The following is a 288358-nucleotide window of genomic DNA, read 5'->3' on the forward strand; positions in this document are numbered from 1 at the left end:
TCAAAATGTTTTCCTATATTTCATGAAGATTCTAGGAATAAGATTGATTTGTAAGGAAAATATAAAAAAAAAAAGATTTAGCTTGATTGGTAGGCTACAAATTTCGTCTATGGCAAAGATTTCATATAAATTAAGTACTCGTAAAATATTTCTCATTAACCTTATTTTGAATTTCACCAGAAACTAGGCGCCTCCATCAATTGTTCATCAGCCACCAGGCGTCTCCATCGGTTACTACCATCAGGCGTCTCCATCGAATACATTCTGGAAGCAAACTAAAAGGCATTTAGCTTAGAAAACCATGAAAACAAAGCTCTGCAAAAATCATGAAAAAATCTAAATCACATTTCAGACGTGACATGACATTCGTGATGTTGTTTTTAATCTTGTATATTAACCTTTACTGCAAACGCCCTGCAACACAAGGACTGGTGTGGGTTTTAACACCCCAAGTAGTTTGCAGTCGGTGGAAATGAGCCTTATTTAGAAGCAAAATGCTCATTTCAATTGCTAAATCTAAACTGCAATGCAATACCCTGGATGCTGATGACGAAACCATTGCTTTTGGATTGTTCAATTAAATCTTACCCTAATCAATACATTTCAATCTTCATTCCCGCTAGGATTCATTTAGTTTTCACCCAAATCGAAAACCATCCTTCGATTTCCCTCGGGCACTGTGAGACGAGGGAGGGAGAGAGAAACACCGAAATAAAAGCATCCCAGCCAACGCTCGATAATAATACCAGTGCAAATGAATCTACGCTGATTGAATGATTCCCTATCGTACTATCATTCCACGCCCATTTTAAGCAACGGTTGAAATCTACCTCTCCCGCATCCTTCACCTAGAACATGCCAAATCTAATCTCCCACAGGGCCCAGATGAAGAAAAAAAAGGCGTCCGTACACACGCACTGCCGAAGCACGCAAGCGCAACCATACCGTACCCGGTTTTTAAGTTCCGGTTCATTTTCATTTAATTTCATCAACGAAACGAAAATCCTTCACCGAATCGACCCCCATCGCCCCTCCCGCCCTACACAGGTAGCAAATGTAGCTCGGAGCAGAGTGAAAGAGCGTGGCACAACACACAGCACACGCCGCACTGCGATCCCAATAGATTTAAAATCGTTCCCGGGAGAAAACCAACCTCCCTGCACCCCCCGCCAGGAGCCACGTACACATCCCCACACACACACACACTGAAAACCGAAGGATTCATTACCTTTTTGGCGAAAAATTCAAATTAAGCTTATCGAAAGCAAGTTTTCTGCCGCTAATGAAATTGATTTCAAATGTTACACTCTCGTCTTCCAGCAGCCGAACGATCGCCCCTAGCTACCACCGTGAGGATAGACCCGGTGTGGCCCTCGCAGCGGGAATGGAAATGCTCCAGCAAAAAAAAAAGCATCTCAACCCCCAAGCACCCAAGCAGCCAATTCAATACAATCCGCAACCACACCGCTTCAAGGGTGAAAATGGTAATGAAATGTACTGAGGCGGACGGAGAAAAATGAATAAAAAAAAAGAAAGCAAGAGAGAAAGAGATCGGGAACGAGAACCACTAGAGAACGAAGCCACCAAGTTCCGGTGCTAAATTCATTTCGATCGAAATCCAAACCCCATTCAGCTCAGCCCCAATGAATATATATGCAAGTGTTGGAGGGCGTTGGAGGATTTGTTCCCCTTCGGAGGTGCAAAATGAGCACCGCCTGCTGCCCGCCAAACAAGGATGAGTGAAAATAAATGTCCCCGATCATGTACTACGACGACGCTGGAAAGTGAACAAGCCCGAGACCCGCCCGGCTCATTTTGTCCTCCCCGTTTCGGGAGCCGCGTGTGTCGAAATTTATGAGACGATTCCCATTCCCACCACTACCACCTCATCTACCTCACCGAACGAGGCCTATCGTTGGATGGTGGAATTTGAAATCGACCGACTTCCGGGCCCGATTGTTAAACACTGATAAGAGTTAATCGGGACTGATTTTTGCACACATTTTTTTCTACCCCTGCCGCTGCCGCATTTGTTTGTTGCTTCCACGCACGCAGCGTGAGTATTTTAACGAAGTTTTATTTTGCACACAGTACCGCTAGGCACGTGCCCGTACCACGTGTGTGTCTGTGAGCGGGGCGCCTAGCAAGGTGGATGTGGCAAGAGGCAACTTTATTCATGACATGAAATTTACATTTCTTTCCCGCTGCGTTCCCAATACCACGCGATGGTGTGCGATTGCCGTTATTTTTTGCCTCTCGATCTGCACTGTGCCAAACCTGTGGTGGCAAAGGTTAGCAGATACTTTTGCTCGATTTTTGCGCGCGAATAAATTAAAAGCGATGAAAGATAGGAGTGCTACTTCCGGGCTACCTTATTGTCGGTGGTGTTACTCTTTTGCACATCACTTGTAGCAAAACAGGCGCGCACAGGCGTTCCTTTGGGTTTGCTTGCGAGTAAAATTAAATCTTCTTTTTTTCTCTTTCTGTCTCTCTCTCTATCTCTCTCGTGCTGTGGCAAGCTTCCCAATAGGAAAGCTTTCTAATAGATTTGGCACATACAAAGGCAACATCCGGGGAAACATGGCATTTGCTATTTGCAATATTCATTGCCGCCCTAGCCCAACAAACCTTAGGGTGGTATACCTCCCTTCGACAAAGGCTTGGAGTAAGGGCAGCGTCGTGCTACGAAAAAAAAGAGGCAATTTGTGTTCACATTTGCGCGTTCACATTTAAATTCAACGCAGGGATCTGTGGAATACGAAACAACGCCTTTCAAATTCAAGTGATTCTTTCGATTCGCACTTTATGATTGTGTCTGCTCTCACTCTTTTAAGTTGTTTTTTATTAATATCTGTTCAATAGAATTTTTAGGAAAAAAACGAATAAACCCTTAAGTTGTCGTATTAAAATACGGCCTAAGTGACATTGTTTTTTTTTTATTTTAAAATTTTAGTTTTCAAAATTAAACAAATATACGAATTAAAATATTAAATCTCCGATATAAAATGATGATGTCTGACCGGGTTCTTTTTGGTTGTGAAAACTCAGTCCTACTTTTCGGTTCCTTTTTTCATCAAAAACGTCGAAATATTTCGTAATGATTTGGAAATAGATAACTAAACGTATTATTTTATTTACGACTGTGTTTTTGAGTTTTAAAAATGAAGCAATGTGTCTGGCATTAATAAATTTGCTTCTAAATCTTTCTTAAATGTGGTTCTTAGAATGAACTTTTATAAACATTTGCACCATTTTGGAACCTATTTAAACTATTTTAAGGTGCTTAAGAACATTGTACAAGCCTAAGTAAACATTTGACAATATACTCGACCCTCTACTGACACTTTTCTGGAATTTGTTCAATTGATTAACAATTAATACATTGATCCGTTTGTTTCACGGAGCTTGGTTGTTTGTGTGTAGTATCTACCATCGTTTACAAAAATAATTAAAATTAATTAACCAATGATCTATCTAAATACCTGCAGAAGTGTAGATCGACTATTAAAAAAGAAAAAATCAATTTATATCAATTTAAACATAATTTAAAGTGTAAAACCTCGAATTTTACCAATTTGAATTAAACGTTCAAGTTATAACAAAGGCACAAAATCGCAAAGTAGAAGAATAAACAGAAGGCTGAAGGTGTTGTCAGTACAACGATCCGTAAACGAATGATCTTTATTTTGACATTCAGATTATCGCACAGTTGTCGCAGTGATGGTCATATTTCGATCCGGTATATTGGGCACTATGGTCTAATCAGGAGTCAAATCTCCAGGATATTACGAAAGGCAACAAAATCAAACATTAAACATCAAAGAAGCGAACTCGGGCATTATAGACGTACGTTAATATTGGAGCAAGCCAATGGTTAGGTAGGATTGAACAATGTTCAAAAAGGCATCAGCATTTCAATTGGCAGTTTACTTAAAATTGAACAATGTTCAAAAACACCATAACATTATTTATTAGGGCTCAAAAACGGAGATTTTTTTGCCTATTTGGTTCAAGTTGATTCAAGTGTCGAATTCGTTGCTATTATAGGGCTGATAAGTTAAAACAGTCTAAATAATAAGAGCCGCAATTTTATTTGTTTGTCGAACAATTTAAAAGTGTAACAAACATGGTTTCCTGTCACGATTCCCAGAGCATTATTGTAGCAAAAGTTATAAAAATTATGAACAACAATGCATTGTGAATGGCTTTATTCCCATTCTTTTAAACACAAATGTTTCAAACCTCCTTCAAAAACAATGCTGCAATAAAATCTATCCTCCACTCAACAACCATTTTCATTCCCTATCTCTGCTTTATCCCTTTTCCACGAAACCATCTTCTCGTACAACTCCCCAATCCACACCACATACACCGTGCACCGTCCAAAACCAAACCCTACTCGCGCAAGTAATGTGTTTCAATCCACCAAATTGCCTGCGAACGAGCCTCCACCACTCCACCCAACCTTCACAGCACTTCATCCCTCCTTCCCCACCCAATTGCCGTAAAATCTAGCACGTAATTCTACACCGAAAAAGAAAACGTTATGGCTTGTAATCGCATTCCATTGAGTACGCTCCCCGGTCTGCTCCAGTCTCCTCCCCAGTTTGCGCAAACGAGACATTTTACTACCATTAGCAGATTTCATTACTTGCCCTCAACACCATAAAACCTTGTTATAGTTCAATATCATTTCTTGATTGCTTTATCGTGGTCGCGGTTATTAGTTTGTATCATCTGCCTTCCCCCGCGACCAGGCTCCCACCACACCCCTGTCACGACCCGGTGCCACCCGTGGCAGACAGTGCGGAGACGTGTCTGCCCCAGCGTGCAACAAACCGACCAGCGACCGAAGAACCTTCGAACGGGTTGAGTGCGTCTCCTTTGTTTTCTCACACTTCCCTTCCTGCCTTTCGACCCTCTCATTGCTTGTGCTTGTGGTCTATAAATAAAAGTTAAGACCCCACAAATGTCACGTACCAACTCACGTAAGGTTATGTGCCCGAGCCGCGGGAGGCCATTCGCGCGACCCCTTTTACCATTCTGTTCCCGCCGTGCTCCGCGGCACAATTACGCACAACGGCTCATTCGGAAATGAATTGTACTTTTTGAAAATGGGGTTTCCCGCCGACCGTTCCGACCCGCTAACCTCCTGGGGCTGGAGGTATTGCAGTCATTCCGGTGAACGAGGTCACACGGTTTCATCATAGTTCGTTCGCAACGCCTCTTGCTGTGTCTCTTGTGGCCGGGAGACACAGGATGCACTATGGGATTTGCTAAGGGAGGTAATAGTTTTGCTGACTTGTAACAAACATCACGTTTAAGATCAGGTTTTTTTTAAGTATAGATCACTACCGTAGCTTTACAAATATTCGTTTTTTTTTCATTTAAATACATTTTATCATAAAACACAATTTAAAACGATTATCCTTAATTTTGAATTATTCCATTGTGCCTAATTTTCTCCCACATCTTTATGCTCGTTGACACTCCGGCATTAACAGCACCAGCTCTTTCAACCCACGCTCCCACCATTTGCTCTGACACACCTTAAATTTCCCTGTCCCATCATTCCGCCCAAAAGCCACCCTCAATGCTGTCTCATGTTTTCGTTGCTTCCGAGATGAAGAATTTCCCCCAACAGACAACGCGAGCGTCCCTTTTTTGGTTTGGCATCCGGCGGTGTTCGAGTCCAGCCCCCCCAAAAAAAAGCACCCCCGAAAGAAGGTATAGCCATTGTACACACGGTACTACTGCACCGTCCAACACCCTCCCAAAATGCGAAGCGCGTAATTACGCTCTACCACAATTTGCTGGTGTAATAATGCCATTAGTTTTTATTTACAACACCCAGGCCCATAACCCATTGGGCACCAATAAAACGTAACGAGCGAGATCGCCCAGCCCAAGCGACACGCTATTACACGGTGGCGGAGGCGGTGGCGTTTTCTGTTTCATCTTCCGGTAAACTTTGACCGAATTACGTTCCCTCTTGCCTTTATCTGGAGCCATGGTAACGGATATTTCCTCCTTACTCCCCCCATAGCTCACTAAGTACGTCCTTGCGTGTACTTTTTTCTCTATCTTTCTCACGCTCTATTCCTTTATCCCTTTCTGTTTTTGTTTTCAGTTTTCCCTCTCCGCACCTCGCTCCCCAGGATTGTTTCATCACAATCGGCAGTTTCACATGCCACTTTGGCTCGGTGCGTCCCTAATGGGAAGTGTCTTCCTCTGTCGCCCACCGCGACCCCACTCGGCAGTATCTGTTGTTCTGCCAGCGGAATCGGAAATGTGAAACTTTCGCAAAACTCGTGCTCTGCGTGTCTTGCCCTTGATGCCCGTGACGGGGTTTGCTGCCCATTACTTCCCATTACCGTCACATTTCAGCACGCCTTGCCCGTGGCAAGCACCTAGGGGCGTTTTGGTCCCTCCCTCTCTCTCTCTCTCTCCCTATCTCTAGCAATCCTAGACCACAGAAAAACATAACCTTCCATCCACCGAAACGCACCGAAACGCACTGTCCATCGCATAGTGACCGCGACGACCCTCGACCAGCAGCCAACAAAACTGTGGAAACCCCCATTAGCTGTAACAATAAAAGCCAGACATTTTCGCACAAACTTCTCACCCTTCTTGCCCGGGCTTTGCCCAGGCTGCGGGAGCTTCGTGCGGACAGTTCTAACCTTATGGGTAAACCCGGTTCAGCGCTCACATCACATCCATGTGTGTGTGTGTGCGTGTGGTTGTGTGTGTTGCGAAATGCTCTTCCCGTTTCGATGGAAGTGTTTTGTTCGCTCGTATCCCCTTCTCGTCCTTTTCTGTTCTTTTCTGCTCCTCTCCAATAATCATCTTCTGGAAGTAAACTTTGTTACAGTTCGGGGTTTCTTCTTCTTCTCTCCATTACATTCAATCATAGCATCCGGGTGAACTCGCTTGCCATAACCTGAAGCTACATTTCACGATAGCTTACCCCAATGCGGGCCAGTCGGTTCTGGGAAACGGTCACTGAGGGCGACGCAAAAAAGGCAATTTATTCTCTTGGACCTTGCTGGTGTGAGAGGGTGAGGAAGTAGTGCCAAGTGCAGAACCATTTCCATACCCGGAAGGACCAATGAATCGCCTGGATCTCCCCGGTGCTAGGAATCAATCGCAACGCATGGGGAACGGTCAAGGCATGCTCATTAGCCATTACCTGTAAATGCCGCCAGCTACAACGTTAATTGGTCATTTTCCATGGTCGGTTAGAGCTGTTCAATGCACGTGCGATGATGGTTTGACTTCCGGAATGTTGGCGTCCCATTGGCTGCTACTGCCATCTGTTTGCCGTGCGATTGAAGGAAGAAGCGGACACCACCACCACCACCGAGGACTACACACATTTGACTTTGTTGAGCAGTAAATTGCGTGTAGTGCGAGGACTTGGGCCCGAGTTTTGCGCTTGATTCTTAGTAAACTGTGTAGGAAGCCTAGCAGTTCCAAAGAGCGTGAGAGTTGTGAGCGTTCAAGTAAAATTAGAAACAAGTGATAGAATTCTTCGTATAAATGTCACACTGCCAATTTGTTCTTTCGTTTCCAGGAACAGTAGGCGAGATGATTGTTCGGAATAAGTGTAGCTATTTGACGATGCCTTTTTTTCGATTCCCTCTTGAGCTTTTGATATTTGTATCAGTGATGTGTTCTCTGGAGCTCCTGTTCACTGTATCAGTGATGTGTTCTCCACGACTTCGATTAGACTGCGGCTATTTTTAGTCCATATCCGACTCCAGATAGGAAACTAATAGTTCCCTCCAGTTTCAGAAACGTCCCGAGTCATCCGAAATCGGAGTCGTCCGGAAACGTGTGGAGTCTCCATTCGACTCCGGTTGACTCTGGCCGACTCCGGACGATCCCGGACGACTCCGACTCCACAAGACTCCGACTCCGAGCAACTCGGACCGACTCGAGACAACATCTTGGCGACTCCGGACGACTCCAGAGGACTCCAGTCGACTCCGGCTGGCTCAGACTCCGGAAGACTCCGACTCCCGGAAACTCCGACCGACTCGGGACGATTGCCAACTCCAGCCAACTCCGGCAGAATGAGGAAGACTCCGACTCCAGACGACTCTCATCGACTCCGGATAATGATAAGCTGATCCGAAGTCAGTTCTAAAATTTTAGGAGTCGGATCGGAGTTGACTTCGCATTTTTGCCATCTGTGCACAAAACTAATTTGATCGATTTAACAAAAGGATTTGCATTCAACGCTCAGCAAAATTATCACCTTGTGTGAAGGTGCTTTCCTACGCTTAAGTATATGCAAAATATTATGAAATGATGAGTTCTCAACGTCAAATGAGTTAAAAATGAGTTTTGAAACAGTAAAATGCATTATTGTTTCATGTTGAGCTAGGCCAATTTATCAGTTTTGTTTTTGATAAAAGTACAAAATAACAAACTAAAGTCTGCACTTAAAAACAAAACATTAAACTGTCTTTGAAGTTCATTGCTTTCCCTTGCAAACACTCAAACATTCAAACATCAAGGTAGTTTCATGCTCAAATAGATTTCACGCATCGCTTATCGCAAATTCAAATTATCACCAACTACCATCAAGCTTTAATAACACTCGTTTGCTCCAGCAGGCAAGGAATGCCATCAACAATCAATAAAGAAAAACGTTAATCGCTCTCCAATTCCGCATTCCAGTCCAATTTCCCCGTCCCAATTTCTCTCACGACAGTGATAAATGCGATCTTCGATTGTATCTTTTTTTTCCTTTCCGTCGTTTAAATTCCTCCACCGGCTTGAGTCGCTGGCCAATAATAGACATTAATCGGTCCCGACTGCCATCAAACACCTCCCAAGACACACACACAGCAACGTCAGCTGATGGCGATGTTCTCGCACTCTGCACTTCCCCGCTCCTCCCAAAAAAGGATAATAAATTGTACCGACAAATTCTTTCCAAATCACCATATCACTACATGTCATATCATCGCAGCAGGCAGCGCCCACCCAGTATCGTGTGCGTGGTCTCATGCATAAGTTATTTTTAAAAACCTCCACACACAAACACACACACGCGCGCGCTTACGACCAGCCCTAATCGGCTGCGACCTCGCCCGTAGACCGTAGCTTATCAGCACAGCGCTCAATTAAGCCATAAATCACGTGCACTTACACATGCCCCCGTGGAACGTGGAATGCGTGAAACATTTACCTCGCACCAGCGCACGCAGCAGGGATACGGGGAAGGGACACCAAAAAAACAAACGCCCTTCCGAACAAAAGAACCCGGCCCCGGCGACGGACAAAGATCATCGCGTTCACAGCACAGTTCCTCTACTTCAGCCGGGGTTGGGATCGGCACTACAAATAAGGGGGAAAAAGTAAAACACAAATTATCATAATAATAGATACAGCTCTCTTCACAGCGCACCACAATGCGATGATTTATGTTACACTTGCTCGATAGCTCCACCCGGGAGTGTGGAATGTAATGTGTTTTGTTTGCTGCCTTTGTTCCGGGAGCGCTCGAATCGCTGCTGACAAGGGTTGGATTGGGAAAATAGAAAGGAACTGGACTTGACATTGAAGCAGTGTACTTTTTTGCTGCACTGACATCGTGTCCTCTGCTGCTGGCTTGCCCCTTTAAGGTCAGAATGGAACGTTCATTCGTCACTCAAACTAACCTAATTGGGAACAAAATGGATGTTTAGGTTTTTCTCTACTCTAAGAAAGGATGATTGATGGAAATAGAATTTTGCTTTATAGTTTTAATCGCAAACTACCACTTTTAAGTTCATCGATATTGGAAGCATAGTATGTAATTCATGTTTTAAAATACTTTCAAATACATTAAACCTTCCAAAAGTCTCGCTAAAAGAAAGGGTCACAATCGTTGGACATTACACAATTTGCCGTGCTAAGCGCCCACTTAAGCTGTCACCGAGATCGTTGATAAATTGTAACAAATTACTAGAATCGTAATACCGTTTCGCTTGAGCACTGAAAGACCGACAGAAAAGGTAAAACAAAACGAAACGTAAAGTACAATCAGTCTCGATTGTGTCGCCTGCAGCACCTTGGAAGTAAAATCCAACCCGCTTCCTACAGTCGTCACCGTCACCGAGGACTGAGCGGATTGCAATCCGCTCCTTCAAACTAAAGCATAAAACACAAGCGACGTGCATGGCACGCTCTAGCAAAAGGAGCATGAAAACTGTTTTTTTACTTTCCACTGTTTTTTTGTGTCCCTCCATCATGCAACAACCTCCTTCTAGCCGGCATCACTTCACGAATGGATGGTTGTAATCGCGTGCCGGATCCATATTCGCCAGTAAACGATGCTATAAAAACACAACCAACTGTTAAAAACTCCCTTTTAACCTTTCCTTCACTCCAACGGGAACAGGTTCACGGGATGATAGAGACGTGCAGAAATTATTGTCCTTCTTAAAACGAAACCACTATCCGATTCATCCCCAGAATCGGTAAAGCTTCCTGCGCGTTCCGTGCTTTCCCGTTCCATTTGCGAGCAAAGTACTCACACTCACAAACCGCCAACGATGACGGTGATGAATAAAACGAGCTAGTTCCGGTAACAGCCAGGAAAAAGGGGATTTTTTCACGCATTGCCATTTTTTCCGAAACAAGTCGTGTGTGAGCAAGTGCGCGCTGTTCATTGTTGAATCACACCGGAAGTGTAAGACCAACCCAATAAATAGAGAGAAAGAGAGAGAGAGAGAGTGTGTGTATGAACGTGCAAGATGTTTAACAGTTCAGCACATCGAATAGAGAATAGCTAATGTTTAAATTTAAGTTAATTGAAGTTAAAATTGGTAATTTCGTAGTTTACGGTGTTTAGCAGATAAACGCTATATTTTAATATTTGCAGCAAACTTTAAAATTATTAAAAGCTTCAGTAATAAATCGAAATACTTCACCTTTCTCTAACAGAGTAGTTAATTATTTGTGATTTACAATTTTCACAAAATTTCTCACAACATCTTCAAATTGCACATTTTCATCATTCCCTTAATTAAACAAGATTCTTCTCTCGCTTGCACGAGGCACGCTAGGACGACAGGCAGGTTCAAGACAAATAATCGCTTTTTGTGAACGGCAGCACGTGGGACATTAAGATCACTATCATTCGATTTCACCAACACCAGCAGCAGCACCAGCAAGTGATTGCATCGGTTTGAAGAGTTTTGTTTTCGCCCGTAAAATGTGGACGATTTTTTAGCACTACGATTGCATCTATTTCTTTCACTGAATTGTGAATTCTTTTTAATCTTTTCCTGCATGTTGTTTTTCTCTATACTTTTTTATCCTTTTTCTTCAGCGGACCTTCATTTGGGCGCTGCTATTGTCCGGTGGGCTAAAGAAAGCAAGAGAGCGGAAAAAATACCCGGAAAGACTTGGCTTGGCAAAATAAATCATTTGTCAAATTAAACACCTCAACCGAACCCAAGGTCTATGCGGTACATTCGGACATCCGGCAAAGCGATTACGGGTTTCCATTCCTTACACTGTTTTCCACAGCCTTGAGCAGCTAACAGCAGCACAGCAACAAAAAAACAAACAAACAAACGAAAACCCCCAGAACAAGTGGGAAAAAACAGCCCTATGATCACCGTCCGGGATGGCCGAGTTGGTCAGCCGGGCAGAGCAGAGAGGTCCCAAAAGCGACCCTGCCACGACAGTAAAACAATCCGACATTAATTGAAACGGGTGAAAAAAAACAATGACCACTCTGAAAGCTCTGCAGGCTCTCTGTGCAAGTGTGTATGCGCACGGCTCTAAGGACTTAATTGTGGAAAATGGATTCTTTCTAATGGGACGCGCGCGCGCAACAGAGAGAACAAATGGCTTTTGCCAGGAGATTGAGAAGATTTGTTACATTCGCGTGAAAGTGGTTTGGCAGTAATTTAGGTGGAGTTGCCTTTTTTTTTAGTACATTCGCACACTGCCGTGCGACTGGAACGCGGCCCCCACGCTCCCTGTGTACTACAATCTGCACTTCATTGCTTTTATCTTAATGTGGCTTTTATGGTGTTTGATCATATTTCTTAGACATGCAAATTGAGGCCCGCTATCTTCACGGAAGGTACCAGATACCGGAACCTTTCGGTGTGATTAATAGATTTCGCTGTGTGCAGTTGGGCAAGGGTAGATGAGTTTTAAATGAACTTCAAAGCGTTCCGGTTTGCTAATGGAATTTAGCTAGCAAATGGTACTCAACAGCTACATTTAACATTAACTAAATGAGCTAAAATACAAATCTCTGCCAAAGAGCATGAAAATGTTACTCTCTTGAATTTTTAAAGGCATCTAGAAAGCAAAACAGAACTTCTGGATAAGTCAACTTCCAAATTTCTCAAATAAACATGCTATGTTTTTTACATAGAAACGACAAACCATTGTATGTACTATAATATATTGCTCACGTCTCTTTCGTTGCAATTTTACCTTCAGACTTTATTTAAACAATTAATATTATTGCATTTCTTCATTTGTAAAAAAGCTCAAGCTCAAAAACTTCAATAATTATTTTTCATTTACATCTTTAATAATGATCATGCCATGTTAACACACATTCGAGAGAAGATCTATCCGATACTACCTTTTGCGAGCCAAATTCCATTAAAATGCACTGCATTAGTTAAACCCAACATCACCAAGGGTAAAATTATAATAAAACATTCACTAACAAACTTTGCATTCACTGCGTCCGGCCACCAGCTTACGCGGGGATCACCGGAAAACTGTGGAACAATTTTCAACGAATACTCTGCTTCCCGTAACTCCAAAACTCCAACCCATGCAACGGGTTTTGCCCGTGCGACACAATAAAGAAAACAGCACTAATAATCACCATCCTCGACACAGGACCCGAGCGACGAGTTTTGTTTCCGTACAGGTGCTACCAAACCGTGCTCCTTTCCCATCCGCCCATGCACCTTCTAGGGTGAGGGTAATCATTTCCAACAGGAAAACGCTTTGCCTTTGCCTCAGCGTTACCATGGGTCAGTTGCAGTTGCTGCTCAGTCGCTCCACTTTCCATTAAACTGGTGACTTGGCAATCAGGGCACCGGAAAATTAATGACGACAAAATGAACGAGCTGACAATGAGGATGCAATTTTCTGCTCCCCACATACACATCCACACATGCATTGGTAACGGTGGAACTGTCGAAATGGTTGAGATTGGTGCCAGTTCCTAGGAAGTGGCTGGAACCATACACACCGGATCAGCACGCAACTGCCAAAGATCGAGGAAGTTTGTGCGGCAATATAATTAAGCATCTACTTCAAGCTTTAGCAGCATGGCAGCATTGTCAAATAGAATTTTAATGAAGGCAAGCACTGTGCACAAAACGACTAAAGTAGCTTCACGTGTTGCAAAAATCGTTATCCATTGTTGCATCCCTGTTTGCTGCCAGCCAATCAAGCGTTCGAAGAAAAGGATAAGCTAATGAAACGTGCTTCGTTATAGTTTTATCAGCTGAGTGTTCCTACGTTAAACAGCGTGCAGAATACAAAAAAGCCATAAGCTGCGAAGACCTACATACAGTGTTGGAAAATAGGTCATCCATTGTTTTCCACTTCCAGCGCAAGTAGTGTACCGGGTGCCCCCTCTCTCAGTAAAGGAAGCTCTCTGCTCTCTGATCGGGAAAATCATTTGTCTTCCAGTGCCAACACAATGCACAGCCTCGTGGCTGTTCCCCCTCGTACCTCGCCAACCCGCACGTACAGCTTCTATCGGTTTTGCGAATGGAGGGTGTAAATCATTGACGGCAAACTAATGGCGGCAAATAAGTGAATGATGGGGAGGAAAAACTAACCATTTCCAACCGCGCTTACGACGCGGAACGGGAAACAATGTACCAAGAAGCATGTCTAGCGCACCCGTGCACCCGCTTTTGCCCCTCCCTTTCTTCTCGGAGACACCTCCGAGTTAGACGCTTTAATTAAAATAATGAACACAAATGAAGCCTAGCTGCAACGCACGGCCTGGGTTGCTGCAGCGCGCTCGAGTCCTGCGCTACGATTGCAAAACGCTGCAAAGATCGATGTTTACGCTCGGTGGATTAACGCAGCGATTACGACGTAATCTTTCGATCTTGCATGGGATTCCCCTATTCCTTAGCCCCGTTCCACACGGTTCTATCGAACTGGAAACGATAAACCGAGGCTCCTGGCGTGAGTTAGCTGAGCGCTCTGGGAACGTTTTCCCAGCGGTGGGAAAATGGCGATAATGTTTTTGAGATAATGCCATGCCCATTAGCTGTCGTGGCCTGGCCGTTTCGAGAGCGCACTGCCGTGCACTGAACGATACGGCTGGAGTGGTATTTAAAGCAAAGAAATAGAATGATCCCAGCAGGATATGGTCGACCAGCACGAGGTCACACGGAGGAGAGGTTCAAACAATCTACTAATGAGGTGGAACACGTCGATTGCATACATGAGCCAAGTATAATTAACATCCGTGGTGGGATTGTTTTATTTCCAGAACAAATAACAAAATACTTTGGTAAGGTTAAAGCTACCGTTTAAGATGAATTTACAAGATTTGATTAAATCACAAAAATGTTTGTTCCCTACATATTCCTCAGATGTATGAAGCCTTCCGTGACTTCCGCGGTAACAAATGTAGCATGCTTTCGTGATGATCACCGACAGAAAATGTCACGACCAAGTGACTGACCAAGAGTTGGTTGCACACAATGTCACCAAGCACGTGATGGTGGCACCATCTGTGAGTCTTATTTCTGATCGTCATAGTAAAGCTCGCGACGCTGACATGATTTTGTTTCAGTCAGAATTTGTCGTGACTATGCCAGTGACATTTTGCAGAACTGATCACAGTAAAAACATAGTCATGGCAAAGTGACTGACCAGGCGTTGGATGTTAAAATGTCACCAAGCATGCGTTCGTCACATCATGACATGACATGATATGACGCTGATATGAATTTTGTTTCAGTCAGAATTTTTCGTGACATTGACATCAGTGACATTTTGCAGTACTGCTTGGTAACAATTAAAAAGTGACGAAATATTTCTTTCTGATTGAGTTTTTAACTGATGCGTTTAGATTACCAGTCCCTAAGTTTATGTTAATCCATGTTCTATGTTGTTTGATACAGTTTTTATACTGTATTTTGCCTCAACAAGATTTGATGATTAAGTAAACGCTCAAAGACACCACACACTTTCACCAAACACAGTGAATTGTAGCAAATATTTTACTCACGAACACGGCTGCCAATTGTGTCAAATTAATTCCACAAGTCGATATCTCCTGATTTCCTGAAAATCATTATTAATATAATGAATGGCTGCATTTTCAGTAGATTTATCTACTGATATCCAGTGAAACGACTAATTTGACATTGATTTTGCTGATTATCAGCAAAATGTGTATTTCTGAAATGCATTCAGTTGATTGTTTTACTGAAAATCAGTACAAATATGACATTTATGCTGAAAGTCAGTGAGATATTCTTTTACTGATCCATTTGAGTAAAACTTTACTTTACTAAAGCACGATGAGAAAATTTGCTGTATAGTCAAGAAGAGCTTATTTTCACATCATTACTCGATTGATTGATATAACGGTATGGATCCAGACATTTTAATGACCAGAGCACCAAAGTCAGCACTGTACTATGACAATTTCATCCCTAACTTTTCCCGTTTGCTTAAAATAATTATTTAAAGATAAAAATAAAGATCTCATTATGTACTGCAAACACATTGCCCGCCCGCCACCGTCATTAGCAGTTACTCTACGATGGCATACTAAAATGCTAAACAACGAACCTTCCAGGCAGCCTTCTCATCACAGTTTGCACATGACCTAATTACGCGCTCCATCATAATGTACACTTGATCCTTTTTCCCTCTCTCTCTCTCTCTCATTCCCTTTGAGCGCCCTTCCTTGGGTAAAAATCAATAGACACATGGCTCCAATCAAGACGCAAAAAAGCACCACACAATAAGCCTGTCTGCCATGTGCGTTCTGATGTAGGTTGGATAATTTTTCGCAATACGTGAGAAACCACCGTCACGCAACAAGCGTATCGTACACACACACACGAAGTTAATAAAATGCCACACAGGACCGTCATTAACCCAAGGCATATGAATACTCAAATCGTGCACCGTGGCCGAGGCGTATTCTTCGACCAGGGGACTGAAACGGGACCGCTTCGCTTAGAAAACTCCTAGGCGCTACAAAATCTGCTTACTCAAACACAGTTTTAAACCGTCTCCTCCCCTTCGCTCGCGTGTGTGAGATGAACAACCAAAAGGAGAAAAAAAAGGTGGCCCCGCTTTGTGTAGTGTGTCAGTGCCAGCGGCCGACCTGAAGAAAACGTGCCGTAGCCTTTGGCGAGACAGTGGAATGGCCAACCGTTCCTTTCCATTATCCGTTTATCCGTACCGGTCACCGTTCGTGCTGGCGTTGGTCGTCCTCCGGGCGCGGCAAAGAAGGCATAATTTGCTGAGCAACGTATAAAATGACACCGGCCGGCCTGCAAACAGTGGAGTGTTGGGCGAAGGGGGAGTTAAGGCCTTCCCTCGGGCCCACGGATGATCGCACACATACAGCCACATTCGCCGTTTAATGTCATCTAATTAATTGTATGATAAAAGTACGTGACAGAACAAGTTTATTAAAATTGCTATCCTGCCCGACCGGGGGACAGCGGCGCCACCCTTTTAGACGTGAAGCCAGAGAGATAGAAAACTCTTCCCAGCCCTGAGGGTCATCAGTTCGTTCAACCACTGTGAAGAGCGCCGGAATAGGATAAGCTTATCGAGCGGTTTTATTGCGAAGTCGTACGGGCGCAAGGAAGGCGGACGCTAAAAAGCACTGTGAGCAAAACGATACAAAACTCCGGGCAGAAACTATGTGGAGATGGACCCTTTTTTCCACCACCCAGGAAAACGGGGGATTACCGGGATTGAATGGTTCTCGGGCCGATTTCTGTTGTCCCATCAGTGGGACCTCGGGATGGCCCAGCATACTCACACGCATCTCTAACCGGGGTCAAGCGGACCATATTCCCTTGGGCGCCCTCATACGATAATTTTCCGATGAATCCTCTGGGATTCGTCAAAGATTGCTGATTATGCACGGTTTGAAATCGCCTTGGTCAGTATTAAGGTTGTTCTTCTCCAACTTTCTCTTAATTTATTTTAACTTTAATTACTCTCTTGCTGCTTTCACCTGCTTTCACCTGCTTCCACAGCAGGAAGAACAGCACCCGGTGCCCAAGTACCAGCAGCCCGAGCTAATCATAAATCCATTCCCGACATCAGCGCCATTTTTAAAGATACACATCGTCGGCGTGCCTTAAATATGTGGCCATAAATTTTGCCTCCCCCAAAACCATCGTTCGCCGCGAGGGCAAGCAAGGGAAATGGCCCATTTTCCATTCAAATCCACCACCACACGGAGAGCGCGCTCAATCAAGGCGCTGCGCTCCTCAAAAGCTATAAAAATGCTAAAATTATTATCTATGAAAATGCCCGCCACCAAGGCCACGGTGTATAAATCCGTAACCGAAAAACAACCGTAAATTAAACGGATTTACTGAGCGCAGCGGAGTAATTTATGTCGTAAGTGCACGGCACGGAGGCAACGATCGATGGCACACCGGGGTGGTAGGAATGTGGATGAGGGATGAGTGAATTCCTGGTAGAAAGAAAGACGCAGCCCAAGCGTTTTGGCTATGATGGCCAGTCGGTCCAGCCGTCCAGACAGGATATACCCTAAGGAGCTAGCACCGTCCCGTGGAGGGTTGATCGCATCCGACGGCACTGGCGAGCAGAACTCATCCGGCAGGACAATATTTTCTTTATAGACATTGAATAGCCGTTGATATTCATGAGCTCCAGCCAGCCAGTGCACCAGAACACATCGCAGCGGCGTTCGGGTACGACCCAGCCAGAGCCCACCCAGGCGCTATGCATCGGCACACCAGCACATTATCTGGTGTTTTTGCCTGTTCCGTTTCACTTCCGGACCCCGGGACAAGCGGGGTGAGGGAAGACTGGGGTCGCTTGTTTATTTTTCCTTCAGCTACGCTTAAGCGATTTTATGATCACAACTGAGTGAATTGTTATTGTGGGAGCATGGGTGGGAAAAGGGAAACGCCCGGGCACGGGTCCCTCAACGACGTGCAGAACGGCAAGCCCGATCACGGCTACGCTCCGTGCGCTATCATAAATTGAGTTTAAAAATATTATCCAAACACCATGGCTGGGCTGCACCGGGTTCCATCGGTAAGGCATATGAGGTAGAGGACACTACGCTTTTCCCTTTTCGTTCCTCAGCACAGACACACACACAGCATCATTCACACCCTCCTCCAAGATGACTTGAGGATGTTATAGACCCTGTTCCCTGTTTTCCATCATGCAAACTGTGTGTGCGTGTGTTTTTATATTTTGTTTGGTAAGTCGAAAAGACAGAATTCTGGGTGATGATGATGTGTCGTGCAATATTGCAGCGATGCCATAAATTGATAGAATAACGAACGTGCAATTTTGACGGGAGTATCATTTTTGATAGACAATAACAAGCGAAGCAAGCTCGAACACACATATTTCGCATAAAAGAGTGCGCGTAACTCACGTAGGATTACGACAAGGGGTAGAACCTAGCGCTAATGTCGGTGTGCTCAAGCAGCACTGCAATCAGGTAGCTGTTGTTTTATGTATCGCCGTACATAAAGATAGCGCTTTAGAGGTGTTGCTGTATAAAGACATATTGGTAGGATAATTTTGATAACAGCCAACGAAATTATAGCGCTCGTTAACCGATTCTCCATTTTGCTTTGTATGGTGGGATGGCGTTAATATTGTAGTTGATTTACATTTCAGATTGCGATTGCTATCGTAACGATTTAAAGCCATGTAAGCGGAGTAAGTGTAATGGTGGCTCCTTTAATTCCACCAGCCAAAGTAGGACAGAGCTCCTGGATTTCCTTGCTTTACACCCCTTTCCGACTGCATAGGCTCAGAAGCAAATCAGAAGCAACTGACGGGAAGGACTGGTTAGTAGGCAAAGTATCAAAGACACTGTCCAAAAGTCCGCAGTTTGTCTCACCTCCGCTACGACCCTGTGCCTCATGCTGAGGGCCAATCCTGCACGTAGCCAACCGGAAAAGCTCAGCTCGTAACAGTTAGACTGTTGATGCCTTTTGGTATAATGTCAGTCAAGTATTCCAGCGCTATTTGGGAAGAAGTAAAGCGTAATCAAGCGGTGTCCTTTATAGATTCTTTTATTTAAATATAACTACAGTAAAATCTCTTTAAACTACATCAAGAAGGGACTATCATGGAGTCGTTACCGCTAAAGTTTTACTCTATCTCACATATTTTTAGCTATAAGGCATTATTTTTTGACAGTGCGCATCAATTTTTGTCTGTAAGGCATCAAATTTTCGTTTTTTGTCCTTTTTTTCCTTTTTTGTCTGTAAGGCATCAATTTTTTACTGTGAGTCAATCGCTTTATTTGCAAAATTCCAAACTATATGTTCCTAAATAATTAAAATTAATTTAAAAGTTTATAGTTTAATAAATATAATTCAAAATACAACCAATTTTTTGCCAATTTTGGAAGTTTTAATGGAGTGAAAAAGTGACATGTATTTCTAGGTGTGTACAATGTCTTTAGAATTTCTTTTTTTTTCAAAAAACAATCAAATTACACGGTTTTTGTTTATGTGATATAAAATAACAATTGTCAAAAATCTGCTGAAATAACTTGTAAAACGATCATGATTCTTACAAGAGTTAAAAATTGTATGACTTACAGACAAAAATAGGTGCGTTAGAGGCAAACATGTATACGCACTGTCAAAAATGTATGCCTTAGAGCCAAAATTTGGTGGCAACGACTGTAATCATGGTTAAGAAAACTATGAGTATCGAGGAAACCACGAAAAAACCTGGATCAAAGGATCAATATTTTTGAAAGGTGTCATTCGAAAATTCCTCTTAGAGAATTAAGGCTAGGGAGCCATTCATTAGGAAGCCATTCATCTTGAAGACAAATAAATTGTATAGAATACGAAGAGACTATCGAATAATTCATTTTAAAGAAACAATTCACCTTGAAGAGTCCACATATGTGAGAAATTTCATTGTATAGTTGCTCTATAGTGTTATGATTGCTAGTGTTTTCTTCACAATCTTTTATCTGAACGTTTAGAATATGTTAAAATCTCGCCAACTATATTAAAATATTGCTTCATGAATTAAAAAATAGTTCAAAAAAAAATTGATGACAGTCTGAATTACAGTAACAGTCTTGCTTTTCTTCAAATCAATTATGTTGAATTTTCCCTCACAAATACATCATCTTCCACAAAGACACTCTTAAAATGAAAAATATTCTTCACACTTTCCCAGAAGCATGAGCACTAACTCGGAACTCGAAAACAAGCACAAAGTAAAACACGAATCATCACAATCGCAGCGGCTATAAAACAAAGCACTAACCACCACACTCTGTGCCCAACTCCCGCCAAAGGCCTGCTTGACAAATGCTTCGCTATTCCCCCTAGGGGAATTCTCACATACACTATTTGCACACAACAACAACAACAAAAAAACCACAAACCATATGAAAAGTGTCACCAGCACGGTCGTACACGCGGGGGGAGCCACCGCGTACCGAGTTTTATGAATCACAATAAAATTAAATTTGTCTTCAATCCTTCCAGCGAACCCCAGCAGCCCGAGAATGCCCGGAACTCCCGATCCCGGATGCTCCCGATCCCGGGATTCACGGAAATTGGTTGCACAGCGGCTACAGTACTGACCTCGTCATTCCATCGCACTTTGTTGCCCTTTTTTCATCCCGCCTAACAAACATCACATAAAAATAGCCCATTTTTATCCGCTCGCAGGAGAGAAGGATGGGAAAAAGCGAACAACAATTGTGTGTGTGTGTGTTTTTTTTTCTTTCTCTTTTATAACATTTCCTTACTTTTTTGTGCTTGCTTGCATGTCGTCGGAAGTGTACGAAACGTATAAATTCCCATAAATAGCTTCCGGGACTTTGTGCGCAGTTCGGTTGATTGAAATAGTTCTCCGGTACGTATCAAACGCAAACGTCGACGCTAAGCTCGTTCGCTAGGAGTTCTTGCATGTACCGGCATATGTTACGCCCACTTCAACATGTGGAAAAGCGTGAATGTGAAGCATTAGAATCTATTTTATTTTATTCATCGCTACTAGAAATTCAATTTTGGTTTCATTAAAAACTAAACCTACAGCAAGTACAAGAACACGACATGCAAGAGGTCTCTCGAAGAAATTTAAAACCCGTGCTGCCTACCATTACACAATGTCGCTAGTGAACGAACACGGGGTGGGAACAGCAGAAAGTAAGACCATTAACATTAGCAATTAAAAGCCACAAATTAATTTGATAAATCCGGGCCTCCCGCGAGACTCAACCCATTCGCCACGCCAGCGCAAAGGGGGTGATGCTGTTCCCTTCCGAGCTAAAAGAAGCCAGCAGCCCAAAAACTTCTTTGCGAGCGGCGAAAACTTCCACGGCACATGGGGTAAATCATAACTACAAAGACGAAATAATGCTCTCGAGCCGCTGTGTCGAGTCGCGAAGCATACGGAAACTGGGCCATTATCATTATCATCGTCAGAGCGTCAGGGTGCGCTCCCGGCTGGTTGTTTGTCGCCGAGCGCAGTCACAAAAGCAGCAACCTCGCTGCTGGCTGAAAAGAACGCCTTTTGTTATCTCCGTCGTTGCGCTAAAACAAGAAAACGATAATGACGGTGAAGCGATGACTATGACTACGGCGATGATGATGCATCACAATCTTAAGCCGCTGAAACACACCGGTTATGAGAGCTAGTGGAGGAAAAAAAATACACCTCCCCCTCCCCTTTTTCCCGTGGTTCGGTATCATGCGCCATTCTTCTCCAGGGTCACAAGTGGCTTGGCTGTGAGTGCGGGAAGACGCAAAAATGCAGAACTACAGAAAATCGGGTAGAACACGTTCCAACAAACACACACCGCGTGCAGCAATCGAAAGCGAGCGCGCAGAAAGAACCCCTCAGCATAAGAAACACGACTTGAAAGTAATTTTCCTTTGTCTGGAGCTTTATATCTTTTCGTCCGCGTCCGTCCGCTCTCTCTCTCACGAAATGGAAGCGCATAGCTTTGCACTTTCGTTCGCGTAGAATCATAGAGCCGCCTTCAGTTGGAGCGGGGGCTACGGTGGAGACAACTGTTGACAGGAAATCCTCGGCCCAAGTGGCCAACCGATGTTGGGTGCAAAACCAGGGGCAGCAGGATGCAGGATCGTAAAAACTTAGCCCAAAACACCCGGCGGCTACTGCTGTCCGGGTCACATAGCTGCTGGTTGAAAACAATCATAACCGGGCGGTAGCAAATGCAGAAGGTCAAAGGTTTTTCAGGTTTCCGTTGCAAGTGTGAAATTCGTACACTCACTAGCGAATGCGTATAGCTGAGGCGGTGCTCTTTGTAAGTGCTTTTTGAAGATCTTCAGCTTGTGTGTATGAAAATTCTTTGTCGACTGTATTGTACCTCATAAGCCAATGAAGTGGTTCGTAGCCACAATGTGTGTGTGACTTGAAATACATGACAAAATAAATCAATCTTCAAACAGCAATGGTACTGATGCCACAAACACCTCTTCATCTGCATGTTTTCATTTCCCATTTGATCTTACTATTGTTTCACTTACTGTAAAACCGTTAGAAATACTGCGCTGTCTGGTGTGTTGTGTCAAAATTTAGCTGCATTTACGTAAAATTTATGTTTGCGTCTAGCGCTATAGATGCAACCAGCCCCGGCACATGCGAGGAGACACATAAAGTGGCAAATAAAAAACTAACAAACAAACACACGCAAACTTTATGACAATTTCCCGTGCATTTATCCTCAAACGCGCGTCGGTGGCGACGGATTGCACCCAAAACGTGTTCGTGTGTGCTCATTCGCCCATTCACCAAACACGCAAGCTGCCCCCGCAAACATTGTCGATAACAACCCTCTCGCTTCCATTTCCACTTCCACTCTAACCCCTACGGTTCGTTTTTTTTTATTATAGCAAACACTTCATGATTTGTTGCCGATTCGGGCCGATCCCGGTCCTGGTGCACGTTCGATCACCCGCCATGCTCGGGATGCATTTGCACACAGCAGCAGCAGCAGCAGCATAAAGTCAAATATCTGTTTGACCGGGTGGTCACGCCACCGAGATTCCGCAACCTCCGAAACCTATTAGGGGAATGGATTTTTGATGACGAATCCTCGAACAAACTCCGCAGGGCGTAGCAGGGGGCCCGGAGCAAACACACGCGAGAATAAAAGCAGAAGAAAAAAACACTCCTGTCCGAACTCCCGCGGCATGCCAGTCAGCGATAAAAATTGCACCAGCCCCTGGAACACACGCCGCACACGCTTTGGTCGATTTGTTTGCCAGGCGCAGTGCTGCGGATTGTTGTCGGTTTGCAAAAATCTGCAGCCAAAAATCTCGGATCAAGAAGAATTTGGCAGCGTTTGGGATGAGCTTTCGTAAGCGCTTTCGCGGAGGCAGGGCGGGACCCCAGCCAGCTAGGTTATAAAGTCTGACCCGCGCTCCCAAACACTCGAACATAATGCACACGCACGCGCACACATTTAACGATCAAATATTTGTTTCACTAGAACCGCCGGCTGATGATGCACCGAAACATTTGCCGAGCGAAATATAGAGCCGATAGACAGAAAAAGTCAATCTATTTTTTTTATTTTTTCTGTTTTCAAAAGCCATGAAAATTTGCCCAAAACTTATGTCTGTAGTGCAACATTTTATATATATTAGCCTTCCATTGAAGCTTCCTTCAGTACGGAGGCGGCGCTATTATCCGAGTCCGCTCTTCTCGCCGAGCAAATCATACATTTCAGACGCACACAATGAAGTTTGTTTTACATGCGCATAAATGATGATGAAAGTGCAGCTCCTTCCTCGCAAGCTGCTCTCTCTCTCTCTGAAATTTGTGTCTGAGTTTATGCAAATATCTGCATTTTAATAAAAGGTTCCACTCCTCGTTTTCGTTTTGCAAATCATTTCAACATGCAGCGGAATGCAGGTTCCGCTTTCCTTCTCCGCCCAGTAAATTCCATCATACCCATCTCATCAAAACGGCAATGCCCCATGCTTCCGAAAGCAACCAATTCAAGCGTCCACCATTTTGCACTATGCACAAACAAACCATCCCTTAGCTACAAAAACCGAAAACGAGCGTGTGCAGTTATTACGATAGCCGGGGAAAAAAACTTGCTGTAAGCTAGTGGTGCGGCATGAGGGGTGGGTTGGCAATGAGCGGTCAACATTGTGTGCCGAAAATGAAGAACGCCACCGCTCAAAAGTAAAGCAGCAAGAAAAAAACACACACACATACACACACAGACACACAATAAATGGCTGCAATTTATTTTCAATTTGTGCATTATCAGTGTTTGAAAAATTAATTGCCTTACAAATCAGCGGTGGCAGCAAATGCATTTTTGCAGTGCTGGAAAGGGGAGGGGAAAGGAGACAATAAAGTGCCGAACGGGTAGGGGAAAATGGGTTGAAATCCCGTTTGTTAGCTTACACCGCATCCCACATCCCAGTGTATTGCGCTGCCAGTGGGAGAGTAATTTTTTATTTATGTTTATTGAAGCAGTTGGCTTTTTGTTACTCCTCCCCGGGTGAAGTCCCCCACAGTGGGTGCATTTTTTTTGCGTTGTGTTGACTCTCGTCCATCACCAACCAACCCTCACACCGTACCAGTAGTCTGTGGATGACATTGATGCAATGCTGTAAGTTTTTTGTTTGTTCTGTTCTGGTTCGTGTGCAAAGTATGGGGCTGCTTTGTTATGTGGACACAAACCCACCGGGGACATCGGTGCCCATCAGTAATGTTTGAGCAGCAGCAGCAGCACCACCACGACATCAGGCAGCGTATCATCATTGATCACCGCAAATCAGCAAACGTAATCAATCTTTTTTCACCCAATATGGTCTGACAATATTGGTTGAGGGAAACAATGAAAAAAAATATATAAAACCGAACAAATGCGTAACAAATCTGCTGAACAACTGTCACTTTAACGTTCGGGGTAATTTATTGCAATAGTTGTAAAATGGGAAGCTGCTTGTCCTGGTCCATACCTAGTACGCGGTTAATAATTAAAAGGCACATAGAAAGGGGAATTTAGTTTTACTATAATTTTTTAGTGTTTTTGGTGATTATTTGAGTTAAAACATGTTGCAGACCCGTTCGAAATAGTTGTATTAATATTTTCAAAATGTTTGGTCTTTCGAAGCGGATGCCTGAATATACAGCTGCGCTAAAGCCTTTGAGTGAATGTCAATCAAGTCCCATCATCATTTACGTGCAAACAAAATGTTTTGCAACTGTTACATTAATATTTTAAAGAAAAATGTATTAACTTAACTATCAAACTACAAATATTTATACCATCTTGCTAACCAGCTTAACCTCCGCCTAATTAGCCACCATTTGTTTGCATCCAATACCCGTTTTTAACAGCCAGCTGCAATTACAAGCGCAAGAACATCAACCACCCAACGATTCACGTTGTTTTGACGAACCAGGCGGGACGAGCGACCTCACCCATTCACCACCACTTGTAGCCTTCTAACATTGTAGCTTTATTCAAATTTTATCAACTTTGCCTTCTGGTCACTGCGTGCCTTCATGGTGCCGTAAGCACAGTTCGGGCTTCGCACCGGGTAGACATAATAATAATGCATTACAGCTTGGAGCGAGCGAGTGTAGTGGTTTTATGCTAATATCGATTCGCAAACAAGCAGCTTAAAAAGGTAAGCAAACATTCCAAATTCCCTCAAACGCACACACACACACACGCGCACTCACAAGCTCTTTGTTAAAAGTATCTGGTGGTGTACGGGCCGATGATAAGGGAAAACTAATGTTACACAAACAATAATGATCTATTTCGATGCGGCTAAAGATGGGGCCCGCACGTGCGGAACGACGCCTTACCACCGGCATCGATGGATTTTAGCCCGATGAAAAGCCTGTTTATGATGTTTGGCTGACTGGTGAAGGTCTGTCGTCGCTTCGTCCGGTTGGAATGTGTATGAAATTTTATGAGCGTGCCTATCCCTTCCACAAATTCAAACCCATTTCCATTGGTTAAGCAGTCTAGCCACACCGGAACCAGGGATCGGACCATCCTCCACCCCGGCGAGGCTGTATCCCAACGATTTCCCCAAACGAGCACTATATACTACCTGAACTGTTGAGGTGAACTTAACGATGGTAAGAGTGGAAAAGCGAGAAGAATTTTCTGGATAATCTTTCAAAATAAACCACCCACACCCCCGGTTGCGTACATCGTTGGCACGTTGCCAATTTTGCATTCGGAAAAGAGGAGAGGTCGAACAGGTTACGCTAGTGTTGGACGGAATGAGGATGATGGCACATTATTATTGGCAGCCCATTCAGCAACGACCGCTGGGGCAAGCGGTGGCTTGAAAAATTTAAAATTCATTTCGTGAACCACATCGGCAACATCCACTAGGGCTGTCTACATACGTTGAGAAACTTCATTGGAAGGGAGTGCAAATCTAAAGCACTTGCGAGCTAGCAGAAGGTTGTCGGTATTATGTATCTAGCTTACTCTTTCCTTCGATCTACTCGAGCACGGAAGTTGTCCCCCAAAAAGACACCCATTAAAGGTAAAATCGTCGATATTGTATGCAAAACAGTGTCATTCAATTTACATACCGTTCTATCCTAGGTAGGGGAACGTATTTGTGTGCTATGATTGTTCAACCTGAACAATACTAAGGGTTAAAGGAAAGAGTAAGCCTCACTTTGGGATTTCAGTAGGATAACACAAGGCCTACTTTTTGGCAATGAGTTTCACGATCCTCGCTGATCACTGCGGGTAAAGAACGTTTGAACAAACAAGGAACGGTCCTTGGACCTTTCAACTCCCCACGAAACAATGACCAAAATACAACATCCCACACACACACAACACACACATCCCAGTAGCGGGTAATAACAATTATTACCTTCATCCTTATCATTAAGCCTAACGATAATCCCACCGTGATCGGGGGACGTTCGGGTTTTTCGTGAACGTTATTTCCTTTCGATTCGAACTGTCCCTCGAATGCTGCTTCAAATCCAACAAACCTAGATGCGGCTGCCGGGAGCAGCGCACCAGCAATCCAGCGTCCCTGGGACGGTGTCCAACAGCCGGGGATTGGGCTTGGGGGAGTAATAAAACACACGGCTTTTGCTCGGGTCCCGAGAACCTGTCCCGGCTGGAACCCGGTCGGTCTACCAATGGGACTAAGTTATGGTGCTGCAGTAAAAGCACGCCCTAACGAGCTACTCCAACTCTCCCCAAGCCCATGGCGCTCGCTACCCCGTTTCACCCACGAAAAGACGAACCCATTACGGGATAAGTTAACAGTTGCTTCTCACTAGCAAACCGCACCGCACACGCTAAAGCCATTGGCCATTGCAATTCAGGCCGGTTTTTCGGAACTCATGCGAGGCAGTGGGTTCACACACTATGCCGGCTGGCTTAGCTTTGCAATCGAAGGTTTTTGGTTACCATGCTGGTCGCCATGCTCATCTCCCACCCACGGATTGACCGAAACCGAACTATTCAATAGTGTATGCACCACCCACTGTACACCGGGCCCGGGCACTTCTAAACCCCAACCTGCCCCGACTGGCAGATTCGTGCAGTAGCACTTATTATGCATTTAAAATCCTCTTCCTATTCACGGATTATCGGTTCGGTTCGTTGCGGTTAGTTCGCGAATCGTATCCAGTAGCATCCGCCGGCTGCACTTCCGGACTGCCCTTTCCTTGCACTCTGCGCCCCTCGCCTGTGCGCGTTGTCTGGAAGTTTCGGGAAAACAGTGAAAACCTCCACCGGTACCGGGTTCGGGCTGTTCGGGGGAGATTCATTAGGTTGGGATTGCCGAGCGGGTGTATTCATGCATGCAAATTGGTTTCCCCAATCTTCGAGCAATTTAGTTTCAGAAACAATCACATGTACAAACGCACACATTGGTACAAACACGGACACACAGACGCAGAGCAACGGTCTACGCTTGTATGCACGTACGTATACGTAGAGAAAGTTTAAGTGAACCTTTTGTATCTGAAGTTCTGCCGCAGCGAATCATTTATAATTCAGTGCCAGCGGTCAAACTGACAGTAATTGTTCTACCATTCTGTAAGGCCGCGTTGATCCTGCCGGAGACAGAGGCAGTACATACACGAACTGCACCAAGACCGGTGCATTATAGCGTAACTATTGGCACGGTATCGGTGCCACCCGGGCGTGAGGTTAAATAAGCGGAAATGAGGGAAATATTTCACGAACCACAGTGTACGGTCACTGTCTGTAGCAAATCGAGATCAAAGGTTAGCATAATCAGATGGGGATTTCGATTCAGCCACTATTACGTACGGGTGGAATGGTTTAGGTGTAACGATAGTTAATATTGCTTTGATGTCGATTGGAAGTTTGATTGCGTAAAAAAATGTCCATTGTTATTAAACTCTTAATCATTGATTTATGGTGAAAGGTTTCAGAAGATTATGAATGATTTACATTAACATTTTTTCTGCGTAGGATTTGACTCAATTAGGAGCATTCATCTCCTCTCTTTGTTAGGTTTATCTTGGTAAAATCCAGCCTAGCGAGATTATCGTTTACTCGTACATTCTTAGTTTCGTTCGTCTGAATGTAAGTTCGTTCACCGTTGATAGTTGATCGTTTAATCCAGGTATCCCCAAACTTTTCCAGGCTTCACAAATAATACAAATGAGAGCCAATTTCATATTGCTTTTAGCTAATGAAGGAACGATTGAATATCGTTTTCTTTAAAAAAAAAACTAATTTTATCAACACTCTACTATTCGTCTTCAAAAGTATAACTTTAAATTTGGCTTACAATAGTCATTTATTTATTTGAACCTTTAAAACATTACCGCAGGTCCCATTGCAGGCTTTTGAGGACCTACAATTAAATTAATTAAAGCTACCACCAATTAGCCATAATAAGAGTACGTCAGCCTCTGAATTCAAAACATACCAGGTGCAGCAACAAAAATGACAGAGCTAAATTTAATCGAGACTGACAATATTTCGCCTTAAATAAATATAAAAAAACAACACAAATCATGCATCGTTGCAAAGGGGAAACAGTAACAAAAACCGTAGAACTGTTGATTCCACATACACGCACAAACACACACGCAGGCACGTAATTATGAAACCCGCTAAATTGTGTCAAAATCTCGGCTCATAATAAAATTTAATCACCTAATTGTAATCATCAAATTAAATTTCCACCCAGCTAAACCACCACGCGGGCCAAATCTGCCCACACAATTGTTTACTGGCGCGCCGTATCGTGCCGGCTTTGTGGCTTTGATTTAGCTTTTGGTATGATTGGTTTTGCTTGTCGTGTTTTCGTTTTTTGCCCGCGTTCCCCATAACGGTACACTACGGGCGTAGTGGTGTTTGCACAGCATTCCTTAATGAAGCCATTATGCTGACGGGCTCAGCGCCATGCAAAACCACAACAGGCCCACGTACACAACGACAGCTAAACCTACACACACACACACACACATCGACCATCCGGACCAAATCGGTACCGCAAACAAATCACACCGCTAAGCTCCCGGCACGCCACATGCAACAATCGTGGTCGTTGAAAGCGGTGCGAGGCGAGGCGAGCGTATAGTGCCAACCTTCCCAACAAATGATACTGCCAAGTGAATAAAGTAATTGTGGGCAAGTGGAAAAAAAGGAAAATGTAGAAAGCAGTTATCAAAAAAAGAGAAAGAAATTACCCACACAAAAAATCAATTCTCAGCAGAAAATCAGTAAAAAACATAACAACTATAAAAAAATAAACAAACAGAGACAAGCAACTATAAAAGACACGACGTACCGCAACTGCAAGAGAAAGTTGGCACAAGTGAGGGAGAGAGTGTCTACTTGTTTCTCTCCCTTTGTTCCACTGCAAGTCCGACGCGACGTAAACAAACTGTTAAAAATAAGCTATAACATGTAATAATAAAGATTGTATCGCGAATCCATGAAAACCATGTTAATCGCCTTCCTCGGTGAGCCCGTCCCGTGCCCTACGAAAAAACAAAACAACCCACGCGGTATAGAGCGCGGTATAGAACGAACGGTAGCTTCGGTGGCTCGGTCGAGTCGCGTGTGGTGTGTTGGCTGTAGAATGTGTGCTCTTGTAGAATATAAAAAAAAAAACTTCTCCACCCCCGTCTGAACAAGCTCATTCCGTTAAATGTGAAGAAATCAAAAAAAAAGAAAAAGGAAAAAGCGAGCACTGCTACCGCTGCTGTTGTGGAGCCACGTCAGGTCAGGTGAAGCCACGGCACCGGGAGGGGAAAAGATAGCAAATGAACAACATGGGCGCTCGATGAAAGCAACTATCGTAAAATGTTACAACGTTTGCACGCCAACCACCACCAGGCGGTACTGCCAGGTACAGCGCAAGCCAGGTCGCTTGCCGGTCGTTGCCGGGGTGGAAACCGAAACCACCATTCAACTTCAAACAAACACATCCTGGTCCGGGTTCGTCCAGCCCCGGCTACCTTCCCGGTTCAAGTAACAACATTCTAGCGGTAAAAGCAATGATGCTCCGCTTGCAACTAGCCAAACGCTTGGGCCATTGCAAGTCAAGCTTTCTTTACGGTGAGCAACAAAATGCATGCCAACGGAACCGCAAAAGAGTCAGAGGCTGCAGCCTGAGCTCGAGTCAGTGCGGTGCAGCTTATGGGTTGAAGGGACGAGAAGAATGTCCCTCTCGTCATACCACTGAAGGGTGCCTAACAAACTCTGCACACTCGTTGCTCCTGCCCGTACGCCTGCTCGCTGTACGACTCAATAACTTCATCAATTTACGTACCGTGGAGGGAGCCCGCAGTGTAGCACTCCGGCCACTGGTCACCAAAGAATCTTTCATCTAAAAACGATAAAATGAACAAAAATATAGCAAACCTCTGGTATGGTTGCGGACCATTTTCCAGCCCAATCAAACGGAACAATAGGGACGATACACTGGAACCTGCCCCACGTAATGGACAATTCAAAGCAGTGCTCATCGACCATACCTCACTAGACGTTGATTGGTACCGAATGGGTGTGTTTGTTATAAGTGGAGTGAAGCGAGTAAAGTAATCTCCACCCGTCCAGAGCACAGGTAACGGTAGTAAATTGTTGCATTTCAAATGGTTTGTGTGCGATCAAGTGGAAAAGTTGGTTTCGAAGTTTACCATCAAGGCAGGTAGGCAACGCAACACAACTGCACACGAGAGAAACAGGGGGAACATGTGAAGAGAAACTTATTTTTAATATACTCTAGTAGTTGATAATGTGCTCTGTCCTGTGTTCTGTTTTTAATGCATCGTGCCTTTCTCTATGAAGATAACACTTTGCCATGTATTCTGTACGTTTCTGGGAATAGCATCATCTGGCCATCTAACAATCGATAAACTAATGAAGTCGCTGAAAGCCAAGCCAAACTAATGAAAAGATTTGTGTACCTAATTTCTTACATATCTGTTCTTTCATTCCTACAAAAAATGATATTTTGTGACACAAAACAATAAGGGGTCATCCATAAGTTACGTAACATATACAGAAGAACTACTTCCTACGTTATATTTTGTATTCCTAGGAAGAGATATGATTTCCAATCCTCCATTTTTGACCATCTGTTGATAAATGGGGAAATTATATTTGTCAAACGAATAAAATGTGTTAAATCAAAAGGAAATTTTATTCGTATTATAGAAGGTTTTTAAAGGAGTCTCAATTTTCGTTAACTGTTTCTTTCGTTCAATTGATACATTGCTGTCGAATTGATCGGACAATGGTTTTTTTTTAAATAAACACCAACTTAGAGATGTCAAACAAAAGACAAATCGAGTTGTCTAACAAGCATCATAATAAAAAACAACATTGGGGCCCTTTCCGCTTTAAGTTAGTAGGTTGAAATTTCAGCCTGTCAGCAGTTTGCATTGTATAGCAGTTTTCGAGCAGCTATCTAAGTGAGTATAATATACAGGTGGCCTTATCCCAAGGTGTATGAACTTAGAAGGCTGATTTTTATCGCTTCTGTTTCTGAATGAAGATTTTAAGATTGTTTTGTGTATTCGTCAAGCCTCCAGAAAGCTTGTTTGAGCAAAAGCTTCCACCCGTCCTGTCAAAAAGTGATGTTCAAATTTGGTTAAAAAACACATGCTATGAGACCACCTGGACTACACACACTTTGATTCTGGATTCCATCACGAGATCTCTTTAATGCACCTTGGGATAAATGTAAACACCACCTTGTTTTGTCATTTTCCGAGCAGGCACTCGAATCTAATTCTAGCTTTGAGGCTAGAATAATCTAGACTGAAAATTGCAGGCTAGTTTGATGTGTGATTTTGTATGGAGTGTTTACATGATTTCAGCCTCCAACTGTCAAACTCCATACAAAAAACTGACTAGAATCGTGAAGGGCCCCCATTTTTGGTAAATTTTCTACCACACTCGAGTCACACAATTGATCTTAAAACATGTCTTGTCACTTGTCACTCATAGCGGCTGGTTGTGCTTTCTCACTCTGCTATTTCCAAGTTGATTTTTACCGCGATTTCTCGGTTTCTTGGTTAAGTGCTTGAACTGTTTTAGTTCGGTTAATTTGCACTCGCGCGTTCACGTATCACAAATTTGTGCGGCACCTGTGAATTGTACGGTTCAACAAATAAACATTGCGATCCGCCTGCGGTTGTTTTGACCACTCATTGTGCAGTTGAACTTTGCGCTATTTTGCGATGGCGTCCGTGATCTGTAAGAAATGTGAAGGTGCTATTAGCAACGATCCAATTCCGTGCTTCGGTCTGTGTGAACACTATTACCACGATAAGTGCATTGGACTTTCAACCCCGCTCCTGCGTGATTTTAAGAAGTCACAAAATCTATTCTGGGCTTGCGCGGATTGTGCTCAGCGTTTGCGGGCCGTTGACACTTTACGCTTTTCGCACGGCCTTTCTCGTGATGCTGCCTACCTGTTGGAATCGTTGCAGTCCGATTTCCGCGATACCTCACGTTCTGTGCAGGCGACATCAGCTGGCTTGCGACTCGAACTTTCCTCTTCACTGGATTGTTTTAGAAACGAGATAGCTTTGATGAAACAGGAATCAGCATCATCAATTCGTTCCGTGAAAGATTTCATCGACTCACTTACTGCTTCTCACTCAATGGAACGCAACTACTCACAGGCTCCACTACTCACAACGCTTGATGAAGTTAAGCATGGCATCAAAGGGCTTGATCTCATGCACCGTGAGTTTCTCACTTCCTTCAACTCACTAATGAACAAGCTCAACTCTCATCTTGCCACGCATACTACTACATCGAGTGCTCACCATTCCGCGATTCCTGCTACGCACTCAACGACCACGAATCCAGTTGCGGCCTCTAAGCTCACCCATCAAGCTGTTGGTGAGAATCCTTCTAAACGCCGATTGATGGATCGCTCTCCCGACTCGTCGCCTACCAATACCGTTACACGCGCTATGCTGTCATCGGGTACAGGGTTGTCCTACAACAATATTACGACCGTTCCTGAACGCCCACCCCGTACTTGGGTCTTTATCTCCCGTATTGCTCCTGATACTCCGATTGAAGCGATCCGTGAAATGGCCTGTTCCAACATAGGGACAGACGACATCTTGGTATACAGCCTTGTACGACGCGACCGGGATCTTTCTACGCTCTCCTACGTATCTTTTAAAATTGGTGTACCGGATTCGCACCGGGCTATTGCTTTGGCTGCTTCAACCTGGCCTCGCGGGATCACTTTTAAGGAGTTCATCAACCTTAATCCCCGCTCCGTCAATGTTTGGCGACCCACTACTGCAGCATCCCATGCACCTTCTGCGCCTGTTACCCGTGAATCGGATCATCATTCATCGCCACCTTCTATCAACCACACGACACAACTGCGAAACGCTGATTTCACTATTTCGCCCGATCATGGTCCTATGAGCTTGCCTTATACGCAGTACTTTCAGCAAGCGTAAACCGGCTGATCCGGCTGAAGATTTTCATGAACTACCGACTTTACCCGAATTGATGGAAGCTAACCCTGCATCTAATACACACAATCCGTCCGACTCTCTTCCGCCGTTAATAACTTGCAGCGAGAGCACTCCCGGCGCATCTCGCTCTCTCATTCCTTCGATCGATCGACTAAACATCTACTATCAAAACGTAAGAGGATTGCGCACAAAACTAGACGAGTTACGCCTCTCTCTATCTGAGCTTGATATGGATGTGTTGGTGTTAACTGAAACATGGCTCGATGGCTCAATTCCGTCCTCTCTTATCTCGGAGGATGCGTATGTCATCTATCGCTGCGACCGAAATTCTCTCAACAGTAACCGTTGCCGTGGTGGTGGTGTACTCATTGCCTGCTCTTCCGTGCTGAACACGTCAACTTTATCACTGCCGTTCGACTCGCTGGAGTCTGTTTGGACAATTGTTAAGCTTCAAAACCTTGCAATCTATATCGGCGCCGTTTACATCCCACCCGATTTACGTTCTTCCGAAGTAGTCCTTGACGATTTACATGAGAGTGTTAGTTTCGTTGCTGGCAAACTTAAACCAAATGATCTTATGGTGTTACTTGGTGATTTTAATTCACCATCACTCTCCTGGCAACCGTCGGCATCGTGCGTTAATCAGTTCATTCCTACTGGTGTATCTCGTGAAAATGTTTCTCTGCTTGATGGAATGTCGGTAAATGGTTTGCTGCAATTATCCGGCATAAAAAATATACGCGGAAGACAATTAGATCTTCTATTTGCCAATGCTGGCTTCTTGGAATGCTGCTCCCCCGTCATAGCTTCACCTGTTCCACTCGTCGCGCTAGACAATCATCATCCTGCTCTTGAGACAAGCGTGCTCCTTACGCACTCTCGCCCTGCACCCTCCCAACGAATACCTACGGCTCGTATGTTCAATTTTAGAAAATTGGACTACCAAAAGCTTCATCGTATATTAGCCGATACCGATTGGTCCTTTATTAATGCTGACTGTGACATTAATCAAGCTGTAGCAGCGTTTACTAATGTAATCACTTCCGCCTTCCCTTCCTGCTGTCCTCTCCTTAAACCCGCTCCTAATCCTAAGTGGTCGAACAGAGCTTTACGTCTATTAAAATCGGACAAAAACCGCGCTCAACGCGCCTACCGTTTAAATAATACTTTACACAATCTTTGTGTATATAAATATGCGGCTAAGGCTTATCGTCTTCTTAATCGCCATCTGTATCGTCGCTACGTTCGGCGTCTTCAAATGCGCTTCACTATTGATCCTGGGTCATTCTTTCGTTTTGCGAACTCTCGGCGAGGCTCTGCTAGCCTTCCATCCACCCTGTTTCTTGATCTGTCCTCTGCTACGTCCAATCCTGATATATGTAACCTATTTGCCAAACATTTCTCTAGTGTATTTGTCGATCCTAGTACTTTTAAGGTTCCTTTGGACGTGGGCTTGTCTTACACGCCCTCTGATGTGATATCATGTAATTCAGTCGTTGTAAGTGAAAGCCTAGTAAAATCCGCTTTATCCAAACTTAAAACTTCGTTTTCACCAGGCCCCGATGGCATCCCTGCCTGTGTTTTGAAAAAATGTGGCAATACCCTCACTCCTATTCTCACTCGTCTTTTTTCTCGCTCGCTTAGTGTAGGGATTTTTCCTAGTCAATGGAAACTAGCTTGGCTTGTTCCCATTTATAAGAAAGGTGACCGCACACTTGCATCAAACTACAGAGGCATTTCTATTATTTGTGCGTGTTCTAAAATCCTCGAGTCAATTGTCCATTTATCTGTAATGCCTTGTGTAAAAAATTATATTTCTACGGAACAACACGGCTTTATGCCCAATCGCTCAGTGTCCACCAACCTAATGTGTTTTTTGTCTTCTCTATATCACTATCTGTCTAGTGGTAAGCAAGTAGACACTATCTATACCGATTTCAAAGCGGCATTTGACAGTATACCTCTATCATTACTTGTTGCTAAGCTTCGAAAACTAGGTTTCGGTGGCTCTATATTGCCGTGGTTCAACTCCTATCTTGAGAATCGTTCATATGCAGTTAAAATCTGTGGCTCTTTCTCTGAATGCTTTCTTAGTTCTTCGGGAGTCCCTCAAGGTAGTGTCCTTAGTCCCTTACTGTTCATTCTCTTCCTCAATGACTGTACTTCGATCCTTCCTCCTAACGGCTTCTTGCTATATGCAGATGACGTTAAAATTTTTCTTCCTGTATCTTCTACAGCTGATTGTCTAGTCCTTCAATCCTGGCTCTGTAAATTCTCTACATGGTGTGCTTCTAACGGTTTAGTCCTGTGTCCTCAAAAATGTTCCGTCTTGTCTTTCTTCCGATCTTCTACAAGTATAACTCATGCTTATAGTGTCTGTGATGCCCCTATTCCCCGTGCGTCCTTGTCTAAGGATCTTGGCGTCTTCTTTGACCCGAGTCTTTCTTTCAAGGAGCACACGGACTATGTCATCAACAAGGCCAACAAAAGTCTTGGTTATATTTGTCGCATGTCCACTGAAATTCGTGATCCCTTTTGTCTTAAGTCCCTTTATTGTTGTTGGGTCCGTTCCGTACTGGAATATGCCTGTGTCATCTGGTCTCCTGTCCAACTATCTCTGCTCCAAAGGATTGAGAGGATCCAGAGACGTTTTACAAGGATCGTATTTCGTAGATCGCTGGGTCATCACTCTATTCCGCTTCCTTCGTATGAGGATAGATGCACTTTATTAGGCCTTGCCAAGTTGGAGCACCGCTTCTCGGTCGCTCAGGCTTCTTTCGTCGCTGGCATATTGCTCAATACGATTGATACCCCTTCACTTCTGTCGCGCTTACATTTGTATGCACCTTGTCGCACCTTACGTTATCGTTTTCGTCTCCAGTTACCTATATGTCGTACACGTTTTGCTCGCAATGAGCCTTTTGTAAGAGCTATGTCGTCTTTTAATAGTACTTATGATCTGTTCGATTTCAACATATCCTATCCTGTCTACCGATCCCGTCTTCGCTCCTTTTCCGTACCATAAACTCCTTCCAACTCCTTCGTGAATAATTGTTATACTATAGTCAGTAAGCACTATTGCTGTAACCCAACGTGGCCGAGCAAATAATAAAATAAAAATAAATAAATAAATAAATAAATGTCAATATCTACTTCATTCGTAACTCGAGATTGTATCGCTTCTCACGACAACAATGAAATAGATTCAACCCAAAAGCCAAAAGGACTCTTAGACCACTTTGAATCGAAGCTCTTCATTACGGTAGCCGCTTTCTCATGTTGATAACTTTCTCTTTCCAGCGAACTTTCTGGGGACACGTGCCCAGGAGAAAGAGAACTGCACCGCAGTACAGTGAGCAAAGAGCGCCGTTCTGTTTCGCTGTTGTTGAATCGCTTGGAAAAAAAAGCAACAGCCAGCTCGATTGGAGATCGAAATCAATTGGCTCGGATCGCGCACTGCCTCATACCTTGCGTGGTAAGTAGCTTTGCTGTTCGCCCGACACACATCAAGATGTACTCGTGCCCATCGCGCCACATTCATCGCCGTGAAGAGCAATAAAAATTTATGATTTATGTTTCGAAAATGGCTTTCGCAAAGCCGAGCAACACGAACACGATACCATCTCGGGGCTGACTCAAAACGACCAGCAGTTACGTCTGTATCAATAAAAAGCAGCAACACCGGCGCCCGCCTTAACGGGAAGCATGAATCTCGACAGTGAAAGCTTACCGTTTGCCCAGGGTTCAAAATGAAACCTTCTACCGAGATGTTGCACCATTCCATCCCTGCTGCTACCTCCGGAACGGGAGAAATGGTAGTGTAATGGCCAGCCGAAACGAATCGGAACGAAGCAACGAAAACAATTTACCACTCCGGCTTTGGCCATTTTCTTGCTGTGTGTATACGCGCGCGCGTGCGTGTGTGTGTGCGTGCTGGCTCTTCGAGTGTTTCTCATCCCACCGCGCCCGACTGGATTAAGGTTTCATTTTTCGCCTCAAAGATTTCCCAAGAAAATCGACCCAAACCCTGCGCCACTCGGACAACCGGAGCTGATGAAGCAGGCTGGGTAGGGCGAGGCAGGGCAACAATCCCAACGTACCCGCGAAAACCCCAATTGTGGACAGCAAGGGGATTTGTTTTTTTTTGCGTGTGTTTGCTGATCTCTTTCGGAGACTATTTGGATCATAAGTTGACAGTTAAGTGACGTTAATATAAAAATGGAATATAAAATTGAATACACTGGGCAGCCGGTAGCGACAGTGCCTGCGTCGTCGAGCCGTGTCCGCAATGGGCCTGTCTGTCGCCACAACAATGCCAAACAATAATGGAAACGCCGCGCCGTGGGCACACACACACAGAAGAACCGGTACATACAAAATTATGAGAAGAAACACGATTTTTCATACCCACAGCGAACGCACAAAGTATACACATTTCGGCTCTTCTGCAAGTGCGCGATGCAAACGCCGGTGACAGCTGTGAGGGCCGGCGGACAAATAAGGGACAGGCGAGCGACACAATTCTTTTCTTCGATGTCCACACACACACATACAAAGTCACAGAAACTCACCCCGGTCTCGTTCCCTTTGTAGGCGTGGGAAAATTGGTCACAAAAGCGCGGCTTGCCAGCAGTGCCTGCCGATGGGTTTTCGGGTACGTTGAACTTTTCACTCTTCGTTTCGATGATGCGGCCAGCAGTTTGCTGCCATTGTGTGTGTGTGCGTGTGACGTTATTGATGAAATGAGGTGCTTTTTCTTTTTTGGTTTGCTTTAGTCCTTTTGCTTTGTTTACTTTTATCTGCCTTATCCGTTATCATTTTCCACGAGCGGTTGAAATTGGAGATTCAAGTGATGCTGTTCTTCTAGCCGACTAGTATTACCGAAACTGTCAATCCAGAGCCTATACTTTTTTTTCGCTGCTTCTCGTTTTGGATGCGATAATCCAGCACCATCGTTCGCAAAGGCTCCCTTTGTTTGTATTGCTTCTTTTTCCCCCATTTTCGTAAATCTCTTTTCCCACAGCTTACTACAATCGCGATTTGTGTGGTTTTAAAATCCCATTCGGGAGAGATCGAGGGCTCTCTGCTGCTCTCTGTATGCCGGCCTGTGGTCACGGCTTGCCTGGTTCACTGAACAGCTCTTTGAGGGCCGCAGAACGGTGATTAAAATTGCTACCGAGTGAATTTTATATCGCTCGCGATTTATGACGCCCACCAACGTTTATTGTGCGACAGTTTTTTTTTTTTTTGTGTCATCTTCAAACATTTACAAATCCTTGAAAAAGGTAAAGCGCAGGCGGGCGTTCTTTGGCGCTGAATGATTAAAACTCAAATGCTAAAGGGTCGTCGTTGAAGATGGGGTCACTTTATTAAACGTTATTTTTGCATTTCCACGAAGCCAGGGCAACAACGAACCAAGCAGCTGCAGCCAATTTCCTCATAAAATTGTGCCGATAAAGAAGCAGCACATATTTTGAAGAATATGAGAGCCACAATTTGACCTTTGCGACCTACAGTTTGTGATAAAGTGAAGTACAAATATTTGATTTACTTCGTAGCAATACAAAGTGTCCGCTGGGCAGTAGTGCAGCATTGCAGCAGCAACAGTGCTGAATTAAAGTAATTCAATCCTCATAATGAACTTCTCACTTAAGTAATATCTTTAAAAAGGTAATTAATTGTATGTTCCAATCCACACAGCTAAAGCTCGAGTAAAATTTAACGTGAAATGTTGTGTTTTCCCAGCTATTTAGACTTTAAAGCATTTTGATATAATTAATTAAATATATTTCCAAATGTGTTATAGTCTTTTGGTGTACTATAAGCAATATTATTATTAATATAGAATGAAATAAAAGAGATAGGGTGTCTGTATGGATGGGAGGGTGCAGCCAGGGACCGAGCATCCTGGAGAGTTATTGTTGACCGGGTCATGTTACATCGACGTGTTCTATCGTGAGCAGGTCAACAAGAGAGAAATATAGATAGAGAGAGAGAGAGAGAGAGAGAGAGAGAGAGAGAGACTAATTTGTTTTGTACACTAATTCTCGACATTTCAGGGATTTTTAGAGAAATACCATTTAATTATCATATAACACAACGTGTTTTGGTTGAATTCAAAATTGCACTCAATAATCTCTATCAATTAGCTGCTTACGATAGTGAAGCTCAACACAAAGGTAGAGCTTCTTAGCTATCATCAAGACCTGTTCATAAGAAACATACAAATCATCTTCATCCTAACTACACTACATTGTCTTACTCGATCTGAAGACACTGAAGAGCACTCTGCCGAGAAACTACACGCTTTGGTAATTTAACTTTCGACCAACTCCGCATAAGCCAATCAGAGAAGTTGTCTAATTGTTGGTTGCTTCACTATTTGTTCTAAGTAATCGCATTAAACTTTGACCGATGCAGAGAGTACACTCGTACAGCAGAGTTTTCGCGACGAGGTTTCCTGCAATCGCCACCACGCTTAGAAGCGCACCGGACGGACTGATCGTAAAACTTTGCCCAGACGAAGCTGTTCCCGTCCAGAGCAACTTCATCCATTTCATTCATTTTCCAGCTTGCTGAAGCAGCACCGGCAGCAGCACTATTATAGCCGGTGATCATTTTACACCGCGAACGTTCGCTTACAGGAAATTGCATTCGACGCGCTTTGAGTGATCGTTTCAGGTGGGGACGGTTTGTCGCCGGTTAAAGGGAATTATTCAGCGGCTGCAAAGTGCTGCAAACTGTACCACGCACAGCCATTATGAACTCGTACAATTTAGCTTCTCTTTTCGGCTCTAAACGTTTACCACCTAGCAGTTGAAAAATCAACTCTATCTCTCCTCGCGAGCTTGGAGTAAAATATGAAATTAAAAGAGAGGTCGCTGCTCTGTGCCACGCCACGCACCCACACCTTCGGCACGCACCATCGGTGGCCCATCGGCGGCCCAAATGGGCAAATGGGAGTGATATTTTCAAAATTGGAAAAGTTTTTCCACTTTCCAGGAAAACGAGACGCATTCGACGGTGTGCCCTGTGCCCGGGCACCCGAAAAACAGCAAAATTCGCTTACGGACTAACTTATCTTTCGCATCTTATGCCTCGCCTTGCGGTGTCTCCTGCACGTTGCCCGTTCCCGTTATTCCCGCAAGACCACGCAAACGTGTCGTTCATCATAAAGCAAACGACAGGAGCGGGAATGCACGGCAGTGGCGGACGTTGCAACCCGGGAGGAGGAAGGTTCTTTACGCTGAAGTAATGCAAACCTGCCGTAAAAACGGAATCGGTGGAGTGTTTTAATTATTGAGCTGATTATTCAATTTCATAAACTTAGCCGCGCCAACTCAAGTGCGTCAGGTGAAGGAAGATGTGCGTCCCGTGCCCACCATCCGTGCAATGCTCTTAAAAACTTCCGCAAAAGCCAACGTACCGAACGCGAAAAAAGATAGCCAAATTTGTTGCATTTACTCGTAATTAATTAACGTTTCTGGTGGCGGGGTCTCGATTTCAGCATTCCAGAAGTAACTGTGTACACACACTGAAACGCACACAAACATGTGTGTGTGTGTGTGTGTGTGTGTGCATGAGTTGTTATGATTAAATACACCATTCGTATCCAAAACACGAGGGACGAAACACACGCGGGAAGAAAGGTGGAAATGAATTAACGCATGAAAACGTGCGATGAAATTCATCCGGCGTGGAACCGTCGGGTAGTGTAGGGTGCGCATTTCTCGTTAATCAATTCCAATTATTTTCTTCCACACCCTTCGCAACATCCAGATCCATTCCCTTTTCCCAGTCCCGGGTTTCGGGTAAGTTATCGTGATCCAAGACCGCGTAAGAGTTCAAGTGTTCGGAGCTCGGTGTTTTCACCACGTTTTTTGCTGCTGCGTCTTTTGCGCAAGCATGTTGGAGGGAGTTGTATGGTGCACACACACACATACACACGTACGCACACACACACACACACACACACACACACACACACACACACACACACACACACACACACACACACACACATTCCCGCATACCCGGACCAAAACCCCATTAAAAACCCATCAACGAAAGTGAACCGCCGTGTGCAGATAAGGATCGGATCGGGCCCGATGTTCCCGTGCGCTCCGGCGAAGGTCCACTGACCGATTGGAGCTGTACGGACCTATATTGAAGCAACGGCAGCATCCCCAACGCTTTCGTGTGTGGGTAGAAGGATTTGTCCGTACGCCGCCCTTTCGATTCGCGCAGGGCGTGTGCATTCTAATGACCGATAAGCCGTACACACTCACACACACACCCACGCTCACGGTATGGTGCGCGAGCTCGCAACATTTAATTTCGTTCCCGCCAATCAATGTTGCCGCTCGCCGACAGGATCAATTTAATGCCTTCAGCTTTTGTGGCATTGTGTGGTTTGGACATTCCCCATTTCCCGCGTTATATGCGCTACCGTTACCCATTTGGCTGCTTCATGCAAGGTAAGATCAATTTATTAAATGAGATTTCTTTCCAGCTATTTTTGCATAACAAGCAATTATATTTTCAAACTATTATTTACTTCCATTTACTCTTTCAGTCGTTTTAAAATACTTATTAATATAGGTAAGCCATGTAAACAGGATTCAAATGGTTTCATTCCTGTCAAAGGAACACCAGAGTATTAATTAAAAATTGTACATTGTATGCACATTAATTGATAAAAAAAATACTGAACAACCAAATAACTTAGAGAACAGTCAATGTCGGATTAAATCGCTTGGAACGAATGCCTTTAAATTAAAACGAACCAAACAAATCAATGAAAACCCTGCCTGCCCAATAGCGATGCATACAAAAGCATAGTAAAATGATCTCTAAAAGACTCACATTGTTGCGTACCTGCTTGGAAAATGTGCCAGATTTTACGCTTCATCCAAGCTGTCTCGTTGCTTGCCACCACACTTAACTCCGCTGCCACGCCTGAGCTTGCAGAAAGGAAAAACTTTTTGCCACAATTAATTTACTCCACTTAATCACCACTCCACTCGACACAACCTATCGCCATTTTCCTAACCAACTGCATTAACCTGCCACGGGCAGCGAACCATATGAAAGCTCGCTTAATTTGCTTCTCCCGTCTTTACCCGGTGCAGGTATAAGAAAGAGAAAAAAAAGCGAGCGCAAAAGAAAAGCGTCCCGAAAGAGCGCTGCAAGGCACAAAAAAAACTCACTCGTTTTGTTTTGCCCCACCAAAAGCGTCCTATTCCAGACCGCAAAACCACCACCGGACGCTCGAACAGTGTATATAAATATATAAGTGTCAATCATTGGCCAAGACAATGGTAGAAATTGAATTTGCTTTCACTTGATTCAGCGCCAAATTGCTTTTTAATGCGAAAAAGGTACTTTGCCTCGTGCGAGCAGAAAGCGCACACCACATGCCTGCCCACTGTGCTGTAGTTAGCTGTTTTTCTTTCTCTTCCCATTGTTTTAGCCCATGTTTGCCGATTTTCCTAGCGCCATGCGGTACAAGTACTCCTGTGGAGGGATTTTTCCCTTTTTCCAGCTTTTCTGCGGTTTCTGCGGACTATGGAACAACGGAGAGAGAAAGAGCGAGAAAACCCATCTGAAACTGAAACCTTTCGCAAACGAAAAAATGCGGTTTTGACCATCGATGAGAAAGTCTCTCTCTGTCTGTGTGTGTTTGTGCAGCTGAAACGCGCAAAGCGAAAAGCGTACCAACGCAAGGACATGCTTTACAATGAAACAAACGCGCACACGGATGGATGGGAGCGAAAACATAGGTAAGAAAGGTAAGGGAAAAGCAAAACAAAACAAAACAAAAACCACGACACCCGAACAATGGGAAAAAGATTAAGCGAAAGTTCCGCTCGCCAAGTTGGGCCAGCAAACAAAAGTAAAAATAAAGCACCAGCAAAAACGCATGCAGCTTCTGCTCGAGTTGGCGCCATGCGTACGGGAAGCAAGTTGCGAATGAGAAGGAAGGAACCGTACCCAACGATGCATAGTGTGCATAGTAACAAAAACACGCACCGTACAGCGCTTACAGTGTGCGCTCCCGGTAAGTAGGGCGGGAATGTACAATCCTTCCAGCTGCTGAGCACGCTGGTTGGCAAGGTGGTGCCCACTCGCCCCACTTGCTCAGCCATTTAAAAGCCCCGTACGCTCTGTGACAGCTTGAAAGGTGCATCAACAACTTGCCAGAGACGCCTGACGGGAATGAGCTTGTTGTTTTTTACGCATTGCCTCCCATTTATCGCTCACTGTTAACAATGAGTTTTTTTATACATAAAAGAACAGCAAAGGGAAATTCTTTTAGGGAAAGCAACGTGTAATTAAACGTAGATAATGTTTTATTAAAATTATGCAACGTATATTCTAAACAGCAAGACAACAAATTTAACGAACAAAAACATTACTTAGAACAGCCATAAAAGAATGCTAAACATTTGCTGCCATCAACCGAACTCCGGTCAGGTAAATGTTTTGCAAACTATCAACGTCGAAGCAACGTCTCTCCTATCCTAGCTTGTCATCCTAGAATCGTTGTTTTTTTCTCAGTGCTTTGAGCCATGAACATTCCCTCTTCTCCATTCTAAGTTCAGCAAATTGTTTGTCGCTTTGCACGATCGTTTGCTGCTACGAAGCTGCCACGAAGCTAGTGGGCGAAGGTACAATTAAACGATGCTGAGCAAAGCACGGACAATGATTGACCATGTTGGAATGTGGTCAAGCAGAAAAGGGACGGGATAGGAGATGGAAACTTTCTGCCCACAGCATTTGGGGACGAAACCATTGTAATGAACATGTTATGGTGTGCTTTCGCCAGTGGAAGAATTTTAGCAACCTGCACACGGTTCGCACAACGTGTTGAGATGAAGTGTACCTGTACAGTTTCGTTGAAGGTAGAAGCATGTTAAAAAATGACTAAAAAGGCAGTAAGTAATGAAATATTATATTCTGCCCAAGATTCGTACCAAAGCCCTTTTGCGCCTCAAAACGAACCATGTAGGATAGTCTGGATCGTAAACTGCACCACGTCCATCTCTGCTCGAACACTCTTTACCATCGCAACCTACTTTGGATGGGAGCTTATGGTGTGAAACTTAAATAAAATCAATAACAGGGACTCATGTTACTCGCTCGAGTTATTTGAGTAAAGCTTATTTCTGCCCTTCTTCATAACATAAGAAGCAGTACAAACGAATGCGATGGTCGCAACGAGTGCACTTTGACCCAAAGTTGTGCTTTGATTGAAATCGAATCGCAGCATTTTCTGCTGCGCTACCATCCAATGCTAAGTGGTGCGTGTTTGCAATCGATACGAGCGAGGACCAGAGCAAACATGTCAACTTTATCTAACTTGTTTAACTTGTGCGTATGTGTGTGTGTGTGTAGATCACTTCAAAGCGCATTACGGTCGGTTGGAACGGTTTGTTCCGATAACATAACCGGATACGTTGTGCTCACTCCTGTTACTTTAGTTGTGTTTTATGCGAATGTGTACATACCGTCTTTAATTAAATGTCGTTTTGAAATGCAGACCTCAAGAGCTAGATAAACTAAGCTAAGCTCTTCAGGGTCTTTGAAGTAGAGATAAAGCTGGGCAAACATGCCGTGCAAGCATTTGCTGCAGCGTTCGTTTACATTCCTTTCATTACAGACTTCTGCAACTACGCAAAGTCAACCTTCAAGCGCAACTTAATGCTACTTAAAAAAAAAAAGACAACGAACACACGACATCGTTCAAGGGTCATTCATCTTCAGTCGCAATCAATTGCCATCAAATGAGATGCCTTCGTCTGTTGCATCCGGTTCCGGCCCGGTTGTTCAATGCAGCTAGTGGGACGAAAAATTCGGCCCAACCTACCAACACCCATTTACCTTGTCAGACTCAGCCCACACACACACACACAGGCCCACTCATATTCGTCCATCATTTGCCAACCATTATCATCATCATTGGGCATCACAAAGCCTCCGCCATTGCTTCTTACCGATGCCGGACCCACGGGTTCACCGTCGAACAAGAGCTACATCATTCGCAGCCACGTTCGCTACAGACATTCGCAGCCACCGTTCACTTTTCGCAGACAAATAGGATGGCAAGCGTTGGCATCTTTGGCATTTCGAGGGAAGGGAGGGGGACCTCGCGATATATCGTTACCGACACTTATCATCGGTCATCGTTCGGTTGAAACCTATAATCATAAATTTCCAGCTTGTCACAGCCGTCATAAACATGCAGCTTTGCTGCTGCTGCTGGATGCTCCTTCACCATTCCGGAACTATTGCGAACTTTATGAACCGAAATACTATTGCCGGTTGTATGCAATAACTCGCGCTTGGTCAGTTGCCTTCTGCAGGCAGCAGTAATAGGTTGCTTCAGGGCCGGCCTTCCGGCGCAATGTATATTTCGGATCGTGTTACTATGTATACGATGCGAGTCTGGCTTGAAAGCAAAGCCCCGGGCATGAAGTGTGAAATGCCGCGTGTGACAGTAATAGCATAAATGACACATTTCCGGCCGTGCGCATACGCTGCATTCGTTCGAGGTGTTTTGCATTCTCGCGCGCTTTTGTGGTGTACAATTATGAACAAATGAAGAAGAAAAACTGCCCTTCCAAAATAACATTTTCCCAAAAATGATGGATTAAGTCTAGATTAACGTTGTCTCTATTGCATACTTTTCCTGTTATATTGCTAGTCACAAAATGCATATTATTTAGTAGACGCGACACAACTGCTTCATAGAGCTACTGCCACCGTATTTCTGTCCGTGTCTGTTATCTCACTTACGCACCGACTACTACTTCCGGCATAGGCTCTCTAACTGCCCCGGGAGGAGCAATGCCAACACCAAGCATTGGCTACGCACTGATACACACACACACACCGCTCCGGCACAGTCGCAACTCCAGCAGCAACGGTCGCGGGAACCTAACGACACACATAAATCACAATGAACATCAGCAACTGTTAAAATTCAAATAATTCCTCACATCGCGACGGCGTGCAGCATGGCAGAAGGCGACCAGCGACCGGTACCGAGCCCGCGTGTGCCGTTCTACCCTGCCCCCGTCAAGTGTGTGAATGTGTGTACCCTCTTTCTCTCCATTCTAACGACCGTTTCTTACATGCAATAAAATTTATGGAAAATAAACTAGCTATCATTCATGCGCGTGGTGGCGAAACATTAAAACGCTCCCTTGTTTGATTAAATTTTGGTGTGATTTTTTTTTGTTCATTCGATGTCCTTTTTGTGTACATTGTGCCCTGCCGCTGGATGCGTACCGATGTATGGTGGCATAAATTGTATGGTATTTAATGGTAGATAATATTGTTTCGAGAGATGTGATGTATTGCACATGAAATTAAATGTCGCTACTTTAAATTTTAACAAAATCTGGTGTTATTAAAAGCAAAAAGGTGGAAAGTTTAAATGTTAAATTATAATAGATGCTTAAGCTCGCAATATGGGTAGGCGAGAGCCTATTCGGCAAGCGGAAGGTGTATTTGATTATATCGCGTTTCATATCGTCTGCCGTATTTGCATCTCTAACTAAGGGAGAGTAAATGAGATAAGCAAATTAAGCCATTTCTATTATAAGCAAGATAAATGCATTCCTATCAGCATCAAAACAACAAAAATGAATAAAATGTGCATCTTCAATACATAATTTATTACATACTTATCCGGCGCTAACTGCAATCCGTTATTCCGCTTTTAATGACAAACGCCTCCACGCCATCTTCTTCTATTTGGCTTAACGTCCTACGTGGACATGCCAGCCTATACAGGCTTTCGAGACTTACAGGGTTTTCGAGGATTGTATAGACATGTTCAGAGAGTTGTAGATTCGTTTAGGCATATAATAGACTCTTTCAGCGAGATACATAATTGTTCGGAAATAGGCATAGACATGTTCAGCGATTCTGTAGTGCTGTCATTTGTTTTGTTTACACACTGTGCCGCAGGGTTCAATTTTTCATTCCTAAAAGTCCTAAAAGTAGCTAATAATCATTCCTCAAGTTGTTTAATACATGAATTAGTTAAAACAAACATATTTTTTCGAAAACCGTTTGTTTACCTCCTGACGAGAATGATCCAAGCTGCAGTCCAAGGGGTACGCTCTACAGTATAACCGAACATGTCAATGCCTGCTTCCGAACAATTCTATATCTCGCTGAAAGAGTCTATTATATGCCTGAACGAATCTAAAACTCGCTGAACAGGTCTATATAATCCTCGAAAACCCTGTAATTCATTACCACGCAGACGGATAGTCAATCCTTGCTACGGGGGACGGTCCATTCTGGGCTTGAACCCATGAACCCATGACGCGCAGTCGTTCGAACTGACGACTGTATCGCCCCATCCACGCCTTCTAATCATCGCAATTTGGGCCTATCCACGCTCCCACTGTCTTGGTGGATGGCCTATTTCATGGACTGGGTCGTCCAGTTTCATTTCAGGTGCAACATGACCACCTCACCAACATGATCCTTGGCGAGCTTAATACGCTGCATGACAGTAAGGTCACCGTACATCTCGTATATCAGCTAAACCATTACCCTACCACAAATTCTGATACAAACTAATTATTTATTACACATTTTTTTACTATTATTTTTTACCTTTTTAAAATTATTATGCTTTGTTCTAATGAATGAAATTTTTCACTATAAAAATAGAACTTAAAGTTCTACGATATTTTCTACGCAGCACATGTACTGTTGGGTATGGTTGGTTGACCAGCAAAATCAGTTACTCGAACGGAACTGGAACTGTATCAGGACCAGACACTTAACATTCATTCGTTCAGAATTCTGAATAGGTCCAGATACAGTTCCACGAACGAAATAATATCGTGAGCCATTTCAGTAAGCGTTCATGTTCGGTTCCAGGATCGGGTTAGATTCGTGATTGGTTCCAGCACCGGTATAGGTTCAATATCAGGTCTAGGACCGGCATGAGGTCATAATCAGTTCCTGAACTAGAATAGTTACCCATTCTGTAGGTTCTGTATCGGTTTCAGGACCGGTATGGGTTTGGTCTTGGTTTTCGGTCTCTTTAGAGGATGTCACCAGTTGTTATTGCACGACAGTTGGAGCAGACAGAGATCAAGCTTGGTCGTTTCAACAAGCTCCAAGCATTGATGATATCGGCCAATATTTCTGCTCTCACAAGACATTTTAATTTCGTTTTTTCAAAGGCATATTGTTATTTTTTTTTTTTTGCTTTTTTGCATACATAAATGTTTTTCAATTTTTTTAACTTTACAACCATTTCCTACATCTCTCTTCTGCTCTGATGAACTAATTGAAATTAGCATCCTTCTGTATTCCCGGTATAGCCTGCTACCCACATTGCGCACTAAAATTTAATAATTGTTCAGGACACATAATACCTCAGCTAAAATAAATAAAACCTCCCCATACCACTCTATTTAACACTCCTGGCTTAATATTTACTAGCTCAGCTTAAAAGCTTTTGCTGTACTAACACTCCCCCTCCTCCATCAGCCATTCGCGTACGTCGTCAAAAGCCACTAAGCTAAATGTCAGCCTTTTTTTGTGGCGCTGCATTTTACAAACGAAACTCCACACCTCTTCCATACCATCCTAAAGCCATCACACGTCACACCTGTGCCTGTGTTGTTTAATTAGTTTTGTTTACAGCTTCCGGGTGTTGACCTCCCCCATCCAGGCAGACAGGTGCCAATGGACCGGAAACTATAAAGCGCTTAAACAAATATTCTCCTTCCCGGTGTACTTTCCGGCAAACATTCCGATGTCAAAAACCCATTAGTAGTGAGTTTTTACTGCCCCTTGCTAGGTAATGAAATGGAGGCAATGTTTGAAGGAGATCGACCAGTAAAATGGCAAACGAACGGTTTTTTTTTCTCGTCTTTATTTCGCAAGTGATTGCTACAGTGCCAGCATGACTAAAACTACAGTAGCATGCTGAGTTTGAAAGTTTTGCTTCCTTCGCTTCCAAACCGTTTCATTCATTTAGAAGGGAGGAAACAGTTTGTCATGCTAATATTGCAGTCAAAGCTAAGTTTGGGCTCCGTTTTCTTCTTCTTCTCTCGCTTGCACGTGTAGCAAAAGTTTAAACTGTTTTTTTTCACCCCTCCCACCGACTCTCGAGCGACGAAGTGTATAAGTACGAATTTCATTGAAAAGTATTTATCGCAAAGGCAAACACATAGCAAAATGGGTGGCCCAAAGTTTGGTGACCCGAGAGCGATCGAACTACCTCGGTCGAGCACTGAGTGACTAAAAGGGGGAGTGGTGCCGATTTGGAATATAAAATATGATAATAGTTTCAAAAGCGTTGCAACCCGCCCGGAATACGTAAATAGATTCGACGAAGGAGGCGACACCGAAACCACCCTGTTAAATGCATTCTTCGCTTACGCAAAAAGGGGGGTGAGAATCGCACTAAGAAAAAAAAGACTGTGCGAGGCTTGTGTAGGTGCCAGCAACGGAAAACTATTTGGAAAAACTTCTTCACCCATTACCGTTGGTCCCGGGTGCGCTAAGGAGAAAGCCTTTTTCTTCACTTTGGTCGGATGTGTCCGCCTTCTTTATCGGTAAAAAGGGAAAAGTTTAATTGAATGATTTGCAGTGCGGCAACACTCACACGCGCGCGCGCTTACACACACTGCGCCACCGTTGGAGAGTGTATGAAAAACTTTCCCTACGTGTCCAATTTCCCGAGCGGAAGTGGTTCGGCAAACTAGCTAAAACCGGGCCGGGTGTTTTTTTATGTGTCTACTTTCATTGCTTCTCAAAGCGTGCGTGTCCTTTACGGTGTTGCGCAAGGCACACAATCGAACCAAACTTAGCTCCACCGGTTCCGGTAGCATCAAACGCATTCCGATTGTTCGGACGCGAAGGCTCGAAGAACCCGGAGGCTCATCTACTAGGGGAGGGGGTGTTAAAAGAGCTAACAGCAAGAAAGGACGAACTTTTCAGTTCTACAGAAATGGAATCTGATACTGTTGAAATGAAATGAATTGAAATGGAAGTGAATAAAGGCGGCTGTGTGTGTAGGTGTGTGTGTGTGTGTGTGTGTGTGGACAAATCTCCTGATAGTTGAATGAAGAGGCAAGTCGAAGGACATACTGCTAGGAATAGGGCCCTGAAACTCAAGAGGAAACCACGTTGGAACCGTGGCAAAGATCTATTTCAATGATTAGAGATTATTTTGCTTTGCTACAGCAGGGTGGTAATACGAAAAATGTCTGCAATGTGTGTGCAAAGGCAGCCAAGGGGGGAAACTGGCCACTCAACGCAAACACCCAGCAGTGTACATACAGCATTGTGAATGAGGCATCTCGTCATGTGTTACGGTCACGGCACCAAACAGCCAGTGATTGCAAGGAAGCCAACAGTCTTTCCAGGAGGGACTAGTTATTTATGAAGAGAACCCCACGCCTTACCCATTTTCGCCCTCTTCAACTGTGGCTCACTCGACAGTGGAAGCAATATCGCCGGAGGAGGGGAACATTTTCTATGCGCAGGACGTCTTTTAATTTACCGACAAGTTCGACAACCTATGAAAGCGATAAAGCATAGCATTGAAATGTCCGATAAGGCGGAAAAATGTGCTTAAACATTCCTCAGACACAGCTCTATGTCAGTGTAGCTACCCCGGCTGCATGGAAGGTTATATGAAGGCAGATGTGGAACGAGTTAACACTGTTTTGGCACTGGAAAGGCTCTAAAGCTTTTTTTTTTTTGTTAATGATCGGTGATGTACAATGACACTGATAAGAACGCAAAATATTACCCTTTTTTAAGTTTTATTATCTTTGTCTCTTTAAAATCAATTGACGTGTTGACATTCATCAGGTTAGTTTGCGAGCATAAGCAGCTTGTAAGGAAACATTAAGTGTTGACTCTTCCCTTATATTTATACGCACTATACTAATGTTACGCAATATACGTATAATATTTAGTGTTTTAAGAGACAAATGATGCTTAATTACATGTATTCCTCTGGTCGATTAGTATCGTGTACTCTTAATTTAATTTCTTCTGATAACCTTTATTCTTCTTCTATTTGGCGTAACGTCCTACGCGTACATGCCGGCCTATACAGGTTTTCGAGACTTAATTCATTACCACGCAGCCGGATAGTCAATCCTTGCTACGGGGGGACGGTCCATTCTAGGCTTGAACCCATGACGAGTATGTTATTGAGTCGTTCGAGTTAACGACTGTACCACGGAACCGTCCCTTTATTATCATTCCCCAATTATTTCATACGAATTGGGGAGGACAAACTGTTACATACCGGAGCAGTTACATAATGAGCTTTATTTGACTAGAAACCATGTTAAGCAATTATGGAAATATGTTACCTATAGTTAGAGACAAAAAGCTTAAAATTTGAGCCTATTTTGTAAAAAACTAAATATGGGGGCCTTCACGATTCTAGTTAGTTTTTTGTATGGAGTTTGACAGTTGGAGGCTGAAATCATGTAAACAATCCATACAAAACCACACAAAAAACTAGCCTGCGATTTTCAGTCTAGAAAATTTTAGCCTAAAAGCTAGAATTAGATTCGAGTACCTGCTCGAAAACACGGGGTTGTTTACATTTATCCCAAGGTGCATTAAAGAGATCAGGTGGTGGAATCTGGAATCAAAGTGTGTGTAGTCCAGGTGGTCTCATAGCATTTTTTCATAACCAATTTTGAACATCACTTTTTGGCAGAACGGGTGAAAACTTTTTCTGAAACAAGCTTTCTGGAGGCTTGACGAATACTCAAAACACTCATAAAACCTTCATTCAGAAGCAGAAGCGATAAAAATCAGCCTTCTAAATTCATACACCTTGGGATAAGCCCACCTGTATATTGTACTCACTTAGATAGCTGCTCGAAAACTGCTATACAATGCAAACTGCTGACAGGCTGAAATTTCAGCCTACGCGCTTCAAACGGAAAGGGCCCCTATAATAGAAAACTAAAATTAGATTTTACTTCACTAGTAGTGACGTAAATTAATGTTACAAATATTGAAGAAAACAAGATCGTCGCGAAACGGCGCAAATCTTGTTCATGAAAAAAATCATCCTAGGAGAGATAGATTCACCGGACCTTTTAGCTAGAGTTAACTGGAATTCCCTATGTTAATCTGTTTTTCTTGCCTTGATACACTTTGCTATTTGTTTTGTGCTGATGTTACTTTGTACCGTGATGCTTTGTGTCATTATAAGTTTAGTTTATAAAATCAGTGATAAGTCCAATGATGGCCAAATAAACAAATAAACAAATAAACAAATAAACAAATAAACAAATAAACAAATAAACAAATAAACAAATAAACAAATAAACAAATAAACAAATAAACAAATAAACAAATAAACAAATAAACAAATAAACAAATAAACAAATAAACAAATAAACAAATAAACAAATAAACAAATAAACAAATAAACAAATAAACAAATAAACAAATAAACAAATAAACAAATAAACAAATAAACAAATAAACAAATAAACAAATAAACAAATAAACAAATAAACAAATAAACAAATAAACAAATAAACAAATAAACAAATAAACAAATAAACAAATAAACAAATAAACAAATAAACAAACGATTTGGCTTTATAAAAAAAATTTAATTGAATGACTGTTAATAATACTACACGTTTACGTATGTGAATAAAAATTTGATCGACAACACTGTTCCATTGTCTAATGCGTAATGCACTTGTTAAAAATTGCTGTGACTGCTTAAAGATTTCAGTGAAATAAAGAGCTTCTAAGAGACTTGTTATAAAATTTCAAATGCCGTTTGAAAATGTTCCCAAAACGCTTAAAATCAAGATTTTTAATTGATAAAAGCACCGAAAGCAACATTGCCAATGACTGACTGGCAGCAAGCAATTAAAACACGACTTGCATAATGAAACCCCAAAGAGCAATTGCGCAACATTCGCTCTGTAACAAATCCCTATCGTTCGTTCAATCCTGCCTTGTCAAAAACATACACACACACGCCTACCAAGAAGCCATTGCTGTAGCCATTGAAATGTACAAAACACCACACGAGCTTCCTGAACCAGCGGCGCAGTTTTCCTGCTGCTTGTTGATCGCATCCGAATCCTTTCAACTTACTGTTTTGCTTCAAAATGTGCATCATCGTCCTTTCTCGCTCCTTTCCCTTATGGTATGAAACCGCACCGTACCGCAGTGTCAGTGGCCGTTGGGCCTATCGCACACGAAGCACATGACCGGGCATACCGCATACCTTCCAACCATTGCGGTCCTCCACCGCCGTGTGTGAGGCGAAGTTTGTTTTCTTTGAAAATTAATCAGAAAAACATATTTCCATGCATGTAAATTTCCTTCTGCTTGATACATTATTCATACAAGCTGCTATTACACGCTTTTCAACACCCGACCCCGTGGGGTGAACAGGTTGTGCGATGGCGAGGAGAGTGGAAATGGCTGCAGGAAGCGGGGTAGATTGGTCGTGAACGAGATCACCGGTGTGTTGACGCTCGCTTCCTGCCTTCCTGCTCGGCAGACCCGATTACGTTGCGTCAGGCGCATCAACCCCAACAGCACATATGCACACAGCCCGAAACCCATCCGGCCAATATGCTTGGCAGAAAGCGCTCTGCCCCAGCCGTTGGGCGTCGAGAAAAGCTCGTTGGAAAGCGGCTGCGTGGTGGTGCTGCCGGAGGTTCGGAGAACTCAATGAAAGTATTTTATCTTTTGCCAGCTCAACGGAGATGAGTATGTCTTATCCGCAGCGCAACCGGTGCGCCCTTGCCCCGCTTCGAAATGTGCGTATCCTGTTACGACCTGGATGATGATATCCTGTGATTTTTTGTTGTTGTTCTCCCCTCGATTTCTGCGAGATGCAGAGAAGTGGGGCCTGCTAACGAGGTTGTGGGGGGAAAAAAAAGATTGCATGCAAAGTGTACGAAGACCCCGGCAACGAGTTGTTTTTCTTTGCCCCTTTCCCAAGCAGCTGCCATCGCCCCTCGGTAGTCGCGCGAAGGCTTTTGAAAAGCGGAGCGGAAGGAGTGATGTTATTTGAGTTTCAGATTGGTGTAACTTAGAACATCAAAAGTAATATTTACACTAACCCAAGTGCCATCACTAATCCGCGTGCATGTGCGTGGGGTTGTGCGGTTTCACTTTGGCTTTGGCAAACTGCTGTTTTCGCGCTCTGCATTGGCAACATTTGCGCAACGGAGTTTTGCTGCGATAGCTGATTTCCTGTAATGGGCCAGTAAAGTCGAAAGAGAGGGAGGGATTACCGTTTGTTTTTTGTATTAAACTTTACCACTGTTGTCAATTTTTGCTGGTGCTTTTCTTATTGTACGATTATGAATACGGCAAAATCAGAAATTGAAGTTCAAATTTTGTTTAGTGTTTAGTGTATCAACTTTGTTTGATAATTTGAATGATACAGAAATGAAATAAATGCATCAAAACACATTTTGAAAACCATGAATGCCTGCAGGAACAAAAATTTTATGGAAGCAATTGAAATTGATCTTTAAGGAAGTTTTCCCTTTTGAGGGTGAATGTTATGTTCTTAAGTGAAGAATTTGCCATTTTTCATCATTAAATAATATTTTCATTAAATTGTATTGTTTTTTCGTAATTTAAATAGTGAGGGCTCATTTGAACAAAACCACTTTGGTGTTGGTGCCTCTGGCTCCTCATTTTGGTACCATGAGAAGCGTCGATGTAGGCGTACCAGCTTCATAAATAATTGTGTGGGTTAATTTGTGAAAACATTATCCTTTATCATTACAAACGTTGCCGCTAAATTTTAGCTCCAACTCATCTCTTTTTGTAAGTAAGACATCAACTTTTGGCAGTGCGTATTAATTTTTGTTTCTAAGTTTCTAAATATTGTCTACAAAATTTAATTGGTGTCTGAAACTGTCTGCTCCCAAATTGTTCTTTTTGAGTTAAGTAATTAATAATTCAATTTATAGTTTGTAAACTATAGCGATTTTTCTGTTAAATTTTAAACGTTGGCTCGTATTTCTAGGTGTAAACAGATGAATTTCTTAATTTTCATTAGATTTTTTAACAAAACACAATAAAATCACACGGGTTTTTGTAGTGTTTTGTGTTGTAAAATTATCATAAATTTGACTTTACATAAATCGATCATAAATCTGCTCGAAAACCTTGGCCTCAAGGACTATATCATAGATATAATAATGAAGGCTCTCTAAGCCCGCGGGGCCATGGGGATTCTCAAAACTCATTTTCTCAAGCACTCATGAGTGCTTTTGAGAAATCCTCGTTCTCAGCGTTTGTCGAATCGGAACAAAATCGGTTTTGAGAATCTTTGAGAAAGTTGACTAGCGATCGGCTAACTGAAATATGAGCAATTGTGCTATTTGTTTTTTCGGTAATCACTTTGGAAAATGTATTCAATGGTTATATTTGAAAAAAAATAAAAAAATGCGATCAAAAATATATTTTCTATTTAAAGCTCCAAATAAAGCATGAGTGGCAATATCAGTTTCTCAAAGTGAGAAAAACTGACGACGGCCACGGGCTTGCGTCTGAGAACAAGATTTGAGTGCTTGAGAAACTTAAATGAGTGTTTGAGAATGATTTCTCAGCTTGAGAACGCCCCATGGCCCCGCGGCCTAACCGATTTACTTAGCGAGACAGTACATTAAAAAAAAACCTATTCAGCCACTTTCCCAAACTCGAACGAAGAGGAACAATAGTGCTTAGATAAAACGGTTCCTTTAATTTATTTCATGAGAATTCAGCTCAGTTATGCGTAGAATATGGCAAAATGATCAAAAAACATCCAAGGAAACCTCCATTTTATATCATTTTAATCGTTTCCGAATTCGATCGAGTTTGGGAAAGTCGCTAATTGATATAACCATGAGTCTATCAAGTCTAGCATATCTATTGACCATAGAAAAATATTTCTCATTCATTTTATGACTCATTTAAGAGAATAATACAAAAAATTGCCATATTACTTTGATAATCTATATTGGAAAGACATTAAATTTAATGTTTTACTGTATCGGAAATAAAGATGATCATCGTTTTAAGCTGATATTCGATTGACACTGTCTGCTGTTTAGCTACTATCAAGCGTAGCTTTAGCAATTTTAAACCCAACCGCAAGGCTCTTGCCATGCCTTTAATATTAATGTAAAGTTTCCAAAAACCACCAACGTGTTGATAAACAATATACCGCAGCTTCAAAAATTTACAGTGTTCCTATCAACCTAGCAAATGCGCTCGCTTTCTCCCCGTACCAAAAAGTTGATGTGATTTTTATGTTATTTTGCTTTATTATTGCATGTTTTCCAGCCTCATTGCAGATGGCACCCCACACGGTAAACATTGAAAATATAAAAAACACACACACACACACATACACACATCCTTATTACATTTATGCGACGTTTCGCTGTGCGTACGGTGAGGCGGCGTCGTGTTTAATGCCATTATGAAGGTGATTTATTTGTGTGTGTGTGTGCGTGTTGGCGAAAAGAGATTCCACCCGGTGCGTAAACAGGGGACGCATTGCCGGATCTCCTGCGGTGCGGTTGCAGCTAACGTCGTTTTCAATTTTCTATCCACACTCCTGTATCTACACACCCCCGCTCCAAGCTTTGCTCTGGCACAGTTTCGGGCAAGAATTTTCTCAATTATGAGCATCGCCTCTGCGGCGATAATTGAATGAGAGGTTTGAATAAGCAGGATGTAATTACTAACACGTGTCATTACCGTGCCGCAGTGTGTCGGTGGATCACATGCCATCAACGGGAGGGGGCGGGTTTTGGTGAGTTGAACTTTTCCCTCGCGCTTTGCCCACACTTTAAGTTGTACAGTGGAATGTGTGTTTTTCGGCTTCAACTCAACTCTGCTACATTAAGAGACGCTTGTAGCTTTTACCCCTTTCTTCATAAAAAAGTCTTCCTCCAAAAAACAGACACCAACGTTTGTCCCCGCTCTTCAGTTTGTTTGCACAACCCGTTTCGCCTGTCTCATTTGGCATTCATTTCCCAGCGGAGCGGCCAAATTGTCGACGCCAAATGCTCGTCTTTGAATACTCAAGCTCGTCAACGACACAATACGACACCTTGCTTCTTCTGGAGTGGACCTTTTGCTACACCTTCCGTACTTCCGTTGGTGTACCTTTATTTTCCTGGAAAACTGTTTGCTCTACAAAATTGAAAAGAACTCGTTGCCGTGTTTCTTTCTCCTTCTTTTTAGGGATACACAGAAACACACACACACATACAAACAAACAATGCACAGTCTTGAAGATGACTCTAGCACCTAAAGGGGTTGACTTGGGGCCCCAATAGTCGCACCCCATCCTCGTCGTCGGTTGTTTCGTCGATCGCACATAAAATTGAAAATTCAAGGCCATCATCATGTGCCTGATTCATCACTTTGAAAATCAAACATGCTTTATCAACATACTTCCACACCTTTCCCGCACTTCTTTCCTCTTTTATTTTTTTTCCTCCGACTGTGCCCGGGCAAGAAGGAGCTAAAAATCAAAAGACGTGTAGCGAGATGAGCATCCGTTTCGATTCAATCCGCGCCCTTATCGAATGCTAAGCACAACACAAGAAACACACACACACACGCAACCCTTTTTTTCTCGAACACATCTAGCCGGTTTGATCAAAGAGTCGACCCCGAAGCTTTCACCTTCGATCTTGCGAACGAAACGGCGGCCCGGGAGGGATGGGATCCTGTCAAACGGTACCATTTCATGCTGCAGCGGCACGAGACGGTACAGGTTTCCTCCATCAAAGCGGAGAAAGGTAAAAATGGTGAAGAAGAGGAGGGGAAGAAAAAGACAGCAACCCCTCAAACTTAAATATTTATAAACCTTCAATTTATTCCACTACCTGGTGGTGGTATTCTGCTTCGTTTTTTCCAATTTCTCACCATTCTTCTTCCGGGCATCTCTCACGGCAGAAGGTGAAAATAGCAACGGGAACCAACAAATCCACAAACACGCACACACACACACCGGCATTCGAGTGGCGCAATACAAACTCACTTTTCCCGTAAACCTTTTTTTACCTTCTTCTCAGCGCTAGACTTTTCCTATTAGCTTTTTTTTTTTTGCTCCACGTATACACGTGAGTGTTTGTGTGCGTGAAAGTTCACGATCTTAAGTGAGGTTAGGTTCACTATTTATCGAACGTCAAGAGGCAGTGCTGCGGAGACGGTCTTGCTGCAAAAGCACTGTGTGCAAAATACGAAACTACGTTTGCACAAGCAAACACTTCCTCCACAGTAGCCACCGTGCTCAGTGTGCCTCATAAACTCCTAACGGTCACCAGATGTTGTGCGCCTACCACCTTACGGCGTGTCTGCTGCAAAAACCTTCTCCGAACGATATACAACAACACATCGGGGTTTTGCCGGCACCTTTCGTTTCAAAGCGGGAAGGCGAGCAAAACGAGCAGAATGAATTATGGAGCAGCAAAATCACTAGCCTCGCTCTCGAACTAGGCCCGCCCCTAGTTGCGAGCCCCTTCTCCCCGACCATGTTCCCTTTCCGTCCGAGCACACACCAGTCGAATCAAATATATTTCTTCAATTTTTAAATTGACCCAAGAGGAGCGCGAGAAAGAAAGCGCAGAAAGTGCCGGGTGAGGCAATATAGGTTCGATCTGGCCCGAAACTACTTAAGCCTACCTTTTTTTTCCCCTGGACGCTCCGCAGACATCTCAACCCCCGAGCCAGGGGGGAGGGGGGAAGGAGACCGACACACGAAAGATGCGATGTGATTGCTGGCTTTCCTTCGTCTTTCCTCTCCACCGAACCCGCTCACGAGCAGCAAATCGAACCATTTCTGTTCGAGCTTCGAGAAAATGGCCGCCTGCCAGACACATTAAAACCATTTGCACTGCTTTTACCCGTCCCCGGCTCCTACCGTTAGATTGTCCGGAAAGTGAATTTAACAACGCAGCACAGCCGGAGCTCAATTTTCCTATTTATTTTTTCCCCCCAAAACGTACAGAAAGATGGTTTGGAACGATCTAGGCTTCCAGTTTTGAAGACTTTCCGTCCCTCAAAACGGTGTGAAATGTTCTCTCCACCCATTCGGAAAGGTCAACCAGCTGACTGGTGGTGCACCTGTTTAACGACCCGGGGTGCCCGTGAAGTTTGTCAACCATCGTAGAAAAACACCCGCTCCTCGACCGAAAGGCTTTCCGTGAGGTAAATAAATTATTTACCTTGACAGTCTCTCAGAAAGGGCACCTTTTTAAGTGAGGATGGGGCCTTAGGGGTGTATGGTTGATAGAATCCTTTCATAGCGTATCTCTTCCCCTCCCATGGGGAGTGATTACAGAGGCACACGGCTGGTGGCCAGTACAGCGTACGTTGAGTTTTACGATGACCTAAAACCGTCGCTCGGTGGGAAAATCGGGCGACCGGGCGAACGAGGTTGTTAAAAATGCTTTATTTTTAGATTTAATTTAACTTTACAAAAAAAAAAGGAAAAAACGATGGCACCCCTGGCTTCGAAGTGTGTAATATAATTTGCGCTGCGCTTGAATGTTTAACGCTTTTTGGCTCGGCCAACCGACGGGGTTTATCGTAAACTGCTGACGTAGTTTGCATTATCGTAAGCCGATTATTACTGGCACCGTTTATTCAATTAATGGATAATTCAATTCCGGTGCCAAACTTTACCGAAATCGCCCCAGGGAGATTACAGGGAGGGGCGGGCTGTAAGTGGCAGTGGCCACTGTACCTATGATGGCTACCCAAAAGCATTGCTTTAAAGGCATAACGTTTCACCTCCTCACCGTTCACCTGTAAAAAAGGGTCAGCAAAAGCGGTTCATTTTTAACCGAAATTTTACTAACACCGTTAAACTCTTTTCCAAGCGAAAATGTTTCGAATAATGTGGGATGGTCCCGTGGTACAGTTGTCAATTCGTACGACTCAAAAGCATGCCCGTTGTGAGTTCAAGCCTAGAATGAATCGTCTGCGATACAGGGTTTCGAATCATATACAGGGTTTTCCAAGTCAGTTTCGAACGTTAACATTGTTCTTCACCGCAGCCAAGATATTTTCCAACAGCTATCAAATGGTGTATTTGTTTCAACATGAAATTTCTGTTTCAACACATGATTTTCAACACATAACAAAGAACTGTCAAACTCAAACCAGCTTGGGTGGTGTTGAAAATCATGCTGTAGAAATTAAACATTATTTTGATGGAAATGAAATGTCAGATCGATGTGGAACAACATTTTGCATGCGGTGAATAACAATGTTTACAATCGAAAGTGACTTGGAACACCCAGTAAAAGGAATAGTTCAATCACTTAGGGGAATGTTGCAAGGATGCTGTGGAAGTTTGCAATCATTAAAGGGAGCGTTGCAGTCGACCAGGGGAATTTTGCAAGCATACTGTGAAGCTTTCATCAGACTGTGGGTGCTGGTGCAAATACCCCAAATTATTTTCGTTAGATTTACTAATGTATCATTGAAATATTTCCTTATATGATTCGAAACCCTGTAAGTCACGAAAGATTGTATAGTGTAGGTCAGCATGACCGTGTGTATGTCAGTACTCTAAAAAGAGGAAGAAGAATTTTCGAATATTAACAACTGTTTAAAATGTTAGCCGTAGAACAAATAATTGGATTGTTGTGTGTGCGCCTAAATGTATGCAAAAATCTATTTCTAATAGTACAGTTTTCCCTCAAATCAAGCGAATAATGGGTTCAGAAGACATCGACATCGCGTAAGTCGAATGCCACGTTCAACCAAAATATAGTTGTTAATCAACTATGTTTCATTCATTTTTGTACTTTTATGCATTTAATTTCATATTTCATACAGTGCGTGTAGAAAATGTGGTTCTTTATATCGTTTTAACGATTTTGATATTTTTACAGATAAGGATTAGCTCGAAAATTATTGATGTGCTTCACAACAATTCACATAAAACAATCCACCCTGAAATTGCACGAAAAGCTCTCCTAAATGAAATCATTTTTTTTACTGTTGGTGCGTGACTGATCTTTAAAAATTCATAGAAATCTTCAGCGCCCATAATCCTTTTCTCCAAGCAAAATAATTAAAAATCAAGCGTTGCGTCAACGCAATCGGAAAGCATCCCAAAATTCCCATTCCCTGCCCGAGCACTTAAAAAGCTACCAATCTTTGAAAAATTCGTAGAATGTTTCTCTATTCATCCCCTAAAGCCTAGTTTCAATCCCAATCCCTTTCCCGCTTTTCGCTCACACAAACATTACCACCGACACTAATAGCTGGCTATATTTCATGCTATCAAAATTCGCCACCGCCAGCCATAACCACCGGGCGAAACCGGGCACAACCAGCACCATTCTCCGCCACTTTGCTGGTTGCCGGTCAACGTGGTACAGCCCGACCGAATGTGTGTGTGTGTGTGCGTGTGGGTCACCAGGTGAAATTTGAGCAGCGAAACCAATACCGGGAAAAACCGGGTCGAAAATCTATTAATTCCAGAGCTTCGGCTACCAGTACCCGATCAATCATAATCGAATCTCGGCCCACGGGTACGGTGAAGCCCCTAAATTTTGACTCCATCGCGCTCGGCTCTCCGCGCGCTCGCCATTCCCAACCAGCGCCGAGCTCAAAGCCAAAGCCACCGGTCGATGGTTTTAGGCCACTCGCAACACGGCTGGTTTTGGGCGGTTGAGTGGGTTGGGAGTGATGAATGGAGAGTGGTTTCAGGTTTTGCATGTGCCCTTTGGCCGAGTCACGCCCTCGACTATGTACATATATATAGCTAACATTTGCGGAAACAATTAACACAGCGATAAAGTTGATTTGTATGACAAGCTTGTGGTGCTGGTGGGCCGAATAGGGGGCCACGTAGCGAAGGAGGCCTTCATCGGTAAGCGACGTTACGGGTGACTGAGCATTAGCACAAGCTTGCACTAGTGCGAGATTGAGTGTGTGTGTGTGTGTGTTTATACTCCTCGGTGTTATTTGGTGGCTTCGGTAACGGCTTCAGAAAGCCATTCCGAAATCGATGCGATTTCCCTCGTCGATGGCAAGGGGCGGGAGGAGGTGTAATTTATTCCCATTAAATGCTCGCTAGGAGGAATCTGTGGGATTTCGTGCATTTAACCCGATAGCTTTCACACTGATCCCTTACAAGCAGGCACATACCAGCGAGTACTTCGTGCACACGGTCACCCGCGCTACCTTGCGTCCCTAGCGAAATAACTCAATCCGACAAACAGCGGCAAACCCTTTTCCCCGAGAGTGATGTCGAGCCGTCAGGGCCGTCAGAGACCACAAGTTTCACTCCCCAGAACCGGAACCGGATTCCTCCGCCGTCGCTCATCCCCACTGCCCTCGCTTCCGTGGTGAAGTCTTAGCAAAACCTCGCCACTCTCAATCCACCGAAACACCGACGCACCGGCTGGATTCCGCAAGAAAACCGTAAGATTTCGGTTTCCATGTCTTAAACAATAATTTATTGCCAGTCGGTACATGCCAGCCACGTGCAGCCGGGTGGAAGTGAAGAGCTAAAGCGCTGCAAAGCGCTGTAGCTGAGGAGTGGGAATTGACGGCGAACCGGGGGTGTTTGTGCCTGCCAACGGATACAGTGTCACACAGAACTTCCCGAAGCGAGCCGAAGTTGGGTTTGAGCTAGTAGGTTTTGGGAGAACTTCCCCGACAATCGGACAACGGCTGGAAGCACGCTCTGACACTACAATCAAACGATTCGAGCATTGCTCGGGTGGGTGAAAGCGTACCTAAACATCATTTCGTAGCAGGTTGGAATTTTCCAACCAAACAGCAAACGCTGCTTCGGGTCGGGTTTGGATGAATGCTTTCGGTTTCGAGGAGAACTATTTTGAGGTCTTGCTTATGGTTTATTTCCCACACATTCTTGTGCATTCAGCTCATTTCCGCCCGGTTGTAGCTCCGCTTTAAAATTGCTGTTCACCGCTCACCCGAAACTCAATCTACACACAGTACACCTTTGCCGAATACGTCTACATGATGCAGCTGCAGTTAAGACCCTTGGAAAGCCAAAAACCCAAGCTGCATCCTGCCATAATGAAGGACTTCCTTTGCGATTAGTCATTCAGTCTTCCGCGCGGGGCTCGTGCTGCCACCTTGCAGTCGAGCTCCGAGCTAAATTTAATGAGCCAGTTCCAGGGGTAAATAATGAGTGCAGAATTTATCGTGCAGCCATTTTCCAAAGTGTAATTTGTTATTCGCTTCCATCAGCGCGTGCTGCACCACGCCCGCCCATTTTTCGTTGTCGGTCGGTGTAAAGCAGTCAGCCAGCTCGCACTCAAGAAGCAGTTCACCGAGTACACCCGTCGAGATTTTACATCGTACCCCCGTAAGGAAGGAAGCAGTAGCAAGAAAAACAAACACAAACACTTGGGCAGCACAGCACTGGCAAGGTATAGAAAAGCCCAGGTCCGGTCTTTACAAACGCTGGCACGACCCACCGGGTGGTTGAAAGAGCGGTGATTTATGTAATTATTGCGGAAAATGCACTCACCCTTCCCTTCCCAGGGGGGATCAAGCGGAGCAGGTTGCACTGCACGGTGCAGGCAGAACCCTGCAACAACAACTTCAGCACAACCTAGTAAGTGAGTGCTAATCGGGTACGCTTGGCTGCCCCTTCCCTGCTCTGTCTGTGCTTTGAAGAAAGCTGTACCGACTTCATCAGCAAAGGTACCCGGAACGGGCAAAAGCGGACGGGATGAAAAATAATCGCATATCCTGGTGCATACTTTGATCTAATTACGATCAGCATGCAGCACGGCACGATCGAACCCATCCGACCTCCGCGCTTGATAGGAGCAAGCCGAGCGGAAGTGGCTCATAAAGCGAGCTGATTCGGCCCCAGCTGACCGGAACCTGTGCGCTAACGCATGATGGCGTGGAAAGCAGCAAGTGCAAGGTGCAAATTGAATGTTTGTTGAAGGAGGCATCGGTTGGTAAATTACACTGCGTGGAGTAAATATTATTCACTTGTGGAACACAAAGTACCATAAATTACAGAAAAGATTTCATCTTTGCTTTTTGGCCGTAACTTGTTTTAATGTGATAAGATTGCCTTGAAAATTGTACGTAAAATATCTTAAAGCAAAAAAAAAACCGTTTATATCGTCCATGTTGATCTATAAATGTATTGATAAGATGCACTTTGATCAATAGTTCTAAATATATATTACCTGTATAGGTTAAGTAAGCAAATTACAGGTGTTATGTAAACATGTTACAGATTAAATTTGAAAACTGTTTTTTAATCAAAAACAAACATAAAAATAAACATGAAAAGGGAAATCACACTTAACGTAAATGATGACAACGACGACAGACGACAACTCGTACGACGTAACAACATGCCCGTCATGGGTTCAAGTCCCGAATAGACCGTGCCCCCATACGTAGGACTGACTATCCTGCTATGGTAACAATAAGTGATCAACGAGCTGGAGAGAAACTGCAGCTCTCTTAGCTGGTGACGGTCTTAATGTGCGGATCGAATGAGCAGTAAAATAAATCGTAGATTCTAACTTAAAACTAATATTTAGTCTTTTCACAAAGAAGAAGAATCAGACTAAAATAACAATTCAATAACAGCTTCAAACGTGAAAATATAAAATTAAAAAATATAAAAAATATACAAAGTAAAATATAATAAGGAACTCTGCTATACAAAATATACTAGAAACAAAATAACATTAAAGCCTACTATGTACAAACAATGTGATATAAAAACACAAAACTGGAAATAAAAACATAAAACAGAAGATTCATTTACAATATCAAGTCCGGAATGTACAGAAATAATTGCTAAATAATAATAAAACACATATTTGAGTTTGAGAAGAATAAAAACTCGTCTGAATCGTTTTCTCAATGAAAGAATCACATTTTTTAAAATTTGTATTTAGCTTTGAATCATTTTAAAATGCCTGTCATCGTATTACTGTTTGAACATTGTAAGATTTGTAATACTAAAGATTAGTTTTTGTATCCTTGTTCTTCTCAACTGTTTTATTCTATCCAGTTTGTCTTATTGTTTGGAAACTGTGGTAAGGTTTCAACGAATGTCATACGAGGCGATGTTTTTGATGGGAAAAACACAATAAAAGGGCAATTGCGACGGGAAAGGCCCTTCTTTAGAACAATTACACTCGTAGGAAACAGCTATAGAACCCGTTGAAAGAAAAAAAAACTAATTTTTGGGCTTACGCTATTATTCTTAAAACATTCGGTTCAGTTACTTTTTCTTGTTAGTTTCTAACACTTATTATATAATTTTAAGACAAAAGGTATAACATGGAGAATAGAACAACTTCGCAATTTTCCTCAGGTAAGATTTATTTAAAGTTATCTTATTACATTTATATTTATTCCATTACAATTACTCTGTCTAAATGGAACTTTTTATTTACTAAGTGTAAATAAAGATCATTAATCACTTTCATCGTAGTGTTCAGATTGTATTCTTCTATTCAAAGATGCGCCACAACTGTGTCTTTCACAAACACACATTTACACATACAACCTCACCAGCACAAACCCAACCATACCGATAATTGTTCCAAATTCACACTCGGCTGAACACAATTTACCTACCATAAGAAAGCGCATCCGATTATTGGTTTATCGCACTGCAGTACCACCAGTACCCGTTTGCAATTCGAGCACCAAAAACAACCCATCCCATTCAGCCGGGAGCTGGGAGCTGGAAGCTGAACCGATCTTTAAGGGCGATAAATTACATTCGACCACTCTTTTGCTGTGCCCGACAGAGAATGTAGCCAAAACAGGAATGTACCCAGCTGGAAGAAAACATGCGACTACAAGCACCCGACACTCGACATTTCTCTTTTTTCCCTCTGTGTGTGTAACCCCCAAGGTACGATGCAAACCCATTTGCAATTGCCAAAAACTACGCACTGGTGAAAGTAACGCAGGGCCCCAAACCCATGTTGGTAGTCAACTGCAGATTCGGAAACCGGGGTTTGGTACGCTGCACAGTAATGAATCCCAGTAAATCCTCTCGGTGCCACGTTTGCTTCTTTAGAGTTTTGATCCACCCCAAGCGGGGCAATGGTACGGACTGAGTAATCCCCTTACCCTTAGAGACATTTCACAAACGGAACAGAAAAGTAATAATAAACTTTTGTAAGAGACGTTTTAAAAAATCTTTCACGCACTCCCAAACACACCTAGTCCCAAGCCCCATCTTCGAAGCTCACTGCTCTGTCGATCTCTGTCGCATATGTTTCAGCCTCTCTGACTGACGGGGACTGTGTGAGACACATACTTACCACACGACCTTGCCCAGTCTTCCAGTCTCGCTGTGCAACCCATTAAAACTGGCTGCCGAAAAACCATAAACTCCGGGAAGCTGGCCACATTCGCAATGTGCGCCGTGGTCGATGCCAAGGAACGAAACGGGAAGAGGTGTAGACTTTTGGCATTTCGATCATTTCTCGCCATAAATCTAGTGTTAATGTTCCTGTTTATGGGGTCAGCCTAGTGCGAGAAAAATGTTCCTAGTTCCGGTCTCGTACACACACACACACACACACACACACACATAAACCTCCCGCTTTCCTTAACCTTCTTTCCGGTTCTAGTTAAACCAGCCGACCTCCACACCAGTGGCCAGTTAGAGTTGTGCGAATACAGGGGCCCGTTTGTAACACACAGCTGTATTTGAAGATCCTTCGAGGTTAGGTTGTGGGGCCGGGAAGTTGCTACACTGAGAATTATAGCATCACCAAAGGCTCGCCACCCCTCGGGGCAAAAAAGGAGACAGCGGAAAACGGTTCGCTCCCGCAGGAGATTTCCATTGGATTTTAGCGCATAAATCACACAACTTTCTACCACACTGGGCTCAGTCGTGTTCTAAAACTGCCCCGAAAACGCCTAGCCTAGGCTGCCCGAAAAAGCTCTCCTCCCCACTATTCCTCGGTTAACAGTTCTCCTCCCGCCCAAAAATTGGGCTAAAGAGTCGTAGAAAACAGCCTACAACCGAAATAAAATCTACGGACTACAGTCAACGGTCGGGAGAAAAATCACTCTTACACTGGGAAAAACCCCGTTTGCGATCGAACCGGAAGCATCGCCGATTCAACTCGTTATAAAGCGGCATAATGGCGGCAGCCTTAGATCCATCTCCATCTCTAGCACTCTTTAAACCCTTCCAGACGTTCTATGCTGCGCCATTTGGAAAACTCCAACACTCCGGTAACCTTTATCACCCAGCAAACCACACACACACAGTCACCCATCGGTTGGACTGGCTGGTGCGCCAGCGTAAATGTTTAACAAGAACAATAAACCATACATTTTCCTCACGGTTTGCTTCTTCAGCGAAAATTTATCACCACCGAATGATGGATATTTATGGATTAAACTTTTGCCTTTCGTTTGACTTTTCTCTGGTTGACTGGGTGTGTGTGTGTGTGTGTCTGTATCCCTCCCCTTATCGTTCTCGCTACGTTACGTTACCCCTTTTTTTCGGGAAGTTCCGGTACGGCTGCGACACATCCTGCGTACTTGCAAAACGTTTACACTCGCATTTGCGTCATCTGCGCTTTTTTCTCCCTGTGTTGTGTCTGTGGCAGTTTGGGAGGGTTTCCTGCCTCGGAGGGGGGGGGGGGGAGGGTGAAAGTTTACACTCTTTTCTCATTATCTGCTGAACTAGGGAGCAAGGGGATTGGATGGAAAGAAAAACAACCGGTTTTGCGAGATCGTTTCTTTGCCCTTGCTCCAATTAGCAGCTATTTGTATAGGAAAATTCGCTTCCATTAGTCGTCGAAGATCATTGCACCTCGATGCCGGGCAGCAGAGAAAAAGATAAACAACCCATGTAATGAGCCACGTAAGCAGCGGGATAACACAACAGGAAGTTTTATCGTACAGTGGGGTGAATAAAAATAGGTTCAGTAAAATCGATTTTCAAAAATAGAAAAACACGATGACTTTTTCCGAATAATGCGTTCTGGAGACATTCCTGTAAGTTGAATATCACGGTGTACAGCCAAAATATAGTCAACAAATGGATGTTTTTGATTAAATTTAATAAACTCCTATGCAATTAATAACTTATTTAATACACTTCGTGTAAGAAATTCGTTCATTTCTGACTTTTTAGTGAATTCAAATTAATAGCAAAAATGCAATTTATTGTGCATTTGACAATTGGAGGAGAAAATTGTACTGATTTGACATATTAACTATCAAAATTAAAAATTCGCGTACCTCGATAAAGGACTGCATAGAAATCAACTCTAAGTTACTTTTTAATGTTGAAGCACTAATCGTTTTAAGTTAAGCTTTAACCTAGCTGCTGCAATGGAGATCAAATTAATACCTCAGAAATATATTAAGGACCTGCTTTTTTTTAATATTCGACAGTAAACATTACTAATCAAAATTAAACGTGATAGCAAAAATCGATCAGTTGTTAACATACTTTTACGATTTTTTACATTTTTTTTTAATACGGCTCCGCACTGTTCTTGTACGTTTATTCCAAGAGCAAAATAAAGCAAACTGGCAATATATCAACTTTAAAGGCCGGGGGACACTGTCCGTACTCGCTAGTGTAATTTTGATTTTCACTAGCGCATCTGGCGGCGGCTGAGCGAAGCATTTTGCCAAACAATTTGGAGCCGCTTCAGAAATATGTTATTTTTCCCATGTTTTGTACTTAATTCGGACGAGAAAAATTTTGTAAAAGATAGATGCACGTGTCCTGCACGCATTACATCCATTTTCATGACAAAAAAACGATGTAAAAACTACTTAATTTTGAGATCCGGCATGACCATTCCCTCGATGACTAAAAAAGATTCTACCAGCCGCCGCCAGATGCGCTAGTGAAAATCAAAATTACACTAGCGAGTACGGACAGTGTCCCCCAGTGTTAACAAACGTCTCCAAAATAGATTCAAGTGAGTTTTTATTTTGTTAAATGCAAGAAATGTACTATAAGAGTACGCGAACAATTCTCGAACAAAATGGTTTAAATGATTTAACTTTTGTTCTTCCACCCTCCACTGTCCACACCTCTTTTCAAATGTGCAAAATCAACAAAACCTCGATTTCCGCCCTTTCCTTACCGTGGCTTTTGCCTTATATATGTAATCCTTGGGTACTAACCCACACCATTTCACCCAGCGGAAACGACAGCCGATGATTTGATTGCAGCATTAGCTTCGTTAACAATTCTAGCTACATCTCGCTACAATTCAAAGCACGCCTTTTACATCCCCCCCCCCCCACTTCCTATTTCGAAACAATCGAAACACATTGGAATATCGTAATATATTGGAAGTGTGCAATATCTCCTGCTCACATCCTTCTTAGCCACAAACAGCCCTTCGATTCGCTGGTGCGGAAAATCTATTTTTCGTCGCCCGCCAGCTGACATGCATGTTGAGTGATTTTTGAAGGCTGTCATACGCGAACGGTGCACACACACACACCCACAGACACGCATACGTGCTGACGTCCGAGTTTCCGGTTACGCGAGCAGCACCTCCCGGTTTTGTTTTGCACATGAATAAGCGTGCAATTGTATCTTCTGCCTGTATAGTGAGGAGAATGGGCAAGAAACACTACCTTTACTGGCAGGGTTGAGTCGTTGCTGCTTGGGAGGGTTTGCTCTCTTTCTCTCCCTTTTTCGCCACATTGCTAAACACTGTACCGTAGCGGAAGCGGCGCCGTGCCGTTTTCTCTCTAAAACGTTTGTGGTTTAAGGATGAGATACGTGACTGGAATGTGTAAAGGCGCGTGAGCGCTAGCTCGAGCAAAACCCCGTGGTAGCCTTTTCTACTCCTTTCGTTTCGCTAGCATTTATATATCCCAAACGCCTTCCCTTCGCCTTCGAGTGACTCTGCCTGTGCCTCAGCGTTTCCAATGATAACTGATAATAAATGAGATTATTTTCCATCGCCACAGCCGCTGACACCCGTGCTAGTGTGCTAAGAAAAAGGGGTAAAGCTTTTTCCGCTGAGTGGAAGCGCTTACGAAACGGATGGCGGGTGCTTACAAAACAAACCAAAGCAAATAAAAAAAGCGCACCGAGTGCACCAAGGGCGACCCTCGTTATAAATGACACTTTTCAATCTTACCCGCCACGTTCTTAATGTTTACTGTTATGATTTTAATTTGATTCCTCGCTTTTTATGAGTCGTTAAGATAATGGAAGCTGATTGGAAGTCGTCTCGGCATCATCGGCAAACGGGGGTTCGTTCGGTTGGGGAAAAGTGACAGCGTTGGGGATAATCGTGGTAAGCGTCTCGGCTTAATGAGTGTACCACCGAAACGAATCGGATTTACTGCGACCGGTACTGTGTTGGGCACCGCCCGTAAAGTGTAGCTCATCTCGTAAATGGTTGTTTGTAAAACTGTTCCAAATCAGTTTCGGGTTAATCGTAATGATGCTGCTGCTGCTGTTGCTACTGCTACCTGGCAAAGTGTCCTTTCGCTTTGGATGCCGAACTGGAAGGACACTGTGCTGTCCTGTGCTGTTAAACTGTTGGCCAGCCTGGGCAATCTGTATTTAATGTTGTGTACGACGTAGCAAGAAAAGCACACAAACTCATCAGAAACTTTGGCGATACTCTGCCAACGATTGATTTTGTTTCGAACCGAAGGTTGTTTTGTGGGCTCATTTAAGCGATCTCATCAATAGCAACACTTCGATGTGGGTGGATGTGTTGTTTGAAGATGTATTTTTTACACCTCCACATCACGAAACTTTCCACCTCCAGGCCATTTATGTGAAAAGATTAGCTTTAATGGGATAAATTTATGCACCGTGCTTTCGGGCACCCACACCCTCAACTCTTCGTTATTGTCTTTATTTTCTCTTTTGGAAGGGATTGTATGATGCTCCAAAGGCAACCTACAATCGTTCAATTTTCTAATGGATGCGATACTGCGATTCACGATGGAGACGCCTGGCAGCTCACAGCAAAAACAGCCATGACTCGCTGCAAATAATATTCATTAAGTAATTATTCCAAATTGCTTGCAGCGTGTACAGGCGACAGGCGGATCTTCCATCGACAGTGGGTGAATCGATGCCGTAACTCTCCCTACCACCCAGCACTCGCACACACTACCACGACCAGCCATGCAACAGTGATGTGGTGTAAAGGTTTTGCGAGATTTTCCATTATTCAAATTGCACAAACCTTCTCCTCGCTCGCTAGCTTAATACCGGGCCATATCGTGGGATCGAAATTAGCAGACACCCTAGAAGCTGTGAAAGTGCAACCGAGCCAAAGTGCCGACTGCACCGCAAAAGCTCTCGGTGGGCGTATGTGGGCCTGGGCGCCAACACACACACGTTCAAAGTTAACAGCAGCGCGATCCGGGTTTTGCGATAAGGGGATGCACTGATGCAAAGCGAACGCTTCCTAGGTATGGCTTTGCGCAGAAAGGATAAATGTCTCGCTCTTAAATCGTTCGCTAGTTCACCAGAAGCTGATTTAGTTTGCACTTCCTGGATGCCTTTTCTCATCCGCTTCGCCGGATTCCAGCGTATCAAAAATGCTGAAGAGGTTGATGATGTGCGGGAAACATCCGTGCGGGTATGACAGTCGGAGCTGGCACTCAAGAGCACCGACTTCTCTTTGTAACTCTCTCTCTCTCTCTCTCTCTCTCTCTCTCTCTCTCCTTCCGCCAAGCACCGCAAACAGTTGTGCGTCCCAACATACGATAAGTCAAAGTAAACGGGACGGCAAGAACAACAGCAAGATCAGAAACGGTGGAACGAGTTGTGCAACGGTTCCGGAATTTGAGGAGGGGGGAATAGTTTCCCTCTGTTTTCCAGCACCCAGGAAGTGGCAGAAAGTACGCGCTATGGAAACGGTTCGGCAGGACCGGAAGGAAGCAGCGAATAAAATATTCTCTCTATGTTTTACAAGTCTTTCTCCCGCTGGCAGGTCTGGATACATGTACCCACACATACACACACACACACACACACACACACACACACACACACGCTAAGGGCTGGGTAATTCGTCCATTTCACAGTGCTGTCGGTACGTCTGCTTCACGAGACCGCATCGCCGGAACCCGGGTTGACGGGTGCTGAAAAACGTCGAAATGTGGCCATGCATCAGTGCGGATCGAAGTTGGCAAGGGGAATTTCACTCACAGCAATACACAAACGCACACATACACACAGACATATGGGTGAAGAAACTTTGGGTTAGTGTAAGCTGTGCAGTGCGGACGTGACAATTTATCGTTGACGATAGTGGATGGGCCGTGCAGGCGGATGCAATTGGAAAAGTGCACGCTGTCTGTAAATTTCGAAACTTTTTGTGTTTGTAATTTTGGAAACCAGTGGTGTAAGGGTAGGGTGACATTTGTACTCGCAGTTAAAGTCAAATAAAACAGTTCCATTTAAAACCATGGAATTAAATTGAACAGGTTTAATCAAATACAAATGCTGGTTGCGCGTTAATGTAACATCGATTTGGTTGTGTTTGCACATTGAGAATCATTTAATTCATTTAATTCATTTATTACTTCCCAATAATGCTAGTAGTTGACAGCTTTTACATAAAAATCATGTAGAATTATTATAAAATTAAGTCAAAATGGCAAACGTAGCACTTATCAGGAATCTTTTTAAGGACACCAGTCATTTCTTCTGAAATGTCTAGCTTCAGGCAAGTAAGAGCAAATCAACAACATATACTCTTAGCTTCGAAAGACAAATTACTTAAAAATGTTTTTTTTTTTCAAATGACTTACAAAACTATTCAAACATAACACAAAACACATCCAATACAATAAATACGATGGAAATTTTGTCGAAAAAAAACCATCAAAACTACTACATAATTGTTTGCTGCCAGCAATTTCTATTACCATTACAATCACTTTCCTCCCATTATATCTAATGATTTCTTCACACATTTCACCGCAGCGCATACAATCCCTTCCCATTCATAATCATTCATTTATCTCCCATCATAAAGAACCCCGTAAGGGAGCCACATGCACCTTCACAAACAGTGGACGGAACCGTTTCTTCAGCACCTTTTTTCGCATGTTTGTTTACGCTCCCAGTGCCAAACTCCAGAAAGGGATGGTGCCGCCCAGTGCAAGATAAATTATTTTCATTTATTTCCTGTTGATTTATATGGCGAAATAAATAAATAAACACAAAACCTCGCCCTCGACTTTACGCTCCAGCTACATTTTATGATTTTGGGGTGTGGGTTTTGCCCCCCCCCCCCCCCTCTTACAACCCTCCTACATCCCCAGACAGCGGCCGTGAAGCATCTGTGCGAGTTGGTCTGGAGCACTTTTTCTTTTTCTGGTTTTGTTTTGGTCTTTAAGCTTATCAGCCACTTTGACGCGCGTACGTACTGTACGGGTGCGGGTGCATATTACGTGCCTTACCGCTTGCATTCAATCGGCCAAGCGGTTATATTCACTGAGTGCGTGTGTGTTTGTTCCAGTTTGGTATGTTCTGATTTTTCCCACAGAAACCTAACCAGAATGGGGAAGGGCCAATTTCATGGTTTTATCGAAGTAAAACCGGAGAGGGGGGGGGCACAACATACCCGAACATGGCAAAAGGGCACTCGGGGCCGAAAATACACATTAAACGGGCGGGAAAAAACCAGCGATTCCCCTTAAACAAAAGCGACCTGTGATTTATTGTAATGTGCGGTATTTTTAACGTTCGTTAATAGGATGGAAGGGAACGGCAACAAAAACATACACACACACACATCCAGACAAACATGCATGCAAAAAAGGTACATCGAATGGGGAGATTGATTCAGCGCAAGCGAACAGTGCGAATTAACAGCCAAAAATAGCTTTTGCGAAACAATGAAAGTAAAACAGAAGCGAAAAACACGACAGCAAGCGAAACTAAAGCGCGTGAGACACACCACGAGCCCGGGAACCGAATTCAATGTGTGTGTTTTGGGGTGGAGCGGTGTTATGTCCATGTTTTGATCCCGTTGACTCGCGTTGCCATTTCCGAATCCCCGCAGGGACATTATTTTCAATGAAAACAGGACAATTTTAATCGTTTTTCTGTTTTGCTTTTGCCTATGCCACCCAAGCGCCCAATGTCCACAGCAAAGTGACCAATAAAATGAGCGGCTTTTGTTTTGTGAGGCTTCAGCTTGCTGGCAAAAGATGAAAAGCCGGATTTTCGTTGCAATAATGCAAGCGAGTTTGGGAGTGTAATGTGAGCTTCCCCTCGAAAAAGCTCATCAAATGCGCATCAAGTTACGTATGACGAGCAAACGCGCAAACCACAGAGAGAGCCATCTTAATGCCGGTAAATACCAACAGAAGCACACACACACATACACACCCGTCAGCTGTGGAAAATCACTGCCCGCTAAACGCAACCTTTTGATCTGTGCGTTTGTTTGTGTAATGCGCGTTATCATACAGCGTGGGGAATAATTTATTCAATCAGTCCTTTGCTGACACTCTCGCATAGCCTTGTGGTAGATTGAAATTTAATTCTCAGTTGCATAAATTAACATACCCGGCCGGATCAACACGTTGCGTGCGCCCCGCAGCCGCGGTTCGAACCTACCTCAAAGCTTCCCTGGGAACTTGGAGGGAAGAAATATGAAACAGCTCGCGTCCTTCGTCACGCAAACGGTCGTGCGCTCCCTTATCAAATGTCAATAATCAAAAAGCCATCCCCCTCCGTGTGGGAACGTTCAAACTGTGTATCCTTTCACTACCTCTGCTCGTGTTTCGTTGCCCTACCCGTTCACAAAACAGTGCAGATGTTTTTAGCGGTCGAACGGTAGAATGTATTCCGATGTAGTTTCGTTCGTCTTTGTCAGCTGCTGACTTTCGTGGAACTTATTTGTCGTGTAACAGTCTGTGTGCTTTGGGCTACCCGGGTCCGGGAATTATCGTGGGCACTGGGGCCTAATTCACGAAACGGTTGTAGCTCCCGATTGGTATGTAAGGGCGTCTACTTGTATGAGAAGCTGGGGCAATAAAGGTCCTTTAAACACAACATTATGTTTACATATTTATGATACTTTTTAACAGATTTTACAAGTTTTCAACCAACTTTATACTTTAATAGTGGAGTGGTCAGTGGAATAATATTCATCATCCGGGTTGTATGCATTGGACAGTTACGTTCCACCATAATGGAACATACAAAGAATTTTTACTGTTTGCAATTGGTTAAGGTACTTTTATAGTACTCTGTAGTATATACGTTAAATTATAAAATGTCGAGTCAAACAGTTTCTAACAGTTCTTGATAAATATTTATAATTCAGCCAAAATCATTAATTCATGAGCTGTTTACACATTATTCATGCTGAAATAAGCTATGCTGAAAATCTCACAAAGTAGTTTGGCGTGTCGTTTTGTATGGAGTGTTGGCATGATTTTAGCCGGCAAGTGTCAAATTCGACCTTTAAAAGCTAGCTGGAATCGTAAAATCCCTCTCTAATAGTCAAATTTTAACGATTTGTTGCATACCTTTAGGCGCTTAATAGCTTGCAGAAGCGTTTTACCATCGTTCAAACCAAATAATCTACCAATGCAAACTTGGAAGTCGTACGTTTATTGATGATTGCTTCTCCCCCCAAAGATATGCAATATTACGATTTAAGACATTAAGGGGTAATTAGGAGGGAAATAATTTCATCTTTCATGCAAAATGACAAAAAAAAACATTTTAAAAATATCATCCAAAATGTATAACAAAAAAGCCACATAAGTACATTTCAAGTTCATCAATTCGTGATTTAAATCTAGCAAAGAACTTCCTGAGGGTAATCTTTACTTTCCTACTACTTGGCGTCTTTCGAGACCAAGTCAATGCAACACAGTCGGATAGTCAGTCCTTGCTACGGGGGGACGATCCATGCCCACGGGAGGATTGAACCCACGACCGGCATGTTGTTAAGTCGTACGAGTTGACGACTGTACCATTTGACAGCTCTTATTATATATTAACTATATAAACGTTTTTCAATATATTTTAGTTTAATTGTTACTGTATTAATTTGTTTGCAGTTTGCAAACTCCAAAACCATCAAAACAGTTCTGGCTTGTAATTTTAATTGAGCGCGTTATTAAAGTCCTTTTGATTGGGTTGTGACATCATAGCTGTGATAGCTTCTACCACTCAGAGCATGGAACATTTCCCATCAAAACCGTCCCCTGAAGCCTCGATTGACTATCCAGTTACCATCAAGGAACAGTAAAAGCCCTGATGCCAAAGAAAGGCACTGAAGAGTGCTAAAATAACAGTATCTAAAGCTGTCCATTTTGCCCCTCTGTCCCGTATTTCCTTTCGAATTCTTGCACGTTTCAACCGCAACCGAAAGATCCCTCCCCCCCCTGGAGGGGTACTCACCGGTACGAAAACAATACCGACATATCTTGCTGCCACTGTAACAGACCGGACATCACACCGGCGGGCCGGCCAATCCTCCAGGAATAGGGCTGTGAAGACAACGGAGCGCTTCCTCACCGTCGTCCGCATGTTAATGTCGGGTTGGACAATTAACGTCAAAATTATCCTGTAAATATATATGACAGCAACCGGACCGGTGACATCTTGATGGTTGGCTCCCCCCTTTGGGAGTGCGGCGAAGTCTGACTAACACGCACATACACACACACACACACACACACAGACAGCGAATGGAAAGAGATCCGTTTCAACGTCGTCGTGGTCGTCACCACCGTCATCTACACCGCTGTCATTGTCGGGCAAGACAAAAAGCCAGCAGGGTAATCCCCTGGTTCCCTGGCTCACACACACACGCGCCGGTTGTTTGCGGATTCCACCACCTCGGGGTAATGATGACGATGATAGCCGAGCGATGATGCGGATGTTAGTCGGTGCACGGCCGTGGAAAGCGAGATTTAACGGCAGCGCTGCCAAGATTGGTACGTTCATATTAATTAAGTGTACACTCCGGGAAAACGGGCGCAAAATTATCCTCTTCACTGTAAGTGCAAGTTATTTGCTTCGCCGAGGCCCACCGAGCGAAATCGCCCCGTTTTTGCTACCTTGCTCTCTACCGGAACATAAGGGATAAGTGATAATAATTTCATTTAGCCAGAACCCGCTTGAATGTATATTTCTGCAGCAGTAAAGTATTGTCGCCGCTGGGAAGCAGAGGAAAAGTGTGTGTGTGTGTGCCTTTCCTTTCTATCCCTCGCAGGAGTTTCCCTCAATTGTATCCTCTCCTCCCACGAAGGACACTAATTGTGAATCATCTTTAGGCGTCCGAAGGTAATGTCCTTGCTAGTTAGTTAGGGCGACTCATTCACAGCTACCGTAATGACAGGAAGCAGCAAAACGGTTGATGGGGATTTTTTTTGGGGGCTGAAATCATTCCGACAACGGCAATTCGAAGGTAATACGAAACAATTTACACATAATTGGGCCAGCGAGCGAGCGAACAAGGACATAAATAGTAAGCGGAAATGCTGCTGCTGCTGCTGTGTGTGTGTACGTTGATGAAGGATAAGTTTCATTAGTGTATTCGCTTCACTTATCTTATTTGCAGCATATTTTAAACAAATTATAAACTTGATAATAGAAGAAGTGGCAAAAGTGGGACAGTAAAGATGAATACGTTGCCATCAACAAGCTGCTGCTGCTTCGTGAAGCTCGGCGACACAAACAGTGTAGCAAGTAACAAACCTTGCCACCGTTTGGCAACCCCCAGCGCTGTTGCCCTGCCCTGGCAAAGCTGCAATTCTGGTCTTATCGGTGACGATCAGGTTAGAAAGAAAATGGATCGCTTACGGGGCTAAGTAACTTTGTTCTTCTGCTAGAAGCTGACGAGCTGTGTGGCATAGCGGGTCACTCAAAACAGCACTTTCGCCAACTTTCTATCGCTTTCCTTCCGTGTTTTTCACAGCTTACTTCGTTATGGCGCTCGCCGGAGTAGCACTGGCGTGACACGCTGGCACACAGGTAAGTCTGGACAAGTGAGAAAAAGTTGCACGTTATAAAATTAATTAAAATTCCTTCCAGGGAACAACAAAACAAAAAAACAACGAGCAAACCCCATCCGGGAAGCTCTCCATGCGCTTGCCAGCACTCGGTCAGCCGGCGACCGAACGCAAAAGGTGATGATGAAACGCTGAATAAAAGATCGCCAACTTTTAGCTGGCACGACCGATAAAGTGGTCGATAGCCCGGCTGTAGTGTCGGTTTTAATGGATGAAGTGGTTTCCCGGGCATGGTTTTCTTTTCCCATTTTTCTTTAAGCATTTCTTGCTCTTCCTGCCCTTGCGCGTGGAGATCGTGACGAAAAATGGAGCCTTATCACGCGATACAAGAAGCCACAATTACCAGTTAGCCGGACAACGTCGTTCAGCCCGGTGTCAGCTACTTCAATTATTGACTGTAGCTTTTAAGGAGATTTTTTTGTTGCTTTTCTATTAAAAAAATATTCCCTCTTCCTAACCTCCTCCCTTCAACCGAATTGCAGTGGTTGGAGAACAATGAAACAAATAATTAAAATCAAAATCATTAACTTCACCCTTGGGACGTGGGCAAAGACGCTTTCGGCTTTTCGAGAGTCCTTGACAGCGCAGGATAACGCACAGATAGGGAAGCGCTTTCGCACATACATACACACACACACACACAAAACTCACCTTGTCGTCGAGAAAGTAACGGCAGAAAGTAACTTCACCCAGGCAGCGAGAAAAGTGGTTATGGAAAGCGCAAAAAATTAATGATCCACGCGATTGGATAGAATGACCCCCGCTGCTACGGTGCTCGTCGGTTTTCGTCTGCCTGGTGGGCATGGCATGAAAGGAAAGGAAAGCAGCGTCCGTGCTATGGAGGACGATAATGACCGCCGGTGCTGCTGATGATGATGACGCTGATGATGATTATTATTTTCCGTTCGATTCTCCGTTCGGTGCTCAACGGTTTTGACGAGCCTGTCTGAAGAGCGTTTTTTTCTCTCGATTTTGCTTTCGCATTTGCCGATTTACTTATTTTTTGCCTGCATGCATACTTCCCACAGTGGAATTAAACTCACAGTGGAAATCAAATGCTTCAAGCAGCAGCTGAGCGTAGGATTGGTTACTTATAGCTTATGGGGCGTTTTTTTTTTCTTTCTTCTTTTTGCTTAAGGTTGGCTTACGGAAAGAATGATGATAATTAGTTTTGATGTTTTAATACGACATTTGTGTTTAGACACAATAGCTAGACACTAATTTTTGATACCCATGTAATGCTTTTCACTATAATAGAGTATAAAATGTATCTTCTTCTTCTTCTTTGGCTCAACAACCGATGTCGGTCAAGCCCTGTCTGTACCATTTGTGGGGTTGGCTATCAGTGACTTATGGATTACCCCAGGATAATCAGCAGAATAATCAGTCCTACGTATGGTGGCAGGGTCCATTTGGGACTTGAACCCATGACGGGCATGTTGTTAAATCGTACGAGTTAAAGACCGTAACACGAGATCGGCTAATAAAATGTATATAATATACAAAAAATACAAGTTTTTATTACAATGCGCAATGTTGCTCGGCTTTTCAAAGCAAAGGGGAATTTTTTAACATTCATTCAAAGAAATGTGAAGAACCTAAAACAGCTCATACAAAAAATTACCAAGACCACGGTTTAAGAAATTTAAAAACGACCCAACAGGCAAAGAGAGCGAAATTTTCAGGCGAGAGGCAGATGAGAACACCCTGTGAGGGTTAGATTCAAATTTAAATCCGAAGTCAACTGTTTTGGGATGAAAACTAAAAATGGCGGATAGCATGCTACCAGGGAGAGGATGTGCTTTCTTGCTCTTTCTTCCTACCTCTTCCTACCATATTCTTTTAGCTTGCTTTAGTCGCAGCTAAAAAATTGGCGACCAAGAAGTTTGCGACCAAGAATTTTGCGACCAAGAATTTTGCGACCAAGAATTTTGCGACCAAGAATTTTGCGAACAAGAAGTTTGCGACCAAATTCTTGGTCGCAAAATTCTTGGTTGCAAAAATCTTGGTCGCAAAATTGTTGGTCGCAAAATTGTTGGTCGCAAAAATCTTGGTCGCAAAAATCTTGGTCCTCAAACGGAAGAGCAAAACATTGGAATCATTATAACTAATTGGAAGATATGATCGGTTAATCGACTTTTTCAAGCTTGTTAATTGTATCGTTGTGACCAAGACGCATGATAATGTGAAACATCAAATCTTTTTGGCCAAACCTTCGCTCAATGTTCCGTGTCATCTGCTTGTATATTATTTTGTTTTCAACTTGCAAGCTTCTCTACGTTCATTAAACTCTTCAGTTTGATGTACCTTTACACAATTTCATCAATTTAAAGCCCTGCTCGATAGAATTAATTGATGGAACAAGGGTTAGGTTTACCCCATTACAATTGCCTGCTAAACCAACGCACGCTGTTAAACTACACTCAAAAATCATGTTCTACGAACTGGTGCAGTCCGTTTTGCTATGTGTTCACTTTTCTGTTTTGTTCTGTGTTTTTTTTTTCAATGTTACACCACCACCGCAAAACCGGAACACGCAAAATCTTCCACCATCAAATCACCTCGGTTGCACGGTACGCTGCAGCAAGTTGATGGGAGTATTCCGGAGATTTTCGTCTGGGGAAATTTATTTTTTACGTTTATATTTTCCAAGCTTTTTTTCAAACGCTATCTCACATCCGAGTTGTCCTTGCTTGAAATACCATCACATCCTGGGAAGGTTTTTTTTTCTTTTTGTTTCGTCCTTTTTCTCTCCGTCTATTTCAGATTGCCCCCCCCTCCTCCCCCTTCTTACAACCCTTGGAGACTAGCTGTGGCACAAGATGGAAGCTGGCAAAAGAGCAAAAGCAGTGTTCTTCCATAGTTTGTCCCCCTCAGCGCTTCTGTCACGCTTCCACGACAGCGAAATCCTTCAAGGTTGCTGCCTACCCCTTAACGTAGCCTCCTGCATGGACCGTATGCTTTAACGTGCAGCGTGTGCGGTAAACCCTTCGCCAAAGAAACGATATTCCGTCACGCGTTGAAGACCGGTGCCCGCACCGAAGGGCCGGCTGAAGCTAGATGAAACGAAAAACTTGCCCAAAAATACCCCCGAATGCCACCCGAGAGTGACGGAACGGGTCCGAAAACTAAATCCTTCCGGTTGTGCGATTGGGTGGTTTTTGGAAGCGTTTGCAAAGTTTTGCTTTCGCCTTTTCTCTTCTTATTGTTGTTGTTTTTCTGGCCCCCATCAACCCCCCAGCTTTGCTCTACCTTCTCTTGCCAGCAACTGTGCATTCAAAAACGACAAACACACGAGACGACCAAGTGTCCGCAAAGGAAATGAGATGGATTGGGAGTGAAAGTTTTTGGCCCTCGCGCAGCTGCTTTCTCCAAATGAACGAGTTCCGATAGCAAGGAGAAGCATCAAAAAGCGCCCTGGTATGGTGTAAGGAATTTCACGCGCGTTCCGGTGTGCCTTGCTTTACGAGAGGGCTTCACGCACTCAGGCCTATGGACTAAAGCGCCCAACGGACGATACATCTTTTTTTTTTCGCCTTCGTCCCCTCTTTTTTCTCTCGGTTCGACTCTTCAGTGCGTTGGTCCGTCAGAATTCTATAGGCAAGCGCGCGTTGACGTGGCCCGGAAACATTCCGCTCTCGAAGAAGGAAGTTGAACCAGTAAATGAAGTGATCGGATTATTAGCTTTTTCAACCAAATACTAGCCCGACCAGAACGCGGCTTCACTAGTGCCGGAGGAAATTCTTGATTTCTTCCATTTGCCGTCCTTTCCTTTCCCGATTGGACCGCGAGTAGTGTTTGTGTTTGTTCGATTTTGTTTTTTTTGCTTTCTGATCGCATTGCGCGAAGAACGAGAGTGACAAAAAGAGTGTGTAAGCCCCGAAGCCCATCAGACACAATCTACCGGCACCATGGCTAGTTCTTCTTTCTGACAGCTTCGTGCATTGGTTTTTTGTTACTCCCCAAAAACCAACACCACACTGTGTCACTTCATGAATGATCATCGGAAAAGTTACATGATAAGGCTTGGTTCTAAGGGTAGTTCGTATCTTTTGTTTTTTTTAGGTTTCCTCTCTTACGCTCCACTTGTTTGGAATAGCGGAAATAGCGCAAGATCTTAGACAATTCGTGCCTCCTCCCACTCGATGCTGTATAAAACTTTACGCAGTACGCGAGGCAAAAGTTAGCTAGCTAGTTCGGTGGGTATATTATTCATCGCAAGCCGGCGTCGCGACGCAGTACCCGCTTGTTGTTACGCGATCGAGATGATGCGCGTTTATTAAATCGAAAAAGTTATAATAAAAGGTTATAAGGTTGAATTGGGTGCTTGGTTTTAGCGCAAGCATTTGCTTTCTTGCGTATTCCTTCGTATCCCGCGGTAAGGCTGACGTGCTTTTCTTGGCGGTGAATGTTATGCATTAAGAGACATTGGATTAAAGAGTGATGTAGCGTTTTGTCACCTGAAGCGTCTTCTATTGTTGGAAACGAAAATATTCAGGAAGTTCATATTGCATCAAAGTTCAAGGTCATCAGGTTAGGTTAAGGCTGATTGACGTTGTAATTATTATTATTATTATTATTTATTCCGAATGTTATCCAGCTGGCATAAGCTTACATAACATACTTATTTCTATAGTTAACGCTAAAGAACAGTGCTAACAAAAACGCATCAAAAAACATAACAAGTTTAACTGTCAATCAACCAAATAAAAATAAAGAAAACAACATAAACTGTGGAAGCGTCATATTAAGCTATGTAAAAAGGTCCGTAAATTGTTTAAGTTTGAGTTCAAGTCGACATTGTTTCCTAGCGAGTTATAAGCACTTAACATTTTTAATAAAGGATCGTTTGATCCAAAATTAGTCGATCTGAATTCTATGTTAATGAATGTCCTGGTTCTTAACATTCTACTGGGGGCCTGAAAGTTCAATTTACTCAGAATTGACGGGGCGTCTAAAGATCCGGTAACAAGTTTGTGTATAAATAAGCACTGTGCCGTCTTTCTTCTATGTTGCAGAGGTTCTAGTCCAAATAGCAGGCACCTTGTACGGTAAGAGGGACAAACAGAATTACGAGACCATGGGAGACGGTAAAACAATGAACGAGTGAGCTTACGTTGAACCGATTCTAGCCTATCTATTAAATATTGCTGTGTCGGAGTCCAAATAATACTAGTGAATTCTAAGGTAGGACGGACAATTGCACAAAACAGAGCTTTTATACTGAATGGATCTTTGAAGTCTTTCGCAACACGCAAAATGAATCCTAACAAACGGAAGGCTTTTGAAAGTATTGCTTCATAGTGGTTCTGTAACGTAAGTCTGCTATCTAAATGGACGCCTAAATCGCGAATCACATTTTTACGCGGCACTGATCTATCATCAATTTTATAATCGTAAACAATGGGGGTTCTTTTTCTAGTGTAGGATATAACAGAGCATTTAGATATGTTGAGACGCATACAATTTGATTTACACCATGAGTTAAATCGAGTTAAGCAGTTTTGAAGGGTAAAACAATCGGTTTGATCTGATATCGGTAGAAACATTTTCATATCATCTGCATAAAACAATTTTTCGCAATCTGGTATAACATAAATAACATCGTTTATGAAAATGTTAAAAAGAATAGGTCCGAGAATACTGCCTTGTGGAACCCCGGACGTGTTGGTGAATGGTGCAGATATAGAATGTAATGAATAAACGGTCTACCCTTAGCCTTCCTTTTAAAAATGCACCATAAGATATATTTACTTATCGAAATGATGTTACTCCAGAGCCTGAATATTATTTTTAAATGTAGCATGTATCTAAACACGCCTTTTTTGGTGTTTCAAATAGTAAAGCTAATCTTATGCATTCTTCTGTTCTCTCATAACCAAAAGAAACTCCTGAAGATATGCAATCTCTATCACAACTAGGACCTTTTTAATGCGGGTTTTCAATAAACATTAACCATTTACACTGTCACCGAAACAGGAAATATATACTGCTAGCAAGAGATACAAAAGTATTACCTGAATCATTCGCAAATCAACAACTCATTGATTGACTGAAGCATTTATGGATAAATTTAAAAATTTAGCGCCTGAATGTATGCATTTTTTTAGGTAACGCATCAATTATCTAAAAAATAGCTTCAATAAGCTTAAAGACTATCAATGAAAAACGTCACAAATGCAGTCTAGCACCTTCTAAACTGATAAGAAATACAAATACTTATTATATCTAGACTTGGTCTAACTAACCAGCATCTAGGACTACGCACTATGTGCACAATATTACGCGGAATGAAAAACGATCCTTTTTCAATAAATGAATGAAATGGATGGACCCTTTTAAAGATACCTTTCGTTTCGGTTTTCCAAAACTTAATCAATGCTTTTAACATTTCCAACCAAAAAAAAGCTCCAATAATACATACTTCTAATGGCTTCTGACGCTGCTGTACTCAAACTTTCCGCTACAAACGCTAATAGCGCAGTACGTACCCATTTGCTAACTGCTCGTTGCGCTTTGAAGACGCCGGAGGGCTTCGGCACTGCCAAAAAGTGCCCAATTTTAATAAACATAGCTACTAACAATTAGTACCGCTGCTAATCCTTTTAAAATGTGAAGGCTCCATTCCGAACCGAACTCGTAAAAGAAGCCAAACTCCTCAACAAACTTCGCCCGTACGCTCAATGGTTGAACGTGCAGGTAGCCGTTACCTACCATTTGGCACTTGTTAGGGCAATTTTCATTTTTATTCCTTCAGCTTCATAACACGGGTAAAAAAATATACACAAGCTAATCCATTTCGATTAAACATTAATGTAAAACCTTTTTTTTTTTTTTTTGGTTTGCTTAGCCCCACTTCCCCACGGTCCGTTTACATACGACCTCCGTTACCTTTGCTAAAAAAAGGTAACAAATAAATTGTGCCTCACTGGGCTCGTATAAACTTGGCTTGAGCCTTTTTCTCCCACCCATCGTAATTGTAATTAAATTATTTGCCCATAGGTCCACCTCCGCGTTGCGCTCTAACTTCTACAACCTGCTCACGCGGTCTTCCTGCACACTGCTTGGGATGGGGAACGAGGCGGAGTTGAAAGAGCGTGCACGAAACAACGAAATTCCCCACATCGGCTGACCTGCCGGGTCGGGTCAGCCCGTACGGGTATGATAATTTTCAATTATATAGCTAACCCTTAAAATCTTTTAACCGTAAGTCATCATCCTAAGTGACGCTGCAATAAAGCTGATCACCTTCCGAAACCGTACCGATACCTTGACTAAAACCGGAACCACGGCTAGGTGGATATGAAGGTGGAAAAAAATGAGTTCCATCACAAAATCGCTCGCTCGCCCACTTCCTCAAAGATCTTATCAGCTATGCATTGGATTGCGAAATTGGATCGGTGGACGCCGTTGGGGCCACGTTCTGTCCCCTGTCCCGGTGTACCAATTCGTACCGTGCGCCTGAGTCGCATCCGAGTAGGCCGCCGTGATATGGGGCCCAAAATTATGCACAAAAGCAGTAGCGAAACGAACCGTCCGATGGGCATCAGTGAAATGCCCAAAGTAAGCACAACGCTGCACAACGCACCGAAAAAAGCTTGTTTGGTAATCTGTGCCCCCCCACGGACCGTTGCTACGAGGACCGCATAAACCAGACCAGACCGGCCCAGAGATTTCAGATCGTTTGGCCCTCGTCAGTCCTTAAATGCCTTCAGAAAGTTGTGCAAAACGAACGAAGGAATGAAGGCAAATCGTTGCTGCGGGGTGGGAAAAAAACCTGCAAATCATTTCCACACACACACACACACACTCAGAATCCCTCACTTTGCCGACAGTGACCGACAGTGAAATGCCAAAGCAAATGAGAAAAGTTGCATATCTCATGATAAACGTATAATCTGTTCCAGCTCGCCGTTCCGAGCGGCGGGTGACGCCCCTCTACCATATCAGGTCGAGAAGTGACGCGGTGACGATGCAGCATCAGTCGAGGTAGAATCAGAACCTGACCTACTCACTTCCAGGAGCAGTGTAGGGGGAGGTTGAGAGGGCTTAATTTTTCACCGATCACTCAGATTAAGCTTTTCCACTTCGTTCTCCACTCCTATTTCGTTCTAGCTTCGTTTCCATCGTCGTTGGCACCAGTTTTCGCTGTGTTTCGCAACTTGACTTTGACTGGGTAAAAGTTGCTTTATTTGTTCTTCCACCCTCACTCTGCCTTCAGCCTCACAATGCACTTTTGCTTGTTTTCACACACTCCATCGCTCGAATGCGAAAGACAGAGAGGTAGAGAGTAGAAAACTTTAGAGCATAATTTTGACACGTAATTTTTCATTTTTAATACGATTTTTATTGAACCCAACTCAAACTGAAGCAACTCTTCGTCTCTTTGCCACCGGTCAGAAGTGGTGCGCGCGGGGAAAGGTTGGCACCGTAAGAGGAAAAAACGACATAAAAAACTTGCCCCGATAGCTGGAAACTCAGTGGGTGAGATGCAGAAACAAACGCGCAGCAAAGCGGCAGAACACACCAAAGAAAAAACAAGCTCAAAAGATGAAAACTCATAATTTGATGCTTCTCTACCAGACGCCGTAAGTAAATGAGATGTGCGCTGGTATTTAAAGAACGGGGATGGAGTTTTTAGCAAACGTGGAACAACAACAAAAAAGGCTTACTCATAACCTCTGCCCGGCGATTCCTTTTTGTACGGTTGCACCCTCGCTGCAGGAGACGGCAGTCGACAGAGGAACGTACGGAGCCGTAAAGAAGAATGCGACTATCGTCAAATCGTTACACTCGAGGATGAGCTGAGCTTTTGTGTGCCTTTTTTTTGCTTTTACTTGATATTCTAGGTCACACAGAAAGAGAGAGAGAGATAACGAGGGCTGTGTCTGGTTGGTAATTCATCGCTAAATCCTCTAGAAATCCGGATATTTCACTTCCGGAGAGTGAACATTTCCCTCACAGAACAGCGAGCGAAAGGATTACGGGGAGCGACATTTTACGGAAGACGAGCAGAATTCTGTGTGCTATGTTTTTTATTCTCTAGTTTCCCGTTTTCTAGCTCAAACAGACGTTGTTTTTATCAGCTTTTTTTCCTTTCTTTGGGGAATTAATTAAACTATAATATGGTTTACCACAATATTCTCGCACAGTGCTGGGGCAAGTTTAATTTTTTTATCCAAGTCAGCTATGGCATACATTTAAATAATTCCTAATAGTATGGAGACACCGCATTGCTTAGAACTACGGACACTTACAGTAGTTTTGGCTAGTGAAATATCTTACTTAATTAAATTTAATCGGCCACACCCTTGCATAACTCATTTAACTGAAACAAACATTTAAATGTTTTGAAATAAAACAAATGCTGCCAGAAATGCTCATGAAATTGCAACAATATTTTGATTCATTTATTCCGGACAGTTACGAGCTCATGTTTCAAATTAGAAACGTTTTGATTCAAATAGCCTCAAAATTATATGTTAACAAAACATATTTATCTAGCAACACATCAGGGTCTCCAAGGTGTTAGACACATGTTTGATTTATTGGATTTCACTTTGTAAATAAAGAAATTCAAATTGAAAAATTCGTCATTTGTACTTACTTACTTATCCGGCGCTACAACCGCTTTGCGATCTTGGCCTGCCTCAGGAGTGTCCGAAACCGCTCACGGTCTCGCGCCTTCGTCTGCCAGTCCGTTATCCCGGCCTTAATGGCGGACGCCTCCACGCCATCTTGCCACCTCAATTTGGGCCTACCACGCCTCCTCTGTCCTTGTGGACGGCCTAAAAAGACTTTACGGGCTGGGTCGTCCGTTTCCATGCGTACAACATGGCCAGCCCACCGGAGCCTGGCGAGCTTGATACGCTGTACGACAGTGAGGTCGCCGTACATCTCGTATAGCTCGTCATTATAGTGGCTCCTCCATTGTTCTTCCACACATACGGGGCCAAGTATCCTTCTGAGCATCTTCCTCTCGAACGCGGCTAAGAGGGTTTCGTCAGATTTGGACAGTGTCCATGTCTCAGAGGCGTATGTGAGTACTGGTACTATATAGTCCCAGCTTCGTCCGTCGCGACAGGTTCTTTGAGGTGAACTGCTTTTTCAGGCTGTAGAATGACCGGTTGGCAGCCAGCATCCTTGCGCGCAACTCAGCTTCCATGCTATTGTCGTTGCTGACCTTTGACCCAAGATAGATGAATTCTGGGACGACTTCAAAAGTGCGTTCACCTATCTGTACATCACGCCTACGTATTAGTGTATTAGATTCTGATTATTTATTAGTAGGCCCGTTGATGTTGCCACCATCAGTTTGGTCTTTGCCTCGTTTATCTGCAATACGAGGCTTTCTGCCGCCTGCTCGATCCCTTGGTAGGCTTCTGCTACATAGGAGAGCCGCAGACCAATGATGTCTATATCATCAGCGTATGCCAGGATCTGGGTTGACTTATAGAAGATGGTTCCCGTAGTCTCCACCCTCGAGTCACGGATGGCCCTCTCTAGCGCCAGGTTGAATAAGAGACAAGCAAGCCCGTCTCCCTGGCGCAGACCTTTGGTGGTAGCAAAAGGTCCTGAGAGTTTTCCATCCATCCTCACCCTGCATGTGACGTTGGTCATAGTCATTCTAACTAGCCTTATCAGTTTAGCCGGAATTCCAAAAGAGCTCATAGCGTCATACAGTTTTACCCTGGCTATGCTATCATATGCGGCTTTAAAGTCAATGAAGAGATGGTATGTGTCGTGTATGTATTCAGCCATCTTCCCCAAGATCTGCCGCATGGTGAAGATCTGATCAGTGGTTGATTTTTCGTTTCGGAATCCTCTTTGATAGTTTCCGACTATCTCTTCGACGTGCGGGACAAGGCGATCCTGAAGGATCAGGGAGAATATTTTATAGGCGGTATTCAACACCGTATTACCCCTGAAGTTGTTGCAGTCCAACCTGTCTCCCTTCTTGTCTATGGGGTAGATGATGCCGAGATTCCAATCACAAGGCATCGATTCGCTATTCCACACCTCAGTAACGATTTGGTGTATCTCGTTTTCTAGTCTTGCACCTCCATTCTTGACCAGTTCAGCTAGATCCGTGCTAGATCCATCATTTGTACTTGAACAATAATTCTAGTTGCAATGTATCGTGTCTCAATTTAGATGCCTTATTTTAGAGGTTTGGATATCAATTTGAAGAGAAAGTGACCAAATTATTCGTATGATGTAGCTTAATATTTCACAGCAAGCTGTTAACAAGTTCAAACAATAGAGAAGGAATTTTATTGCATGTAATTGCACTGTTTGTTTATTTATGAAATGATGGTTACTTTAAACGACATGTTTAAAGACAGCTGTGTCTGTGAATAGTTAAGCATACTGCCATTTCGGTTTAATGGTACGAATTTCATATCATCCAACGATTAGCACCTTCTAAGTGAACCGCTTCCCCACGCTTATTCCATTTCATATTTTTCATTTAACAAACTTTATTATTATTAAAGCTTCATTATTATTAAAACTTTATCATTGTGCTGCCAACAAGCACTACATAAGCACTAAATCTACCCGAACGTCATTAGTGCTTGCTTCTAATTTTATTACCTTTCGCTTCCGTTATCTGATTAATGTGATTATCTGCTGCTGCCATGTAATTCAACGCAAAACTGTAGAAATGAACGTAGCACGCCCCGGCACGTAATTTTTAAAAGCACACATCATTTCTAAAGCACTGCACGCATTCCAGAATAAAAAAAACTCCAGGCAAAAACAAAACTTTCTCAAACTCCCCGCCTCTCTCCAGGTGCATGTGGCATATAACGTTAACAACGGACCACACCGGAAATGCTTCCTAGCAACGCGCACCCTCTAAGCGCGGTGCAATAACTAAAGGGCGAAGCGTGTCCGCAGTCCACAATCTGTAGCGAATGTAATAAAAACTCTTTCCTTGCAGCGTTGGTCAACCGATATTTGCAACATGTGAGCGTGTGTGCGCCTGCAAAACGGATGGTTTTCGTCGTCGTCGTCATCATCATCGTACGTTCGTTAGCAACCAGGCACGGTGCATCTAATCTCGCTGGATTGCAGGCACCCAGGTTAAGGGGAACGATAAAGTTTAAACAATCAACTTCCACCGGCCCCTGCACACACACACACACAGACATAAAAAACGTACACCCTGACCCATGTGATGAGCAATGGCTGGGCACGGGGTTGACAGTTGGCGACAGCAAACGGTGGAGCGGCAGCACTTCCAACGCAACGGGTAAAATATTTATAATGCATGTATCGTCTGGATGTTCGGGTCTATACGGGGCTAAAGTTTTGTTTGCTAAAGTTGTGTTCGTGCTGGAGACGATGGAGAGCCGTTGGTATGCGAGTTGCTAGCGCCCGTGCCAGCATCAAACCGGAAGGAGTAATGGTGAAATTTTATTTAAACTAGCGTCGAACTCACACAAACACAGCTACTATGGGTATGTATTGTTTTAACTACACCTACCAACTACCGTGGCGTATTATTGGCTGGCCGTATCTATGGCAGTAATTGTCGAATGGTAGCAATACCGTCACTTTGACACCGAACCATGGGTTGTCACTGTTCAAGCCATTTAGGGGGAGAGTAAATGGAAGCTTTATTTAACGATGCAGTTTGTTTGTTTTTACATGTAGCTTGTGCTCGGGAGATCACTTCGGAGGCGCTATAAATAGTTGACTACAACATTAGCTGCCCTTTTGATTTGCTTCTAAGAAGCTCATTTGGCTAACCAAAACATGCATTAGCCTTTTATCTCTTAAAAAGTCAAAATTAAATTAATTAATGTATTATTCACACGCGAATACTTTGAGCAAATACTGGGCAACTGAATGATTACGAGCAACTGAGCAGTCCGACATCATATGCCTCTCCAAAGAACTACGCCACTGGCTTGATGTTGCAGTTGGAAATCGTCTCGAAATCGTCCACCGCATTGACGCGATTCCCGATGCCCCTTGGACCACCCGAACTGACCACTAAAATATGGCTTCTCTGCAGTGTTTTCTGCAGCGAGTTTTTTAAGCTCCAAACCATGAGTAGTGCTGGCAGCACAACACTCATAAACCAAGCGCAAGCTGCGGTGCTTGCGCAAACCGACACCATCCAGGTAAGGGTTCGTCGCATAAAGCTCACAACTTTTAATCTTGCTCCCATGCTTAACCGTGCGATGGTGCTTTTCGTCCGGTAATTTGCCACTATGAGATTCTCACCTGCTACATCTGCCACACCAACAAACACACACACAAGCACGGTCGTCGTCGTCGTGCCTGTTCCGTTATGAAATCACCATATTTATTACATCCTCAACATCAGCCGTTGGTAGTTCAACGCTACGTGGCGTTGCTCCTTTGCAGAAACCTACCACTGGACAAGTGCATTAAAAAGGTAGAAATTCTATCCCGCTTCGTGGTGGAAGAAGCCGACAAATGCTGGAGGAAAAAAAGGACACCATCCAACACCATGCAATGCTGTAAAATAAGCGACTCGTAACGTGTGTTACTCTGCAGATATCAGAAACGGCAAGCACGGCAAAACGATCAGATCAGCAGCAGATTGTGATTGTGAGATATTTTGGGGGGTTTTGTGTTGGAAAAAAATTCTCCCATTTTTACCAGTATTGGGTACAGTAGTAGTGGATTTCCTGGACACATTACACAGATGCCGGTGCTTGGACCCGTACCGTTGTTCGCACTTCACGCCAAAGGGATGAAACTGTCCCAAAATTATGGCAGTTTTTCCACTGTGTGGTTGAGGTGTGCAACATTTTTAATTGAAAGGCTCATACGAAAGACTTCCAGCCGTCGCGCGATTGTTTGCGTAAAACCGACCACGTGGTGGTGCGTTAAAATTTAATGGAGACGCATGGTACCGCATACAAAGGAGCGAATTGTTGTTGTTTTTATTATTATTGTTTCCCCTGTAGATAAATTAGATAATTTATGAAACAGAAGCACTTTTTGGGGGCAAAATTGTGGTAAAAATAAACCTCTATAAATGAAATTATACACACTAACACTTGCAGAGCTTTCTACCCAGTGCCGTTGCAATGAATCTATCGACAGACCTTCAGCAAGATAAGCGTTGTACAGCAAGATAAGCGTTTCCCGCTCTCTGTCTCTTTTTGTTTGTCACACTTTTAGTCCCTCATCAAAGTAAATTATGTTCGAAAAAGCAAGCCTTTTTGAAGCCTCGTACTTTTATTCATTTTTTAACCCAAAAATGGCCTTAACAGCAACCTCTGCAGGTGACCAAAAGGGCTGTGAAAATGAATGTGTTTGCGTACCGGCACAACCAATCCTGCTAGTGAAATAAACATGTCGGCCTACACCCTCTCATGCAAAAGGTGGAAGTACCGGGATGTCGGAGAGCGGAACAATGTACAAATAAATGCCTTCAACTTTATTACAATTAGCCGTACAGACTTTGGCATACGAATTCTGAAGCCCGCCGGGTCGGCTTTTTCGGGTGATATCAATCGAAACACAAAGCATACCATTCCTGCTCACCGAACATGTGTGCCATTAAAAACGGGCACCCCGCTTGCTGATATCGAACTAAACACCTCCTGGGGCCCTTTATGTCCGTCTAAAGGTAAAAAAACGGGCAAAAGATGGTAAGGAAATTAAACCCCCAAAAATAAAAACCCCACCCAAAAGAAAAAGGTCCCAAATAATAGACACCACTAAAGTTGAAACTTTGGAACATCCCTTCGTTATAAAATCGTTACACCGGAGGCAGGAGAAGCAGAAGAAGAATAAACAAAACACCAAAGCACAAGCGCAAGATAAGACACGTCGTTTGGTTGACAAGCGGTACCGTATGAATACTATTTCTATTGCTGTTTTGTTTCAACCCCACATACACATACTGAGTTCAACTCCAAAAACCGCACCCCATTTCCCTACACTAAATGTGTGACTTTTCCGCCTTATCGCATTCACTCCAATCTCGGGCACTTAAGTTGAATCGGTGTACGTGTGACGTGTGTCCAGTAGCGAAACAATGCACCGACCAAAAAAAAAAACAACGGGATCCCTTTTGTGGGGTTGAACTCCTTCCCCGTGCCTTCCTGACCTGACCTCTTGGAGCGGAAGAAAAAGATCGCAATTGAAGCACCTGATCCGCCGCGACCTCCGAACCATGGCGAACAATAATCGCTTTCACCATTTATCGTTTGGCTTCCGTGTGGCAAAGGGCACGGCAGTAAAACCAGACCACCCCTACACACACACACACACATACAAAAATGGCAGGAAGGTAGGACCTAACATCATGATCTCATCTCCACCGTTGCATATAGTGTGTTGTGTGACCCATGTTAGTCTGCTTTACGATGCTCATTATACGGTGATTAGTCGAAGGATGGTGAGTATATCGGTGTGAAAATGGCACAGTTTTGCTGAACGTACGAACGACTGGTAACAAAAAAAGGGTCGATTAGGATGTGCAATCAAGCTCATGGGTGAAGGTGCACGGTTGATGAAAGAATTTTAAAGGCTTTTGCCCCTTTTTTGAGGATTAAAAGGTGGAAAACTACGACCAGAGAGTGTCTGACACACACAATTCGCGCAATTTCCTTTAATTTCTTCCCTCTTTGTCCCGCCTATAAGTTAAGCACGAGTAAGCAACACCTTTTGCTCTGAAAAGGGCCCGAGCCCTTTATGTCTAAAGCGGCACCATTATCGTGTGCGGTTCTACTTCACATATGGAGCAACCCTTGAAGATTACACGAAATGTGATGTGATTTCATTACTACGCCCCCAGGTACAACTGGTGTGTACAATTTACCAACCTCTCACCAACCAAGCAGCGCTGCGCTGTTCTTCTTGATTCCCCCTTTTTTTTTTTTGTTCAACATCAGCAGCAGCAAAACGGACGAAAGGAAAGGAGCAAGAACAGCGAGTCAGTAATTAAAATTGCATTTGCGCTTACAAAATCAGCACATGTTAATTAAAATTTCTCCTTCAATTATTTGATTGCATCCCAGCTCGCAAGCGCGCACACACACACACATAGGAGCAAACCCGGGGGCCCGGCAGGTTCACCTTGCTCAAGCGGTTGTACGTGCACGAGATGCACAAGCACCAGGTAGGTAGTGTGTCTGTGCTAACAAGCAATCTTAATCGGCTCTTGTCGAAGCAGCAGACGACCGGACGACCGTCTTCCGAACTGGAACTGGGTTGTGCGCAACATTCTAAGAAATCGAACAAGCAAACGCTGAAGTTTGGTTTGAAACAAAATGCAATTAAACGCCGGTAGCCGGCGATCGATAAAGGGTGGCGGGAGCCGCAACTATGTAACATTGTTAAGGATCATGTCTTTTTTTCTTCTTCTTTTTAAGCCATTCTTACCAATCGCTGTGTACTAACTGTGGTGCAAACAAACAAACCCATCGACGCGTTCTTATCTTCGGTGTTCTGCTTTGCAACATTTATTATTCAATTTTCCACGGGGCCACTGGTTCTACGGGACGCTGCGGGACCGGTTGTAATAAACGCAGGTGGAGCAGGAAATGTCTTCCAATCAAACCGGGTTTAATGGGTTGTTTGTGCATGGCACTGTGCTAGCAGCGCTTGAGTGTTATGATTTTAATAAGCGCAAAAAACACTTGTGGATGCAGAAATAAGGGTAAAGGGAAGTGGTTGGAGGAGAGAGAGAGAAATAGAGAGAGAGAGAGAGAGAGAGAGAGAGAGAGAAAAGAGAGTCATAGTTAATAATTTGTAATCTCTTGAGCGTGGAGTATTTTTTGAAGAAAATTGGTGTATTTTACATTTACAGAGGATGCATGCAAGGCTGTTTTGGAATAAGTATGTTTTTTTTCATGAAGAATAACAAGAAGAATGCTAAAAGTATTCTGGCGTGTTAATGTTTGGGTTCTGAGAAAAACAAAGTGGTATTTGAGTAGAAATAGGAGCATTAATTGACAGCAAAAACAAGAGAGCGCCTAAAAGTATGCAAAATATCATTTTTATATTATTTTGGGCATTATGAACACGAATTCCATACTCTAGAAAAAAAAATTGAAGCGCAATTGTTTCCCTTACAATTCAATCGAGATCAGGTCTCATGTATTTCACTTATGATATATTTAAAAATAAAATTGTTTCTTGATCAAAAATAAAAAAATAAAAATATTAAATTTCGTTTTCACCGTCATTAATAATATTTATCAAAATTGTTATGTTTTCACATTGCTCAATTTTTATCATTTTCACAGACAAGACAATCTATTCCATTGCTTTCCATTATATTTTTGCAACACATTCTCTCAGTGCATCTCCCATAGCACATTTTGTAATGCTTATTGGATACCTTAAGGCGTTGACAATGATTTTAATTAAAGAAAACATGCTCGATTTATTTTATTTCACCAACAATCATTTAAAAGACGTATCACGCTCGAAGCTGGGAGTTGGACTAATTCTTACTCTCTTAGGGAGCAAATCGTCTTTAAAAGATGTTGTTAACAGCGTAAAAGCTTCGCTTGACGATCCACTGCAGCCATCGACCATAACATTTAAATTCTACCAAGAGAAAACACGCAAAGCATGATCACCCTGTTTATATTGATGATTAAACCATTTCCACCACCAAAAACACGCGGGCACATTCCCTTCTCGATGGGATGGATGCAAAGGGGAGCGTTCCAATCTTAAACCATAAATGCAAATTTACCTTCGTAATGAAAGATAAATCGAAGTACAGCTGCATTAATTGCAACGAGCTCGCTGGCGAACCGGAGCGAATCTTGACGCCTTACAGCCGTTAAAAGGCACAACTAAACAGCTTTTTTTCGCTTTTCCCACCACCACCACCATATGGTACTAGCGCTTTTTGCTATCATTCTTTTTGAAATCAGTTATTTTTTTACCCCTGGTTTTTTTTTTTTTTTTGTGAACCAACCCAACCATCTGCACTGGATGGTTGCGGTACAAAAATCTGCAGTTGGAAAGTTTTAGCCCGGAAGCGTGGGAAAGATAAAAGAGCACCCGACCGGTATCGTGCCGGAACTTTCTCTTGAAGCGCATGGGGAGTGAAAATAAAACTACAGCAAAACAGCATCTTATACGCCGTGATGTGCAGGCAAAGAAAAGGCAGAAGAAACAGCACACAAAACACAACACGCCCAGTCCCCGTCCATGAAGGCAACAGGAGCAACTCCTTCCCTGTGCTGTGTGGATGCGAGCGCAGAGCGCACCACCGGGATGTGGTAGTTCAAATTAAACTTTCCCATTTAATAATATAACAATTTTTATTCCGCATTGCCACAACCACACACATACACATTGGTGCTGACTTAAGGTGTGCTTCCCCCAACTCACCTAGCAATCGTGAGGAAAACTAGAAACAGATGCCTCTGGCAAGAGCATCGCTTGCATTGCTGCTTGTTTGCGCTGCGTTGCGCTTATGCTATGCGCCCGCTGCACATCCGCCATTTATTTTGCAGTAACTTTTGTTTCGCTTCCCAACAGGTCCTAAAACTTCCCCCACTGGAACCTCTCGCTCTCCCGCACACTTCCTGCTGGATGTTGATGCGCTGCTGTCTTTTGCACCGCCCCGTAAGCATTTGCCAATCTGATGCTGATCATTTCATTACAGCCTCCGCACAACCGTACCCTCCACACCTTGGCACGTGTGGTGTGGTTGCGCTTTTAGCAACGGTTCGCGTTTTTTTCCTAGTTTACAGAATGAAAGGGGGCACCATGCAGTATTAGTGTCATTAGTATTTTTATTTTTATTATCATTACTATTATCATTGTTTTCAGTTTGCGCGGCTCCCCCCACGACCCGACACTGCAGAAGCGCCGCAGGCTGGTTGCATTATTGCTTTTTTTTTTGCACAACCTTCCTCGCTTTATTTCCGCGAGCTCTTCAACGCTTCAGCCAGCGTGTGGACACGCTGCGCTAGGTATGGGGCTCGGTTTGAAAACTTTTGCACTTCACACCAAGCGACCCCACACGCGCCACCGCCCGATCATCACCTAGTGCATGCGGATGCTTTTTTTTTTCTTTTTACCACCATTCCTTGCCATTTCTAGGGTTGAAAAATTGAAACACACAGCCGCGGGAAGAGCTTCCAGGAAGCGGGAAAGCAACAGGAACAGCACAGTAGAAAGAGCGAGTGGCACATTTCACCCGCCTTCAAACACGCGACTGCTTCACACGCGTCCACACATTCGATTCAATTACTATTTTATGCATTTCAATTTACTTAATTTCATACTTTGGTCCGCTGTTTCGCTTCCGCTTCGGCTGCCTGTTTGATTGTTCGCGCGTGTTGGAATGAAAGTTTTCGCTTGTTTTTACCCCTTTCTTTACACGTTTTTACCTTGCAGCACGAAAGTTAGTGCTGGGGAATGCTTTGTTTTCACATCGACTGAAACTGGTTTGATTTTTTTTTTGTGTTTGTTTTTTTTTTGCAAAAATTCTAAAGCACAAAATTGAAATTGATGGTGTGATGGGCGGAATGAGTTTGGCTTTTATTGTATATTTATTACATTTGTTTTAGTTTTGTGACCGTGTAGAATGAATGCGTAGCTGAAACGTTTATTGCATTTCGGGTTAGACAACCCTAAAATAATGGTTTCAATTTGCAAAAGCTCATCTAATCATGTGCCTGCTGCACATGCAACATAAAAAGGTATATTGCATTTGTAATTCTATTTTTTTATTATTTTGGTTAAAATAAAAGAACGATGGCTCAAACAAACATCGATAACCTTCCACTACTCTAACGACTCTTTAAATTTAATGTTTTGTAGGTCATGTGTGAAACGTGAACAAGTTTGAAGTAGTTGTTAGCTTTTTATTCATATGAAAAATTCGAACCTTAAATTACTCCTAAAAGTATGCAATATTAAGAGCATTTTTCAAACATTCGTTGAAAACTTCTTTTACTATTTGGTGTACGGAGTAATACACATGCGGACATGCACACACACACAAACAGGGGAATGGTCCATGTGGGGCTTGATGCAAGTTGCTAAGTAATTCTAGTTAATGACTGTACCATTGGACTGCCCATCGTTAATTACTTATTTATTAAAAAGTATAAAAAAAGAAACGGAATTTTCAATTATCCACCAAAGATAGGCAACGTGATATTGTTAAATTTCATATGTAAAGGTATGATATTGCGTTTGATACATGGAGGGTATGCTTTGCTACCACAATTCATGTGTTCGCCCTAAAGTATGCAATCAGTAATGCAAAACGATCTACAGTCGTTGCCGCTAAATTTTGACTCTAACTCACTTATTTTTGTCTCGAAGGCATCAATTTTTGACTGTGAGTCAATCGCTTTACAGGGTTTTACAAGTCAGAATCGAATGTCAGCAAAACAATTTCAGAAGCTCAAGATTCACTTTAGCTGTCAAACGTTGTTGTTTCACCGCACCGATGCTATTTTCAATAGCGCAATTTGATTTTTAAATCGCTCAAGTTGTTTTTTTACAGGCCTTTCGCATCGTTTTGCAAATTCAAACACGAATTTTGAGATTATTTGTATACAAATCAATTATTTAGTGCATTTCTAGCGTTATATTTATGAAACATTACGTATTTATTGTAAAAAATGAGTGTTTCTGTGCAAAAAGCTACGAGCACTTGCGTATGTAAACATGTACAATGTTTATGTAGCTTTTTGCACAGAAAATCGCCATTTTTACCATAAATACGTAATATTTCATAAATATAATGCTTAAATGAATAAAAGCATTGATCTCAATCATATAATCTAAAAATTCGTGTTTGAATTTGCAAAACGATGCGAAAGGCCTCTAAAAAAAACAACTTGAGCGATTTAAAAATCAAATTGCGCTATTGAAAATAGCATCGGTGCGGTGAAACAACAACGTTTGACAGCTAAAGTGAATCTTGAGCTTCTGAAATTGTTTTGCTGACATTCTATTCTGACTTGTAAAACCCTGTATTTACAAAATTTTAAGTAATTTCTGAAACCGTGTGTTCTGAAATGATTGAAATTACGTTAAATAGTGAATAATTTTATTGATACAATTTAAAATAAAACAATTGTTTTGCCAATTTTGGCAGTTTCAATGGAGTGAAAAAAATTGGCACGTATTTTCAGCTGTAAACAAAAGCATTAGAAATTCTAAAATTTCATCATTTTTTCTCAAGAAACAATCAATTTACACAGTTTTTGTATTTTTTATGAGTTGTGGAATAACAATTGTTAAAAATCTGCTTAAATACCTTGTAAAATTGTCATTATTCCTACAAGAGTCAAAAATTGATGACTTACAGACAAAAATAGGTGCGTTAGAGTCAAAAATTGATGCGCACTGTCAAAAATTGATGCCTTAGAGGCAAAAATTCATGCGCACTGTCAAAAATTGATGCCTTAGAGCCAAAATTTGGTGGCAACGACTGTAATGCAGCGGTCGGCAAAGTCCGGCCCGCGGGCCAAATGCGGCCCGTCGCAACATTCAATCCGGCCTGCGAAAGGAGTTGAGTGATTTTGAAAGATGGGAAGAAACTATTCGTATACAAATTACAGAATATCTTTTAGAATAACATTTTATACCATCGTACTCTTTCAACTTTAATTAAAGTACTATGGAATGACGGATCGTTCGGTATGTTCGAACTCGTGATCAATATCCCCGTAATGTTTACATGAACAAACTATCCTTTTTTCGACTGGCTGCAGAACAAAAACTAAGAGAGATAATTTCTTAACGTGTACAACATTTGAAAGGTAATTATTTAAGCTTCTTTGGACAAATAAATCTAAGACTTTGGGAGTTGCCTTTCATCAGTTATTCGGAATTTTTGCCACGATGGACGAAGACATGCCTATGGGCATTCTAAGTTTTCGCGACAAAATTGTTAGAGTAGAGCTTTTGCATCATGTTGGTCCAGAACAATTCGATGGAACACATGTGACGGATGTTGTACCAGTTTGCGGACTAGGGTGTCATGTAGAAATTTTGCCGAAACTCACCTTATATAAACGCATTGAGTTTTAGCGTTATTGTTTGCCGCTGCTAAGCCAGTGTACGCGATTTCTGCTTCCTGATATCTGTCTGGTGGTACAGTCGTCAACTCGTACGACGTAACAACATGCCCGTCATGGGTTCAAGTCCCGAATAGACCGTACCCCGTATACGTAGGACTGACTATCCTGCTATGGTAACAATAAGTCACTGAAAGCCAAGCCCACTTCACTAGTGAGTACAGGCGCAGGCCTTGACCGACAGCGGTTGTTGTTGTGTTTATGTTTCCCAACTACTATTTCACTGTTTGGCGGGTTGCATCGATCTCCCGGCCCAAATAACCCAGTAATGTAGCCACTTGTACCTCTGTCTTCATTTTTAGCTTCTTTTGGAACCTCAAACATGAACCTGGGCTCTTTTGCGATGCTTTGATTGTTGCCTAATAGTGTCAAGATGTTGGTGACCAAAACGCAGAAACGTTCTTATGCGACGACAGACTTCTGTTCGCAGTCCATTTAAGACGCTACGGGGTGTCATTCGTTGACCGCGCACACTTTTAAGTTGGTTGGTTTACTTTTTTGGTCATCATGGTTAGAGTTCGACTGATAGAGGTGTCAAGGTGAGGGTACTGATAGAGTTTGTCTGTTGTCTCATGGCATACTACTATTCATAGTGTAAGTAACGTTTTGTTAGAGCGGGTGAAGATAATCCCATGATAAACGCATGAATTTGTCAATTTTGTTAATGAAACCGTTATGTAATTTTAACATTGTTTCAACACGACAATAAGACTTTCGGAATGAAGGAAATCGCACACGAAATTTAATATTGATGAGATATACTAAAACCTGGTTACAATAAATTTATTTATTTAAGTTTTGCATGCGACTTGCATTTGATGGGAGAGCATTAGACTTTCGTCAACGCAAAACATGCAATACAAAATTTTACATATAGTTTACATGAAACAGCTCCATATAGTTTCACGCGATAATTTTTTTATTTTGTTTTATTTGTTTTTCTTAATTTCACATAAATCAGTTGGTTTCCCTTTAAACTATGTTAGGGATATTTCGATCGTATTTGATATACGATCCACGTGATATATCAACTCACTTTGCTTTTGTATCATCCCCGGAATATCTTCAATATTTTTTGCGGCGTGGGAGATTGGGGTCTTCAGAAGCGATATTGATCCCTTTTTGTTATTTTTTGACTGATCACATTTTTGGCCATCTATTGCCGATTCTCAAATGATTAAAGATTATAATTAGTTTTTAAAGTAGGTATCATTCATTTTGAACCATACTTGGATGATATAATTACAGAAAAACAATAATAATACCTAAAATATTTGTAAAAGATATAAATGCAATAATTTAAGCGCAATAATAAAAAAACCCCGCATTCACCTGGCCCGCGGCACTCGATCATTTACTAAAGTTGGCCCTTTGCACTCAAAAGTTTGCCGACCGCTGATCTAACGTGTTCAAGCTCGAAATAAAAGTTGACATTTATTAAAGCTTGTAGATTGTGATTTTGTTTTGGTTAGTTTGTTCGTTAATATTCTATTCAAAGGATCACTTCGACAAACCTCGGCAACTATTTTGTAATAGATTGATTAAAGGTGATTGATTTAATTTCCTTTATCGTTTGGAGCATCATTCAATGGTTATTCTATCTCATTTTTTCCATGGGACTCAGTTTTTATATTTTAAAAAAGTTTTTTTTTTTGTAATTAAGCTTGATTGCAAAATATCACACTCATTCAAACAACCAATGATAACTGCTACATCATGTTCAATCTGCCACTGCTTGATACTTTGTTTTGTTTCGCTCTCTTTTGTGAAACTCCTGCACCACGGTAGGATAATACAAAAAATACACTTTACGATCGCGGTTTCATTTTGGTGGTGCATTTCGCGAAACGATTGGGTCGGGTTTTCAATAGCGCAACAAAAACACAAAACCACATCCAAATAAAAAATTAAAATACCAAAATGTGTTGCTCCTGCAACAGCGCTATGCAGAGAATGCAGGGACAGTGGCACGAGGGAAATCCTGTGGGATCGGAGCGGGAGAACGATCACCCTCCGGCTAGTGCTTACTAATTAGCCCAATTAGTTTGTTACTTAATTAAGGGACCGACGGTTCGCAACCTGCGCAACGTCAAGTGCTATAGGTGCAGTGCAAGCCACCGGAGCGTAATGGGACGTTTGCGTTGGCAAGGGCGGCGCAGCAGCGACATGAAGCTGCACAAAGTAATGGTTCGTGAGTGGCGCGAATGATTCGCGGGCTGGCGCGAAGCTTGAAGGGGCGTGAAATAAAACGTAAATTAAAAAGCACACGGTAGCAAACAACTGCTCAAACCCCCAAAAATCCGGCGAACCTGCTACCAGCTACGGGGCTGGTGATAAAACGGCAAATAAAGTTGCACAATTTGTGGGGCGTGCTAGCGAGCGTGGAACGAGCCGTCGCTGTTTCTGTCAGTGCATGTTTTAAAGCCGAAAGATCATGGGGATTTCTGGGAAAGTTTTTGCATTCAACGGGAGGGATATTTTGCTGGTTGCAGCGCTGTATACTTTAACTTTGGTTCTGTGCGCATGCAAACGGTGGTTTTATTCCGGTACGCCGGAATGTATGCAATGTAATAAATTTTCATCAGGAATGGTCGTTTTTGTTTTTCTCGTGAAACGGTAAGTGTTTATAAATGTTTTTGAGAGGGATTTTCGTACCATAAACTTTTGCTTAGTGTATACAAACACAACGTAGGCAAAATTGCATACATTTAGGCGTTCTGTACCGTGTACTTAACATGCAGTACAGCGTACCAATTGCATTCCGTCAAGCTACTGGCAGTAATGTAGCATTTTTATATAAAGTTTGTTCTATCCCTATATTTTTTAAAACATTTTGAAATGATTCATTAACTTGCAACAGTTTTTACTGACCAAAAATGAATGAGCGAACTTTTAGGTCCCTAGCAGCTACAAAAGTTGCATACCATCAGGCGTATTTACCTCATGATTGCCTATTTTCAGGCTGTTTCATCGGCTCCTTTGCTACAAATCGACAAACAATTCGTTTTACAGGCCTTTTAAAAGACGTTTATCTATGAAACTGTTGAATAAACAAATTCTACTACCCATTATACTGCTCGCAGACATCGAGAAAGTGTTGTTTTGGTGTAAATGAGATCCTTTTCCCGATTAAAAAAAGTAAATCTGAAACATTAAAGGCCTCTTCTCATAAAAGTAATCGCTTAAGGAAGACTCATAAAAATGCCCCCCCCCCCCCCCCCTCTAGAGGCCTACAGGCGCCCCGATTGGTGCAATTACCTTTCCAACAACCCCTCCCCCCCCCCCCCCCCTACCACGCTTTCCCCAACCAATAAATCCCGACTGGACACACAGCAAATGAGCGAACACGATTATTTTACTGCACTTTCGTTCGATTTTTCCTGCCCGCTTGATGGTGTTGCACTTGAGCGGGGAACACAAAATTTATGTTCGCTTTCAGGTCTTTTTTTTATGCCCCCCTCACAAGCACGCCCCAACCTGCCAATGATGATGATGATGATGATGATGAGCTGATGTGATCGTCGTCGTCGGCCATCGTCTGCAGTGACACACAAACACAAAAGGCACGTTTTCCGATAATTGCTGCAATTCGATTGCGCTCTGGATAGTGTCGACCGGCCAACCGTGGGAGAGAGGAAAAATCGGGAAAAGAAAATGCTCCCAAAAAACAACAACAAAAACAACAACAAAAACATCAATGAAGAGCAGGAAGAGGGGAAGCCCCCTCTCACCTTCCGGATTGTCTGCCCCTTCGGAAAGCTCGGTCGGTGTGTTTTCATTCGAGGCCATAAAACATCCGGGGCGTAAAATAAATGTCCTTTCAAAGGGAAAGAAAAAAGAAGAAGGGAATGGTGTGTTTGTGTGTGTATCAGAGGATTGGAAGCAAACCCCCCCTCCCCTCCGCCCATACCAAGGCACTATCAAGCCAAACAATCGCACATCGAGGACGACAATAGAGCATCGTCCGGAAAACGGAACGAAGCTCTGTCTGATACTGATGCTACTGCTGCTGCTGCTGCTGCTGCTGCATCTCCTACTGCTGGAAAAGCGGTGGAAAACGAGCCGGAACAATAGCAGAAGCCCCTGCCCCGGAAGCAAACTCTCCGGGCCGCTTCCAATGTGTCGATTGTTGATTTTTATGATATTTTTATAACATCTCCTCCTGCACCTCCTCCTTTTCCTCCTCGCCCCGGGACTGTTTCCTGTTTGCGCGTTCCCTCGGCACAACTGGATGGAAAATCTATCTGTGCTAATCAAAGGTTCTATCGATAGAAGAAAGCAGCACAAAAAAAAACACACACAAAAAAAAGGAAAGTTGGACCCCCAACCCCGGTGAGGCAGAAGAACCAATTTTCATTTCGGTACACCTACCGTGCGTCCCTACCGTCCTTCGGAGAGAAGCAAAGTCTGTGGCCAAACAGACGCACACTGGTCCTCACACTCGTCATTCGGAAAATGGGAACGACAAACTTTTCACTGCCGGCATTTGTACGGCTGCTAAAGGCAAAAGACCGTTTTCTTTCCCATACCGCACTCTCTCCCCACCCCCCCCTGATCCCAATTCCACTAAGGGAAAAACTCACAATTCGGAAGACACACACACAGAAGGCGACCAAAGCTGGCAGCAAATCAATTGGAATATTTTAGTGGCGACGCGCTTTTTTATTTATGATTTGTTTATTTAATTTGTAGCTTCCGGATTGCGTTGTTTTTTTTTCCTGCCTTTTTGACTGACTTCTTTCTTGCTCTTTCCACTTGCCTGCTCATTCCCGTTCCCGGAAATCGTTCTCGGTGCGTTTCGGTGCGCAATAGAAAAGCAAATCGTGACGGCAGCGCCGTTTTGATTTGTTTTTAATTTCCCGCCACTAGTCCTCCCTCCCTCGGCCGTCGGAAAATATTGGCGTGAAGGGAAAGTTTTATGAATCATTAAGCGAAGCTAAGCATCAACAGAAAACATCAGCAAAACACACACAGACACACCCAAACGTGTCGCTGTAGATTTATCTTATCGGACCAAATTATACTGAAAGCGTGCGTTCGTTAGCGATGCCAACTTCAGTACGCTACGCGCCTGTTATGCGCCAATGGGCATGATTTTTAGTTGCGTTTTTGCTGGTTTGCCTTCGGTGAGGTAGTAATTTTCTACGGAAGCAATTTGAGAAAGGTAAAATGTATCGCAATTGCAGGTGAAGCGAATAATTGTAGACTCAATTTGGTTGGCGTTTGTTGGAATGATTTCAGGAAAATGTTGGCTAACGCTTTGTTAGATAGTTAGTCAGTTACTGACGCTTGACCAATCAGATTTAATTGTAAATTGCAGCGTTAGCAATTTATTTGCTCAACAGGTATTTTTGTGCGCCCGATTCATTCACTGTAACTTGTTGGTGTTGGGCATTTCTCAGAAAGTAACTTAAAACAGCACCGGAAGTCTCTCTCTGTCTGGTCTGCTTACTATAGAGTACGTCGACGAGGCTTGGCTCGGTCAATTCTTCAGGATGCTCGGTCCCTGGCTGCAACCATCTATGTAGACACCCAATGTCCAACAGGTCTCTCTTGACCTGATCCAATCATCGAGTTCACTGTGCTCCCCTGCACCTTATGGCTACACCTTCTTGGAGGAGCATGTGTCCGGTATCCTCATGACATGCCCCAGCCATCGTATCCTGCCAACTTTCGCCACCGTCAGGATGCTCGGTTCGCCGGACCGCCAAAGATGGTCCGGAGGATGCGTCACTCAACTACGCCCAGAGCGTTTGCATCCTCCGCTCGGATGGTCCAGGACTCGTGTCCATAGAGAACCACCGGTCGGTGAAGCCCATAGTATGCACGATTCCCCTGCACAATACGTCTCCGGATGTCGCTGTTGATGTCGTTGTCCGAAGTAACGACCGTCCCGAGCTAGCAGAACTCCATTTCCTCGATCGTCGTGAACTAATACACCGCTTCCCAGATGGTCTGAGTCTCCGGCAAGCAGGTTCTTGCTATTCGTCGCATTGTTTCTCAATCCAATACTTGCTGCTTCGCGTTTGAGTCTAGTGTACGTCTCACACACCTTCACTGTTCCAGAGACCGGTAGAGGTTCGTGCTACAGATGTTGTTGTCTAGCCCCGCGCTTCAAATCACATCTTCCAGGACGATCGCAACGGAGTGCAATAAGTATCAGATATAAAATAAACATCTTCTGCTTCTTGATTTAACGTCCTAAGCGGACATGCCGGCTTGTAAAGGCTTTTGGTTTGTTCTTTGGTTTGGTTTGAGTCCGGTGTATTTTTTTAATTTATCCATTTCACTATGTTGGATTCTGAATTGATACTACAAAAATTAAATAACGGTTTATTTCAAAATAGTATGCTTGCCCATCCCAATTGACATTTTCGAGCACGAATAATCGGGAATTCGAGCAAATTCCCTTAAACTGGAGCCTTATACTTCCCTTAAACTGCAACAGTTTAAGGGAATTTAGAAAAAGGCCTTTAAAATCAACTGTGATGTGGCTTTTTCGTTGTTTTCTTTTAGATTCGCTCGAAAATAATGTTTCCTATCGTTATAGTTGGTTATGGGGCCATTTTATACATATCTACTATCGATTTTTTATAAAATAACATCACACAAAATTTGCTTTTGTTTTTCATAAAAAATCTAAGCTACGAATGTAAAATGAGCTCGACGGCATCGTCAATCGATAGAAGAAAGTCTAATTTACGAACTCACCAAATCTTAGCGCTTTCAACTCACTCGATCATACACAAATCTACAATTTCAGGCGTATCGAGTACTAATCGAGCAGATATGGGAAAACAATTTCGAGCAAATGTCACTTGGGATAGTTAGCTCATACTTTTTTCACCGGGCTCATGCTAATACGCCAAAGATAGATATATTTGGGATACATTGTTTTTACCTAACTTAAAATTTGATTGGATTTTGATGAAATAGGCTGTCATTTGCTATCCAATAGCTTTATAGAATAGAATTTTATCTCATTGTATGAATCTAAACTTACACAAATTAACACCATTTCATTTACCACTTTGCTCCCATAGTGCGAAAGTGACAGTTTGCGAGCACGTTTGACAGTTGCGATGCGCTTTCCATCCAGTGTGGCCAGATTATGTTGGCGGTTTTCGGTAGGCGCATCAAAATTTTATCGGAAGTTTTCGGTAGGTTAAAACTCGAACCTTAACTCGAGTTGAAAGAAGTGAAAGCTAAAGAAGTGTTAAGCGTGATGGGGGGGGGGGGGGGTACCAATGCGCAAAATTAAAGTTCCATTTCAAAAGAATATGCATCCTTTACTTAGGATATGGATTAGATTTGGTTCAGCGGTTACACAAATGAAGGTCTTTCTGAAGTGTTGATCTGAAAATGGTACTAAGAATTCTAAACCAAAAAATCACTAAGATGCTCATTCTTTTTTGTCAGTGGTGGCAAGTTCTTTTTCTTGGGGCTCTACGCGACCGCTTAGGGCCACTGCAGTGCTCCATTGGATACGATTTTATCGTACATGCTGTAATTTGATTTTCGCTGGATTATTTTGATTGGTTTGATTGTTTGGCTGAGTTTCATCGTTCAATGACTACAAAAAATTGGGATTTTTTCCTTCAAACCCTAATATATATACATCGGTATTTCTGGTCACTTTGCCCACAGGGCAAGGCGAGCTTTTGGCGGCCACCGTCGCAAAACCGTCGCAAAACGTCAAAACCGGCGTCGCATGTACTGCAAACCGACGTCGCCAGCGAGCGAAACTCGCAACGATTTCGAGGCGCTGGCGACGGTCGTTTGTGACGTTTTGCGACGGTTGTTGACCTTTCGAGTGAGCTTTTGCCCTGCGGTCCAGTGTGGCCAGATTATATTGGCAGATTTCGGCAGGAGCACTGTTCAGAACGCAACAATTTAAATTTAATCAATTACAGTCTTTCCCCGAGTTACGCGACACTCGAGTTACGTGAATTCGAGTTACGCGAATTTTTATTTTTGACAGTTCAGATGTCAAATCAGTACAATTTTCTCCATCAATTGTCAAATGAAAAATAATTACCGATAAATAACCAAATTTTCTACACCAATTGCATCGAATATGTATTAAATTACATAAATGAACTAAATTCAATCATAAATTATGATAAATAAAGTATATTTTTGCTGTAACATGTGATATTCGACTTACGCGAAAATCCGAGTTACGCGAATGTCTCCGGAACGCATTATTCGCGTAACTCGGGGAAAGACTGTATTTTAATGATTATCCTGCTAGCAAACAGAATGAAAAAGTGTGCGACTTTCAGACGAGGGGCATGTAGAAGCAGGGGGAGACGGTTGGAAATACACGGAATTACGCAGAGCCGCGAGCGTGTTTTGGTTTCCACACAGTTTTTGCACTCACACAATTACACATGTGTGAATGTGTGCGTTCACTTTCAGCCTGCGCGCTCAGTTTGGTTTTCTCGCAGCGGCATGGTGGTATCGGTGTCTCGCTCGCACTAGTGCAGCTTGTTCGGGAAGAAACGGAAAGGAAGGGGTATGAGGAAAATACAATGAAACAGCGCGAGCGAGCGTTCTTTTCAGTGAGAGCGCCTCGTGTATTTTAAAGGCATGCAAGAGAGCGCCGGTCTGGTGGTACAGTCGTCAACTCGAACGACTTAATAACATGCCCGTCGTGGGTTCAAGCCGTGTTGCGCTTCATTCTTCCATCAGAGGTCAAGGTGAAAGGTTACTATTTAAAAATTCCACAAAATCATCATGGGTCGCGGAAAGCACTGCACACCAGAGGAGCGAAAACACATTCAGGGGCTATATCGTGAGAACGTGCCGATCAAGACAATCTGCAAGGCGTTCGGCAGTTCGCGGACGTTTGTGGACAACGCCATTCGTAGCGAGGCTACGGGTAAATCGACAGGACGTCCGCGAAAAACAACGGCCGACGTTGACGCGCAGATTGTTGAGATGATCAGGGCGGATCCTTTCAAAACTTGCGCTCGTATCAAGCAGAAGCTTAGTTTGCAAGTTTCGGCGAAAACGGTGTCTCGCCGTTTACACGCCGCTGGGTTCTGTGCCCAGAGACCGCGGAAGGTTCGTAAGCTGCTGCCGCACCACGTAGAAGCGCGCATTCGGTTTGCCGAAGAACATTTAGCTGCATCCATCTTTTGGTGGAGCAAAATCATTTTTTCGGATGAGTCCGGAATCAATCTGGATGGTTCAGACGGCATTAAATACGTCTGGCGCCTTCCTAATCAGGCGTATCATCCGAAAAATACGATAAAAATCCGAAGTCACAGAGGCGGCCACGTAATGGTGTGGGGTTGCTTCTCTTGGCACAGCCCGGGTCCTTTGTTCCGTATCAACGGGACACTGAACTCGGAAGGGTATAGAAATATACTTAGTCGTAAGATGTTGCCATACGCCCGACAACAATTCGGAGACGAAGAGCATTACATCTTTCAGCATGATAACGACTCTAAGCACACATCGCGAACAGTTAAATGTTATTTGGCAAACCAGGATGTGCAAGTTCTACCGTGGCCTGCGTTGAGTCCTGACCTAAACCCGATTGAAAATCTGTGGTCAACTCTCAAGCGTCAGCTTAAGAACCAGCCTGCACGTTCAGCCGATGATCTATGGACACGCTGCGAGGTTATGTGGGAACGCATACCCAGAAGCGAATGCCGTAAGCTCATCGGCGATATGGCCAAACGCTGTCAGGAAGTGATAGCGAATAACGGTCACCACATTGACCGTTAGAATGTGTTTTCGCTCTGTGGAACACCGCAACACCTCCTCCCAACAACCACTTAAACAGTCCTTTTCAGGGTTACCAAATATTTCTGACAAGAACTATGTCTTTCGGTCACAGAAAATAGTTCCTATTTTTATGTCCAATTTGAAAATGAAATCTGAAAATTTCATTCTCTTTGTCTGTCGGGTAAGCTTTAACCGCCGACAGCGAGATTCAAATTCAAATTTAATGACTTTCTTTGACGAGAAATTTTTGGAATCCACGCAACTGACATTTTCTACTTATTATGAACATTAATTTTTAACGGATAAAAAGTGCCAGGCAAACAAACTTGCCCCAAGCGCCACAGATTAAGCTTAAACGACTAGAAAATTTAATATCCATAGAAAAAAATGAAAGCTCCACAGCTTCATTGGTTTGATCAATAGATGGCGTATTAAAACTGATTATTATATTGCTATCCTTTTCTTGCAATGTGTTTCGGCAAGTTTCATCTTATCATGACCTATATAGCATTCTAACTTTCCGAACAAAAATCTGTATAAATGGTCGTGTGGTCAGATACGTGGGTATCAACACCAACGACCATTACTCAAATCTCACTTGCTTCAGTGCTGGTGGTTTCCGTTGGAGTTTAGCATTTAAACAATCGTATCGCCGTTCTAGTTCTAGCGATGCATAACTGCAATGCGAAACCATACAACAGTACAGAGGAAATGAGAAAGCTCTCCTCCAAGCGATGAAGCTCAACTAGTTGGGGTATCCCACCAACAGAGAGCGCCACCAGCTTTTTCGCTATTTTTAGAATGCATGAGTCGTTTGCCGTCTGCTAAAAGAAGTCTTTCTATATTCCGTTTAGGTAGAGAACTTGAGTCATTTAGAAGCCGTTTAGTGGTCGTTTAGTGGATTTGTGACACTTGGGGCATCAGCGCGTTAACCGTAGAGTTGGCAACCAGATTTACACACGTAAGTTGGCAACCGGCATACCCGGGTATTCCACACGTTTTGATACAAAAAATTAACGATTTTCATAGGTAAACAATGCTTTTATATTTTAATGCTGTAAGCAAGTAATGCCGACCATATATTGTCTTCTATTTCATTTATTCATTTAGTTTATTCATTTTATTATAAAAATAACGGTCAAATTGAAATTTGGAATCGCTTGAATTTGACTCGAAAATAAGCACAATACGGAAAGAGGAAGAAGAGAAACGTCATTCTCCATACAAAATGTATGGAATACCCGGGTATGCTGGTTGCCAACTTACGTGGTAAAGTTAAAAAAAAATCAAAATAAAATACTTATAGGCTGTTTAAAATTACAACTTATGCACCAAAAAATCAGAAATTAAAAGTTGGGAGGCTACGGAAAATTTCAGGTCAATAAAAGCAATGAATCAAAAGTTATTGCAGTTTAAAGTTAAAAAAAATACCCGGGTATCCGGTTGCCAACTTAAAGGTTAAGTAACAAATGTGGTTAACAATCCTTGAAATAGCATCCCAAGCGCCACAGATTAAGCTTAAACGACAAATATAACAAAATAACAAACAAATATCTGTGATTTTCGGTAGGATAAATGGAAAATCGGTAGTTTTAGGGCGGTCATCTGTGAATCGGTAGGCATATAAAAAATCGGTAGGAATACAGATAAATCAGTATTTCTGGTCACTCTGTTTCCATCGAAAAGCTTTGTTTACGTTTTTTCGCGTGCACACGATACAACAAATCCATCCCCAGTTTTCTGTACGTTTTTCCCTTGTTTTATTCCATCGGAAGCACATGCCGTTTAACGTCTGAAACACCGACCTCGTCAATCACAACCACCACAGTGTTGCTGTACAAAAATGTTAGAAGAGATGCGGTACATAAAGCTGCCGGCGAAAACGTACCGCACGATAGCGAACACAAACAAGCTGCACTTCAGCCTGGACGGGCTGGGGGCCCCGAAGCGCCACTTTGTGAAGGTGAACGTGGCGGAGTTTGTGAGCGAAATCAAGAAGCGCCCGATCCTGTACAACACCACCCACCAGGACTATCGGCGCATCAGCCTGCGGAACGACGCCTGGATCGAGGTGGCGCTGGCCATGAACCTGTCCGAGCAGGAGTGCAAGAAGCGGTGGCGCAGCATGCGCGACGCATTCATCAAAACGGTGCGCAACAAGAACGAGACGGAGCGGAAGGCGTGGATACACTACCGGCTGCTGGAGTTTATGCTGCCGTACCTGTCCTCCCGGAAGGAGTGAGTAGAAGGGGGGGTGGTGCGATTTTGCGAAACGGTATTATTACATTCATGTTTGTCCCCCTTTGCAGAGACTTTGAGGCGAGCAACGAGTGCAGTCAGTGTATAGAGAATGACGAGGAAATCGATTACCTTGAGGTCGACAGTGACGACGAGCTGTTCGATGGAACGATCGCCGTCTCGTACGTAACGCACGACGGGAAGGAGGTGTTCCAAGTGATGCACGCACCCATCAAGCAGGAAATGCCCGTTGAGGACGAAACGATGCAGCAAGACACGGAAGAAGAGATTGAGGATGGCAATGAGGAGGAGGAGGAAGAGCAGGAGCAGCTGCAACCACTGCCGTACAGTCCACTGCCCGGCCCGGAGTATCTGCTCGCGACCACCACGGACGACGAAGCCGAGCAAGACGAAGTGGAGCTGTACGAAGAGCAACAGCCACAGCACAACGATTACCCGCTCGAGTGGCACACGGAGCACCTGGAAAGCGACGGGCGAGAAATGGACGACGATGCGGAGCTGAACGAATCTCTACCAAGCAAGCGTTTGAAGACCGAACTTCCCTCGGCCTCGGTTTCGATCGCTTCATCGTCTTCTCCTTCCCCGGTAACGGTGCAGCAGGAAGCAACTGTTCCTCCTTTAGCACAGCAACAACCATCGCCGCCACCGCCACCGCCTCCACCGGTCCAGCAGGAGGAAAGCAAAGAGTCCGACGCACGGTTAGGCATTACCGATCCGGACGAACGGTTTCTGCTGTCCTGTGCACCGATCCTGCGAAGGCTACCTAACAAGAAGAACCTGCTGGCGCGGTTACGAATACAGCAGCTGCTGTTCGAGCTCGAGTACGACGAGAAGTACTGCTACGAGGGTACGTAAATGGCGGGGGTTTGGGGTTTAGCGCTGTGGTGGAAGAGAGACGTCCCTTCCAATTTCACCTTCAAGGCTGATAGGTTTGTGCACACACACACACACATTCGAAGGATATTTTGTAAAATAAATTATTAAACTTAGAACTACATATATGAGACGCTCTTGCTAACTTCAGTTGGTAGTTCACACCAATTTGATTCAATATTTTCTGAATACATGTTCTTAAATTACTGTTTTTTTATTATTTAAGTTGTTTTTTATGTTTAAATTGAATCGAAATGACAAATTTACGCGTTCAGTAGAGCTCGAATACGATAGTGATGGAAGAATGTGTTAATGAATGAAGTGATCGATGATGCCGTTGTTGCCACCTTCCGATGCGGATCCCTACGACTGGCTGGTGAGACTTGCCATCAGGAACTCCATTTTGTTGTGGAAATTCTTGCCCTCCATCTTATCAAACCGGACCTGCGAATAAAAAAACCACGAAATGCATTAAATAACCTACACTTTCAAACCGCCAAAATTGCGCATTCCCCAACCGCACCTCCTTAAAATGTCCACCCAAATGCTCCCAGTGGCGGCCCTGCACCAACGAACCGGGGAAAAAGTCCTTCGCCGGGCTCTGGGCAATAAACACCTTCACGTCGATCTGCGAATCGCACCGCACCTGTACCGCAATCAGCCGATCACTGTTCGGCGACGCCAGCACGCACGAGCTCGCATTGCCGAGCGGTTCCACCGACCCAATGCCCAGATGGCTGCTGCTGGACAGTATCTGCCACGCCATGCATTTGGCCAGATTCTGCAAACACACGATCTGGTGCTGGCTAATCTGGCAGAGGATCAGATCGCGCAGCTCCTGCGGCTCGTACGACATGTGCATGATGCGCCCGTCGCGACAGATACACTTCAGCGAGCGCTCCTTCACGTGGATTACGAGCGAGGTGCGCAGGTTCGCATCGTACCCGTGCGAGGTGATGTTAATCTTGACGCACGACATCGTCGGACTGTTCATCGCGTTCCAGTGCGAGGTAATCATCGGGTCCTTCACGTCCCGCGCCACCGTATCGAGCACGTACTGCGTGCGGCGGCGCGTGAAAATGTGCTGCGCCTGGGCAATGATCTGCTCGAGCAGCGTTTGCGATTTCGTCATCTCGAGCAGCTCGTGCCGATCGTACGCCGAGGGCCCGGCCAGCATACGCTTCTTGCTCGGGCCCAGTGGCCCGCTGGCCGGGTGCGGGAACGGGTGGTGGGTGTTTTTGTGGTGAAACTCGCGCAACAGCTGGTGCAAACTGTGCTCCAGCACGTGGTCGTGGTCTTTGATCGGTTCCGAGCTGTTGTTCGAATCGGAGGACGTCGAGTGGCACAGGCTGATGATGAGCTGGATGCCCGGGAGCAGCGTCGCCCGGATCTGGTTGCCCACGACGACGTGCGGGATCGGTGCCTGCAGCTGGACCGCTTCCCGGGCCAGCTGGTTGAACAGCTCCTTGCAGAACAGCACGTTCTGGGCGTACTCGAGCGTCTGCTGCCAGGCGCCGGCCTGCGGTACCAGCTGCGTCGAGCCCATCATGTTGACCGTGGCGGTGCAGAGATCTTCCTGGTCCTTCTGCGTGATGACCTTGATGAACGCCACACCCTGCAGCTCGGTCGGCACGTTCACGCGCAGCGCCGAGTTGATCTTCGGGCAGGCGACCGTCCCGGCGGCCCCCGACCCGGACGGGCTGGCCGGCGGCGAACCGGACTCTTCGTCCTCCGCCTTCGTCACCTCGAACATGCCCGGGTGCATAAACTTCGAGCCGGCCGTCCGGTAGCTCAAATCTCCGATGATAGTGTTGGAAACCTTCTTCAGCCTCCAGTTGCGCCGCAACCGCAGCAGCTCGATGTGAAAATCGGTCGAGTTGGAGCGGCTTACACCCTGGTCGCTCTGGACCGCTTTCAGCCGCTCCACCCCACTTTGCAGTATGTTGGCCGCACTGGCCAGCGCTTTCTTGCGTGCGTACACCAGTACCATCTGCTTCACTTCCGGCGGTTCTTGCGGAATCGGATCCAGCACCATGTAGCGCTTTTCCTTGGCAATGTTTAGTACGTCCGACAGTACGCACACTTCCGTCAGCGCTTCCTTCAGCTTGTTGCGTACCGAGTCCCAGGGCCACAGGCTCGACTGGAACTGTTCCTTCGGGTCTTTCGATTCTTCCTCCTTCTTTTCATCCTCCTTTTTGATTGATTGCTGCAGCAGATCGATATCGCTGGAGGTTTTGCTGAAGTCGATCTTGGTGGCACACTTTGCCAGATGTTCCGAGAGGGTCGGTGGGCTACGTAGGGCAGAGAGGAAATGAGAAGCACGGTAATACGAGCGCGGGTTGTGTGTGGATTGGTCGCCGCACGTCTACTTACAGCTGATAAATCTCTGTACCATCGTAGGCTATCTCCTGTATTTGATTTTCTATCGGTGCCTCGACACTTATATTCGCCGAGAGCGACATTTTGAAGCTGAAATGTTAGTAATTTTCCCCTTAAATTGATCCAAGTTGTTTCCGGACTGTCCTCGTACACAAAATGCAAGCTATTTTGTTTTGCGGTTTTTGACAGCACCAACTCTACACAAAATGGATTTGACAGTTCACGCGTTTAGGAGAAGTGAGCATTTTTTTGAAAAGTAGCTCAGTTCTTCTAGTAAATTCCGTTAATGTTTTCAAATTGAATTCATCTTGACGAATTTCCTTGCCTTTTAAACAAAGGTAATTGGCATACCAATAAATAATAAATAACCGTACGTATGCGTGACGTACAGATTGCCAGTAGCCGACCCATCGAACTTCTGGATAAAAATTATATGGAGTTGAGGGTACGATTATACAGCAATTATCCGCAGTACGCGATACTCGATATACGCGAATTCGCAGTACGCGATACTCGATATACGCGAATTCGCAGTACGCGATTCCTCTAAATTTGACAGCTCCATGTGTTTTTTGCAAATATTTTAATTCTTTGAAATATTTGATGGTTTTTTTGAATTTCCTTAATGTTATTAATGCATTTTGCATTACATTTGGGCAAAAGATACCTGTTTTATAACAAAAAACTTTAATGCAAAACTCTGTGTCGATAGTTTTCAACCCTCGATCCGGTAGTGTAAACTATTTTTCCATAGGAATCCGCTATACGCGAAAACTCGAGATACGCTATTGCGCTCGGTCCCGTACGATAGCGTATATCGGATAATGACTGTATATTACCAGTACTCACATACGCCCCTGAGACATGGACACTGTCCAACACTGACGAAACCCTCTTAGCCTCGGTCGAGAAGAAGATGCACAGAAGGATCCTTGGCCTCGTATGTGTGGAAGGACAATGGAGGAAACGTTATATCGACGAGCTATACGAGATGAACGGCGACCTAACCGTCGTAAAACGTATCATGTTCTCCAGGCTCCAGTGAGCTGACCATTTTTTACGGATGGAAACGGACGACCCAGCCTGTAAAGCATTTTAAGACAGTCCACAAGGACAGAGGAGGTGTGGTAGACCCAAATTAAGATGGCAGGATGGTTTGGAGGTGTTCGCCATAAGGGCCGTGTCTGTGCTCGATAGCATACGATTTTATCGCACGTACTCTCAAACGTTTTTTCGATTCATACTGCTAGTATTTGAATGATTTTAATAGTTTAATAATCATAAAAAAGTAATTTCAGTTTTTTGCTTCAAAACCTGATTGGTGCTACAAACAATTAGTTTGACAAATAAAATTGGATGCGGCGTCCGACGAAGTAAAAAATTTGACTCCGTTGTACGACGAAATCGAACGTCCGCCGTTATCTGTCAAATCCCATATAAAATTTTGACTGGCCTTCCGATAAAATCGTATCCGATGAAGCACAGACACGGGCTTAAGGCTGGGATAATGGATTGGCAGACGAAGGCGCGAGACGTGAGCGGTTTCGGACACTCCTGAGGCAGGCCAAGGCTGCAAAGCAGTTGTAGCGCCGGATAAGTATGTAAGTAAATAATTGCCGTGTAGGGATCGAGAGCAGGAAGGAAAATAAATATATATCATAGATTCGAATAGTGCAAGTAACAACCATTTCATGATGATCAGATAATCAGATAATCAGATAAGAACATACAAATATAAGTTTATTAAGTAGAAGATGAAAACAGTTACGATAGAATAGCGATTAACGAAAAGTATCGGCGCATTCAAAATAAAAATCAAGTTAATCGCAGAGAGAGTGAGATAGCGAGATGCGATACATCCGTTCGTACGGAAGTGTCAAAATAGGAGGCTTTTCGAGGAGAGGAAGAAAATCGTCAGTCTTGTAATTGATCTTAGCAAGGATGGATGCAACTACTAGATTGGACAAAATAAAAAGCTGTTATTAATAAAAGTAATATTTCGGAAATCACCACATGCCGCACAATTAAATTGTTTATCACGTCACAATTACAGGGTTTCGAATCATATAAGGGAATAGTTCAACCACTTAGGGGAATGTTGCATATCGGTAGGGGAATGTTGCATGCAAGCTGTGGATGTTTGCAATCACTTAGGGGAGTTTTGCAATCGATTAGGGGAATGTTGCAAGCGTACTGGGGAGCTGTCATCAGACGGTGGGTGCCGGTGTAAAAAGCTTCGAATTGATACCGATGATGTTTTTTTTAAAACATCGTTTGGAGTTGTTTTCGTGTGGGATTCTGCTGTACACATGATAAACTAAAGAAATCCTGCTGCGGAGCCATAATTAAACATGATAAGTTAGTTAGATTGACGAAAATATTTTAAGGTATTTACAGCGGCACCCACAGTCTGATGACAGCTCCACAGTACGCTTGCAACATTCCCCTAATCGATTGCAAAACTCCCCTAAGTGATTGCAAACATCCACAGCTTGCATGCAACATTCCCCTACCGATTTGCAACATTCCCCTAAGTGGTTGAACTATTCCCTTATATGATTCGAAACCCTGTAAGTTAAATATTTGCAACCGGTGCTCAACAAATGTTGCTCAGTTTTCATACGCTCGGCAAGGTGCAACGTGTAGCGTGCACTTCAGCAGATAAGACAGCTCCGTCGCTGTGTAGAGTTGCTGTTGAAGCGACGCCCTTGACAGTGTAGACTTTCCTTCTCACTTGCCAAACAAGAGGGCAAGCGTTCGGTCGACGTTCAGAAGTGCTCCGTTCGTTTCAAGTGAAAAAGTGCATTGAAAACCATTTGCCATCGAGTAAAAGCAGTGAATACTCTCAAAATCCACCTCGAAACGTTTTAAAACCAGTTCGTGCTCTACCGCAGCTCACACTGACCCTGCTCAGGGTGCTAAAAATTGAAGCAGAGAAAAGTGAACACTCCCGGGTAGCCCAAAGCAAAGCATCGCCATCTTTTTTTTCACACACTCTGTGGTGGTGGTGGTGCGCATTATCGATTTTTCACCACACATCGGTTAGCAAGAAAAGGAAAAAAAGAACCCACCCGCACAGCGCGGGTTATTGAACGAACAATAGAACAAACTGTTTTGTCCGGAATTGTCCGGAACTCATCGCACCTGCCGCCCAGACTCCGTTTCTTCTTCGGCCGCTTCCGACGACATCGAACGTATTGCTCCGCTGCGCTCCACCTACACACATCCACCCTTCTACGCGCGCCATTAAGCCGTGCCCCGTGCGCCCGCCCGCTCGTCGACGATAATCGCCCAACCTACGACGACGGTAACCATTTCCACCACCACAAAAAACGCAAAATCTAGTTTTTCTCTTCGTTCGAAACGCCCAGCCAAAAAAAAAAAAATACCACCCGAACACCAGAAAACTACTATCCTCTGTATGATTTTGTCCGTTCCCGTCCGTTCCTCGATTAAAAGGGCTCTAACGACAGGAGAAAAGACGAACGAACAGGCCAAATGCAACCTACCTCTCCTCCGTGTCCCGATTGGCAATCACCACCTCGCCCTCCCTTACTCACACCCACTGCGCGTGCTTGCTGTAACGATATTGAATTTTTGTGGAGAAAGATATTGATTCGATAATACCCCGAAAGCGCTGCCCAAGGACGAAGGGAAAATTATTTTTCAAATGACAATTCCTGAAATGGAACATTTTTGGTTAGATTTTTGTATCATTCGGTCGCAGCTGCTGCGCAGAGTTGACGTGACTTAGCAGCAACACTCTACCGGGTGTTGGTTCTTAAAATAACGGTCTTTCGTGGTGTGTATGTGTGCTCACTCGCCCCCGGGTCACACATGCAATTTTTCATAACGCCTCCCGCGAGGGCTTAGGCCTGACACTCCCCCTCCACCCATTGCTTCAATCTATTTTTTACCCCCTTTGCTTCTAATGCGTTTTGCAGCGCATTTGCGGCGAAAATCTGTGTGAGATTTGTGCGCAAGCGCCGCACGCCACACACCACTATCACACAAACTACCTCCTTCCTACCCCTTTTGCCCCTAACTATTCGAACACAGCTCGTGATGAGGAAGTTCGTGCGACGAATGAAATAATATTCGGTCTTTTCCCTTTTTTGTTTGATTTTTCTCATTGCATTTAATTTCCTTTCGTTCCTTTTTGGTTCGTCTATTCGCTTTACCTATTGCGTGTGATAAACTGGTCTGTCTGACCGGTTTCCTTCCTGTGTACAACATTTGGAGAGTTGTTTAATGGTTGGCATCTGCCACCAGAAGCTTTCCAACCAGGTCTCGGGCTGTGCGCTCTGATGACCAGAGCAAGAAATCTATTTTCGAACGTGTACGTCTCCCTGCCCTGCCTACTATGTGTTACTTTGGCGCAGTTTCGACACAGATGATTGAACACTGTTCGTTTACAGCGCACTACCTTTACTGGCACTTCTTCAAGCATTTGACTCCCGTTGGAAAGCAACAAGCTACGAAACCATTCGGGAAAAATCTTCTCTGGAATATACAGCATCCTAAAACTGATTGGAGAATTCTTCGAACCACTAGAACGATACCCACGAAAGAGCATGCCTTGACTGTGTGCGTGGTAGACACGTGATAAACTTCAAGTGAATAGCCAAAAAGAAAAAAAAAAACAAACCACCGCCTGCTTGTCTGCTGTCCTATCGTTTTATCGTTTTTTTACGGCGCTATACCCTCCGAGTGTTGCTATACCGCTTCTCTTCAATGCTTCCTTTCTCCTGCTGAATGGGCACTGCAAAGACACTTCCCAGCTGTAAGCGAAGAGATTAAAATGCGTAATTGTTCCCGCTGCTACTACTATTACTACTACTGTTGTGGGCAGTCGTACCGACCCCTGGACTTACTTCTTATACTACTACACTACGATTTTTTGGTAGCTTTCCTTCGCTTCCGCCACATCTCCCTCCAGAGCACATTCGACAAGAGATCCTACCATCCTACCGTCGTGCGCGTGTGTGTGTGTGACCGTCTCTTCTACATCGCATCTAACTTTCGTTCGTTCCGTTTCGTTACCGTTTATGCATCGAGTATAGTTTTGTTTTGCGTTTAATTTATCCGTGACCCGCAAACGACGAACCCCCCGACGTTCGATAAGGATGACATGAGGCCCCCGCCAGAACGACGACATATTAAAACACAACGTTCCAATCCTCTGACCGTCAAACTCAACAACAATGCATGGTGTTGGAGAACGAGCAAGCCGCTTGTGCACAATTAGAACCGCGTTCCTCCTATCTTCCTCGTAGAATGCAAGTCAACAAACACTCACTCACACACAAACACAAAACGACGATGCAACCAAACGCCAAAAAAAAAAAAAACAACAACAACTGCCCACCGCTCATATTCATCCATCACTGCGCCGAGTACCGAGAAATCGAAATACACCCAGTTCAGTTTGTTGCAGTTTAGTTCTGGACGAACATTTCAAGCAAACAATCTCCAAATATTGCGCGCCATGCTCCAAACACCATTGCATTATCCTTCTGATGATGCAGTGAAAATTCTCTTCAGAAAAACAGATTCCGACAAAAGCTTGACCAAACTGGCCTTCTGGTTGGCGCAGATGTTCCTGCTGTTGTGCTTATCTCGCTCCTGGAACCGTGTACAAATACCGCGCTCGCGCATAATTCTTCATTTATGGTCTCAACAGCACACAATCGCATTGCTCTCGCCCAACCAACAATCCGTTTTTTATCCGCGTGATCGGCTGCTTGCTTTCTGTAACGATAAAAAAAGACCCCCCTTGGAGAAGATGCTACAACAACAGGAGTACTGCGCACCCACGATAACGCCTACAAGCGCGCTCTATCCGACTCTCTCTCAATCTCTCTCTCTCTTTCTCTTCTACCACCGCATAATCTTCAGTTTTCGTTCGACGTATTGGTTTATCTACGCAAATTATACTACAGCGCTTGCACCATGAAACTCATCACGAAACTTCCATCTTCTGTAATTTCTACGTTCTACGTCCTCTAGATAGTGTTTGCGTTCCTATCCTTAAACACGGAAAAGCTTATCATCATATATCATTATTCGTTATCTATCCCTGTAAAGCACATCGTTTTAATCTATTCAGAAGACGTGTTACCGTTCGCATGTTAATAGACAGAGAGATTCCATTTGTAAGATTTGCGTTTGAAGTAAAATTCCAATTTTTGTTTGAGTAGTTTATCATTATCGTTTATCTGTGTCGATATGTTTTCCATTAAATTTTGCAAAAAAGTGTCATTATGAAAGAATGCACCAGGTCATTTAAAAATAGCCGTAATATCGTATGGTCTATGGTAACTCTGTGTGCTGCATGCTTGATAATAGGACCTATTATCTGTATGAGAAGAGATTTGATAAGAGTTATAGATAGCGTCAAATTGGAATGTACTCAGTGCCTAGCTTTTTCGTAACGCTCCCTTCATAATTTGCAATGCATTTGTAACTTCCCTACATTACTCTTGATTCTTCGTTTATCTCAACTGATCTGTAAACATTACCTTTGCCGTTAAGAATTGGCGTGATACGAATTGATGTCGAAATCCGCAACCTGCTCGTCTTTTATCACACGTATTGACATTGCTTTTAAACCTAGAAAATTGAACTCTAAAAGCTACCCGCCCAATATACCCAACCAACAATCAAATCTAAAACCAAACAAACAAACAAAAATCTCATCATCTCTACCACTACTACCTTAGCCATTGTCTTACAAGTAATCTATTTCGCTACGAACCACTATTCTGATCAATTTCACAGTCAAACACGTCGACGAACTACTACTGCGCTACTACTACTACTTCCTACCACACGCAAAGTGCAGGGCGCTGTGCATTTGCATCGACGCGCAGTTGGCAGTGTGACCTCAACCTGTCCCTCTGTGCCCTCCCTGTGCGCGTGTGCGCTACGACGTTCTTCGAAGGAAGAAAGGAAGAGAGAGAGAGCGAGTGCTCTAGAGCAAGTAGTTAACGGCGCGACAGCTTCTTCGAGCAACAGCAACAGTTGCATCGTCGACAAAGAGAGAGATAGAGAGAGAGGCAGATAAGAGAGCGTGCGATACGGAACACTCCTCACAGTCCTCATCGTCCTCGTCAACGCATCTTCCAGAGCCATCGTCTGCGATCCTGTAGCGTGTAAGCAAACCTTACTAGCGACTTACAAAGCTCTTATCCTCTACACCTAGTAGACGATACGTATTGTCTGTGTGTCTCTGTTTTGGGAGGGGTGGGAATTACTGAGTCAGAGAGAAGGCGAAATTTTGGGCGAAGCATAGGGAACTGTCTAACAAACCAAACCAAACAAAAACCACACACTGTTTGATTTGATTTAAACAGCGTTCAGCGACGAACCCCGGTACACACGCGAGCACAAGCAGCAGCGGATAGCGGAAGGCGAGAGCAGCAACCCTCTTCCCCGTAAAAACAGCAAGGGCAAATAAAGATGGGCGATTCGAAGGGCACGCGCGTCTACGTCGGCAACCTGACCGATAAAGTGAAGAAGGAGGATCTCGAGGGCGAATTCACCAAGTACGGTAAATTGAACTCTGTCTGGGTAGCTTTCAATCCACCAGGTTTCGCGTTCATTGAGTTCGAAAACAAGGAGGAGGCGGAAACGGCCTGCGACAATCTGAACGGCCAGGACATACTCGGCTCGAAGCTGCGCGTCGAAATCTCGAAGGGCCGGCGCAACCCGCGCGGCGCTTCGCGTGGCTTCCGCGGGCCGCCGGGCCGCAACGGGGGCAGCGGTGGCGGCAGTATCGGTGGCAGTGGCGGTGGCAGTAGCTTCCGGAATGGGTCGCGCGGTGGCTTCCGGGACGGTGGCGGCTCGAGCTATCGGAGCGGCAGTAGTGGCGGCGGCGGTAGCAGCTTCCGTGGCGGGAGCCGTAGCTCCGGCCGGTTTGACGGCGGGTACGGTAGCAGTGGCGGCGGTGGTGGACGCTCGAGCGGTTACAGTCGGGATGGGGGCCGCGACGGTGGCTACGGCAGCAGTGGCGGCAGCTTCGGAGGCGGTGGCGGTTATGGTGGTGGTCGTAGCAGTGGCGGCGGCGGCGGTGGTGGTGGCGGTGGCGGACGTTTCCGTTCACGGTCGCCGGTTGGTGGTCGTGGTCGGTATTAAGGCGGAACCGGACCGACGACCGGCGGTTGGGCGCTTGGTGGTTCAAAGTTCTCCCTTAAAACTGTTTGCCAGCCACAGGCTCATGTGTGTGTGTGTGGAAGACAAGAAAAGGCCAATGATGATGAACTAAAGAGAAATAACTTCAATTAGCATTTAAGCCAAACTAATGGAACTGTTGTGTATATGGTTTGACAAGGGGCATCACAAAGGCCACACACAAATGAGAGCCTAGCCCACAGTAGCACCCTATTCTAGATATATATGTGGATCTTTGGTTGTATGTTTTAAGTTCAAACTAAAAAGGGGTACGCGAAGGATAGCAGTAGAAGCCAAACTATGCGATGATTCAGTTTCGAAAGGAGATTAAGGATTTTAAAAGTGACAATTTTAGCTACAAACGAAGCGCTAAACCAGCAGATCTTTAGAGATTGTTTGTAAAGCCAAGCGTTTAGAAGTGAACGGAAATAGCCTGACCGGCATGCTCTACTACAAACACCAGTATCTATTCCTCTTCGCCCCACATGTCTCGACGAAACCATTGAGGCAATGAGTCTGTGTTTAGTGAACCTACCCCATTAACAAAGTGTCTCGAAGCTAGGAGGCAATGAACAAACCACAGAACGTGCGAAGCGAATATATATTAGCAATGTAAGCAACTTTCATTTTTGTAAACATTTGTCATAAGCGCCACAAAATGTGAACTACACACACCCATCGTATGGACAACAAATACTGTTGTACTCTCCTCCCCCATTTGTAATTACAATTATCGGACTCATACTCTGAATTATATAGAATGAAATTATCCTTTCGCACTAGGAAAAGGCGTGAAACCTACGTTTACTAATTGGCTCGAATGTTTAGACCACTTGTTTTAGTCGAATTACGTTCAATTGATGTGTACCCCACAGGGTGTGTAGATCATCGTCACGAGGAGTTTGTTCCTTAGTCAATCCTTCGCCAGAGCAATAGGATATTCTCCTGAAAAATATAGATTGGCATGTGTGTTTTATTGTGAAGAAGCAAATGTAACACACCGTTTGGCTATGGCAGTCACAAAATCCGATTAAAGGAAGGGGAAAAAAGTAAAGCAATAGCAAAACAGCAGTAAAGTGTGGTGCGTGTGTATGTTCGCATCGATAATCTTATAACAGTTTTAGGTTAAATTATTTATGTTGTGTGATCTAAATCTCCCATCCCCTACTCATCACCACTCGTTGCGGGTGGTGCGCACTCGAGGAGAGTTTTCTTGCTGCCAGCTGGATCTCAATACAAAAAGAGAGGAAGAAAGTGCTGATAAAACCACCGCCTCCGACACGTTTAATGTGAAAAAGCGATAGTTTGAGGGAAATAAGTAGGAAAATTGTCCTCGTTTCACAAACTCTTGCGTACAACGGTCGTACAAAGCAGAAGACGAAGAAGAAGGAGGTGAAATGGTGTTACACACAGTGGCTTCCCCTCTTGCACTAGTTGTGGACAAAAAAAACAGATAATCTCTCGTACTTTTTAGTGCATCATCCACACTTCCTGAGTAAAAACAAAAATGCAACAAAAATTTATGAAAAAAAGATAAATAAAAACATAATACCTAGAAATAGAATAGAATCTGCTGATTGGTGACCTTATACCTTATACAGAAATAACAATGGAAACGAAAGAAATGTGGCAATTTGAGAAATAGGAGCCAATCATGGATTATGTGACGTTAAAAAGGACATCTTTAGACACAAATCATCAAAACGGGAAGTAATCGATGTTCAAGAAACCTCCCCAGAAACGGACAATGATGTCACGTATTCATTGCCTAGAATCTCTGAAATTAAATTTTAACTGAAATACGAACAATGAAGAGATTTTGAGCTTAATTTAACGTTTTTTTTTTTTAAATTAAATTTACAACGCCCTCTCTCTAGAAAACTAATCCTTTACTCTGGAAAACGTCACGATTCGCTTCCCTAAAAGCGTTACGTAATTTAAGGACGGTCCTATTACTTAAATAAAAACGATTCAAATATGGTATGAATAAGGGGTTTGACACCGCTGGATTCTATTTTCGAACCAGCCGCTGTCGCCGCCGCCGCAGTTGGTCGTTTCGGTTGACCTCATTTGAACCTTCCTTTACAACGGCGAGCCACAGCGACGACGCTGAGCGCAACCACACACACCTGTGAAAAGGAGAAGGACATCATATTTACATTCCGCTTTGGGGTTTTCCTTCGCCGTAGACGTTTTGTTTGTGGACTCGCGTTTGTGTGCGCATGGCGCAGGCGGGAAACATTAATAAAGGTATGCCTTTCATTAATGACGACCCGGGACGACGATGGCAGAGGCCCTTCCGAGCGTGTGCCGTGTAGACAACACGTTGTGGTGCGACGTTTGCAACTGAATTTCCACTTCCGAAAATTGTGTTTTGCAGGGAATTAAAAGCAGTTTTGTGTAAGTATTAAAATGCTTTATATTGTTTGCCATACACTGTTTCAGGGTTTTGTGGGCCCGGGTGTAATTTGTTTTGTAGCGTACTGTACTGGCGGGCACAACTGCAACAGACAGCGATGACGTGATCCAAACGCTTGCTGTGGTTTTCAACCCATCCCCCCATGCACCCCAACTTCGTTCACGAAACACACACACACATATACATACCCACATGTGCTCTCCTCTCTTTTGTTTTTCGCTTCGCTCTGTTTTTCTAAACCCCAACAAAACTCCCATACACACAACATGCCGTGTCTCGCCGTGGCTTAAGCCCCCGAGCAGTGGAGGGTTGAAAACAAAAAGCCTCCCCTTTGACTGGAAAAAAGAGAGAAAGAGAGAAAGAGAGCGGGAGCACGGAGAACACACGAACGACGCTCATCATCCCCTTCCTAGAAGCCGTGTAAGCCGTGGGTCCGTGTGCAGTACGTAGCGTAACGTAACGTTATTTCAGTTGCTTCAGCGAAGCGGTGCGTACGTACCTGCGGATCTCGTTCCTCCTTGTGACTTTGTAGACCGCGTGTGTGTGTGTGTGAGTGCCAAGACGCGCATTTGTTCTGTTTGTTTCACCCTTGCCACTTACCTTCGCTGGTTGTTGCTGTTTTGATGACGACGACCGCACCCACAACGCACAACTGCACGCCGTTTTAGTGACACGCGGTAACTAGGGGCAAAGGTGACAGTAGTGTACCCAGACAGGGGCTACTACGATTTGTGTGTGGAGGATAGCTCAGAAGACGCAAGTGGGCTTGTTTAAGCTATAATTAAAAAGAAAAAAAAAGGGTGGAAAAATTCAAATTGACAAAAGTAACGAGCAGTAACTAAAGTGAGTGATCAAACGTGTTCTTCGCAATTCATAAAGCAGGGAACGGAAAGTAAGTGCACAACGCCGTCTACACCTTGATCCTCCATCTTTAAACGATATTCCACCAAAGAAAAAGAGGGGAGGGGATGGCTGGAAAGATGGGAAGAAATGGGGTGGAATGAAAGCATCATCTTGGCGTTTGCCGGGGATAGTTTTGTGGGTGAGGAGTGGTATGTGGGCTTGAAGTGTGAAAGGGTGTTGCTTTTATATTGTGTTCCCTCCCGATACCTGTGTGTGTGTGTGTGCTTTTTTGCGGTCAGTTACGAAGGTGGCTCTCTTTCTTCTATTCAACCCCCCCGTCGATGGCGATAGAGCGAGACAGGACCAGAACAGGTTTTCCAGTGTTGTTCGGAATGTTGTGGTGATCCAACCGTCCAGCATGTTTTGGATCCCTTCAGAAGATCTTGGTTGCTCTGGCTCTAAGTGTGTATGTGTGTGCTTTTCTGTTGGAGATGCAGTAAAGATTAAAGTGTGTGTGTGTGTGTGTGTGTGTGTGTGTGGGGGGGGGGGGGTGTAAAAGAAGAAATCTACGCTCAGCAAAAGAACACCACCAGTGACGCCAAACGGGTGTGAGTGTGTGTGTGTGTTCTTCCAAAACGGGTTGAATAAAGTTTGTCTCCAAAAATAATCCAAGACGGCTGTGTGAGTTTGTGGAGTTGAAAAAAAGCTTCCAATGGTTTACAAACATATTTTACCGAGGTTCGTCGCTTACTGTCTACCATGTCTACCGGATTAAACCTCCCGTGTCGCTTAGTGTCAGTGTTGTAGCTTTATTAGCAGCGTGTGTCTTTTTTTTAACCGTGCTTTCGCAACCAACCATCCTCAGACAAAGCCCTTTTTCGGATTCTGTACAACCGCGAGTAATTTGCGCGCCCCACCACCTCTAAAAAATCTCGCAGTCCGACCGCACCCCGAAACCCGTTGCAAACCGTGCAATCGTCAGTGCCTGCAGTGATTTATACGTCTTGCCAGCAACGTATCGAGGGGAGAATGGCCGTCATCGTACGCCTGGGAGTGTTTCTTTCCACATTCCACTCTTACCGTGCCTTTGTCCCGCTGTTGTGATGCCCCCGACAGTGCTGACCTTGGTGGCGCCAATCTTGGATCGATGGTGTCGCGCGGTGTGTGAGTCAGAGCCACACGACATATACTATGCGCGCGGTTAAGCATCACAGTTGTCTACGTCGACAACGACGACGACGTTCGGATAGTAAGGGAGTTATTGAGGGTTACTATGGAGATGTGAACGAATCTAGGTCGTTGCGCATTGAATGTCCAGCAGACACACACAAAAAATCAATAACGACGTAATTATCTACGGGGAATGTCATGGTGTGTTTACAGCTGATTTGAAATGTTGAATGGAAGTTGAAGCAAATGTTGAATGGAAGAAATGTTGTATAAGGATTGTGGTGTGGTTTCTCCAAGAAGTAGTATTAGACGCTTTATATTCGTAATTTTAATTGAAATATCGAATCTCAAAACAGAATACGATATAAATGCTATAAAAGTCTCTGACATCTTCCCATAGTTATTGCTAGAAACTCATGGCTTTCAGAGGCCATTACTTGCCATCAAAGTTTTGGATCTTTGTTATCTCTTAGTTAATCTATCATGTGTTGTGATACACATCAACACATGTGCCTCATGTATAGGGTGTATTCTTATCAAAGTACAGAGACATCAGGACACTATTGTTGGCAGAACAAGGACTAGAATATGGCCATAGCTGATACAACAAAATGTTTCAACATATATATCTAGTTTTATGATTTAACACTTTAAGCGCCGTGTCATATAAAATCGCATGACGGTTTTGCTCACCGTTCAGCTTTGCATCTGACGCTCAGTGATTCTCTTGAGAACGAATGAGGTAGGAAAGAGAGAACGAGAACGACATGTGCGACGCCGCTTATCGCAATGAAACAAAAGAGTGATAACAATCGCACGAGAAACTGTCGCTCTCATCGCTCTCTTGCCATGCGCTACGTGCTCACTCAAAAACTGTGACGTCAGGCTGGCGGTCAAAGTGTTAAGTAATTGGTTGATGATTGATTCGTATTTGACCGAATAATTCTCATATTTGGTTTAGGGCTTGTCAGATTCTGGCCGTTTCTGTGTCTAGGGACTGAGAATTTCTGAGTATTGGGGGACAAAATGTTGGGAATTCAAGCACATTGGGCCTAGTAGGAGTCTACTTTAGACTCAAGATAACCACGTTTTCTCACGATTGCGTTAAGTCCTGGCTATCCCTCTGAACCTTGAACGGCAAATAAAAATAGATTCCTCAGCAAATGCATTCAGTGCTGTCAGGTTGTTTTGGAGACACCACTACCCGATGCCACCGGCTTTCCCTTTTCCTTCAGCTCTTTCCCATAGAGCCGCAAACCTTTTCACTCCCTAGAAACAAAAACAAAGGCCTCCCTTTAACACCCACCAGCCTCCCCAAAAAAAAAGCGGCAAGGTTTTACCATTGCACACGGGGGAAGTAGCTTTCATCAGTCTGTGTGTGTGTTAGATTATGTGTTCAACGGAAATGGGTATTGTTTTGGCATTTTCCCGTTGCTTTTCTGCCCCGATGCGAGCGACCAGTTGTTGGGCCAGCCCTACAGTCGTCCACGGTAAACGACCGGCTGCAATGCAGAATGGCGATGGCCGCCAGTTCTTTGTAAACATTTAACGATGTTATGAAAGCACTGGCACAAACAACCACCATTTACTGTCCTTCGCTTTCTATGCTTAGCTTCATTTTCCATGCAAACAAAATAACAAAAGCCAAACAAATGTGGCGGAGGGAGTTTGAAGAAACTTGAAGGCTTTTCTATATAAGAGTGTTTACCAGTTATTTTTAGTAACCCGAAATCATTAACCGATCATTATTGAGCATCGAACGGTTGTGGGAAACAAAGTAGAAACCATTTAACCTTCCAGCCTAGGGCCTTAGATGCCATCCGGAGTGTTCCGAGCGGGCATCGGTCAAATCGGTTCTAATCGGACAGTATCCTAACGGACATAATGACGGCACCGCAGGCAATTTAAAACAAGTTTGCGCGCGGGCGCGCGTTCGTAATTGCGCATGCAAAGTGTGAGCCTCTTGGGCAACCCGTTCCATGACCACACGCCTCAAGCCCCGGATGGCGTACAGGCAAGCTTTGTGTGTGGATGCAACCAACGTTCGAACCACCAAGCAGGGCAGGGAATGGTCAACGTCCAAGTCCGTCGCTTGAAAACACGTTTCTAGAACGTCCTGTCTCCCTTTGTTGTGGCCTTCGCATGTTAACTTGTTTCCCTCTTGACCGTTTCGTGTTTCTCTTTCACGCTCCCTTCGCACCAAGAAAGCGTCCTATATCAAGCTTCTTACGAGCGTTTCTTTCATTCTCGTTGCTTCTTAGATGCTCTGTAAGGAACGAACATGTTTGCAACGCGGGAATACATTAATTTGAATGTTCGTAACCGAAACATTGCAATAACCGTTGCCGATCGGCGCGTGTTGTGGGAGATCCGTTGATGTTTTTTTTTGTTTTTGCACAAACTTGCCAGCAATGCCTGGAATGTGTCTGGTGCAAATGGTGCTCCGAATCGTTTAGGTGGGACTAAATATTTAGAGAATAAATTGCAAATGTTTGCTCCGTGTCAATAAGACGTTAATTCTCGTAGCGTCCAATAAAAATTGCCACAAGCTGTAGGTACGATGGTGAGACATTTGTTAGTTTCACTGTTCGCCCTCCCTACCAGACATCCGAGGTACGACGTCCACGAGGTCATTGGTGTCAGTTTTTAATTCCATCATGTAGGAATAGGCCCTCCCCGCTTTACCAAGGCACGTCCCACGGAGGTTGATTCATCCCTTTCGTGCAGTGTTGAGCGTTCAGACATTCGGGCTGTCGATGAAATACGAGTGAGGGAAGAAGCGATACTATTACGGAATGAAGCGTTGCACTGCGTAGACACATGGCACGGGACTTATTACTCATACGCGCCCTATGTCCACGTCTACGTTAGGGCGGACCAGTGGCAAAGGTGAATGTATGTTATATCTCGCAGTAACAATGTAGCTTTTACTGTAGCTGATAGAGCTCAAAAGCGCGTCTGTCCCCGAGGCATAAAGAACTTCTGAAATGATAACATTCCATCACGCGCACCCAACAGACACTCGTCAGCTCGGTCTACTGTTGGTGGGTGAGAGTGTTACAACGAAGTCAACGTCTTCTGCCTTTCCAATATCTTATGGAGACGGACACCACGAGACCGCGTTGGGTGTGGTTTTCTGATCGTGTGTCTTCCTGTGGGGGAAACGATGACCCACACAGGCAGGAAAGAAGAAATTTCACAAATTCGTTACCGGACGCACGGCTCGCAGCCGTTCGTCGTTGCGTGCGTGAGAAGAAACATGATCCACCGCCTTGGTCCCAGTCAGGCATCCGTTTCCTTTGACTGGATCGAGTTTTTATGGCTCCATCCAGTGTAGGGGACGCACGTACCTACATATCGTCGAATGCAAATCGAATTGTTTACGGGGAAACACTAATAACCCCCCCCTCTCCTTCATTTGGATGACTTTCCCTACGCGAGCGACGAAAAGAAGACGCAAGCGAAGCTAATTTGCTGCGGAAATTATGCTAAATTTTCAACCACTTTCCGGAATGGTTTCGAATGAAACGTTCCAAGAAATTTACAAAAAAATTTAAATGCATATCTACATATCTTTTTCGTTGAAAAGTTGCTTTAAAAGCACAAGCTTCCTTTCCTTCATTCAAGATTAGATCGCGCGCACTTCCACGTAGAGTCGTCTTCCACATTTTAAAACGTTGTGTTGTGAAGGGCTTTCAAGCATTTAGTTGCAATCTTTTCCTCCATCTACTGTGTCGGCAAACGCTGCTTCAGCTTTCATCGTTTTCAGTTTTCCGTGCCGAAAACACTCCCCCGTCCCATACGCCCCGGTAGCTTTTCATTAGCTCATTGTACGGATTTTTGTAAGAGCGCTCACGATCGCGCGCGCTCTTCATTGCAACGCTTTTGCTGCTCGATTTTTCGCCTTTGTTTCTATTGCGGATAGTGATAATCGTGATGAATACATCGAGCGATGGTAATGTGCATTTGTTGGTGCACTGTGTTTGCTTTCTTTTTGCAAAGCCAAAGTTGGCAAGATCACCGGTGTGGAGGATGGAAACTGGAGAAAGAAATGATTTCATTCGCCCGAGAGTGTCAGCTGTTGTGACTGTTACCAGCCGACTTTCTTTCGGCTTAGGCTAAAGTTCATGAGTTTAACACGATTTTCTGGTTTGTGGCTTTTTCTTAGTTTCCCACCAAACCACCGTTTCTTTCCATCTCGTATCATGATCGTATGGCTTTGTATGGTCTTGGCTGAAGCTGAAAGTGCATTGAAGTCGTCGAAAGCGAAACAACCCCGAAATAGAGCTCCGTGTGGAAGTATTTCGAATTGATTTTTCACCGTCAATGGTCACTGAAATGAATAGGATGGCATTTTCGTTTGGTCGAAAGCATACGCTCACACTTTTTGCTTATCATCTTTACCACGGGTTCGTTAGCGGGCATGATTGTCATACTACTGTCAACAATACTTCACTCATGCTTCCAGAAAAGCATATCACGGACCACGGACGATCTCTTCTCCGAAAGCTTAATCAATTTTGGTTAGGTTTCGCCTGCGGTTAGTTAAATTGGTTCACAGACTAAGTTACGGCAAGACATTACGCAGGATGAGTGTGAAAGCGTGATGGTGGTGATCTCCAATGCGGTTTCACAATCACTTTACCCAAAAAGCTTCACGCGAGATTCCTCAATATTTATCCATTTGCTTCACACTTATCCACTCACATGCCCATTTTCTTCGACCGATCGTATTTAGCGCCTCACCAGAAAGCACAACAAAATGGAAGCCTAAGATGGTTTGCCAGGCCACACCGTGAAGATATTGCGGGAGTGGAGTTGTTTTTTTTTCACTCCACAGAGACCACAGAAATCTCCCAACCTTCCACAAAACGCCTGGGATCTGGGAAATGATATTTCTGTGCCACTAACGCCACTCGGCATGCGCGCCCGATATTATTGCGTTAAAATTGCATGGCCATTATCAATTTTCCACACGGGTTTCTACACTCCCTTTCCTTTCACCCCGTCTCGATCTCGACGTCAGATCTGATCGGATGGAATCAGGTCAAGCTGACACCATCCTGCCCTGGAATAACTGGAAACGAATGTTTTGGGTTTCGGTTGCGCTATCCCCCTCTCCGGAAGAGAGGAAGCTTTTGAAGTGCATCTCAGCACAAATACCAACTTTGCCTGGGTTTCACGTAACCTAGAAAGCAAGAAAAAGGTGACGAAGATCTCAATATTCATCAACAAACAAACACATAGTTGCGTTCCACCACGTGGCCTGAAGGTGTTCCGACTCGCTACCCTCGCTCGTTTGGAAGATCTCATTAGAGACCGAAACCGGAGAGGCGATTCTCGAGCTCCGGGGCGTCAATCGTGCCGTCCATCATCATAATCTTCTCCGCAACAACAGTCGCAATTAGCAAAGCGTACGAAGCGTCGCCATCAGAGTGGAGGGATTTTTGTGGTGACAAAGTGAAGTCTGCCAGCAGGGAGCACAACCGATGGATGGATGGATAACGGATTGGCGACGGAATGGCAAAACGATGATCTACATTGAGTCTGCGGTCTGGTCGGTTGGCTAGTTAACCGTGTTTGCTTCCACTTCAAGGGCTAATTATTTTTGTCGCACATCGGAGCACATTAGTGCAGAGCGTGGGGAAGGAGTGTTATTTAGCTGCTTTAGGTTGAGGGGTTGGTAAACAGTGATCGTTAGCTGTTCGTTTTTATTTGCTGAAGGCAAGACGAGATCACATTTTCACGTATAGGAATTTATGTCACAAAATTTTTTTGCATAGACTTTTAAAAGGTTCAATAAATCTTTTGGAGTTCATTCTGTATCTTAGGCAGCACTAGTAGTAGTCTCAGTTTTTTAAGGATCTTACCAATTATTTTAACAATGACAGATGTTCACTCCGTCTTTCAATGGAAAATATGAGCAGATCACGCCAGACCTATTAAGGTTCTCCAACGTTTTTCTTCTTTTAATGGAAAATTTGGTCAAAATCCAAGTTCGATATCATTATGGACTTGTCTAAGTTACCAAACATAAATGTTTGTCATTTTGTATGAGTGGGATTGAACCATTACTTTAAACATTCAGATTATTGAATGCACCAGGTGATCGATAATACTTAGGTCTATTTGTCGTTTTGACGTTACCTGTATGTTTTAAGAACCTGCACCTGTTTTACCTAATGTAAGGATTTTAATCATTTACTCTTATTACTAGTGTAAACTCTAGATTCAGCAACATTCCAAAAGGTCAGAAACAAACATAAAAACTCAACAACAAACATATAAACTCATGATCATGGTTAGAATCCAGTCCAATTTAATTGAATTCGCCCTGTCTTTCTCTATAACCTAGTTTAATCCACACCAGAGCGTATATCGATCCGTTTAAGGATTGATCTACGACAATTGTTGTAAGAGCTGGGGCATCTGTCTCTACACCATTGGTGGATTCTTGGCATGAGACGATCGTTGCATGTATAAAAATAGAATTTTCACTTCCATGCTAGAGAAAACAATAATACTCAACATGGATTGAACTTCCTATGGGTTCTTGCAGTGAAATAAGTCAATTAACTTCATAATTTAATCCATTTACGTTTCATCTTCACTGTCAATGAAGGGTCTTAATATATTATAATGACAATGCAATATCCGTTCAATGGATCCTTTATTTGGCTTTTCCTACGCCGTACCTTAATGCATTCATTTCTATCTGCATCTTCATCAGAAATCTGACAAAAAACACACACATTCTCACATCTTACAGCTATATAATTTATACTGTAAACACCGCGCGCTACCGGTATTCCGGTTTCCGGTGTAGGCGCGGGTGAGAGTAAATTATGAAATCACTTCACTCATTACACCTTTCGCCCTGCAAAGCAAAGGGTACCGTAAAAGGGAGCTTGATGTTGGTTTTTTCTACGATTCATATGGTCGCTTTTCACCCTCACCGTCAGCATCTTACCGGTGAACCGGTTTTGGTTATTTCTTACTCGCTTTCCCGATCTACACGCTTTACATCTTCACCCCGTCTTGGCTGATGTGTGTTGAAGGTGGTGGTAGGCTTTGGTTGTAATGGAAGTGGCACGGTCTTGCATCATAACCATAGCCAACAACACCTCACCAGCACAGGCGCATAATGTGGCACACATCCACGATTGAGAGCCGCCGTTTTGGGGTGTATGTCCGCGTGCAATCCATAGCCTAGCCCAGGGTGTGTTTGTTTCTTTATCGTGCTCTGGAATAGAGAGGGTTGTGCCGCAACTTATCGTGCCACCAAAGGGGGGGGTTAAACGCGTGTTGTTCTACTGTTACTACTACTACTGCTACGTTATCGAAACGGTGTATGCGAGATCTATGTGTGTCTCTAATTTCTGTTCCATCTCTTTTCTTTCCTTTCCAGGCCACCAACACACCCTACACGGATACAGGTGTGTGCGTGTGTGTTGATTATTACGATTTGATGAGTGTTCCCGGAGTGACGACGCTCCAAGGGTAGTGTGCTTTTCTGTGCCTTACAGTGAGGTTAGCAGGTGTTGTGCCAGTGCGATGCGATCTCGAATCCCGTGGGAATGTTGCCAGTGAGCGCAGGGCCTGTTCAGTGGGTATTCAATCAATAGTTGGTGTGTTTTGCGTACCTCGCAGGTGAAACAGTGTTACATTTCTCGTCGCTTTTTGCAGTTGAAAGAGGGTACCGCAGTTGCCTCTATGTGCGTGTGCCGATAGTGTGATAGTGCGATAGTGGTGAATAGAGTGCACAATACGCAACCCCCCATCAAAATGAAGAGCCACAGCCGCACGCGGACTGTGAAACAGTGGAAAAATCGTCTAAAATATCGATCGGCGATGATGATCGGCAAGTTGCTGCCAGTGTTGTTGTTGGTGCTATACGCGAGTGTTCTTGTGCTACCGGGTCAGTGTCAGGTGGAGGATGTGGATGACTTCGGCGACCAGCTGCATCATCCCGATCGGGATGTGGAGCATGTGCCAGCGCCGAGTAGTAAAGAAATCATCACGAATCACATCGTAACCGACCACAGTGACGGGGAGGGAATGGGTGTTGGTGATTCACACTATCAAGACGGCGAGAATGGTGTGGACGGACCGGGCGGACGGTACACCGAAATTGGCGGAGATGTGGTGCTGGGCGAGAAGATTCTCCGCGCCTCGGAAAGCCCGTACTCGATGCGGACGGATCTGGAGGTGGAACGGCGTGCGCGACTCATCATCGAGGCCGGCGTTACGATCCACTTTGCACCGATGGTCGGCATTACGGTGCGCGGCTCGGTAGTGGCAATGGTAAGGGCCGATCAACCTTTCAACACAACGCTCTTCCTCTGTTATCTTATCTGCTTATCGCTGACTGAGTCGTGGACCGCTGGGACGCTGAGCTATGTGGGAAGCTCGTACACACGTCTCGTTGCGTTTGGTGAGGCGGTTGAGCAATGTTTGATTAATTCCACCTGTTTCGTTTACCTTTTCTGATTACGGAGCCTCGGGTGCTTCCTCAACAGTGAGCATGTTATCAGAGACTTCACACACAAACATGTTCCGTTTTTTATCGTATACGATCGCTAAACTTACCCGAAATAGAATAAGGAAGGGTCGGAATGCAGTCCCTTTCATTGCTCACAACTTGCGAGCACTTTATCAGGATTTTCGTACGTATTTACACACAAACAAACGAACAGGTTGTACGCAAATAAAGCCCTTTTTGCTGTGGGACGTGCCACTTTTCCTTATCCGAGAAGTAGCAAAGCGGACAAATGAAAGGAAAGGGAAAGGTTCACGAAATGCGTCATCGATGGTTCTGTACAAATATTGTTGAACTGATCTATTCCAATACGACGTTATCAGTTCCATCTTTGATTGGTATATTAAACCAGAAGAATGTGGGTTAGCTTTCGTTACTACAGAACAATTCTTGGATGTTCTGAGCATGTTCTGAGGATTGTTTGGTAGCAGTTTCATGACACATCTAAGGCTTTGATACTCTAAGCCAGTGATTCCCAAGGCGATCCTTACCAATAGAAATATTTCAAATATTACCAATAGATATATTGAAAAATCCAACAACTTGTTTCTCCAAACTGTCTGACTAGTTGTATTACTTGTTTGTCACGTGTAATATCAACGAAATTGATAACTTGATTGGATTATTTGAGTTCAAAATACTATATGTTTATGTATACATCCAGCGGTTTCGGACACTCCTGAGGCAGGCCAAGACCGCAAAGCGATTGTAGCGCCGGATAAGTAACATCCACATTCGGCAAATAGAGATGAAAAACATATTCCTAGATATTTATATATATTTCAACCATATAGCCAAGAACTGTAACGAACCTTTCTTACTTTCATTCTGTCTGATCGAGCTGCTGGAATATCTTCTACTGAACTCAAATCTCGAAGTCGTTAGGTTATGTTTGATTTGCTTTCTTGATATGACTTTTTCATAGAAAGGATGCCCTATTGAGTTCTACGGTCTTTTACTGCTAAGTTGGTTGAAAACCACCGTCCTAAGCGATCTTTATAAGCAGTATCTGTTTATAAGAATTGACATTGATTTAACTTAATTCAAGCTACTTTGCACAATATCATTGAACCTTACATTACAATTCTAGGGAAAACCCATTCCCTAACATACTCTTACCTCATGATCATTAAAATGTATGATCCAATTCAGTTCTCCAGAAAATCACTGCAGCGTAAACAGAATTTATGTCACCTCAGGGGCTAGAATACGGCCAGGTGGTTTCGGAACTGTGCACCAACGGTGTGCAGTCACTCATCCCTACCGAAAACCCTATGCCCCATTTCCTTTGCCGGTGGGCGGTGGTGCAGTTAATCAGCTCACCGTCACGCGTCGATCCACTTTCGGCGCGGGCTTCCGGCACAGTGACACGACGCGCAGTTCACACAATTTTGCACGGCGCGGTGTTGTGCCGGTCAAAATAAAGTTCAACATTCTTGAGCAGGCGCGTTTATGGCTGTTTCAGACGATGACGATGGAAGAACTCTCGAAAAAAAAAGACGTCCATCTATTACGATCGTTTCGGGCAACGTTCCATGAATGATTCCCAGCATTGTGGAACGATCACATCACCAGAGGGGGGAAACATTCGTAAATTCTGGTACAATTTCACTTCAACGTTGAGACAAGTGCCTTACGATTCCATCGCTGTAGAGTTCTGCGCACGAAGCAAAGCATGAAATTATTCACACTCTGCCCAGCGAGCAGGCACGTGCGTACCAAGTAACAAAACAATCCATTGCTTCAAATGCGAGCTATCTTCGGGTATTGTCTGACGACTTCCTCATGGAGTTTGCTCGTAAAACGGTGGAGTGATGTACGCGGGGTAAATGAATTCGGAATTATAAAATTAATTAATTAGCCCCTGGCTGGAAGATGACTTACAGGCGAGTTCGTTCGCATTCGTTCGCATCCAGCACGCGCACAGCAACACAAACACGATATCATATTAAAAAAACAGATGTGCTTCTTGCGAAACTTTCGTTCCTCTGTGGATGGAGGACAGAAATGTGATCTCTTACTGTGGCGGTGGTGATTATTAGATTAAAAATGGTCCACCCGGTTAACCCTTGGGGTTAAGTAATTGTTGGCGGTAATCGAGTGCTATCCTTTGAAGGAAGCGCAACACTTTCATATAGCGACACCAATATCTTTTGTTATAAGAGAATCACTTGTAGGGTGTGTTATTTACATGTGTTATTTTCAGAATTAAATTTAATGATGAAATGGAGCAAAAAAAAGAAATAATAAAATTGCAGTTTTTTTCACACAATTTAAGGTACATTATAAAAGCAACTGTCTGTCTTATAAAACATGAGTAAACTACATACAAAAATTTAAGTAGAAGCTTTTATTTCTTTCCATAAGTTATTATTAAACTTATTTAATACTTTGAACAACATTTTTTTATTAGAAAAGCTAGCAATTAACAAAACTTTTACTCATTTTTATTATCTAATGAAATTCAAATTGAAGCTCGCTTTTCAACATCATCTAAAAAGCTTTTTGTACAGTAAAATCGAACTACATTAACCAGCGCTTCCGCGTTTCACATCTGGTGTGTGAAATTTAATCTACTGCAAAGCGAAAAAAAAACAACCGTGATTAAGTGCGAACTTCTCCGCGGTCGATTTATGCTGTGCTACCGCGGAAACAATGCCCCGCAGGGGCTTAAAACCTTCACCAGCGAGCCAGCCGGTGTCGATTTTTCGCGCATTTTTTGCCCTCTTTCTTTCTGATCGTCGTAATCGCGAATGAGAGTTTGTGCGGCTGGCTTGGTGGCTGTTGCGAAGATCACGAGCGTAAAGGAAAGTGCGCACAAGCTTTTTCGTACGCTCGCTTTCGATTGCCAGCTGACAAGATTTGGTAACCATGATTACCCTTGGAGCATTGTTCCATTCTTTCGGGAAGAAGCGGTTGGGGGTAAATTGTGCAAAATTATGTAATTTGTTGAAGTGTATTTATTTGAAAAATCTATAAATAAACTCTACACGACGCTATAAAGTATAGTACCATCGCTTTATGGAAGCCCGTTTCCTGTCCAGTAACAGCGGTTCGTTCATGCCTGAGTAAATGACACACTTGTTCACACACGATAGGTGAGGGTTTGGATTTTCATTCATAAAAATGTCCAGTGTTTACGCCTTGCCGTAGTCGTAGTAGTAAATGGAAGTTCGTGCAATAGCCGCTGTTAATCAATTAACCCCTATCGCGCGACCTTTCCGAGGGTGTGTGGCAGCAATGCCAGCTAATTCGTCGATCGACAAGGGGGATGATCACACGCAGACGACGACGACGACGACAACGATCAGGAACAGCACGGGAACAGATTCTTGGAGAAGACAGACAGATGATTGAATTCATTGAAGGCGTCGCTCTGTAGGGCTTATCAAATGGGGCGTAGTATGCAACGAAATGGTCATCTAATTGCCTGTTGCTGTGGTTACACGAAGCGAGATAAAAGGGCAAACCGGTTGCTTAATTATATCCAACGAGGTTCACAATGGTCAAGGGTCGTTAATTAAGATCGAAACCTTTTCCTCTTTCTCTGGCAAATGCGGTGCATATTTTTCACTTTAATTCTCACTGTTTTGGCGGATGTTTGTGCGGAACATTCAAGAGAGGAAAAGGCACATAAAGACTGTTTTTTTACCTCCCAAAAAGCAAACACAATGGGAAAAGTATAGTCCATTTTGCAGTTGTTTCTCGTTCACAAACCATTGTTTTCCAAATTGCACCCCCCCGCATTTTGACCTGTTCCTGCAGCGGACCGCAGCACTGAACTGCACCTCTTTGCCAGACAGGTGATGACGCCCCATCGTGCGGAGGTTGTTCACCTGAGGTTCACCATCGCCAGACATTTGGCTACCACGATTGTGCATTAACTACATAAAAAATGGGCAACAGATGATGATCACTGGTGCGTAACTCGCGTGCCTCCGAATAAAACGACCCATTGAAGCGGGTTTGGCTGCGAACACGGTGCCATAAACACATCATCATTCGAAACGGAAAATTGACAATCGTACTACAATAAAGCTCCATAAGCCCCATAAGACAGCTGATTCTGGTGACTGTCCGTTCAGGTCAATTAGGCGTTAGCCTAGTCAGGCTGATCGTTCCATAGGCGGACCAGTCAATGGAGCTATTAGTTCGAACACCTTCGCAGCGGAAATGATCGTCATCGGGTCAGCGTTAGTCATCCGCAGTGAGGAGATGCCATGATTCATCCCTCCACACCCAAAACAAGTGGCTGTTGAAGTTTGTTTGAATGAATGATGGTGCACACTACACAGTGTGTACTATGTGTGATGATTCATTGCTTCATTTCGTGGAAAAAGCTCAGTTTTGTGGTAATCTAATCTCGCGCAGGAGGTTTTAGTAGTAGTTGTGAAGATGTTGAATATGATTTGAGTCTCTCTTTCAAATCCTTCTCTCTATCTTCTCTTATACAAGTAGGTTAGTTTGTTTTCCCACTCCTAAACGTCACCGCCTTACTGCATTCTATTCCGTCGTGACATGGATGCATGGCGCCATATGGATTCGATGCATATTTATGCTCAATGTCTGTGTCACTACACTAACACACCAGCCACAGGCAGCATTTGTATTGCATTAGAGCCGACGCAAAACCGCTCTCTAAGCGGAGAACCGGTTTTTAGGTGCGAGTGCGTGTGCTTTGTAGCATAAATACAGGTTTTCCGCCGGATGTGCCACCTGTTGCAGCACTTGAAGCTGCTTTGCTATAGAGTGTTTGTGTGCATTCTGCTACGTCTGATGGCTAATGTATGCATGTCAGTAAGGTTTATTGGCGTCCCTACTGTGAGATTGTGGTTTTTTGTAGTGAAAAAAAAACATGCCGCTTTGTACTATATGTTTTAAGCTACAACATCATGCTGAAAGAAAGCAGAAATGAACGTTTCAAATTACATTTGTTTTGTGGGATTTAACATATTTCTTATAAATAATTGGATAGGCTTTCTATTTCTCTTTTTCCCTGTAGAGATATCCCTGCTCGTGATTGATGGGTTCTCATTTGTCTTTTCTGTGATATGCGAGCAAACTGATCATACCAATTTAACCCATTTGGCCTCTGTTTTTTTTATCTTTTCCCTTTCCTTGTACATGCTTTTTTTTTGCTATTTTTTAATGAGAAACAGCGAGCAGGGTTTATCATTACACGCTAAATTGGAAACAATCATAGCCAAGTCATTATGCTGGTTGAGCGCAACGCATATGCCGCCCCCTTCAGCTTGGTTCGCGTAACACGTAAGGTAATGGGGGTAAAAAATCTCCACAAATAATTCACCGTCGTACCAGCATTTACACAACAAAAAAAACAATTGCCTCCCGGTTTCCTCCGTTCGGTATACGGCATGCAATAAATGTAGCGGAATTTGGGGCAAGTGTGCCACCTTAAGCATTTCAAGTTATAACTCACTAAAACGTGTTATTCAAAAGCCGATTTCAATCTCATAACCATTTTACATCTATTTCCTCACTTATAAATGAATTTCGCTTGAAAAAAGTGCAGACAACATAGTTTTTGAAGCGTTTTAAAAAGGGTCCAAAAAGACGTTGTTTTTTGGGCTATGGGGCAAGAGTGCCACCTGGTTAAAATAACCGTATTTCTTTCATAGTTGGAAATAATTACGTTTGTACCACTAGTGTATGTATTCCTACATGTCTTGAGTCACCAATGAACCCCTTTTCATCACAAACTGTATCGCAATATGGGTTGCTGCTGGTCTGTTTTTCCGGAGTAGAATCCGCTCGTAAAAGCGGACCATACCACTGAACGCTACAACAATGTTTACATTTTTGACAGCTCGCGCCTATGAAAGATGGTGGCACACTTGCCCCAAATAGAGATGGCTCTTTTGCCCCAAAAGTTGTAACTTTTTTGAAATTGAATTTTTCAGTGCCAAAAAGAAAGTTTTTTTCAACTAACCCCACAAAAAATTTCACGTTTCTCAGCTATACGGTGGTGTAAATATTTTCTCGGTTGATTGTTCGCATGATTTTTGAGAGCTTATTTGGTTGGATGAAAAAATTATATTATTCTGCTCAATTTTGAAACTCAACATAAATCAGTTCAAAACAATGGGAAATTTCGATTGGTCAATATGAAATTCAGCTCAGTATACCTTGTCATTGGAAAGCAACCAGCTGTATACACAATTGATCATTAAACTAAAGTTTTTAAGGAAAAATGCTTGGTGGCACTCTTGCCCCGTATGGCACACTTGCCCCAAATTCCTCTACCGCTTTTTGCTTGCGTGATGCCCATAAAGGCGGATCTTCGTTCTGTGGCTTGCCTAATAGTTCTTGATCTTTCACACTTAAATGGTTAAATAGTTTGCGGTAGTGGCAAAACACAAAACGAAACACGGTTAAACAAAAAGCGAGAAAGGTACTGTTACCCAAAACATACAGCGAAGCCGCACTATTCTCATGCCAACAAAAAACTTCTGTCTGAAGCGGTTAAAGCTCTGCACGCCGACTATATGTACTTGCCAAACGACCCGTTTGCCGAGAGATGTGAAGCACCTCAGCGAAAGGGGCAACATACACAACAACATACACCATTTGCGGCAGCATGGCGCCTGAATACGTTTTACGGTGGTATCGTTTTACAGCGTTCTCCACTGACCTACATTAACGCGCTTGTGTGCCGCAGAGAGCCGTGTTTGGTGCGCCGCCGAGACGCCGCAATTCGAACCGAACCGATGAGAAGCACGTTGGTAATAGAATTGTTCGGAATGTGCTGTCTGCGGCTCCATGTACCACTCTACATGGAGGGAGGGATTTTCCTACGGCTGAAGGTTTGAGAGTGAAAATTAGTATCCGATTGCAGCTACGTGGTAGGGGATGGTGCAACATAAACAGTAGCTTATATGCATTATGGGCAGGGGAAGGTGTGAGTTGCAATTATTCAGGCAGCTTTAGCGAACAGCTAAAAAGCTTGTTAACAAACTTGTTTATGTCCTAAGCGGGGGCAGAGATTTCGCTAGTAGACTTTCTTTTTGGTTTGAATTTCAGTTGCTGCAGTAATTACAGTGGTAGGAGTATTTGTTTGTGTTTTGTTTGTTTGTGTTTATTGAAATAAAATAATAATAATAAAAAAATCATTACAAAGATCTTCATCATAATCTTTAAAAGTTGGGTGGTTCTTTACTTTATAAAACGTTATATACATTGGGTATGTTAAGTTTTATAATTTATTCTTTTATAATTTTACCTCAAACATCGGAATAATGATTATTATTTTTTTTTTGGATTTGTTTAGTACATCATAATTTATGAATTTAATTACACCTCCCTAGAACAGATCTGTTTTACAACAATTATTGATAAAATCATAATACTCTTAAAAGTTCTACTCTCTTCCTGTCTCATCACAAAACTGATTCCCCTTAATTTTCAGACACCGGCATTCCCAACGGTGTAGCTCACACTGACCAGTACCGTTTCTGACACCCTTTCAACCTGAATGGCAACGGAACCATCGTCTGTTTATGGTTTTTTTTTGCATTCGAAGCACAATAATTTGCCCGTTTTCATTATGCAACTGCGTGAGCGCGCGACGCGTGACGATGGTGGCAGTGCGCATTATGATCGGCAAACGCGCAACCCCCTACTCGTTTGTGCGCAAACGGAACTGACTCATACTGGCGCGCATCAAATGAAAAAGAAATGGCGAAAGGGGGTGTTGCAGGTGTTTGTGTTGGGTAAAATAGGAATAAAAAAGGAACGATGTAAGGCATATTTAATTCGATGCCCGTTTTGCATTATTTTTGTTTTTTTTTTTTGCTCCAACCTTTCCAACACATTGTTTTGTATGTTCAGTGAGTTCTAATTGCGTTTGTATGTCGGTCAGACATATAATTATGTTCATCGTGCAAATAAAAAAAGGTACAGAGGGACATTTATTCACACTTTACAAACAAATGCTCGTGACGGTGTTGTGACTACAGTAGACTTTTATGGAATAATTCTTTCTTTTCGACCACAAAAGGCTGTTCCTTTTTTCAGTAAAATAATGAAAATGAACAATACTAATTGGTGCTTTGCGGTCTTGTTCCACAGGGTAATGCGGAGAATAAAATTACACTCACCACAATGCCCAACACGGGCTACAAGGATGTGCCCTCCGATCCCAGGGAAGCCGGCGTGAGATTGGTCGATGGTCCAAGCCCACTCGCTGGACGTCTGCAGCTGCTCAACAACGGCAAATGGCGATCCGTTTGTTCAAACTCCAAGAAGTAAGTTCCTTTCATTTATCCACAACAGATGCAAGATCCTCATTGCAATGTTCTTCATTTTAGCTGGACCATTGCGGACTATGAAACGACCTGCCGGCAGCTGGGCTTCAAGGGCGGTCGCTTCTGGAACTGGATGGACCGCATTGCCAACTACGAACCGCGCCTACTGTACGAGGAGCCTCGCTGTCTCGGTACGGAAGGTTCGCTCTTCGATTGTGCCTGGCCGTCGAGGCAGGTCGGATCGGGCGTTTGTGACTACCACAGTGACATTGGTGTGCAGTGTTTGCCACTGTTTGATCAGGTGACGCCTCACTGGCGCGGGCTGAAGTTCGAGAATGCCGAAAGCAAAGAGACGCTGTCCTACAATCACGTGCTGTACGATTCCATTTCCCTGTCCCAGCTGCGGCATGTGGACATTGTGCGTGCTGGCACGGGCCGTGGAGGATCGGCCGAAGCAGCGATCAGTGTGATGGGTGTCCCGCCGGTACTGGAGTTTGTCACGATCGATCACTCGTCCTACACCGGGATCAATGTGACGCGTCACGATGCTGCCTTCAGCTTCCGCAATGTAACGGTACGCCGGAGCCGTGGATTCGGTATCTTCATGAACTCAAGCTACGGATCGGCGCATCTGGAGGGTGTTACGGTGGCGGAGAATGGTGCGGACGGTATACGGTACGTGGGGCACGATTTGCGCGCCGACGAACGGACCGATCGTAGCAAGGTGTTTGATTTCTGTACGCTCACCTCAACGGCGTGGCAGATCTATCCGCTGCAACTGTCCTTCGAGCAGTCACCGTTCGCACTGTCGGCGAAGGAGTGCGCCCGGTCGTTCGAAACCGCGTACGGGTACGTGCTGACGATGCACTTCGTGTACTTCGAGCTGGCCCGGAACGAGTCCGCCCAGATCTCGGTGTACGATGGGATGTCGGAAAGTGATCGGTTGCTGGCTTCGTGGGATGTGAGGAATCAAACGCGCCCGCAGAGTGTTACCAGCACGCGGGAAAAGCTGTTCATCAAGCTGCGGGCTGAGCCCAGATCGGCTGTGCTGGCGCACTTCCGTGTAACGTCTGGCGTCACGAAGGCGTACGATTTGAACGTAACGCAGGGTACGATCGTAGATAATGGTGGGCGTGGCATTGCGGTGGATAATTTAAGATCCCAGGTGCATGTGCACGAGACGACGATCAGCAACAATCGGCATGCGGCTGGGCTGCACGTTACGAGCGGTGCCGGTGATGTTAACGTAACGCACTCAACGATCAACTACAATCAAGGCGATGGCATTAACATCACGTACTACGGTGGCAATAGGAACGTTTCGCGCAGCACTATTGAATCGAACCGCGGGCATGGGTTTGCTGTGTGGCTTAATCAAACGACGAAGGAAAGGCGCGAATTTTTGGAGTTCAATCAAACGACTACGATCGAGTACTCGCACATCGTGCGCAATCTGGAGATTGGGGTGCTTCACGGTAACTTCTGCGGAGATTCTTGGGTGAACGTGACGGGGAATCTGTTCAACGACAGTGCGAGTGATGCGGTAGACATACAGTCTTGCTGGTTTGAAACGCCGGACGGAAGACGGATGAGGTTGCAGATAGGACATAACAACTTCGAGCACTCTCAGCGCATTGCGGTCGTGCTTAACCCGATCCTGAACCTGGACGGTAGAATAGAGTTCAATCATTTCACCCGCGGACAATACGGTGCACTGCTGACGCGCAACAAACCACTGGAGGAGTTCCGACCGTTACCGGTGCGGTTGATCGTGCAGCACAATCACTTTATGAATAATGAGGGCATCTACGTGGCATCGTTGGGGTTGTCACCGAACACGGACAGCAAAACGCAGTGGATGCTGTTTACGCGCAACTTTGTGAAGGGAAATCGCGTTAAGGAAGCGTTCGGACCGTTGGAAGATGAAGGCGAAGGACTTGGAGGAGAGGGACGATTGAATCCACGATCGCGCGTTGCCGCACCGGTGGTAATTTCCTCCAACAATGTAGACGTGTTCCGGAACATCATCTCTAACCAGGAGTCCCGGTACGAGGTCGGTTCGCAGCTGTCCGACCAGAGCAAGGCACTGAACGTGACGTACAATTGGCTAGGCAATCAGGACGAGGAAAAGATCTACGACCGGCTGTTCCATCGGAAGGATCGGTATGATCTGGCAAAGATTGAGTATTTCCCGTATCTGTTACACCACTCCAACCCGGGCACGCAGACGATCGCACAGTATCAAAAGTTTGTCCCATTCTTCCACAAGGAGGGCAGCGAGCGGATTGGAGGTGAAGTTGATGGGCAGGAGATACTGCCCGCAGGGAGTTACACGGTGGAGCGGGACATTAATGTGAGACCTGGTGGAAAGTTGATCCTAAACTCGGGAGTAATCCTGAACTTTGCACCGAGCGTCGGTATGATGGTGACAGGAAAACTGGAAGCTAGAGGACGCGCTCCAGACGATATTCTGTTCACGCTGAAGCGAGAAGCGGTAATGCTGGAGAATGAAACGACCGAAGCGATCGTAGATGATCAAGAGTTTGCGATGGATATCGAGACGGAATCGATCGTGGAAAAGGTACCGCACGAACCACAAACTCCGAAAGTCCCCGTCCGACTCGTCGGTGGTGCTAACGACCACGAAGGTCGGTTGCAGGTGTACACCGAGGGTGTCTGGGGTACGGTGTGTGACTACGGGTGGACCATCACAAATGCGGCATTGGTTTGTCATCAGCTTGGATTGGCGTTAAATCCGATGGATTGGAGATTACAACGCTCCGAAGTTCCTGGTGCTGGTACGACGGAAGATGTTCTACTGTCGAATGTACGCTGTACCGAGCATGATATCGACATTACAAAGTGTCGTGCCGAGCGTGCATCACAAGGTGACTTTGAGAACTCGTGCGGACATGAGAATGACGTCGGCGTACGATGCTACGAAGGTGCCTGGGCTGGTCTTCGGTTCGGTGTGCTGGCAGAACGGGCGGACCTGCAGTACGTTACGATCGAGAAGGCTGGTCTGTTCGATTACGTGACCAACACGTTCAAACCGGCACTGCAGATGGATCTGGCTCGCCACAATCTGGACAGTGTGCGCGTAGTGGAGAACCTCCAAGATGGGCTGGGCATCATCTACTCCGACATCTACGCCGGATCGTCGGTTAACAATGTGAAGAATTCGGAATTTTCCGCCAACCGTGGCAACGGGATCAGCATCAAGCAGCTCGGCCTCAAGGTGCAGGGTAGCATCATCAAGGACAACCGCGGGTCGGGTATCAATCACGATCAGGTGGTGTCGTCGCTGGAGCAGCGAGAAATCACTAGCTGGTTTAATATGGTGCCCGACTTTAATGTGGACGATTCGGACTATCGGCCGATCCTAGTGCCGGAAGGTGGCACCACCAACATCGACATCGACCAGTGGCAGATCAAGCATCTGATTACCACGCCGGTACGCACGAGCGAACCGGTCGAACGGAAGATCATCATCCAGTGTCAGCCGGGGTACGTAATCGGCGTTCAGCTGCTGAACCCGATCGAGAATCGATCGACGGAGAACATTTGGATACACGATTCGCTCACGGGCAGTACCGAGTCGGACATCTGGCAGGTGAAGCGTGATCTTTCGGTGTTCCCGCTGACGACGAGCAGCTACGGTGCGATCTTGCAGTATCGCAGCGGTACGAACGCGCTCGGTGGTGCCGTTTTAGTGCTTCGCTCGATCCAAGCGCCGATACAGAACATTTACAACCGCATTGTGCGTGGCCCGGTTCCAACGCTTCAGATAACGTCTACGAAGATACAGCGCAACTTCCGCGGTATTACGGGCACGTACTACAATCGCTATCTGGGCGAGTCGGGCGAACTGTATCTCCGAAAGGCAAACGAATCGATCAAGCTAATCAACTGCGAGATCAGTCACAACCGGGAGGAGGCCGTGTTTATCCATTCACCGTTCTGGGATGCGCACGTTAGCAACATTTCCGAGATAACGGTACACATCAACAACAGTCTGGTGCGAGACAATGGGCGTGGCATACGGCAATTCTCGAAGGATTTGCGCTCGTCCAACAATCTGTTCCACTACGTGCTGCAGGACACGACGGTCGAGAGCAACTCGTACGGTGGGTTGGAACTCAGCCTACCTTATGTGTGGCAGTACAACGAAAACTTTACGCATTCCGTGTTTCTGGGCAATGATACGTGGGCCCGCAATCGGAAGTTTGGGATCCTGATCGATGGCCATTATGCGGCGGTTAACATCTCGTCGAACATCTTTACGGAGAACGTGTGTGCGCAGGGTGTGATCGGATTCCGGGGGATGGAGAAGAAGATGAGGATTGATAACAATCGGATCACGAGAAACTATGGCAGCTATATGGTGGAGTTCCGGTCGGACAGTCAGAGCGAGATTCTGGGCGAGATACCGGCCCTGTTGGCATTCAATCAGATAGAAAGCAACGAGGAGCTGAAGGACACACGGTCCTCAATGCGCAACTTCATCCGGGGCGAACGTAACAATGCGAATGATCCGACGTGTGTGATCGGGTTTGGAGGAGTGCAGAAGGTACAGATCTATCGCAATGTGATCTCGAACAATCAGCAGGATTACGATTTGATTGCGGGCGTGAAGTCGGCCCGGTTGAGGAACTATTTAGATGCTCGCGAGAATTGGTGGGGTAGCGCGGACGAGTTGCACATTCGCAGGCGGATCTTTGACTTTGACGATTGGAACAATCACGCGGAGGCACTGTACCGGCCGTACCTAATCGAAGACATCATCGATGGTAGTGTGTCGGTGAGCGAGGGTCCGAGTCCGCCGGTCGATTTGAATGCGCTTGGTGGTCGAATTTTGGAGGATCTGTCGATCTTCCGGCGGGAGTTGCCGTATGTCATTCGCTCGGACATTACCGTTATGCCCGGGGTGACGTTAAGCATCTTCCCAGGTGTTGTGATGGAGTTTGCACCAAATGTGGGTATTCTGGTGCTTGGAACACTGCTAGCCCGTGGTACCAGTGATGCAGAAATTGTGATGAAACCAATCGAAAGTGCCTCGGAAGGAATGCACCGTGTGGAACGATCGTTGGAGAACATGGTCAACTACGATTCGATCCGTCTCTGCACCAACCGGAACTGCTCACAAGGTGAGGGCGAAAGCGAGCGGGCAAAGGAAGGCTTCCTGGAGTACTATAATCACACCACACTGCAATGGATTCCGATCTGTGATCGGCGGTTTACGGAGCGCAATGCACAGGTCGTCTGTCGAGAGCTTGGATACGATCCGCTGGATGTATTCTTCGGGCACGATCGGAGGATTGAGTTCCACACGAACTCACTGACCCGCATCTGGTCGTGGGTGGAACCGATGGAGTGTCACGGCGATGAGCTGCGACTCGAGGAGTGTCCCGAGCGGTTAAACGGTCAGCTTTACGGCCGACGTCACGAATGCCAGTGGGATTCAGAGTTTGTCTTCATCAGCTGCAATGGGGAGTCTGAGCAGCGCAACTACTGGGGAGGAGTACGCTTCGCCAATCAAGATTTCGAAGCGAGCATGTACGAACATCGTCTACACGATACGCACACCCACACGACAGCACGGCCAGTCGAGAGCGTGATGGACTTTGTGCGCATCCAGCGAGCGGGACTGCTGCACGGTGAGAAGTCACCGGCGGTTCAAACGATCGCCAAGAACCCCAGCATCAGCTCGGTTTCCATCAGGGACAGTGCACATCACGGCGTGAATCTGATCTCGCCGACCAATGCGATCCATCTGAACCATCTACAGATCTTGCGCAGCCTCGGACAGGGCATCAATGCGATTTCGCTGACGGGTGAGGGTCGCGAGAGTGACGAATCGAGCTACAGCCCGCTGAAGGATCTCGATCTGCCGTACAATCTGTTCTCGCTGGTGGACATCTGCGACACGAACAAGGAAATTACGCTCGAGGAGCGCGTGCTGGTGTACTACAAGTATGATAACAATCCAGTTAATTGTGTGAAGATCTTCAAGAGTGCGTACCGGGTGAAGCCGCTAGGCTTTCGGTTGCTGCAGTCCAATCTGTTCAACCACTCGAAGGAGTATGGACGGCGGGACATGATCCAGCTGATGGATGGTGATATCTATAATGTGTCTGCACGCATTATAGGGACGGTCGATGCGGATTCGGACAATCAGAAGCGACTGTTCCGCACGAGGGAACCAGCCTTGAGCGTGCGGCTAATTGCTAGTGGAGCACCGGCACGGCATGGATTCATTGCGGAGGTGGTAACGCTTCCAATTTCAGCCATTGGATTCAGTAAGTAGAGCCTTCTTAAGATCATTTGGATAATGTTAGTAAACCGCCTTACTTCTTCTTACAGATCGTGACGCACAGCACAACATTTCCAACACGGAGATACAGGGCTGTGTCGGTGGTGCGCTGCAGTACACGTCCGTTGGTGAGGTGTCCCCAATACTGACTCTGGAACGGAACCGAATCATGAACAACTGTCGACAGCTGTACGGGAACTTCTCTTCTTGCGAGTCTGCCATCAGGATCGATGTTCAGAACATGCAATCATTACATTTCAGGGTAGGTCCTCTTCAACGCCATTTATTTCTCCGAGGCACTAATGGATGACTTCTTTTTTTTCAGAACAATCTAATCCAAGCCAATCAAGGAGGTCTCTCCATTCGGGCCGATTCTCGCGGCTCAGCTACATCGCTGCGTGGCTGGATCCATCACAACCTGTTCGCCCGCAACCGCAACCGACCGGCGATCTACGTCGATGGACGGCAGTCCTCCCCTTACCAGGAGGTGATCATACACAACAACTACATCACACAGAACGATGCCACCTTCCGGGATGTGGTGGTGCTGCGCCAGGTCGTCTCCAACTTCACCTACAACTACGTGCACCGGAACAGGGGACTGCGGATCGTGCAGGTGTCCGGGTTCGATCGTGTGCGGCTACCCATCTACCAAACGACGACACACAACGGATTTTATGAGTGAGTGAAACAAATCCAATAAGATGCTTTGCGGATGAGTACTGACAAAATATTCTCCCTTTTTTTTAGTAACGTGGCCACCGATTGGGAAGGACGGGCAACGATCGTCGCCGGTACGGCCGGGCAGCATTACGTGGACAATATTTTCGCCAACCCGGACAACGACTACGAAATTATCACCGTCAATCGTTCGATGTAAGTAATAGGCCAGTCCACTACGCCCAAAACTGACCTCAAACCCAACTAACCAGAGTAGCCAGAAACAATTGTGAGATAGAGAGGAGTAGTAAGTAGTAGCGGTATACCGATGCGATGCACTAGCAAGCCGGAAGTGTCTCAGTTTTGGCGTTTGTTTGTTTTTATTTATTTGTTCCAAATTTGCATGCTATTTTGATGATCGTTATTTCTCTTACTCCTTCCCTGTCTGTATTTTTCTAAAAAAAACAAAACCTCCCAACTACTCCTGCAACTGCTGCAACTCTGCGCTAACCGTGCGTCAATCGTGCGCCCTGGCAGAATTGTCTTCCAGTACTGGAATAGGTAAGGTGCAGTTGTGTATATTTACTGTTTTTTGTTTCGCTCATTCGCACATTGGTGTTGGCTCGCTTACTCCATAGTTTCTTAGCAATCGTGTGTGTATTTAGATGTAAATTAATCCAAATCCCAATTACTAAACGCTTTGCTGCACCCTTCCCAACAGCACGCTGGACGTGTGGAAGACGAAAATCGACGCCCGGCACAACTACTGGAGCTACAACGAAACGCTCGCGGTTAGTTCGCGCATCCGCGATCGCTTCGACGATCCGCAGCTGCTGGAGGTGTCCTTCCTGCCGCTGCACATGAACAATCTGACGGTGCTGGACGGGAAGTGCCCGCCCGGCTGGACACTGCTCATCGATACCTGCTACATGTACGTCGGTGCACCGATGAGCTTCCGGGAGGCGCGTGACTTCTGCCGATCGGACAATGCCTCGCTGCCGTTCATCAGTGGCGATGCCAACGCGCTGTGGATGTTTATCGAGCAGCAGTCACGCTATCTGCGCAACTATGAGCGGGTTTGGGTGCAGGATGCGAACTATATCGATCGCTGCACCTCCTTCCTGTACCAGAGCGTCGAGGTGGAGGAGTGTCACAATCGGCACGCGTTCCTGTGCGAAATCGATCCAAAGGTAGGGATGGGATGGCAGCAGAGTTTAAGCAAAAAGGCATCCAAAGCTAACTCTTCCTCTCGCTTTCCAGGTGGAGATTGATCCACTGCACTGGACGGCTAGCATCGAGGTGATCGGAATCATTGTCGCGCTGGCGCTGGTCATTGTGCTGATCTGCATCGTGTGTGTTTGCTGGTGCCAGAAGTCACGCTACCGCCAGGCGCAACGGCTGCAGCGACGCAACAGCATCCGCCAGAGCATGCGCAGCCTGAACAGTATTGATCCGCAGGGGTCGCTTCGCAGAAGAAATTATGTAAGTAGTGATTTATAGAACCGGGAGTGGTGTTGGAGAGATGATCAGCTACTTAAAGACAATTTATGATCGGTGTGGTGACGTCTAAGAATGCTAATTTATATCACTAAACTCATTTTTGTTTTTGCTCAAACGGTGGCGCAGCCAACAGCAGTTTAACGTTTGTCGTAAGTGAATGGTTTTGTGTTTTGCTGTGCAAATGTTGTTCGTCCTACGGCTTTGCTGTTATTATGGAATGTTTGCGCGTGTTTTTACTGTTTTGCTTGTTCTGTTGTTTCCCCATTAGGAGGTTTAAAATGCTCAAAACTGCTCAACATTTCTAATCCTTTATCTGTGTCTTTGCACCTCTCCCCGTTTCTCTACCAGGCAATGTCACGATCGACCGACACACTGCGAACAGCTACAACGAACGACTACAAAAGGATGGCCTCGAACGGTTCGATCGAGTCCGTCGACAAGAGCGTGCTCAGCACCGAAACCAGCTACGACGTGTACGATCAAAAGCAGAAGCAGCAGTACAGCAACGAGTACGCCGAGCAGCTGAAAAGCCAGCTCGGTTACAGCGAAAGCAACGGCGCCCCATCGGAGTACATCCAGGCGAGCCAGGCGAACGGTGCCACCCCGGCCAAAACCAAGGTGTACGGTTTGCCCGAGTACAGCAGCCACGGGGGTAGCATCGCGCTGGAGCTTGCCTTCCGCAACGAAGGCTTCCGGGACACGTCCACCACCTACTCGGGCGTGACGCGCCAAAACTCGCTCAGCACTGCCATCAACGAGGAGTCGCCCATCATCCATGCGCCGGGCGGCGAGGAGGAGATGCTGGAAGAGACCGGCTCCGACTACTACGGCAACTCGAGCACACTGCCAATGCGCGTGCAGGACAAACTTTCCTTCCTGCACGAGCTGAAGCAGCATCTGCCCGAATACGAACCGCCGACCGCTTCCGTCAGCCACAGCAGCTTTCAGCCTGCCCGCAGCTCGCAAACCGAATCACTGGTCGGTGGTGTGAACGGTGCCGCCATCCCGTACAGTGTGCAGCGAAGCCCACCGGCAAGGCCAGCGCCGCCCGTCGTGCCACCGATGGGTCACGTGTACCAGCAACCGTCGATACAGGTGCGCCGGCCAGCACCGCCCGAGCCGGAGCAGATGCGCCGGCCGGATTCGTACATCAAGGCGGTCAAGAAGTACGCCACACCGGGCCGGGAGCGTGACTCCATACTGCCACCGCCACGCACCGACAGCCAGCAGCAGCAGCGGCCCAAGACACTGTACGAATCGTCCGGCGAACAGCTGGACCCAGCGCCATCGATGCCACCGGCCGGCGGGTCGCGGTCGAACTACGCACGGTCCAAATCGGAAGCGCTGCTCGAGACGAACTTCGACGGTACGCCCGGTGTCGACGGGCAGCCGGTGCTGAGTGCGGACAGTCGCAGCTACTCGCAACCACTCGAAACTGCAATGTAAAACAGACAGATGTGTGCATTAGTTTGCAAATGCTGCTTTCTATTTTTTGTTTTGTAAATGAAACTGTACAGGATTAGCTTTGTAAGGTAACGAACGATTTAGCGAATCAAAAACGAACCCAAGCGAACAAAGTGGTTAGCACAAAATGAGGATTCAAAGAGAGAAAGAGAGGGGTTATAGTGACTTTGGAGGTGCTTTTATACGTAAGCAGCTTGAGCCGTTGTGTTTGAAAAACGTTTATAGAAAGGTAAGGGATAATGCGAGAGGATCAGTGCATATACATTCTCTCTATCTCTCAGTAGGACAATCGTGATATGGACAGGGAAATCCCTAATGCGTAATGCACCAGCAAAGTGACTGCTGTGTGGTGCCTTAATGTTTCATACTGCACAAATATACTACTGCCCCTTCATGTCGTAGGGGTTCATGTTAGGTTCCATGACCAATGAAGGCAAAACACAAAACTCCCCGACCTTTCAACCGTTACACATCGTGATAAGCGATGTGGTATCATCTGCGTGATAGAGAAGGCGTGTGTTCAATAGGAGCATGTGTTTTTGTTCGAAAGTTTTTAAAAGTGAAAAATTGATTTTAAATACGTGTTAATGTTCTGATTCTGATGACTAAATGACAATCGATCGTCAAGTGACAAAAGCATACACCACAACACGATAAACGGAATTACGGTAGAACAAATCAACCAAACACTGTTGTGTTTGAATGCGTTTCTTTTTTTTAACTGTTCGTGTTTTAGGTTAATGTAGTCTAATGGAATGATTTTATGTTCAGCGCAATAAAAACAAGCAACATAGCCAAGAGGAGTATGTTGGATGATGAATGCTTAAACACATGTTTTAACTGTTATAGTTAAGTATCGAGTATGCTCTAGTTTTCAGCTCTACAAATTCAATAATTCCTAAAGCGGAAGCTGCGGCTATGCTTCTGCTCGACACAGCCAGTTCAACGAAACATTACATTTCGCATGCAAATTGTGTGTGTGATTTGATGACATACTGTCGCTCTCTGATGATGAGACTGCCAGACTGCGCCAAACCGCCTTGAATTAGATCATCGACACTGCTTTCGAATGTGCTTTCGATGCGAATGTGCGAATGTTTTAAAGACGAAAACATTATTTTTTGTTTCTTTTCGAATTCGGTTGTTATTGTCGTTCGATCGTTTGTGACCATCTTTTCTTGTTTTGGGAATTATCATCCCACAGCATCCCACGAAGAAGAGATCTGCGCTCCAATCTGCCTGAAATGTTAATATTAGCCTTTTCTGGTGATTGCGAAAACAACACCACTGCTGCCCTCAAGGTCGACAACGTATGCAAAAGAGGTGTTTTTTTTTGCTGGTGTTATGCCAAGTGTTTTGGTTTTCAGGAAATGAAGCAACCAAAGGAGACACGGGCCCCAGCGTGCAGTGATTATTATTTCAAATTCCGTTTTTATCCACTTCTTCTGAATTCTTTATGCAAATTCGACACCACCACAATATGGGGGGCACGCACGTGTATCGTAATTAGAAAATAAAATTGTGAAATGATTCGATTGCTAGTCGAAACAATTCGATTGGGAGGACAGGGAAATAGGGTTTTTGTTTGTCGAAGGGGTGTTTATTTTGCCCTGTTCGATCAATTTCACGCGAAGCCGGTGCTCGCTTCCTACAGTGTGTGTGTGTGTGTGTGTAAACAAATGACTTGCAAAGTGATGCGGTGTGCGAACAAACAAATCTCACTTGGGTTGGCGTGTGTAATGTTCACACCAATTAGTGAAATGTAAATGTTTAAGCGTTTGATCAAGATTTTCTCAATCGAAAAATTTGTGTGTTTTAAGCCCCGAATTTCATTCATATTTTTCTGACGAGCCGGAATTTTGTGGTAGACACACCGGTTTTTAGTACAACTATAAGCGAATCGTAAATAGAATACCAAACGTCTTCAGGTAGCAGGAATTGTATATGCAGACTGAAAAAAAGTTTGATAATATTGTACAGGACAGCAAAGTACGGCTGTCTAGGTCGCGATTCTTCAACTTTCATATACTTCTTAGAACTTTCACACATTTTAACTCTTGGTTTATCAATTTGGCTCTTCAGGTGGAATTTTACATGTATTTTTGTAGAATTTGACGCTTTCGGTCGTAAAGTTTGCCGACCCGCGGTATAGGATATGCAATCGGGCGTACGTCATACTGGCAATACCTGATGTAACAGCCAACCCACTGGCAGTAGCTCTTCATTATAGTTTTTAAGACTATATTCCTCTACAGTACTCACTGTACTGTTTGAAGACAATCTGAATGGTCTCTGCTTCGATCTTGGCTGTTGCAATATGATCATTAGATCATAGGTCACCTAAATTCTGCTGATAACAACAAAGAGCCACTAGTGGACCTAATCTTCTGAACAATGCACTTAGCTCGTTATCGTTCTAGCTTCCCAATACCAATTGATTCCCAAAAGCAAAGCTACCATCTTTTAGATCCGAATGATGGACCGAGCAAGACAACAATTACATACCTCTGATGTCTCTCATTGGCCGGATCTCGTACTTTTTGTTGCTGAACATTAAGTCAGTTCTGCAGCAAGTTTTCTTTTTCTTCTCGTTCTATTACCGTTGTTAAAGTATAGCAAACTTGGTAAGCATCTTGTGGAGTAGCAGGTGTTTATGAGCGCCTTCGTAGCAAATGGTGTCCGATTGCTGTATCCTGTTCGGCCGTAGCTCTCTATCTCTCTTATTGGCTTGCTCACGATAGAGCACGTCGCTGTGACATGGACCGGTCAACAATCATTCTCCAGAATGCTCGGTTCCTGGCTGCAGCCCCCCATCCATGTAGACATCCGATCTAAGACAGGTCTCGCTTCATCTGATCCAGTCATCGAGTTCCGGCTGTGCTCCTCTGCGTCTCATCCCGAACTGAGAATCGCTGTCGAACATCTTCTTCATGGGGCATGAGGGCGGCATCCTCATCACATGTCCCAGCCTTCGCCACCGTTGGGATGCTTGGTTCGCCATTCAGTTCGGCAAGCTCGTGGTTCATCCCTCTCCTCCACGCTCCATACTCGAACACATCGACAAAGATGGACCAGAGGATGCGTCGCTCAAACACAGAGCGTTTGCATCCTCCGCTCCGATTGTCCAGGACTCGTGTCCATAGAGAACCACCGGTCGGTGAAGCCCATAGCATACACGATTCACCTGCACAATACATCTCCGGATGTCGCTGCTGATGTCGTTGTCCGAAGTAACGACCGTCCCGAGATAGCAGAACTCCTTTACTACCTCAAGATTGTCGCCGTCAACTAATACACCGCTTCCCAGATGGTCTGAGTCTCCGGCAAGCAGGTTCTTCCTATTCGTCGCATTGTTTCTCAATCCAATACTTGCTGCTTCGCGTTTGAGTCGGGTGTACGTCTCATACACCTTCGCTGTTGTCCTGCCGATGATGTCGATGTCATCCGTGAAGCCAAGAAATTGGGGAAACCGGTAAAGGTGCGTGCCACGGATGTCGTTGTCTAGCCCCGCGCTTCAAATTTGTTGAAGAATTTGTTATGAGCCCACTCGTAGCAAGTGGTGTCCGATTTCTGTATCTTGCTCGGCCGTAGCTTACCACCCTGAAACCAAAACACATAGCAAAAGATACTTTACAACAAGCACAAATCAGCAAAACAACAAACTTACCTTACAGTAGATAGCATGCTTTACTGATAAGAGAGTACGTGCGAAAAGTTTAAAAGAAATGAGTCCGAACTTGCCCCGTACGCATCCCGTACGCGTATGTAAACAAATCGAAATTTTGACGTTTTGATTTGCTGACGCACGCACACAGACACAGCCAGCCGTACGGGTTTAGCTGATCGTGTTCAGTACTCATGCCAGTCCTTTGTCAATGCTTTATTTATTTTGACCAATCGTGAAGCGTTTCTTGGGGTGGCAAGGGTTGAAGAACAGGAAGGGCAAGCACGATTTATGTAAAAAGCATTAAACAACGATATTGTGTTGTAAGGGTTTGATTTGTGATACCTTTTTGTGGAGCGCGCACACATCAGTACGGTAGTGTTTGTATTATGCACATACACACACATATACACACTTGCAGACAGCCTCCCATTCCCCAAATAATACATAGACGGTACACCCTGTCAGACCACCACCCCCTGTGCACCCTCGACACCCGTACCGTGTACATAAGCATGCTCATAGCACACACCACACGCAGAGCGGAGCATAGCCGCGTTTGCTTCGCGTTCGCGTTACTCAGAATTTGTTGAATAGCAGCAGCGTGAGGAAGTGTGTCCGGCCCGTGGCGTTTGTTGTATTTTGCCCGTTTGCCGTTTGGTGTGTGTGTGCTCCACCGTGCGTGTGAGGAGTAGTAGTGGCTGGTGGTTGGTGTTTTCGGCGGGCGGGGGTTGTACGTTTTTGTTGTGCTCTGTTGTGGGTAAAGTGAAGTGAAGAAGTTGCGCGGGAGCACCGAGGTTGGTGGGTCAGTTTTGTCGTGCTGGATTGATGGATTGATGGACTAGGAAGCACCACCAAGGGTGGTAGGTGGTCATAGTGAGTAGGGGGGGAACTCGGACGCGGTGGAAATTCTAATTTTTACGAGCCATGGGGAAAAGGGGAAAAAATGGAAGAAAAAATATTGCTTCATTTCGCCGTCAACATAAACCTTCTCCCCACTTTGCTCCGCTCCTACTTCGTCCGTTGCCCCAGGCAACAGTCAAACTTTTGTCAATGCCTTCCCCATTGCCCTACTCTTTCCGTTCTCCTTCCGAATCCTATCGCGGGCACAAAACAGGCTCGATCTTGTTTCGGGGTGAGAGGGAGACAAACCTGTTCTAACCAGTAGTGGTGATGGTAGTAGCACCTTTTACCAGATTAATCCCACCAAAACGGACCGCGCGGTAGTTTTTCTTGCTGTGGTGAGGTGATTTACCAACATTGGGGCAACATGCGAATTTATTGTTCGCCCAAACATCCCTCCCTCCTAAAGCACACAATAAGCGAAAGAGTGCAATGGCCGTGACAGTGCCGTGCGTGGGGTGGTTCAGGAATTGGGACGGTCGGTCGTGTGTTGTGAACCTCCTCCACCTCCGTCGATGGCCAGATTGCATTGATTGGTAGTGAGGGTGACGTGTTATTGGTGTTGTTGTTGTTGCTACTGTTGCATTCTAATGACGAGCAAAGGCAGAGCGAGAGAGAGAGTGTGTGTGTGTGCGTTTAGAGTGGATATAGAAACACACACACACACACACACACACACACACCGTTAGATCAGGAAGCGCATCGAGAATGAAGTTTTTCGGGGGAGAGAGTGACAGAGCTGTCAAATGCAATTCGGTGTAATCTCTGTGTGTAATTGGCGTTATCTTATCGCACACACACACACACACACACACACACACACACACACACACGCGAACGCACACCGTGTTGTGCACGCGTGGATTGTTTTTGGTGTTTTCCAAATTCCGATTACAGTAATTCACAATCCTCCTAACAACAACTCCCCCCCCCCCCTTTCCCTCTCTCTTTCTCTCTGCCTCAAACTCCAAAGTACAACGTGTGTATCGGTGGATTTATGGATTTCTCGAGCAAGGGAGGTGGGATGGGAAGGAGGGGTAGTAAAATTTGGTTCTTGGCCGCCCCGCACGTGTGCGCGTGTGCGCAAAGTGAAATTATGTTGAGAAAGTCCTGATAAAAAGGGGGGGGGTGAGTGGTGGGGGTGTTGCTTCCTTATCTTATCCCCTCCCTATCTCACCAGTCCCAAGAATGCCAACATGTGCAACATGGAGCATATTTATCAAACGCACACACACACGCACACATCGTAGTGAGCCGTGAGAACCGCAGCAGCAGCAGCAGCAACTGTGTGCGCGAGCTTTGCGCGTGAGAAAGCTCTCCGGTGGGGCCCGTGCGTGAGAATGGGAAAATGAAGATGGAAAAAAAACGAACCGCTTCGTCTTCCGCCTCCGGTCACAAGGAAGTGTGTATTGAGCAAGTAAGGACACAAGCGCGCACACACACACACACATACACACCCATTAGTCTGACCGAGCTTGGTAATAAAATATATGCTCCAAATGGTGTAGTGGCTGCAGCAGCAGTGTTTTGACGGCGCGGCGTGCGGTGGCTGCTTTCGTGTGGTGTGTGGCCTGTGTGGCCCTTTTTTGTTGTTGTTGCTGTTTTTGTTGGTGGTAGTGGTGGTCTCTCGCGGTGGCGTGGTTTTTCCGGATAGCGCACACGTTCAGTAGGCTTTTTGGCAGGGTGGTGATGTGTGTCGTAGGTTGTGTAGGTGATTGGAATTGGAAGTTTTCGGAACAAAAACCGGGACGAAATCGGGCTTAATTATCGCCAGTCCTGAGGCGTGTGTGTGTGTGTGTGTTTGGAAAAGTTGGAAGCTGGACGAAGCATCCAAGTACGCGTAGACGGTTGTTTCCCCGGACGATTTCCAGCGCTTACTTGATAGTTTAATCGCTGCTTCAAGCATTGCAGCGCATTCGTGTTCATTTTAAGCGAGAAAGATTATATTTTCCATAAAGTGGCATTTTTTTAGTCAACCCCGCTTCCCCTCCCCTGTAAAAAAGGATCAGTGATAGAGTGACTAACAATCCCCTTGGTTGGCTTTTGCTCCTTTAACCGGTGCTTAATTTTGTGTGTAAGCAAAACAGGAGAAAAGCAAATGCTCTCCTTTTAATTCCGCGCTGCGAAATTTTTCCACCCAACGCGCTGTCGATAAATCAAACGGCTCGGGTTGCAGCAAAGTGCAGCGCCTGCACCACCAGAGCACATCTTGGCGTAGGAAAATTGAAAAATCGATAACATTTTATTGCAACTTGCCTACGCCATGCACACGCACACACAGATAGACACGCTCCAAGAGCAAAAGGCTCGGCTCTAGGCCGGCTTGTGAAACGGCTTTTGTGCAAATGTGGGTTGCGGCATGAGGGAGCGTGGAGAGGGATGTGAGTGAGTAAGTGAGAAGCGAGAGAAAGTCCGTAGTACAAACGCTACTAACACGGCTAGAGCAAGCGAGAGCAGGTTACTATGGTGTCGCTGGCGTATCCTTTTTCGGCCCGTTTGTGTATGTGTGTGTTCTAGAGAGAAAGAGAGAGAGAGAGAGGACACGCAGTTTTGGAGAATATTCGTACATTAGCAGCAGCAGCAGCCAACAGTTTGTTCTTTTCTTCCTTGAGAATTGCAAAAAAGAAAGAAAGGAGAATAAAACGTTGTTGCTCTGTTGCTAGTTGCAATTTTGGAAATGCCCTTTTCCCGGAATATCTTTTCCCGCTTTGTTTGAACCTTGTTGCCATTTTGTTTGTTTTTTTCTTTTTTGGATTTTTTATGTTCTTTTGTCGAGGGCACACAGAAAGCAATTGAAATGGAGTCACACAGTGACAGCACACGGGAGCTGTCAGGATAGCGATTGACGTTTTTTTTGTTATTTGTTTAAGGTAAAGGGGAGCAGTTGTTCTCCGCAGGTTGGGGGGGAGTTTACCTGTGCAAGAAAACATTTTCCACCGACAATGGGTGTACAATGATGGTGGGGGGAGGTGTCGTTGATGCAGTTGTCAAACTCTGTTGTGGGGCGTCACAGTCACGGCGTAACAGTCACAAAAGGCAGGGGGGGAGATATGACCCTAGATGGCGTGCTGTGTTACCATGGTTCCAACCATCTTCTTTTCCCTCCTTGTAGAGTGCGCTAGTGAGCAGCAATCGTTCGGAGCGACGGTGAAGTGTTGTTGGTAGTAGCGCGTGAAGAAGGAGTTGCCGGAAATGCACAGATTGTGGCAGTTCGCGTAACCCCTTACTATAGCCGGTGCCATCAGAAACTTTTCGCAATCGTATCCCTCCTCCTGTCCCTCGTGCAGAGCTTTAGAGAGAGGAAAAGAGAGAGCGCGCGCGCGTGTGTGTATGTGCAGTGAGCGCGGCCATCGTAGTCGCCGTCGTCGTCGTCGTCGTGGCTGTCTTATGATCCTGGAGCACGCTCGTCTGGTTTGCCGGTGGTCGTCGTCGTCGTCTTCGTACAGTGTAAAGTTCCACCGCACCGCGGGTGTGTGAGCGAAGCTGTGGCCGTGCAGTGTTTGGCAACCGTGGAAGTGGAAGGCACACGGAAAAGCGAGAAGCAACAGCAGCAGCAGCAGCGTGTTCGCGTTCGCCGGCACAAGGAAGGACGGTCAAAGTGTATCTTCACCGTGCAGGACTTTGGCGGTCTCGGCGCCCGCGAGCAAGGAAGCGTTGGCGGTGACGGAAGTGCGACGGCCGGTGAGGTAGCAGCAGGTGGAGGAGGGGCACAGCGAGGCACAGCGAGATCGGCGAGGCGGCGGTGCAAGGTGGCGTCGGGCAAGCGGTCAGCAGCGAACCAAACTATGCTCAAGTATCTCACGCACAAGCTCCGCACACAATCAATCAACGATGAGAATCAGGTCAATGAGAAGGTAAGTGGAGTTCGTAGTGCTATTTGCATGCTTCTAGCGATAAAGAAATGTGGCATATTGAATTCTAGACACATTCCCAGTTTAGGTTAGAAATGACATTTCACTGATTCATGGATGAAGTTCACCTTTCCGCTAGGTGAAAATTCGCCCCCTTCATCATTTGCACCCATTAATGCAACCGGTTTGGTACACGGGGTCATGGTCTCTCGCTATCCTGCCCCTCTATCTATCTGCGTGAGTTATGAGATTGCACTCCAATTGCAATCTCAGCTCTCGGTTACAACTGCTCTCATTTCTCACCCAGCTCGCCGTACGGGACAGCGCGCTTGTCCGATTGGCACCGGTGCCGATCGGTTTTGCTCACCGGTTTTCTAACCAGCAGCACTGGACCGGAATATGCAATAGCGTGGGCAGTCAACATGTGCACTGTCATGTGCCTCTCCGAGGGAAGTGGGTCTCGTACTACGGCGGACTCTCTCTCTCTCTTTCTCTCTATTGCTGGAAAAAGATCCATACCATTCCGAGTACGACAACAAATCCGGTCCCATCTGTCCCCCAATAAAGAGAGCCGGTTGTAGATTTGTGCGTAATTCATGGAAGTGTGCTACGGGAAGGTTATTATTACTTCGGGCGCTAGGGTTACATTTGGAGCATCGGAATATTGTATGGGTGGTTTGATTCATGGAGTGTGTATCCGCGATGGGAGAACAAAGGAATATGGTTTCAATATATGGAAGGTTAGAGTGCTTTTTTCGGGACTGTTTGTCGGTTGCTGAATTTATTTGATACATAATTGAAGAATATTATTGAATTATTAATATAGTTTTTGAATATGGCACCCTTTTGATAAAAGATTTGTATGGCTGGAGATGTGATGTTATAGATTTCGGGTTGCTAATCTCTTACGAGAGCCCCTACTGTTACTGGTTATGGAAACTCCAGAGTTGAGTCGTGAATCCTACTTTTAATCAATATCAGATTCCGCAGATGACTCCAAAAGGCTTGTCAAGAGACGTTCGGAGTCGTCTGCAGTCGTCAGGAGTTGTTCGGAGTTGTCTGGAGACGTCTTTTGGAGTCGTTAAAAGTCGTTGAGAATCGTTGGGAGTCGTACAGCATCAACCGAAGTTGTCAAAAGTTATTACGAGAACGGAGTCGTCCGGATTCATTTCAAGTCGTCTGGAGTTGTCCGGAGTCGTTGAGTTCAAACGACTCCAGACTAGTCCGAACGAGACTTTTCCGAATCAATTCGCACTCTTCTTCCCACGCTGTCAAAAGCCTTAGTAATTCCGACTCCAACATGGACCGAAATCGGATCAATCCCACTCCGGAAAAAATTATCGTTAGACCATCAGTAATTGCCGTTTCGCACTATAGTTTAGTAGGCCTAACCGTGCCTTTGTACACCGTCACTAGTGAGTTTGATTCTCTTCTATGCCTGGCTTGTCATGGCTTTAACAGTAGATTCTAGGTAATGTTCATGAAGGTTAGAGGCCGTATTGACTTAGAAAAGAGCAAAGCGAATCGATTCCTATCAGAGGGGCCTTTCTCTTCAGACACACTCACTGAGGATTCATTCTTTTTATGCTTTTTGGATAGAAATATGTGATGTGATAAAAATATATCTATGCCTTATGCTGAGATAGACAGAAGTTGACTTTACATTATTTTGAATGATTTTCGATACTGCCAAGTGATCCTTCGAGATTTATATCGCCTACAGATTATGTCTTAACAACACAAAACTCGTCCACAACTAGGCTAGAACCTTGTTTCCAGTAAATTTACTCCCATTTTGTGAATCTGTTTGCTTCTCGCTAACAACTTCATCGGAAGCGGGCTCCATTTGCAATGGACACCTTCCAATTAACGAGTGGCAAATAGTCACTAGAAACCTTTTGTGCAAACTGGCAAAAAACGTTCGAGGAAACCTTTGGTACACCCTTAGCATATCCTACGGGCCAGCCAGTAACCTTCGGCGCAAAAATAACACCTAGCCACCAACACACACACACACATGGAGCGACACCCATCGTGAATGCCATTGTTGGCCTTCAGTTTTGTTGCGTTAGTTGTTGCTGTTGTTCGCTTGCCAGTGTGCACAAGGACGAGCCCCGTCTGAGCTACACGCTCTGTAGCTTCGGCTGTGTGTCCTGGCTAGTTGTGTATATTACACAATGACTGCTGCGAGAGTTCGCAATAGCGAATCCTTGAAATCGAATCCTATTCCGCTGCTGTCCTCCACTACCTACACCTTCCATGTTTAGTGCGTGTGTGTGTGTGTGTGTTTTCCCTAGACAATCGAACCAGTTGTTCGTGCTTTCTGGTTGGCTATGGAACCGAAAAACGGAGGTCCTTCCCGTGGTGAGTGAGTTACTTTGTGTCCTTTGTGTGTCCGGTCGATGGAGCTCGATATATTGGTACGTGCGTGGACCGGGAAGGGCGAAGGGTCGGACACTGACTTGTGAGGAGTGAAAGTGGCGAACAGCTTTCGGTTGGAGGTGCGTTTCATTCAATCACGTTACGCGACGGCAGGCTACACCGCATACGCGCATGACCCAAGTGTAATACCCAACAAAGAAGGGAAAAGCTACAACAAAAAAACACGAACACACACACTGGATCATTGCTCTGATGAGTGGGTGGTTTAGCGGGGGGCGAGGGGAACAAAACTACGAACTACTACTGTGGAAGATTTCCCTTCCTGATGTCCGCCCCTGTTCCGGACAGCTATCAGCTCCCGTGGCAAACACCGAAGCTCGGAAAAGCTCCGGCTCCGGGAAATGGCAATTTTGCAACAATATATTACACTGGTTTCGTTCGGCGTTTTACCGTATTGGTGGCGCAATTGAGTTATGTTCGCTGGATGCTACTGAGTGAGACGGAAAACGTTAGCTTGCTCTGTTACTCTTGGTCTCCCTCGCTCTCTGTCTCTCGTTTATGTCAGGATCGTTACAGCACACCCTGAGTATCGAGTTTCTGCCTTCCGGAAATAAACGTCCCTTCGTTTCCCATTCACCGGAACCGCTATCCCCCTCCGCACTCAACGACGAAAAGCAATTCCTGTAACAAAGGACACTCGCGAGTGGCATCAACGGCGCCCCGCGCGCCTGTGTCCTTGTGCAGCACACGGGGGTGCTTTACGCTTCAAGAGTGTCAAAACGGTGATGCCGCGAGCTTAAAGCTCGCACGCACGGTGAGTGACAAAGTCACTGACCACTCACAGGACCTCCGTCGTGCGGGGGGAGGGGATGGTGCTCAAAAAGTGGCGTTGAAGAAGCGGGAAGAGTGCCGGAGTGGTGCACCGAACCCGACCACGGTGAGTGACCGATAAAAATGTTGAATGAGCAAGGACAAAACGGACGAGCGTAGAGAAAGCGGACTCACACACACACACACACGCACATACTCATGAAACCCGAAAAAAGGAGGCAAAAAAACGGAAACGCCAAAAGCTAACCGTACCAGAATGAGAGTGTATATCTCGCCGCGTATCTCTCAGGGGCTGTTTTGGGGGAATGGTGGGAGCTGCCGTGTAATGGTAGCGGACAGAAATAACTGGTAGAAAAGAGAGAGATAGAGCGAGAGAGAGAGAGAGCGAGCCTCCCTCAGTAAATGGATGGAGGGACGTAGTCGTCCTCGTCCTCGTCGTCGTCGTACGTCGTTTTGGTAGCAGCAATTGACGACAATGATTTGGGTGTTCGTCCTTCCAGTATGGTCCGGACCGTTCAACGGGAAAGCATCCCCGGAACGGAAGAAACTTGAAGCTTTTTTATTAAGAGCAACACAATATAGAAATATAGAAACGGGCACCGTTTTTTCTCCGTGGACGACGCCGTCTGTGTTCTGTTCCCGTGCTGCAGAAAAAACAGAAGAGACAGAATTCTTGATCGTTTATTTCGCTTCTCCGGTGCGGCGGCGAGCGCGTGCAGTGTGCAAGCGGGTTTGTAGCACCAAGAAATCCGGTTGCTATAAAGGAAAACCCTGACATACACACACATAAGAACGGGAGGGTGAGACGACCCTTTTGTACAATCGTGCTGGGTAGAATATCGATGGCATCAACTCGACTCGGCTGGTTTCTGCCTTCATCGCTCGCTGGGCCCGGTGGCTCCGTGGGCTCGCGTACGCTGTCAGTCGTGTGCCGAGAACTCGTGCAGTGCGGTGTGCTCGTGTAGAGGGAACCTACCTATCGCTCAGACTCAGCCGATTGCACACCAACCGCCCGTCTGTCCTGCCAGGTTTGCCAGGTGTGCCGGGACAGGAAACCATTCTCTAGACCGCGCGTAGAGAGTGCAACCTGGCGAAAGATATGTGTGTATATGTGTGTGTGTGTGTGTGCGTCTCGTAAAGTATGCTGACTAGTAGCTGACGCTGCTGCAACACTAGCCCTATACCGAGTGCCTTTGCGTGTGCGTTGGTGGCGTGTTATCATCCTCCACAGAAGTTCCTAAGCGTAGCAGGGTGAGCAGCAAGTTCCCGATCGATGTCGAATTTCCGATAGCATTCCTGCCTCAAGCACTCCCCCAGGCCCTATACTACCCGCTTTTTTCCGGGATTATTGTGTATGATTACTCGGTGTGTGTGTGCGGCTGGCTGCGGAGGTCATCCAGTGTGAGTTGCTGATGATCGAAAGCGAAAGTGTCAAATCCGCCGCCGAGAGATGTACGCAGGAGAATCGTCGGGTTCTAGGTTTGTACGAGCATGAGCGATAGAGAGTGGGAGAGAGAGAGCGTTGTAGAAGTTCGTAATGCGTGTGTGAGAAAAAGAGCACGAACACGAGCGATAGATACTGACATCGGGACACATTACCGTTGGTGAGCAAAAGGAACCGTGCTTTCCATCCCTCAAACCAGGTCTCGAGGAAGATGTCGTTTGGAAGTCTTTGAAGAAACCATCACCAGGCCTGGCAGCGGTCGATTCGAATGCCTGAGAACGATGGGGGCACGATATTTTACTCTGAGTGGATATCCGGAAAATTGAAGCGTGAATTCTAAGTCTATTACACCCGTGCTATGAAGGGCTTTACTCTGCGGCGTATCCTGCTCTAATGTGTGTCAGCTGTGAGTTTGCTGTCTAGTGTGTCCAATTCTCCTTGCTCCAGGAAGTGTGTGTGAGTAGGTGCGCAATTCCTGCGTAGGGATTACTTTGTAAGAATTGGAAAGGATCGACCAGCAATAGTAGCAAACCGTGCTCTCTAGTGTATATTTGGTGATGATGGACAAAGAAAAAGAGAATGCTAGAGAATAGCACGGTACTACTACTACTGCTACACACACACTCCCGAGAATCACCTTCCCGTGTTGCTCGCGGTACAGGAAAATCGAAGAGCGTGTTTGGTGACTGGTGAGCGTGCAGTGAGAACAAACTCCTACTATTCTTTGTTGTTTGCCGAAGGTGACTTTGGAAGTGTCGAGTCTGTGCCTGTGTGTGTTTGTGAGTGTGTGTATTATAGCACACATATACACATACCGGTGTTTTACTAAAGCGCTCCCTCCAGCCTTCCGGCCCCGAAACTACTTGCTCCTGAGAGGGGGGCTGAAGCAAATCTGTGGTTGCAAAATGCCTGGCCTGTTCCCATCGCGGAGGGTAAGTATAGGGCACTTTGGAAGAGGTCCCAATGTTGTCCCGAGGTGTGGGATACCCTTCAAAACAACTCAAATGTCCAAATCTAATCAAACGGGCTCAAAGGTGCTGCGTAGAAGAAGACGTTCACCTTTTCCCGGAGAACATCTCGCGATATCTTGACTGCGACGGAGTTACCCGGAGTTCGTTACCTTTTGCCCGAAAAGTGTGTGACATTGGAGGAGTGAAATCTTCATGCAATAACCGGAGGTACATTAGAACACACTTAGCTTTTTTGTGATGGGACGTACGTGTGTGTGTGTGTGCGTATGTGCGTCGTCTGAGGCCCCTTCGTCAATGTCACTTACAAACGAAGCTTGCAAGCGTTTGGTTAATGGAGGCTGAGATACGGACCGAGCACTGCCTACGCAAAACAAATACGGCCGACCGCTTGCAGTTGTGCAAATTCGCTGTAGAAGAATGATATCTACATCGACTCCGGGAAGCAGGAACATGGTTACAAGTAATTGGGTATAATTTGAAGCCTCTAGATTGCCTGGAAAACATCTCGCACTGCAAGCGACCCTGCTTTGAAAGTCACTTCCAAGTATCGATCACAGCTTTGATGTATGTGCGTGTGTCTGTGTGCTGCAGCTGCTTGATGCTGAACACGAACCAAACAAGAGGGGATGATGAGAGGAGATTCATGTTCTGCACGGTGACCTTGTAGCTAGAAGACCACCGCCAGGAACGATTTCATTGGAGATCTCCGCGAATTCTTGCATCACGACCAGAATTGGAGAATCTTACTGTGGTTACCTCCAGCTCTAGGGACGCTTCACGGTGATTTTGTCTGTGAAATAGGGGTGAAAGAATGAGCAGCATTGTGGGGAGGTTCGGGGATTGCGGCGGCAGCCGCGAAGATTAGAGCCGTACCTGGGTCGCACAGCTCCCAGGAACAAGTGGAGAGTAGTGAGCGGAGCGGTGTAGCATTTCCACATCGAATGTTCGAATCTTGTGCTCTTGAACACGTTCCTTCAAGCCTTCAAGCTGTTGGGCGGGTGTGGACGAGCTGCCGGGGGTTATAGATGTAAGAAAAGGATCTTTCATCGGCCTGAACCCTGGGAGGCATTCCACCTTCGCCACACTCGGTGTGTGTGTGTCCGTGTATGTCGCAAGACGTTCTCGTGTTCGACTATTTTGTTCGCAAGAGAAATTCGAGTACATTTTCCGGCATCTTCTCGGCGTACTTGGTGTGTGTGTGCATGTGGGGGGGGGGGGGACGATGGATCTAAAATACGCGGATGAGTCAGAGCGAAAGAGAGAATAGGAGAGTTTGTGAAGAACGGGGGGTGATCGATGGCAGGTTAGTTGGTAATGCGGCGTTGGCCTTTTACCCCCGTTCGTGGCCAACCATCAAGCACGTGTAGAGTAGAGTAAGAAGCGTAGCGTAAAGCGTACGACACGACGAACGCCCAGAGAAAGGTTCGAGGTGGGAACAACCTCTCCAGGAGACTTCAAAGTCATCCCCGTCGTACTACACACGTACACACAAACACACACTCTGCCCGATGTTTCGGGGTTCGGGTTCTCGGGCGTTCGGCTGCTGCTGCTGCGCTTTGCGCATACTACGCGATGGCGTAGAAAATGTTATTTCAGCATTAGACGACGACTCCATTCCGGGAGCGAACAAGAACCTGGTGGAATGGTGGTGGTGGTGGCCGTTCTTCTTTTTGTACAACCAACACACACACACACACACCCTTTCCCGGAACCCTCCCGCTGAGTGTGTGCGCGCGCGGTGGTGGTTGTGCTGCGTGGCTCCCAGTTCATTCACGGACCACTCCAGCCGTAATGCTCTAGTTCCGTAGAGCGTAGTTTTTCCTTTTTATGAATCGACCCGTCCACAACACCGTGTGTATGTGTATGGTCCGACTGGTGGAAAATTTTGGAACTGACTCTCTCGTACGACTCTCTCTCTCTCTCTTTCTGGGAGGGTGTCTCCCTCTCTTTCTGCTGGAATACTCTTTCTTGCAAGACGTTAGTTTTCTTCGGTTGTACGTTACGTATTTGGTTGTTTGGAGGATGTTGTTTTTTTGCTCCACACGGAGATCCACACACAGTAGTAATGGACTCGCCGAGCGTGTGTTATTCTGATGCACGTTGTTCTTTTCCAGATTGATCGTTGTACACTCCTCTTTGATTGTCTGTGTGTGAGTTTAGAAGCACGGAAATAGAGGTTTTTGGGCGAGCAACGTAGTACCCCACCAGAAGATGTTTGCGATGGTTTTTGTGGTGCAGGAATAGTCTTAAAAGGGAAACATGCTTTTAAAATGAAAATGTGACATTAGTAAGGTAGAGTATATACAACACATAAAATGTAACGCTTGATGGCACTGTCTGCGGTAGAGTTGGGAGGTTTAGAAATAAAAAAAACTAACGTAACTAAATACTAGTGATGGAAACTCCGGATTGGATTCGTGAATCCACTCCGACTCTGACATTCTTAATCCGGATCCGACTCCGACATAAATATGGCTTCGAATTCGGCTGCTCCGAACGAATACAGATTCAATTGGCTTCGATTGAATCCGGATTACTTCGATTGAATCCAAATGGCTCCTATTGAATCCTTTTCTACACCCTGCTTAATTCGCAGAGAAAAAATATTTAAAGTACACTACAAAAGAAAGCTTGCAAGCAATCCTAGCTCCTAACATTTCATAGCAGATAGTGCAGATAAAGGAACGTAAATTAAGAAGTGTAGGTATGAGTTAATGGTGTTGAATAATTGGCGAGGGATGGTGAAATTTACCCAACAACTTAAAAAAAAGCTGAACATTGCTTGGGCTGAATTATTCCATCCCAAACAGCCCTCCCTCCCACTAACTCCAGAGTTGATCCGGAATCGCATCCAATCGCAGTCCGAATCGGATCAACCCAAATCCGGCTGCAGACCCATTTTGCTCATCACTACTAGATTCTTTTCCACGATAAGCTTACCAAACGGCACGTCGGTAAGATGTCGGTAGATAACGGAGCGCATGACTCAAAGTAACAAACTAAAATAACGATTTACCGGTAACTAGTTACAGCTGGTTACATGTAACTCGCCCTTGCTTTGAAATGAAATAAAAGGATTAAACTGACTTGATATAACTTGTAAACTTATAACTAGTTATCTATTACTAGTTACCAATGATTCATCAAAAGTAACTGGTCGTGGTGCTGCACTTTTCCAACCAATGAAAGGTAAAATTAAACAGTAAAAATAACTTCTTAGTCTGATCACTTGTTGTTGACGTTCTACGAATTTGATCAGAGTTTGAGAAGCTAATGTAGAAAAAGTAACTCGATAGTTTTACCAGTTACAGTAGAATTACATCTCTAGCTTTGTAGTTCAATGTTGTATTATTCATGTGTTCGAGCTTTCGATGGATAAAAGATACCAAGTGATCCGACAAGTCCGTTATACAGTAAGAAGTACTCAACAGCTCTACAAATCTGAAGTCCTGAGGATCCTACATTGTAAAGCTTACAAAATAGACATTTTAAATGCACACCTTTCGGCTCTACATTACGTCAATTTTGCAATCGTTCCTTTACATGCTTAATATCCTCTTCATCCTTTTTCGCAGAAATGTTTCGACAGCTCAAAAATTAATTACACTACTTCTCACCTAAGCCTCCAAATGTTGGCCGATGTGGCGCCAGTACTGAGTGAAGCCCCGGTGCCGTCCCTTCCCGTGGTGCACAACCATGCGTATTGGGAACGAGCATGGAACCGCTCGCTCGCGCGTACGCCAGGGTTTGGATGGATACTTTTTCCGATCCGATGTAACATACACCTCCTGAAATCCTCCCCCTTCTGTTGGCACGCATTGTAACACTCGGCCGGTGCCCCCTGTCAGACGACATTTAAGCTAATCCCTGTCCGGAGTAATATTAGGAAAACGGGATAATCCTCCCCGTATGGGGTGGTCTTTTCTCTCACGCTGCAAAAAATCTATGTAGAAAAGCTGAGCTTAATGCACGTCGCAGTAACGCTGCTAAATGTGAACATGTTCCACGAGGAAGAGAGAAAAAAAAAACACACACACACACACACACATTTACCCAAACACGCCCACGTAAGCGCAGGGAAAGAAAATTAAAAGGGAACGAAGTACGACAACAAAAAAAACTTCGACCAACGACAAGAAAGTTTACAGGAAATTTAACTTCACTCGTGATTACCGTACCGTGAATGTCACGGGTTTTTGGAGCTTTCTCCCCCCCCCCCCTCCCCCCCAGTTCGGCAGGAGTGGTTGGACCGACGCAGGGGGGGCTTTTTTACGCTCGCCGTCTCCAGCTGTCCGTGTCCTGGTTGGGTCCGTCCGGAGGCCCCCTAAACTTGCCCTTTTTTTTCTCCTCTGTCCGCTTGGTAACATAATCGTTTATTACACTGCCACCCACTACTACTGCTGCTGCTGGGAGTTGCCTTCTGCTCAAACGGTCAGCAGTTATTGGCAGCAGGCTCCAATAACGTGCATCTATGCTGCTGCTGCCTCTCTCTCTCTCCCTCTCTCTCCCACGTTTCGGAAGGTCGGAAGGTACGGACACGTGGCGAGCTGCTATGTTTCTCTCCTAAAAGGGGATCGATTTTTGTCGCCCTTGAAGAAGGAAGAGAGTATCGGAAGTGGGTGGAGTTTGCAGAAGACGAACCAGTAACATGGACGGCTTTTTTTGCACAGTCAACGAGGGAGTGGGTACCTCGGTGTGGACGGACAAGCGGTGGTTTACAGAAGCCCGGTCGGAAATTTGATCGTGTTTCGATCGAGCACAAATCGGACCCTAAGGAGCAAACAGTGTGAGGGGGTCCGTGTGTGCACAAGGGGAACAGAGTGGTGGGCTCTCGTTGTAAAGGATACTTACTGTCCATTGGCAACAGCGAGGGCATGGGGGATGGAAGAGTGTATGTGTTTTAAACGCTCTTGCTCTCTCCTCAGTGTTTGCAAGCGACATCAAGCCTATCTTTTAGTACGGTTAATTAATTTTAATAACCGACCTTTTCTTTTTTTGTTGTTATTATTACAGCACACCCCACCGATTGACGAAAAGGGAAGGGCTGGAGAACACGGTGCGAATCGAACAGAGGAGAGGGCTGGTGGGAGATCGATAGGTGGTGTGGCAGGGGTTGTTATTTTTTTGCGTTTTTATCACAAAATTCGCGTTTGATAATATTTTTCACTTTGATGTGCCAGGCCGGGGGGGGGGGGGGGGGGGGGGTGGAAGCGAGAAAGGATGGAGTATGCTCGATGCTTTGAAGAAGTGTGCGATAAAAAGCGTACCATTCGATCGTGCTTGCACACCGGACCTGTAATTAATGATGCTTGGCTGGTGGGTTGGTGGGAGGGGGCAGTCAATGTTTCTCATGCTGTTATGCTTTTTTTTTATTGATCGCTGCTTAGCGTGTGGTGCAATTAGTTTGTGGTTTAATTTTCCCCACAAGCAACGCCCTTGCATGTGTGTGTAAAAGGGAATAATGAACGCACAGCAGCAGCGGCAGCAGCGGTGGCGGCGGTTGTGTGGAAAAAGTGTCATAAAGTTAATAAGCCAATAAATTGTTTGAAACTTTTCGTCCCCCCCAAACCATTGCCGACAGAGAAGCAACATTGTATGATGGAAATCTCCTCACGATCATGACCACCCCGCAATGCCCCGGTTTGCCCTCCAAAGCAAAGAAAGAGAGGGAGAGAATGAAAATTACGTCCGTGCACGCTTTGATGTAGCTGTTGTGGAGCAGCAGTAACCATTCGATATGGTTTGGTTTGAGCCATTGCTTAATGCAAGCATAAAATATGCGCGCATGCATTCCGGTTTGTGGCAGAACGGCTCGGTCGAAGCTTGACTCGCGCTCGCTTGGCTTCTTCCGCGGTACGCTGTGCCACGGGTTTGATGATTTTTTTGTTGAGCAGTAGGACAACATTTAGGGGAAGGTGGCCCTTTTCGGGTGGCCAGTGTCGAGGCAAACCGGACAAAAACCCAGAACCGGATCGTAACAATTTCGGGCCCAAAAGAATGTGAAAACTACTTTCAGCGTGTATGTATGTATGTATGTATGCATGTGCGTGCGCACCTACCGCAAATGGTCTTTGCAATCTCTCTCTCTTTGTTCCTTCTATCGCACTCTGCGCGCGGAAGACGAGCAGTAAGCAACGAACCCGACAAGTGTGTGTGTGTGTGTGCTTTTGTACGGGAATGGAAGACGGTGCGTGGGTTTTCCTTATAGCCCGATTGTCTGATTAAGTACCCGGCAATCCATCGCCGATACGCGCACACGGCTGCCAACACCATACTCCCAGCCAGTAAAGGACGAAGAAAGGTTAAACCCCAAAGCTCTCAATCAAATCAAAGCGCACCGTGTTCGTGAGCATTTCCATCCAACTGCGAGGTAAGCGGCGGAACGCGTTGTTGGTGCCCGGACCCCTCTTGTTCGTTCCTTTACGCGCTTGCTGGCTGTACTTCTCTCTGTATTCCACGCACTGGTTGGTGGTTGGTAAATGCTGCAATTTTCTTTCCGCCGTTTTCCGTTTCTGCGGGGCCGGGTACGTTCTTACGCGCCTACTCCAGCGGTTGGCTCACTACGCGAGCCCCAAGAAACCGGTTACGCTGGCAGCGGCTGGCTTCGAATAATTCTCGTCCACTGCTTTTGCCTCGGTGTGTATCGGTTTCACCCTACACTAGACACTTTGGCCGCGGGCGGATCTAATTCGCGGCCAAACACACACACTCCGTCCGAAGAACACACGCACGCGGACAGCAGCAGGGAAGACGGTGGAGAGGACTCTTTTTACAACTAGATCCGTTCCTTTTCGTTAGGAAGAGAGAAGTTGCAAAATGTTGGACGCTGCTCTACAACCCTTTTAAGGGGGGGTGGGTGAGGAGGGTGGTTTACGTGTGCACACACACGTAGCACATAATCGTGACCGCGTACGGGTTCTACCTAACCTCGAAATCTCGCACACCCCTTAACGAGCCCGGTCTCCCTCGGGGTGGAGGGCGTTCAATTGTCGAACGAGTTAAACCAGAAAATCAACCAAAGACGGCTTGCTGCTGCTGCTCCTTGCCTTCCCGGTTTTTGCTCCACTCCGGGCTCGTTTGCTTAAGCTGCTCAGCTCTGCTGACTGTCGCTGGCTGGCTGCGGCTGTACGCGAATATCTTTTTGCGTCACGACAATGAGCGTAGGGAAGGGAAACGAAAATACCAAAACGAACGTCGAGTGGAGCACAACATTAAGCGAGGCAGCGAAAAAACCGCTGTGCGATGTTGGAAGGGGGGGGGGGGAGAAGGGGGAGCATTCTGGTGGCACGTCAGATCGCTGCCACCCAGTTGTGGTGTACCGCGGGTATCGGTAACCACACACACACACACACAAACTCACACAGGAAAAGGCAGAGAGAGACCGACAGAGTTTGGAGCAAGTAGAATAGGATCTAAGAAGGGGTGGGGTGGGAAGTGGGCTGGGTTCTAGCGGAGGTTTTTCGTTGCAAGTTTTTCCCTCTCTCTGGAACGCCCTTCCCTCGTGGAAAGAAGAAAGGGTTTGCGAAGGGCTCAGGGAGATTGAGTTCATGATTTATGCGTTTTACACCGCTTCTCGGATTCCTGTGCCCTGTGGTTGTGTATTACGGTTTGTGGTCGGTATGGTCCGTGTGGGGATTGCCTCTGTTAGGGGTGGAGGGGGGGGGGGGGGGGTGGCCATTATTTCTTCTTGCATTTTTTTTTCTTTCTGCGGTCGGCAAACGTGTTGCCGGTTGGTACTCCCGTGTTGTACTCCTACAGTCGCCACAGTTGCCTCCATCGCCCAATGGGTCCTTGTGGTACGACCGTGTAGTCATGCGTTCTTGCGTTAAGATCCTGTTTTTTTGTTCGCTTCATGTTCTGGTGTGCACGCTTTCTCGCGTGAGAGCAATGCCGCGCGTACACACGACGTACCTTCCAGAAAAGTCGCGGTAGTACGACTGCGACGATTGCAATAACTGTGCCAGAGGAGCGTCTGGATCGGTTTCGGCATTGTGTGGAGTGGATTAGGTGTGGTGGTGCCAGTGAATATCCTGTAGTCCCAAGCTATTGCCAAGTTGGGCTGGCAGAGCATTAAACGATCAGGTAATCTACTGTGTGTAGAGCACGTTCCGGGTGCTGCTTTGCTTGAGCGGTTACACGGTTACAAGCTTGCCTGCACACGACGGAGGTCGATAACGTGGAGTAGTTTCAATCGACACCCAAAACCTGCACCGGATCAGGTTCTGCAAGGGGTTGTGCATGTTTTCATTTCATTTGCAAAAACCGGTACTTCTGGTGGGGTTACTGAAAGAGCAGCAGACCTCATAGCGCTACTGTTAACCGTATCCGGCTTCTGACCTATTTTGAGGTAGTAAAATCTTTAAACATCACTTAGCAGAGCTGTCAGAATAGGGGGTCGTAAGACGTTCTGTATTTCTCAGCTTCTTAACCATATTCAAGATGGTTTTTTTTACAGCCGCACCGCAATGTAATCAGCGCTGGTCTTGATCAGCTTCCAAGGATCGCTAGCTCTAACCTGGGCCATCGTGTTTTGGCACCGGCCATTCTGTCACGTTTCCATCCTCCTGCACACAGTCCAGGTGTGAGTGCCCAAACCCAGACGCTTGTACGTCGACTTGTAAATGCACGCTTGGCTTTCGGGCTAATGTTCAGAATTTCAAATTCTTTTCGCCAAACCGTCGACCGATGAATAATAGTGAAGTGTGTGTGTGTGTGTGTGTTTGTGTACGGGTTTGGCAAGTTGTCCGATCAATGAATGATGCATTTGGGGAACACGCCGAGTTGTGAAGGGTTTTGAGATCATCACGTACAAGGCAGCACCCTTAGGTTAGCTGCCCCTTCGGGCGGTGGTGGTGATGCCTCTCTCGTGCTTGATCACGATGAATAAATGGTAAGGTGACCTTAACTTTACCATGCGTTAAGTGCGTCCTTCTGTGTTTGTGTGTGCATGATGGAGGAGCGTAATCGATGCAGACTTTTTGACGGTGAACTAACAAACGCGCGTGACCGGTGTTGAGATCGTTCGCTGGTTTCGCGCTTCGCTATCGCTTCTCCGTTTTGCGATCATGCCGATGACCGGTGGTTGGTGGAATCTTCTGGAATGTTCTTACGGTACCGATGGCTGACGTTTGTGCGTGGGGCTATTAAACATGTTACATAAACTGTTAAATTCGTGTAAACGATTGACAGTATTGACTTGAGACGATTTTGATTCTTTACATACATTTTCAAAAATACAAATAATTACCCAACCTAATTTTATGCCTTAAAAAATGATAGATTAGCTGCTGTTTATATTATTTTTTAAATAAACGAAATAATTTCGATAATGGCTGTTAATATAAAAAGATGATAATAATACATAATGATAATAGCACAAAATGATCGAGTAGTTCAATCGTTTGGAGTAATGTTTTAATTGGTTAGGGGGATCACACAAGCATACAGTGGATATTAAAGTTCTTCTATGATTTTTCGACGAAAACAGCTCCAAAGTGGTACTGGTGCTGCTTTCTAAAAAAACCATAACTTTAAGTAGCTATCCCGTGACATACATATGTGTACATGATAAATTAAACAAATCCTGCAGCGAAGTTTTAATGAAATACTACTATTGATTCATTAGTAAAATTAATTTAAAATGGTGTTGGCTGCTAGTACCGTCTACCACAGTCAACTGCAAAGCCCCACAGCCAATTGGCAAAATTCTCCTATTCGTTTGACACATTGCATGATATCATTGCAAACTTCCACAGTATGCTTGCACAAACGGCTAAACGTTTGCCATAATAATCGTATAAATACAAGAAATGAAATAATAATTGGTTCTTAAATTCAAAAAAACATTACGAAAGTAATGTTTTCAGTTAATTGTTTTTTTTTTTGCACAATAATTACGTAACAGCTCAATCACAGTTCTATATAGTAATTAATATTAAAAAAAAATTAACATAGAACATCCAGGCCAATAATACCTGTACATGCTTTAGATGTTGAATTAATTGTTTTTTTTTTGTCGCAGGATAATTATAAGTTTTAAACATTTTTATTACAACATCGCAAAAGAGAGTTGAAGCTGATCGTTTGATTAGATTATTGCAAAAAATCAAAGCATGTAAAAATCTTAAAACAAATGTATGAAAGGCTATAAAAATCATCTTGAAAAGGAAAAAAAAAACAAATATTGATTGTAGTCAAAAATCACACAAGGGCACAGATTTGTCACCAAGCAATGCTTGGCAACAACAACGCCAGTTCTGATAGCACCCTTTAGCACATTAGCAGTTCCTATTTCACAACCTTGACACGTGCCCCGAGCCGTTTTCAAAAATCATATCGGCGTGGGAAATCGGAAGCGTCTTAATCGGTCCAAGCAGACGCTTCTAAATCGCTCCCCCCTGTCCCGCTTCCCCACCGGGCTACGATCGCTCGAAAGAGTTCGAAAAAATCGAGAGAAAAAAAAATCATATCTTATCGGCAACCCACTTATCGCTCGTTAATGAACATAAGCTCACACACCGCTCTCGGGGGCTCATAAAACATCATTCCAACACCACGATGATGATGGGTGCACGGGGTACGCCGATAAAGCCGATCACCCGCACGGCCCGGCCATATCGTTCCGCTGCGATCCCGTGCGATGAGACACGCTGGGGCAGCTCGTCGTGCCCGTGTGTGATTTTGCTCCTCGCAGTCTCGCAGTGCAGTAAAGCTGACGCAACCCCACGGCGGGACAGAACAACAAGCACCACAACATGTGCTCGAAATGTGTTTCACGCATGTGTTTGCGTCTGATTCCGCCGGTTCCGCTGGACGGATGGTCGGGCGAGTTTGGGCCACCCGGGAATATGGAGCTGAATGGGTGGAAAGTAATTAGAGAGAGAGAGAGAGAGAGAGAGAGAGAGAGAGAGAGGGGGGGAGAGAGAGAGAGAGAGAGAGAGAGAGAGAGAGAGAGAGAGAGGAAAATCGCAACAATATCAAAGCACACACGCAGCTAAAATGGTTCGATATGACCGAGAGGGCGTGATTGATATGTTGATGGAACTTGGAGAACCGATAGCAAAGCAAGAGGGTGTGTGAAACTCCACTTTAGCAGCTTGAATGAATTGAAGCAAACGAAAGAGGCGATGTATGATGCAAGATGAAACATATTTACACATCGTACAATAATCGCCCGAAACAAAAGGCAACAAGACAACAAACAAACAAACAAACAACCCCCTTTCCGAGCTGCTCCGGTGAGTCCGTTTTACCATGCAGCAGTACACCCCAAGGGATGGGTTTGTTTGCCTTATTTGGTGTGCCATGGTGGGCTTGTGAGGGGAGGGGGGGGGGGATGAAACTGTGTTATTTTTGCTTCGCACACTCGAAAAGGGCAGGTTCCTTTCCCCGCCGTGTGTCTCGTTCTCGTTCCCACAAATCGCTGCAAAACGGCCCAGTTCCGCGCCGGGCCGGGCGAGACACAAGCCCTGATCCATCATGTGTGTGTGGAGCTGCTGGTGTGTGAATCAAACCTGGATGGGATGGAGCAAATAAAACACCAGCAACGCTCTTTCAGTTGGGCAGAATGAGAATGAGAAGTAAAGAGGCATTAATTACCGTTTTAAAAAATCGTAACATTCGCGTAACAATGCACTCTTCACCGCATAACATCAACAACAACGGAGGAAAAGAAAACCTGGTAGGGGTTTTTTTTTTTTTTTTTTTTTTGAGAGAAGGAATGTGGAACTGTGAAGAAAAAAAACGAAACTAACCGCATATGAATGGCGATATGTGGGATTGAGGAACGATCGTGTAAAAGACAGTTCGAGTGGCGAGCATGTAGCAAAGTAGGCATGGCATGGCAAGGAGAGAATGGTGGAATAATAAATAAAAACTTATCATCACTTAGAAGACGCAAAACTGAGTTCTCTTTCATGCCTCTTCCGAGTTGTTACAAAGGCGAACCGGGTGAGAAGTCGAACGGCTGCGTGAGGTTGTTCTGTATGCTTTATTTCTTTACCAACTGCACCGAAGAGACACAGCGAGTTGTGGGCCTTCGGTTGGGTTGGGTGGACGTAAAGTGCCTTCACGCACGTCCCCCTTCACATGCCCCATTAACAGTCTGCACTGCGTGAGGGCAAAACGTACGGTAAGCTTGCCGGTACTTCCCTTCGGTGTGTTACTTCTGCTCTTCCGAAGGTACACCACCATGTTGTGTGACAGTTGAATGGTTTGTCACAAACGCTCCGATGACTCTTGGTAGATACCACCGCAGTCAGAGCAGCAGCAGCAGAAGAAGGGCAAAAAAGCAAAACAGAGCGACAGAACGAATTGCTCCTTCCATCCGGGAGGGGGTTTTTTTGTTTGCTTCGGAATCGTTTCTGACACGAAAATGCATCGTTAGAGAGTAAATCCATCACACCCAGCGGATCGTTTCGTTCCTCGTCGGTCGGTCGGTGCATTGATTAGCGGATTGCTGCACTTTCTTGATGCATCCTTTCATGTTTGTGCAAACGTAAAGCATTGACAGGAGAGAGAGAGAGAGAGAGAGAGAGAGAGAGAGAGAGAGAGAAACAGAGAGAGAGAGAGAGAGAAACAGAGAGAGAGAGATAGCGAACGAGAAAGATTGCCGTGATGCATCATCGTTAGGGGTGTTGATACAGATCGGACGGCGGGTGTTGTTTATGTGTGTGCATTGTGTAATAAATGCAATTGTGAATGCGATTCAATTGTCGGCGTGCGTGTGTTAAGTGCTGTACCGTACGTTCGTTTCCTGCAGACAGAGAAAGGTTGCTTTGAATGGTATAGGCATATTTAGTTGTAGCGGGAAAGCGGGGCAAAATGGCTCTGTTAAAGATTTTCGGCTCTGTACCTCATTAGGTAAACCACTTTACGCTGATATTTTGTCGGAAAACAGTATTAATCGTATTAACAACAAATATAAATGTATGAAATGAAATTTCAAAAAAATCATTAAAGATCATAAAAATTTATTGTGCGGGGTAAAATGGTCTCGCTATGGGGCAAAATGGACCACAACATTGTACTTCGTGCTTTGGTTTAAGCCCTTAAGCATCTAGGTGAAATTGTAAGTGTAGAGAATTATGTTTTGTATGAAAGTGTTTTGTTGAAAAACTCAGTGAAGAATTGCTGGAATATTGTAATAATGCACTTGTTATTAGTATTTTTTCTTGTCGGTAGAGTATACAGACAGCATAGTTTTACTTATGTAAAAATAAATATATTGTAGCGACCTTTGCTTACACCACAGCCTCATCATTTTGCTCCTGTCAAAACATACGGAACAGTTTGCCCCAAGCTGGAGCGACTATTTTGCCCCAAGAGAATTGTTGTACACATTTAAACTTGAAAAGCTGTACATTTAAATTAAAATACTTGCTTTTTTCTCGAAAATTATAAATGAATGTCATGTGCCTGCCTACGCATCTTTTTTACGAAATCTCGTTTTCGAGATGGTCAAAAACACATAGTTCAATCAAGCACCTAACCGTTTTGCCCCGCTTTCCCCTACAAATATTGATGCGCAAATATATAGAAAAATAAACAAAACAGGTGTTTATATTTTGCCTGCTACAATTGTGTTTGTTTTTTTGTTTTTAAAATTTATTTATTTTTTTTTAAAACGTTTTCATTGAAAAAAAAAAAAGATTTTTCCGGATGAATATAAAAAATATAATTCACATAATTGGACATAAACATCCTCTGAAAGGCAATTATTTAAGCTTACTTGTAAAAATAAATCTACGTCTCTGTGGGCTATCTTCCGTCAGTTATCCGGAATTTTCGCGGACGAAGACATGTTTTTAAAGCCCATCTTCGATTTTTCTCAATTCCACTTCCGTTTTTGTGACAAAATTGTTCGAGTAAGGGCTTTGCATCATGTTGTCGTCATTGCTTCCCGCTGCGAAATTAGTGGACGCTTAATAGTGTATATGTTTAAGTTTCACAGGTACTTTTTAACTTTTTCACCGGTTGCATCGACCTCCCGGTTGCATTGATCTTCAGCTTCCTTGGGTGCTTATTGTCACTCAGGGTCGTCGGCCATTCGGAACTTGGCTTTCCTCTGATGGAGATGGTGCCTTTCTTTGATAGTGGACGCTGCTAAACGAAATTGCTTCACTTGTTAGGCTATCATTATCGAAAGTGCAATTAACGTTTTGATAGTACGGGTGAAGCTAGACCCATAAAAAATGACAGTTTTTGTCTATTTTTTTAGTGCAAACGTCTACCATCTTTTCATGAATACGAACAATTGTTATCATATTACACACAACATTACTTCTACTTAACACAATCGCGCCCTCCCCCCGGAAACACATCGCTTCGGCTATGAGCTCTTCAATCAAGCCAAACGAACCGTACGTACAGCTGTGTTTCCACCCCGACCGTGTATCGTCATGTAACATAATTACCTGTCAGTTGCCGGCTATTTTCTGTTCCCCCATGTTCGGCCCCACCAGCTTTTCTCGCGCTTTCGCTCAGTTTCTACGCCCCGGCTGTAGACGAAGAAGCGAGTGCGCACGGTTTTTTTTTTTGCGTGAACGCCGATTGCGTGAGCGATGATCGTTTTCGGAACGCGGCCGAATGGATACGTGCCAAACGAAGCAGCAGCAGCAGCAGCATCATAGCGTGGTATAGTAGTAGTATCAGCAGTCGTAGTAAATGGTGGCAAAGAAGCAGAAAACCTCCGCGGCAAAGTAGAATTCCGTAGCAGCATTCCGATCAAATGACTATAATACACGAATCTCCGTGGTGGATGAGACGGAGGAGGCTCCGATGGTTTCGTCGTCGTCTCGCCGCTGCTGCATAATGATACACAGAGCCTCGTCGGGATTTTTTTTTGCACGATCGTGTACAGATGATCATCATATCAGTCGATTAAGTGGACCGACATGCCGGCACGTAAATAAAAATTGCGTACGTACCAGCCCGCCAGCCATTGAGTTATACACAGGTACACGGTGAAGCGTGTGTGTGCGGCTGGTCTCATCCGCACACAGCCAGTTAAGAACTGTCGAACCATCGTGCACAATCGCATCCAACGGGGGTGGCCACTCCCCTGCAAAGGGTAGGACGGCGAGAGGGAGCGATCTATTGTTGTACATTTTACATCGATGCTGCTGCTGCCCCCACTGGGACCGGGTGTGGTGCTCTGACACGAGTTGTGGTAAAAGTTGCCAATCTACATACTCCTCCTGCTGGTGTATGACCGCTCTTCTACCCCTTTTTTCTTGTTTGTCTGCTCGTGACTTCAGCCCGGTCACGCTGTGCTGGACGAGAAAAATGACCCGCATTTCCCGTAAGCAGGCAAGAGCGAAGCTCTATTACGTATCGCTGTGCTTGTGTGCTCAGCATGTAGCCGAGAGTTACTGCGGAGCAACATGGAACATGCACACACCGTCTCACAGCGAAGCGAACAAACAAACAAGCAAGAAAAAAGGGTCAGCCGTGCCAAAACGCGCATTAACCTTGACCCCTGTGCAGTGCTGGACTGCACGGGATGCATGTAGTTTGTCGCTTTATACACACGCACATGCACATGCACGCAGTCGGTTTGTGAAAGGGTGCACGCGTTGCATTACTTGTTAAGGAATGAAAATGGAGCTATGCTTTTGTGCGAGTTTTTGGTGGTGTACCATTTAAATGGTGCTGTGCACCGAACTGTCCTTGGGAAGGAAGTTAATTGGTCTTGGCTGGGAGTGGTACAGCGATGTAACAGTTGATGTAAGCGAGCAATTGGACTTTTTTGTAGCAAAATTGGAGCTTTCACAGTGCAAAATTATGAACACTCTTGAAACAATTAACAAAAAAACGATAAGATATACAACAAAAGGGAGTAAAGAGTAAAGTAAAGTAAAGGTAAAGATGGAATTTGAAAGGAAAAAATGTAATAATAGGTGTCAATAATTTGAACAAATAAAAAATGAATTTAATACCAGTATAAAAGAACATAAAAAAGATTCAATTTAACTTCATACATTAAAAAGCTCTTCATAAATAAGATACATATAAAAAGATTAAAAAACGTTGAAGAGCTAAAAGAAGTTCAAAAACGTGAAAATAAACGAAATAAACAATAAGTTAAGCAAAAATCAATAAAGAATAAAGGTAACCAAAATGAAGGATAAGTAATATACGGATGGTCAGAAGCTAGTTTAATAGAAAAGAATATCCCTTTGAATGGTTGGGACTTGATGCAAGTTAATGGGACTAAAATTCGCAAAAAAAGTTATTTTAATATTAATACTTTTCAAAACCCTCTCGATCTAGTAAAAAAATGCCCAGCCCACACGGGGTAATCTGTGTTGTTATTTTAAAAAAAGCAAATAATCCTAAATAATAATACAAAATAATACGGTTACCTCTTATGGCAACAGATCAAGCAGACACGGTAGACAGGCACCTTCTGGTAGCACCTTGCGCCAAGCAAAAACAGTAATTTACTGTTTGACATTGTTAAAATATCAACCCCAAATAGCGGTAGGAGACCAGTTCCTCCCCCCAGGTTCACAGCCCATGCAAACCGTAACAACCAACAGATAGCGTACATTCATCTTTGTCTTGCAGAAGCAACCGGCCTTACTTGAATGCTCACCGAGCTGAGGTTGGTACACTTGGAACGGTTGCTTCCACTGTCTACCGTTTCGTCCATTGCGCCGTCGTTCTTCTCCTTTTCCAATGGACGTCATACGACGCTTCTGAAAGGGGGGGTTGTGGGGTTTTGGTGCGGTTGACTTCTCGAACGGCGACACTACTGCCTCCCACTAGCAAACGTAAGGCCTCGCGTCGAGAACCTACCGCGCGGATGCTGCGCCGGTACACTGCAGCGTCGTCGGTACGAGTGTGCGCTAAACGAACGAACAGATGATTGTGCTTGCGAGAGTTGTTGGTTCGCGTTTTTTTTCTTGGTACGGCAGTCTTTTCTATATCTTACCAGTCTGATCAGTTCTGTGTGTGTGTGTGTTTTTGTTACTGTCTTCGTCTCCGGCAAAGTTTCACAGTGAACTCGGCGCAGTGTTCGGTTTGTAAGGCCAGCCTACTTACATTCCATTGCTGTAGTAATAGTGGTCGGGGGTCGTAGTAAAAACAAGCCGACCAAAGTACAACCAAAGCGAGAGTAGTACGTGGGTTTCGGAGCACAATTCCACTGCGAGTAGCACACTCGAAAGCGGTTCTGTTCCGTTCTGGAGGAACGCGAGCCGTTCTGCTCGCTTCGCGAAATGGAAAAGGTGAAATAGAAGTCACTCGAGTGAGCAGTAGCAGCAGCAGGCTGGTGGAGTGAATGGGAGAGCATTAGGTGAAAAGTGGCGATAGCAAGGAAACAAAAGCCCATAAGAACTGCTGTGCCGTGCAGGTGGTGCTGGGGGGGAGCTGCTTTCCCCGTCGTTTGTTGCAGCGCGTAAGTCGTAATGACGCGAACCGGCGAGAGCAAAACCGCGAACGCCTCGAACTGGTTCTTTGCCCAAAAAAATACACGAGTCAACCTTGCGATTCAGTTTTTTTGTACTTTCCGTTCATGCCATTTTATATCTCTATCTCCCTCTCTATCTTTCGCTCTCTCTCTTCACTCTTATTGCCCTATTCCCCGGCAAAGGGAAAGGTTGATCGTGCCGAACCGTAGGTTTTTGCTGTTCTTGGAGCGATGTAAAGACTGTTGAGAGCGACAACCGGCTTTGGCGTTTTGTCTCTGTGTGTGTCTGTACAGCGGTGTTGGGTCCAACACCGTAAGTAAATAAACCGTGACGACTCAAAATGAAATATAAATACGGGGCAATATAATGTATTCCGTTACTGCATCGGGAATGATAGTCAAACACTTGAGCACCGGGAATGTGTAATCGGCCACCATCTTCCCGCCCCGTGTTCCGTGTCTCGTGGTGGACAAGAGCATCGTGTTGAACATTTTGAGTATCTTGGAAGTGAGGAGGCTCCAGGTCCAAGTGGGCCTGTCCGGCAATGCTCAAATAGCTGTGGCATGTCGTTCCTTGGCCGCATGCCCTGCACTAGAGATGATGACGGTGTTTGCGGTTTTAAAGTTTGGAGTTCCCTGGGACCCTTTGGAATTCGCAGGCATCCCACCCTCTCCACGGGTTTGTCGATCGATCTTTGCGAAAACTGGAGGAATTATTCCCGCAAACGAGAAGGTGTTCTTTTGCATACAGTTCTTATCTAGCAAGCAGACTCCCGGGGAGTGGATGTGTGTGTGTGTGTAATCCAAGGTGCTTGGAGATTAAGCTTACCCAGTGAGACGAAACTTTACGTAACTTTTGTCGGAACGGATCTTCGGAGGTGTGGTGTGAAGGAGAATCAAGAGATACACAAAAACCGAAGGACAAAGTCGTCCCCTCGCGCGCCGGTTGTGTTGCATCACTCGACGGCTAATGCTGTAAAGGCGAAATATTACACCGCCTCATGATTACAATTGTCCCTGGCAGTGCTCCAGCTGGCGGCAGCGATGCACGAGCCAAGAATGGAGCGATTACCACCCCACTATGCTTCAGTTAAAGTAATGCGCTTCCTCGTTTGGCATTTACTTCCATGCTCACGTACCCCAGGTGCTGGCAGCATTACTGCTGCTGATGATGCTGCCGCTGTCTGCTTAAAAGCCCGCCCGCGTTCAGGACAATAACTAACACGTTCTTCTCTTTTTTTTCTTTCTTCTACTCCCTCTCCCCCAACAGATTGACGGTCACGACTCGGGCACCGAGTCGGACGGTGACCTGGAGCAGGAAGACGACCTGATACAGGAGCACGAGATGGAGCTAAGTAAGTAGTTGCAGCGTCGGTGCTTTTTTTTACATCATTGTTTTTTCCCCCGCCTCTCGCCTTCTTATTCTCTCTCTTTCTCTCTTTGATCGTCCCTGTGTGAAAATTCCCTCCAACTACCGTCGTGTGTAGGGGCGGCAGACACACCAGGCAGCATCAAACTTTTCTGGTCCGGTTTAAGTTGCTTCAGTTTTACGACGACTGCAACGTTTTGTCGTAGCGTGCCCCGTTTCCGTTTGCTTTGCTCCGGGGGAGGAGGAGAAAAGCTCTGGCAGGCTTTTGGCCCCGTCGTTTGTGTGCCGCTTTGTGAGTGTGTCCTTTGGCGTAACTTTGCCCGGCACATTTTTATGGCACGTGCTTGGGAATACAATTTGGCAGGATGTAATAAGGCGCATGAATTGTATGTGCCTTGCCGTACAAACCCCAAAAGAAAATTTCTCCACCAAGGGAAGGGTGCTTTGTAAGGTGTACTGTTGGCTTTTGGGGAGGTAATGTTAGCAAAAAAGAAAAAAAAAACCGTCAGTAATATGTAATTTTGAAATTTATGCATCCAAGCAGCAGGGAAGAACGATGAAAAGTATGAGCCATTTCGCTAGGGACGTGATTCTCGACTGTAAAGGTGAATATAGATGTGATTAGGATTTTTGTTTGTTTGTTTGACTCGTTGCTGATGGCTCTGTTTTTTTTCTTCTATTTTTGATTCGAGCTTTCAGTATGCTAACAGAACTATTTGGATGATACAAATTTGCACCGGCGAAACAAGGCTAGACGGGGCATAATTAACGTTCCGCTAACATATGAATGGCTTAGGACGATTTGGAAATCATTATTCTGTTTTTATTTGGTCTGTGACACATCATAAAAAGTGTTAATTTTGTTACGGTGGGTTAAACTTGTCACTAATATGATTACCAAACCATGCCTGTGCTTGGTTTGAATGTGGTGTGATTCGACCGGATGATACGAGGCACCGTTTTGGTTTTTGTGCCAGTCATTGTGATAATGATGCGTTTGCCAGTAAAATTCCCATTAAAAAAAACGTGGGTCAATGAGATTCTGATGTTACCACTAACCTGCAAAATAAATCTTGTTAGTTTGTCAGACAAAAAAAGACAACCCCACATCTCACGACTACCGACTAAACAGTTGGCTCGCGATGTTTTGTGACACGAACAAAACACGCTCTGTCGATAAAAAGTGCTGACCGAAAACTCTAGCAAAATCATCCTCCACGTCACAAGGGGTGTGGCGGTTTAGGCTGTTACCACAAAATTGCCTGCGCCCGGTATGAGCACACGTCGTCGCGGCTGTTCGGCATTGGGTTGGCCTATACCGCCACACGTTGAAATTGCACACTTGCTGAGCTGCATCTGCATCAGCTGTGTCCCAAAAGAGGCCAAAAGAGTGCCACTTTTGTTACGCCACCATGGTGCCGAACAGGAGGGAAAGGGAATGGGTCCGGGGAAGTAAAACGATACAAACCAAAACAAAAAGCATGCCACTTTTGCTGAGGCTTCAAGGCGGAAGATCCATGCCCCCGGTTGGCGCGTGTGAATTACTCTTGCTCTAGGCAGCGAGCGCCACACTCTCGAGGCCTTCTAACGGTGTCAGAGTTTTGGGTTGATTCTTTTCCAATGGGCCTTTATTTACCCTTTTCAGTGAACCACTCGAAATTGAATGAGACAAATGGAACGGGGGAGCGATAGTGTTGTTGGCGATGGAATTGTGGTGAATTGAAAGAAGTAGATATTATTTGCAATCATTTGCAGTTATTTTTAACGAGCCAGCACGCCAGTGCTGTCGTCGTCGTTGTTTTGCGGGAGTTTTTTTCAAATGGAATGGCTTTGCATCAACTGACACTGCGCCAAATGCTGCGTCACCCACACTGCGCTCGTGGATTGTGCGAAATCGCTAGCTTGCTCAAATTTTGACGCTCTCAAAAGTGTTGGATAATTTGGTATAGCAGCTGATGATATTTAGTGGAGCGGGGTCATGTTTTGTTAGCGGTTGTGCAAATGTGCAAACACTACACGTGATTCAGACGCTCGTGTGATGTGGATAGGCTTTAGTTAGTAACTGTACTAGAAGGTCAATGGCAAGATGCGTTAATTGTTCAATTCGAATCGAAATAGGTTGTTAAGATTAAATCCCGCTATCTGTTTAGGATTTGATCTTAATGTCCTTATCATGCGCATTCTCTTTCGACTTACCGTTGAATTTGAGAGGAGCTAGTTTCTAGTTTATTAGATATAGATCTGAACAACTATAGAAGTATTCATCATTTCTTGGAGCATAGCACTGGCAGATTTCTGAATTTTGGATAACCCGCCTCATATCAGTACCTATTGAATGGGCTCAAAAGATCTAAAGGGTTAGACTGTCCGATTGTGTGGAATATCTGATTAGTCTTGGAAGCCTTGTCTGGGAGCTCTTTTACCCTCTTTTATCTTTTTTACTGGATACTTCTTAGTACCATCATGCATTTTGATGTTGAGTTTATCAATTTGGGGTTTTACAAGGAACATGGAGCTGGTAGTTGAAGATAATTAGTCATTGTTCAATCAATATTTTAGATCAGTGTACTGAAATTGATGGAATTGACGATAATTGAGCGTTGTGTGTATTGCCAAATAGTATTTAAAAAATCGTTTGTAAAGAATGAAGCATCTCACATCCGGTTTGATTTGCGTCTTCAGTAGCAAACGGATATTTGAACGAGTATCATTTCTTTCATAAACAGCACACGTGTTCTGGAACTTCTGGAAAGGAAACGAATTGTACAATCGTATACGTACATTCTTGTGTTGGTCTCACATGTTTGGTTCTTCGAACCGGATTTGACCAGGGTTATAACATGTTTATGACATTGTTTTTCAGTGTTTAATCTTTCTTGAAGAAAAATATACAAAATATATAATGGAAACCTTTTTTGGAGTGTTGAAATATTGTTAGTATTCAAAAATTAAACTTCACGTAAAATACTAGTTGGAATCGTAAAAAAAAGTTATTGCGAAAAATATCAAATAACTTCTGTTTACTGCCATCCTCAAACTATCTTCGGTCCAGTTTGTGACATTGAAATTGCGTGACAGTGGCCAAGTGGAAGGATTTACTCGTTGCATAACACCCATTCCAGAGAGACTGCTCGTACGAACTCGGACTGCAATTTGGCACTTACTGTTTAATAAATCGAGCATTCCGGGGGATACTCTAACATGCAACAAGGAGACGCGCATGTCCTGCTGGTTTTGTCCACTAGAAATGTAAAATTCATTCCCTCTCAACTTCTCAGCGTCGCATGACGCAGCTGTCATAAAAACGTGCACGAAAAATGGTGCTCTTTTCAAAGTTTTGTAGGATCAGAGCTCTGCAAAGCGCCAATACGCTTCGGTCATTTTTGTGGCTGTGTGTGGGAAGTTTCCATTGCACGCGGGGTTTTGCGAACAACACATCTTCCCCCCCCCCCCTCGAACCTTACTAACTTAGGACCGGGGCGACTCTGCAGTCCGAGCAGTCTGCTCTCAAAATTATTAACCTTCTTCCGCCAGGGCTGCCTCCCCGCAATCAGCCCGCCCGCTGGCGCAATCTCCACTTCACAAACACTCACGAGCGCCGGCAGCCCCCAACGGCGCGGCGCCTCAATAAACAAACTCATCTTGGCGGTAATTGTTGCTAATGGTTGGCGAAACAATTTGTGCTTCGGACCGCTTCCCCATTTTCCCCCAGCAGCAGCGGCAGCATCAGTATATCCCCCAACTGGTGGGGCTTCTTAACGGAAGCGTGAAAATTGCAATGCAGTACGCCATTTCTCTTTTGGAGCGTGGTGAATGAACGAGGAGGTGAGGGCTGTGGAACGGGGGCATCAGAATCTCCCGTACCGGCCAACTGTCCCCGGATGTGTTTGACATTCAGCGGAAAATCGTTGGGAAACCCTCTTGCGCAGTCGTTCCGCTGTGAGGTTCTCGCTGCCGCCCCCCCCCCCCCCCCCCCCCCGGCCTTTTCCGATAGGCGCCAACGGGTCGAGTGAGTTTGAAGTTGATTTGCTGCAATTAAAGCAAACGTCCAAAACACACACACACACATCCAGTGGCACACACACACACATACGCTAACAATTTCTGCCCAGTGTATCTGGCTGTGGCCATTCCGAAGGCTGGGATGGGGATGATTACAGCTGCAGTAGCAGCAGCAGTGCCTAAGCTTGCTTTCTAAGACTCTCTGTCCGCCCCGAGGGAGCTTGTGTGGTCAAGCTGTGTGTCGATATGTGTGTGTGTCTGTGTGAAAAATCTCTTTTCCGGGCAGTTCCGCTCAAGACTAAAAAGGCAAGGAAAGTAGCGAATGTTTGTTCCAACGGCTGGGGCAGGCAACTTCTTCGAAAAGTCGCCATGGTTTTCATCACGAAGGATCTCCCGTCAGCAGAGGCAGTGTGCGCTTATATGTGTCCAGCATTTTGTGACGCCTTTGTTGCCTTTGTCGTTAGCCTTTGCTAAAAGAAACGGAAGCAGAAAACCGTTTGTTCGTAATTAAGATTTGTGTACGCGAGCTGTGGCCGCCGTAGTTGGGCCGGCGGGCACTATGTGCTGTGTCTGTTTCCGGTGGCAATCCTGGCTGGCAGTGTGAGGCTGAGACTGTGTGTGTCTGTGTGTGCAGTCCAGAATAAAGATTTCTTACGCCGCCGCCCCGTTTCACACAGACAGTGTGTCGAGAGTGTTAGCATGCGTTGGCGAAAGGAAAATGCCACATTTTCATTGCCCCATCGTACGAACTGCTGCTGAGGAAATAGAAACGGTCCACGGTCGGTGGCACACGCTTGTAGCGCACAATTTGTTTAGCGTCCTGTGCTGCCCCGTGCTACCCCGTGTTGTCCGGTACCACAGTTTGCGCCTGTGATCGTTTCCCGTTTTTGCTTGGGTTGAACAACGAAAAAAAAAGAAACATACAGAAGGTGTGGAAGGAATTCTACCCTTAACGATGAGGGAAAAACTGAGCGCACTTTGAGTGTACGAAGAAGGAAGAAAACACGCGAGAGGTGAGGACGCAGATCGCATTCTTTTGACTGTGAAATAACTCCCTTTAATTATGATATATTTTCCTCTTTACGGTTGCGAAGGTGTTTTCCAAGAAAATAATCCTTTTCCATCCGTTGTCCTCGCCGTCTCGCCGTTGTCGTCGTCGCTCGGTACCTCGGTGCGCTGTGTGTTGGGGCCTGTCTGTATTTGGGGCCCGAGAAACCGTGTGCGTTGCGAAGGCAGTGCCGGTGCTGAAGCGCTGGAAATGGATTTTTCATTGTAGCAGAACAAATGGCTGTGTGGGTTGGGTAGTATTTTATACCGAGCAAGAGTGTACCGGTAGCAGCAGTAGCAGCAACAGCAACCAGGAGGAGGAGACAGCAGTAAAAGCCTTTTGTTAGCCTTCAGCATACTCCGAGCAAGTAGCGAAATGCGGCTCACGGGTTGGCTGGCAGGTGGGACTTCTACTACTTCTTTTAATTTGTCATCTGTAGAGTATCCTTTGCTGCCCTCGCTCTCTCTCTCTCGCCGCTGAATTGTGATCCCTCGTTAAGTACACCGTTTACTTTGGCCCGACTACCGCCCCATTATACCTTTCGCTGGGCCCGAGTAGCATTCCGATCAGTGCGTGTGCATCGATTGTACGCAGCAGCGGCAGAGACACGACAGGTTTACGGATTAAAAGACATTTCGGTTGTTGTTGTGTAAAAAGGCTATATAGCCTTTTGTTTTACAGCACTTACCTTACCAGCAAAGATGATGGGTAGATGTAGGCAGACAGCTCCACTGGGGAGGCAGCTAAGCGGAAGGAAAAGGGTTTTGGTTGAAAGAATGATATTCTCTCAAAAGCTCCCCTTTCCCCGTGAGCCCTAATGATTCTCGTTGCCTTTTTTTTGCTTTTGTTTCTTCGGGGTAGGTTACCGGTTTTTGTTTTCTGGAAAAATACTGTGAAGCTATAGTCGGGTGGGGATAGAACCTTGAAAGGACACTCGAAGGACAACCGGTACCGAAAACGGACCGACGGGGTGTGTTGCCGGATGACTGACTTACTCTCTCCGCCCCCTTGCGGCCCCACCGAAAAACGACGGTTCAAATCATATCATTAGGCGCACAAGGAAGGTCGAGGATGGAAGAAGTGTATATCTTTTTGTCTGTATTTTTGCTTTTGCAGCGACGGGTGATTTGCTATTATGGGTACCATAATCCGCAATGCAATATAGTTGAAATTAATGGCCGCCGGAGCAAAGGGTAAAACCCGGCTCCCTTGCAAATCGCATCTCATTTTTATTACATTTTATTACAACACACAACAGTTCGTCCTCGGTGTAGGTATACGCTTCTCTAATGCTGTGCTGGCCCGGGGGTTGACGTCCTTTTCTAACTGCTCTAGGGCAGGTGGTATATTCAAAATTGTTGTGGAAAAGGTAAAAATGTAGGAAGGAGAGGCATTTAAAAAACGGTAACTTTAAGGTTGCACGTTTAAGAAGGGTTTCGGGTGCTAATGATGATCATGATCGATTTGGAGAAGGAGATAAAGTTATGATATATAAACATTGTTTTTACACCTAACTTAATCGCCAAATCAGGTGAATGAGCACAATCAACTTCGTGCTTTTGCAACATGCGTTCTCTACTTTGCATTGACGAGTGTTTATGATTGTGCGTTTGCTTGCAAATACCTTTACGCAAAGGCGCGTGTTTGTTTCCTCGACTGCTTCTCGAGCCGCGTGTACGACGCGTAGTCTTTAGTGTGCGCAACAAGCAAACGATGCAAATAGAAGGATTGATTCGATTGCTTTGCCGGCAGGTAGGATATTAATAGAACTCTACCGGATGGGAGGAAGTAGGCTGTTGGTAGGTGTTCTTATTTGTGCTGATTAGTGCATGATGTAACGCGATCGTTGCGTTTGAGTGCTCTCTTTTCTGGCGCGATAATGGGTGAGCGTGTTTAGCAAATATTTAGATACATTCAGTTGATTGCAGGGCGAGTTGTAGTATGAAAACATGTGGACTCTTTGGGATTGTATGAAATACAACCAACAGGGACGTTAATTGGCCAACTTAATTATTGAATGCAACTTGAATTTTATGTGTTTGAACTAGTGATGGGTAACTTTAGCAAGCTTCTACTCAGATCCTACTCCAATAATTTCGGAACCGACTCCGGGAGGTAGGTCCGCTCAGCATTATCCGGAGTCGTTTGGAATCGTATGGAGCTGTTTTGAATCGCCCTGAGTCGTCCGGAGTCGCCTGGAGTTTATCGGAGTATCTCGGAGTAGCCCGGAGTGGGAGTCGTCCGTAGTCGTCCGGAGTCGTTCGGGGTCTCCCAGAGTCGGAGTCATCCGGAGTCGTACGTAGTCGTCCGTAGTCGTCCGTAGTCGTCCGGAGTCGTCTGGAGTAATCCGGAGTCGTTAGGAGTCGTCCGGAATTGCCCAGAGTCGTCCGAAGTCGTCTGGAAGTCGGAATCGTGCTAACAATAGGGGGATTCGGATCGGAGTCGTGGGTACGCTCCAGAGAGCACATCTCTAGTTTGAACAATCTAGACATAAAAAAATGTTATGTAGCTCTAACACATCACAGATCAAATTGAAACAATTTTGATCTTGCTAAAAGTATTGTTTCTTTTTAGTAGTCTAACAATGACCCTGGTTCCACGTTAGCCGACATACAGATTTGTAGATGTATGTAATGGACTCCCAATTACTTAACTCCGATAGTATATCTGATACTTACTGTCAATTTTCAATGTAACACACTCAAATCAATAAAAATGTAACCAGTATTTCTGATGTCCAGATAATCAGATGACAGTAAATTTATAAGATTGGATTTATTCTTACATTACTCTTCCTCAAATTTGTATTTGCATTTACCAAATCTTCGTAAAACTGCATCACTTATGATCTTACAAGACCGGCAATTCAGTTCCTAATCATTGGATTTACTTACGTTCAATCTCCTCATCAATTTGGTAGGTTTGCTCTGCTCTGCTACCACGATTTTTAGGAAAGGTTTACTTATTATATTTGACTTTTTATAAGACATCATAAAACCTAAAAGACATTAAAGTTGAAACACTTTTACTAAAATACCTATTCCTTACCAAAAACGTCTTCGCCATATCCTTTCTGTGGGACCTATTATGACAACTTCTAACTGAGGAAAATCGAAATAAGACGTACCATGAGGATGTTCACACGAGCAAAGCGTGTGGCTCTAAAGCAATTCTCTCGCTCTCTGTGAGCATTACCATCACAAAAGGAATGAAAAATCCACCAAGAAAGGAGCGCACATTTACGCTAAGAAAAACACTACAATTTCTCTGACGCACGCCAGCGACCACCATCACCGCTACCAGGTCTCACACACCTCCTCGTCACAACCGTGACCGTGGCCCCGGCTATGGGGCACCCCGGCCATCCATCCAACGGTAACCTCCGTGTAAAAGGGCGTACGATCGTAAAAAGGAGCACTCATAGTTCGGTGGGAGCTTGCCGTGTGTTGTACCCTATTTTTTTTTTTGTATTAAAAGTACTACACCTGACCACTCTGCTCTGGTATACCAGATCGTGCTGAGTGGTGGCACTCGCCGCCACACTCGCAGGCCCGAGCTGAGTGACGCGAGTTACCGCGCAGTGTGTTAGAGATGCCAACACCAAAGTTCATTGATAGTGTGTGGCCGGTTGTGTGAGAGGCTGGGGTCGGTGTTGTACAACAACCCCCACGACGGGGTTGTTTTTTGCTGGCGGAATTGGGAGTGGGGGGACGGGGGAGCTGTGCTCGAAGGTTGCCCCTCACCCCTACACCCTGTTTCCTACGATGCTGTGAACCTCACGAGAGAGCGTGTGCCTCGGCTGCAGTGAGAGCGCACCGTGGAAGCGTCTAAGCAAAAACTACTCTTTATGCATGAGCGTCGTCCGTACACCGGAGAGAGCGGAGTGTGGGGGTTCGTGGCGTGAAAGTGTGGTGGAAGAGGAGGAGAAGGGGGAGGAGGAGGGGGTTTGCGATATCGTAAAATTCCTCCGTGCTCGTAGCTGTACGGTCGCGCACCCGGGGGCGCATGCGTCCGCTCGTTCATTCACATTTCTCCACACCGGCTTTTTTGAGGGCAGCGCTCGGTGTGGGAGGGAGCGGAGGCATGTTAGAGGGGGAGGTGGTGGTAAGCTCTGCTACTGCTTTGCCGAAGGTATGGCCGTCGTAGGGCCATTACGATGAAATTATACGCGCAGGCGCAGGTTTTTGGTTTTTGCGAAACGAGACGTTGGGTGCATTAATGGGGAGGGGGGGGGGAATGGAATGGTTAGGGGGGAGGTAGTAATAGGGATTCCCGAAAACCGAAGAAATTGTACACCACATACACATACACACACACACACATAGTCCATTGCCGTACAAGTCCGAATTTCCGTACGTTTCGCAATGCTGCTCTCATTTTTCTCTCTGTCTATTTTATCGTTCTCTCTCTCTCTCGCTCACACGGCCATCTACATCCTGCTGACGCCGTGGAAACGTTGAACGGGAAGCTTGCTTTTATTGGTATTTTCGCGTAATATTATCGTAAACACATTCCTTCGCCCTTAGGTGTCGAAAAGAGGCAGCGCAAAAAGAGAACCTTTCGTGCGGTGTTTGAGAGAGAAAGAATGATTAGGAAAGGAAAAAAAGGTCAAACAAATGTATTCTAGTAGATACACTCACACACATATATAAACACACGCGTACACATACACACGTACGAAGTACACAAACAGCTCGCGATGAGCAAGCACTTTTGTGAAACGATTTGCGAAACCTCCACCCCAGCCCGGACGGGAAGCAGAAGAAAAGGCTTCTTTGCAGCTAGGAAAAGGCGATAGAAAAGAAAACAAAAATTCCTCGTCCCAATCGTCCCCAGCATCTCCTCTCCGTTGGGCAATCGCGTTTCCTGCCGTTGGGTCGGCGGCTAACCTTCAAAACCGATCCCTCCGGCGATGACTCCCGGGTGATGCTGTTTGGAATGGATTTGTTTGCTCGCTCTCTCTCTCTCTCTCTTTGCCTCTTTCCATCTCTCTGGGCTGAGCTTGTGGCATTCAGTGAGGAGTGACCCCCCCCCCCCCCCCAAATCCCCCTCCGAAGTAAGCCAGAACTCTGCCCAACTGCGATTGTTTGTGAATGTGTGTGTGTGTGTTTGTTCATCTAAAAATAGAATTGATATTCCGGGAAGCGGGCAAAGACGCTGGGACGGCGAAAGACATTTACTCTAAAGTTCTCGGTTTTTTTTTTCACAAATTTAAGATTTTCTTTTCGCTCTCTGGGTTACCTCGGTTCAGGTAAATGAACATTACGGTGCAGTGAAGAGATGCTTTTTTTCCCTAAAGATGAATGGTTGGTTTTAAGGTTTTCCGACCTCTTCCATTACTCGTTCCCCCAAAAAAATCTCAACCCGTAATGGTGGGCTTACAATAACAAGCATCATTATCAAGTGTTTGTACTGCGAATGATTCAGGTTACAGCTTTTTTTTCGATTCAGTTACACCGATCAATTGCGAAACGCAGCATATTTTCCACTTATTTTTGTGTGAAGGGCCAGGCGTCTCCATCGAATTTTCTTACGCAACGCAGCAAAACGCAAATAATTTAAAAAAAGTCTTCAGAGAATCTACTTTCGGAAAAAATCTATACACCTTTTTATAAAGTGTAGATTTATTATCAATTTTATGAAATCGAAGCTATTACGCAATTATAGCTTATCAATTATGCAAACTTCTTTTGCTGGAAAATCAAAATAGATAAATTCATTCCTTCCTAATCTCATAATGCTGTTTGAAATATCACTAAACTTAATTAAAATCACTCACCCTATGAGCGCTCGATGTTCGTTTAGCTAAACGATTTAGTGCTGCATCGTTATTAAGCGAGTAATGGAAATTATCTCTCTATGCACGGAACAGAAAGCAAACAAACTCATTGGAAACCATTGCCAGCAGAAGGTAAGGAGGAAAATGGTTTTGAAAAAATAAAAAAAAAAACGAATGAAGACAACCCCAACAAACAAAACCTTTGATCGATCAAATTGAAGCGCAACTAAGCGGCTAATATTTATTACGAATAATTACATTACGACGCTCCTAACCGCCCATACCGAACATCGAATGGCTTCTTCACCATCGGTTCGGTGAGGGCTGTGTGCGCTTTCGCTATAGAATTGTGCACCGGACCCGGAGAACCATCATCACCATGTGTTTTCCTCGGGGGTTTATTTATCGGGGGGATTCCTCGGGGGGAGCATTATTTCGCCCGTTTTGCTTTTAGCGGTTTTGCAGGCAACGGTGGTGACTAAATTATTCAATTAACATCAATTATATGCTTTCGCTTGTTTCGCGTTAGTTGACTTTTTTTTTATCGTTTCTCAACTGCCGCCATCGCCGCCGCACCGCCGATGGTGGTGGTGTCCCGATGTGCATTTTGGTTTGCTCCGCCACCGTTGCTGGGTTAGTAGGAGTGAGCTGTAGTAGTGGAACGCTCGCTCCGTTTCGAGCACTGGAATGGACAGCAGCTGGAATGGAAATTTTATTTTCCACAGCCTTTTTATCGCCGAGCAAACAACACACGGATCCACTTGGGTCTGCTCGGGTCTTTGATCTTCCAACGTGGGAAAGGGACACCACCCAGCACGCCATGGATTGAAGTGTGGAGCGCAACGCTGGCATCCGTTGCACCCTTGCACACCAAACGGCCAGCGATCAGGGTTTGTGCTGTGTGTCTGGGTAATATGGGTCTGGAAAAAGGACATTTGCCATTGCATAATTAAAAGCAACTGTTGTTAAATTCATTCATTTAAGGATTTTGCTGCGGAAAGTTTACGCCGCCACCATTACCGACGTACGAAAGCATATGTATTGGTTTTATTTCATCTTATTTGTTTAAGTAATCTTAGCAGTAGTTTGATTTTTACATCAGGCTTTGATGAAACTTTGATCCTTTTCCTGGTCTGTTTTATATGTTCCCACCATCGATTGCTAGCCGGAAGTTCGATGTTGGGGCGTGTACGGCACACACCATCATCTTGCCCGCCCGCCAGGCTTTTGCCCGATGGGCGGTGTCCTGGCATGGCGTGGAAACTGTTCTGGTCAAGGACTTAACCGAAAGTTAATTAAATTTCCGCCAACTCACTCACACCACCGCTGTGGTTACTCCGGCCGCGGGGATGGGGCGGTAAGACAGGGAAGATTCCCTTTCGGCTGTTATGTATTTTTCTTCCGTCGGTTGGCTTCCAGCACATTCTTTGGCCGAAAACTTCGCTTCGATATTGCGGCTCGGTGGCAATTGCTGCTTTTTGCGACTCGATTCAAGACAAGCTTCAGACGAGTAAACTTTTCCACCGGGTGCGTAAATGTGCCTGTTTGTGTTTGTGTATGCCCGGCAACATATAAGCCGGTAGGGGGAGGAAATAGGAAAATCCTCCTGCTCAAGCATACCTAATGCCCGATTTGGATGTGGTTGTTGTTATTGTTGTTGCTGATCGACAGCGAACGAAAGTTGATTCCCTTGTAAGGTTTTGCCAGCTCAGAGGCGCTTGGCTTGATCCATCGGTGATGCATTGGCGGAGGCTCAGCTTAATGAAGAAGCAAACGGTGCGAAATCTTTATTGGAAAATCCCATTCGGCTTTCTGGTGCGATTTCCAAGCCAAGCTCTCTAAACTGCGTGTCGTCCGGCGCGGCGGCAAAGCGGTAAAAAGTTTATGGGCAAATTTTTATCGCTCCTTTACTCGGCAAAGCTTTCTTCCTGTTCTGCCTGCTGTGGAAAGGTGAACAGAAAAAAAGAAGCTTGGCAAAGATTTGGCCCAGGGTCAAAGATTATCGAGTCGTACTCACGCGAAATTCACGGCTCATAAAAAATATCCACTTTGTGTTGTTTGCGTGTGTCTGTATTTTGTAAGAAACTCTCGTTGTGCGTCAAATAGCTTTAGACATGTTTCTTTTTTATGTTTTCTTGCATGCAAACGAACGTGTGCGTCTTTCCAGAAGCTTCTTTCGCTCTCTCTCTCTCTCTCTCTCTCTCTCTTCGGTCGCGATCGATGGCGCTAGTTGGATGCGATTTTGCTCCGTTTGAAATTTAATGTCAATCCTTAACATCCTTCCAGAGTTTGAGGTAGAGTGGTAATGGTATTGCGGAACGATACCGGCCAAAGGACACGCGTAATTCCATTGACTTGACGGAGGGGGGAGGTCTTTTAGGCGGGGAGGCCCGAACGACAGCCCGAACACCGGGAAGTTTACGGGGACTGATTGACTGGAGAATTACCGGCTGAAAGTTTGATGAGCAAATCAAACTGTAAAATTTGGACCGTCTAATGACAGAACGGCGCTCCCTCCAAATCAGTTTCGTGTGCGCCGCACCCTGGTGACATTGTTGCAGACAGCCGGCACAGACCCGAAAGGGCGCTCGGTGTAGCAGCAAACCCGGCGAGCGAAGGGAAAATGATTGCGCAATCATGCCGAAAGTGAAGCGTTTTGTTTGTTGGTACAATGTTGCCACTAAACGCAACCAGGCTGCAGGATCGAAAGCGGATGTATTCGCTTCATTTGATTATCCGCGGTGAGAGGGACTGGCAAATGTCTGGCAAGGGTATTTGTGAGCAGTGCTTGAAGTTGTTCAATCATTCCTACCGTTCTACCGTAATGAATTTCTTCGAATGGGGGCAGGAACATTTACTTTCGAACAATCTGTTTCCGTTCGGTTTTATATCCATAGTCCCTTACGCTTGGCGCAGGTGGGCGATGATAAATGATGCTAGACGGACGTCAGTCCGTGCTACAATTTAATAATCTATTGGTCGGATTGATTACCTTGGTTGTGTGTTGCACGGGACATTAAGAATAGTGTAGAAGAGGTTTTCATGCAATGCTTTTATTTCGATTCTTCTTGCCTTTTCAAGGATTTCATTAAGAAAATACAAGAATTCATTCATGATACTGTAAAATGTATCTACTAAAGCATCCTAACCCGACAACAACGTTCACGAGAATCGTTCCATTAGCTGACTGAAAGGACGACTTCGAAGTGACTTCCAAGATTTGCAATCAATTTGTTCGTCCCTTTTTATGCAGAAAATTAACGGTAATTGCTTCTTATCTGCCAGCTGATGTAGCTTTCGCATAAGCAGGGGTTGGACACGTTGGAGAAGCTGAAAAGTTTTAAAGAGGTTGAGATAGAAGAAGAATCGGACGTTGTACGCATTCGATTTACGACAGCTCTAGCTAGAAACTTCTAACTCGTTTGCAAATACGAATTCAAATGAAAGGTGGAGTTGAGTGATATTCCAGGCATAAGGGTCCAAAATGTTTCGAAAGGTCTGACAAGAATGTTTATACAAGAGAAAGGATTCCGAATTTAGAGCATCCAGATTAGAAAGATGACATCTGTAGTCAGCACATTGAAATCTGTAATTACTGTACGAGGTTTCTTGCTATCCAAGGTTTGATGATACATCACAAGTCGGTGGCAGCGTTTTTCCACTCATTCAGAACTCATGACTCAAAACATCAAATTATTATAAGTTTGAACTGAATACATTCTATAACAACAACTGGTTAAACCTAGATTCTAGATCTTTGGTGTGGCCGGATCATTCAATAGTAGCTGAACTTGCTCAAATAACGGCCAACAGTTTCATTTTGTTGCTAAACATATTTACTGTTTTTCATATAACAGAAAGATAGTTCTATGGTTCCATAGATTCTAGAACAAACAATGTAGAAATAAATTTCACTTTATCCTCCACAACTTTACAAAACTTTTCCTCCAATCATCGGCCTCGAAACCGATCCGAAACTGAATTTCACACGCATGATTTGTGGATGTGTGTGTGGGTATTTGATGTATGTGCATGCATGTAATCTTATCAGATGGGACGGTATTCTACACTTGACCACCCAATTACATTTGTTGCAAAAGAGATCGCCCCGGTTCCGAAACCATTGCCTGCCGCTCGATTAAGCAATCAATCAAGCGCAAGCCCGTAGGCGTCGAGCAGCGTTTCCTCCGATGCGACCTATCGAGGGTTCGGTTTTATGTTCCTGGTCTATGCATATTTCTTTTCTTTTTGTTTTGTTTGCTGCTATTCCTCCTTGCTGTATATTTTGTTTGCCATTGTCTTGGCAACTTTTGCTCGCACAACCGTAAACTCTCTGACATACGCACCACAGGAGAACGCAGGCAGAAGGAAAGAAACTCCCGAAGACGAGGTTACTGTCTGGCGAAAGACGGGTATTGAAGGATATCGCCCTCTGCCGCCGCTGTTACAATTCATGTCCCTCGGATTATGCAAAACTGTGCCCGCCGCTCCAAGCACGCACACTCTCCCGCTGTAGCTCTCACTTCCCTGGGCGAGTAAGGCGTGGGCGTTAAATTTCTTCTCCCCTTGCCTTCCCGCACAGAAGCGCCACCCCGTAGTCGCCGACGTCGTCGTCGTCGTCTGTCTAATTGGAATAAAATGTGAGCTGATGAAATATGTATGCGTCCACTTTGCCCGCTCCGTCGCGCCCCGGTGCCTCGGTGGTGGTCCTCCGATTTTGGGTCGCTTGTCGTACTGAATGAACCGAAGGTCCTCCCTGGTGTCCTGGCCGGTCCATTAGGGCAACGTATGAGGCAAGCAGACAGTGTTGAGAGGGGAAAAAGAGATTCGCATGAAGGGCGGAGGCTTTCATTCTGTGCTTTTTGAAGTAGTTCCTGGTGGTTGTATCGATGGTGCAGACGGGCTAGTTCCAACCGCAAAACACAAAGAGACATAAGGTTGAAGTCAACCACAGGAGGGGATGGGTGGCTTTTTTGCCATCCCGGTACAGAACAACGACTTCCGACAACGGACAACAAAGTTGCAGCTTATGCATTGTATATGCACCGAATCGAATCGAACCGGACAAGCGTGTCCTCTATCATAATAAAACTCGTCCGATCCCTGTGGCAAAAGTTGTCGGCTGGCGAAAGGGGGTAACACTTTCGTAATGGCTCTTAGGAGCGTTGTCCTTTTGCTGGCAGCTTCGAGTGCGAATTAATAATGAATCGTTCCGTTCGGTTTGAAGTGCAATGTTGGACAGGTTCGGGGTACTACCGTGCGAAGCTGCTTGTTGCACATTACCACCGCGGAGGAACCTGATCCAGCACGGCTGCTTCAGCTGGTAGCTGGTCCGGATGGCTTCTCCTTTTTTGCGTTTAATTGAACTAATTACCCGAACAAGGTGCACGGCCGTCATTACTGTGGCAATAGAGTACGATTGCATTCTCGGCACCCGATAGCGATCGCGGCGCTAGGATCGTTTCATATTTAATGGCAAATCCCCCTCCATCCGAATATGTGGTGCTGGAAGACTCAATCTCATTAAATCCGAAGGCGGCTTCACGCATATCCGGCCTCATGATGGCGCGATCGGGGTGAATCCTCCGTCCGCCTGTGTCGATGTCGCTGTGCATGTGCGCCTTTATTTGCAAATGATGTCGTTTCAAATTAACCTTATGCAAATTGCTGCCAATGGTTCGCGTTGTGTGCGCTGTGTGTGCTCAGAAGAGAAAAAAAATGTAGTCCCTTTTGCACCACGATTGCATTATTCAAATTTTGCCATAACAGCAAATATAAAACTTTCAATCTCTTCGGCTGGTGGATGGTGGATGGGTGGCCGGTTGCCGTGCCTCTCTCGCGCAACGACACTTATCATAATGAATGTCGAAATCGTGGATTAATCACTTATGGGGCGCATAATCGGATAAGCGGCCCCGGATATCTCTCACTCTCGCCGCGTGCACGGTAAATCATTGGATGGGTTTGGCTATTTTTTTTTCTGCACGCCGATCCGCGGTTTCAGCATTTCATTAACAAATGAAGCCCCAACCTTTGTCTACCAGGAGCAGCAATAATAATAAAAAATATAGATGCCAATACCTTTTAAAGAACGCACAAGGATGGCACAGACAACCAGAAATGCAGTAGGGGGGGAGTTTGGGGCGGCGTTTTTCGAGGGCCATCCATCGTGATTACACACACACACACACGACGGAATCGGAAATCGAACAAGCAGCAAAGCACCCCATTAAAGTCCTCCCAGGGTGTACAGAGGATGCGTTCGGTGGAGTAATTTCACTACAGAAAGGGGGAGACAAAGAGTTCATAGGAGGGGCGAATAAAATTACCGACCACTTGGTGTGTGTGTGTGTGTGTGTGCCTGCCCGGTTGCTACGGGGGGGGAGCCCATTAATTTCGTGGTCAATAGCTACAAAGTATTGTTGCGAGTAGTGTGCGCGAGCTGCGAATGGGCCGGAAAAAGACGGATCCATTCCGTGAGAGGTGATGCCAGTTGCGGCCATCGATAAATTGTGTTCAACTTCTGTCTGTATGTGTGTGTGTGTGTTTGTGCCGAACAATAGGAAGCATTCATTTCCTGCTGCAAGGGTGATGTTTCTTTTTATGAGCTTTTTTTCAGGTGGATTATTTGCAGTCAGGAATCAGGCTTTTCCGAGCTCAAAAAATGGGGTTTACTGGCTTGATGCGCAAGCTTTCGAAAGTTTCTTTCCCATTTTCCGTGCTGTGTGCTTTAAATCAATTTGCCAAAAGTACGAGACATTAATTGCCCCTCCCTCCCTTATCCTTACCAAAAGCACGCAATAAATACACGAATGATGGTAAAATTTGCAGTTAAAACAAGAGTTAACAGTATATTGCATACCTTCAGGCGCTAAGTAAGGCAAAGGTAACAAATTCCTTCAGGAAGTAGTGATCATTCATATCCTTGTAATATTAGAGAAGGCCAATAATAGTCGTTTACAGGGTATAATTTGACAAGAATGATTTAAATCTACAGGGAATTCAATAACTTCTAAATCTTTGATCGTAGTCTTGACAATGTACTTTATGTTGTAACATGTTTTAGAATCACAAAAAAGTTAGTTTAACTTTCACACTATCTCTATTTGCAGCTTAAGCAAGGTCTCAAAGCCAGGTTAAACGAGTTACTTTGACAACTAGATTGATAAAAGGTTGACAAGAGAACCGCAGTACGTGATCAGTTCTATTACAAATGAATGATCTGATCTGGTTCTTCCCCTAAATAAATAATAAATAATAATTGATAAGATAAATAATTGTAAACACTCTCATGCAAGACCAATCCTGTGCCAAAATGCGATAACGGTATGGATTTTGTAAAAAAATAATCTTCAAAAATCGCTCATTTCCTTAACATTCTTTATAAGAACACTAAAATGTATTTTGAAACCTATTTATAAAACCGTAATCAGGGAAAATGTATTACTATCATCAGCCCATCTAGTAGTAATTACAATAGATCCGCTCCGATAGACATCTGATTAATCTGAGCAGAGAGGAAGGTATGGCCAGTTTTACGATGGAGTAGCAGTAGACATGTTCTAAACTAAACATTCCAACGGATTAGTACTTCCGAGTAATCGCCCCCTGAAGGTTTATTGATGTACATTAAATCGCTTCAGCGTAAACACAGAAGGTTTGCCATCGGTGGTACTGCCTATGCGTAAAACCTCCGCTGTTACTAACGCTTCCGATTTGTTGGGTCGATTAAATATTTACGCGTCCATTAAAACTTTCGGATGGATTTAAAGCTTAACAAACACACTTCCAAGGAGCTAACTATCGCTTCTTTTCCCTTCCAGTAATGAAGCTAATCTTGATGCTTTTGTGACGTTAAACACATCAGTTGTGACAACCTATTGTTCAGTTCAATCTATTCTGGAGTATCCGTTGCATATATGCCTACACACTCATTGCGTATAATTCTATTTCCCTAAATAAAAAGGTTTCCTTTCAAAGAGGTGATCGCCGGTGTATAATTAAAAACAGAAACCGGTTCTCCGGTTATTAATAGCCCGGCCGCAACCATTAGCCGGAGACAATGAATGAACGAGCCTGTAAATCAAACGGCCTAGCTATGCTAATAATGCATATTTGAATGCACAAATCTTGGGCATTCGCACGTACTGCTCGTACCCGTTGGCTCCATTTCGAGCTACATTTCAGCGGCATTGCCGATTATGACTCGGCAGCTGACGGGGGTTGATGGAACGACGAGTGATTTGAGTTTGAGAAATTGCTTTTAAAATACACTTTGAACACACAGCTCCCAACGCGGTATGATGTGCCGGTGGTGCACCGAACGAACATATACAGTTTGGTGCCGCCAACACCACCGGTCATCAGCAGGGCTCCCCCAGCTCGCCACCTTATACAGCTGTATGCGGCTTTGTGTTTTGTTGGTCTATAAATACCGTTTTATGACGCTATTGCAATAGGTGTTTACGCGTTTTACGATAATAAGGAAGGAAACCCCGGGGCCTGGCAGGGTGCTAACTTCTAATGCTTACTTTGCCTTTAGCACACTTCCTCGCAAGTTCGTGTGCGCCATCCCCTCCAACCACCCCAGCTGTGTGTGTGTGTGTACCGATTAATTCTCTCCTTCTGCTTCAGTGCGGTGTGGTTTCCGCGTGTGTGTGTGTGTGTGTATGGACCAGCGAAAATCAGCTGTTTTTGATAAGCGGTGACGTGCGTGTTTGTACACTCGCTACAATTTCCTGTCCCATTTTGCAAAAACAAACGTCTTTTGAACATGAGTGATCGTGTTCATGGGCGAGGGATGGGTTTATTGTCTGGCTAATATTTATTGTAAGCTGTGTTGGTGCTTTACGCCTGCTTTGGTGCTGGGCAGTGGTGGCATGGAAGGTTAGAAAGCGGCTCCATCACGCTCCCGTTTGACGATCATCATGCGTCGCGTGTGTGCGATCGGGCAAAGCGCGAAGGCGGCTGTTGTTATTTAACCTCGGGGCTGGGAGTCGTTTTTTTTTCTTTCTTTTCTTGTCGTGTTGTTTGGCTGTTTGTTTGTTTGATTTAATGCAGCTTAGACAGACAGAAAATGTACTCCACTCTCTCAAGACGCACGGAAAGATTGCATCAATTTTAACGACGATGTTGTTGGTGGTGTTTGTACGCGAAGCCGCCACTACTCACTACAGGAGGTCAACCAAATATGTAATCCAATCATCCCCCCATGGATGGTGATGATAAGCAGACGTGAGTTGTAGGAGGAGATGCATCGCCCGAGCGCTGGGGGATCCAACAGAAGTGGAGCTATCGCCTACTTCCTATCACAACCGCTATAACTCACGCGATAAGTGGACGAACGACAACAAACAAGGGTTATGATTTATCTGTCAATTCACACCCGTCAACGGGTAGCCCGTTGGCACGAATCGTGGTTGACCAGTTTGGAAGCAATTACTCTTGTGCCGATTGGGAGAGTCGCTTTGTTGATCCGAGAGAAGCAGAGGGTACCCTTCGACCTCCCTTCTTTCTTTGTGCCAAAAATATATACTTCGATAAAGATGCAGATTACACGACGGGGCTGTGCGGCGAGCCACGTACGGGAGACTACCATGTCCACATCACGACTCGGGGGGCCCGTCTTAAAGTTGTGCTAGGCCAGGTTCAAGGAAACTGGTGGGCTCATGTCGTCCGCCCCATTATCGTACGGTCCCGGGACGGGGTCGGGCGAGTTACACACGCTGTTTACTCGCGCCGAATCGTAAACAACTTCACCGGCAGTGGCCGGTGGAGTACGTTACCACCTTATCTGCCGGGCCGGGCCTGTCCACTGCGCTTACCCGCTGTGTGTATCGCGAGATTTGATTTCGCACGCAAACACAGCACCAAACACACATCAAAGCTGCGCTGATAAGATTACGATTGCTGGTGATTACAAAGCGTTTGTGCCTGTGTTCGCCGTAGCACGGTTTGGGTAGACATCTTCATCGTTGAACCAACACAAAAAAACCCCTCGTCCGATTCTAAGTGTTGTTTGTGCCCTCTTCTCAGCAGCTACTCCCGGAATATTGCTTGCGCGAGGAACTGCCCATGCCTGTTTTGAATGATACATCCCCGAAGACGCCGCCGTAAGAGTGATCGGATGCGTTTAAGCCCCGTTCTCTCCTTCTCGCTTTCCCGTTCGTTGCTGTTCGTTGCGTTAAAAGCAAGATAAGACATACGACGAGGTGCTCGCTTCAGACGCGCGGCGCACGGAACAGCTGATGAAATTGGTGTACAAATTTTCAGCACAACCCATAGTCCTCGGCCCTGTGCAGCTGATAAGCCGGGCCCGATGCCGCATGCCGCTTCAAAACTGGGGAAAGGAAAATTCCATCGTAAGATGATGAACCGAGCCGAAATTCGGCTGAATCTTCTAGAGTTCTTGTTTTTCGGACATTCGATTAGAGCCTGAGGTTCTTGCTGAAGTTTGTAGAAGAAGACACCGAGAGCTCGTAGAGGAAATCAGGGATGGACACATCTTGCTTTTTTTTGCGTTTGTCTGGTGCTGTCTGTGGCTCACTGTATGTGTAACCCGTCTGGCGGGTTATTAGATAATGGTTAAATAATCGTGATAATCGTGGCGCGACATCTCTCGAAGCTTCCCAGTTCCTGTTTGCAGGTATTTACACATTACACACAGATACACAAAGCTCGCTCTCTCGGCAGGAGGTATAGTGTGCAGCGATTGCACATTACACGCTGATGCATTCTAGTAGGGTGTGAGTGACGTGTACACATCCCCCCCCCGTTTGGCCGTTACTATTTACTATCTCCGCTCCACGGTTGCGGCTGGTTGGAGTGGAGCGCCATCTTCTTTCACGCCTGTGTTTGTCGCTGTTTTGGAGTGTTTTACGTCATTCCGCGTCGTACTACAGAGTTGCAGTAGGAAATTCATAGAGAGTGGGAAGCAAGGGATGTGTGTACTCTTGGCTGCTATGCTCTATCTCTCTCTTGCTCTCGGACACTAGGCAAGAAGGTGGGCGATAGTTTTTTGCGAAAAGTTAACCTTGAACGGGTACGTAAACCTCTCCCTCACCCAAACCTGCAGCAATAGCATCAGCATGGAGAGGGGAGAGACGAGCTCTGGGCAAAAAAAAAAGGGAATATCGCAGTCCGTAGGCGACGCGCGCCGTATCTCCGTAGCAAAAATTTGCATACATCGATAAACAAGATTCCAATGGCGAGAGTGAGTGAGTGAGTGCGTGGGGTTAGGTAGGAATGGTGCGGAGAGCGTGTTGAGCCGGTGTTGCAATATTTGCATGCATTCACTGTTGCTGTTAGCATTAGCAGCCGCTGATGGCTGACGGGGAAGGGTAGGTTTAGGCTAGGCTTCTTCTGACATATCGCCGCAAGTGTGCGTGGGTCGTTGGGTGGAGTTGACCAGCTGTGACATTGAATTAGGCCTGGTTAGGCCTTTCCCCGGTTTCAGGCGAGAAAGGACACAATTTCTAGGGAATTCAGTTTGAGATAGGTCTGATGTGTTGGGTACTCGTTTGTTCCCCTTTTCCCCTATTTCTATGATGGACCAAGCACAGAGGCACCAGTCTCGATTGTTCGGACGATTATTCTTCCATACTTTGCACACGCCGTGTTATAAATTTGGAATTCCCAGAATGTACTAGCTCGCTAGCCCTAACCTTGAGCGCAGGATCTACAGCAGGAAGACACGCAGGTCCTAGAAGCGACACCACCTCCCTACCATCCAAGTTCTCCCACGGGAGAGGGTAAACCTTTTGCCAAACACTTTCACTGTCGGACGGGTCGGGACGGATCTCCATCTCCAGCGCAGGCCGCCGGTAGATTCTGTGGCGTGAGGCACGTTGTGTGTGTGTTGCGCCGTTTTCCAGTCCAGCGCGCTTGCTCCGGTTCCCAATGGCAATGGGGCAAAAGGGCGAAAAATGGAAATTTTTCAGTTTCCAGTCTGCTGCCATAGCTACTAACACACAAACAGACACACACACCAATGGCAGTGGCGGGTCAGGGATGGTTTCGGCTGGCGTTGCCTCGCCCTCAGCGCACCATTCGATCGCGTATGCATTGTGCGAGGCGATGAAATGGAAAATGAAGCCTCCAGTGGTGCTAGAGCATCGCTTTTCGCCAACGGGCTTTGGTTGGTTGGTTGGTTCCAAAAATGTATTCCATCGTTCACTTTGTAGCTCAGTTTTTTGCTGTTGTCGTTGCTTTCGCCATTTCGCCTTTTCTCCGGCCAAGAATTGATCTCGTCACGTAGGACTTCCAGAGACTCAGTCGTCCCATGAAAGCGAGATATAAATACTTTGACATTTGAATACGATTGCTATTTTGATGGGGGTTTCGGTAGGACACACCACGCGCGCGCGCCTCCAAAACGAGCGATCCGTTTGGTTTGGCTATTATTCAAGAAATAAAAAGCTTCTTTCACTCTCCTCCTCATTCGCTTTCGCTGTGTGCCCCATTGTGGATGTGTGTGGAGGGCTGAGGATATAGAAAAAGCAGTTTTATGGCCACGGTTTGTGGCAGCTACTTCACGTTCGATGGTTCGACATGCGCCGATTTCGGTGTAGTGCGGTTATACCGAGAGATTGGACGGCTTCTTCATCCATGCGTCGTCGTCGTCGTCGTCTGCCGAACGAGAGATGATGGTGGTGGGCGCTGGTTATTCACAAAATAGCAACTAAATATTCTACCGGCGTGTGCTTCTCGTCGGTGTGCCGCTTGCCCAACAGCCTTCTCCACAATGGCACGGGGTGGTTCTCGACCTTGGGGCGCGCCTCGAGGACGACGGTGCTTATTTCGGTGTTTGGTGTGTTCACTCTCCCACCATTCCCCCCCCCCCCCCCCCCCCCAAAAAAAACAAGTTAAGAGGACACAACAGACGTCCAATAAAATAAAAAAATAGATAGTTGATTATAGCAACAGGTGTGTGTGTGTGGCAGCGGCACAAGCACCACAACCACACCCGCTAGACGATTGTTATTCTCCGTTTTGGCACCGATTTTAACGACCGTTTTTGCAAATTTAGACAGGCGGTGGAGCGTATCGCCCCACCTAGGCTCATCTCATTTCAGGTTTGTTGTTTTGGTCTGTTTCATTTCTTTTTTGTGTATAAAGATTGTTTTTTTTTCTGTTATCATTTTCAAACACGTTCTTATCTCTTTAAGGAAGTGCGATTTATACAATAAAAAGCGTTCCCATATCTTTGCCCGATTCCAACCAACCAAAAACACGCTCCTTCGTAGTCCCACTGCAAAAATGGTTTTGCATCGAGACGCCGTAACTGTCATCCATTAAAAGGGTGCCTCTATTTAAGTGACTAATAAAGTGTCCATTGGTGTGTTTGTGTGCCCCTGACCCCTCGGCCCCTGCCGTCCTGGTACGATGGGGTGCGATGATCTCACCAAAGGGATGAATTATGAAACAAACTACACAAACTGTGGCCTCGGGCCGCCTGCTCGCTGCGCTTTGTTTTAATCGGGCAGCCCCCCTCTGTTCCCGATTGCTCATAGCACTCCGGCAAAGCACTATACATGCCACTAACCTGTGTGTTTGTGTGTGTGTGGGTATGATATTATAAAATTAGATCGATCGATGCACCCGGCTCGATGATGCAATGCGCCCGAGCGCAAGTGCAGGAATATCGGGAAGATCGCGATCGCGTCAAATGAATGATTGGGAATATAATCTTTCCATTGGTCGGTTGGTGGAAAGCACACAGACACACTCATGTAACGCTCATTCTCGGTCTATTTCGAGTTTGCTGCGAAAGGGAACACTTCCTTCCTGTGGCTGTGGCCCTCCGTCAAGCTGCCCAACTCACATGTCTTGCTTCAGGTGTCGCCACACGTGAGGTGGGAACGCCTGCCTGCCTGCTGGGAGTGGGAAATCTAATCATCATCATCGTCGATAGATACTGTCCACCACCAGCAAAATGCATCTTTGTATGGATGTAGGCGCACTACACACTACCGTACGGTCCCGTTCAGTAATGTTCCCGTGGGAGCGGCGAGATCACTGCTACAGCTGCAAAATGGTCTCTCGTTTTTTTTCCCCATTCTCCCTAACCTACACTATTTATAATCGCTTTATCGACTACATCCACTGCCACCGCACTTGGACAGCTGTTTTTTGCGGGGGGGGGGGGGGGGGGGGGGGAATGGGGAGCGTCGCCTGACTAAGTAAACTAATCAACGGAATGATTGCACACACAAACGAAGGCCACTTTTACTCAGGCGTGCGGTGGCGGCGGCAAAAATCACGTTGACATGGTACACTCATTGTGCCCGCGCCAGATGGAGCGTTGTAACCTGTAACACTGCCACCCATCCCTCCGCCCAACGCTCAAACCCATACAAGGGAGAAACGGACGGGTGATGCGGGGCGCAGCTTAGATGCAACAATGTAGTGACACCACCGAGCGTTAGTTATAGCGCTAGAAAAGGCACTGCACTCGTTCAAGGTCAGCCGGACAGTCGCTCGACGAACATCCCTTTTTACAGTGGCGGCAGTAGCAGAGGTAGGGAAGCGAGCGATGCAACACAGTAGTGTGCAGCAAAGTGCAGTGTCCACCAACACACACACACTCATTCGTGCTGCAGTGGCGGCCGCAGCAGCACCGGAAGGGAAAGTGACATATTCGCACGTCTATTGCACGCACACTGTACACTACTGTACAACGGGGCAGTGTAGTTTGTGTTGGTTTTGCATTCGCCGGCTGCTGCTTCAAGTGCAGCACACACCCCGACACAAGGAAGAAGGGGGCTCGTCGTCTTGTGCCTCGCGCTGGGGAGGACCGGCGGCAATCCTCCCAGGTCGCGTGAGGCACACACGGCGGGCGGGGGCGAACTAATTGATTGGGATTGATTTTCAGAACTCGACGGACGACGACGTCGTTATGCGCGTTACATCATCCCCCGGCTCTTGTGATGTGTGTGTCTTGTGTAGTACATGTGTACATACATACACACTCGCTAATGGGTTTGCTTTAATAGAGGAGATTGCAAGAATATGACCTACCTCCCCCTCGCCACACACTACTTAGTATTGTCTCTTTATTCCTGGAGCGAACAACAATGTCAATGTACAACAATGGAGAGTGCACACACCAAGAAAAACACCTTTCCTTTCATTATTTTCCAATTAATCCATTCGCGGCTGTAATTGAGACGTGGAATCGATGTCGTGCGCGTCGTGTCGCAGGCAGGTGTGCGTTGCACGCTTACCAACTGCTCTATTCTGCCCACCGTCCCGTGGCTCCCTTAAAAGCCATTCTTATTCGAAGTGACACAAAGTGATGTTTGTTTGTTGAGGTTCATCGAAGCGTTTTCCATTTTTTTTTCGTCTGCTCAGACAGGCTCTCGCTGTTAATAAAGCACTGTTCCATCATTCTGCAGCACAAATTCACACACGCTTCCCATGTCATGGAGAAGCGAACAGACTCCCCACAACCCCGATGGGCGCTTACGACGCCCCATGACACACGCACATGTCAAACCGTTTTCGCCTAAAATCATTCCACAAATGCACCAGACACATGGGTACATTTACAGCAAGTGTCCCCCGTATGCACGTATGGGCACAGTTTTAGCACGCATCACGTGGTAACATTCCAGCGCACCGAGTGCAGCAAATTGGGAAAATGTGGGCCCGGTGACAGTTAAAGCGGTAGCACAAAAAAACCCCGCTCAAAAGCGCATGGCACGCATCGGGAGCAATCGGCAACGAACCGTGGCCCAGACAGACAGCATGCAGCGGGGAGGTCGTTTTTGATGCAGTCGTTGCAACATTGTTGCAACACACGAATTGTGATCCTCCAACGGCGTTACTATCTTTCCGCGGGGATGCGGAAAAATTCCCCCTTTTCCGGCACTGCTCCCAGTCAATCATTCGGGCGGGTCACGCAAACTTGCCGCCGCTTGCCGTTTCCTACTGGGTGTGTGTGTGTATGGAAATGCAAACGAAGTGTGGCGGATAAAAAGCGTGGTTCGCTGTCGGCCCGTTACTGTGATTTTGTCCGTTTTGCAACAAAGTGTAAGTCGGGTGATTTGCCCAGCTACACCATCCTTTGCAAAGTAATCGCAAAAATGGCACACGACAGAGAGCAGAAGAGAAGGAGTTTGTGAGGGCTGTGGATTCTCTCCGGTACATTATACTGCTGCGTTACTGCGTGCATGCAAATGCATTTCCCCACTGCTGTTGGACAGTGGAAAGTGGTGTTTGGAGTTTTCGGTTACCTTACATATTTCGGGTTCGTTGATATCGGCCACCCGGACCTGACCTGCCGTCCTGATGCAATAGGAAACCTACTGGTGCTCCATGGGTAATACTATGCTTTAGAATTTTCCTACCTGAACATGTCTTCCGGCGTGGCACGCGATTGTGCTCGCGTGACCCCGCCGAAACGCTGCCCGCGTTGGGTGTTGGGAGAGATTCTGACTCGCCCCCCTTTCTATACTGTGCAGCAGCACCATGCCACCGTTATTTACTCAAATGGTTCGTCTTTTTCTCGTTTCGTCTTCTCCACTGTTAGTTGTTTCAGTTTGCAAATGGTGTGTGTGTGTGTGTGTGTATTGTCGCTCCATATCAGAACACTGGCAATGCAAAACAATTTCAGTTACACCGATGTGTTGGACAGACGGCGGGCGATTTTTATGAGTTGAGTGGTTCCGTTACTGCGAGCTTTCATGTTGTTTTAATGGTTCTGTCACGGAAAAAGAACGGGAAGCTCAAAACACACACACACACACACACAGCACAGGAAAGGGAGGAAGGGAGAAAAACGTGTAAAGAGCGAAAATCGTTCTGCCACGCTCTAATTGGGTGGCAAATAGAAGAAAAAGAAACAAGAAATTTGAAGTTATGATGAATGCTATACTTGTGTATGCACACATTAGAAGAGGGCAAGCACACACACACACACACAAGCAGAAAAGGAACCGAGGAATGGTGTTGTTTGCTACAAAGTTGCACCAGCACTTCCAGCAGTGGTGGGGAGCAGCATGTTTGTTTGTTTATTTGATTTTTTGTTAGACGGAAAGAGGAAGGCAAGCGAGTGAATCAAACAAAATGCGTCAAAATGTAAGCTCGGGATAAGCTCTGATGCTAATTGTGTAAGTCAATATCCCTTCCGTTGATACGAAGAGGAATGGTGGGGATGCATTCTTCCTAACGTGTCACAGTAAGTATCGTTCCTGGTACTCGCTGTCTCGCTATCTTTGCCCTTCCCTTTTGGGCAGTAAATCACTTCAGGCAGAGGGCTCTGGCAAAAAGCAAAAATACCGTCCCTGAATGGTGGTTTGGCGATAAAGATAAGCGGCGAACCCAATTTTAATCGATAATTGTGTGTTTCTAGAAGAAGATGAAGAAGAACGCAGTCGGGGTGTGTATAAAAATAGTATCGTCTGAAGGTGGAAAAGGGAAAAAAGGGCCCCGAGACCTTATGGCGCGACCCGAGAGGCGCTTCCTTTGTTAAAGGGGTACTACCAGCTATGTAATGCGACTCTTCGTCCTCTCTTTTCCTCTCTCTCTCTCCCCCTCTCTCTTTGTGCTCTGATAAGTGTCGTTATAAATTTCATTCTACGAGTGCCGGGACGCGTCACCGCCGCCGCCACCTCGACATTGCGATAGTTGGGCCGCGGCCGGCCGGCCGGCCCTCGCGCGTCGTGACTCTTTTCACTGTCAGCTGTTTCGGCAAAGGGGGGGTGGTGAAAGGCAGAGAGAGGTTTATACGTGTAATCGCCGCCCAACACACCAACACATACGCACACACTACCGTCTTACGTGTGACAATTATCATCATCATCATCATCGGTGCACCCTGCGCCGAACGAATACAGCCTCGCGATCCCTCCAACCCCATTAGAAACACGCACACACAGACACGCACACATCCACTATGCACAAAAAGGGCAGTAGTGTGTATTTTCTAACACATGCCGCCGTCTACACGTTTTGGGGCGTTGTTGCGCTTGTCGTCGTACCATTTCGCGCATTTGCGTTGGGCCGCTTTCTGTGGTGGTGGTAGTGGTCGTTGCGGACCGATCCCACGGGCGCACACACCGCGCTTTTGCCACACAGATGATGTGTGTTCACATCTATAAAAGCAGTACGGCCGCACGTTCCGAAGGCGACAAATGGTCTACACGACGCCGGTAACGCATCGCGCTCCTCCATCGCGTGTGAGTGTTCGGTAACGTAACGCAGCGCTCTCGATCGAACGAGTTTTGGGAGGCCGTTGTGAGGCCCCAACCGCCGTCGGTTTTTGGAGGATGAAGTGAGCAGTGCGTTTGTTTTGGAAGCCAATTTCTGTGTCGCCTCAGATCTCAAAACGACAAACAAATTTGTGTGCCACAGAGGGACAAAGAAGTTACTCTGTAAGAAAGTGGCTGTGTGTTTAGAAAAAAAAACTACGTAAGACGACTCAGTGTGTGTTAGTGGCTCAATTGCTGCTGTGTGATCTCGTGCTGGAAGGAAAAATCTAGTGACTTCTAACAGCACGGTCATCTCTCTAAAGATTCTCTCTCTCTTGGTCTGCTGTGTGTCTCTCAGTTCTCCCTAAACCCTACAGCAATGCCACCGCAGCGCAGCATGTGGGACGAGGTGTTAACAAGTAAATTATCGTTCCCGACTTATCTCCCTTATCTGCACGTTTTGTGTTCCGTGTGTGTACTATCTGTGTGTGTGTCCGTTTGCATCCCCCCCTCAACAAACCATCCAAACCGACGGGAACTGGATTTTAGTGTCCAGCCGGACTTTAAAAAAAGACGCGATTAGTAAATGGCGTCCTAAGCCCCGAGCGTGTCGAACATGTGCCGGAACCTCTGTGTGTTGGATGCATACGCGTCGAGGCACACGCGCGCTTGGGACATTTGCGCACCAGAAGATTTGCGCATATTCAAATACAAACTAGCGTGCTTGATTGAGTGACGTATGTTGACGACGACTTACTTATCACCTTTTTTGTGTGTGTGTTTCTTTTCGCCCTTCTGCTAGGTTTAAGCTCCCGGCAGGACACGGTTTCGCCGACCGATACGGCCTGCTCGTCCGAATCGCCCGCCTTTCTCGGGCCGCCCTCCTCCTCCTCCCACCTGCTGGCGTACGATCAGAACAGCTCGGAGGAGGAGCTGGAGGTGATCAATGGAGGTGGCGGGTCCGCGGGCTGCGATCTCGTCGAGGTGGGCAGCGTGAGCGGTGTGCCGAGCCGGCTGAGCGGGCTGCCCATCCTAAGCAACCCCCACACGGACGAGGAGACTGAGGAGGAGGAAGAGGAGGAGGAGGAGGAAGAAGATGATGTGACCGAAGGTATCGTGGACGAGGTGGAGGAGGAGGAGGAGGATTACGTGGCGACACCTGGAGCAGCACCGGCGGGAACAACGGCAGCAGCGACAATCAGCGAAAGTACGGCGGGCCAGTGCGGTGGCCCCGGCGCCATGGACACGAGCGGCAGTATTGTGCGGGGCCGGGAGTTCATGGTGATCGGGGCGTGCGGCGCTGACGAGGACGACGGTGAGGCGGAGCCGCTGGACGATTTTGCCGAGGAGCTGTCGAGTCTGACGGCGATCCCCCAGACGATGGCGGCGGCGGCGGCGACGACAGTGGTGCCGCTTGCACCGGCACCGTTAGCGACCAAACTGATCTCATCGGCGGCGACCGCCGGCAAGCGGTTGGGAAGTGTGAGCAGCTTTCTGGAGAAGCGCAAACGTTCCCTGGCGCACAATTCGGATGATGAGGTAAGATGTTCGCAGTGATAAAAGGAATGTTGGGTAAAGTTGGCAAAAATCCTGGGTCGACTCCGAGAAATAGGCAACCGACTCCGGAAAGTAGGTCCGTCCAGCATTATCTAGAACGAAATCGTACGAAATCGTATGCTTCCGTTTTGAGTCGGCCGGAGTCATCCGGAGTCATCCGAAGTCATCCAGAGTCATGCGGAGTCGCCTGGACTTGTCCCAAGTCGTCCAGAGTCATCTGGAGTCATCCGGAGTCATCAGGAGTCGTCCTAAGACGAAGTCATCCGGAGTCGTCCGGAGTCATCCGGAGTCATCCGGAGTCATCTGGAGTCATCCGGAGTCGTCCGGAGTCATTTGGAGTCATCCGGAATCATCCGGAGTCGTCCTAAGACGAAGTCATCCGGAGTCGTCCGGAGTCGTCCGAAGTCATTCGAAATCGTCCGAAGTTATCCGGAGTTGTCTGGAGTCGGCCGGAGTCGCCTGGAGTTTTCGGGAGTCGGAGGAGCTAGTGGTTCTGATTTTGCCGGAGACGAAATCGGACTAAAAATAGTCAAAATTGGATCGGAGTCGGGGATGCGCTCCAGAGAGCACACCACTAAAAAGAAGCTTCAACTGACTCTAACCGTGTTCTTCTTGTATTTCAGGTACGCTATCTGCTGGAACAGCAACAACCACCGAACCAGCAGCAGCAGCAGCAACAACCGACCCATCATCATCATCATCCACTCGCGCATCAATATCATCATACGTTGCGCCACCATCACCACCACCACCACCACCTGCAGCACCAACAGCAGCAGGAGGAGCTCCAGCCGGAGGAGGCGGCGCCCCTGTCGGCGCCGGTCAACTTCCGCACATCGCCACCACTAGAAGCTTTAAAACCACACCGTGGCCATATACTGCAGCGCTCGACGACCCCGCTAGTGCTGGGCGAGGGGTGCGGTGCGGCCGGTGTTGCTCCGACCGCACCGAGCGGGCTTCGGCCCTCGTCCGGGTCGTCGCTGTCGTCGCTCGGCGGTGGCACCACCGGCATTAGCGGTTTCTACGGCACCGGTAGCAACAGTAGCTGCAGCGGTAGCAACACTAGTACGACCGTAGGAAGTTGTGTTGGTGGTGGTGGTGGTGCCGGTGGCCTTCGTTTCGGTCTCGGCCGACGCCCCATTGGCTGTGATAGTCCATTGACTGCGGTGTGCCATCGCAACAGCACCAATCCGCCACCACACCACGGCGGTGGCACCGGCAGCCTTGGATCCGGGCTTAGTACAACAACCACTCGAACGTCATCATCATCATCATCGGGGGCGGCGGCGTCCCTGTCGTCGGCACCGGCTTCGCTAGTACGGCTCGGGGCGGGCAGCAGCCCGGAACCGGCCGGCGGCGGCGGCGGCAGTATCACCACCACCACCCCCCTAGTAACTAGTATGGACGTGAGCCGGTCCGTTAGTCCACCGGCGAAGATGTTCCACTGTGCCGTGTCGCCGCGCCGGCGACAGCCCCGCCACCAGCAGCAGCGGCTGCAGCGTCCCCACAGGCCCTGCCTAGACTTTGACAAGATGCAACAGGTACGGATTGGAGCGTTTGGTCCAACAATCCCCTTTTTACTAACGGATGTTTTTTTTTTCCTTTTTTAGCTGAAGGCACGCTCCGTCACCACCTGGCGGCACAGCAACGAGCACTCGGGCGAGCTGTCCGTCTTCTGCTGGTGATGATGAGTGAAGGACAGTCTCCGCCGGGCGTGGCCGTCAGCCGCCAGCATTGCCACCGCCATCATCCTGAGCGCGGTGGACTGTCTGTGCCGTGGGCTGTCCGTGCCACCAGCAGCAGGAGTTGTCATGCGGAAAGCGGAACAACACGAGCGCGTGTTTGCATCGAACCGACCCGACGTGGGGTCGGCGATGGTTTTATTACTGGAGAAGGACGGGCGGCGCTGTCCAATCCTGGCTGTGGCTGTGGTGTGTTTCCTGTAGTTTCCAGCCGCCTTTTGCGACGACGCGACACGATGACGACGAGTTTGCGGCACGCGCGAAGCGGCAGAGTCAGGTCGCTGCGTGTGGGGCGGGGGCTTTTATTTGTTAGTGAGCGTGATAGTACAAGCGTTTCTTTGTTTCAATTTTGTACTCGGAAAGGAGTAGCAAAAAAGGATTCGCTCCGTTGATTTGTCCCCTTGGCTGCGTGCGGCTCAAACAGTTTTAGATATTAGTTTCGAAGGAGCAGGCCCCAAACACGGCCGGGCAAACCGTGTTCTTCTTCGACGAATCGTCTCACACACACACACAGCGTGCGACGTGTGTTTATGTGTGTGTATAAGTGCACATTAAGCGATAATGTGTTTGTGTGTGTGTGTGTTTTGTTTGTTTGTTTTTTAAAACTATCTTTACACTTAATGACATTTTCAAAGCAATTTTGTGATTTTAATCGTTAGCAATATCGTGTATTAAGTTTGATCGTTTGATAGATGTACTTTCCAATTTCCTCTCAGTTTGGACGAAAGGCCAATGCGGCGCTATGAACCCTTGTTTTCCGTTCTTCCTTTTCTGCAACAGTTGTGCGGGAAGCATGGTAAGGAACTAGCGTTACTACTGTGTGTGCGTGTTTGTTTTGTTTTTTTTTTTGGAAAAGTCAATCTGGAAACAAACTGGATTCAATCAAACCAGTGTACCAGTAAGGAGATTAGGACGATAGACACAGCGAGAGAAAGAGAGAGAGAGAGAGCGAGCTAGTTCTTCTCAGGGACATACACATACGAAACACGCACACACACACACGCACGCTAATAAATGGCGGAAGGATATGCAATTGGGTAGGACAGAGGAGCGAACGTTTGGGAAGTGTTAGAATTGGCAGCTGGCGCTAGGTGAATAGAACCGAACGCTACCAAAGAACGGGCGCCGCGCAAGCAATCCTGGCGCGGGAGGATGGGCGAGTGAAAGAGCACCTGCTTGAAGCAAGCAAAACAAACATAGTGCAACATAGGACAATAGGGCAAAACAAACAAACAAAAATCATCATCCGGAGGCACATGCAACAAGCGCGCTGTAGTAGCGCTGGATAATGCGCTAAGCGTTGCAGCTCCATTTTTAACCGTTTTCCTTCCGCTGGTTGGGGGAAAAAGCACAGGCTAGTGTAAACATCGATGTGTTTGTATCGATCGGACAGGACAGGGGTAGGAGCAGTCATTCAATTAACCACATAAGACATCCATTTACAAACACAATACACACAAAGAAGAAAAAAAACAATACCTGCCATGGTCCTTGTCCGCGTGCGCGTAATAATAACAAAACCCCAAACATACAACAAATCTCAAACGTACTCCAACGTACGCTAGTAGAACATCAATCAATAGAAAAATATAGAGAAACATAAAACAGCAGGAAGAAAAGAAAACAGAACAAACCCGTTGCGTTAGCCGTCTCAGGTGGTAAGGCGGGCGGATCGGCACCTTTAGGCAAAACAAAGCAAAACAAACCACTTACAAAACAAAAATGTGTTCGCCGATTCGACCCAGCACAAGCCCCGGACCACACTGGGGACGGCAAAACTAGAGAAAGTAATAGCAAAAACCAACCTACACTCTCGCCATCGCGCCACGTTGCCGTATGTGCCGTGGGATCGTCACCATCAACCATCAACCATCTGCATGATCGTGTACTGCAGCAACCAGCAGCAACACGTTGTTGTAAATCTGTGTGCATGTATAAAGAAGTATATTAAAATGCTACAAACAGACACCCATTTATTGAAAACGGCGTTACAATAATTCATCTGGTAAAAAACGGGGGAAATAAAACATACCACAAGCCATAATACTGCCGCCAAATGTGCGAAATCACGAACCCGACTTCACCGGTTAGCTCCGTTCGTTCATACCCGTTTGTGTGGTCATCGTGCCGAACAGTGTTCCTTTGTACACAACTGCGAGAAGAAAGGGCAAAAAACAATTCCACAACACACCGTACACCAGGACGGTTCTTTGCGTGAGCGGAAAAACGGTTCCAACGCGTCCAGTTAACCTACAGTTATTGTTATGTTCTATTTCGATTGTGGTTCCTGTTTTTTTCTTTCTTGTACACGAGAGAAGGACATAGACATTGTGCACAGAAAAGAGGAAGAAAGCTCGTTTAACATCAACTACTGCCATCCCACCCCGGCCGCAGGTTCGCTAGAAGCAAAACAGTAAAGATCATCGTCGCCCGGCGAGAAAGTGCATTTTAAGGTACCAATCTTAGTCGGAAAGGGCAAGCAAGCATCTCATTTGAAAAGAGGATTCCAATTTGGAAAGATTTGAAAAAAAAACACGGAAAAAGGGAAACGAAACTGAGCAGACCCAGTTAGAACCAGCGAGAAAACGAAAGCAGAGGGAAGAAGGATATCAAACTAGCATTTTACAATTAACTAGTACGCAAAACAATAACAAAACATACGAACACAAAACCATTGTAGAAGTACATTTTTTTTCTACCGAAACGCGCAACAATTAGCATGCAAATACGAAACTTAGATACAGCAAAGATAAATTAAAAAAAAGCGCACCCAACATTGGCAGTAAGGAAAAAGCAACCAATCCTCCCAATTGGAAAAGGAGAACAAACACACACAAAAAAAAAACGATGAGAAATGGAGACTTGTTTGGAATTCGGTGAAACTAGCAGCGAGCGTAGCGAGCTTTACGTTTTGTTGTGTCGTACGCCTACATATATAAATAGTGACAAATTAATTAAGGTAACGTGTTTAAACCATTATTCAACCATTTAAGAAATGATGATGATGATGAATAGTAGCGCGCAACACGTGATGTGTGGTGGGCAGTGTGCCAATAATGGAATAGGGGGCCTGGAGCATGATATGGTGGCTCTGTCTGTAGTGTGTGAGTGTGGTGTGTCATTAGTAGCGTTTAAAATGATGGCTTAAACAGGGATAGGAAAGGAACGAATCGTTTAAAAAGCTTTTGTCATTTCCCCTCATTACTTTGTAATGCTGTTGTTTGAGCTGTTTTTTTTTTTTTGTTTTACTTTATTAATGTTTATTGAAACGAGGAAACTTATGACCGTAAAGAAGGCTTATGTTTCCCCCTATAAGTCACGTGATTCTGAACGTGTGTGTGTGTTTGATGGGCCAATCTTTACATCGATGTGGCTGGGTAGTAATCGATTTAGCATGCTGATTTAATCCCCGATTTGGGTGAGGCTGGACAAACACACGCAGTGCGTAGCGATGGACAGGACAGGTTTTACAAATTTGTATCATACGCTAAACTAAACTAACAAATTAAGAAAATAAATTTAGATAAAATCGACCCGGCTCGATTGTTTGTGCAAACGGGTAGGGCAGTTTTGGAGAAAGAGAGAGAGAGCGAAAAACGCGCCTACCAACCAGGTGTGCTTTAAGAAGCATTCATGTGGTGAAGGGATACAAACAGAAGGGATACAAAAAACAAACAAACCATTGACTGTGCAAACACACCTACACAACACATTTCGTCTCGTCCTTCTCACACTTTTGAGAGGGGCAAACGATAGAACAAACGACTTTTCTTCTACAGCGCGAAACAAACTCCCCCGCGACACTAACTAGCATCATCCAGGCAACAAACCGACAAAGCAAACAGAAATTGGAGTGTGCATCATTACACGAAGGTTAATTAAACATTAAGATTGTAAGTTAAGTAGCAGAACAAAACAATTAATTGCAGAAGCCCCAGGGAGAGTGGAGAGTGCCGATTGTTGTTCTCGGTGGGGGACTGTGTTTGTGAACATATTAATCAAATCGAATAATGGGCAGAACGGTGATGAAAGACTCTCTACACCACATGGGCACACATACAAACACACACACAGACATAGACAAAACCGAATAAAAAAAACCATAAGCATAAGTAGTAAAGCAAAGAAAAGGGCGTGAAAGTAGAGAAAGTCATCGTGCAACACGATCACTCTAATCACTAGAAGGAAGCATTATTTGGTAGTAGCAGCGACGTTTGGAAGGAGCAGTCATCGATGGTTGTTTTCCTTCTTTATTTTTTTTACAAAATATTCTCTTATATGTTTTAGTAGTGCCCGATACAATTGGAGATTGGTGAGGTTGGTTCTGGGGTTTTCACTTCTTTTTTTTACTACCCCCACTCAAAAAGAAGCCACCCATTACTGTGAATGTGAACTGATTGAAGCGGCGCCGTACATGGGCGAACAGTGGTATTGAGAAAGAGGAGGAGTATTTGAAATACAAAAAGAAAAAAACACGTGAAAGCTCCATTTTAACCGTGCGCTTTTCTCTGCACGGCAAATGTACATATTAATGATAGCAACAACAACAACAACAAAACAAACATTTGGCAAAGATAAGGATAGGAGGTGACCATTAGAAAGAGAAAGCGGAGGAACGAAATGCACAGGAACAGGAGGGAGCACAAGAAAACGCTGCAGGACGTGTGATGTGTGAACACTTAAAGGAGACGAAAACGAACGAGAAAGGGGAAGCGGATAAACGTAATGGACGTGCATTTTGAAATGGATTTTTTGTAGAATTTTCGAAACTGAATTAATAAACCAATCACCAAATGAGCGGTGTAAAATCGGTCAATCGGTGAGGTAAATAATGAAATAGAACAGCAAACACACATACATACACACAAACACACAAACACGAGCAAAGAGAAGTGAAGGTAAAAGGAGCTAATACTGTGTAACACAATTAAGTAAACTATTGGACTGGATTTAAAATGGCCACAAAAGCAAGAATAGCGGAATAGAAGGAAGGAAGGCGATTGAGTTACTGGATGAGGGTTTTTTTAATTTGTTGTTTACTTTTCCGTTGTCATTGGCTGTATTGTACGAAGGAGTTTTGTCCCTTATTGTAGGAAGTTTGATGAAGTTTATTGAACGGTAGTTGATAATGTGAAATTTGTCGTTAAACACTCTACACACACACACGTAATGCTAAACCTCAAAAAAGGTTAAATTAAAAGGTTGAATTAAATTACAAACAAATTATGAAACAAAAAAGAGAAAAAATCAGCAAAACAGAAAATCCAACTTTCATCAAGTGGATTAAGTGATATGATTTGTTTTGTTACACTACTACAGGCAAACAAGCTGTGAAGCGAATAGTGTTTTTTTTTTGTTGCCTCAAACTGCAACTGAGTTTGTAACGAATTTAACGAAGTTTTTGTTCTGCTAATTTTGTCCCCATCGGAGAAGATGTAAAGTTATCTCAAACTCAATGGAAGGGAGAGGAAAAAACACAAACGAATAAAACACACTCATTTGTAACTAATAAAGACGGAGAACGAAATGAAGTGAATCACGAAAGTGGAAAACAATTGATGGAACAGTTTGCATCATACTTCTAATGGCAGTATATCAACACACAACACATAAGCGAAACGTGAACACAACACTAACAAACAACAAACAATGGTCAAATTTAACGAGCAAGTGTGTAAAGAAGAGGGTCAAACCTGGAACTGAACGAACAAAACTAATGGATACAAATACAAGAAGAAGAAGATGCAGAAAAGAAGGGGAGAGAGAAGAAAACAGTGCAGCAAATAAGTAGTGAAACAAACAAAAAACGAAACAAGAAAAATGAAAACGAAAAACAAAGGTAAAAAATAAAACAAAAGTGAATTAAAAAAAACTTGCACATTCTGTATTTTCACTTTGTGATTCCTGAACCATTTGATAGTTTTTTCTTTTATAAAATGGTGGGTTTTTCCTGAATTGGAAACGTCATTGAGGGAGGAAGATTCCCTCTCCTCTTATCACGTCATTCCGTGCTTGTATGCGTGCGTTTTGTTACACTCTTATCAGCACATTCGTTCAATAGTCGTGTGCAAAACAGTGGCAAGTTGCAAGCACGGTTCAGTTATATGTGAACATCCTTAGAAGGAAGTGTACAATCTTTGAAGCAACATGAAACATACAATCATTCTCATCAGCACACTGTTTCTAGTAGCGATAACTGTATCAAGTGATCCGATTGAATCAGCATGCAAACAGTTCAACCGACAGATAAGTATCTATCGTCCCCAAGGAGTGGTGGTAAATCAACGCGTGAGAAGAAATTTAGTTGGCTTCGAGATGGAGGTGTACATTAATCAAGAGGAACGATCGAACCCGATGTGTGACCTTTGCGCCAATGCTACGATGTCGGGTCGACGAAGAAAGCTGCTGCAGATTAACAACCCATCAGTTCTGGTGCTTCCGGGCGATAACTTTCAGTACACGGTAACCAAACGCTACCGTAATGGGCCTCCGGCCCAATTGAGCTGTAAATTTAGAGTTAGTGGTGAGTTTGTGTTGTTGTTGAATCGATTCGCAGAAGCTAATGATACTCTTCTCGTCTTTATTTCAGGTGATCGGATGATACATTCGCATCCAGCAGTACGCCATTGTCCAGAGAATGCTCGGCGGAGCAATGTAGTCCGTGAAATCAATTATGCCGCTGAAAAGCGCTTACTAGAGGACACAATTAACGAACTGCTAACAGCCTGTGAGGCTGCTGGAAAAACCAAAATGCTTATCCTGCTCGGTAACTATCAGGACATTGAGTCGGAAAAGGCTCTGAAACGTTATGTGATAGGTCGGCTAGAATCTCTGCTTCCCTCGGTCGAATGGGACGGTACGGTAGAGAACGTGTACCGCTCAAATGGACGGTTCGTTTTTGAAGTTAAAACGACACTGATGAAGCTGAAAATACTTCACCTCGTACGAGGTGCTGAGGCAGCCGCAAGCATCGTGGATTATGACAAACAGGCCCGTTCGACATACGATCGTGACGACTATTTTGATGAGGATTACGACGAGCATGAGAGTACGACGGGCGTAGTTGAAGTAATGTTTTAAGGCAGCAATAAAGTATAGTAGGAAGGCAATGCAAAAAAAAATGTATGATTTTTGTTCTGTTTTTGAGACACTCGAATATTTTTCTCTAATTCTTTTACATGATTATAGTAGTAAGGCAACATTTTCATATTTATTTATTTTTAATCAGAAAATGTTCCTGCGATATTAGTCCTGTATAACGGAACTGTTCGAAGGATCCACTGTTACGCCTGGTTGTATGCAATCTTCTGTACTATTTCTTCGTTAACTGTCTTTTCCCCTGGTGGTATGCAATGTGTATTATTTTCACCGTTGGAGTACACTCGCAAAGCACGTGAAGGAGGCCGGCGACTCGCTTTCGTTGAGTTGAGTTCCTTCTGAATGTATTTGCGTTCTATTAAGGATTTTGGTTTGAAAAATGGATTTAACACGATAAAATAGTACAAAAAAATTATCCCATTCTAATTCTTCTTCCAAGTGAAATGATATAAAAGTTTATACATATATTGTTATTACAGAGTTACAGTTTTAAAATTATGTTTTGTTGAATTGCTTCTAAAGTGGTTTTTGTAACGCACAGATATGCGCATTACATGTTTCCAAAAGTCGTTGTACGTCAATAACTGAGTCATCGAGGTTTACCCACCACTGATATGCTGAAGCTTGTTCACGATGACTCGTCGTTTGATTATATTTGTTCCGCGATTCGTACAATAGGAAGCGGTTTCATTGCTGCACAATGTAATCTGTACGGAAGATGCCACCACTACAGCCTCACACGTTCGATTGATTCTAGGGAAAAATCCCCATCATCTCCGTGCTCTTATCAGCCACCGGTCAAACAAACACCACTCTCTCCAATCTCTCGTAATCGTCACACTAACCGCCTGATCAAGCCAGACTCATCGCTCGCACCTCATCCGCGCCAGTAACAGTGATCAGCTCGTACCGTGAAGATGGCTGGAGTAAACCGTAAGCATCATCTACTAGCAACGATTGCCCTGCTATGGCTGGTGGCCGCCAGCTGCCTGCTCGAGTCGGTCGACGCTCGCAAAAGCCGGGGCAGCTCGAAGCGTTCCTCGCGCCGACCGAAGGGCGTCAATATTGAGATCTACCATCCGAAGGGTGTGATGGTGTGGTACCCGTACCGTGCCGGCATGGAACTGTTCGGCATCGAGATTTTCATCAACAAGGCAAACCAACCGTCGTCGTCGGGCGACTCGAGTGAGGAAGAGTCCACACCGCCGGTGTGTGATATCTGTCTCAACACGACCGAAGTGTCGTACGGCAAGTTTATACTGCGCAGCGAGGACGCCGTGATCCGCAGCCGGGACCACGTGTACTACAATGCGATCGTGAAGAAAACCAGCGGCAAGGCGTACGTGTCCCGATCGAACGATTTCTACGTGTCAGGTAAGTGAGAAGAAATGTGCCATCTTGAAGGGGAGAGTCGTTCTAATGCGCCATTTTGCTCTCGTCCCACAATAGAAAGTCGCATTCTGCTGGGTGATATGACGGAAAAGGCTAGCTCGTGCAATGGTACTACCGCCGTTGCAACCCTGTCCGACAACGATAAGCGGCTGGCGGATGAGATTAAGCTGCTGGAAGCGATTCTGCTCGAGGTCAGTGATCAGTGCCAGGCCAATCGTACCAAGCAGTTGCTGCTGAGTGCGGAAACACCGACCCGGTACGATGCCAAGCAGCTGTACCAGTATGTGGCAGGGCAGCTGGAACAGAAGTTGCCTGCGATTGACTGGAACCGGACGCTGGTGGATGCGTTTTACGCCACGAACGGTATTGGGTTTGAGGTGGCTTCCACCATCGACAAGCTGAAGGTGCTGAAGTTGGCCAAGGCGCTGCCGGACCATCCCATTACCGATCTGGACAGCTTCCAGACGGAGGATATGACGAATGATATTGATTCGTGGATGTAATGCGTGGATCCCGCGTTTGTGATTTGGAATATTTTTAACTGTATGTGGCTTTTACCCAGATGATAACTTTCGTTGACCATGCTGTGTATGTGTGTGTATGTGTGTAATAAATTGTTTGTTTTGTACGATTGATAGCAATTTGTTTACTTGTCCAATCTGTGGAGGGAATTTCCCAGCTGTCTTCGTTATCATGCTTCGATGGTTTGCGTGTTCAAGTTAAGACTCGTTTATACGGCAACAAAGAATAAGGAAGACATTCAAACAGGATTTCGAAGTAGTTTTGTAGACTTCAGAATGTTATCGCCTCCATTCATAACGATCACATTGTGCGTTTCTTGAATGAATGTTCCGGCCCACAAATGTTCCTCCATCCGAAACCTCCAGAAGAAATATGATCACTTTAACTGATAAAAAAAAGATCGCTATCATTCCCATCGCTTCCTCAAGAAACGTTTCTCACCCATCGATACTTCTCACTGTCCTTTCTTCATGAACAGCATAAGCAAACCATTCTCTATCCTTTCACAATTTCAATAAAAACCAATCCCATCAGCCTAGGTGCAAGTGGCTAGCTAATGCACTTTGCGCTCGACTGCGCTGACCTTTAAGGTACTTTGCCACTTTAGCATACTGGCTCTCTCGTTCTCTCTCTCTCACTCTACCGATGCCCGTTGGTATTATAATCCTTTTCTTTGGTGATCTTTTCCTTCGACGTACAATGGGTGCTTTCTTGTACCCCGGGCCTTGCCTTTTTCGGTCTTTTCTTGCAGTGAACAGAAGTTTCGTTGTCTTCCACAGCCGCCCGACTAGGCTGCATAGAAATAATAAACAGATTTTACCGATGTGCCTAAGCTTGCGAGCGGTTTGTGCTCGGTAAACGGCAGGGCAGGTGATTTGCGTCTTCTCCCATCTTTGCCCGTGAATGAGGTTAAAGGATTTGCGCCTAAGAACTTAATGAAGAACAAACAGCTTTATCGTGCTGTTGAGCGTGTGAGTGCTCAGGTTCCACAAACCGATCGACAATCGGTCCCAAAGGTTAGCTCAATCGACGAGTGTAGTTGGCAACGCACGTACTCTTTCCCTTTGCGAGCTAAGCGGCACCACAAGGGAACAGGGGGCACCTTAAACTGGGCTCTTTAATTTTAATGAGATCAAAATATTTAAATACTTTCACCTTACGGGGCGAAGCTTATAAGCACGGAGAGGAGCGTTGAGCAGGGCAGCGTGTTGAAGCCGCTGATCACTTGTCGAAGGGATCATCGAAGGTTGGTTGGTTGGATGGATGACAAACCCCGGACCCAAGGGCCAAGGAGCGATGATCCCATTTGGGTTTTCGTTATCGAGTTACCGAGACCCACTTTTTCCTGCCCCAGGGATAAAAGGTTAGTCCTTTAAAGCCTTTTCTAATGCTATTTAGGCGGTAAAGATGAACCCATTACCACGGTGTAAAGCACATCAGCGGCGGCATTGGCTGAGCAGGCACGATTTGATCTCGGGCAGCTCCGGGAGATGCACTGGCAGTGTGACATTACTATTTTGAAATATAAATTGGGACTCAAAGTTTTAGCACATCATATGTAAGGCTACCCTAGCCGAGAATCGTTGCAGTTTCAATAAGCCACATTCGGACAAATAATATGAGGCTTGGACATAGTTTGTATTGAATAGTATAATTTATCGACAGCTTTATAAAGCCTAAAAGATCTATTAGAGACATGTTCTGATGGACACTTCATTTGCCTTAATCAAGGTCTAACTTGTCTTGCATAATAAACAACGCGGCACCATGACGATTAGGTACTGTTTCAATAATTTCAGATTTCTTTCGACCGGCCTATCTTTCTGAGTTAGAATACCTGAAGCTCTTTCCCATAGAAATATAACTCTAGTTGCTTTAAAATCAATTTCATTTTTCAATACAACAATGCAATGATATCTTCATACAAAAAAAACAAGATCACTTTACAAATAACTTCGCTCCAGTCCTGGCTAGTGATTCTCACCCACAACTTGCTGATCATACTGCATCATACAAGCGCATGCGAGCTCTAAATAAATAAACGATCTTTCCACAAACTTCATCACCTTGAGGACAACATAAATTACCAAGCCACACGAATGCCACTTTTCCCATGGTTCGTTTGTGCATCTCTCCCCTTAAAAAGCATCACTTAAACACTGTGTCACACGCCCGCCATCCATATGGCGCTCGTCAACTTCAACGTCTGCTCGCACAAAGCTTAATCCTGTCTGTCTGGTGGTTTATCTGGTTTTGCTTGCTACCAGAAAAACTCCGTAAACCATTAGACGATGTTTTATTGCCTAGCGATAGTTTGCTTCCTTCTTCCGCTCCACAGAACGCTAGCGTTAGGGAGTCGCATTTCTCGGTTTGATTTATCGTTATGTGCGCATAGATTCAGTATGGCAGTAGCTTTCGCCCGCTTCGCTATTTGCTATTGAGCCAACAAATTTCCCAAATATTTTCCACCTTCCAGCTACACAGCCAGCTAAATTTGAGGGGAGCTAAAGGAAGAGAAGAAAACGGTGGTACTATTTATGTTTATATCGGTTTGGAGAGTGTTCTTGGCCAGATTGTGTGTTAATGATCGTGTCACGCTAATCCTTGTCATAATTAAGATCTACGCGAGTGCGTTGACAAGTTGCATAAGGTAGCTTCAACGTTAATCTACGCATTGTATGTGGAAACTGGGAAGCTTGCCATCTCTTTCCTAAAGAGACACTTGGTTTTGTGTTCAATTATTTACACAACACTGACTGTGATCTTCTATATAAAGATGTAAACGTAATATCCTTCCCTGCTAATTGAGTCATTTTTTTCAGTATCCTTCAATTTTGAGCTTCTTTTAATGCGTTTTGTCACGGTTAGAATGGTTTGCAGAAAGGCCACAAGTCTCCGTGGTAACCGCTTTCTGAATGGACAGCTGAGCTATAAACTGCCTGGGGCCTTTGCATCGATTCCTTCATCCTTTTTTTCCTTCTCCTTTTTTCCCTGTATCAATCAGGGACTCGCGCTAATGTTTCGTTTATTGCACCTCTCACGGTACAATTTGCATCGATTATTCCCTCCCCCAAACCGGAGGTGGTCTTTGTTTGGCACTGTCTTCAAGGCTGACACGACTCAACTCTCGCTCTCTCCATGGTGATAGCATGCTTCAATAGGAAATCGACACCGTGGTTGAGGTAAACCAATTGGTGGAGGGAGACAAATAAATCTCCTATTTAACAAGTGATCCGTATGTCTGTCAGGTCACGTAGAGCAGCATTCCACCACTCGTGATGTGGTGCCGTTGATCTGCCCGCATAAACCCGGAGTTACGAGCTACGAGAACACGCGGAGAAAAGAAACGTTGTTTTATGTTTTTCTATTTTTTTTTCTTACCTTCTATAAAAGGACTGGGAAAAAAAAACACACACACACACACAAATCACTGGGAAAATTGTGCTGACTTCGATGAAGTTGATGAGTTTTTGGGTGGGGTTGGCCATTAAGCACGAATTGCCCACAGATGGGACCCACATCACGATCGAACGAACGAGTCGGGGTCGGAGTGAGAGGGACAACACCCAGCGTGAAAACTGTTGGAAAATGTTGTCAGACAGTTAGGAAACAGTTTGTGCTAACATTGAGCATAACAACAACACGGCACGGCACGGAGGATGGGGATAGGGATGGGCGAATGTGACGCCCTGTCCTCATTAAAATCTGCCACCAGCGTGTGCCTGGCGTTTTGCGAGTAGGTCACGTAGTTGTTCGGTGGAAAATGTGCATAACGAGCAGTTTTTTTTTAAATTTTATTGTTGCTTTCTTCTGTTGTTGATGGTTGTTTGGGCAAGCACTTTTTGTGGTGAAAGTGAATATACGAGCGTACACGTTGTATTGATCGAGAATTGAGGATGCTAAATAACAGTGTTTACTATTCGTAATTTACAATAGTCTTTTTATGTGCTTTCAATTATAATTGTGTTGTTTTGCTGACTTTATAAAGTGTCATTACTGTTATTGTTGTCATTGTCTTATGGTTAATTTAGTGTTATACAGCCTGACGGACATTTGCTTCATTAAGTTCAGTTGCTTTATTGAAGTTCAAAGTTTATTATGTTTAAGTTTGGGTTTTTTTTCGATTTCAAATCGACAGTTCTATCGATTGTTTATTGTTATAATCGCTATATTCCCTCCATTTTACAACATTTTGATGAATTCAAGCATATGATTTTATCTATAAGTCTTAAAATTTTAATAACAACTTTTCGTGATGTTAGAAATATGTTTCAAAAGTAATGATCCTACAGAATCTAAAATCCAAATAAGTTATCCAATTTTGACCATCACCGTACATCCATTTCGTCCACCGTACCCAAATCACTTCCCAATCACTGATAACACAAAAAAAAGTGTTGCCTCTGTTGATACTGCGCCAGCACAAACTGTTTCTATAACGCTGCTGTAAGTGTTGGGAAACAGAGTTTTCCCCCGCCTGATGTCCCCCTCCCCCTCCCCTCCTTTTCCAGGCAAAAGCCCTGGGGTTTGCATTTTTATCCACCCCAGTTTTACCTCCCCCATTGGCGTTGGTTTCCCGGTTTGGTGGCGCGCAACTCTTCGCTCGAGTTTTGTTTAGCCATCTCGAGAAAAGCTCCACCCACCATCAGCATCATCATCATCATCGCCATCATCATCGTCATCGGTGTGCAATGTACTACTCTCTCACACGCCATCCCGGGATGGGAATGGGTCTTGTTAAGGGTTGATACTACACGGGCGGGAAGGTTGGCAAGGATAAACGATAAATATTGTTCGTTCGCGATAGGGAAACAACTCTTTGCTTGTTTTGCAAAAGAACAACACAAAAAATAAAACGGACCGATAAATGGGGACAGTTTGAGTGCGAACGAGAGAATGGGAGCTTTCATTGCTCCCCCTCTTTTTGTTCGCCTCCCCGTCTTGAAAAAAAAGGACGTGACTTGCGCCGTTCGGTTTTCCGCGGCTGCATAGCTGCTTGCCACCCATGCCATTGCGAATGCGTGTTTATGCGTCAATTGAAGCAATTACGCTGTCACTAGGACTGGGATTGGACCCAGTCTAACCGTTGTGTTGCAGCATGGGGAGGCTGTGGCTGTGTGCCCGAAACCAACGCTATTCGCAATAATTCATCAACAGCGAATTGGAACACGAAGTCCGACCGAAAAATGAATCACTTCACAGCAAGGGCTTCATCGATGCAGCGTTTTAATTGAAGCCGTTCCTCTTTCCCGTACGATACAAACAAAAAGGACAATGTTGGCGTTTATATTTTTGAAAAACACTAAAACAATGTACCGTAACAGAGGCATCATAAATAAAGGAGTAAAAGCATACTGGAGCATTCGATTCTTCACTTTATGGGGCAAAGGTTTGTTTATTTTCGCTCTCTCAAAATGGGTTGCTTTTGTACGGTTTATTGGAGCATTTATTGCACTTGTTACATGTTTGTTACACATTCCGTACCGAAACGAGATCATGTGAAAGGGTTGCACTTGAAATTGCACCATCTCGTTGGGCCGTCGTAACGGAACTCCGGGTGCAAATGCATGGAACGTCATTAAATATTGAAAAAAATGACCAATTTTTGTCAACTTTACAGCTTCTATATAATTTTTTATTGTATTTCTGTGACACAAAAAGGCTTGCTAGGCCAAGTTGGGGGGGGTTAACGTTTCTTTAATAAAAACAAAGCACAAACGTACTCATTTATGGTACCTACGCTCCCATAAAAGTCCCAAACAAAAACAAAAAATAGGATTGCACCATAAAAAACCAACTTACTCTACATTACAGTGACTCGATCTGATTTTGTTGTTACAGTTTTCGTCCCTTTCTTGTTGGTGACAATACACACACACACACACCCAAAAAAGGACAATTTAATGCATCCACCTGAACGCAAACGGGAACTACGACATATGACATGTCTAGCTATGATGCTAAACTTAAATAATGAAGCCCTTTTCTTCCCATCGCTACGGCCCATCGGCTTCCTCAATAAACCACTAAATGTGTAAAACAATCAGCTCTGATCTGATTTTATTGGCCCTTTCGGGTGTGGGTGCTAGTTCGTGGCGTTCGTTCGTTCGTGTGATGCGTACGCAGATCGTACGCCCAAGCAACGAGTCACAAGACTGCAGTCACGCGAATACGGTTCCACACGAGCCACACACGCTGGACGGGCGAAACGCGCGTGGAGTTAATGCAGGAATTATCATTTTTATGGAAGTAAGATACATTTTATTTCTTACATTTGCAACACATGCTGCATTTGGTGGGTGTAAAGGATGCCAACACCTCTACTCACTTCGTGCAGTGTCCTTGTGTTCAAGTAAATACCGTTGCCCGAAGGGATCGGCCAAAAAAACAGGCAATTCTCTTCGACGGGATCTATTGGTTGGTCCTCAGTGTCCTTTATCCTGCATAGTTCGCCTGTTGGAACCATTTATGGTACCCAATAATCGTCACACACATCGGGTCGGGTCAAGGGCAACATGTACCGAAGGATCTTTCGGGACGAGCAATTACTAATTACTGCTCTGTTAATGGTTTGTTTTCATTGTAAATCGATAAAAACATTATGGTGTGCTGGCGGGAGTGGCCTCTTCCGCTTTGGCCTCTCACTGACTGACTGGCTCTGTCTCTGTTTCCTTGGACCAGGACGAGGAAAAATGTCTGCCAATTGGTTCTATCGCCCGGTGGGGTTCATACTAGAAACCTGGAACATGCTCAACCAATTCCTTTAGGTCATCTCATCCCATCAGGAAGATGATCGATGAAGGACGTATCGTGGCAGGAGATAGATAGATGCTCATTCTAAACCGCATTGCAGGAGGTTTTGGTTTTTCAAGCAAAAATGTAAAATTTCACAACCTCGAACATAATCGATTCACAACTGTCCATTTACCCATGCAGTAACCCCGAGGGGAGGCTGACCTCAATGCGTAAGGGCAAGCAAAAAAGGATCGTTTCATCGCATGCCCGCTGGCCCCAGGAGGGGGGTGAGGTTTCCGCAAGATTAAGCTGCAAAACCTCCAAACCAAAAGCCGGCGGGTATACTCGTAACGCCATGGCCTTTTAAAGAATGCACAGCAAACCTCATCAATTGAGAAATGTTAACAAAAAGGGCCAACACTCTCATCTGGCGCTGGGTGTGACAGGGAGAACTTAGTTGAGAACAATACCTACAAAAAATGCGCGCCAAAACCCTGGAAGCAGCAACAGCGTCGACTTTGAAGTGGAAAATAGTTGGTGGAAAACAACCATACAAGAACAATCAATAGCGAAAACAAAACATAGAATGAGGAGAAGAAAAAAAAGAGCTGCAAATAATGCATTTCCCAATTCAAACATTCGGCCTAGCTGTTAGCTAGACCTGATCAAAGGCAGAATCTATGAGGAATCTGGTCTAGGTGCCCTGTTTTTCCCCCTAATTCGCCAAAGGGCAATGGTGGAAAAACGGCACCAAAAAACAATTGAAATGCACTCCCAAAAGCGAAACAACAGACCACAGAATGCTGTATTAATATCAAATCGATTGTGTTGCCAGCAGTTTTCGGTCAGATTTTCCCAAACGGGGGCACGGGTGTATGTACGCAAACAAACGGCCTATTTAAAAAAAAAAAGTCAAAGCCGAACGAAACCGACGAAAGGGTCACCAATTGGCGCAAACGTACGATATCGTGTATGCAACACAATGGGGAGTTTTCCCGTAAGCAGCAGGGAATGCCCCGGCCGACAGTCGGGGTTGGAAAAACCGCGAAACACCCGGTAACACCCGGAAGAAATCATCAGCGCCCCGAGCGCAATCACAATGGGAAATTGTGTGTGTGGTCTGTTTCTGTGGTGCCTCTGGTGAATTGTGCGGTGTGCGTATGCGTGCATTGTTCGCTGCCTTTCGCTGCTACCAAGCAAGCAAGCAAGCAAGCAAATTGGTGGATTAATTAACTCCGTTTTCGCGCTCACTGCTGGCACATTTTGGTGCCCCGGTCTTTGGTTTTGGTCGTCGATGTTGGTAAAAAGGCGTTAGAAGAAGTCAAGACGAGGTAAAAAATAACAACAATCCTGTTCAATTGTGTTGACGCTCTGGCAGCAATGGTTGGAAACAATCGACACGCTAAAAGTACGCTTCCGATGGGGAGAAACTGTTTAATTAATTGACAAAATATTGGCAAGCACTTCAGCTGCTTGCGCTCGGGCTGTTTGGCGCAATTTTGTGGTGTGCTTGTACAATCAATCAGTTGGTATGGAAATTTGATTTCAATCCTTGAGGTTTAATGTCAATGGCAAAGTTTCAAGTAGGTTTCAATGCAACATTTTTGATTCTTTTGCTAGTACAAGCAAATTGAAGGACGTCTTGCTAATAGGGTTAAGGCTCTAGCATATTAAATTATTACTTTTGATCCTAACATGTTAATTACTGATCCTAACAATGAGTTTGTGTAGTAGCATTACATCCGTTCCCAGGGAAAGACAATCTAAATGCATGAGTTGATTTCAATTCAAATCGTTTTTAATGTCTTTCAAGGTTCTTTCAAAAAAAGATAAATGAACTTTCAATTTTAATAGAAATTAATGGATTTAATGAAGTTTTTCTGAAATCAGAAACTATAAGCATCTTCAATTGATTTATATTTTTGATATACTTGAGTCGGGAAACTGTGATCGAGTCTAGACCTCCTTTGAGCTATTATAAGGTCTGATTACCTATATATGCCTCGTTGAGCCAACCAATTCAGTTCATTTGTTTGGTCATCTTGGATTTGAGCCTAGACCGACTATGATGTTAAGCTAGTCCTACCATTACCATTACTCATTACCTCTCAGAATTCATAAACAACTCACTCAATTCATGATTCATGCTCGTCCTCTACACAGTAGTTTCAAGAATCAATTTACTGATTAATAAGACAAGCCACTTTGTAAACTGGTTTCGCTCCTATTAAATTACTCGTAATACTAACAAACACCAATCATTCTGCTACCAAACATCCTCCTCCAAACAACGGATGTTGTCAATGATCTTGTGAGCAGCTAGCAAAACATCAAAATTCCCCAACACAGTCAGAGATGCCTCTTAGAGCGTCTAGTAGTTACGCGTGGGCTCTCTTAGGTCATGTATTGGTTAGGTTTTCCCTAACGCATACACACAAAGGAAGACAATCAGAACTGGCAGACTGAGGGTCGAATGATTCACTCAAGACCGCGAGGGAACCATGGCTGTGAGTTTAGATGCTGCTGAAGCGTATCATCTTTGAAAACAACCACACAAACGACGATCGATGGCGGTGGTGGAGGCGGTGGTGGTTGTAGTGGTGGTGATGAAGCATAAATAAACAGCAAACACCGTCAGCAAAACTGTCAACGGTCTTGCTACACGGTATCGATTTACCGTGGCCCTGGTAGGGACCGCGAACAAGCTGGAACAATTTCCTAGCTAAGGATCAACTTCCGCCGTCCGCTCGGATTAGTGCTGGAACGTTTTGACAGGAGTTGTGATAAGAAACATAAGGTAAGGGTATCGTATGATTGTAGAAGCAGTATCGGTAATTAGAAACATATTGGTGAGACGGTTTTTTTTAATGTTGAGTTGTGACATTTGAGGAAAGAAAGAAGGAAGAGACTAGCAGAGGGAAGTAATTGCTGACTTTAATGAGCCGCTGGTGGCAGTAAGACGTACAAATTACCTTAATTGAAGACATCCAATGGTCTTAATGGCTTTAATTGTTGAAATTTGAAATAAAAAAGGCAATTTTTGTTCCTTTAAGCTATTCGGTAGGAATTATTAGTTTATAATTTTACACCACCAAAAAGAGCACACTCAACTCAATCTACACTTTGAATGATGTAAATTTTGTAAAAGTTGTTTTCCATGCTCGCATGCTCTCTTTTCACCACCGGAAGCTGCGCTCAAGTGTTTCACTTCTCCTGTTTCCGGGCCCATCCCTCTTCAAACAAGGTATCAGCAAAAAGTGTCCTTCTGGGGGACACACACCAGCATGTCAGTGCAGCCGATTCGATGACACTTTGCGGTGTGGTACAGACACACACACACACATAAAAAGCCCACGTTGACGAACCGTCCCTTGCAACCGTGCGCACGTGCGCTTCGATTGGATAGAATTTACATTGTTAAGCACGAACTGCACCAGAAGCACCGATTTTCCCGCTGGTGGTAGCCTGCTTTGGTGCGATAGAAAATACACGTACCCGTGTTCCGAAGCGCAACCATCGGGAAAGTGCCAGCAAAACGCCAACTTACAGTGAAGTCACTGACTCTCCCACTCGAAACAAAACAAATTCCGCTTCCAGCATTTTATGTGGTGTTTCGCAGAAATGAAGTTTAGTTCAGAGGGACGAAAAAACGAACAAACCGCACCAAAGTACACCACTTCCGAAATATCCGCTGATGCATCCTGCACGAAACAGGAGACACGGGGAAAGATTGGAAAAGGCAGCAGGCCAACAAAGATTGGAACAAAATATTGATCTTCTCATTGCCGCCCGGGATCGAGGAGACGATTTGTCTGGCAAAGCCGGGAGATGCTTTTCTCTTCTGCTTTGTTTGGTACCACAAATACAGCAGCTACACACCGGAGTACACTCGAGCGCGCATCGACAGAGCCACTTCAAATGTTCCCGATCCGAGCACTGGGAATTCCCGGAAGGGAAGAACATCAAACGAAGCACCGATTTGTTTCCTGCTCTTTTTTGTTCCATGTGCTTTTGGAGAATGTGAAATCAATCCACCTCGTTCACCTGCTGTCACGCGGAATAAACACGATTAATAAGCAATCTTTAAAGTGTGCCGCAATCGCCTAAAAACGGGACTGATGTTGGCCTAGACCACCGCCACCGCCGGTCGGTAGGGAGTCTCTCAAACGCACACGCCCGTTCGGTATGTTGTTTGTTTAACCTTCAACATGCCACTCGGTTTTCCTGGAACGGGAGAAAGTAACCCACCCGCAGCAGAGGGTGGAAAACGTGACGGAAGAAAAACACTTCCACCGGCGACTCCCGGAAGATCAATCCTGTCAGCAGGGCTTTGGCTGTGGCCGTTGCATTCGGGCGCGTACTACCGTTGCCAGTTCCAGCGTCCTGGTGGAAAGTGGTAATTTGTTTGATTGGAATGTTAAAATAAATCATTTGTAACTGGCACTCTGGCCGGTTGCCTGTGCCTGTGCCTCTGTGTATCGATACCGTGGAAATGGGTGTGTATTTCAAAATCGGTATCGAAACAACAAATAAAAATATCGGCAAAAGGAGTGCCTCCTCGTTTTCTGTGAACGTGAAATGTTTGTTTAAATACGGGGTTCGGGAACGCGTCTCGTACACGCTCATTACTGGCGGTATGTTGCTGTTGAGTGTTAACTGTCGATTAGGTTCGATGCTTAGTCGTTTGATGATGATCCACTCAACCCCAGGCAAGACCTTGGAAGCTAGATGATTTATTATCCCGCGGGATAAAGGCAGCACAAAACGTGTGATTATAAATATTGAGCCGGGTTTTTTTTCCAGAGAATAGCCTAGAATGTTGCGATAGATGGGGGTAGCTACTACTCATTATCGGCTGACATTGAACGGGTGTTGTGTGGAGGTGATATTGATTGCAATCTATTTCTTATGAATGATTTGATCAAGCACGTTGAAGAGAAAGGCATATTAAAAGAGAATCTCCTTATTGAAATTAAAAACTAACTATTTATGTTATTGATGTTTAAGTTTCATTCTACTAATACTGGACAAAACGTCCCAGGCAATCTACTACATCATCACATCGAGATAAGGTATCTCATTTAATTCCATGTAAAATACTGAAGACTCTAAAGACTCAATATCATATCTAAGAAGCTAGAGAAAGTGAGCCAAATGTTATGTGAAAGTTACACAATCATTTTGGTTATGTTTGTCTCTTTATTTCAGACATGGCGTAATATGGCTCAGACTACAACAATTCGGTAGCGCGTCCGATTCCTGTCTGCAACTTCACATTATTGTAGGCTCTCCGAAAGAGAATACTTCACTTAGTTCTTTTCAAATGTTCTAACCTTTTAATGCTTTATGCATCCAACGAGAGATCATATACTTCTCCAAAAAGTAAACTTAATTTCCAATTAAATTAATGTGACTTTTATGATTAATTTCATTCTTCGTAAATTCCATACAAAACTCGGAGTAACAATCATAAATATGAGTGATAAAGAGCTCAATTTGATTATAAATTATTATTGTCATTTGAAGAACTCAAATAGTTCACGTATGATCTGTAAAGTTTCATAGGTCAGCCCGTTTTGTTATAAATACATGTAAGACATTATCTAAATTTTCACGTTTTAACTAAGCCACTGGTAACCAAAGCTTAAGCAAAAGGTAATATTGGAAAAGACATAGCATTATTATATTGTAGATAATATTTGAACAATATTTATTAATTTTAAGTTTAATAACCACACCGTTCAAGTAAATCGACCGTTAAGAATTGTGCATAAGAAGCAAACCACCACTAGTTCACCTTTGCCACCTAGGCCATCTGCTTTTAACTACTTATTGTATAGAAGGCTATAAACGTTGTGTCTAGTGCACCATTCACGTTCTCAAAATTACCACAGAGCTGTCAATAATAAAAACTTAACGACAATCAAACATGAATAAGCTTGTAAAACCAACGCATCGCCTCGTAATTTGTACAATCAATAAAAGTCCCAACGTGTGTTTGCTGCCTTTGCAGCTCTTACCACCATCAGCCTACCATCATTAGAAATAACTGTAACATGGTGCACACTTAGTACATACAACCCATTAAATGAGGTAGGGCCCCCTCTGTTAACAAAAAAAACCCTTTACCATCGCTTCACATTTGCAGCATCACGTCCGGCAACAAATAAACGTAACGATGTGATCACGTTTTGCTTGTGCGCCTTCTCTACGCCAAAGACACATGCCTCTTCTACAAAAGCAAACAGCAAACAATTGTATTTAATGGTTCACGACTGCCTGGGAAAGTAGTTACTAATTTTTACGATTGAAGCTGTAAGCTTTGTGAAATTTATTAACGTCGCCGATGAGCTACAGGCGCCTTAAGCTGAAAGCGGCAAACAAAAAGAACGCATCAAACAATAATAGCTGAAAAAATGAATAGAAAATAATGACAGTTTGCCATAAAGTTAACCATCGGACACGGCAGCATTGACATGTTAACGGCAATCATCAAACACACGGAGGTAAAACAGAGATGCTCCAAATTAAAACCCAACTTCGGGCCGATTTAATAGAGCCATTACCGGCGTGACCGAGCGAACCAGGTCCAGCACCAGGTTCTGGTTGGCGATATGTTTTATGTTGATATTTTTCATACACCGTGAGAGGTAAGGTGTGAGATCAACTCTTCGTACACCAGAGCCGCAAGTATCGCATCAGGCCTGTCGGTTCTTCCCGAAAGGGAGTATTAACGCCCATTAACGGTTGTAATAAAGCGCCCTAGTCTGGCGACGTCAAGGTGAAAAAGACACTTTGATATTAAAAATTCGATAGATTTTACGAGATTTTAACGAGCCAAAACGGACCAACGTATTTTTTTCTGTTTGCTCTGGATGTGGTAGCGATTCCGAAAGGGGTTGAGCGCTGACTGTGAACCATTCCGGGGTGGCGCCCCAAAAATTGTGTGCCGCCGCGGCATTAAAATCGTGTGAAAATCGATGCTCTTACCTCTTTGGGCGTTACTTTGGAGGTTTGATCGTAAAACCGATTTACATGGGTTTTTGTTAATGTTGATGTTAGGAACTTGGTTGGTAGACTTTGATGCAGCTTTCAACAGTTACAGTTCGGTGAAGATCACAAAAAAACAACTGACATGGGTCAGCAGATGTAAATTGAGTCGTTTACCTTCTTCCTTTCCAACGCTTGAAGCCGAACGATCCAGCCGGCAAGGACTTCATTAGGCTTAAGTCTCCTGCGGGCACCTTCTGCAACCTTCCAACGAAAGCGTCCCGTGGGGTGAAGCTGAAAGCCAAATCATTAACTATTTCTTATTTCGATTCATTCCACTTTTGGTTCAATGTTCAACCTCTCCTTTAGAGGCCGAGAGGCATTTGATGTCCTTGGGCAGCTCCGGTACTCCTGAAAAAAACTGAAATAGAAACGTCAACTAACCACCACAACACAAACGCACAAACGTCAAACTTGCCTTCCGTCGCTGTGCTACTATCTAGGCTACTATGATCCAAGCACACCGTCGGGGGTTTCTTTACCCCGTCGGGATATCCAACCCGGGATCAACAGCGCACAAAACAATGCACCGGTGTGTGTGCATGTTGGGTGCACAGGATACGTTGAAACCTGCTGGAAAGCTGCACGCCTCCCGCCGGCAAGCATTTGGTTTGTGAAAAAAAATAGTACGGCTGCCAATCGGCCATTTCGGGCGTCCCAGAACAATCGAACCAGCGGCGTTCCGATCATTGTTGTACCGTCGTTTATATTCCAGCTAAATTAAGTATTCAGCTTCACCCTCAAATCCTGGGGTGAACAAATGAACACAGTGCGTTGTTGTTGTTCTCTTTGCTTGTACACCAGCAGCAGCAAACACCGGTAAAACGAACAAACAACACTGGGATTACACAAAAGTGAGCGAGAGTGAGGGCGCAGAAAAAAAGGACAACTACTGGCGTGGTACGTACCGGGAAGTCACTGGCAGTTGGGTTGCGCTAATGTCCCATCATTATTTCCCTGTGCGCCGCCACAATGGTGAAAAGAGAACTTTGGTGCAGAGGGAGTGTAGGACGCAATCACAGCAGATCAAACACAGAGGAAAAGTAGGGACACCATACGCACCACAAACAACAGCTTCACCAAAAAAAGGAACGAACGCATTATCGATTGTTCTTTAACGATTGTTTAAAGCACTGCCGTGATTTGTTTCCCGAAATGTCAGCAAATTTCTGACCAGACAAAGCGCACACACACGTGCGCCCCACGACCGCTCTGTGTCACTGGACCTAGCCGACCGTTTGTCAACTGACGTATGGCTAACGTCGGCTCAATTTCACTCCGACAAGGATGAAAACCTCATCCAAGACGGCCTCGCTTTCACGCCCCGGTAAAAAGGATAAATGTCTCGTTTGTCGGGAAGTAAATTAAGTTGGCTTTGAATTGCGCTCGGGGAGTGTGTTTCATTATTGTTGTCGTTGTTTGCTTCTCCAGAAGGACCTAAACACAGCCCTGCGGCAAGAATGGATGTTGTTTTGCATCCTGCGGAGAAGGTACCGCCGCGCAGGTGGGTGAATTGGATCAGTTACAGCAGTGAAGCAAGCTGGCCAAAGGAAAAGGTGTGTTGTGGCATCTGTTCACAAGAAAGCAATGTGAGCTGTTAGGGGGCATGTTGTGTGCCTTCTTTCAATAGCTTGTTCTATCAACATCAATTTGGTTGGTACAATTGAATAAAACTCTATCTACAAACATCCTCATCATTACTCAATTAACACCGAGCTGCTGTTTCCAAGTTTTCGGTGCTCAACTGGTACACATATCATTACCAACATCTTACTGACCTCAATTGGTGTACTTGCGTGTTTGTGGGGATGACATTTCACCGAGCAACCCGGAAGACACTTTTTCCCACTTCACTTGAGCCTTCCCATTCCTTGCTGCAAAATTATTACGTCCCACTGCGGGGGGGATTATCTTCCAGCGAAGAGAGTGAGTCCCTATCTTCCAGTTGCTCAACAACAAGTGTCGATGCTGAAGTACACATATGCGACATACACAAATTAAGATTCCCACCGAAAGATAGCCAAGACCTTGAAGACGCACCGCCCGGAGAAGGGGTTTGCTTCCTTTTGTGGGAGACAAATCCCTCATAATATCACTCGTCACTTGTTTTCGGGCGTGACGTTCACAGTGGAGGATTAAGTACAGCCAATTTACCCAACAACCCAAGAATTAAACAAAAAGGGTACAATAAATTACACATCTCACTTGCTTGCGGTCCCATCAAAACGAGCTCCGCAGAGCACTTTGGCTTTGCTCTGTGCGATCAACAACTTGCTCGGGAAGATTCTTCCCCAAGACACATAAGTACCATGTAAAACAACCGATTAAATTTATTTATAGTTTTATGAAAGTCTTATAAGGCAAACTACATCTCTCTATCTCCCTCCCTTTCCCAATGGCTCAGGCAAAGGGACCATCAGGTCTGAAGAAGCATGCTCTTCTCGTGTCGTTACATACCGCTCGAGGGTGTTCCAAAAATGACGCGTAGAAACACTTTTGGGATGATGAAGAAGTTAATTATTTTAGACCCTCCAGCTCGACACTCCTCCACCGAAGGAGAACAGAGAGAGAAAAAACAATAACATAAATATGTTTTACCATCGTCACTGCTCCAGGGCTGGGACACATGGAACCGTCACCGCCACGGAAGAGTTTAGCCACGCGCCAAGGCATGGTGGGGAGAGTTGGATGTTGTACTCTTAGTATCCACTCGGTAGCACCAATTCCAGTCTTTGAGCGGGGGCATGTGGAGTGTTCCCTTCAGCCAGCGTGAGCTTGCGGTGTGGGTTCATTTATCAAATTGTTTACGATGGTGTTAATTGGATGTTAATTAGGCGCTGCACTACAACCACTTTGTGTGGTTTTCTATTTTCGAGGAGTGCGGTTAAAAGGTCATTTGCTCGAGGGTGGTGATGTTGCGCTGGAATTGGGCGGTGTCTCGTTAGCTAGGTGACAAGCATAAATTTGTAAGATCAGTTTGGATCAGCAAAGTGATGATGGGCTTTTGGGCTGGGCGCGATGGGATGTCTCTAAACCGTTTGATCAATGATCATGCTTGTTATCTTGATGGTGCTATAACGTGATGAGCGCGCGTTATTGAGAGACACTACCATTAAATCATTATGCTGGAACTCTCCAATTCAAAAAGACCCAAAAGTGCGGGATGTAAAATTCCCCCATGCTTTGTGCTGATAGGAATGTTTGTTCCATTCAATCCTTCCTGAGAACTTTTCCCTACCGTTGTTTAGCGTCATATTTCGCGATCATAAACCATCCGTTTCCTTGGCAACGCACGATCTTCTCGCTGTGGGAGCCACACTGTCTAGCGTGATGGCTTTACGCTGTCCACATAAGGCAAAGGAACAAAAAGCAAGCAAGCTCTTTTCGAACAACATCGGCAAAAGGACTCCGTTCTGGGAAAAAATGTGACAGAACAAGTGGTTTTTCCATTGCGTTGCGCCCCGTTTTAGTATGATGCCTTGTTAAGTTTTACAGCATCGTATTTCGGCGTAAGCGTCACACTGTCTGGCTGTGTGTGCAGACGCGCGCTGCAGTTTTTTGTGCATTGTTGAATCCTGGAAACGGGTTTTGAGATAAATTATGAGCCTGTAAAAACGCTACAATCTTGCTAGTTGTGAGATAAGTTTACGATCTAGAACCTGGAAAGAGACCATTTCCCCCAATGCACCAGAATAAATTCCAGCGTGAAGGGTGTGAAGGCAATAAATTAATTAAAAGTGTATCACTATTAAACGAACGCGTTACGCGTTTACAATCTGACAAAAAAAAACAACCGGACCTCCCCTGATCGTCCGTCCCGTTCCGCCCCGTCCGTGTGCTAAACGGTTTAGGCTGGTGGGAAAATTTAAACTTCAAAGAAAAATCTTCTATTTCATCGGTTTTATGATGCGTGTAAACACCCCACGCGGGCCAGCAAACCGCGATCCTGTGTTCGATCTTCGATTGCGGCCGGGAAAACTGCGTACTGCTTTGTGTACATTACGGCGGGCCCAACCGACACTCCCCATCACTTGAAGCAATCAATCGCATGGGTATGGGTTTTCAAATAAACTTGCTTGCGTGGGAGCGTCTGGGCAATATCACACCGAAACGCCTCTCCGTACGCTCCGAGCACAGGGAAAATAATCAATGAACACGATTGTGCTGTTGATGTTTCGCTTCGTTTCGGGGTGTAGTTGTTTTCACTTCGCTTACGATTGGGTTGCGAGCGCGCGTCGTGGTGTTGGGGCAACGGATTGCTCCACAAAAGTGAGATCTGCCCCAGCGTCGAATGTTCGTTGCTTTGATCAGCTGACACTTCGTGGCGGCCTCTTTGGAGTTTGGAGATCCATGCGGTGCAATTTATGAGTGCTCACACATGGGTCCAATCGTTCCCTGGCCTACGGCCCAATGCGGGTAAAATATTGCTCCCGATTGTTTGTTGATGAATCGATGTTTCCCCCGGGTTTCCAATGCACTTTCTTTCTTTTTCTCTCAGCATCTGGTATGTGGAGCTGTGAAGGTTTCTTGCTCGTTGAAAGCTGAAACGCACTCGAGTGCTCGTTAAATGTGACGCAAATGGGACGGCAGAATAATTGGGTAGCGTTTAAATCGATTGCCGTGTTCAACCTAATGTTCTATGCATGGAGAATTGATTTTTTATGAGCTTTTCCAACGCTTAGAGTGTGGAGAGTGGAGTGATCTTTAGTAACTATTAGTTTTTAATAAGCAAGGGAACCCAGTCACAGCGAGAGCCCGTCTTGGATGAAAGAGTGGCGCCTAAGAAATTAATTCCCAAATCAAGCACATCTTTACGACCACCATTTGCTGCGCCACTTCATTACCGTGAGATGAACATCGCCCCCAGCGGGGTGTTAAGGCGTCAAGAGTTAACCGTCACAGTTTCAGAGTCAAATGTGATCAGTCGGAACCCTTTCTTCGGTGCTCTGATATCAAGTAACAAGCGCTGGGACATCCCGACATGCCGGCAATCAGCACAACACATGCTGGCCACTGGACGTTTTCATTTGACGCGGAACAGGGCTGTGATTCTCTCGATATGGGAACCCGCCACTAGCGCGAGTGTCTTGATGGAGTTCTCAATTAAAAATCTGTAATTCGATTCCGTGGTGACTGTGTGGTGTTGTCGTGGTTGCCCTTCTTGCGGCTAATGATCGAATCAAACGGTGGTCCGAAAACGGCCGTATGAGGCTTCGTCCGATACCCGTTCCGTGTACTGCGTGCACCATGGGCAGAAAGCCACAATATGATTGTAATTGGAAAAATAAACACCATCACCGTCAGCTTGGTCCCTCGGTTTCCGCTAATGAACCCGCATCATTAGACGAACCTTAGGGCAAGAAGGGGGAAAACTGAATGTTTCAGTGAGGTTTCAAAGGGACGTTGTCCGAAAGAAAGTTCACTTAGAAATAGACGATGGTCATTTGTTTGGTTTGTTATTATTGTACTTTAATTCATATTGATGTGTTTAAATCTCTTGGCTCTACATGCAGGTCCTGCCTTTCAGTGCGTCGAGGGAGTGTGTTCTGGTGTGCTTCAAGGCATAAGGGTACCACCGGAGGACGTTCTGCTGGCTTCGCAGGGGTTTTTGAGAGGTTTCCACTTCCATGCACCAGAATGCAGTGTCATTGCCATATTGAAGGGAGTGTGTTTTAAAAATGTTTGCGGTTCCACATTCTTGTTAGCATGAATCTTCCTCGCGCTAGCTGACTCCGGGGCTAATAGATACTTAATGAGTATGAATTGGAGTTTTTGAACGATGGCATCAAAATGACAACATGTTCCCCAGTGTTTCATTTAACGCTTGTTACACATACCGGTTAACGGTCGTTCAATTTGTGGATGGAGATTTGTACAAATGTAGGTCAAATTTTGAAGCCATGTTAAGCAATGAAGACATCATGAAAACGAGCACGAAAATTGATTTAATCCTGAAACAATAATATCTCTAAAATTCAACCATATGTAGCTGTCCTAGTTAGTTACTCGTCGGAAAATGTCCTTTGATCAAGTGACACATTCACAGCCCACAGCAACCATCAACAAATATTCGATCCTGTCCATTTCCAACTTGTGGTCGTAAAACTGACAGCCAGACGGACAACTCTCGCCCATCGATGCGTGAAACGAGAAATTCAATTCCGTGTATCAGAAACTGCTACATCCTCAGAGTCTCAGAAGCACCACAAAAGAAAGGACTTTTCCCCCAAGAGAGTGTAATAGCATCTTCCACAAACCCTAACTAGCAGACACACAAAATTATCGTACAAAATCATTGGAATCCTGTTGTCGCGCCTCCCGAACATCCTTAGAAATGTACCGATCTAATCATAGAAAGAAAAACACACACACATCAAGAAAAACCAGCAATGTCCTGCGCGACTCGTTTGACCCGACTCCTTGCATTTGGGCCGAAAGGTTCGAACGTTGTCTAGCGAGCGTAGAAGGACCCGCCGTTTGTCAGCAATCTCACATTTGTCACCCGGGAACGGGAATCGAATTTCTGGACTGCTGAAGGGAGAAAAAAAGCCCAATCCCTGGTCCATTTCGTGGAAGCCGTTTTCGTGGTCCAGTGCGAGAGTGTCCCCGCAAGGAGAGATGATTAGGAGCGCAAAGGAGCGCGCGCGCACGTCTCAAATGTCGCCAGCCAGGAACAGAAGCGAAATGTAATTAATATCACAACTACAGGTTCGAACTGTGGCCAGCAGCAGCAGTATCGGCCGTAGTAAAAGGTTGGATTGGTTTGGGGCGATCATATTGAATAAGCATTTCGTTTGCTTTCCCTTTTGCGAGTGAAGAAATGCGCGTGTTTGTAATTCGACCACCGGTTTCGAAAACAAGTTTGCTCAACACATTTAATGGTCGCTAGGAGAGCGGGCAGCTTCTTCGGCTCGGGCTACGATAATTTAGTGTCCCTGCGCGACCAATCAGACGGGCAATTGGTCTATGAACCTGAGCTGCTGGAACGCTGGTGCGGTATCTCGTTAAGGATAATGTGTGAACACGAGTACAGTGGACAGGTTCAACAGGTTTGGTTTGGCGATGGACGTCATGTATATAGAGAACAGGATAACTCTGTGGCTTTTGGAATCAATGTGTTCGTACATTACTTTCAAAGTCAATAAATTTAAATAATGATTTTATGATACCACAAACTGTATGCAAAATATCATTCAAAGGACAACACTTCCAAGTGTAATAAACGCACAAACTGACATTGAACTGGGAACATGTGTGTGTGAGGGGAAATATTAGCGTGTCGTGTGGCCTTGCTAAATTATGAGCAAATTATACAGCCAAAAATCGTACAACTTTCATGTGATTTTGAGGAATTTTCAACAGAAATTGCTCAACCAAATGTGACAAAATTCCCCTCTTTATCGTTTTATTGTGGCTCTCTTTTCGCTTGCGATGGATCATTATCCCACAACTCTTATTTCCCAATGCGCACACGCCAACAGCATAAAATGTGTTCAATTTCTGCAGAGTGCATACCCACACACGAGCCCTTTTCGCATGTTGTCTCAGGTGCGTTGGTGCCAATTAAATCAAGCACTGGCTGAAATAAGTTCATTATCGCTGAACTCAAACTTCAGCACCATTCACACCTGCCTTAAAAAGAACGGTGGTGTTCTCCAGGTGCTTCACGACATTCAAATGCACAGTGCAATATTTTTCTTCAATAAATGTATTATTTGCTTTTCATCAACTCCCACCCTAGGGTTGATTATTTAGCACAACACACAAAGCTCGGCGTGTTGAAATAACATGCTCGACTTAATTGAACGGTCCCACTACCTGCCGTCCACTGGGCAAATATTTGCATGTAAAACCGAAAAGAACACAAAAAAGTGTGCAAAATTTTACGAAAAAAAAGAGAAACTGAAAACACGACACAAAAAAGAAATACGGGGACAAGGGATTGTAGGTTGCACTTCCGAAATTTTACAGGCTCTCACAACAGCAACCGGAAACAAACCAGTTCGAAGGATTAACCGAACGCAATGGATTTGGGATTTGCGAATTGATTTTCAATTAACTGCCCACAACTCTCACGGTTATTGTGCCCGGTTTCGGTTTGCGGAACTGCGGAACCTTTTGCTTTGCTTGCCTCCTGCCGGTCGGTTTCTCTAACAATTTACCCCCAAAAACAATCAACTGCCAAATGCGTGTGGAAAGGGATTTTCGTTTTTTTCTTCGGTAGCTTCAGGGTGGGAGGAGACAAACAAAAAAATCCCTCCACAAAGTGTTGACCGAAGAAAGACAGCCGGGCGTCATGACCCAACTGAAACCTTTCGTATATTAATTAATCTGTTCCGGTTCAATTAAATTACATCACGCATTGTGTATGTGGTCACGTTGCGTCCCGTTCTGTTACGATGGCACACTGGGGGCGCAGACTTGTGATTGCTGGGACGCAAAAAATAAACCCAGAGAGAGAGAGCCGAGACAAAAAAAAAACGCCTCAAAGACGAAGATGGCAAGCAAAATGTCGCGGCCGAGTACAATTACTTTTAATTGAGATTAATAAGAAACTATTGCAAACGGGAAAGGTTTCGTTTGCCTTCGCCGCTTCGTTTGCTGTTTCTGCTCTTTCTCTCTCTCTCAGCGCAGCATCACAACCTAACATTACGATTCCCTTTTTCGTGCTGTAAGGGTAGTGTGGCACCGTTCTGCTTCCCTTATGAATGAACTCCGCTTTCCCGCAGTGTGGGGTGAAAGATTTGCGTAAAACATAAAACACGCACACAGCAAAAGGGCCTGTTGGAGGGGGGTGCGCGATGGAGCGCATTGATCACATTTGCTGTGTGTCGTGTCGTGTGACGTGATAACTCAGTTGACTTCTCAACTTCCCGTCCCAATTGACCGGCGACCGGGTCAGCGCGACAATTCCACTGTCCACTGTACGGGTTTGGTTCGTTCATTCAAGAAATGAACGCGTCGTTGGCGATGACGAAGATGATGAGACACGGTGTCGGATACGTGTGGTATCCGACACAACCAAGACGCGGGCGGACGGTTTTGTGAATGGAACGGCCAAACGCCAAAGTGTAATTGAAGAGAATTTTACGAAACGCGTTCTCCGCATGTTTCAGTTACACAGCCACCAGGAGTCTCGACAAATTGCCGGTCTGAAAATGGTAATAAATTTAAATAATGCTTTTGGTGGTTCCATTTTTCCAACCGGGCAGGGCCACGCTGCAGCATGCTTTCACGATTGATGTTTTGTGGTTTTCCACGAAAAGACATTCAAACAACTTGTTGCACTTATCACTTACTCATGCGTGTAAAAAAAGGTTTGTTTTAATAAATCAATAATTTTTCACTCGCAACGTGCAACAGCTTCATTTGAACTGTTAAATAAATTACTCTAAGAACCTGTTAAAAAAGCTAAAAAGAGTTGCTGACATTGTTTACTTTGTCCAGGGTCGTATTACAACATGGGTTTTCGTGCTTCTGGCATGCTGCTACCCTTGGTAGCGAAGCAGGTCCTACCGAGAACATACCCTTTTCTTGGAAGTGAAAGTACGCGACATCGTACATCGTCTGTTTTATATGATTTTCTCGCTCCCTTTCTTTAGCTACTGTCCCATAGCGAATGTTTCCAACATTCGATCAAATTTCACACCAAAATCAGCACAAACGTTGCTCCTGTTGTCATGCTTGTTTTGAGGGGTTTGTTACCATGGGTCGACACATGATGCACTTTTATGATCCAACTGTAAATGTGTGTTTTTCATGTAACAGTTCTGCGAAAAGAAAGTAAACCACAGAGCAGAAGGAAATGCCACCTCTTGCTCGCTCTCTCTCTCTATAGCACGCATTAAATCATCCCCCGACACTTTGATGATAAAAATCTCGAATTGAAAATCATCAACACCCTTTTGATACGCGTTTTATGTGCGTGTGCGGACGGGAAGGACGTGCGCGTGACCGGAGCAGTTAATTACGCGACACTTCTGCGGCCGTGCTGCGGGTCAGACGCTTATGCTTTATCACAAGCCCATTAACACGTTGCGTTGCATTTTGATGAACTCGCGCGGGGTGGGGAAAGGAATGGGAAGGATGATGGGCCTGTAGTAGTGCACCAGCCGTTCATTACGCATCACCCTTTAATAATCCGTTCGAAGCCATCCGTCGTGGCGCGAGACATCGTTAGGTTTAATAATGCTCAATTAAACGCAAACGTAACGATCGGCCGGAACTGCCAGTCGGCTTCTGTGCGGCGGTCTGGGGGGGGGGGGGGGGGGGAAGAAGCTGAAGAGGATGGAGAAATTGTGTTTTAAAGATAATAAAGCATAGTTGAGCATATGTGGAAGTGCTTAATAAAGTCTGTTTCTAAGTATATTCTAATTACAGTACATGGTTTGATTTTACCATTCTAGACAAAGGAAACAAAGAAAGGACAATATGAACAAACAAAGAAAGGACAATATGTCTTTTTTGTTGAAAATACAATATATTTGGAATTGGAATTGTTTGTTAGCAATTTTATTGAAAACACTAATATAGAATAAGAAATGCTTAAAAGTGGAGTTTTAGAAGTAATTTTTACCGTTTTTTTATCAATTAAAACATACCTCACATACTAGCTACTCACATATAACGTTTACGTTTGCGTGCTACGTTTTAAATTAATTTCTTTCTTTTACGTTACTACAATTGATTTTAATTCATCTTTTATTTGTTTGTTTTCTTGCACACGAAAGCAAACAATTTGTAAGGAAAGAGAACAAAACAGCACGCTTTATGAGCGTTCACATCAAAAACCCGCTTATCGATCGAGCACCCGCTAAACAGATAAACGGCGTACTTAAGTGAGTCATTTCAATGGAGAGATTTCTTCCCCGAGCAAGCGAACAAAAAAAAAAGCGGATAGGCAAATGTTTCACCAAGTGTGTCACGATCAATCTCCGCTCCGCTGCCGCGGCCGGTTACCAAATGCCGCGTGAAAACACGAACACCGGTGCTTGTTGGTTAAACACCGCGATAAGCACGTGCGGCGAGCTGGGAAGCAGGCGTTTGTTATCATTAAGCCCAGCATCGCAGTGCATCATGACTGATTTGTGGGAGAAAGGGAGTTTTTGTGTGTTTGTTAGTGCCATCCCGGAAGCTGGCAACCCCTTTCAATTGCTGTGCTCCCTCTCTAGCCACCATCATTCAAGGCCACCCGCAGTCGTGGCACGAGCCGCACACGTATCCTTAAAAGCGCACAGGAATAATATTGCAACATAAATATTACTCCTCATCAGCAGCATCCAAATTGAAGGCACGAACAAGAACATAGGAAGAACAAAAGCAACCAACCGGAAGAAAAACCACCCCGAAACGGCACGAAACAAAAGGGGTGGCGGACAAGTGGATGAGCTGTGCGTGCTCACAAAAAAAAACCAAAGCCAAGGGGAACTGGGAACGCAAAAAAAAAAACACAGACACGGACCACGCACATCACCGTTAGGACCACCAGCAATGACGGGAACGGTACGGCACGCCAAGCAGGAGAACAAGGAAAATACAATACTGGGGAGGGGGAGAAGCGATTTTGGGTGGGCAGCAAGGAAGAAGAACACAAAAGGGATGGGAAGTTTTGCAGGAAGTGGGCCACAGCATCTCGAGTGGCCGCACCGCCGTGCTGTTTCCCCCTCGGAACGTTTTGTGTTCGCCAATAAGCGATCAACGGTGTTAAACAAGCGATGAATACAAATCAGGACACGTGCACGTGACGCCACAACGGCTGAGCTGTGGCCTTTTTAGCAGGGCACAGGCAGGAAGATAGGAGGTAGTGGGATGTAAGTGATGTTTTTTTTCATGAAGGAGCATGGAATTATTGAACGATTGTAGGATGCAGAGGTTAAACGGTTATTACATGATTGATTTGATGGAGTGATTCATAATCAAAATGTGTGTTTGGTCCGAACATGAGTTAATTATTCCATATTGTCATTGAAACAGAACTCCTTTAAAAGGATGATTTTATACAATTGCACCTTCAAACAAACGAACGATATTGCTGCATTTTCCAGAATTTAATATTTATTTCTTTGACGCATAATAATCCCAAACCAAAGTCTGTTTAATGACGATATCTAGCAAGGAAAGGATTGAAGGCTATGGTCACAAAACCCTTCAAATTGACAACCCCTTACGTTCCTCAGTAGTGGACACACTTGTGCAGTGGACCAAAAACAACACTACGAGCTTGTTAAACCCAAATCAAACTTCTGAACGCATTAGGGGATGTCGTCCAACAAGCACCGAATGACAGTACACGTGACTCGGTACTCGTTACTCTTCCAATGAAACACACGAAAACAACCACTCACTCTGCTGAATTCAATCAAACGGAAGTGAAACAGTACTCAACCAAATAAACAACTCCAACAACTCACCCCCTTAGTTTGAGACCCTTCAGTATCGTCCACCTTCATCGGACTGCTTTTCCACTGTTCCAAGAATTGACATCACTTTGCTGAAATGAATCGCGCAAAACATCTTCGTCCCCAGCATCGCAAACTGTGCTGTAACTATGGGCAGCAGCATCTTCACCGAGACCGCACCACACCACATCAACCATCTGACGGATGATAGTGCGCATGCGATGAGCAATCAAATTTATTCCATTATTTCAATTACCGTCAATTAGCGGAACCTCGTGCACTAGTTGAGGTTAAATATTGTGACTTTTTGCTGGTGCCGGCGTGGAAGAGTGAGACGGGGACGTTGGGACAAATCTTCGGAGCGTGAAGATGGAAAGACTCTGGCTTTTTTTTGGTGGGAAGGAAATTGATTCACCCGTGTGCACATTCACGTAGGATGCAGTTGATGTAAGTGATGCTCACGAGTTCCCAGGAATTGGAAACGAGCAAATGATTCGTTGCACACACTTCTTGCAAATAGATGTTTAGACTTCCGGTGGAGAGTCAAGTGTATACATCATTATACAACTGTTGGGAAAGCACATGTCGACTGCTTTTAATTTGACAGTGGGGAAGAACAATAATTCATATAAACTCCTTAGAAAATCAGCCCTCAGTCCATGCACCCAAACAATTGCCAAAGAAACGCCCCATCAATCATCATCAAATTCCAAGCTATATTCCGAGTGTAGTATAGTCACCTAGGACGCAACATTAAATGAGTATGTCTGTCTTTGAGTCAATTTGAGATTAATTTTAAGATGGCATTGTCAATGTACACAAGTACACGATCGCTTACATCTATCTACGAGATCTATGTGTTTCGATTTCTATGACAAGACGTATTACCAACTTACTCCTTATGTCCTCCAACAGAGCCGGTGACATCTTAAACTCATCCTTGGCATAAAATCCTCTCCCCAAGTTTCTCTCACACACACCGCCCGCATACGTTAATCGGATCGTCAGCCTTTTGTAGCGTTTGCCGGCAGTGATCGTTTGCCAAAGCAAGATCACGCACCTTCGCACACTTACCGCCGCCGGTTGATCTTTTTATGTGATTAAAAGGTTGTAAATCATCCCATCAACGGAAACTGGATTACAACTCAGCTTGAGAGTGTCCCTTTCAGGCGAGCAGTGGCCGGACAAGTTCGCCGGCACGCACGCTGCCGGCCGACCTTTGAATCTTGTTCCCGCAAATTTGCTTACCGGGCCGGGTCGATAATTGAGATTTAATTAAACACATTACGGCCGGATTAACTTAAGCAGTGCAGGGAAGCTGCTCGATGTCCCTGCACCAAAAAGGGTCAAAGCCTCTGCCCCCCCGAAAAGGGGCCAATTGGGTCTGGTGGCCTGGTGTGGTGCGTGGCCGGTAAGCCTTCAGAGCGAAAGTGATCGCACACTACCGTAACCCGAAAACCGGATCGGGCAGGATTTTCGACACTTAATCTCGGGTCACAGTGGCCCGACACGACGGGCGGTGGGCTCGCTGGTCGCTAAAAACTAGAAGGCTCCCCCCAGGAAACAAACTGTCGCAAAGATCGCTTTGTTCCCGTTGTTCCCGAGCTGTCCTTGTGTTTCGCTCTTCTCTCTGCTCCGCTTTGAAGCCCGTTTTGTTCTAAAGGTTGTGCACTGTTTCGCCACTCCCGGGTGATCGGGTCGTCGGGATTTGCCCTTTAGAAAAACAAATAATCTCTTAAGCGGCCTCACCCGGTACACATCGTGGGCCTGTGGGGGCCAATACTCGTGACAAAGGCACAGAAGAAATCGCTCTTGCCTCGCTGTTGCCGCGGCCCAAAACTGCACAAAGCCAACCTGCGACACAGTGACCGCCATTTGGGCCGGACACAAAAAGCGGATTATTAATCCCGATAATTGGCTCTGAAATGTACACCCTTCAAAGGTAAATTGGTCAAAATATTGTAGCACTCGGTAGAGGTTTGTTGTGTGGACAAGGAATTTTTTTGTGTTGTTTCCACCGGACAGGATAGCAAGCAGCGCGCGCATTTACGGGCACGATCTTGTGCGATCCTGATGGTTGGTTGCTGTGCGTGGTTCTCTGACCGGCCGTATCGTTTTCGTGGCTGGGATGATTGGCTGCTGCTCTTGTTGCTGGCGATTATGGTGGGCAGAGTATGGCAAACAGTGGTCATAATTAACGAACAACACAGCCTACGCATTGTAAGCTATGGGGAATGCTTTGTGTGGAATGCTGTCGAAGTTGATTGTTTGTGACGCGCAGGTAAGCTGAAATTTGATCCTGTCCGTTGTAACTGATTCGAAGCTAAAGGAATGGTTAGTTGGGTAGGATAAAAACGGAGACAAGTAAAGCATGTGATTAAACACGTGACGAGAGGTCGATCATAGCCATTTTAGTGATCAACGGACAATCGTATATTAGGCTATTCCATAAATATGCCTTATTGATACTTCAAATGTCTGGTTGATTGGCCTTGATTAAGAGAACATTTTTTTTTAATGTTTGAGTTTCTTTACAAGTTCTTGAATGTATTGAAACTGCTCTGCATATTTATCCATTATCACTTATTTCTGTACGTAGAACAGATGTTTATTATTACGCTTTGGCTTCAGGCTTAAGCTATTCAAATCTATTATTCATCTTTGAAGATTCATACAAAAACATACCACACTAATCCTGCACCATGTTGTAGTGACTGAACAATTCATCTCTTTTTCTGATTCTTCGTAGCAACTAGCAACCCAGTTTTTTTGCAATTGAACTCATTTACACTCTCTTCTGACTAGTACTACACGTTTATGTCATTCAATTCACCCTCTGAATCGATAATGCTCGAATATATGTGGATCTTTCTCATCACAAATAATATTCTAGAATTTCAATTTTGACTAACGGAGACACATCTTGCACTGAGTCACAATGTATTCAATCGAAACAAACGCAAGCAAGTTGTCAAACCCCTCGAGTGGAATGTTTTGTCTGCTTAAACGATTTATTTACCTTCATTTATCGTGGAGCAGGTGAATTGAAAAGGCAATATTTTATTCTTCTTTCACGAGTTAGCACCACGGCAACGACATCGACATTCATGGCACGACACAATAGAAAGCTGTCATCCCTTCGGCACCGAACTTTTCATTCGCCACAGAAACTCCACACAGCCAGGACTCGATAACCAGCCCAAAACCCTGGCCCTGATTGAACGCTTAACACGTTCATTAAAACGGACTTCTTCACCCGGGGGCGCGTGATCTCATGTGGCGCAACAACGGGTGACATTCATACATACATATGCGCCCAATGTGCCGCGTACAAATCCAAGGCCCCGGGATCCCGGTCGAACCCCTTTTTCCCTATCTCTCGTCCTGTGTGCTGCTCCCTAACGATGTCCCGCTGAGATGCGTAACGTTCGGTTGTTGTCACAGGACGCGATGGGTGAAAGTAGGAGTTATTAATGTTGTTCAGCGGGTGTGTTGTTGTTGTTGTCGTTTTTTTGTGTATCCAAAGTGATGTGATTTGCCGTACGTGCGCGAGTTTGTTACTTGTCGCCGCTGGTTTGTTCCCGAGCCCGGGAATTAGGGGTGTTTTAATTGTTGGGAAAACGTGAGAATCATAATTATATAAACAACGACCCCGATGCAGTTCTCCCGCAGCCAAAGAAACATATTTTATTTGTAATCGGGGAAGCGTTCGAGTTTGCTGCAAGATACAGGAAAACAACGGACAATGTTTGAGAGGGTGGACCCATTTTTTGTGTATCCTTCTAGGCGACCCGTGGACTTGATCGTCGTTCGCGCTGCGTGTGCTTAAGGATTAACACCTCACGTTGGCGATAATTGATGGTTCGTTTTGAGCTGGGAACCGCTGGGAAAAGTGTTTGTTAGTTTGTTGTTTGTACCGTCCCCCGCAAACAGGACACTGTATTTGCTTTTGTTTTTGGGAAGGTGAAAATTCTGCCCTTTTTTCTGGAAAAATGAGCGGTTTGGCCTTGGTCAATTGTACGATGCTTCAACGGCACTGAGTGACGAGAAATTGTAAACTCATTATCACACGATAGGTGAAAGAAGGATGGTGCAAGAAAAGGGAGACGACACAATCGACAAGGACATTTTGTGAGCCATCTCTTTTACATGTTCTTGCAGTTGATGCATGCAAAACTGAGCACTATCGTTGCTTTTAGACCAACAAACCAAGACAAATTCAAGAGCTGGTGTTTCGTATGAGGTTTGCCTTGGAAGAATCGATTTTGCTGGAACGAACCATTTGGCCTCGATCATAACTGGGAATCAATTTACCCTGAGTTAGTCATGGCTGTTGGCTTGCGCTCTTTATCTACAACCCCTAGGACAAGGACTCCCCAGGACTTGTGGCTTTAGACGTGGTCTCTGCTCCCCGTGGTCTCGATTATGTTTGCACTTTATGTGCATAGTGTAGTGCAAATGAGCAGTTTCATTGCCAAATGGCGAACCATATACTACATGCGCCTTGTGGCGAAGATTATTGAGCCATCATGGTTTCGACGGAGAATGATCTCCCGTAGGAGAAGGAACCAAGAAAACTATGTTAATTTCTTGCAGCTGGATGAAGCAGGGAAGAACGAACTGGTGCTGGGCACAAAATGTGAGCGATTCACTTAAACGGTTAGAGCTCAAACAAGGTCCAAATCCAAATGTAATCCACACCTTCCATCCTTGCCCAGCGTACCGTCTAAAGTGTTCCGTGTGTTTTGCTCTTTTGCTCGGCATGTTTTTACATAATAAAACGTATATGAGCAATGTAAAAGCGAGCCGCATTACCTTTTTTCTGCTCAACGCCAACGGATTAGTTCCGTTTGCTTAAATCGACCGGAATGAAGCTTTGTTTTTTGTTGTTTGTCGGCAGCCGTCGCTGAAAATCCTTGCTGAAACTAGAATCCCTGCATTAGCATTAGCTCACACATACACAAACGCACATACACAAACGCACATTGTCCTGATGGAAGATTACGCACGAACGCACAATCGTACCCGGGGCTCGGTAATCGATATGCATGTCGCTGTAGCAGGCTACAAAATAAGGCTCTGCAAAGCAAAAGTGCAACCGATCGGATGCATTCTCCCGGGCGGTCGGTGCGTTTTTTGTTCTTCATGTTTTTGGCTGGCGTGACGAAAGTTGGCAGGTTTTCTAGCTCACGGTCCACATTTGCTCTGCTTTTTTATGTTTAAGATTAATGTCCGGTTGAGGTCTTAGGACCTGAAAAGAGATTTCAAAGATCGATTTTTCATTTTGTGTGTGTTTCTGCGTGTATGTGAACCGTGGCAAAGATGCAAAATATAATATTACCAAGGCCAGGATTATGCATAATTATTGATGCACACGTTTGGGAGGTTTACCGTATCGGTGTCTAGCGGACCAATGACGGAACGAGGACAATGGTCGCTAACCTCATTACAAGTGACGGGGATTCTGCGTGACATGGTCGTTGGAGCTGGAAGACAGGGAAGCGTTCGATTGTTTCATTAGAATTTTGAGGATAGTCTTTTGTTGTTTGTATCTAGATTTAAGAAAAAGATACATTCTAAATTGTGCAAAACATACAAAGATCTTTTGTTAAAGGATGTACAATAAACGATACATCGAGGGTGTCAAATGTGATCAGTGGAAGACACATTTTTTTCATTATTTGACGCACCAATTGTATTGAGTTGAGGTAGTTTCTATCGAGCTTTACATCTTTGGCAAATTAAAATATGCTCGTGGGAATAGAAGCAAATTTTTTTTGTATTATTCGATGCTAAATCATCTTCTACTAGATCTCAGAAACCGATGCATCCCCTAGTTATTAAAGGATTAAATAATTTCTCCAGAATTACACTAACTTATTCTGCTTTGATTTTGATGCGGTATTTTTAAAAAAGAAACTTCAAATTCAACTTTTGCATACACATTGATATCTTACTATCTTCAACGAGATTAAAACAAAAGTCCATAAATTGATTTACATCAATAAACCTTGTTGGAAGCCAATATTTAAAGAAATCCGATCGAGATAAACGTTCCATTCCACATATTCCAAGCCAAATCTTGTTTGTTTCAAGGCATGCGGCGTCACATCCTTAAGAAAACTTTGAAGAATATTAATATGACAAATGATCTACCGTACAAAACATTTCCCCGAAAGGCTGGGCATTGTTTCCTTTTCCTCTTAAAATTATTAACCATATTTGCTTTCTATTTACCACCAACAACGCCACTGCCACTGGTTTTACATTTCCCTGCGCTTCGGCCGTCCGGAGGGAAAACTAAAACAACGCTTTCACTCCCTGCCGCCCCTTTCAGAGGAAACTGTCCCGAAGGAGTGAACTGCGCCCGCACAATGGGCGTCCTTGGCACCGTACTTTTGCTACAGGATCGTGCTCAAGTGTTCAAGTGCGAGCGCGAATACGAAACCTGGCCACCCTGCAACGAGCCACAATTTCTCCTGAGACAGCGTATCCTCACGGATGGTTTTTTTTCCCCCGAGAAAAGTCTCCGCCACGACACAGGACATTCGATGCCTTGCTGCTGGCAAAGGATTGCCCGTCTTCAAACATTGGCCCGCGGTGGCAAAGTGGCAAAGAGCGAAGAAGACATTTTCTATTGAACTAAGCATCGCTGACGCTGATGATGATGTTGTCCAGTCCAACGGGGACAGCGCTCTCTCCTGCCTTTGATGCCGCACCGACCGTGCAATCTTGACTCGGTCGCTGAAGAAAGAAAAACAATGTAACCATCATTACCACCAGCGGGACGTCGGCGGGGACGTGGTGTTGCAGTGGCTTCGGCACGGACCCGGACCGGAGTAATTGATACACGGGACGAGGGGCTGGGCTCGTACTAAGGGGCTAGTTGGCCGCCTGGGACCGTGCCGGGCGATGAAGCGCAAAAAATTAACTTCCCGAAAAAAGGACACAGCCAAAATCACTTTAAATGACAAAATTTCCAGCAAAAAGACAAACTGCAAATCCCCGATGCCGTGACCGAGGGCCCGAGGATCAAACGGTGCCGCACGATCGGGCAACGCCTTCGGTTGCACATTCCATTTGCTTGTTTGGCCGCTTTGTGTATGTGTGTGTGTGTGTCTGTTGTTGGTTGTTGTTGTGTCCATTCTCCATTTCCATTACCGGTCGGCAATTTGTTTGGTCCGGGATGGTTCCGATCCGGCCCTCCTGATCCTATCGATCCGATGACAGGCGAAGAAAAAGCTTAAGGGAAACCGGAGCCAAGTGACAACACACGGCCTGAAGATTGCTGGACTGCTGGACAAACGCGTCTACCCTTGTCCCTTCTCTGCCCTCCCGGGAACAACCCCATTTGCTGACGTGAGTAATGATCCTCCCTCCCAACGGGGTCTCCTGCACTGCTTGAAACAAGTATCGTTCTACATTTTTGACCAAGTTTTGTTTTTTGTTTCTGTTCTTTACCGATGATGCTGCACAACTGCGCGGCGGTAGAAGATGTCTTTTCATGTCCTTTGCCTACGTCCCTGCGATTGTCCGCTACACGTTTGCCAATCGGTACCGCGTGCGCGTATCCTGGTAGTCGGTACACACATCCCGGAAGGCTTTTATTTATTTATTTTGTCCCGAAAAAGAAGCCTCGATCGTGTGTTTGTGTGCACGTGTGTGTGTGTGTGCTTGGGGTTGATGTGACGATAGCTCTATTATCACAACATAACGACGTGCACTCATCATAATAGTTGGGAAGGTTTTTTTGCTTCTTCTTCTTCGTCTTCGTTGACGACTAAACGAAGGCACCAACAAAAAAGGGCAAATGCCGCCAAGAGCCTGGGAGTTGTTGAAGCACAACAATAACTCGGATAAAAAATCAACATTGACAGTGTGATTTTTGTTTCCCGGGAATCGGAGCAACATAACTTAGCCACCAGTGTTAGTGTGTGCTTTTCTGGCTTTTGAAGATAAACCGACTGGCACTGACTGTCCCAAACGTTAGAACTACTGGAATTGAGTATTTCCTTGAAATGGGCCCATGCAAGCGGTCTGTTTGTGTTGGCGGTGTTTTTACACTTGTTCACTTGTGCACGGCATACGTGAGCAAACTTTTGTTATTTGTCGCACGTTTGTCGAGCATGACATTATTACGTTATTTGTGCTCTGGTGAGCTGAAAATTGGGAAGTCAATGTTTTGCTAAGTATTTCTGTAAACTGAAACATGATTCAAATGTTAGACTGTGTTTCCTAGAGGAAACAACATTAATCGCTTCATTGCAAACGAGAACATGTTTGTGACTTTATGATCTTTAATCAAAAGGAAGCGACTGATGTTAATTTACTCAAGAAGAAGTCTAAGAATTTAAAGTCTAAGGTCCTTATCCTAAGCTCTTGTACAAAATCTTACATTACTGACCTTTGTATTGACCCAAGAAGAAATCATTAATTTAGCTTCTACGATAGGGTATCACTTTGGAATAGAATGATAACAAATGTGATAAAAAAATCCAAAATCACAACAGGAGTTTAATCCGAACCTAATCAACCATGCAACGCGGCAGGCAATCTGCATTCGGTTTCCACTTTTGGATCGAAACAACTATATCAAACCTTTCCCATCCTTCCAGTTCCATCTGTTGATCGACTCAAGCGTTTCACACATACGATCCCCCTGGTTCAACCTTTATTTTCTCACCTCAACCACACGGACCCGCGGGGTTCAGACACTTGCCTAATTTTCACACGAACCGATTGTAAAACACTTTATTCGCTTCACAGCTTCACACTCGCTGCCGCACTGACAAATCACAACAATGCAGCTTTGAACGACGGTTGTCCGGGTTTTTTTTTATTGAGTGCTACAAGGATCAACCCACGACTATCACGCCGGCAAGATCGTACGGCTTGGTCAACTCCTTTCCAATTCCACGTTTGATTTCTTTCTCCAGTTGAGTCCTTTTTTGTAACAGAGAGTAGGAGAGTGAAAAAAAACACATCAAACGATCATAAAAAACGAAAACATCTCAATCAAGGCTCATAAATTGCTGTATTATGTTCGGTTCGGTTCTTTTCATCTTTCTTCACTTGGCTCGATCGACTTTGAGCATCGGGCGGCCGATGTCCTTTTTTCATTTTGTTGAGTATGTCCAATACTTTGTACAGGTCATCCCTTGGGATTGATCGGTGGATCAAAACCAAGATGGAAAAAAACATACTTGAATCTACTTCACCATAAACCAAGCACCTTACGCAACGCAATACGGCAAGCGTAAGAAGGTAGCCAAAGAAAGTAATAAAATGCATCTGACGCGAAGTGATCCCAGAGTGCTGGGAGTGAAAGAAGAAAAGGTCGTCCAGAGTGTGATGTGTGTAAGATACCTCCTTCATTGATCGTGATGTTGCGTGTAAAGATCGTGCCTAAAATCTTGTATTAGGTGTGAACGTGTGAGCAAAACAGTTATTTTTAACTCAATCTCCAGTCTATTGTGTAGACATGTTACTACAAAATACACTGTCACACATTATGTCACTTTATACACTGCCCGATGCACTATATCCTTTTATACGATCTGATGCGTTACATGGTTTCACATAACGTGTTATGGCCCTTAGAATACGTAATACATGATAGAAAATTTGTATTATTCAATTTAGTAAAAATTTACACATCTCAAGATTATTTCACCAAAAGGGAGAATATTAGAGAGCATTTGTATGTACAAACATCACGTACAATCATGTCTCTTCGCCTTAACGATTCAGGTAACTAGACAGTGCAGTGTACAGTGTCGCTTCCTTCACTACGCTTCTCATTACCATAAAAAGCTGTATTCGTGTACGTTAAGCACCCTCAAACGTCCAAGCATAACTTTCGATTTCACTTTTCCTGAGACACTCTCTCCATGCTGTAAAACCTGACGCAAAATACGACTAAAGAAAACAACTGCCTTAATTATTCTCCCAAACAATAGGCTTCATTCGATCCTGTTCCAGTTTTTTTCGTGTGCGTCCTGATGTTTATCTAGTACATGATGGTATTTTAGGTACAGCTCAAAAAATACATTAGAATTCTATTGCACTTGTCCGGACTTGCAATTGGTGCAATATAGAGAACCCTTTGGCCGTAGACGGTCCATAAAACGACATGTAGAAAAAAATAAAATAAAATAAAATAAACGCACTTCTTCCTTTGAATGCTAACGGGTTTTGCAATCGTTTCGTTCCGGGTGGGTTGAACACATTGCACTACATTACAGTGTTGCCTTTCTTTCATTCACTTTCACCCTCTCCAGACTCGGGTGACTCGGGTTTGGAGAATGTAGAGTAATATTTTCAGTGCAATAGGCACTGGCAAATAAAATGTTTTACAACTTCTAACGGCACAGACGGTCTGTGCAAAGGAGCAAACCGGGGCCCCGATGCAATCCAGAATCCGACGCCATTTGAACTAGAAATGCACCGAAGCTGAAATACCGTTAACCAACAAACATATACACACACACATACACACATGGTATGGTTGTTTTGTTTTCAAAACAGGCCATAAATGGTAACTTAATTGGGCTCTCCAAACTCCCGCCAGTTTAAGTTTTTGGCAGTTTGTGCAGTATTTCGGTAGCGTTTGTTCTACGGAAAGCGGGCAATAAAAAATAAATGGTGCAACGAAGTAACGGTATCGTGACGCATTTCTTAGATATGATATGCAAACGACGATCAGTCGATCGCTAACACCGATAACATGTTCCTTCAAGCCATCATTGTCTTGTTTCGACAGTCGTTTTGGCCCAGCCTCAAAACAGCAGCAGCTTAACGAAGCTCAAAACATAAGCTCACCATAGAAGACTGTCCCTACCATGCACCATAAAAGTGGGTGATTCCCGCCTATCCATTCCCATTTCGCTTTGCGCTTTCGCTCGAGCATATTAAACGCTCGTCCACTCGATTGAAGGTGCAATAAAAGTATTAAACGTTGGATTGCAACCGAACCGCTATTTAACCCTTTCTTCGGTTTTGGACCGATCCTTGATTCCAGCACACTGCAGGCTTGGGGTGTAGTGTAACCCTTTTTGCGGTAAAAATAACGTCACAAACACTGCCTGCCCGGGCGATGATTGTCATAAATGTATGTGTTTCAATGTGCCTTTCCCTCCGATCGTTCCTGTCTTCGAGAATGAACCTTTTCCATCCGCTTTGAGCGCTCCCAGCAACTAAAAACCGTGCGTTAAAGGGTTAAGCGCAATGTTAAGGCTTGTGTGCGTCGTAATTGACGGCTCAAACTGGCCGAAAGGGACATATTTGCCACTTTTATTGCACCTACACTGTCCCGTTCGCCCATTAAAAGGACCCGTTGGACAGGTCTTTCACGTTACTTGGTACAATGAGGGAATGCATCTCGCAGCATCTTTTCACCTCAACTCATTCGGTAGGAGGTGTAGAAGGGATTAGGAGTAGTGAAAACAAATTTTTATTGCTTCCTTTGTTTTCGCCCTTCTACTGCCCTGCCAAATCAACGCCAAGCCCGCTCGGGGTAAGGAACGGAACGCTGGGACAGAAAGGGTTAGCGCGGCAACAGCACACTGGACACCGGGATACACACTGGCCGATGGGGTCCGTCCTCGGGGGCGGAATTTCCACACAATATTGTCCGTATTTAACGCTAAATTATAAGCATTACACACACACAGCGGTGAGCGCTTTCGCTACCGTATTGTCCTGTTCGATTTCCCGTTTTTACGATCCATGGAAACCTCAACATCAGCTCCAATCGGTTACCCCACACCGGGCGACCCGGCGCAGAGAATCCTGCGCATCGAACAGGATCAACGAAAATCGGTTTTACTAGCTACGCACTGCGTGCAGGCTTTTGTAAATCCACAATCCATGATCGTGAGCGTAATTTATGGAGGCAGATAATGGTTTTATCATCGATCCATGACGGGGGTCTATGGGCCGCATATTAAACCGTCGGTTTGACGGATTTTAAACGGACTGATCCGCAAACGGACCAGATGGTTCCAGCCATGGCTTTCCCTAACAGGATCCTTACCAGCGATGAGGGGAAATATTGTACGGGCAATATAAGCACGGTTATGGAAACAAACAAACATCACCTGCCCGTGCTGGGAAGCTTCGAAGGATAAAGATGTCTTGCGGCAGCTTCGTACATAAAAATTCGCTAGTCATCAGGGGGGTGCAGTGTCATCGTGCTGTAATTTATCAACTCTATGGCCACGGCTTTCCTGGGATCCTGCTTTCCTGGGACCTTGCTATCCTACAATGAGATTAATGAAGCGAGCACGCGCGCGGACGCGATGAAACCAAAGATTGATATTCTCTTTGCTGGAGAAGCCTCCTGCCTCACGTACCTTGGGGAATAGTAAACATCTTTATTGGAAACTGTGTTTTTTGGGTTTGGGTAAGGCATCTGTATTCCCGAAAACAAACAACAAATCGACAGCTGAATGTTTTGCCGTTTTGTGGGTATTTCTCTTGTAAAACATGTTTTGTTGTGGTTAGTTTGTGTGGTAAGAGTTAATTGATTAAAACGGTGGGTGGTAGAAATGGTAGTTCTGGGAGACGAGGATAAAAAAGCAATAATCATGGTAGCTTTGAAACCAAAAAACAGAAAGGGATCTCTGGCTATCTTTTCTTTTCACTTGTTTGGCTTTATTCAGATTGTATTTTTATTGATTTTGAGTGAGTGTCTCATATTAATTCATTTGTTTAAAATATTTTGAGCTTATATAAGATTTTCCAATATTTTATAACTCCTTCAACACTTCTACCTAGACATGGTTTGTATTTCCCTACCCGTGTCGCTTCAGCATCCGCGATCAGTTACAAACGGTAGCAGCACGATCGCACAAACTTTCCGTTCAATAAAATCTAGCCCCCCAATAAAACCAGAACAATGCAAAAGTCAACTGTCCGTATCCACCCTCGAGTCAACCCACCATTTCCAGCGCATCACTGTGTACAAGCTGACTGCATCGAGAGCAGCAATAAAACAGTAATATTCGCAGTGCCGGCCAGGCAACCAGAAGAGGGAGAAAACAAAACCACTACCCACTACCAAAACTGCACCGATCCTGCTTATGATGCTGCTGCGTACACAACACATGTACGCCCCGTCCCATCACAGTGAGCTTACTTACCCCTGCTACACGGTATCTCATCATCGCTCCGTAACCGTTAATGAAATTCAAATATTTATTCAGAATGGTCGAGGATCAGTTGCAGTCGCATGAGCAAATCTTTCAATCAAGATCATCCTACAGCTTGGTCGGGAAATGTGCCCCGATGGCGATCCTCCATCGTTCGTGCTTTGCTAATGACACTCGATTTGTCCCTGGCCGGCCCTTACATCGTTGCTGCAGAGGGAAAGGATATTTAGGAAGATAAAAGGGGTAACACTACGATTAAGTCAGTTTCAAGGCCATGAAGATAATGGGAAAGCAATGGTTGGTGGGTAGCGAAAATTACGATGTAGGATGACATTCTTGAAAAGTCAATTTTCTCTCAATTGAACATACAAACAGGGGCATTGGGTTTGACATACCTAACGATGCATATTGGATCGCCGGGTACGATCGGACAGGGTAGCAGTGACCTCACGATCATGATCATCATGTTTGGACACTGTGCAGGGTAAGGCTGGCCGAAGGGATAGCCAACGATCGAGGGAACATCAACAAACAACGCTCGTTTTGAAGCGTTTAATTCTTAAAGTTCGTTAGTTCGCTAAACAGAACTGATGGCGATTGTACGTACCTGTGAAAATTCCAAAATTGAAGTTAAAAAAGCAACCAGGAATCAATTTTTGACACTGTACCTTGGTTTGAAATATTGAAAGGTGTGTCGATCAGAATTTTACCTCCCGTAAACTGTATACCTTGTAACTGTAATAAGGAAATGAAAGTTACTGTTAAGGATGTGCAAGATCAGTTTCTGAGACATTGAAAAAACAGGAACTAAATTGGCAGTTAAATATGTAATACCTGAAGGACTAAATAGGTTCTAGTAATTCAAAATTGAGAATCCAAAATCTATCAAACGTTGCACAATAAACGTGACAAATCCTCATTAGACAACATACAAAAAATCACTTATTGGCAACACAAATCCTTTATGATAACCTCATTGAAGATCTCAAGAAGACCCAACAATTTTAATGCTTAATTATGTACACAGCACCCAGTACCTCTATTAATAAATTACTTCAATTACCCTTAACTCTTTCACCAATAATGTATTCCTCCCCCTAGTACGGACTTGTTCCCTTTCCTTTCCTTAACTCCATCATTAACACGTCCCACCGAAGAAGCTTCCGCTGTCATCACGCTCAGTGTGCTCGGCTGCCGCTTGTTCCCCCGGTTGGCAATGCAAGTGGGCATTTCGGACGCTCATTATTGTGGATTATCGCATCAAAGTGTCACTGCCCCAGGGGAGGACACAATCGGGCAGCTTCTGACAGCTTCAGTCTTTGCACAGCTCAATTCATTACATCCCTGGCGGTCCAGCTATCTGTAGGACGAGTAAGAATTCGAAAAAAACCCAGTGGGAAACCAACTATTATCCATTGCATTATGCAGTTGCTTAAGAACGTCTTCACATCCATCTCTCCTGCTGGTACAGCTCGGTCCGAACATCCGACTTAGAGTATCGTCTCGCCCTAGCTGTAGGGCTGGACCACACCCTGACGACTGGTTGCTGGTTTCGCAAATTGATTTGTCACAAAAAGTGTTCACTGCGTATTCACAGTTTCCCTTCCACGGGTAGGTTCAGATTTTCACAGCCAAAATGAAAAAAAAAAGTAAATTTGATGGTTCTTTTTTTCTTATTCGCCACATCACACTTTTGTTCCAACCCCCCTCAGGCTGGTCCGGCCCGAGACACGCAACACGGTGATAATATTGTTAAAAAACCTAATTAGATACGGTGTCCCTTTCGTGCGTCCCTTTTCTCCGTTTTCTGCCGCTTAGCTTTGCTTGCTCATTCCCTGTTTTTCCAAAACTGACTTTCATTGCTGGTCTAACAGTAACAAAAAGGCTGTTCCACTCTGCCAGGGCAAACCAGCACATATAATGCAACGACCCAAGAAGAAAAAAAGAGGAAAAGAAACGTCCAAAAGCGGGAAGGAAATATTTGTGCTGAAAATTGAAATGTTTTATTAAAATAAAGTCAAGAAATCTCCACACCGCCGTAATGAGCGTAACGAACGGCGCGTTTAAGACGGTTTACGGCGGGGCGGTATGGGTTGCCTTTAGTTTTTTTTTTTTTTCCTTTTCCAATCGATGATCTGTTCATTTTGACTCCTAGATCGTTCCTACTTCTACGTTCTTTTATGTTGTACCGCTCTGCTGTCACGATTGCGTCCCTAAAACGTTGGCAAACCCGTCAACGGTGGCCCAAAACACAAAGCAGGAAAATGGCATTATTGAGAAGTAAATTGAATGGTTAGTTCCTTTTTTCTTTGCTGCATTAACTTATTTAGAGACACATATTACCTTCTCCCACGCCATGATCTCCCATGATCGATAACTAATCGTATCGAATGCGTTTATGACAACCCGGTGGAAGGATAATTGAACTGTTTGCTAGTCTGTGGAACGTTGCTAGGTAACAACACCAAAAAAATCCTGCTGGGTGAATTATTAGAATACGGTTTTGCAGTCCCCGTCCCATCACGACCGACTGTGACTAACGCGTTCCTTCTGTGTGCGCAAAAGATGCCTCTAAAAAGTCGACTCTAACACACTCTCCCGGAGGTCCTTTTTGGGAAGCATGGTTCTTCGTTCCATCCAAAATGTCCCTTTTCACGGTACATAAGCGACAATAATGGCACACTATTGTGGGGACCTCCAGGAGTCATGTGGGTGGCTGCTTTCGGAGCAAGATCCTTTCAAAAGTAGCTGCACGGTAAAAAGATCAACAGCGATGCAAATTGATTTTCCAGTGCATTGGCACTGCTTGGTCTACGGGACATTCACCGATCAATGCACGAAGGCTCTGGTGTGGTCTCCGGGTTCCGAGCTCCGGGATTGTTAGTTAAAGACTGTCCAAGATCGGTTGATTTAATATTTCCAACTGGTTCCGATACACCTCCATCGAGGGTAAATATCAAGGACAGAACTGATCACTCAATCGAAGGACAAACATGTGGCCTGAGGCTGTTGGATGTCGCACCAGGAATCGATGTTAACTGTGGCTAAGGTCAGGTTTGAAGGATTTGATCGGTGTGGTTTGTTGCATTTTCAGCTCAAGGCTGTGTGGTTTAAGTAATTGTTTTTAAGCTTTGTGAAAATAATTCGTTTTTACGCTACGAGTCTTTCTAGTCGATGACAGCTTTTGGCCACAAATGGCCTTGCTGTGAAATGAAGAATGGATCAGGGTCAAGTTTCTCTGCACAACTGCTGCATTTTAGCTGGTCACTTCAAAGTAAACAAGTAATTTTCAGCTAAATGAAGTACAGTGCAAAGAGGATTGTGTTTAAAACAATTGAGAACAATCGATTGCTATACATGCAATTTTGCTACAAAACCAAAACAAGTATTCAATGTGATGAGAATTCATTTCAATCAAATTTAATTCAGTAATGTTCCTGTGGCATTTCACCCCAGGCTTTATTCGAAATTGTAATTTTTTGCAATGAATTGCCTAATTTCCAGCATGAAAATACACATTAAAGAGGGGTTAAGCCAACAGTTGCCCGGTAGTTAGATAAACAACTTCCAACGACTTAATTTTCCTCTTCATTCCTCTTTTATCTCATGTTTCAAAAGTATGGTTATAAAAACCTAGAAGAAAAAACGCATTCCTTTGCTCTTTCGCGCACACCCAATGCACTAATATTGCAACCGCATTGGATATCCGGGTAAATCAATAAAAAAAAAAAACAATCGACAACAATTAGAAAAGTCAATCACTTTCGTTTGTCTCACGCGTGTTCGGGTGCTACGTGCCATGTGCACGTCATTCCATCCTGGGCAGGCAGGCAACTTTCAAATCACCGTGAATTGCCAACATGCCCTGTAAATGTTTGCTGCATCGATACGATCTTTCGCTTTCTCTCTCTCTCTCTCGCGCACTCGCTCCGTATGATCCCAGCCCAAGTGTCATAAAACCACGGTTAAACCACGGCCATTAACGGGTTCCAAATTTGAGCTGGCACTGTTTAGCTTGATTGCTACTGCAAAAACGGGGGAAAATCTTACTACCCTGCCGAGGGATCGTACACTGTGCCGTTGTGATCGTGTATTGGACTGTTGGTTGATGCGGCAAACATTTTGACACGAAGCAGCGTACACACTACGCGGGCATACCCCTCCGAGCCCAGCTTCGATCAAGGCCAACACGGCCTGGCCATGTGGACAGAACAATAGCAAGAAATTAACTTTAAAATTGTCGATCAACACCTCCTCGTTTGGTTGAACTTCTTTTCGTTGTGGGGTAGTTTTTGCTAAAAGGCTGAATCGGGAGGGCGCTGAGGTACAAAAGCTGAGACACTAAATGTGTTGTTATGAAAGGCTCATTAACTTTTGAAGCAAAATTTGTTAAACAATTTCAGCTGATTAACACTAGGTTCTTTAAAATGTGAGGTAGAAAAAGATGCCTTGTAACGTATGCTTTTTTCCATACATTAGAAATTAAGATTCGTTGCTTTTCACCAAACAAGAAAGATCCAAGGCATCTTTCCTTAACGAAGAAACTTTTCATAACTACTCCATTTACATATGAAGAAAATGATGTCTTCGGCACTATAATATGTTATTGTTATTTGGAATCCGTTATCTACTTTGAATTAGTAGGATTTAGTTTTCACACTTTTGTACAGTATTTACTTGTCTGGTTACATAGTTAAGTATATTTCAATGTACAGGATGCAGCAAAATATCTTATAAATAAACATTGTCAGACAAAATCAACCCAAAAATCAACTAAAAATAATCTTTAGTCCATTAACAAGGATTTTTTTTGTTTTTAGCCACGTTATTTCTATTTCAACCACAAATGTACAACAGAATCATATTTAAGACAAAAAACTTTCATCGCTTCATTCTATTAATGGATGTTTTGCAATGTGTAGAAGGTCAAATTACAAAAATGTAGGTATATTGATTGTGTATTGATAGCCGGTCTCGTAGTACAGTCGTCAACTCGTACGACTTAATAACATGCCCATCATGGGTTCAATCCCCAAATAGACCGTGCCACCATACGTAGGATCGACTATCCTGCTATGGGGGGAAATAAATTAGTCACTGAAAGCCAAGCCCACAAGTGGTACAGGCAGGCCTTGACCGACAACGGTTGTTGAGCCAAAGAAGAAGAAGAAGAAGGTATATTGATAAAAAGACATATTTAAGAAAATAAATAGAAAAAAACAAAGGACAAATTTGTCTCTATAGTTTAAAAAATATTTACTTTGTTCCCTTCATTGAATGGAATGGAATATCCAGTTAACAGTGTCCAGTTGCCACCTAAATCATTAGCCTAATATTACATCGAAATCAATCCCAAAAACAAAACAGAACAAATCATCACACAACATTAAAAACACAAGCTGTATTTTGCAGTCGAAAATACGCCATAAAATAAAGCAATTAATTTAAATAATATTTATATGCGCAAGGACAGTCATGGGCTGTTTTTAGTCACGCCATAAATATTCAGATCCTTGGCAAATCGCATTGCGACCCTCGTCAAATCAAGCATCTACCTACTTCAAATCAAACGATATTGTATTGTAAAAAAACCCGATCTCATAATCAAATTGAAATCATCAAAAACAAAAAAAAAACAACGCCGCACAGTTTATGCGTGTGAGTGTGTACATTAATAAAAAATACAATATTTTCCAAACAATGTTTCAGCTGGTGCTGTATTGTGGTTTGATTTGCCGCTGTCCGACACATTTGTTGCGGCACCATTTTGCACGGCGAGAAAGAAAAATACAAACAGCATCAACAGAAAAAAAAACCAGTCGCATTAAAGCAACCCCTAAACCGTGCCCGCGATAAAGCGAGTGAAACGAACAACCGAATGAGAGAGCGAAACAGACAGCCACACGCACACGCAGCAGCATTACACGCACACGCTCACACGCTCATACTGAAACTATTCCCCCTCTGCACAACCCCCGCCTGTTGGCAAACCGACCCTACAAAGTTTGCAAATAAAATAGCATTTATTTATTTACGCTTCCATCCGCTTCTTGTTGTGAAGCAAGATGTGTAAACAAATTGTACATCTCGCGCGTTTACAAACTGGTTCGACTGCTATTTGCCCAACAGAGGAGCGCTCGCTCGCTCACTCACACGCACGCGCGCTCGCTTGCTTGCTCGCTTCTCCCCACTCCCGCAAATCGAGACGCAAGGGCGGAGTCTGGTGAACGAGACTGCACTCACGCACACTGCTTGTGCACATGGCTGCTGTGTTTGTTTGGTGAAAATTGTGCACACGCACACAGTTTTCTCCATTTCCACAGCAGATGCACTTTCCATGCACTCGGGATGCATTTTCAAAATTCTTTCAATGTACCAGTAGGATTCGCTCTCTTTCTCTCTCTCTTATGCTCGTCCTGTACATCCTGAAAACTGTTTACCTACCTATACAGCGAGAATGAATTTGACTTCTTGCCCTCCCACAACACCCCCTCACAGTGCCCATCTTCCTGCAATTGCTACCCTCTCAACATCCCCCTCACACTCATTACCTCCTCACGATCAGCAGAGTGAGTGAGATGAAGCATGGACGAAATGAAACTTTTCAATGTAAACTTTCAGGCTCGCTACCTGCATCCTCTGGTTCCAAGGACCAAGGACCTTCTGGTGCATCTTCTGGGTACCTAGCTCGCCTGAGGCAACGATTGCCTGTACATACCCACCGTACAGACCCCTTGGGCCAAAAAGGGGTGTGCTTCTCAAAACGCCCTCATTCAACCCTCCCTTACGCTTCTTCTCTTACCCAGTACCACCACCACCACCACCAAGAAGCCAACCTGACCATGCGCCTTATGAACGAACCTTTTTGGCCCAGCTTCCTCACGATTGGTAGAAAAGTCACCCCTCTCGCCACGGTCGGGGCTGACGTTCAATGAACGTCGTGGTGTGTGTGCGTTCGAAACCCATTGGCCGGACGGGGCCGTATAAATACGTCCGGGAGGGGAAGCAGTGCCTCAGAACGACCTTAGCTCGCAAACGTGTCACATTACGAACCCTCGTACCGCGCTCCGAAATTGAACAGTAAATGAGTGTTTGCAGCGCCTTTTACTCGGATTGATTTTGTGATTTAAGAAAAGGCCATGGTGCAGAGAACGCTTTTAGTGAAGTGAAACAAAACAGAGAGAGATTGTGTGTGTGGAATTTGAAAACGAAATAGTGTGTGGAATTTTCGTTTGCTACTTGGATTACGAGCAAGCAATCAAGTGTGATCACGCCAACTAGATTGTGCACATGAAAAAAGAGATTCTGTGATTTGAAGACGAACAACAACGTGCCGAGCGATCAGCTCGCTGAAGTGTGAAGAAGAGTTTTGCAGTAGTTACAGTTGTGCAGTGAACCCGGTTCAGCGAATGCTTTTTGATGGTCGTTGAAAGTATGGTTAAAATCGAGCCCACCATGATGAACGGTCAGACGATGTTCGGCGTGGCGCGGGCACCGCTCAAGTCCAACTTCTCCATTAACTCGATCCTGCCCGAAACGATGAAGTCCTCCCCGTCGCCCACACCGTCCCCGACGCTGCACTCCTGCCCATCGCCGATCGGTTCGGAGGAGCAGGATCACGATCTCACCGACACGGAAAGCGATCTGGACGTGACGGGCACACCGCCCCCGATGGATTGCAGCAGCAAGGACAAATCGGACGAGACGGAGGGCGATGGCGCGAGCGGTAGCGGCAGTCCCTCGTCCAGCCCGGCCAAGGACGGCGAGAAGAAGGGCAACGAAAAGCCACCGTACAGCTACAACGCCCTGATCATGATGGCCATCCGGCAGAGCGCCGAAAAGCGGCTCACGCTGAACGGCATCTACGAGTACATCATGCGCAACTTCCCGTACTACCGCGACAACAAGCAGGGCTGGCAGAACTCGATCCGCCACAACCTCAGCCTGAACAAGTGCTTCGTGAAGGTGCCGCGCCACTACGACGACCCCGGCAAGGGCAACTACTGGATGCTGGACCCGTCGGCGGAGGATGTGTTCATCGGAGGGTCGACCGGAAAGTTGCGCCGCCGTTCGACGGCCGCGTCGCGTAGTCGGTTGGCCGCGTTCAAGCGATCGCTCGTTGGTCCAATGTTCCCCGCCCTCGGCTACCCCCAGTTCGGCCAGTTCCTGTATCCTTCCCATGCGGCCCAAGCCCAGACGGCACTGCTGGCCGCCCAGATGTACCGATACTCGCCGTACGCACCGAGCATGGCGCCGAAACCGCCAACGATCCCGCTGCCCCTGCCGCTCGGTGCCGTCGGGACCGGGTTCGGCATGGATCGGCTGCTGGGGGCTACGGCGGCAGCCGCCGCCCAGATGCACCCCCAGTCCCCGATGGCCAACAGCCAGCAGGCGCAGCAGGCCGAGATCTACCAAAGACTCCAGTACCATCAGCATCTGCTGCAGCAGCACGCGGCCGCGCAGCAGGCGGCGGCAGCCGCCCAAGCCCACCATCAAGCAGCCGCCGCCGCCCATCATCAGCTTCAGCAGCAGCAGCAGCACCAGCAGCAGCAGCTAAGTCCCACCGCCAGCGAAGGAACGCATCCCGGTTCACCGCACCATCCGCATCAGCACCCGCAGCACTCGCCCCTTGGCTCGCTGCCATCGCAGGGCTCGCCGACCGGGCACGGGTCACCGACGGGCCCCGGGCCGATGATCTTCAAACCGATCACGCTCGTGTCGCGCCAAAGCTAGGACGCGCCAAGTGCACCAAACACACACTCACAAACACACACACAAAAAGGGTGGCAAACGCCTGACCAGTGATAGTAGCAATTCGTTAGATTTTGTTTTTCGTTAAGCAAGGTAAGATAGTGATCGGCGAGCGTAATTGTTTCTGTTAAGAAAGCTTAATGTGGCCCCTTTAGAGATGGCAAACCCTGCCCCCGCTTTTAAATGCTGTGACTTAATGCGCTGAAGCTGTGGTGGTACAGATCGGATTCGACGATGTATACCGGGTACCGTGGGGGTGGGGAGAAGGAAGCCAGTTGTTTTTCATGTTTTAGTTAATTTTAGTTTAGTTTGCAAGCAATTAGGGACACACAAACATTTACCAAAAGTGTTAGGGGCGGTCAAACAGAAACGAAACAAACCTTGAAAGTATTAGAACAAATCTGTAAGCTTCGGTTCGGAAGCAGAAGAAAGATTTTGTCTTGCCTGTACAGATCGTTACACTTAAGAATTGTTTGTTTGTAAGCGACAAATTGTACATAGATAGCGCAGTTAGGGAGATAAATTATAAAAGAAAATCGCAGTCGAAGCGGAGGTTGGAGATGAAAACAGAAAATATAGTAAAAAGTGCAACCGGTCCTCCGGTTGCATTCTTGATCCGTCAGCCCTGTTTGCGTGTTCACGCGGCAACGGCTTATCGGTGAGAAAATTTAAATCCTTTTTTTGTCTTTATTTCTTTACTTTAACGTTTCAATTCACAGTGAAAAACAGTTGATGAGAAAAAAAACGAAAGGGAAAATGGAAAAGCCGTCGGTGTAGGTTCCTCTTCACATTGGAAAACTGTTCATCATTTTGTAGGACAAATTGATTGTCGTTCTCCCCTTGGTGCGATGCCGTTACTCCCCTAAATGACCCACATTTGCGGGTGGCAAACAAGTGGCAGGAAAAAGCCTTACAACTCTGGTCGTGGGAAAATTCGTTCCCACTGCTCCAAATGTCTCCACCCTTGTCTCTACTAGCGCGCAGTCAAATGCTATTTTCTCGCTCATTTAACCAAGGATTAGAGGGTCGGGTTTGGCGGAGTTTCGCTGAGGTGCTGGAGGAGCGTGTGGAGAAGCGTGTTCAACCATAAAAACGGAGGGTGATTCCTCCTTCGTGCTCCCTGTTCATCCTGTACGCCCCACCAAATGGCAGTTAAAGCTGCAGCCCGCGGGAGGAAAACCGAGTCCTTTGCTCGGTTTGTGAATTATCCTTTCCGCTTTTTGTGTTTGTGTTTCGACCAGCCAGAGCGACTCGTTCCTTCCTTTCTTTATCCGGTTTTTGGGGGTATGAATTTGCGTACTTTTGTACGGTTTTGTGTGCTTTGTGGCACGAAACATCCGCAGCGTTTGTGTGTGTGTGTGTGTGTGTGTGTGTGTGTGTGTGTGTGTGTGTGTGTGGAGTGTGAAGTATTTTGACAGGAAGCATACGTAACCTCCCTTCCTTTCTCGGGGTCGGGAAATTGGAGAATCAGTTTGAATTAACACACGGCCCACGGAGTACAAAATGAATCCATTCAGGTGCACGCTGGCAGAAACGTTCTTTCTCGACCTTCGTTTTTTTTTTTTTTTTGTTGTGTTGCACTGGCCTTACTTTTTCCGGACTTTACACTCTTCATACTAACCTTGTCGCTTGTTTTTACAACCAATTTATTACCAACATATCACGTTGTGTTGTGTGGATGGTGTGGTTTTGCGCACCGTTTTCGGATATGCAGATTTTATGGCACCGTTGTACCGGCATTTGTCGGTACATGGTGTGTGTCTTTGGCTTTGTACAGCAAGTTTCAATGCGGTTTTTTGCTGTTTTTTGTTTTTTGCTCATGCAGAGCGCGTTGGCGTGAAGTTTTATTAGGTGAAACATTTGTTTTTGTGAAAGGTACAACAAACACGGGAAACGCAAAAACTCTGTCATCGTCATGGTTGATGTAGTTTCAGTTAAAACAGTGGAGTTAGTGTTAAATAATTAATAGTTTCCTTTTCACCTTGAGTTGTCCCCGGTGTGTGTGTGGCTTGAGTGATTGAATTGCATTGTTTCATCGTGAATGTTGAATTTGTTGTGTATTGTGTAGTGTATGAACGATCAAACACATAACACACAACACACAAGCAAATGATTCGTCATTTTCTGTAATTGATTATTTGTGTTTTACACACCAATTAAAGGTTTGTTAAGTCATTGGAATGGTAAAAATGAACTAAAAATATTGACTTTGCAAGATTTGTTAATAAGATATCTTTTTGTCCTAGCTAAGTTTTACGTCATTATTTCAACTGAACTGTTTGATTCTGATTGTACAATCATGTTATTGCTTTACCTATATTCAAATTCTGTTCATGTCCTTTCCACGTCTTCCGCCTACCTCCAAGAACAAAGTACGAACACGATGTATTTCTCATGATCCTTGCCAAACACACACACACACAAACAAACACACATACCATCAAGCGTTCGTTCAAGTTGTTCCGATTTTCACCTCGTTCCTTGCATCATGTTTGCATAAAAGACGATTCAAATGAATTAGCGATTCCAACAACCTGTTCTAATAAAGTGTACATTCTGGTCGAAACGGATGAGTCCTGCTCATTCGAGTTTGCTCGATTTGTCGACGAATGAAGATGAGAAAAGAACCCAAAAGATGGATTGGATTGCCTTACTACAGGATGAAGGATTTTGATTATTCCTTTTGTTTTCTTCGTTGTGATCGTTGTTGGTATTATTTAGCCGCAACAAGGAAATAGAAGAAAAATCTCTACTTCCTGCCGTAAGGTTACTTTGTTTCCACCGTTAAACACTAGGGTGAATTTAAAACGGGGATGTTGCGTTTGAAATATTATGACATTTGACCAGCAGTGCTGTGACTGTACGATCGTGATGTTCATTCGTGATTTGTGACTGTACGACTGTACGTTAAGGAAGAGGGCGGTTTAGAAGCACAGGTATACATCCGGCCGAAAAAGATTAATTCCCTTTACGATTTCATTCGAGAGGTTCCTAGAGACTCTCGTCGTTCAAGCAGATCCTTCTATAATTATTTTTTGACTGTTTCAGGACAACACAGCAAGGTGGGAGGTGATCAATTTTAACTACTCTCAAACTTCCTACTCAAATCAAAGGGAATTAAGTTATTATTTTGATGAACTACTTAATTACGTTCCAGCCCAAAATGAAGGCATTCTTTGGAGGAGTTCAGTCTAAAAATGTGGCTGAAGATGCACCGTTATCCTTACGACTGCAAGATCCGTAATTAAAGCATCAATATTGACATCTCCGTAATAGTCCGTTTGTCGGCTTCCTTTCCAAGCCTGCCCTGGGAAGGAAAGGAAATATAAATCTCACCCAACTCGAGACAACTCAATTGAAACTGCAGCAACAGCTTTCATGTTCAGGTGTTTCTTTATCAGCTGTACCGAAATATTACCCTTAAGATTTCCTATCCACAACGTGGCCACGTGCTGCGTGGCCTTAAAATAGCAACGCTGCCGCCACGATCATCTCACAATCATCGCTGATCGCGCACAGAAGGCAAAAACGCCACTGTTTTAGAGCGTCATTAGATGAATTTAAATTTATTGAATTGTTTTCATGCGAAAATATTATGATCCATCTGGTGGCGGGCCGACCCGGAGGCCCAGGCGCGATAAGCACGTGCTGCGCTGTGTTGCGCCACACAGCAGGCCGGATTGTGCAAAGCTGATAACGCACCTTCCCCATCGTCCGCTTTTCCCACCCTTTTTGACTTTTCGGCCTGCCAGCTGTTTGGCCAGATTGATGCCTTCTGTGTTGCTGTGTTTTGTTTTGTTTTTGCGCAAGGCCGATAATTTGATGGGTCTGGGTGGATCATTTTTCAGGCCACAGTTTCACTTCATCCAGCGCCGCGCCATCAACGCTGATCATTTGTCGCAGCTGTCGGTGGACGCATTGTGCACTGCGAAATAGATTATGGGCACACACAGTTTCGGGGCACACACACACACACAGTTTCGCACAGTTTTACCATAGAGTGGTCAATTTTTACGTCTGGTTGGAGTGATGCTTCGCAGATACTATCGCACAGTTGTGTTGGCTGTTTTTTTTTGTATTTGGTTCAAGCTTAATTTATTGTGTATGCAAACAAACGAAGAAAGTGGACCGTACCCGGGCCCGTCATTATTCAATTTAAGTGTCGTTGGATCAGAGGCGTTGACAAGGGCGTAAAGAGAGAAAAAGTCAGCGCAACGTTTGACGGCTTGACGCAGTAAGCCTCCAAGGGGGGAGGACAATTTTCGTGCTCAATTGTAAGCCCACGGGGGGAGCCGAAGAGAGAATGAGAGAGACAGTTACTTGAGTCACTTGTGGCCCGGCGTAAACAAACCACGCAGAAGCACTTAATCTGCTTTACAATTTTCTTATTAAGTCGATCGAAGAACGAGGGAACCAACCTGAAGTTGCCGCACACCGGCGCAAGAGCAGAGACCTCATTTAGCGTGCATTTTATGGGCACCGCAATTGAAAAGTGTACGCTTGTTTTCGTGACAGGAGAAAGGAATTTTGTGATGATTTGTTTTAACACTTGTCACGGCACTTAATACGGCGACATATTGCACAACTTGAGTCAGCTTGTTTTTGATGTTTAAAAATTCAAAAATTAAACCAAACCCATCGCTGGCGGATTTTAGGGATGCAATCCATTACAAAGAGCTTAGCGTCTGGGCCAGTGTCTGGGCCGGAAGATTCACGTACGCTCGGGGGACAAAACGTCCCACCGCCGACTTAATTGAAACGGATGATTCCATTTCACGGTTCTGCACCACGCATCTACATAAAGCAAAAGGGAGCACCAGGGAGGAGAAAGACATGCCGTTTTGATGCAATAACGGGCAAGCCTACGCGTACCGGGAAGCGTGGAGAATCACCCGCGACCGCTCGGTCAGTGACGTGCGATGAGCCGATTAATGCTTAGGAGGCAAATCTCGCCGGTCGCTGGATGTAATCGGTGGTAAGGGCTTCCTGTGTTGGGGCGGTGGCGCGTGCTAACGTTGGGTAGAATTGTTTGAGTTTTTGGCGTGCGGTGCCGCGAGAGTTAACGAAGGAAACCGTCTCTCATAATAATCGTCGTCGTAGTCGTAGGGCAATGAGTGCTTCCTTCATTTGGTGGTTAGATGAAAAAAAACGCGAGAGACGATTTGCTAGAGACGTTGATTGCTTGTGGTAGGTAAACAAATAACAGAGGCTTTCCCTGGATGTTGCTATCGTGTGTGAAGAAGGAATTCAAGTATTTCGGAAGAACTTGATGTCTCCAATAGGATTGGTCCATCTTCTCCTATAAAATAGAAATAGAAGTAAGTGAATATACGTGTAAATAAAGCATGACAATTCATAGCAAACTTAACATAACATTGTTTAAGTCAAGGATTAAGTATAAATTCAGATAATCTTCCAGGATTTTAGTCGTTATTCCTAAATTTAGCCTGTGATATACCGATTTTTTATATTTCAGATCAATATTTTTTGCCTTGAAATAATCTATTTCTGCCCGATCGTAAATTCTCAATGTATTTTAAGATCCTTGTATGTCTTCATTCATTATTTTTCGTAAAAAATCTTAATTTATGCGATGCTCTGTACCTCAAAACTCTAAACCAGGGGTCTCCAAACTACGGCCCTCAAGAGCTTATAATGCGGTCCACGATGACTTTGCGAGAATTAAAATAAATATTACGTTATTTTGATTTTTTCAAATAAAATTGTATTTATACTTTTCTTAGACAAAAATCAAGCTTTAGTAACACGAAGCTCAACAAGTATCGTTAGTATTTTGTTATAAAAACGAGATTTAAACGTTTACTCATCGGTTAAAGGAAGCGTCAAATAGCCCGCAATCATAGTTATTTTTGAACCAATACGGCCCGCGAGCTGAAAAGTTTGAAGGCCCCTGGTCTAAACCAACTGCTAGTTAGGGCATTCGCAATCTTCATAATAATGATAACATTTGACGTAATTTTATTTATACGACTTAACTTGATGAATATTAGGCTATACAGTTTCAGAAACCATGAAAAACATGGCTAGATTGACTTATAATGGCAAAACTGACGTTTTAGAAGGAATTATTGCGAAACGCTGCTTAAACTTGGGGCATTAGACACAACATTTGATTAATTTTAAAGTAAATTTAACAACAACTGAATTTTTACTTATTGATTTATTAACAACTGAACAAAAAATCATTTTACTGTATTAAACTACGATGTATGGGTTGAAACTATTTTACAATAAACACTAAAATATTTCAATTTTGTTTTCACACACAAACACACACACTCTCAACAACTCCCTGTGCGAAGGGTACAATATTTTCCAACAAATTCCTCCACTCGAGTGGCGCACTGTGGCGCGGGAAAAGCTGCTGGTCGCGCGAATGTTGCGTCTTGTTGCGTCTCACGCCACTTCACCACGCTTTCCGATCGCTTCCTTCTGCGATGGTCGCCCGGAGTGAGATCCTAATTTAGGTGGCGTTAAGATGCGACAATTTCTCGAACACATACACAAACACATACACAAATCCAAAGCCAAAGAAATTCGTAACCGTATGGTGAGCGGTGAATTTCTTTCCCGCGGAACCCCTCGCGTGTAATATGTGTCCTCCTGCTGCGGGGTGACTTACGGTAAGTGATACTTGAATCTGGTGCCCGGAGAAACCCTGCAGCCCAGTTTTCCTACCACCGGATCGTACGCCGCGTGCGGTCCGCCGATTCCCGGTTCCCTGTGCGTTCCCTCGGTTTTGCGGCACACGGAACCTCGTGGCACTTGTAAGTGACCTGCTGTGCACAAACGCGTGGATGAAAATCGCCCGCAGAATTAGTTTGCAGCAAGAGGAAAGAAAAAAAAGAAAGAAAAGAAGAAAAAGAGCGAGAGAGTAACGTGCTTGATTTAAGGGTTTATACAATCCCGAGAAAAAACAACCCTCGCTCAAGGAAAAGTGACGTGAGAAACGTGCCAATCAATGATCATCCTCATTCGGAATGCATTCGTCGTAGGTAGATGCAGAGCAAACGATTGGCACGGTTTGAAGTAGTTGTTGGGCTGCAGTTGATTTATGAGAAAAATAAAAGACACAAAAACAATTGATGTCACCCTTATGTCAGGCCGTCCTGCGCCGTCACACATTTACGAGCTCCAACGAACCATTACCCGCTGTACTTCAGCACTTCTCGGCACTGATCAACGCGCCACGCGACACTCTGCGCTCTGCGCTGACCTACTAAGCCTACTAACTGGTCACACATGACACTTGGAGGCATTGTCCCATAATGCCTGCACTTGCCCACGGTACCTGCTGCTACTCGTGTTTGTGTGCGAACGCAACGTGTACATTCGCGGAGGACGTTGATGCGTAAATTGCAGTCGCGATTAATTTAAAGAGAATCCAAATGTGGCTATACAAAAACATATATCCCCACCGGCCAGTGCGTCAAGATTGTGACCGATACGGCCGCTGCGGTGCAGATAAGAGCATAAGCATGGTAAGAAAAGGTCAAATTATTCAATTGACCGACTGATTCGTGTAAGTTCATGCCACACAGGGAAGACCCAAGGAACCCGTAACGAACGCGCTTCCTCAAGTACAAGCACGACCAAGCACCGACCTGATAATGCTTAACCCTACTTTACATCTTCGTCCCACGGTGTTGACGGAAGTTGGGCGAGTTTGTTGGGTGGCCAACGTCTCTCTTTATTTTTTCTCACCAACCGGCCAGGAAGCATTCAAGACGGGCGACCAATCAATTTCTTCCGTCTTGAAGATCAGTGCCAACTTGGCAGTTGTCTGGCCGCCGACGACTATTGACAGATTCGACACGGCGGACACACCATTCGCACACTCTGGAATTGAGAGCAGCCACCAGCAAGCAATGTCTTCGTCTGGATGCGCAAATAAGGAAATCGCAAGGTCAAACGGGATGTTATTGTGGTTGCTGTGTGGGATTGTGCGTTTTTTTCGGGACACACAGGACAGGAAGCCGCTTATGCAAATGAACGGCATAATTGAGCCGTGTTGCAATACACGAAACGAAACGACTGCAAACACGCGGGAGTTAACTGCCGTTTGCGAGAAGTGCGTGTGCTGGACTTGTCCGGAGCCCATACGATCGGAGCTCCATAAAGTCTAGCGAGGGACACATTTTGGGGAAGAATTAATTGTGAGTTGCTCCGTTCTGGTGCACGAGACGATCACACAGTTCCGTTCCGTTCTGTTGCGGACACAGTTTTGATTAAGTGTGATTTTCTTTTTCGGGGTTTGCTTTTGGATCAGCTCGGGAAGAAAGGCAAGGAACACTTAATCTAGATCGAGACGCATGAATGCATTCATAAGTTAATTCTTCAATTGTTGATGAAACATGTGATCGTGGTTGTTGGATGGCTCGCAGAAGAGTAGTCTTTCAACCACGAAAAGGCAACGATAAACATCCGGTCACTGCAACGAGGAGTGAATGGAGAAGTTGGGCTTGGCTGGTGATTTGTTTATCTTGCATTGAGATCAAGTATAAGGCACTGAAGCAATGTCTTTTTAGGAAATTTTACATCAGGTACATTGAACTAGCAATATTTTTTGCTAGTGATCGCCAAATTCATCTGAGAACCCAAGATTTTCGATACACATACACATTTAATATTAAACCTGATGTAATAATTGTGTCGTGTTTGACATAGCAATTAACGAAAGATCGAATTAACCTTTAAGTTGGCAACCGGATACCCGGGTATTTTTTTAACTTTAAACTGCAATATCTTTTGATTCATTGCTTTTATTGTCCTGAAATTTTCCGTAGCCAAACTTTTAATTTCTGATTTTTTGGTGCATAAGTTGTAATTTTAAACAGCCTACAAGTATTTTATTTTGATTTTTTTTAACTTTACCACGTAAGTTGGCAACCAGCATACCCGGGTATTCCATACATTTTGTATGGAGAATGACGTTTCTCTTTTTCCTCTTTTCGTATTGTGCTTATTTTCGAGTGCTTCGATTCAAGCGATTTCAAATTTCAATTTGACCGTTATTTTTATAATAAAATAAAAAAACTTAATGAATAAATGAAATAGAAGAGAATATATGGTCGGCATTGGTTGCTTACAGTATTAAAATAAAGAAAGCATTGTTTACCTATGAAAATCGTTAATTTTTTGTATCAAAACGTGTGGAATACCCGGGTATGCCGGTTGCCAACTTACGTGTGTAAATCTGGTTGCCAACTCTACGGTTAAGTTGTAATGATCTTTATTCATATTTTTTCCAAAGGTATCAGATATGAATGCTTTATGTTTTCCGAGCTCTAAGAGAAATTTAAAAAGCCCCAAACAAAGCAACAGGAATCTGCTTCACCAGATGATTTTAAAGGGCATTTAAATTTCTACAATAGAAAATCTGTAAATGCTTGTCTTACGATAAAAATAATTGGTTGAATAAGCGAACCGTTGTAGTCAAACAGAGCCCTCCCTAGGTTACACCTCAATTCTTAGATTGTTTTGCAATCGTCGCCATTCATTCCGTCCTTTCCTCCAAAGAAATATAAACCATCTGATGTCTCCCTAGCAGTACGATTTCCTTATTGTTTGAGAATTGGCGCGCGAATACCAAAATTCTTTCTTCCTTAAACTACCCAAATAAAGCCAAATTTCCACCACACTTCTTGTTGTTATTGAATCCAACATCTGACTCCCAAGAACGCCCGGTGCTGCGCTTCCGGTAAAGTGATCCAGACGAGTGGCAGTGCCTGTGTCTCCCTCTTGGGATTATTAATTTAAAAACCCTCAGCCAGCGAACAATCTTTCTCTCTCGCCGATCATCGGAGCTCAACGGCTCGTGAAAACAATGGACAATTGATTTAAAAAACACTTCTAAAGGCACGGTATAAGATCGGCTAAGAAGGGAACCGACGTCCTTTTGAAAGAAGTGCATTCTGGGAGGGTTCCTTTTTTTTTGTTGTTGTACAATTCCGTTGGTCCTGGCCAGCCTGGGAACTACCCCTGCGGACGATTAATTTGGCTTCCGTGTGCGTCAAATTTAAATCACCCATCGATTCACGTTTGTTTTTAACAAAAAAGGATGCTTCTATTGAAAGGCGGCAATCATTGAAAGCAATTCAAGCGAACGAAGTGCAATGGGCAATGAGTCCCAACAAGACGACGTCCGCCCGGCTGAGTGTGTAAGCATTTCGATTGAATTAGAAGAGGCTATTGCAGTGTTCGCGAAAAAAAAATCAA

The 288358-nt window shown here is 44.9% G+C and overlaps 8 protein-coding genes and 1 long non-coding RNA gene across 21 annotated transcripts; 7 read left to right on the plus strand and 2 right to left on the minus strand.

Moving 5' to 3' along the window:
* The first annotated feature begins 112677 nt into the window (after positions 1 to 112677).
* LOC120958077 (uncharacterized) lies at positions 112678 to 114278 on the plus strand. The gene is made up of 2 exons (XM_040380633.2): positions 112678 to 113258; positions 113330 to 114278. The coding sequence occupies exons 1-2, from the start codon at positions 112864 to 112866 to the stop codon at positions 114132 to 114134; spliced, it is 1200 nt and encodes a 399-aa protein (XP_040236567.2). The 5' UTR covers positions 112678 to 112863; the 3' UTR covers positions 114135 to 114278.
* Positions 114279 to 114360: 82 nt separating this feature from the next.
* LOC120958076 (mediator of RNA polymerase II transcription subunit 17) lies at positions 114361 to 116724 on the minus strand. The gene is made up of 3 exons (XM_040380632.2): positions 116526 to 116724; positions 114676 to 116443; positions 114361 to 114596 (listed from the first exon to the last, which is right to left on the minus strand). Exons 1-3 carry the CDS (start codon positions 116612 to 116614, stop codon positions 114516 to 114518), a joined length of 1938 nt encoding a protein of 645 aa, XP_040236566.1. The 5' UTR covers positions 116615 to 116724; the 3' UTR covers positions 114361 to 114515.
* A 2519-nt stretch (positions 116725 to 119243) lies between these two features.
* Positions 119244 to 126272, plus strand: LOC120955050 (RNA-binding protein Rsf1). 2 transcript variants are annotated; one of them, XM_040375523.2, is made up of 3 exons: positions 119244 to 119838; positions 123312 to 123685; positions 123887 to 126272. In XM_040375523.2, exon 3 carries the CDS (start codon positions 123993 to 123995, stop codon positions 124665 to 124667), a length of 675 nt encoding a protein of 224 aa, XP_040231457.1. In that variant the 5' UTR covers positions 119244 to 119838; positions 123312 to 123685; positions 123887 to 123992; the 3' UTR covers positions 124668 to 126272. The 2 variants fall into 2 exon arrangements, with proteins under 2 accessions (XP_040231457.1, XP_040231456.1); XM_040375522.2 differs by having other exon boundaries at positions 123312 to 126272.
* Positions 126273 to 127571: 1299 nt separating this feature from the next.
* LOC120956626 (protein bark beetle) lies at positions 127572 to 156703 on the plus strand. 5 transcript variants are annotated; one of them, XM_040378251.2, is made up of 11 exons: positions 127572 to 128014; positions 136544 to 137439; positions 145763 to 145938; positions 146002 to 152237; positions 152302 to 152513; positions 152577 to 152932; positions 153002 to 153127; positions 153449 to 153472; positions 153633 to 154101; positions 154172 to 154393; positions 154760 to 156703. In XM_040378251.2, the coding sequence occupies exons 2-11, from the start codon at positions 136921 to 136923 to the stop codon at positions 155855 to 155857; spliced, it is 9438 nt and encodes a 3145-aa protein (XP_040234185.2). In that variant the 5' UTR covers positions 127572 to 128014; positions 136544 to 136920; the 3' UTR covers positions 155858 to 156703. The 5 variants fall into 5 exon arrangements, with proteins under 5 accessions (XP_040234185.2, XP_049465595.1, XP_040234186.2 ...); XM_049609638.1 differs by having other exon boundaries at positions 127572 to 127965; XM_040378252.2 differs by having other exon boundaries at positions 127572 to 127799.
* LOC120956628 (uncharacterized) lies at positions 155743 to 159653 on the minus strand. Its single transcript, XR_005751865.2, has 3 exons — positions 159543 to 159653; positions 158381 to 159475; positions 155743 to 155846 (listed from the first exon to the last, which is right to left on the minus strand). It is a non-coding gene; the product is annotated as an uncharacterized LOC120956628 (long non-coding RNA).
* Positions 159654 to 160088: 435 nt separating this feature from the next.
* LOC120956627 (protein disconnected) lies at positions 160089 to 226541 on the plus strand. Of its 8 annotated transcripts, none has more exons than XM_040378256.2 (6): positions 160089 to 160415; positions 163555 to 164296; positions 188605 to 188689; positions 218526 to 219262; positions 219904 to 220821; positions 220891 to 226541. In XM_040378256.2, exons 2-6 carry the CDS (start codon positions 164228 to 164230, stop codon positions 220963 to 220965), a joined length of 1884 nt encoding a protein of 627 aa, XP_040234190.2. In that variant the 5' UTR covers positions 160089 to 160415; positions 163555 to 164227; the 3' UTR covers positions 220966 to 226541. The 8 variants fall into 8 exon arrangements, with proteins under 8 accessions (XP_040234190.2, XP_040234191.2, XP_040234193.2 ...); XM_040378257.2 differs by having other exon boundaries at positions 160089 to 160402; XM_040378259.2 differs by having other exon boundaries at positions 160089 to 160344.
* A 435-nt stretch (positions 226542 to 226976) lies between these two features.
* On the plus strand, positions 226977 to 228143 carry LOC120958708 (uncharacterized). The gene is made up of 2 exons (XM_040381683.2): positions 226977 to 227545; positions 227612 to 228143. Exons 1-2 carry the CDS (start codon positions 227170 to 227172, stop codon positions 228100 to 228102), a joined length of 867 nt encoding a protein of 288 aa, XP_040237617.2. The 5' UTR covers positions 226977 to 227169; the 3' UTR covers positions 228103 to 228143.
* Positions 228144 to 228952: 809 nt separating this feature from the next.
* LOC120958724 (uncharacterized) lies at positions 228953 to 230149 on the plus strand. Its single transcript, XM_040381702.2, has 2 exons — positions 228953 to 229494; positions 229570 to 230149. The coding sequence occupies exons 1-2, from the start codon at positions 229038 to 229040 to the stop codon at positions 230013 to 230015; spliced, it is 903 nt and encodes a 300-aa protein (XP_040237636.2). The 5' UTR covers positions 228953 to 229037; the 3' UTR covers positions 230016 to 230149.
* Positions 230150 to 276007: 45858 nt separating this feature from the next.
* On the plus strand, positions 276008 to 278785 carry LOC120958926 (fork head domain transcription factor slp2-like). The gene has a single exon (XM_040382012.2). The coding sequence runs from the start codon at positions 276788 to 276790 to the stop codon at positions 278099 to 278101; it is 1314 nt and encodes a 437-aa protein (XP_040237946.1). The 5' UTR covers positions 276008 to 276787; the 3' UTR covers positions 278102 to 278785.
* Positions 278786 to 288358: the final 9573 nt, after the last annotated feature.

The sequence above is a fragment of the Anopheles coluzzii genome, chromosome 3 (assembly GCF_943734685.1).
Source record: "Anopheles coluzzii chromosome 3, AcolN3, whole genome shotgun sequence".
Lineage (NCBI taxonomy): Eukaryota > Metazoa > Arthropoda > Insecta > Diptera > Culicidae > Anopheles > Anopheles coluzzii.

Coding starts and splice junctions, on each gene's coding strand:
- LOC120958926 (XM_040382012.2), top strand. CDS start 276,788: ATGGTCGTTGAAAGTATGGTTAAAATCGAGCCCACCATGATGAACGGT.
- LOC120956626 (XM_040378251.2), top strand. CDS start 136,921: ATGAAGAGCCACAGCCGCACGCGGACTGTGAAACAGTGGAAAAATCGT. Junction 137,440..145,762: donor GCGGCTCGGTAGTGGCAATG/GTAAGGGCCGAT, acceptor CTTGTTCCACAG/GGTAATGCGGAGAATAAAAT. Junction 153,128..153,448: donor ATCACCGTCAATCGTTCGAT/GTAAGTAATAGG, acceptor GCGCCCTGGCAG/AATTGTCTTCCAGTACTGGA.
- LOC120958076 (XM_040380632.2), bottom strand. CDS start 116,614: ATGTCGCTCTCGGCGAATATAAGTGTCGAGGCACCGATAGAAAATCAA. Junction 116,444..116,525: donor GGTACAGAGATTTATCAGCT/GTAAGTAGACGT, acceptor TGCCCTACGTAG/CCCACCGACCCTCTCGGAAC. Junction 114,597..114,675: donor TGGGTGGACATTTTAAGGAG/GTGCGGTTGGGG, acceptor TTTTATTCGCAG/GTCCGGTTTGATAAGATGGA.
- LOC120958077 (XM_040380633.2), top strand. CDS start 112,864: ATGTTAGAAGAGATGCGGTACATAAAGCTGCCGGCGAAAACGTACCGC. Junction 113,259..113,329: donor TACCTGTCCTCCCGGAAGGA/GTGAGTAGAAGG, acceptor CCCCCTTTGCAG/AGACTTTGAGGCGAGCAACG.
- LOC120958708 (XM_040381683.2), top strand. CDS start 227,170: ATGAAACATACAATCATTCTCATCAGCACACTGTTTCTAGTAGCGATA. Junction 227,546..227,611: donor CTGTAAATTTAGAGTTAGTG/GTGAGTTTGTGT, acceptor TCTTTATTTCAG/GTGATCGGATGATACATTCG.
- LOC120956627 (XM_040378256.2), top strand. CDS start 164,228: ATGCTCAAGTATCTCACGCACAAGCTCCGCACACAATCAATCAACGAT. Junction 219,263..219,903: donor CGCACAATTCGGATGATGAG/GTAAGATGTTCG, acceptor CTTGTATTTCAG/GTACGCTATCTGCTGGAACA. Junction 220,822..220,890: donor ACTTTGACAAGATGCAACAG/GTACGGATTGGA, acceptor TTCCTTTTTTAG/CTGAAGGCACGCTCCGTCAC.
- LOC120958724 (XM_040381702.2), top strand. CDS start 229,038: ATGGCTGGAGTAAACCGTAAGCATCATCTACTAGCAACGATTGCCCTG. Junction 229,495..229,569: donor GAACGATTTCTACGTGTCAG/GTAAGTGAGAAG, acceptor GTCCCACAATAG/AAAGTCGCATTCTGCTGGGT.
- LOC120955050 (XM_040375522.2), top strand. CDS start 123,993: ATGGGCGATTCGAAGGGCACGCGCGTCTACGTCGGCAACCTGACCGAT.